At 41.3% G+C, this 288,358-nt stretch overlaps 3 protein-coding genes across 7 annotated transcripts in view; 1 reads left to right on the forward strand and 2 right to left on the reverse strand.

The window, feature by feature from the left end:
• Positions 1–21,446: 21,446 nt before the first annotated feature.
• Positions 21,447–142,101, reverse strand: MRPS27 (mitochondrial ribosomal protein S27). Of its 3 annotated transcripts, XM_072606309.1 has the most exons (12): positions 141,927–142,012; positions 134,124–134,152; positions 133,838–133,915; positions 108,462–108,532; positions 103,363–103,421; positions 53,664–53,778; positions 47,145–47,223; positions 44,223–44,338; positions 42,334–42,436; positions 35,129–35,271; positions 25,733–25,906; positions 21,447–22,692 (listed from the first exon to the last, which is right to left on the reverse strand). In XM_072606309.1, exons 4-12 carry the CDS (start codon positions 108,513–108,515, stop codon positions 22,453–22,455), a joined length of 1,083 nt encoding a protein of 360 aa, XP_072462410.1. In that variant the 5' UTR covers positions 108,516–108,532; positions 133,838–133,915; positions 134,124–134,152; positions 141,927–142,012; the 3' UTR covers positions 21,447–22,452. The 3 variants fall into 3 exon arrangements, with proteins under 3 accessions (XP_072462410.1, XP_072462409.1, XP_072462408.1); XM_072606308.1 differs by lacking the exon at positions 134,124–134,152 and having other exon boundaries at positions 142,012–142,101; XM_072606307.1 differs by lacking the exon at positions 134,124–134,152 and having other exon boundaries at positions 141,927–142,030.
• A 26-nt stretch (positions 142,102–142,127) lies between these two features.
• Positions 142,128–183,163, forward strand: PTCD2 (pentatricopeptide repeat domain 2). Of its 3 annotated transcripts, XM_072606310.1 has the most exons (10): positions 142,128–142,294; positions 147,404–147,496; positions 150,672–150,801; positions 155,510–155,627; positions 159,439–159,517; positions 159,929–160,020; positions 163,653–163,766; positions 168,686–168,760; positions 174,949–175,062; positions 182,155–183,163. In XM_072606310.1, the coding sequence occupies exons 1-10, from the start codon at positions 142,189–142,191 to the stop codon at positions 182,377–182,379; spliced, it is 1,146 nt and encodes a 381-aa protein (XP_072462411.1). In that variant the 5' UTR covers positions 142,128–142,188; the 3' UTR covers positions 182,380–183,163. The 3 variants fall into 3 exon arrangements, with proteins under 3 accessions (XP_072462411.1, XP_072462412.1, XP_072462413.1); XM_072606311.1 differs by lacking the exon at positions 168,686–168,760; XM_072606312.1 differs by lacking the exons at positions 142,128–142,294; positions 147,404–147,496 and adding an exon at positions 149,953–150,080.
• Positions 183,164–287,562: 104,399 nt separating this feature from the next.
• Positions 287,563–288,358, reverse strand: part of ZNF366 (zinc finger protein 366) — a 110,808-nt gene continuing 110,012 nt past the window's right edge. Inside the window, exon 5 of the mRNA XM_072606313.1 lies at positions 287,563–288,358. This exon is cut by the window's right edge and continues 3,909 nt beyond it. The gene's annotated coding sequence lies outside the window, so the exon portion shown is untranslated.

Genomic DNA, 288,358 nt, shown 5'->3' on the forward strand with positions numbered 1-288,358 from the left:
GAATGTCATTGACTATCTAGTAGTAAAGCAAGATCCAATCGCTAGCTCTGCACTCATAACACAAATGTAAGATATTACTCGAATTCATTCAACCTCTGTTCTATTGAGATGCTTTTTTCTTTTACAAAGTGCATCTGTGTGTACGTGAAAGAGATGAATTGAGTGCCTTGTGGCAGCAACTATACAGGGAATATCCATTATCCAGAAAAGGGAGAGGATGAGTTGATTGCTTTCTCTTTTCCCATATTCATTTATTTCTCTAAGGGTGAAATTTATGGTTAGAAACTATATCATTTTTCATCCCTAATACCCCATTGAAGGTAAGTATCTAGATGAAGAAATTTCTATTTAATCAAAACGTTCCAGACCACAAATGAGCAGAGTGTGAGCTCTGAAATTCACAAAAGACTTTTGAGGGATGTCACAGAATTAGCTAATTTAGACAATTTTCCATTGCTGCTACAATTCCCAGAATTTAGGATTTGGTAATATTCCTTCCCATAAGAAATCCTGATTTTTCCTGACCCGTGACATTGACACTACCACTACCACACCTCCACTTCCCCCCAGTCTTTGATTCACCGTAGAATGAGACAGAATCTGACCCCTAATGGATTTAATTACCATTTTTATACTGTTGGCTCCCAAATCTGCCCATCCTGCCCCAATCTCTCCGCTAACCTCCAATCTTCAATCTCCAGTTGCCTTTTAGACATCTCAAACTGAATGTTCAGTAGATGTCTTAAACTCCCTATGTCCAAATCAGAACTAATTTTTCCCCTAAACCCCTTTCTTCTCCAATTTTCCCTATTACTATGGAGGTATCCTCCCAATACCTCAAGTTCAAAACCTAGATGTCATCTTTGACTCCTCACTCTCTCATCCCTGTATCCAAGCTGTTGCCAAGGAGTGGGATTTATTCTGTAAAGCTGGGATTCAGTCAATGGATCAAACCTGAGGACCTAGAGAGTCACATGTGGCCTCGAGGCTGCCGGTTCCCCAGCCCTGTGCTAGTTGCTGGTGGTATAAAGTCAAAACAAATCATAGCCACTGCCTTCAATAAGCTTCTTCTCTCCTAAGGGATACGGTATGTTTACAGATAGGTAAATCCAGGATATATACCAAATACACAATGATGGTGGCAGGGCAGCCAACAATAATTGAGAGTCAGAAAAGACTTCTCAAAGGGGCCAGTACTTGAGCTGATCCTCGAAAAAAGTGAAGCATTCTCAGACATGACCAAAGTGTTGATTTGTTTACTGGCATATACGTATATGCTACTGGGGAAAGTTTTAATAAGGGTGGGGGCAGAGGAAGTGATCATTAGGTCAATGAATAGTGTGATAAGCAAGAAAAAAGGCATCCAAAAAATTTCTTTTCTAGTACACAGAAGAAAAGTGCAAAGCGAACAAAAATGCAGCAATTTTATTACACCCTTGTTAACATTAGTACATGTATATGCTTCTTTTAAAAAAAACTACATAAAAACTTCACAGCTTCTTATGCAAGCCTGGGTCTTGTTCCTTTTATATTAAAATATTAATGTTTGTTGATGATCAAGTTCACGGTAAAATATTCATTTTAAAAAGCAAGCTCTTTGCAAACAGCATCATGTTTGTATGGTATAGGAAGGATGCTATGATGTAAGGCTTCTGTTTCTCTAGACCCATATTCCCTGAGCCAGGAAACCATCCATTCCCTAGTGGCCCAGGTCTCTGTGATGAAAGATATCTCCTCAGTTCCAGCTATCTGCACTTCTCAATCGAGGATGTTCTGAAGGCTGACTTAGGATGTGTGGAATACTATTCAGACAATGATGAACCAAAGTTCTCTTGACTTAGGATGCACAGAAGGGGACCTTTACCCTGTTTTCTGCGGAAATCTTTCCCTCAGTATTTTACACATCCTGATGCCCATCAAAGGCAGTAATGCAAGAGGAGCAGAGTGGTGCCATGGATAGAATGCTGAGCTTGAGTCAGGAAGACCTGAGTTCAAATTTGACTTCAGACACGTACCAGCTGTGTGACCTGGGCAAGTCACTTCCCCTCTATTTACCTCAGTTTCCTCATCTGTAAAATTGGGATGATGACAGCACCTACCTCCTAGGGTAGTTGTGAGGCTCAAACAAGATAGCATTTGTAAAATGTTCAGCACAAAGAATCAATGCTTAATAAATGGTTATTTATCTTTGTATCTGCCTTGGTATTCAGTATAGTACACTCAACACAGTAAATTTGCTTAATAATGGGATTTTTTTCCAAAGCTGCCCCACCCCTTCCAAAAGGCATAAACTCAATGATTTTTTAACTTTGTGCTAGCTAGTTTTGGAATCCATCTTTCCAGGTCTCTTCAACGTGGCTCAAGTGAATATTCTATTTTAAAGTAAGGTTTCAGTATTTGCCAGTCTAAGGAAGGGGCTGTGAAGTACTCTGACACTCTGGATCCATCCATGTATAAGAAAATGTGTATTACTGCTGTCAGGAAAATTACCATATCAATGAAAGGGGGGAACAAAATATCTTTTCATGACAAGAGGTTGTTATGAACAATGATCAATAATTTTACTATCAGATCCATCCCAAAGATAGTATCTCTTTTCCACTTTTTAGGATGGAGTTTTAAAATTGAACATCTTTTAGACAGTGGAAAAAGTCACCCTCCAAGGGCTTTTAAAAGATAATAAAGCTCTGACCTAGGGATGGCTCTGGCAAAAATTCCCTCCCTCCAAGGCAGCATATTCTTATTCTGCACAGTTTTCATTATTGGGAAGTTTATGAACTTATGTCCAAACTAAATCTACTCTGAAACTGTCACTTCTAACACCCTCAAATTAATAATGTCTTTTCTGCTAACTTTATTGACCTTATACTTCTATCAATATGCTGATTTAAGTTGATACATCAATTAATCCTTCAGTCTACCCCAAGCATACAAACGAAGACTTCTCCAGGCAGAATGGGCAGATGAGAACAATTTGTTCCAGTGGCCATGCAGTGGACTCAAGTAGGCACTATGGAGCACACAGAACTTGGTCACACATCGAAGGTCATCCACTGCATCCAAGGCCATCACCAGTAGACCTGACTTTTGTCTTGCCACTAGATTTTGATGACTCTGGAAGAGATAGTGAGGCTGATGACTTTGTGTAACTCTGCCTCACTTAAATCCATTTTACAAGCAAGTCAAGACATCATCCTGATATCACAGGTCATCTTTGAAACAAAGGACAAACAACTCCTCCAGCAGAATGCAATTCCCTTGGGGGCAGGGATTTTATGTTTTTCATCTAGGCAGCTATGTGGTTCAGTAGATAGAGTGTTGGATTTGGAGTTAAGAAGACCTGAGTTCAAACCCTGCTTCAGACACTTACTTGCTGTGCAACTCTAGGCAAGTCACTTAACCTCTCATTCTCAGTTTCATCATCTGTCACATAAAGATAATAACAGTAACTACTTCCTAGGGTGGTTGAAAGGATCAAATGGGATAGAATTTGGAAAGTGTTTTGCAAACCTTGAAGTAGTTTATAAACACTTGGTTTTATCCCCCAGAGCCCAGCACAGTGTTCTGTACAGAGCAGACAATGTGCTTCACCTCCATGGTCTAGATCCTTGGTGTTATGTTTGGCCTTCATTTTGGAAGAGGACCATGACATCAGGAAGATGATGACATGGCTTGCAGTTGACTTTGGGTTCCTTCAAGGCCCATTTAAATCACTGCCCCCAAGTCAAGAACAAGCCTGGTCTTCCCAGTTGCTAGAACCATCCTTCCTCACTATTTATCCTGGTTGTTTCTCCTGAACTAAAAAGGCAGGTACTGGTGTCTTTGTACTCTGAGTGTTTAAAATAACTTCAGGCATACAGTAGATCCTTAATAAATGCTTGCTTAATTAAATTGAATAGGGCTTTAGAGCTGAAAGGAACCTTAGAGGTTGTCCAGGCCAACTCCCCCACTTTATAGATGATGTAAAGTTTAGTGATGGTGGTCCTGGAGTCAAGAACACCCCAGTTCAAATTTGACCTCAGACATGTGCTAGCTGTGTGACTTCGGGAAAGTCACTTAATCGCTTCTTGCCTCAGTTTCTTCAACTGCAAAAAGGGGATAATAAAATAGCACCTAACTTCCAGGGTGGTTGTAAAGATGACATAATTGTCAAGTGCTTAGCACTGTGTCTGGCACATAAGTAGGCGCTGTTTAAATCTTAGTTTATTATTAATTTTATTTTTAATCCTAGATCACGTAGGTAGTAAGTGCCAGGATCAGAATTTGAATCCAGGTTCACTATTATTAATTTGATCACCTACCTTATTCGTTACACTTGGCTCTACATGACTTTTGCCCATTGTAAAGAATCAAACCCATTCTTAAAGGACTGAGACCTGCCAGTATTGTGAAGTATAATTCATGTGCAGAAAAAATGGTGAAGTCTACAAAACACTTCCTGACAATCCAGTGGGTGGTCATCTATTATTACTCCCATTTTATAGAAGTGAAACTGAGGCCCAGTGAAGTCAAAAAACTAACTCCAAGGCTAGGAAGTATATAACATTATACAGATATAAAATTGGAACCAACCTTAGAGGTTAACTAGTTCAAACCCCTAATTTTACGGATGAGGAAACTGAGGTTAGGGCAGGTATTTTTTGACTTGCCCAAGGTCACACAGGGTGTAGTTGAGGCAGATTGGGATTTGAATTCAGGCCACATGATTCCAAGTTCAGCACTCCCATATTCAGTGCTTTTTCCACAGTGCCACAGCAAAGAATAAACTGGGTCCCTGGTCTCAAGGTCTATCCCTTTTCCCCATTATTTCAAGCAGTGTCTCCTGAAGGCAGTTAGATATCCCTACAGTAAATTTGGACAGCAAGGTGGTGAAGTAGATAGAGTGTGGGGCCTGAAGTCAGGAAGACTTCAGTTCAAATTTGGCCTCAGATACTTACCTGACCCTGTTTGCCCCGGATTCCTCATCTGCAAAATGAGTTGGAGAAGAAAATAGCAAACCACTCCAGCATTTGTCAAGAAAACTCCAGATGGGGTCACGAAGAGTTGGACATAACTGAGTAAAACAACAAAATGGTAAATTTAGCTTTAACTCCTCTTTTCCCCAATTGGATCCATTTGAATTAGACCTTAAGGGAACACCCTCATATCATACTTTGGGGACCACAGGTCTATTGGGAGACACCTTCACATTTACATTGTGTTATACTGACCTTATGTTGTTTAAATAACATATGGGAATTGGGACAGGAGGTGGGGCAGGGGGAAGAGAGGGAAAACTGGAGGAACAATTAATGAAGAGAGCAGTGGATGAATATGTAACTTTCCACAATTCGGGTGAATCACCCATGTTGGTCTCCATAGTAAAATGAAACATATTCATGGCTAGGGAAAGGGAAACTACAATGTAGTTAACCTAATGGATATCTGGTGTCTGTCATCAATATAGGAGGCACATTTCAATTACAATGATTTGCCTTTAACCCTTTCACAGGCTTGTAGTGGGCATCAGCCTGGTAACTTAGCTCTGTAGCATCTATGACCAAAGCTAGGTTCTAAGGAGATATTTTCATCTCAACTCCCTGATGTGATCCAAGGCCAAAAATCAGAGAGGGCTTAGCATACAAACTAAATTAAAACCAGACACAAGACACTCTAGGGAGTTTCTCAAATCAGATTTGATGCAAAAATTTTAAAGTTATAATTACTGGGAATAATCTAAAACCTTCCCACTCATTTCTTGCTGTAAAGCAGTTTCTTTAACCTCTGGTTAAAGTGACTTAATCCTAACCACAACAGCTGTGATAGATCAGGAAGATCAACACCCATCATCCTGCCTCTGACTTTAACTACCTATGGGTACTTGGGCAAAGCTGATTAGGTTCCCTGGGTATCAGTTTTTTCAGCTGTAAAAGAAGACAGAACTGGACAGTTCCCAAGGTCTCTTCTAGCCCTGAATCTCTGATTCTTCCACAGGTAGGTTTTCTTCCAGAAGATCAAAGTACCCTCTAGCCTTTCTCTAATTCTCAAAATGTTCTTCAGTAGGTGAGGAGCAAAAATGTTCATTTCATAGAAAAGGAAACCCAGAGAGATGATATGCCTGAGGCAGTACAGGGAAAAGAGGCAGAGGTAGAAAATAGACCTTGTATCTTTTTTTTTTTAAGTAGGGCACTGCTCCCTTAGCTTCACCTCATTTTGCAAAAATGTAAGATTACTGAGTATGAATAGTATACTGTACTATTTAGCTCCCCCCCCCCCATCTCTTTTCCTCATCTATCTTCTGGCCTCCCAACCAGTTACTCTCCATCAATCACTAATGAAAACTCCCTTCATGTTTCCCATCTCCAGTGTGCAGGCTTCCCTCCCTCCTCTCCTTTGGTGGTGGGGAGTAGTCTAATTCAGTTATGCTAACATTTTACTAAGCATTTACCATGGGGATTCAAAGGAAAAAAAGAAATAGTCCCTGCCCTCAAGGAGCGTACATCCTCATGGGGAGATATAATATACACACACATTAGAAGGAAAACTGAAGAGAATAAGATGAGCAGAAGAGAGCAGCTCATGTCAGTAAGCATTTACTAGGGTCAGGTTACAGTGTTAAGCACTCAGAATACACATACAAGCCGAAGAAGGTCCCCGTCCTTCCCCCTAATGGGGGAAGAAAGCACATAAAAGGTAGTACAGAAGTGGCAAGGGGGAGGGAGAGAAGGTACAGTGGGATCTGGAGAGTCGGGAGCAGAGCTGGGAGAGGAGTGAAAGGGGTAACTGGTCTGGCTTGGGCACTTCCCCAAAATGGAGGTTCAGGGAGGAACCCACCAATCCAAGGAAAGGACAAAGATGGCAGAGGGATCTTTCAGAGGGAGAAGGTCCCAGGAGATATATTGCAGGATGACAAAGTTGGGGGCTTGATAGAGAGGTCCTGCAAGTTAGGAACAGAAGAGAAAGGCAGGAAGGGGTGCAGAAAAGGCTTCGTGGAGTTGCTGAGTTCTGAAGGAAGATGAGGATTCTAAGGAGTGGAGAAGAGAAAGGAGCACACTCCAGGCTTGGAAGAGGTGGGAGGGGGGCTTAGGTGTATGCATGGAAGTGAGATATGCAAAATCAAATCCAGTGGAATAGGGAGTAGGGCATTGCTAGTCCAGTCTAGCTATACCAAATTCATGAAATAAGGTGGGGAAGGTAGGTGGGAACCAGGTTGGGAAAGGTCTTACTGGTCCAGTTGAGGAGCCTCTATCTCATAACACCCACTGCAGATTTTTGAGCCAGATTGTAGGTATGCAGATTTAGAACTGGAAAAGGCCATTCGGTCCCAAGCACTCATTTTGCAGGTGAGGAAACTGAGACTTACAGAGGTAAAAAAATTAGTCCAGTCACCCCAGGCAGTAAATGGCAGAGATGGCATTTGAACTGAGATCCTCTGACTGGAAGTACAGTACACATTCCACCGTAGCACACTGCCTCCCAAGGGATTATCAGTGACAACACCAACAATGGCTAGTATTAAAGCACTGGTACAGCGCTTCAAAGTTGGCAAAGTATTTTACATGTTATGTCATTTGATCCTCTCAACCACCCTGGGAGGTAGGTGTTATAATTATCCCTGTTTACAGATGAGGTAAGAAAAGTTAAATGATTTGCCCAGGGACACACAACTAATAAAAGTCTGTAGAAAAAAATTTTTTAATGTATACATTTATTTATTGTAGGTTTCAAAATTTGCTTTTATAAGATTTTGAGTTCTAAGATTTTGAGCTCCCCCTCCTGGGCCTCCCTCTCTCCAAGATGATATGCAAGCTGATATAGACTATACATGTATGATCATATTAAACATATTTTGTGGAAAGATTTGAACTCAGGTCTTCCTGACTCCAAATCCAGTTCTATCCATTGCACCACCCAGCTGCTGTAATAATATTACTTGGGCAGCTGTGAAAAAGATAGGTAAGAAAGATGTAGGACAAGAAGCTAGGATACTCATTTTTTGTCATTGTCATTCACTCCTGTCTGACTTTCTCTGGCCCAATTTGGGATTTTCTTATTATTATTCCTTTTTGGAGACAAATAGGATTAAGTGACTCGCCCAGGGTCACACAGCTAGTAACTTTCTAAGGTCATGTTTGAACTTAGACTCTCCTGATTACAGAAACACTGCACCACCTAGCTGCACCCTTTTCTTAGCAGAGATGCTGGAGTGGTTTGCCATTTTCTTCTCCAGATCACTTTACAGATGAGGAAACTGAGGCAAACAGGCTGAAGTGACTTGTCCAGGGTCACCCAGCTAGTAAGTGTCTGAGGCTCGATTTAAATTCATGATGAGTCCTCCTGACTTTAAACCCAGTGCTGTATCCACTGTACCACCTGGAAGATCTATTAGGACACTATTACACTGGAACAGATGAAAGAAGAGATCTTGAATAAGAGGAGAAGTCCCCAGACTGGAGAGAGAGGGTGAGAGAAGATAAAGCTTTCAGTCTATTAAAAGCAGGAGCCCCATAGCCCAGGGGTTTCGCCTAGGGGTTGACTGTCCACAACCTCTGATTCCAAAAGCCATCCTGCATACTGTGCTTATAGGAACGCCTACTGAGAATGAAAGTACCCTGAACAGGAAGAAAATAAGAAAACAGTTCTCCAGAAATTCCCAAAGGTAGTCATGCAGCTGGAGCAAAGAAAGAAAACAGGATGTTGGAGTTTATGTGCAGGGAGACCTTAGAGGCTTGAAAGGAGGAACTTCCAATGTCAAAGCTGAGTTCTGTCTTCACTCAGAAGCAAAGGAAAAGTTTAATGGGGCTTTACCTGACTCTTCTAGGACCTTGATTAATCCGAATGAAATATCCTAACTAGGCAAGGACTAGGTAGGCTAGGGGCCTGTCTAGGTTGTCATATTCAATATGGATATAAGGAACGTTTTCTACACTTTTTAATAAATGTATATAAATCTAATGTCAGGAAATGTAGATTAGGGCATAGTGTAGAGCAGGGCTCCTTAAACTTCTTCCACTCAGCCCCTTTTTGCATTTCCACAGCTCTCCTTGGTGTTGAGTGGCCTGAGGGCATGTGCAGGGCAAAGTGGGCATGCTGTGTGTTCAGAACCAAGGCTTCAGTCAAGTTGCTCGATGCAATGCGGGACCACGCTGCCAGAGACACCTTGGATTCATTAGGCATTTGATTTTCAATTATTTTTTTTATCATTGTAGTGTCTGAGGAAGATTCTGAAGATCACCTGGCAGGATAAGGTACTAGACTCTGAGGTCTTTGCCTGAACTAAACTGCCAAGCATTCAAACTATGCTTCAGAGAGCGCAACTCTGATGGGCTGGCTGATGGGGTACAAGCCCAAACCAAGACCTTTTCCCCTTGGATCGAGAGGACTTTTGTCACATTTGTCTAAAGGGCCCTGGAAAGTCTGGCCTTGGTGGGGGGAGTGGGGTGCTCCCTGGATTCCCTTCCATTTCTCTCAGCCCAGATACTCCCCATCTTATCACCATTTCGCATTCTCTTCCTTTGACCCTAGCATCCTTTTGGTATTCCCGACTACTTAGCATTCTCTTGAAGTTCAAGTTGCCCAGCCTGGATTGTGGAACCTCCCTGGGTTTGATCTATCCAGACCATCCCTGGGACCCCAGACTACTTGGCAAAAAGAGGATTTTTCCCTCAGTCTTTTTCTGTATTTAAGTTCCATCTCACCTCCACGAAGGTGCTCAGATTCAATCTAGCTCAGACTCCTTCTAGCTGAGATTCTATCTGTCCCACTTGTGAATACAAGCGTTACAAATGCTTAGGCTCCTTAAGAGTCAACACGGTATAGTGAATCTTTAATAAACTTTGTTTTTCTTTGGCTTTAAGAAGGCTTGTGTCAAATTCATTCAAGCAGGACCTGGCATGTCCGTATTTTGGGATCCCCCAGCACCCCAAACCTCAACATGGCTACATTGTTCAAATGCAAAATGTACACTTGCCAAAAAGACTATTTTAAGGAGAACTCACACCGGGCAGGCGATCACATGGTGGTCAGAAGAGATACAAGGATATTCTCAAGATCTCTCTCAGGAACTTTGGATTTGATTGTGGGACATGGGAGACATTGGCACAGTCTGCCCACATGAGAAAGGGTGCTGTGCTCTAAAAGCAAAGCAGAATTGAGACAGCACAAAGGAAATAAAGGGTGAGCAAATCTGGAGTAACCATCCCAAATGTTCACATGGACTATGTGTGTCCAGTCTGTGGCAGAGCATTTTGAGCTCGGATTGGTCTGATCAACCATGGTCAGACAAGCTGAAACTTGAGTTTATCACGATGATGTCATTTTGGCCCTCTTCGGGGACGATGGACAACAACCAATTTTTGATTGTTGTGCATTCAGAAACCTTTTACTGTTGCCAAATTTTTTGCAACCCCCTATGGGGTCTCAACCTACAGTTTAAGGAGGGCTGGGGGAGCATAGCTTGGAGCCTAGAGGACTGGGTTGATTCAGGCAGGCAAGCCACAAGCACTCATTAAGTATTTACTATGCACCAAGCATTGTTCTAAGCACTGGGGAGACAAACAGAAGCCAAAAGAAAGACTATGGAGCCAACCTTCTAAGGAGAAGACAACACACAAAAGAGAAGTGAAAAAGGGAAGGAATACCTAGAGAGCCAGAACCGCTGCTGGGAGGGGAATGGAGCTGGCTGGCTTGAGTCTGCCTCCAAACTGGATGCCATGGCTTTGTTGTTATTCAGTCATGTCCAACTTTTTGTGAACCCATTTGGCAGAGATACTGGAGTGGTTTGCCATTTTCTTCTCCAGCTCATTTGATAGACGAGGAAACTGAGGCAAACAGGGCAAAGTGACTTGACTAGAGTCACACATCTGGTAAGTGTCTGAGGCCAGATTAGAACTCAGGTCTTTCTGACTCCAGGCAGCCCTGGCTCTCTATCCACTGCACCACCTAATGATAAGACTGTCTACAGTTATGGAAGAGGGCAAAGATAATATTTGTAAAATGCTGGGCACGTAAGAAATGCTTTTTTCTTCAACTTCCATGTCTCCAAAGATACCAGTGATCTCTGAAATACTAAGTCTAATAACTTTTTCTATATTCTCTTTATTCTTGACCTCTCTGTGGTCTCTCTGTGGACACTTATAATCACTCTTTTCTTCTTAGATGCTACTTTAGTTTAGTCAGTTTTCCTAGATGCTACTTTCTCTTGGTTCTTCTACCCATTGCAATGATCCTCATTCTCTTTTGCTGTATCTGCATCTAGGTCATACCCTCTAGTCTTGAGTGTCCCTCAAGACTGTCCATTTCTTCCTCTATACCATTTGGGTCAGTGATCTTATCAGTTCTCATAGATTCAATTATCACTCTTTGCTGATGATTCATAGATTACTTATTTAGCCCTAACCTCTCTCCTAAACTCCAGTATGACATTTCCAACTGCTTATTGGAGATCCCTGGGGCAGCTAGGTGGTGCAGTAGATAGAGTGTGGGGCTTGGAGTCAAGAAGACGCATCTTTGTGAGTTCAAATCTGGCCTCAGATGCTTACTAGTTGTGTGACCCTGGGCAAGTCACTTCACCCTCTTTGCCTCAGGTTCCTCATCTGAAAAATGATCTGCAGAAGGACATGGCAAACCACTCCAATGTTTTTGCCAAGAAAACTTCAAAAGGGGTCATGAAGAGTCAGATACAACTGAATAAAGGACTAAAATTGGAGAACCCAAACAGTTTCATAAACATCTTAAACTCAACATGTCCAAAGTCAAACACATTATCTTCTTCCTCATCCCTCCCATACCAAAGACCTCTTCTTCCTAATTTCCCTATTACTATTGACAACACCACCATCTTCTTAGTCATTTAGGCTTGCAACCTAAGTGTCCTCCTCAAGTCCTCACTCTCCCAGCCCCATATCCAATCACTTGCAAGTCGCACTGATTCTACCTTTATAATATCTTTTGTGCACACCCCCTACTCTCCTCTGACACATCTGCTGCCCTAGCCCAGGTCATCATCACTTCACTACTGCAATTGGGTGCTAGTTGATCTCCATGTTTCCATGTTCTCCAGACCCATCTCAGGCACTCCTTGATTCAGCTGTCACATCTTCCTAAAGCTTATCTCTGACCCTGTCACTCCCATAATCAATAAACTCCAGTGGCACCCTGTTCACCTCCAGGAACAAGTACAAAATCTTCTGACATTCAAACCCTTCATAACCTGGCTCCCTCTTATCTTTCTAGTTGTTTTTTTTTTTTTAAACATTCATATACTTTCTCCATGTACTCGTTGATCTGGTGACATTGACCTCCCTGCTGTTCAAAGCAGATGACTCTCCATCTCCCAGCTCAGGAATTTTCACTGGCTGTCCCCATGTCTGGAGTCCTCTCATTCCTCATCACTGCTTCCTGGCCTCCCTGACTTGATCAAGAACTGGCAAGAGACTGACAGGCTCTTTGAGCTCATCAGTGTGCAGAATTAATTTCTAGGGGGAAAGAAAATTAAATTAAAAATTTTAAATCAGAGATTTTTCAAAAAAATATTTATTTTGCATCCCTTTCATTCCCCGTCCCCTTACCCCCAAGCTAGCAAGGTATCCTTTGGAACAAAAAAAGGAAGGAATGAAGGAAATAATTATATATTGTTTACTACATGCCAATCACTCTGCTAAGATCAAAGAGCAGAAATCAAGCAAAAAGAAAGACAGTTCATTCCTCAGTCGACAAGTGGTCAAAGGATGTGAACAGGCAGTTTCAGAGGAAGAAATTAAAGCTATCCATAGTCATAAGAAAAAATGCTTTCAATCACTATTGATTAGAGAAATGCAAATTAAAACAACTCTGAGGTACCACCTCATACCTCTCAGATTAGCTAACATGACAAAAAAAGAAAATGAAAAGTGTTGAAGAAGATATGGGAAAATTGGAACACCAATGCATTGTTGGTGGCATCGTGAACTGAGCCAATCATTCTGAAGAGCAATTCTGAACTGTGCTAAAGGGCTATAAATCTGTGCATTCCACTGGATCCAGCAATACCACTACTAGGTCTGTATCCAAAAGACAACATAAAAAATGGAAAAGGACCCACATGCACAAAAATGTTTACAGCAGCTCTTTTTATGGTGACCAAGAATTAGAAATTGAGGGGATGCCCATCCATGGAGAATGACTGAACAAGCTGTGGTATATGAGTGTAATGGAGCACTATGGTTCCATAAGAAATGATAAGCAGGCAGATTTCAGAAAAACCTGGAAAGACTTACATGAACTGATCCTGAGTGAAACAAGCAGAACCAGGAGAACACTGCACAGTAACAGCAATATTGTGTGATGACCAGATCTGATAGGCTTAGCTCTTCTCAGCAATGCAAGGATCTAAGACAATTTCAGGGTTTCATGATAGAAAATGCCATCCACATTCAGAGAAAGAACTATGGAGTCGGAATGCAGACTGAAGCAGACTGTTTGCTCTCTTTTTCCCCCTCTTTCTCATGGTTTTTTCCTTCTGTTCTGATTCTACTTTCACAACATGGGTAATATGGAAATATGTTTAATATATAGGCCATATATTATATATATATAGAACATTTAATATATAGGCCATACATGTATGGCCTATATCAGATCGCATGCCGTATTGGGGAGAGGGAGGGAAGGGGAAAATTTGCAACTCAAAATCTTATAAAAGTGAATGTTGAAAACTAAAAATAATTTTAAAAATTTTAAAAAGAAAAGTAGTCCATGCCCTCAAGGAGTTTATATTCTAATAGAAGAAAACCACACACATAAGGGAGTTGAAAAACTGTGTGTGTGTGTGTGTGTGTGTGTGTGTGTGTGTGTGTGTGTGTGTGTGTGTGCAGTGATAATGGGGGTTGCGGTGCATGGTTTTGAAGTTCACAAACTCAGGAACAGGGCTGGGAGAAGACAGGTTGGTCTAGGCCCTTCCCCAAAATAGTGAAACTCACCAGGAGGAATGTACCAGTGGGAGAAGCGGGGCAGGCTCTGAGGAAGGACATTCCATCGTGAGCAGGCAGTACTCCTAGTAGGGTCCTGCAGGGCAAGGAGGCTCCAGAAGTACCAGGGTGAACCAGCGTGATTTTGAAGGCACAGTTTTGAAGTCCAGAGTCACGGCCAAGAGGAGAATAAAAAAAAAGAGAGAGAAATAAATGACAGTTCAGCAAAACCAACTGACTGTGCACAATGTTCTACATAGCACCCCCTCACCCCACCCCGACCACCACCACCTTGGTAAAGAAGGGAGCTATGTTTTTACTTCTCTTCAGGCTAAGCTTGGTCAATTTGTAAGGACAGTTTTTGCTTCTACAACTGACTCCAGAGCTCTTCTCAAACACCAAAGCCCAAGTGCCTTTGAACATCCATAATGCCACTAGTTGGCCACTAGCCAAGAGGGAGCCTTGGCCTCCATGTTGTTCAGCAGCTGAGCACCATTTTATCTCCTATAAGTTTTGAACGTTTTCCCCTGTCAGAGAGGGTTACATTTGAGGTAATGGGGCAGCTAATTCATTTATTTTAAAGCTTTAAAATTTTATTTTGTCATCCATTAGCCCAAAGAACCCCAAGGGTTTTTTTTCATGGGGCTGGGACCAATTATTGATTTGACATCTAATCAGCCTGACTCTATCCGCTTTCAAAAAATGGTCAATTGCTTTAATGTCTCCATTTTTGGCCCAACAATCCAATGTTCTTAGTCTTCTGCTTTGGTCCTGATACAAATCCCTTGTGACAAGTATGGGGATCTAAAACCTTTCTGCCTGTATTCTTCTCCCCTCACCCTCTCCCACTCTATTTCCAAACCACACTTGAGGGTCTCATCTATTTAATCTTGGCTATGGGTAAGCTGCTTCACTTGCAAGAGGGTTGGTGGTGGGAGTGGGGGGAAGAGACACAAAAAAACCCAAGTCTGTTTCCTGATTTTGTTGAGGGGACTATCTATTAGGGCAGACTTTAGCTTGAACATGGGCAGCTAGATAGCACAGTGGACAGAGTTCTGGGCCTGGAGTCAAGAAGACTCATCTTCCTGAATGCAAATTTAGCCTCAGAAACTCCCTAGCGGTGTGACCCTGGGCAAGTCATTTAATCTTTCTTGCCTCAGTGTCCTCACTCTATAAAATGAGCTAGAGAAGGAAATGGCAAATCACTCCATATCTTTGCCAAGAAAACCCGCAAATGGGGTCATGGAGAGTTGGACAAGACTGAAAAAAAGATTTACCACACTTAACATTTAGCTTGAATAATAAGGTCTGAGCCCTATAGTAAAGAGCTTACTAAGCCTTGGTACTCACTTTGATTCTGAGGAGCTAACAAGGTGAATGAGGATCTTCCTTGTTTCAGGATGGATCTCCCCTCCATTACTGGGCCTGTACCCTGCTTCTCTACTTGGGGGCCTTCCTACCAGAACAGGTGGTCAGACTAAGTAAGCAAGGTTGGCAGATACTAGGTTCATGGTTTTGAAAGTATCTTGGAGCTCATCAAGTTCAACTATTCATTTTACAGATAAGGCAGAGAAGTTTCTTCATCAGGAGGATGGCAAAAGGCCCAAGAAAGTGGGGCTCAGAGTGCTGATCTTTCCCATTCATTTCTATGCCTGAGTACAGCAGTCAGCAGGCTGACTTCCAAAGGGAGCTGTCTCTTTCTGGCACTGAAACCATGAAAGAAAGCAAAGATACTACATTCTCATTTTTGTTATTGAGAAGCCAAAGACTCTGCTTTCTCCTAAAAAAAGGAGAAAAAGGCATTCAGTCAACATCATTCTCTTGTACTCCTAGAAACTTAGTATTGGGAAGGATCTTGGTTTAATTCCCCCAAAACTTTAGGTTTCATTTGCACTGTACAATTGCCAATGCTGACAAAAAACTGGAAATAATCAATATTAAAGGATCGGTAGAAAGACAGGCACCACTGGTAGAACTGTGAATTGATCCAATCATTGTGGAAGGCAATTTGGAAATGTGGAAAGTATTGTGGAAAGCAATCTGGATTAATCAGTGATGAAAATGCCCATTTATTTTGTTGCGGAAGTCCCACTGTTAGACCTATACTCCAAAAGGCCAAAGTCAGGTCTCATATACACCAAAATAATCACAGTAGCACGAGCCTAGGACCTGCTGACTTGGCCCATTCAGTCTGATCACCTGCTTTAGTAGGAAGGTCTCCAAGTAGAGAAGCAGGGTACTGGCCCAGTGTTGGAGGGAGAGTAGCCCTGGAACAGAGAGGATCCTCATTTGCTTTGTTAGCTCCTCAGAATCAAAGTGAGTACTAAGGCTTATTGTAAGCTCTTTACTATAGGGCTCAGACCTTATTATTTAAGCTGAGTGTTAAGTGTGGGAAATCTTTCTTCAGTCTTGTTCAGACTCTCAATGATACCATTTTTAGGTTTTCATATCAAAGATACTGGAGTGATTTGCCATGTCCTTCTCCAGCAAGCAGCATAAGAAATTATGAATATGATATGATGACTAGACAAGCATGGGAAGACTTATATGAAGGGATGCATAGTGAAATGAGCAGAACCTGGAAAAAATATACACAGTGATTATCACGTAAATGGAAAGAAAAATCCAAAATTGAATGCCATGTAATTGTAGTGACCCAGTTTGACCCTGAAGAGCTGGGAAAAAAACCATTCCTTATTTTCTTTGAAGAGAGCAGGATATGCCCACTATCAGGTCTTTCAGAATGCTTGATGCATTTGTTGGTTTTTCTCAACTTTTTTTATCCTTTGTTTCAAGGGCTCATTGGAAGGGGATAGGGTAAGAGATATATTTTCAGAAATGAAGGTAATTTTTAAAAAAGTCATCAATAACAATTAAATTTTTTTAAAAAAGAGGTTAACCCAAGTCTCTAACCATTTAAAGAACTCACTTCGATCCCTCCCCTGATGTCTGCTTGAACACTTCTAGTGATGGGGAACTTACTTACTCCATAATGTCTACAGGTATAACAATGTTCAGTCCTCTCCTATGTTGCAATTTATCTTTCTTTCTGGCCTGGAAATGGTCTGGGATGTCTCTTAAGGAAGAACCCTACCGAACATGAGGATGGATGAGTGGAGAAAAGGTAGATTTTTCCTGCTGGTCTCAATCTCATAGCCTAGGCACTGGGGCTTTGACCAGGCAGTAGTCCTAGAGGCCACAGTAACCTCAGATTTGCAAACCTTAAGGAGCTATAAAAAATAGAGCTATTTCTGAGGAACCCCGATTTTTGTCCAAAGGGCAAAATTGTGGATATTTATGTGGAAATGTGGCTATTTAGGTACCTTGGCCCTAGATCAGGCAGGAGATAGGCAGATGCTTTCAAAAGGATTAATGTCTTCATTGAGCCAGTTTCAGAAAGGGGACTGAGACGGTGAATGTTGATGGGAAAACTGAAGCACGGAGGGAAGAGAAATAAGGGGAACAGGGTTGTAATCAGATACTTCATGTAGGGCTAAAGTATCTGTAAACAACACAGGAAAGGAAGCTTATCTAATCACTATGGCCCCTAATACTTTCCCACCTCAGTAACTCTGGATATCCCAACTGCTCCATGGCTGTAACCCTCTATCCAAATAAGACTCATAGAATTTTTGAGATGCAATGGATCTTGAAGGCCACTACATGAGACTTTTAAAAATCTGATTTGCCCAAAATCAAACAAGTATTAAGTGGAAGAAAGCCAAGTTTCCACATTTCAAAATTCAGTATTCTTACCACTATACACTATACTCTCTAGCTATACAACTATGGGGGCCGTCTCCAGGCACCCTGATCTATATCTCACTGCTGGACCCAGATGGCCCTGGAGCAGACGTAAAGCTGGTGACTTTGTACAGCCCTCCCTCACTTCAATCCAATTCACTTGCATGTCATCGCATCACCTCCCTGACGTCATGGCCCTCTGAAAATGAAGGACAACGGGAAGGGCAAACCGTGAGAAAATGATTTCAGGCAAACTTTACTAAGTCAGGCACAAGGGAAACTTAGCGTCTTCTATGATGGAAACACTTGGGCCTTGTGAGGCCTAATACATCAAATTTACTGCCAGCACTCTTTGTACGTTACTGAAAGGTCGAGGTAGGTAGGGAATAAAGGGCAATTTGGACTCTCCTTTGTTTTGCAAAGGATGCGGGTTAAACCAGGGGTGTGCCAGCTCTAAAGGACTTGTTGGTTAGTAAATTTTCAATATGAGCATCCACAGCTTAGAAATCAAGTTTATTTCTTAGAAATTAGTTTATTAATCAGGGTTTTCAATCCATTGTTTTGCTGATAGTCTAAAGTGCTACTAATGCAGATTAAACTTTAAAAAGGTATGCATATTTTACACGCGCACACACACACAGAACCATTTACCAGCACACCTCTGTGCTATCCTGGACTCAGTAGAGGCTCAGGGAATAAACTTATTACTGCAATGTGACTGTAGGCCCATCATCGTCCCCATCATAACTGGCATTTATATAGCACTTTAAGATTGGCAAAGTGTTTTATCTCATTTGAGCCTCACAACATCCTGGGTAAAACTCCCGAGGACTCCATGCCAAGAAAAGAGATGGTCTGGTGTTTGGAAAGGATGAGTCAGTGAACAGTGGTAGCCAAGAAAGGACAAGGCCTGTTAATTCGTCTCCATTTTTTTTTTTAATTGAAAACCAGATGAGCTACTGCTAGGCTCTTAAACAATTTTGTTTTACTTCTTTTAAACACCTTTGTCTTTGCAGTCACTAGCAATACAAAAACCTTTCAAAATGGGCTGCGTGCTTACTCCACAGACAGCAAGGGAAACGCTGGAAAGCAATGTCACCATTTTCTTGGGCAGAGGATGTAGGTGAGAGTTCTATAAACGGTGGTAGTGTTGCTGAGAAGAAAAAGAGGGGAAGGAGTGCTCGCACAGGACTACAGTGTATTTCCTGGGCTCCTATGGTTCCACAGTGTCCAAACTGAAGGTGTCTGTGTTTAGATATAAATAGAAGTTTTCCATGGGGAGTGGGGGGCAGGGAAGGTAGCAGTTAAATAGAAGAATGAAAACATGATATCTTTAGGGGAGTGTGAGGATACTGGTGAAATTTCACAACCACCACCTGCCCCACAAAAAAAACAAAAAAGAGTGAGTGTACTTACTCAGGCATACCTCATTTTTTTGCTCTATGCTTTGTGTTTTATACAAATTAAAGGTCTGTGGCAACCCTGCATCAAGGAAGTCTATGAGTTCATATCATGTCTCTGCGTCACATTTTAATAATTCTTACAATATTTCAAAGTTTTTCGTTATTTTTATATCTATCATGGTGATCTGTGATCACAGTGTAGTTGTTTTGGGGTACCAAGAAAGCACCCATGTGGGACCGTGAACTTAATCCATAGATGCTGTGTGTTCTGACTGCTCCACCCACCAGCAGTTCTCCCATCTCTCTCCTTTTCCTCAGGCCTCTCTATTCCCTGAGACACAATAATATTGAAATTAAATCAATTAATAACCCTGCAATGGCCCCTAAGTGTTCACGTGAGAGTCAATAGATACAGCAAACTTCATCATTGTCTTACTTTAAGGAATGGCCACAGCAACCCCAACCTTCAGCAACCACCACCCTGACCGGTCAGCAGCCATTAGCTTCGAGGCGAGACTCCTTCCTTCTCGCTGCCCCCCCCAGCAAAAAGATTACAACTCACCAAAGGCTCAGATGATGGTTTTCATATTTTTAAATGAAGTAGGAACATTTTTCAAAGACAGAACACTATTGCACACTACATCAGAGTGTAAACATGACTTTTATATGCACTGGAAAACCAAAACATTTGTGGGATTCACTTGGTGACATTCGCTTTATTACTGTGGTCTGGAACTGAACCCACAGTATCTGGACAAGATGAGGTACGCCTGTACGTGAATCCTCAAACATTTATTTTCACTTTTGTCTCTTGGCAACAAGAGAACAATTTGAAATGAACAAGAGTTGCTGTTCTTAAGTGAGCAAATGCTGTCCCTGCGGTCTTCATCAGGGAAACTTCCCAAGACCACCTTCTTATTCCCAGGACAGTTAAAAAAAATCTTTTTTAAAACCCAGAATTGTTTCTCATATATATGATAGAAAGAATTAGACTATAATCTCCTGGAAGGGAGGAATGGTCACATTTTTCTTTGTATCACTGGCACCTAGCACAGGTGACTTTTTCAAATCTGAATTGAAATTCTCCTATGCATTTTGATCCTGCTCAAATACTTTCCCTCTCTCCAATCCCTGTTATAGGGCAGAGTGGTGCACATGCATAGGTTTGAGAGTAAGAAGACTGAGATTTTCCCTTCTCCAGTTGGAAGCTTAGTCCCATTCTTCAAACAAAACATGGTCCCAAGAGAACAGAGAAGCCAGGAGGGGACAGTTTCACAAGCTAGGGTTCACCTTATGCCTAAAGAAAGCCCTTTTATGATTTAAAAGAGTAAAAAACAAAACCCACCGGTAACATAGATTCTGAATTACACGGAGTTCACGGCCTTGCTCTGACTCCTTCCCAAACACAATGACTGATAATTGCCCCACGGGTCACAACCAGACTGGGCACACTGGATGAAAAAGAAGTGGATGCTAGGGAGACATGTGGGCATACCTGGTCAGTGAGGGCATGTCCAGACAAGATGACTACAAGAATGTGGAATGTCTTGGGACTTCTGCCAAACCAGTCCAGGATATCTGAGGACACAGAATCCTCCTTCGGAGAATTGTGCTGGCCTGAAATAAGTCCCTTTGCCAAGAGGCTGAACCTCCATTACTGATTTGTTTGGCTCAGTTCCCTGAACAGAAGTAGATAAGGTGCTCAATGTAGTGGACACAGTTCCAAACTTAGGAGCTCCAAAGTTGGGAGATGCAAGACAGTGCTAACTGGGCTCTTTGGCTGCATTGGCTCACTGTCTTTTTGTAATATAGTGCTTTCTAATTTGTTAAAAACAATCCTGATCTCCAATGCCCAACCACTCAGCCTCAACCTGAACTTGAGCCTTCAGGGAAAGGTGATCTCACTAATGTACTGCTGGTGGAGTTGTGAACTAGTCTAACCATTCTGGAGAACAATTTGGAACTATGCCCAAAGGGCTATAAAACTGTGCATACCCTTTGACCCCGCAATAGCACTAGTAGATGTGTATCCCAAAGATATCAAAGAAAAGGGAAGAGGACTCATTTGTACAAAACAATTTATAGCAGCTCTTTTTGTGGTGGCAAAGAAATGAAAATCAGGGGGATGCCCATCAATTGGCTGAACAGACTGTGGTGTGTGATTGGGATAGAATACTATTGTGCTATGAGAAATGATGAGCAAAATGGTAAGTCATAGGAACTGATGAAAAATGGAGAAGCAGGAGAACAGTGTACACAGAAATACAAAAGCCTGAGCTACTTTGATCAAGATAAAGACCCAGGATAATTCCAAAGGACTCGTGATGCTCCATCTCCAGAGAGAACTGATGAACTCTGAATGCAGGCAGAAATATACTTTTAAAAAATGTTCTTTATTTTTACTGTTTTGTATTTTCTTTTGAAACATGGCTAAGGTGGAAATATGTTTTGCATGAATTCACAAACATAAGTGATATTAGGCTGCTTGCCTTCTCAAGGAAGGATGAGGTGGGAAGGAGGGAGAGAATTTGGAACTCAAAACATTTTTAAATGATTGCTAAAATTTTGCTTATATGTAATTGGGAAATATTTAACAAAATATATAAATACAATTAATTAAAAAAAGGTGGTCCCCAACAGTACATCAGTGATCGTAGGACCATAAGTCTGTAGCTTAGCCCTGAGCCTAGAGTATGGTAGGTGTTCAATAAGCACTTATTGGTTGACTGATTATAGCTAGAAGGACTCATGCCCAGAGAGGCTAGTTATCTACCCAAGACCACACAGGGAGGCTGTAGCAGAGCCAGGATTTTGATTCCAAATCCCAAACTCTTCCCCCTGCACCAGGTAATTCTGGGGTTTGGACAAGTAGCCAGTGACCTCCCCTTCAGATATAGAACTGTTCAAGGATGCTCAGTAGGCCATGGCCTACCTCGAGAATACTCTGGTCTCTAAAGCAACAGCACTGAATGGTAATTGAAGCCCTTGGAAACGGCTTAAAATAAGGGTTTGTGAGTAAACTGTTCCCTACTTCTGAATATGTTTCGTGTGTCTAAGGGGCTGGGGTGGTGTCACCCTGATGCATGGAGAATGGCAAATATTTGTGCCACAGCACAGCTTATAGGCAGCTCGTGGCATGGTCACTGCAAGCACAGGGCCTGAAATAATGAAGACCTGAATTCAAATCTAGCTTCACATGCTTACCAGCTTATCTCTCTGGGCACAATATTTGTAAAGTTAAGGAACGCTGAAGGTGGCCGGCGCGCTACAGACAGGCGTGCACTAAGTATCATTGCTCTAGCTTGGTATTAATGTTTGTGTGCACTCAAGTTTATTGTGGAAGAAATCAACAGCACACTGGGAGGGTGGGAGGGGAGGACTTAAGCAGATGCCTTGGCCGCTCTCCGGGCCTCCTGCTCTTGTCGCGCCTTTTCCCGGGTTGTCTTTTCCCTCTCGATGAGCTCTGCCTGCTCCTGCTCCCACTGCTTCAGCTTCTCCTCGTAGTTCTGGATGTCCTCCGACTCACAGGCTGGCAGCTTTTCTTGCACCATCTGTGTGGTCAGGGTCAACAGGGCTTCTGTCTCCACTCTGCCCAGATCCTGAAGCTTGGAGTATAACAACTGCTTTCAAAGAGGGGAAGGGTGAAAAGGAAGAAAAGGGGTAGGGGGAGGGAGAAGAAACCAGATGAACTCAATTGAGAAATATCCATCTACCCTCCTGGAGTCAGACAGCTTTCTGTTGGGACTCTGCCAAATGATCCTCCCAGCATGGGATGGCTTGTTTTTCCCTTTTGTTGAGGCCAATGATTTTGCTAAGATGGGCCACAGTTGATTTTTTCCTTTGCAATCAAAAAATGTTAAATGAAAACTGTGGGCCAGAGCTCTGGTTGGTCTCAAGGAGACAGGATACAAGAGCAGATCTGTGCTTCCCTTTGTGATGGGCTTGGGCCAGAGTGGCAGATACTCGCAACAAAGGCCTCTAAACCTGCACAGAGTCACAGAGGTGTCTGACAAACTGCCCAACCATGTCTTTCTCTTTAAACCAAGACTGAGATAAATGGCTGCCCTCTTCTGCCCCATTAGTGTTCCTTTCAACAGATGGAAATCATTTCTTACTAATGGCATGTCAAACAGCTCCCATGAGTCCTTGCAGCTATTGTATGATTCCCCCTACCACATTCCACCGCAGGCCTGATACTTGCACTGAATCACTGTGCTTCTATCCTGATGTAAAATGGCAAGCTTATCTGGGGGCCCGGTGTTCCCAGTGCAGCGATGGGGCACAAAAAGCATTAATACACATCGGTGTTTCTAGATGGAGAGCGCTGCAGAGGACCGTTTACCTTTCATAGGATATACCAATATTTAGGTTCAAATAGCAAAGCCTCCAAAGAGAGGAGGGTGAGGACGGAGGCTGGTAGAGAACCACAGCACCAGGCGAAGGTGATGCTTAAGGAGAAGTCCCAAAGAGAGGGGTTCTAAAATCAGGCAGCCAGTACAATAAAAATCAGGTAACAAATGGAAAAAAATGGAATCAAACTCTGCCTCAACTCTCTATCAGTCCTCCTTGGAATTGACTGTCATGAGAATTTGCATTTGTGAGAAAGCCTGAAAATGTACCACAGATGCATGTTTTTATTCTCTGAGGGCACCAATGACACAGCAAGGGAAGGGAGAGCGGGATGATGGGAAGGAGTGGACTTGGTAAATATGAGCAGGCTTGATGTCAACCTGGCTGACAGAAAATGCTTACAAGAAAAAACCCAACTCCAAACTACGGGCAAAGTGGAGAAGAAAACATGGGTGTGAATTGGGTAATTTTCTTCACATACCAAATCACCAGGAGGAAAATAGGGATGCAACATTACAGCTAGAAGGGGCATCAGGATTCACTGAGTGCCATCCCTTCGTTTTGTGGGTTGTGTGGCCTGTGAGCTTCCTGAGGGCGGGGTTTGTGCTTTTGTCTTTGTAACCTCAGTGTGTTGTGCTCAGTGTGACAGGCATGAGGGACAGACGGCTGGCCCAGAGTCACAGACAGATACTGCATTCTCAGGCGCTCCAATTCTATAACTGGCCTTCTTTCCACTACATCACAGAAAGATGTCAAAGGGTTCACATGGATCAGAATAACCTTTTTCTGATGTTTTTGCCACAGAATTTCAAGGTGGAAGAGATCTTCGAGGTCATTTAGATCAATCCCTTTATTTTAATATATTTAACATTTTATTTTTTCCCCAATGACACATATAAACAAATTTTGTCTTTTAACATTTTGAATTGCAAATTCTCTCCCTCCCTTCCTCCTTCCTTTCCTGTCTTCTGCTTTCTTTTCCTCCCTCCCCGATTTTCTGACTTCAAATTGAGCGTTCCTACTGTACGGTGCTGCTTCCCAGGTATATTGGAATGTAAAGATGAAAAGTCCTCAGCATTGCTCACAATAATCGAGGCACCCAACAGCGAGGTGTGCCCACAAAGGAAAAAGAGATTTATTTTCTCCCACGGTATAACTAGGTATCAACAACTAATAAGAACATTGCCAAAAAGACTAGACTCGTTGATCTGTCAGGTCTCTTCCAGATGCAATCATGATTACAATCACAGCTAATATTCACATAATGCTTAAGGGTTTGCAAAGTCCTTGTCTAGAGTCCGAAAGAGCTGAGTTCAAGTCTGACCTCAGATACTTACTAGATGTGTGACCCTGGGCAAGTCACTTAATCTGTTGGCCTCAGTTTCATCTGTGAAATGAGGACCACGATAGCACCTACCTCCCAGGGCTGTTCTGAGGCTCAAATAACTTAATACTTGTAAAGCACATAGTATGAGTCACATATGTCGTTTGTTATTCAGTCATGTAAGTCCTGTCTGACTCTTTGTGACCCCATTTGGGGTCTTCTTGGCAAAGACACTAGAGTGGCTTACCATTTCCTTCTCCAACTTATTTTACAGATAAGGAAACTGATGCAGGGTGAAATGACTTATCCAATGTCACACAGTACGTACCTGAGGCCAGATTTATCTCAAGAAGATGGGCCTTTCTGACTCCAGGCCCAGCACTCTATCCACTGGGCCACCTACCTGCCCTATGAGCCGTATAAATCTTATCTCCTATTATTATCTCATTTTATCCACAAACTATCTAACTGTATGATATTAGAAACTGCATGACAGTGTCCAAGAGACTTTGCTAGTCACCTCAGGCCCCATATGTGTTTGCTGCTGGGTGGGAGCACTCTCCACTGATTTTTTAACGCTCTATCCACATATTAACGATAATTAGTGATGACAGTAAGAAATAACCACATCCTGTCTGCCTAAGTGTTAGTGAAGCTTTTTTCAGCAGGTCAGAAAACATGCCAACCTACTAGGGCATGGAATGCGTGGTTAATGGCATACTGCATACTCTGGCCAACCAAACTTGGACTTATTAGTCTAAGGAAAAAAAAGCACACAGATTCCAGTGGTCACAATCTATTGCTTATTCTAAGAATTTCTTGTAGGAAGCCACAGAAATGTAGTTCGATGTTGGTTTTAGGCATTTGGTGTGGCAGTGACTGCCCTGGGGACTGTGTCACGGTGGATGAGAAGTACATTTGAGAGGCTGGTAGGAAAATAACTCAATTTTGCAGGGGACAGGGAGAGAGGAGGTAACATCACTTGCCTTAAATCGGTCCTGGTATTTGGGCAGTTTGGAACGCTCACTCTCCTCGATATCTAACTGATCACTTGGTTCTGATTCCTGGGCCTTGACTTCAGGTTGCTGAGTGCCTTCTGCAGGAGGCTCATCTGACGGAGGAGTCATCAGAGATGTCAGCACCATCTCCAGCACATCGAGCTGTGAAATAGAAACAGTGAGTGTCTTCTCCCAACTCCAAAAATGCTGTTTCCATGCTGGGTATTTTGAGGGGGCCAAGAAGAGTCAAGGCAGGCACAAGCAGGGCCAAGGCAGTGGTGCCTGGGGTGGGGAATGGATACTCTTGTCAATCCTGGAGTACACAAACAGCCTTATTTTACATAAGAAACACTTCATCAGATGATATGGCAAATTTAGCACAATGCAAATCTTTCAGAGCATCCAAAGATTATACATCAAGTGGGTTATTTCCATAAGCAGATCAATACCATGGCATCTGACTTCACTCCTGGCCCCAGCAGAAGAGACCATGTCACCTGCTTGGTGGGCAATAAGAGAGCTCTCCTGTTGCTCTCCACCCCCTCCACCCTGGGCAGTGTAGGGAAAAGGGGGCAAAGAGAAATGGGAGAACAAGGACAGTGTGCTACTCACCAGATCTTCCTTGTATGTGAGACAGGTTTGAGCCCATTGGATCTGAGTGTAACATCAGCCCACCAGAGGTGGGGCATATATCATAGGGGACTTAGCACTGGAAGGCACCTTGGAAATGATGTCACCCAGTAGTTCTCAAAGTGTGGATTCTTTCAGAGGGCCCAGGATGTCAAAAATTTTGTAATACTAATACTAAGATGTTTTAATTTCCAATATGGTAAATACTGATAGATATAATCCATGTAAACAAAAGCTCTTTGGTGGGGTCCTCAATGACTTTTAAGAGTTGTAAAGGTGCCCCTGAAACCAAAAAGTTTGAGAATGACTGATCTAGTCCAAACCACTCATTTTAAAGATAAGGTGATTTTACAGTTGAGGTCCAGAGGGGTCAAGTGACCTTTGAGGTCACACAGGTAGTAGGAGTTTGAGTTCATTTGCATGTATTTCAGAGACTGCATTAAAAATCTAAGAAAGTTTCTTTTTGGGCCTTCATGGACACTTTTGGTCAAAAGCAACATGGACCAATGGATGCCATGATCATTTGAGATTGGATGATAACTATGTTCTCTGTTGCTAAGGGCAGTGTAGGTGACCTGCCCTGGAAACCGATGAATCTGACAGGGTTTCTGTCTGCCTCACAATGGAAGACAACTCAGAAATAGCAGGCCTTTTATCACAGTAATACATCAAACCAAAAACTCCATTCCAGTCTGAGTGAGGACAGAGGACTGAATCATATTCCTGTTAAGCCAAATAGACCCTAAAGAATCTAAATCAGACTTCCTCTGCAAGGGAACATTTCCCTGTCCTTTCATGGGCTTTATGGGCAATTTCAAGTCCTTAAATTGCCAACGCTGAGTAAAGCAAGGTTAAAACTGGAACACGCACTTGGCAATATCTACCTTTTGGTTTTTGTGCATCTTGATTTGTTCATAGGCGGTACAGTTGTAGTAGGAGTGAATTCCCAAAGATCAAGCAATGAGAAAATGAAAAGGCTTCATCAAAAATCTGACTTTCTGCCGTGTGTGTGTGTGTCTGTGTGTGTGTGTGTGTGTGTCTGTGTGTGTGTGTGTGTGTCCTTCATTGCCGAACAAAACCATGCCATCAGAGAAATAATGACATGACTTGCACTTGACTTTGTTTTGAGTGAGGGAGGGCTGTGCAGGTCACCAGCCTCACTTCTCCTCCAGAGTCATCTGAATGCAGTGACCAGATATTCATCAGGATGACGACATGACCCAGGATGAGGCAATTGGGGTTAAGTGACTTGCCCAAGCTCACACAGCTAGTGAGTGTCAAGGATGTCCAGGATGCTCTGCTATTGCTAAAAGTTGACCAAGACATTTTTTCAAGTGCTGTGTCATCCATGTCAAATAAACTCACACCAATCCCGGGGACAAGACAAACATTTGCCCCAGAGGATGCCATTACATGTGTCTAAGCAAGAAACAGTTCAGTACGGGCTTCCTTCATTTCTCCAGGATTGGGTTGAATGCTGGCTTGGACAGAAATCAACCAATCAAGCCAACATTTATTGCGTACACTGAACAAGAGCTGGGGCTCATAGCAGAGGGAATGATAAAGGACTTCCTGCCTGGAGGAACTTCCGTTCTAACGGGGGAAGGAGCTGCTGTACAAAAACATTTGCTTGGAGTACCCAACTCCTTCCAATACCGTCCTTTAGAGAGGGCAGAAACTGGACTCTCAGATCACTCTACTTCATGACACAAGATGTGTCCCCACCTGGTGCCACCCCTCTTTACTCTCCTGCTTCCTCTTGATGTGTGTCTTCCTGCATTAGACTGTAAGGCCACTGAGGGCAAGGACTACTTTTCTTTTCCTTAATTGTATCCCCAGCTCTTAAGACGGTGACTGGCATACAGTAAAAGTTTAATAAATGCTTGCTTATTTGACAAGTCAATATGCCATGTCCCATGTATATGCAGACATCCCTCCCCCTCTCCAATATTACGTTCATGAGAGTAAAACATTCCCCTAGAGTGAAACAAATGAAAATAGTTTTTTGGAACGTAGAGCACTGCCCCTGAAACCACACAAGAGAAGAACACCAGCTTTGCCACTCTGCACAACACTGCTGGAAGAAATAACTCCCTTTTTTCACACTGGTTTTCTTTTCTATTTATGGAACAACTGATAACACTGACCTAGTTTTCAGAGTATGGGGGAAAGTAATCAGAAAATGGCTGTCAAGAGCTTTGAACTTGACCTCAGAAGGAAGGAACTACAAAAACATCAAGGCTGTTACCCCCACTGATAAGATGTTCCCTCTACTTCCAGCCTTTCCTAATAATTTCTACTGAAATTTATCAATCTTTGCCCATCCAGAACATAACCAAGGAAGCAAAATTAAACAGTGATTATAGTATTCCCTGTGAGCCAAGTCACAAAAAGAGATGTTCGAAATCTCATACAGGTCACTAAAATTTAACGTCCTTTAATCAGGAGAATGCTCTCAGGCTTAGTCACTTAAATCTTATTTGCTCTTATTTTACAAACAACTTTAATAAGCTTGGAATCATTTTCCAGACCAGGGTGAATTAAAAGCAGTGGATAAGGAAGGAAGAGGCAAGTTGATTTAGGTAACACATTCTGACCACAGCAGAGAGGGAGAGCTGACATTCTGAAAGTAGTGGAGAAAAGGGAAAAAAAATAAAAACCGAAACAAAACAATAAAGCATAATTCAAAAAACACAGCAGCCTGGGCTGGGTGGGGGGTTGTTTGCACGGGGCCAGATGAAGGTATAAGTATTTCAAGGGGTGTTGAGGACTGCTATATTACAGCATAGTCACAATAATATTTGATACTCATGATACACTGACTTATCTTTTAAAGAATGTTTTTAATCTGAACTTAACAAAACCCAAATAAAATGGGCATTTCCATATACAAAGGAGAGGATCGTACACAAAGCTGCAGAACCCTACTGTGTCCAGTCAGCTTTTCTGTGATAACCCTGACTTAGGAAGTAAAGGCTGTGTATTCTTTTTTTAAGATAATTGGGTTTGTAATACATTTTAGAGGCCTATTCAAAGTGAGAACTCGAAAAGACCTTGGCCTAAGAGGCCAAGGGCTGCCACTGCATCCTGGGCCATCTCCAGTCATCTTGATCTATATCTGACTACTGGACCCAGATGGCTCAGGAGGAGAAAGTGAGGCTGGTGACTTTGCACAGCCCTCCCTCCCTCAAATCAGTCAACTGCAAGTCATGTCATCATTCCCTGATGTCATGGTCCTCCTCGAGAATGAAGGACAAACACAACAACAACAGATCTGTGTTTGGGAATCTGTACCAAGCAGACCAAGAAAAATCATATTGAGTTTAGCAAGTCCATAAATTGTCCACCCATAGAAAAATTTCATTCCATTGTAAGAGCTCGCTGAATACAGCTCAGACCCCAGAATCCCAGAATCTCCACGCTGGAAGGAAGCTTGGACAACAGTACAAGTGAAGGGGAATCTGTTCTGTAACATGCTCGCACCTCCATTGGAGAACCTCCATGAGGGAGACAACTACATCCTGATCTGGTCCATTCCACATCTGGCCAGCTTTGTTAGGAAGTTTTTCCTTTTATCAAGCTGAAAGATTTTGTTCCTAATTTCTGTCCTTTGGATTCAGGCAGAATGAGTATAATCCTACTCTCTCAGGGACCATACCAGTCTTTTCTTCTTTAAGCTCAACACGACCAGCTCCTTTAATTCATCTCCTTGTGGCATGATCTGCAGCCCTTTTGCCCTACTTATCATTCTTCTCTGTATATATTCCAACTTGCCAATGTATTTCCTGAAATGTGGCACTGAGAACCAAAGACAAATGCCATAGATTTGGTCTGTCCAAGGAAGAGAATTCAGCAGGACTCCTACCCTCCTCATTCTGGATGCTCTATCTTTTTGGGGTGGAGATGGTTTATACACCGTATTTATCTCTGAACATGTTTTATTTCCCATGTTAAATATAAGCTCCTTGAGGCCAAAGAATATTCCCTTTTTTTGGTCTTTGTATCTTTAGTCCTAGTCAACACAGTGACAGGCACGTAGTAGGCATTTAATAAATTCTTGTCAACTGATTGATCCTAGGGACTGAATTATTATATTTATTTTATTAAATTCACTTCAGCTTTCAAACTTATCAAGATCTTTTTGGATTCTAATTTTGATGTCCATTATATTATCTCCTAACTTCATGCCAACCAGATATTTCCTTTGGAAGCCATCTATGACTCCACTGGAATCAATTTAAGAATGTTGCCTGGAACAGAAGAACCCGAAGACCCTGGGATCAAGCCTGTAGAGGTCACTCTTTGGGTTGATATTGATCCATTAGCCATCACTCTTTTGGTCCCGTGATCCCTAAAAGTTGCCAAATTCATTGAACCGTACTGCCATTCAGCCTATAGTTCTCCATAATATCCACAGAGTTGTCAAATGTCTTGCTAAAGTTTAGGAATACTTTCATCCATAACATTCTTCTGATGCTTTCTAGATTTCTCTTGACTCTTGGGTTTGTATTTCAGAATTCCTACTCAGCTCTGGCCTTTTCGTCAGAATGCCTAAAGGTTCTCTACTACATTAAAGGTTTATTTCTACCTCTTACAGGATTATACTCAGCTTTGCAGGGTATGTTATTTTTAGTTGTAGGCCTCTATTTTTTTGCCATTTGGAATGCATTCCAAGATGTCCTCTCATTTATAGCACAAGCTGTCAGACCCTGTGTGATCCAGACTGTGGTCTTTTGGTACTTGAACTTCTTTTTGACTGTTGGTAGGATTTTCCCTTGATGTTGCAGTACTGGATTTGGGCTATGCCATTTCAGGGACTTATCCTTTCAGGGGGTAATTGGTTGATTCACTCCACATTCATCTTTTTGTCTCGTTCTTTTATATCTGGGTAGTTTTCATTAATGATTTATTGAAATATAGTGTTTGGAATTTTAAAGATTTATTGTGGTTTTCAGTGAGGCCAATAATTCTTAAATTATCTCTCTTTGGATATTTTCCAAGTCAACTAAAAATATCAAAACAGACATTTTCTTCTATTTTTTCAGTCTTTTGATTTTATTCCAGTATTTCTTGTTTTAGTTTGATCTATTCTAGTTTTCAGGGAGTTCGTTACTTGGACAAGTTTTACCAGTTTCTCTTCTAAGCTATGTATTCTCCTTTCAGTTCTTTCTTCCAAGAGTTTAAAAATCTCAACCCCCTTCACCCCCACTCTTTAAAATTTTTTAGGTCTTGCTTCATTTCTTCTATGTATTCATGTAGTCCTTGGGGAAAATCATTTTTCCCCTCTTTGAGTCTCTTCTTGCATTTGTCAAAGAATTGGAATAATTTTTGATACCAGTTGCTATTTTTAAAAATGTATTTATCTTTCCTGAATTGGTCTTTAGTTTCTGAACTGCAGCTGTTGCAGAGTCAGGGTCCTCCCCTTTGCCTGGTCTCACCCTAGGTCACCTGTGTCCTGTGCTGGCCTCCACTTCACAGGGCTAGATACCCTCTTCCTTCTCCAGATCTTTGAGGTTCAGTCTTGCATCTTCAGGGTCCTCTCTAGCACCTAAGATCAAGGTACCTGGAAATTTGGAGTCCCTCAGCCTTTGGTCTTCTGGTCTGAGTGCTGCTGCACTGACCACTGCTATTGTCTGTAGGTGCAGCTAATGAATATGTCCAAAGTCCCCACCCTGAGGCTTTCTCAGAGGAGCACTCCATTCTTGCAGCCTCCAGATACAGGGCATTCCAGGCTCCCTGTGTATCCCTGGAAGCCTCTGGTTCTGCGCCGAAGCTACTCTGTACTGGTGGGTCCCCTTTCCTCTTGCCTTCTCACTTCTGACTGACCACAGTTCTGGTGCAGAAGCAGTCACTTAGAGTTTCGCACTGAATTTCTTGATTATTGTTTAGTCTAATGTGAACTTAGGGGGTTCACTGAAGGAGATATGTAAGAATGGGGTGGTCAGCTCCCCAATGGGGCAGCCATCTTGGCTGGAAATCTCATGACTCATTCTTGAGGAAGTCTGGCTAGTGCTCAGTGATTACTAGCTCCCTTTGTAAATATTCATGATTCACAACAATTAATTATTCATTTAAGAATTTTTCTAAGAATTGAAGACAAGCACCCCTCTTGTCTGTGATGCTAACTCTGGTGACTTGGCCACCCTATCTCAGCTGCCTTTTCACGTGTAACATCTCTCTACCATGATGCTGTCTTACCCCATTGGAGAGTTCTTTTCTTGGGTCTCCATATGGGGGATGGGCACTTGCCAGTCATGTTTCATTCCCTCCTCTTGTCTGTGCTGCTGACTCTAGGCTTGACCACTATGACTCAGTTGCCTTCTCTGGAACTTCCCTAAACCCCTTTGGCCTTCTTTTTCTTTTGCTCATTATTAAAGGGGTCATTCCCTGACTACTTCTTAAAGAGGCCTATTCACTGAATGGGCGTTATCTCCCTCTAAGTGAGTTCCTGAAAAGGCCAAAGTCTCCCATGGCATCCTGGGTCATCTCCAGTCATCCTGATGAATATCAGGTCACTGTATCCAGATGGCTCAGGAGGAGAAAGTGAGGCTGGTGACCTGCACAACCCTCCCTCACTCAAAACAAAGTCAAGTGCAAGTCATGTCATCATTTCTCTAATGGCATAGTTTCTTCAAAAACGAAGGACAAACACAACCTGAGCCTTCTTACCATGGGACATACATCCCTGTGTCATGTCAACCGCTCTCCCACTGGCGAGTTGGGGCCTGCATATTGAGAATGGGATTTGGCTGACCATGCGTCATTCCCTTCCTGGCTGTGCTTGTGACTCTCTGGACTTGGCCCCACTGAGGTACCTCCCATCATTTTTTAACTCCACTTTCTATGTTGTCCTCCTTTAATAGAACACAAGCTGCTTGAGGGCAGGGGCTGTCATTCTTTTTTTTTTACTTGTATCCCCAGCACTTAGCATAGCAGCAAGCAGCTTACAGTAAGTGCTCAATAAATGCTTATTGCTGTGCCTACTGTTTGCAGACTCTACCCTCTTCTCTCATTTAGAAAATCAGGACCTTTGCTTTTCTCCAGTTTTCTGGCACCTCACTTTCTGCCAGGTGCTTTCAAAGGTCAGCATCACCCTTACAGGGCCCAGCTGCCTGCACCAGCCACCTATTTGGCCAAGGGTCTTGAACAACATTAAACAGATGGCGCGAACCTCTAGAGTCTGTTCAGAACAGGGCAGCATGATCAATATAGTTCCCTTAATCCAATCCACATGGTTTTTGTTTGAGCCCTTTATTTATTGAAAAAGAGCCTAGAGTCAAACTGAAAATAACTTCATTCCCCCTCAGCAGGATGAACTGCAACTGTTAGGGGCGAGCTGTGACAATACTGTCCCCAAGAACTCACTTGAATCTCTCAAGGATGTTCAGAGGAGCAAAAGATACTTTTCTACGTGTCCTCAGTTTGCATTAAAATGCAGGAATGCTGGGGCAGATAGGAGGCACAGTTATTAGACCATGGGTCCTGGAGTCAGGAGGACCTGAGTTCAAATCTGGCCTGAGACACATACTAGCTGTGTGACCCCAGACAAGTCAATTACCCCCGAATTGTGGCCCCCTGACCCCGTCTCCAAAAAAAAATAATGTAGGAATGTTTAAATAAACATGTTAGAATTAAATAACACCTTTCTTGGGCAAAAACCAACAGGCAATAGAGAGACGTTATTTTTGCAGTGATCTGCTAGTTATATTCAGGGTGGGTGGTGGTGGAAACTTGTCTTTCTATCAGCCTTACAGTTCTGTCTAAGTCAGGGGTTCTGAACCCTTTTTGGTCCTGGGTCCCTCTGGTAATCTGGTAAAGTCTACAGATGCCTTTTTAAAATAATGTTTTTAAATGCATAAAATACAGAGCTTCACAAAGGAAACCAAGTATACTAAAATATAGCTATTGAAAAACAACTTTCCAGACTCCATGTTAAAAGAGTTGTTCAGTCTTTTTCAGTTATGGCTAACTCCCTGTGACCCTATTTGAGGTTTTCTTGGCAAAGATACTGGAGGGATTTGCCCTTTCCTTCTCCAGCCCATTTCATAGATGAGAAAACTGAGGCAAACAGGGTTAAGTGACCTGCCCAAGAGCACACAGGTAGTAAGTGGATGAGGCCATTTAAACTCGGGAAAAAGAGTCTCGCTGATTCCAGGCTTGGTGCACTTAAGCTGCCTTGATGTTAAGAGAAGCCCTGGTCTAACTGATCAACACCAGCTGGGTTTCTTACTGCTTATTTGTCAGTGTCAAATACTGGAGATGGATCCATTATTTTAAGTTTCTTGAGTACATCCATCTCACATGAAGAGAAAAGAATGCAAATAAAGAAGCTAAATTCCCCCTCTCCCTTTCCCCCACCTCCTCTGCCTATTTTGGAGGCAAGGAGGATTAAGTGACTTGCCCAAGGTCACACAGCTAGTAAGTGGCTGAAGCTGGATTTGAATTCAGACACTCCTGGCTGTGTTCACTGTGCCACTAGCTGCCCTGAAGAGGCTAAATTGAAAGTTTTTTAATAGTAGAAGACGGGATCACAGAGGTAGTACAGAAAGGAACTATAGGAAGCATCTAGACTAGCCTCCTCATTTGTCTGATGAGGAACTGAGGTTCCGAGTGTTTCAAATGACTTGCTCAGGAACACTTGGCTAGTCTGTGTCAGATGCCAGATTTGCCTTCTCAATTCCAATTCCAAGGCCAACTCTTTTATCCACTCTGCCACACTGCCTCTGCTGGGTGATCTGGAAGGACACAACTTACAGCTTCTTTACACAATTTCATGTCTTCTGGGGAAGATGCCACTTTCTCCATGACCTTGAGAGCTCTGTCCAGATACCCTGGAGTCCACATTAAGGGCATGTCCCGGAACACAGCCCTCAGACCTTGGCACAATTCCACTTTCCCTGTCATGTAAAAGAAATAAAGATGAGAAAGGCAAGTTCACCAACCTCAGTGGCAGCTGCCAAAATCCTCCCCATCCTCTGAAGCTCTGTGTGAATGGTGCCTCCATTAAGATGTCTTCCTCTCCTCCCCATCTGAACTCCCATAATACTCAGTTCATACTTTTCTTATGGTTCTTCCCATCTCCTGCCTCGTTTTACATCAAATTACCTGTGTTCTCATCTTATTGCCTTCATTAGAGTCTAAACTTATTTTTTCTAAGTAATTAATTTTTAGTTTTCAGCATTCACTTTTGTAAGATTTTAAGTTCTCAATTTCCTCCTCTCTCTTTCCCCATCTCCCAAGATGGCATACAATTAGATACAGGCCATACATATACAATCATATTAACATATCTCCACATTAGTCATGCTGTGAAAGAAGAATCAGAACAAGAGGGAAAAACCACGAGAAACAAAAAACAAACAAGAAAAGAGCAAGAAAACAGTACGCTCCAATCTGCACGCAGAATCCGCAGCTCCTTCTCTGGATGTGGACAGCGTTCTCCATCATGTATCTAAGACATCAAAGCTGGTTATGGCCCAGCGTGGCTGTCACTGTGTACAGCGTTCTCTTGGTTCTGCTTATTTCACTCTGCATCAGTTGTAATGCAAGTCTTTCCAGCTTTTTTGGAAGTCTGTCTGCTTGTTTCTTATGGAATAAAATCATTCCATTTCATTCACAAGTACCATTTGTTCAGCCACTCCCTGATCGTAGAGTCTAAATAGATTTCTTGAGGACAGGAACTGGGCTTTGTCTAGATATTTGTGGGAGCCTGCTGCAGAGCAGATATGCTGCTAATTTGCTCAATGCCTGGAGATGTGTGGTCTAAGACCAAAGATAAGGAAGCACAGGCAGAGGCTGATTAGACATGCTCCTAGAAGCTCTGTCATGTGTGATGAAGCTGTTTTCCCCTTCTTCCCACCCTCCCATTTCACTGGTTTCAAAACACCTAGGATAATTAATGCACAGCATAGATTTTACTATAGGAAAAGACACTTGCACATCTTAACGCGTTTGACAAAGTTACATTCATAAGGTTTCTTTTTCTTTTACAAACTTTCAGTCATTTTCTAGTCCTGTCTGACTTTTCTTGATCTCATTTGAGATTTTCTTGGCAGAGATATTGGAGCGATTTGCCATTTCCTTTTCCAGCTCATTTTACAGATGAGGAAACTGAGGCAAACTGGGGTAAGTGACTTGCCCAGGGGCACACAGCTAATAAGTGTGAGGCCAGATGTGAACGAAGGTCTTCCTGACTCTAGGCTTTGGTGCCCTATCCAATGTACCCTGGCTGCTCTATTATGAATTAATATTTAGTAAATGTATTTGTTTTGTAGCCTTTGACTAGTCCCAGAATTCATTAGGTATTTTTCTCTATTATGAACTCTCTGACAATGAGTAAGAAACAACTTCTCACGTCCATCAGATTTCTAAGGTTTCTCTCAGATGTGAATGTTCTGACGCTGAGTAAGATTTAACTTGTAGCAAGATATCCCACAGTTTGCTGCATCAGTAAGGTTCTTCTTCCAGTGTGAACTCTCCCATGTTGGAAACCCGCCCCCCCCCCCCCCCAAACTGCTGCCCTGTTGACACCATAATATGAACATACAATGAGTTGAAAGTGTGCTAAGCCATTTTCCTTTAGGCTGACCATAATATTCACTTATGGAGATTCATTTAATAATATGCTGGTGATCAATTTTTACTTGCTCAAAAAAATATCCAGAGAAACATCACTGATCTATCTGAACCATGTTTCCCCTAAAAAGGAAAAATCTTGAGATAGGGCCCGGCAGTGTTGTATACTGGAATGAGTACTGGCTATAAGAATCAGAGACTTGAATTCAAGTCCTGCTTTGACATTCACTAACTGGGTGACCTTGGGCAAAGCCCAAGTTTTGTCATCTGTAAAATGAAGGGGTTGGCCTACATGGTCTATGAGGATCCATGATCCTGTAAGAGTAAATGAGGACTTTTTGTTTCTTTGTTTAGAGAGCCTTTCAGTAAGAGTGACTCCACATCTTCCTCTCCTGACAGTGAACAACACCATTCAATGACAGGAAATCATTCCTGCTCACCCATATTCCCCGGGATGCAGGAAGAGGGTGTCTTTTTCGTCCTTGTGAAAAAAAAATAAACAAAAGAAAACCCATTATTCTTTACCTTTCCCCTTCAAAAATAAAAGAATCATTCATTGGCTAAAGGCCAGAAATCCAGGTTCAAGTTCAGAGGGAGAGGAAGCCCTATCAAGGCTGGTGTCCATGCTGAGCCTTTGTATTGGAGGAGAGAGAGTGAGTCTTTGGCTGAAAATGCAGCCTGGTGAGGGCTTGGAAGACAGGACATAGGGTGACTCTGGGATCAAAAAGGAAGAGGGCCTTTGTCTTAGAAGGTCTCAGGGGACTGTCCTTACATCATAGGAATTCACAGCCTCCCTCCGGACCTTCCTGATAATTGCCCTCCTTTGGGAAGAAACATCTCATGTGATAAGCCGAGGTGTGAACATTCTGGGAAAAGGAGCTACACATCTTCACAAACAGCTTTTCCTGTGTAGGTGACTGCTCCTTCTGGGGTGGTGGTTGTTGTTCAGTCACTTTCAGTCCTTGTCTGACTCATCCTGACCCCATTTAGGGTTTTCCTGGCAGAGATACTGGAAAGGTTTGCCATTTCCTTCTCCAGCTCATTTTACAGATGAGGAAAGTCGCGCAAACAAGATTAAGTGACTTGCCCAGGGTCATACAGTTATTAAATGTTTAAGGCAGGATTTGAACTCAGGAAGATGAGTTTCCATGATTCTAGGCAGGGCACTCTGTTCACTGAGCCACGCATCAATGCTAGGCCAGTGATGACCAACTCAGACTGGGCTGGCCCGACTCAGTGCTAATCAGACAGCTTTGTTTTACATTTTACTGGAAAGAACATTTGAGAAAACTACAGAAGGAAGAGCACGTACAAAGCTAATCAAGCTGCGGCTAAATTTGGACCTGCCAGGTGTTTGGGGCTGGACAGCCAATGCTGCCGCTGCGTCTCTCACTCCTAGGGAGGCAATTTCGATTGCTGTTGGCAAATCTGAACAATGCATGGCATGGCAGTAAATAGCTTCTGATCAGACACTCACTGGTGTCAAAAGATCAGGGATATTGCCCCAAGACAACAAAACACATTTTCTATGACCCAGTAGCTTCCTGAAAAATCTATACCCTGTAAAAGGTCTTGAATGCCAACCTGAGGGCAAAAGGGAAAATCATAACTTAAATATCATCAAGCGGGAGGGGGGAGAGTTTGGAGAGGGGTGTGTGGAGAACTATCCAGGTAAAATTTGTGGGGAAAACAAAAAAGCCTTGTTTTGACAGAATCTAAAGTTCTCTCTCGATCAGATTCCATCAGACTCAGGTACCAGATTATGCCAACCACACATTTAATTCAGAAAGACCACCTTCAAAACAAGTCAAGTTGTAACACCTTGGATGTCATTCTGAAAACTTAAATTAGCACCAGGGGAAACAGAAGGGCCAGTGGCCCAAAGTACATATTTACTTAACTGCCTGTTTATTTGAGGCACCTACTGGGTTGGAAGAACATGCCAGCTTCATCTTCTTTCAGTTAGGATAAAGGTATTTTAAAAATTACCAAAAGTCATAGTTGGTGTAGCTTGTATGTAAACAACCTCGCAGGGCCCATGTCTTTTGTGAACATGTGTCAGGTTGAAATCTTACTGTGAAGCGAACGGGATGCTGTATTTACCTGTTTGTATTTCCTTGTGAGGGGCAGCTAGGTGGTGCAGTGGATAAAGTGATGTACTTGAAGGCTCATCATCCTAAGTTCAAATCTGGCCTCAGCCACTTACTAGCTATGTGACCGTTTGCCTCAGTTTCCTCATCTGTGAAATGAGCTGGAGAAGGAAATGGCAAACCATGCCAGTATCTTTGCCAAGGAAACCCCAAATAGGGTCACGAAGAGTCAGACACGACTGAAACAAATAAACAACTACTTCCTTGCTTGTCCCTAGTTCAGAGAAGGCAAAGTTAGACAGAGTAATGGATTTGGAGCTAGGAGGGTTTTGGTTCAAATCCTGCCTCAAAAATTTACCAGCTGTGGGACTCTGGTCAAATCATTTAACCTCACAAGACCTGTTTCCTTTTCTGCAAAATGAGGAGACTACCTGAGATGGCTTCTGAGGTCTCTCTATCAGCTATAAACCTGAAATCCAAGGGATTATATAGGACTTCAGGTGAATCCAATAAATGCCAAGTCAGCAGAAAGATTACTGATGGAGAAAAAATCCAGAACTGCAAGAAAACCCAGATGAATTGGGTCCAGAGATTCCAAATGGGTGAACCCCAAATTCTGTTTAAGTACGTTCAGGAGAAATGATGCCATCCTCCTATATGTCCAAGGGAGGGGAGGCACAGGTAAAAAAGCAGGGTCACTGCCAGCTGAGAAGCGATCAGAATAGCTTCCCTAGGCCTAGATGAATGAACAGAACAATAATTAAATACATTAAATAATACGGATAATATAATTATAATTCTAGCTGATATTTACACAGGACATGAGAGTTTACAAAGCGCTACACTCAGGTCATCTCCATTTGACTCTTACAACAGCCCTGTGAGACACTCCCATTTTACAGAGGAGGAAACTCTGTAAGGGTAATTTAAATGAGAAGATCTTTCCCACCAGACTCACAGGAGTCTAAGTCACAGGGAACAGGAAGGGGCGGAACATGAAGGGTGGGAGAGGAAGAGGCGGAGCTAGAGCAAAGCTGGGAGGAAGTGAGTCAGAGGGCAGTCAGAGCTCGGAGGAGGCAGGCAGCTGGTGTGTCAGTGAAAGGACTTGTTGGCTGTTTTGCTTAATGGACCTGGCTTGTGGGAAGCCCCTTAGGGATGGCGTTCTTCTCTGCACTGTGCTTGTGGATAGATTTTTGTTACTATGATGGATCTGGCTTTCTGGGGTCTGAATGAATGTTCTGGTTCTGTCTTCCATGTGGAGAGTCTGTTGTATTTTGCCATTCAGAATGGCGCCATTGTAGGCACTGTGAACGTTGCACTGGTGCAGCAGGCTCTAAGGTTAAATGACTTATACAAAGTTGAAAAGTTAATAAAGATTTGAACCCATGTGCAGCACGCTTATCTGCCACATCAACCACCTTTCTAATATAGGAAAGTCTGGTAAGTTTGGGGTACCTGGATCACATTCATATTCACTCTGGCCTATCCTATGATTTCTGAATTTATGTCTGAAATGGAGGTTCAGGAAGCAGGGAAGTTCATTGAGAATTCTGGAATTGAAAGACAAGTTACCTGGAAGAGGCTTGGCTCTAAGGAGGAGACTGAGTGGTGCTCCAAGGTCACGAGACAGCAAATCTTAGGTCTCCTGGCATTCTTTACAGCTCATCAGAAGGGAACCCCTAGAGTACGTATGCTTCTCTTGAACTGCTACTCTATCAGTGGAATACAGGTGGCCAGTGCAGTGCCATCTGGTTTTGCCTCAATGTCAAGCCATCATAATCATAAATCAACTGTTCTAGGGCAAGTTAGAGCATCCCAAGTCAACTGGGCTACTTCTGTCTCAGATGAAAGGCAGCGTGGTACAATGGTAAGAGTTTTAGACTTGGAGTTAGGAAGACCTGGGTTCAAATCCTGCTTCTTATACTGACTAGCTGTGTGACCTGGGGAAGTTCCATGACTTCTCCCAGCCTCCATTTCCTCATCTGTAAAATGAAAATAACAACAACGCCTGTCATACCGTGTGGCTGTGAGGAACGAAGGAAAAGCGGTTTGCAAATGCTCTGCAAGCCTTAAATTATCTCTTAGTGTGAGCTGCTAAAGGCTTTTACCCTCCATGTCTCTTCTCACATTTAAGTGCCAACTGAGAATAATCTGTTAGAACAATAACAATGACAGCTGGCATGTGTGTAGCACTTTAAGGTTTGTGAAGCATCATACACACGTTATCTCACTTGATCCTCACAACAGCCCTGTGGCATCCGTGCTGTTATCATCCCCATTTTACAGACAAGGAAACTAGTCTGAGAGCAGTGAAGTGACTTGTCCAGGGTCACAATGCTATTAAGTTTCTGGGGTGGAATTTTAACTCAGGTCTTCCTGACTTTGAGTCCTGTGCTTTATCCACTGTATCAGTTTGCTTTTCATAAATACAGATGATAAATTCTCAATTTTCTAGCTTTTCCTGAAGTATAGGTTCAAAGAAAATGGAATATATTTGTTAGTATTAGAACATACAAGCATGGGTTAATTCTGAATATTTTAGAGTCCATGGAGTGTGGGGGCAGCTCGTGGGATGGTGGGTAGAGTGCTGGGCCTGGAGTCAGGAAGACTCATCTTCCTGAGGTCCAATCTGGCCTCAGACGCTTATGAGCTGTGTGACCTAGGGCAAGTCACCTGATCCTCTTTGACTCATTTTCTTTGCCAAGAAAACCCCAAATGGGAAATGAACATGACTGACAAAAATGAATGAACAACAAGACAAAATATTCGGGGTGTGGGGGGTTTTAAAATCCTTGCTCTAAGTCACCCCTCTTTTCATAGGTGAGGCAAGAAATCTGGAAAAGCTATGAGTAAAGTTTACAAAACAAGTTACTGGGAGAGTCAGGACAAGAGCCCAGGGCTCTGCCTACTATATTACAATTTCCTTACATTTAAGTTTCTAAGTGTTTGCTAGTCTGGTATTAACCTCAAGGGCTTGGTGGGGGTCACGTTTAAGCAAAATAAGTCAAAAGGTTCTTCTCTTTATCAACCTATCACACCAACTCTTTCTGAAGATGTAGGGCGGCTTGATCTTGTCTGCCACTGTGGGCATAGGACTATTACATTTTAAATAACTTCCATTTAACTGTGTAAAGACCTCAGTCCTATCAAGAGTGCATTTCTATGTCTATGAGCAAATGTTCTACTGGAATTTCACTGGAGAATCAGATTCAAATGAGATTATCAGGAAACTAGAAGAATGATGTCAACTACCTATCAGGTAGAGAAAATACACAGGCTATGAACACAACTCACCCAAGAGGGCATAGCCGTACAACTGTGAGCTCAAGCACACAGTGTTCTCCTGTTTGAGACCCAGCAGTAACAAGGATGCTCCAAAATTCTTCTCTTCCTCCCACTGCAAGAAAGCACAAGGGTAAAGGTTGCTGGTAAGCAATATTGGCTGAAAATGCTGATAGCCTATTTTCCCTCTCTCAGATACACACACACACACACACACACACACACACACACACACACACACACACACACATACACACACACGCATGCACGCAAAGGAGCAAACAATTGAATTCTTACACAATTCAGTAAGCATGAGAATGCCTCCTCTTAATAGCTTGTTAAAATAAATCCAATCACTAATTTGCTTTTAAGGGAATATGTGCCTTTCAGAAACAAATCCAAACAAATTAGACAGGCACATTAGCAATAGAGTGCAAAATTCTAGTTGAGTCAAACTGAAGACACTGGATAGGGGAGGAAAGGACGCAAAAAATACAGACAGCATCTCTGTCTCTGCCACCAACTCCTAAGAGAAGTAGCCAGGGGACTCACAGGAGACACTGTGACACAGGGGACCAGGCTGGCAAAGGTATGATGTGATGTGCTTGGTGTGAAATCAGCTCACATGTAAGCATCTGGGCCAGCGGGAAGAGCAGCAAAAGCCAGGAAACACCGTTAAACATGTTTTGATCCAGGGATGCTGCTCAACCATTAGGAACTAAGCAGGAGAATGAACAGAGCTTCTAGGCTGCAATTCTGGCCAGAGTAAGAGGTTTCCAGCACAAGAGGGGCCCCAACCCCTTTCACTTTCCTTGTGCAGCTCTGTCCTTTGAAAGATCTCAGTTTGATCGCTGTGGGCACACTCTCTGGTAACGTAGAAAGCAACCTTTTCATTCAGGTCTTACCTGTTTCATGATTAGTCCTGGCTAAAAAATACTGCATAGTTTGGAGGCCAACCCATTTGGTGATAAGTCCGGTACACATTTAGCTAAGCCGCTTCTTTGGAGGATACACAATCCATCCTTGGTCCTGTAGCCAAAGCATTACCCACTCATGCGATCTACCAGAATTCACATTTCACAGGCAAAGCCTCTAAGAATCTAGTGTTACTTCTACCTCAACACCAGCATTTTGTAGATCTTTCCAATTTAGTTTAACATTGGTGTCATTTCTCATGCTTCTTCAGCACTGGGAACAATCATTTCAAGATGGAAAAGCATCCCAAATATAAGGACTTGGAATGGATGTAATTAAGTCTGACTAATTCATAAGCCATTTGGTTTTCAAAAACAAACCATGACAAAAAAAAGAGAAGCTTGGCACTGACTGATAAACTGAGTGAGAAGTGACCCTGGTGAGATTTTACTTTTAAAAATTTAGTTATTAAATGACAGATTTTTGCATTAGAGACTTTTATTTTTTTTCCTTTCTTGTTCTGAGTGACAAGGTATGTCAGGAAAATAGAAGGTAAGAATAAAAATGAATTTGAAAAACCTGCAACTAAATATTTAATTATCTGAGACTTTCTAAATTAATTAATGACCCAGAGGTGATATTAAACACCAATCACACTTTAACAAATGCTATTCATCAGTTATCTGCATCATCAGGTCTTTCAAAGAGCTCAGCCCAGTTTTCCAACACTTGTAGCTAACCTGTGTTAAATTTTACAATGTACAGAAGTGATGGGTGTAAAGTACCATTGAAGCCCATTCAGTTTCTTAAAGTATTCAGTTTCCATTTCTGGAATCAAGAACAAAAGAAATCTGTTTTCTCTTTCCGTCTTAATCTTCAGGTTTTTTAGCCAAATGCAAATGGATTTCAGTGTTTGCCACTCTGACTCATCAGCACCCACGGGTTGGTGCTTTCTCAGGCTCAAAGGATTAACGAGGAACACTTACGCTGAATTCTGACTTCTTTGCTAGACACTGGTACAAAACATAGAGGGACAGCAGCTGGGTGGAGGGCGCGTCAAAGTCTTCCTGCAGCATGATCTGGAAAACCACCGCTAAAGCATCTGGTGAGGAGAACAAGGCAGGACAAAAATGGATTCAACCTCAAGGAAGCCCATCAACTGGTATTTATTAATAAGTCAGTCAGTCAAATATTTACTAAGCACTACCACTACATGCCAGGCACCGTGCTGGGGACGAACCGCCAACTGCCCCTCCTCAATATCCCCACACAAACAGAAAACTCAGTTCTTGCCCCAAGGGAACTTTCCTTCCAATTATTCCATAATTTTTAGAAAATAATTCTAATAATTATTTGTATTACTGTATTTGTATTATTATAAATAAATATATATTTGTACATTGTATATATTTGTATTATTGTAATTCTAAATGTCCCTGCTCACGGTTATTTGGTCTCCACCAAAGCTCTACCCTGATTCCTCCCAATGATGACCTTTGGCTGCACTAGCAGAGCCTACACTAGAAAGGCTTTGAGAACAGGCCCAGTGAAGACTGTTTTCAATCTGAAAACAAACTCAGAGATCATTAAGTTTGGATAGATTTATAACAAGAGTTGGGTACTAGATATAGAATTTCTTCTTTTGAGTCAAAGGTGCTCATGAAGATTCTCTATGTAAGCATGGAGGAGCTGCCATTTTGACTGGCTGGAGGGTGTATCCACATGGATGAAGCCATGAATCTTTCAACTACTGAAGTCAAGAATGACAGAGCTTCCATGCCTGGTGCAAGCCCATCTTCTTCCTTTGGCCTTCCAGAGGGGAGGGGCAGGAACAGGCTTTGGGTTTGAGGTTGTTTTGTCATTTTATAGTGATGGAAATTAAGAACCAAATTTAATTTCAGAGGAGGAAGCAATGGTAGAGAGCCAACACTGAGTTGTGTATCGGGTCCAATTTCCTCATTTTACAAATTAGGGAACTGAGACCCAGAGACATGAAATAACTCACCGATTGCCCTACAATGAGTTAGGGCTAAGAGTCTCAACTCCTAGATTCAGCACCCTTCCTGTTGGGGTTCAGACTCTGGGAACCTCCCTGAACTCCCCTTAAATCTTCCCACTTAACCTGGCCTTTCAAACTCAATCTGTTGCCCTTAGCCTAGCCCAGCCTTCCATTGTCTGTTACCTCAGGATTGTTCCACTTGGTTCCCACCCAAGCCGGCATTGTCTGATATCTCCTGATTGCCTCCAGCTGTTTCCAACCCTTGACCAGTCACCCCAGTCCCACTGAGGTCCTCCTTTGACTTCTCTTCAAGATTCTCCCTACACCCCTCCTCCCTTCACCCTAGACTACCAGACCACCCCCAGATCCCTCCTACAGTCGTTTCTGTACTTAAATTCCATCTCACCTCCATGAAGGCGCTCAGATTCAATCCAGCTCAGACTCTGTCGAGCTGAGATTGTATCTGGCCTGCTTGTGAATACAAGCATTACAGATGCTTAGGCTCCTTAAGAGTCAACTCAGCAAGACAAATCTTTTGTTTTTCTTTGGTTCTAAGAAGGCTTGTGTTGAATTCATTGGAGCAGGACCTGGCGGGTTAGTATTTTGGGGTCCCCCAGCACCCTAAACCTCAACATTCCCACGTCCCATGGTTGATTGCTGCTGCTGATTCTTATTTAACATACAATAACACGTATTTTTTTTTTCAAGTATCTGTATCATGGCGTAAATCTGTAAATAATGCCATTTGTCTTTAGTCACTTCCAGTTCTAAATCCATGCCACTACGACCAGAAAACAAAATAACGATCAACAATCACAGTGTAGAAACTTGTGACCGCAGCGAGCCAGGCAAAGTACAGTTTATTAAAATATATAGTCCTTTAACCTGAAAAACTGAGGTTGCAACGAAAGAGAAATAGTCTCAAGTTTCTAAAAGTGGTTTTACAGGAAAACAGCTTTTGATTAAATTCACCTGGCTGAACCAAGCATCTGATATAGAAAATGAAGCTTGGGGTATACTAGAAATGGATCTCACAACAGCGCCTGGCACATAATTGGCATTTAGTGTGTGCCAGTCAATTGATCTGCATGCTAGGCTTGGCTACACCACTTCCTAGCCAGGTGATCTTTCTTCTATTAGGTAGAGTCTCTGTGACTTTCGTTAAGTCCCCTCATTCCTCAGGGCCAGTTTCCTCCTTTGTAACATGAAGAAGTCACAGAGGTCCCTTTCAGCTCTAGATAATAGCAACGGCACACATTCATATAGCACTTTAAAGTTTGCAAAACACTTTATTTGCGTTATCTTATGACGAGGCATCATACACATGTCACAGTCTAGCTCAGCACTCAAGAAAGCGCTCACCACTGGCCTCAAGACAATGGATTCAACGGATCATTTCTTGGTGCTTGCAATGGGTCTGGATAAGCAGAACTTGCTACTCTCCAGATATGTACTCAGGGGCTTGTGTGACTCTCACCACAACCCTCTTGGAGGTTTTATTATGCTCATTTTATCGATGAGAAAACTCTTAAGCGATTTGTAAAGAGTCACATAGCTAAGACATACCTGGGTGGGACAAAAACTCCTATTTTTCCAGAATCCAGACTGGGCAGTTCTACTCACTATACCACCTATCTGCCACCTCTATATTGTTGACCTTGGGCATATCACAGGAATTAACCTATGCAAACCTCAACTGTCTGATCAGCCCAATGGTAATGTCTACTGTTGCATTCTGAGGAGCAAAGGGCATAACGTATGTGAAAACTACAAAGTTACATACTGATATAAGGAGCAAACAACAATTTAGTTGAAAGAAAGAAAACCAAAAAATAAACAATTGATTCCTTGATTCTAGGGTGTTGGGCTCATGCAGAGTACATCCTCTAAGAAACTGTGGATTTCTTACCTTCATAATTTTCTTTCTTTATAAAATAATCCATGAGTAAATTGAATGTAAAGTTATCTGGGAAAATTCCATATTGTACCTTAAACAAAGGAACAATAACAAAAAAAGAGACATGAAAAAAGAGAAAATAATCTACTTTAACTCAGCCTGAAATACAAGCTAACTACATTGTACTCAAGAGAAATATCCCCATGAACCCGAGGAAGCGATTTCAGTGAATCATTTCTTGGCTCTTCGGATGGGTCTGGGTAAGCGGAGGTCGCTCCTCTGTGACGTGCAATCGGAGCTTGTTGGTTAGTTAGACAAAGAGAGGGATGGTGAGTGGTCTCAGACACAAAACACTTAAAAGTGAGAAGAAATGGCTAAGCCTACCACCATTTGATAGCTTTTTTTTTTTTAAAACAGCAAGCTGTTTCAATGATTCTTCTCTGACAAGCATCCAATCAGAAGACCATGTGCAGAAACAGACTTCAAGTGGCATCAACGTCGTAGTATTTTCAGGCTCTCTGATCGGTTTCAGAAGATCCCTCAGACTCCCCAAATCACAAACAAAAAACCCAAACCCAACCAACCTAGGCAAAAAAGCTTTTCAATAATACCTCTTACCGAGGTCATGGGATGCTGCCTATAATAGTATGTATCACATAATAATAGCCTGGCTTTAGATAATAGTATCCCATAATAACAGCCTGGCTTTAGATTGCATCTTTGATTTTTCTAAAATTATTATTTACCAAATAAGCCTGATTTCAGTAGCTCTGTGTCTTTTAAAAGTTCTGGTACATGGTGACCGTTTATATTGCTTAAAACTCTCTGTCCCCTGACCTGTTTCTGCTAGCCCCCATCTCTGTACCTCTGATCCTACTGCATTCCTCCCTTCCCACCCCCCCCCCCCGCTCCTTAATAATGGTGATGATAATGATTATAAAGCTGGTAATGAAAATAATAATGCTAGCTGACATTTATACAGTCTTAGCTTTGAGAACTTCAAGAAGTATAAATGTTACAAACTGAAAAAAAACATGCAAAAGCATAATTATTTAAAGTTTTACACTTAGTTTTGTGAATTTTGAATAAAAAATTTTAAACGTTCATTTTAATGCATTGCATAGGTGACATTTTCTCCGACTGGTGGATCGGTAGGAGAGGTCTCCCTCTGACTTGGCTACCTCAGTTACCTGATCTACTTCCATCAGACTTATTTCTTGAGCAGTCACGTCTCAAGGCTAGAATTATAAATGTGATCTTTTTAATCATTGAGTAGCAGTTGATACAAGGTTCTACATAGCTCCAAACCACCACATGGGTGGTGTCAAGCTCAGCTAGAAGCAGGAGCCACTAAACTCTACACAGGGATCTCTGTGGGCTGCACGCTGACTTAAAAAACCACAAATTAATAGTGTCTATGTTTTCTTATGCTTTTATTTATTTTGTCAAATATTTCTCAGTTATATTTTAATCTGGTTCAGGTCTCACTTGGGAGCCTTGTGGTGGGGCATATTATATGTCTGGGCTACAGAGATGTAGACCACAAGATGGTGGTTATGTTTAATTTTAAAATTTCAAATGTTGCTTTTTCTAAGTTTGTAGCATTTTTACTTCTGAAGTTATTAGAGATTAAAATGGCACTAAGACTTTTGGGACACCCCCTACAGTGCTTTAAACTTTACTAGAGACTTCATCTCATCTGAATACCACAACTACTCTATGAAGAGGGCAATTAATTATCCCCAAACTGAGGCTAGGAGGGATTAACAGGCTTGCCTATGCTCACAAACCTAGTAGGTATCCAAGGTGGGATCTGATCAATAGGCAGCCCCTACTGACTCCAAGTCAAATACCATTTCCACTATGCCATGAAATCTCTTCCTCTAAAGTCCAATTTAGGCCACAACCTCCACAGGCACTTCCTTCCCACCCCACACCCCTCTAATTAAGGTGGGGGTGGAACACTGGACTTGGAGTCCAGAAGATCTGAGTCTGAACCCCAATTCACAAGTCTTAACTGTATGACCTTGCCCAAGTCACTTAATAATGTCTCCGAACCTCAATTTTTTCTTATGTTAAATGGGAATAATAAAACCACTAACCTCACAGGGTTGCTGTGAGAAATAAACAAGATTCTGTGTGTGTACCAAAGGTGCAGAGGTTGAAGAAAGCAGAGATGCATACACACACACACACACGCGCACATACATATACCTACACACACACATGCACACATACATGCATACATACATTCACACATACACATATATAAAAATCGTTTTGCAAACTTTAAAATACATAAAACTATAACATATAAACGTTGGCTCTTATTATTTCACCTTTCTTAAATTTTTCACAGCAACTTATCTACATTCTCCTTTGTTTAGTTGTCCAGTTGTGTCTGACTCTCCATGACCCCATTTGGGGTGTTCTTGGCAGAGATGCTGGAGTGGTTGGCCATTTCCTTCTCCAGCTCCTTTTGCAGATGAGGAAACTAAGGCAAGCAGGGTTAAGTGACTTGCCCAGCACCACATAGATAGTGCCTCAGGCTGGATTTGAACTCAGGTCTTCCTAACTACAGGCCAAGGACGCTATGCATTGGGCCATGTAGAAGTTTTGTAGCACTGTTATTTATAATCAGCTGTCCCAAAAGTTCTAGTGCAGCTTTAAGCTCTACCTTAAAAGATTTTTGTGACACCCTGTAAACATCTCTTCTCCTCTCCCCGTTAGATTATGAGAGCCCTCAGACCACAGCCTGAATGGTAGCTTCTGACTCTCCGTACCTAGCACAGAACCAAGAAACATGCATAAAAAATGCTGAATAAATGAAATTATAAACCTATATCCATATCACTGCACAGTCCTGGGGTCAAAGAAGAAATCAAATGAGAACCATAGAATTTTGGAGCTGGCAGACTTAGAGTTCATCTGGTCCCAATCAATCCCTTATTTTATAGATGAAAAAAGGACCCAGAAGGGTTGGAGGGACTCATCCAACGTTACACGCTCAAGGTCAGTGGCTCTCAGGACTTTGTGCCCCTTCCCGGACTCCTGACTCTCTGTACGGTGCCCTTTCCTCTGATGAAAGCCTAAAAGATATTTAATATCCTTTATGCCTGCAAGGTCATCCAATGCACCCGGTCGTCTTGATTGTTTGTCTCTGGAAGAGAGAGTGAGGCTGGTGACTTTAAGAAGCTCTGCCTCACTTACATCCAATTCAGGGATGACCGCGTGACGTCACTGGTCTTCACTGAAAACAAAGGATGAGCAAAGAAGAGAAGAGAGGAGCTGGACCTCCTATTCAAAATAAAGGGGCCAGGCCAGGCAGCTTCCTCCAGAGTGAGGATCTGCAGGGACAGCTCTCTACACCCTGGCTAGACGAGCTAAAGTAACAAGAGGAAAACAGGCTGCCTCAGGTCAGAATGGAAGCAAGGTTCTGGAGGACGGAGACAGCGGCTTCTTTTTGCCTCTGCATCCAGAGGGCCCAGCACAGTACTACACAGCACACACTTAAACTAGATTATGAGAAGAGTTGGATGCCTTCAATTCGTAGCAGAATAAGGGCCATCTCTGCTTTGGTATTACCCCCTGAATTCTGATGCTGCTTCTGCCTTTTGGACCCAAACGAGTCCTTTTGTCTCTGGACTGCTTGGACTCTTCTGAATGACCTGTACTGCCTTGGACCAGCCCCCTTGCTTCTATCCCTGTCAGCTACCTCAAACCCTGACCTGGGGTCACTGAAAATATCTTCCCATCCTTTGTAAGACACTCAGTCATTCCCTCAACCTGACCTAGGCAAGGCAAGGGGAGAGGAAAACCTTTCTTTTACTCCTTATTTTGGTTTGTTTTCACTGGAATATTTTTTGGAGGTGGGAGAAGGGTGATTGACTTTATTTTGCGATAAGCATGCAGTTAGTTCTCTTGGCCTTAGACAAGTACAAGACATGGGGAAATGCCAAGATGCAGCAAGAAATCATAATAGGTAAGATCCAAATAAATTCGGCAGGTCCAGAACGAAGAGGTCGGTGATTCCCAAAGAACATTTGTAAGGCTAATTAAGGGAATCATTTTTTGGTCTCGTGCAGACAGATTCATGGACCAGTGTGGTTTACACCACACACAGGAAAAGGCTTTTATAAAAGGCTTTTATACTATGAAGAAAATGGCATGACCAGGAGGAGTGTGGTTTTCTTGCTTGGAAAACTGATGATTCCTGTTTGCAAGCTTGACTTGAGATCTCAAAACAGTGAGCAGCCTCTTACGCACTGAAAATGACTGACATCCCTCTGCTTGTACCAGCATTTATCCTCGCAGGAAAAGGGGCGCTCTTCTCTAATTCATTCCTCTCACCCCTATGCACAGCTAACTATACAATTATTAGACCCTCAGTTTCCACTCCTAATTTTGAAATAAACCCTTCTGGAGTGGCCAAAGGGTAGTACAGATGCCACTATAGTGAGAGGGAGAGTAGTGTAGAGGCAAAGCAAAATTTGGGGTCAAAAGACCTGAGTTCAAATGCTAGCTCCCTGAGTGGCTTTAACTTTGGAGTCTAAGTTTCTTATCTGTAAAATGAAGCAGTTGGACTAAATGAGGCACCTTTTAGCTCTAAAGGGAGGAGGATGCTATTTGTTTTCCCTAATGCCCAAGGATGAGAGGAGGTGCTGCACAGTGGATGCAGAGCTAGCCTTGGAGTCAGAAAGCCCTGGTCCAAGGATCACTTTTGATAGAGACCGGCTGGGTGACACTTTTCTTGCTGATTTACACTGGTGTAGGGAGCTTCTTCACCACCTTGGGGACATCCCCTTATTGGTGTCTCCCTCACCAGGACCACCATCTGGGAAAGAACCTCAGCCAGGCTTCATGTCTCTCTTGCCTCAATTCTCTCTAGATGTTACTTTCTTCTCTTTACCTACCTCACTGCCCCTCGGCAGGTATCTTCTTCCACTCCTCTTTCTGTCCCAGAATCCTTTTTTGTGTGGTCTTCCCTCATTAGAATTCAAGTTCTTTTGGATAAAGACTGACTTATACATGTATTTGTATCCCTAGTACCTAGCATAGTGCTGGCAATGCCTGGCATATAATAGGTCGGTCCTTCCTTCCTCCCTTCTTTCCTCCCTCCTTTCTGGCAAATAAAGATGCAAAGATATTTCTCCAGGAAAATGACCCTTCAGCTCAAGGGGGACTCTGAGAACTTTGCCAAAGGATATGCTGTGGAGTCACAGAATCATTTTACAGATACAGAAACCAAAAAATCCCAGAGAAATTAAGTAATTCATCCAAGGTCACGCAGAGCAATAATTGTATACTGGGTTACTTGATTTTTCCAGTTTTGTTTTCATTCCCCCCACACTGTTGTGCTTTGGCAAGAAAATAGGCATCCTGCTCCCCCCCTTCACCCTCCCCTCACCCCTTCACCCCCACCCTTGTGTCCAATTGAGGACAGAGCTATGCTTGGGATCCCTACAGGTATTTTAGAGCCCACACCCATGAACATCTTGCAAAAGTCACTCTCTGCTTCAGCGTGGAGTGGAAACTTGATGCCTGTAATGTTAATTCATACTCAAGATCTCACTTATTTTGGGCTCTTATTTCATGTCATGAGGATGATGAAAACTCAACCATGGGTGACTATAATAGCTGCAAAGCTATGTTGGGCTGTTCATAGTGAACTGGATTAGTTTTCAGTTGGCAGACAAAGGGACAAGGAATGACTGTTTGGGGAAATCTGGAAATACCCGCATCTGAAAGGTCCTGTAACAGCTTTTATACTCTGGGGATTACATGGTTCCAACAGGAATGGGCATTTCTTTCCTCCAAGTTCTTTCATTGGGGGGAATCGAGCAGGAAGCCAACACCCTAGGTTTCACCATTCATTCCACAGACATTTAGTAAGTGTGCACCATGTGCCAGGCACTGTGCTCCGCTTGAAGGATTATTGCCTTGGTAACCTCAGGGTCTAGAACAGTGCCTAATAAATGGCACATAAACAAGATGGATAGATGTGATGGATGGATAGATGGATAGGTGAAAGACTAAAGACAAAGATGTTAATTCTGTTGCAGGAAAACAATACACAGAGAGAAAATTAAACAGAAAATATATATGAAATGGGTACAAAGCGATTTCTTGGGAGAGGGCACCAGTTACTGAGAGGATTAGGATTCTTGTCAGAGGTAGTGCCTGAATTAAATGTAGAAGGAAGGTACTATAAGGCAGAGGTGAGTAGGAAATACAATCTAGGAGTGGAGAAGTCTGTGAAGGCAGCTCTGGAGATGGGAGATGGATTATTGTTAATGGAGAAGAGATAGCAAGTTAGGATCAATGGCTACTTTTGTTTTGCAATAGTTCTGATAGGATTTTCCTTATACTCACTGGCTTACTTCTGAAGGTTACTCAGGGAAAGGAGGGTTGCAATGGCTTAAATTCATGTCCTAATCTTTATCATCAAACATATGGAGGTATATGTGTATAGACATACACAGCAACATCCAAACTCATCTAAGTCAGCTTCAGAGGCTTTGAGACACTCACCTTATTGATGAGAGTGTACAAGGCTTTGTCTTGGGCGCCATATTTGAGGCACTGTCTAATCCAGGTATGCATGGTCCAGTCTCTCAGGTACCAGCAGTTGGGACTGTGACGAAACCTGAAGCGTATGGGAGGAGAGAAAGTGCAAACTACTAATTTCCAGTGTGATAAGATTCCTCCATTTTCCTCAAGCAAGCTCTCCAAATATCATAGATTAAGTCAACAAAATGGAAAAATAAAAATAAATACCAATCAAATTTGAGGTCAGCACAAATACACTCTATTTCGGTCAGTATGGGATTCTTAAAAGGGAAAGCAAATGAGAAAAAGGAGAAAAAAAGCCACAAATATCCCAGGCAGGGATTTCTCCTATTTTATACAGCACTTCCAACATCTTGTTTCAATATGAGATCTGTGTAAAATGCTTCCCTAATAAGGAGAGACTCGTGTAAATACATACGTATATTTAAAGCAGAAGGCTTTTAAGCCCCCATTTTGGAAGCCGAAAATAAAACACCCAGAACAAAGGTGGAAAATGAAACAGCGCTGCAAACCTGAAAGGAAATCAACACTGAGCGACACTGACGTTTCCTTCAGGGATGAGAAGAACGCTTGGCTATTTTCACACTGAAGCAAAAGCACACACCTCAATCAATCAACAAGTATTTCTGTGCCAGGAATTATGCCTGAGTCCTGGATGTAATGAAGAAAAACGTCAAACCTGCTCTCAAGAAGTTCTCATTCTAAGGCAGGGGACAACTCAGATAAGGGGGATGGGAAAGGCCTCCTGGGGGAGGAGAAGGCACCTGAGTCAGGAATCCTAAGAGCTGGAGGTGAGGAGGGACAGCAGGTTGGGCATGGGAGAGAGCCAGGACAAAGACACAGAGATGGGAGTTGGAGGATGTGAGCAACAGTATGGTTGGACTGCCGCGTACATGGAAGAACTAGTGGGTTAAAACTAGAGAGAGGCCAAGTAATGAGGATTTTACAAAAACAAACAGAAAAGTTTGGCAAATGACAATATTTCACCCTTCCAACTTTTACACTCTTCCATTTGAGTTGATCCAAGAAACATTTATTACGATGCATCTACAGAGTGCAGGGCTGGCAGGTATTGTGTAGGGACAGGGGGAGTGGGACACAAACACACAAAAATAAGACACAGTTATTGGAAACTCTTATGGAGCTTATAGTCTGGTAGGAAGGCATGAGACATACAAATAACTGCAATGGAAAATAACACATGGTAAATTCACAGAAGAGTGGTTAGAAGGGGGCGAGGGCATTACTAACTGAGGACAGCCCAGAAGGTTTCATGGGGAAAGTGGTATTTGAGCTGGGTTTTAAAGCATTACTTTAATTCTGCATTCCAGGCTAAGAAAATGAGTGAACAGATCTTACACAGACATGCACACTGACACACGCACACATGCACACACACATATACATATGTACTGATTTTATATACATAAACACACATATATACACACATTATCTACCTATCTATCTTTTGGAAGGAGGAAGGGTGAGAAGAATGGTTGGGAGACAGTTAAAATTTCCAAAGAAATGTGCTTCGTGGACCCACCTTCTTGAAAGCTGCTTCCTTGTGGCTAATGGATCACAGCAATAAACAAAATGAAAACTTTCTATGGAAGGCCTGTCCTTGACATTCAGATGGTTGAAACAACCAGGCTTCTCCAGCCCTAGCTATACGCCTGGAGATAAGACTCCACTTGGATTTCACATTCTTGACAACAACGTTTCAAGTGACTGTCTCACGGCGGATAGTAATTTATGTCTGACAGTCTATGGATAAGGGAAGGGAAAAGGGAGTAAGGGGATGTGGGTACAGCATTAAAAAACAATGGAAATGAGGGCAGCTAGGGGGTGCAGTGGATAAAGCACTGGTCCCCTGGAGTCAGGAAGACCTGAGGTCAAGTCTGACCTCAGACACATACTAGTTCTGTGACCCTGGGCAAGTCACTTAACCCCACTGCCTCCAAAAGTACAGTGGAAATGGTATGGTAGAATTGAAAGAACCCTGGCTTCTGAGTGAGTCAGATCCTAGTTCTGCTATGGATCCTTCCCTGTGTGACCTTGGACAATTTAATAAAGTTCTCTGGACTTCAACTGGAACTAAGACGATGCTCTTCTCCACTCTAAGACTGAAATGAAAGGCCACAGGAGAGAGTTATTCAAGTGAAGCTCATTAAGACAGGCTGCAGGACCTAGAAACTGCTTAGAGGGAAGAAGGAATGAAAGAGTAAGCAGATATGAGGAGATCATTTATTGTAGCACAGTAAATACAAACCCAACACAGGATCTGCATAAACCAAACTGCAGCCCAAGTCAAAGGAAGCAAAGAGCCTTTCTGCCACGTATGTGGTTATGTCTTTGGGGCTCCCCTGCCACCTCCAGCTTTAAAAATAAAAGCTGCTCACTGCTGAGCAAAGCTAATGTGCCGCAGATGCCAGCAGCCTGGAGGCCTGGTAGCTCCGCTAGTTAGTTGCAGGACTGGCTTGGCTCTTCCATATGAATAAGCAAGCTTTCCAGAACATTTATCAGATTATTAGAGCCACCAACCTCCTTTTTTTTTTTTTAAAAGCCTTTCCAATCCCTCCTCCCTCCTCCCCAGGGAATACTGCATGCAGTGGCAATGGAGTGAGAAGTGGGAGCTGAGTGGATGGTGGGGGGGGAGGGGAGGAGTGGGGAGACAGGGGGATGCTAAGGAGATGCCACTGGCTGTCGTGTCCAGACTGTTGCTATGCATCCTACCAACCAAGCCTGGACCGTGGAATTCAGTGACGACTATAACAAAAGCCTCCTCAAAGGAGAAATAACCAGCAAGGAAATGATATGAGAATATTTATGTATCAGGATATAACACTCGGTTTCCCAAGCAAAGCCTGGGCATTCCCTTTCCCATTTCAAAAGGACTCATTTCTCTCCCCCACAATGCTCTCGGAAGACCATGTTTACATCAACTCTGAGGGCACCGGCCCAATCATATTTTGAGAAAATGATGCTCTAGTTGCTTTCACAAGGTTATGTATGAAGCCTGCAGTCTCATAATGGATTCTAAAGACAAGGCTTTTATCACACTTCAAAAAGAAGTGCTCTTGACCAAAGACAATTCTTTACTAGAGAGTGAATCATAAAATCACAGAATCCAAGAATAGGAAGGGGCTTGGAGAGTCATCAAGGTCAACCTCCTGTTCAACAATCAAACCTTTGACACCATTTCTACATTTCCTAAATGACAAGGGTGTTCAGTTAGGTGAGTTATAAACTCTTGAAAGCTCAAATTAAGTAATATTCCCCCAAAAGTGTCAAACAAAGGTATATAAAGGTGTGGGCTAGAGGAAAATCTTGAGGAATTTCTCACATTTATGTATTTAAGCACAATCCTATTGTACTTTTTTCTTTCTGCCATATTTTCAATCATCATCTCTAAGAATCTGGACTTTAAAAGGCAAGGCTACTTCTTACTTTTAAGAGATGTGTGGGAAATGGGAAAAGGGCATGCGGGATTATAGATGGACCAAGTGGACACTGGCACTCCCTGAGGGAAGAAAGCCTTCACTGGGATGAGAGGATCCCTCATGGAGGATTGACAGAGGAAAAACATGGCCAGGATTGTCTGTCCCAGGATGAGGGCTGGAGGGTTGGATTCCATACTCAGAGGGAATGGAATGAGGGATCCACAGAAGTGGTAAACTTGGAAAGATTCCAGGGAAAGGAGAGAAGGGTACAGAGGACAAAGGGACAAATGGAAAATAAGATAAATGAGAAAACAAGCATCCAAGGAGTGGGAATTATTCAGCCGAGAAGAGCAAAGCTATTTCCAAACTCAACAAAGCCTTGAGGGTTGGTTTTCTGATATTGTGTTGGCAAAGAGAAGTAGCAAAAGAAACTAAGCTACTCTGTACCAAGTTGGCACTGGCTGGTACTGAGTACTTCTTTCCTAAGACAACTTCATAGTCACTGAAGCGTTGAGATCAGGACCAAGGACAGAGTCAACCTCAAACCCATCTAAGGGCCAGGATGCCTCCTGGGATCCCTACAAGAACAGGAAAGAATAGAATAGAGAAAAGCCAACATTAATATAGATAGCACTTTAAGGTTTGCAAAGCAGATTATCTCATTTGACCTTCATAATAATTCTATGAGGGAGGGGGTATTATTATTCCCACTTTATTGATGAATGACTTGCCCATCGTCACATAGCTAGAAAATGTCTGAGGCAGGATTTGAACTCAGGTCTTCCTGATTCCAAGGCCGTCATTCTCTCCACTATACCATCTAGCTGCCTAGAGTTGCAGTAAAAAGGAAGGTCTATGATGTGCCCTCCAATTCTTGTTCAGATCAGTTAGCTCTCAAACTTTGAACCTCCAATGTCCCAATCCCAGCCAAGCACTGGGTGTAGTGTACGTTTGGAACCATCCTACTCCCTTGCCTTCCCCCAGCTCTCTGACCCTTCACTCCCAGCCTGAAGTCACTCAGGAGTCACAAGCTGTTAGTTCTAGGAGACTTTAAGGCTATTCCAGGGTCTAGAATGTGATTAGGGTGATGGAAAAGGGATGATACTTAGCATCTGGCCTCTGAGTAGCTTAAGGATTTCTGGTTTACAGTAAAACAGATGTACACCAAAAAACAAGTGTCAGATTGACCAGGAAAAAGTCATACTTTGTGAGAGAAGAAAAGATTAAATCTAAAAAAGAACTCAGCAGAAAAACTTCTGAACTTGGGCCCCTGAAGAAGCCCATCAGATGTCTTGAATGGGGATGCGGTTCAATTAAACATCCTTCTTAGATATCCCTCTAGCTCAAGGGTGCTATGTAACTTTAAGGAGGTGATGTGTATAAAGATACTCCGTAACCTTGATAAAGTACTTGACTTGGATAAAACTTGACCCTGCTTCCTCACTGTGATAAAGGGAGACGAGTTTTTTTGGTGAAGAGGCATAAAAGGAATAAAGGAAAAGGACTAAAATTTTGCCAATATGCTGTGCTCAATGAATGCGGAAAAACGACACATTTTCTGAAACGAAGTTGGGTAACAAAGGAGCAGGGTGCCCTGTCTTGTGAGCGGCTAAATGCATCCAGTCCTAAGTTTGGAGAACAAAGCTGCAAGCCTGTCCCCTGAGCTATCTGTAGATGCCAGCCCATGACATCACATGATGGGAAGGGAAGGAGAATAGGAAATAATCAGATGCAAGACAGGAAAAAAGAAATGTCTATTCCCTCACATTTTGTTGGATCCCTTTGTTCTCCTGGCATAGCATTTCCACATATAGGGTGGTTCCTCTCCCTGCCTCCCTATCCTATCTTATGAATCTTACCTTACTACAAAGAAAAATAATTAAGCAAAAATCACCCAATGCAATATCTCTTTGTACTTCTCTTGGCATGCCCCCGAGCTGGGTACATCCTCAGCTTGCTTTTGTGAGTTGCCATCTTCGGATTAGACTAGAAGTTTCTTGAGGTCAGGGACTTCCTTGTTTGAATTTGCATGCCCAGCATATAGAATATACTTAATAAATGCTTACTTACTGACAACATATGTAACATTCGTCACCTCATGGCCTCCGACCTTTCCTATAGACATACCCATAAAGTAACTCTTTCCTTGAGCTAGGTGGCGCAGTGGATGGAGTGCTAGGCCAGGTCAGTTTATGCTCCAATCCTAAAGTGCAGCAAACATCAAAGAATGTTCAAAATACTAAACAACTGTACTCATTTTACATGCCAAAAAGGTTATGCTTAATATTGTACAAGTTAGGCTACAGCAACATGAAAACCAAGAATTATAAGAAGAGCAGGCTGGTTCTCAGAGGCAGAAGAACTAGAGACTAAATTGCCAACATTGGCTAGATTATGGAAAAAGTAAGAGAGTTCCAGAAAAAAAAATCTACATTTGCTTCATTGACTAAAGCCTTTGACCGTGTGGATCACAAAAAAAACGTGGCAAGTCCTCAGAGATAGGAGGATCAGATCATCTCACTTGATCCCTGAGGAACCTGTATGTAGTCCAAGAAGCAACATCAGAACCAAACATGGAACAACTGATTGGTTTAGCATTGGGAAAGGAGTACAAGGCTATATGTTGTCACCTTATTTATTTAACTTACATGAAGATTATGTGAAATGCCAGACTGGATGAATCAAAAGCTGGAGTTAAGGTTGCCAGAGAAATACCAACCATCTCAGATATCCAGATGATACTATTCTGACAGCAGAAAGTGAAGATGAATTAGGAAGCCTCTTGATGAGGATGAAAGAGGAGAGTATAAAAGCTGGCTTGAAGCTTAACGTCAAAAAAACCCAACAACCGAACCCCAAGATCTTGGCAAGAAGTCCCATCATTTCCAAGAAAGGGAAGTAGTGTCTAATTTTCTATTCTTGGTCTTAAAGATCACTGCTGACAATGACTAGAACAATGAAATTATAAAAGACACTTGCCCTTTGGAAGGAAAACTATGGCAAACTTGGACAGCACACTAAAAAACAGAGACATCCCCTTGCCAACAAAGGTCCGTATAGAAGCCATGGTTTTTCCAGTAGCAACGTATGGCTGTGAAGAGTTGGACTATAAGGAAAGCTGAGCACTGAAGAATCTATGTTTTCAAAGTGTGGGACTTTTGAGAGTCCCTTGGAAAGCAAGGAGATCAAATCAGTCAATAATTAAAGAAACTCATCCAGGCAATTCACTGGAAGGTCAAACATTGAAGCTGAAGTTTAAATACTTTGGCCACGTAGGAAGAAGGCAGGACTCACTGGAAAAGACCCATATGCTGGGAAAGACTGAAGGAAAAAGGCAAACAGGATGGCAGAGAATGAGAGGGATAATGTCAATAGAAGCAATGACCATGAGCTTGGACAGACTTCAAGAGACAGTGGAGGACAGAAGGTCCTAGTACTCTATGCCTATGGTGTCAAAGAGTCAGACACAACTGAACGCCTGAAAAACAACAAAATCAGAGAGAATTTTTTTCCATTTCCTCCCTATGTTAAATATCTAGAAAATTTTTAAAAAACACTTTCCTGTCCCACCTCTCAAAGTGGTTGTGAGGAGAAAAAGGAGATACTTTCAATTCAATATCCAATATTTATTAGCAACAAGAATAAGCATCCATGGTATGTGCAGCCCTGTGCACTGTGGTTAGAATCCAGGTGAAATTCATTTATACATGACTGAGTCTTGTGTACGTGAGTGTGTGTGTGTGTGTGTGTGTGTGTGTGTGTGTGTGTGTGTGTAGACACTGCATATATGCTATGAACTGTAATGTAAAATAAAACATGATAAACACATGAGACAGAAACAAAGAACCCATGATGGTACAAGTCATTCTGATGTGATGGAGCTCTGGAAAAGCCACAAGTGTATATACAGAAAAGCTATCGTAACTATTTCATTTACATCACTGGGAAGTTCTACTCTGAGAAAGGAAAAATGTTTGGGGATATTGAAGTCCTTTCTGGGCTCCACTTATGAATACAAGATAATGAATGGCATGTCTGAGAGACTAAAGAGCAGTAGCCTAAATGAATGTTTACTGTTGATCTACACACACACAAACACGTATACATGTATGGGGTATATATACATACTTATGAAAAAATTATTGATTTCTTTGAACCTGAGATCTTGAATAGTTCTGTGCCTCTGGTGATAAGAATGGCAGATTTGACATTTAATACTAGCAGGAAATTGGTTCATCAAGCGACAGCTTAGAGCACTTCTCCGTGAATGGGCAATGAAACCAAAATGTCGATGACTATGAAATAAAGCCGCTTCAACCCTGAGTCCACATGGTTGGGCTCCACTGCTTTCAGCTTATATTCCATTATTTGTCTAGGTCCTTTATGAATCAATTGTCATTATTCCCAGTAGGGACAGGAGCAGTTAGGTGAGACTCAAGACACTTCTGGGATAGAAGCCATACAACCTGCCCTATAACTAGAAGAAACAGTGAAGCTCAAAGAAAGGCATAGGGTGGCAAAGTAGATCTTAATGGAGGATCAGCTTATGTGGGAAATGACATTTTCAGTGATTTATTCCTCCATTAGTGAAATGGGTTTCACTCAAATGACCATTTCATCCATGTTCAATTTCTATCCAAGAGTCTGTCTGCCTTTACAATGAAAACTTTCCATAAAATAAAAATGGCTTTGGTCCTCTACCTTCCCCACCCTAATACTGCTTAACTTTCAAAACCATCCAAAGAAGATCACTCTTACAAATTTTTGGTGTTAAGTTTTTGATGATTGATATTTTGAGGACATGACATAGATGGACTCTAAGAATGAGGAAAAGAAAGAGGAAGAACAGAGAGACAGAAACAAAAAAGAAAAGATAGAAAACTGAGAAAACTGGAGACTCTTCTGTGTTCAAACCTTAGCTCTGGTACTGACTTGGACTGCCCTTGGCCAGTTCAGTTCTCTCGGTCTTTCACTGTCTTCATCTGTAAAATGTAAAAAGGGGGTGGGGGTGGGAACAGATGACCCAAAGTACCTTTTTAGCCCTTAACCAAACTGGGAAGGGGAGGGGAGAAGGGAGGTATAGGGACACTGTGAAGCTATCTCAATCTCTGGAAATCTTAAAGACTTAGGCATTTTATCTCATAGGTCCAGATAAACAAAACCCTATTCTGGAGGGAAAAAAGAAGGGTGACTGGTTCTTTTGGTTCTTTCCCTAAAATGGTAGTGATTTAGAATTCTCAGTCTAGAAGTACCAGGCTCAATTCACCCCAGGGTTTCTGAGAGCAAGGTCACCCAACTTTGAGAGGCCAAAAGGCTTTTAACAATCTATGAAGAGGAAAAGTAAAGGGACCTTTTTTGTCTATTTGGTGCCCCCAAGTGGGTGAAATTCAGCATGACTACATCTCACAGCAATTGCTATACTTGGTTCAAACAAGTTAACTAAATCAGCAACCACCTTTCTCAAGTCAGAGCCGGAGGGTGTTAAAAAAAAAAAAAAGGGGGGGGTGGTGGTGGCAGCGTGTGGAATTCTAAGGTAATAAAATGTACAAGAATGAGCATATAATTAGACTTTCAAATGGAAAGACATCCACTGCAAGGAAGCTTAGAGATTAATGGACAAGTCCCTTCGAATTAATAATAATCTTTAAGAAAGAAAAGAAAGATTAAAAAATTGGACGGCAGAGAGAGGTTTCTTTATTAACCAGCAGAAACAGGGAGCAAGGTCTGGGCCCATCTGTCTGCAATGCCAACTTTGATGCAGCAATCATTTTATAGTTAAAAAAAAAAAGCCCTAGGCTGGCCTAGAAATAGGGAATGAACTGTTTGAAAAACATCTTTTATTGTCTGAGAAAATGAAAGAATGTTTGAAAATGCCAAGGTGGTCTTGCCTCACTGTGACTGCAGGCAGGCATTCTTCCAAAGTCACTGGCCTTTGCTAAGCATGAGTCAGATGGGAAGGGAGGGAGCGCTTCTTGGCAAATACATGTTCTTTTCTCTCTGGCTCCACTACCCCGTTTTTTATTTCTTATTTAATTTTAAAACATTTTTAAAAGCTTTGATGGATCATGATTAAATAGATGCCAGACAGATTTCACTGCAGAAACCTGACCTGGGGAGTGCGTTGGGGAGGGGGGGAAGAGAAGATCTTTTCCAAAGCCTCCACTGTTCGTTGTTCTGGGCCGTAGACATGAGCATCCTGAAAAATGCCAGCTCCAGGCAAATGGGACTCCTGGCCCTTATACTTCCATACCAGGGGTGGGGAACCTGCAGCCTTGAAGTCACATGTGGCCCTCTAGGTCCTCAAGTGTGATCCTCTTACTGAATCCAAACTGCACAGAACAAATGCCCTTAATAAAAGAATTTGTTCTGTAAAACTTGGACCCAGTCAAAAGGCTGCACTTGAGGACCTAGAAGGCCACATGTGGCCTGGAATCTGCAGGTCCCCTACCCTTCCTCCAGACCTTTTCTCAGCTGCTTTTCTCTTTCTCGGGTGTCTGTCCACTGAAATCTTATCAATCCTTCAAGGTCCAGTTTAAATACCACTTACTGTTTCCCTGAAACCTTAAATTGATCTTCCCTTTCTTTCCAAAGATAGAAGTGAAATTCTCTGGGCCCTCACAAAGTCACATGTGTTTCTCAGATAATCTTCCTTGTCTGTGCATCAAAATGGTGCACTGGCTACAGAACAGGAAAATCTGAGTTCAAACTTGGGTTCAGACACTTTCTTGCTATGTGACCCTGGGCAAGTAATGGAAACTCTTTTGGCCACAGTTTCCTCATCTGTAAAATGGGGGTAATAATAGAACCTACCTCCCAGGGTTGTTAGAATAACATGGGCGTGTGTGTGTGCGCGCGCGCGTGTGTACATACACTCACCTTTGCAAACTTTAAATAGCTGTGTAAATGCTATTAGTATTTTTATATCATATCCCACTACCTAGCTTTACATGACTTTTTTGTTGTCTGTCCTTCTCTTAGTTGTTTCAGTCATGTCCAAGTCTCTGTGATGCCATTTGGAGTTTTCCTGGCAAGGATACTGGAGTGATTTGCATTTCGTTCTCCAGCTTATTTTACAGATGAGGAGTCTGAGGCAAATGAGGTTAAGTGACTTGCCCAGGGTCACACAGCTAGTAAGTGTCTGAAGTGGCATTTCACTTCATGAAGAGGAATCTTCCTGACTCTAAGCCCAGTGGTCTATCCATTGCACTATCCAGCTACCCCACCCTTCTCTAAAAGGAGAGAAAAGGAAGGACAGAATATATTACAACTGACCAAGCCCGGCAGAAGCAACAGATGATAAATTTCTGAATCTTAAAACTGATAGTAGACTATGGCTTTGACGTAGAAAGCTGAATTATCTAAGCATCCTACCTTTGCAAACAGAGAAGAAAATCTGAAAAACAATCACTGAAGGCAGAAAAGCTAGAGGCAACTGCTACTTTTAACCTGATTCTGACTTTTTCTTTGTCTGTCTGTTTTTGGTCCAGACCTGTTATTTCATTTGTTCAGAGGAGCTCCCATCTGGGAAACCCTCCACTATGCAAACCCACAACCTGACGCCTGGGAAGGAACTGGGGATGTTTAGCCCTGGAGAAGAAAAGACAGGGGAAAGGGAAGGGAAGGTGAGGTGAAAGAAGGTAACATGATACATAGCTGTGCTCCAGCATACAAAAGGATGTCTGGTGACATGAAGGAAAACAGCATTTTAAAGCTCTAAGTAACAAGCACTGGGCAAAGTCCTGGGGATAAATGTGAGACAGTCCCTTCCATTTTAATAGAGGGAGCTGGCCCATCTAAGGGAGTGGTGCTTAGGGAGGGAGGGGTGTTCCAGTTTGGGAAGTCACAGGAAGGTAGACTAGAGTGTTAGGGGAGCTAATTGGCATATCTTCTTTCTAGAAGCAGTTGCAGAAGGGGAAGGGGGAAGGGATACAGAAAAGGGAGGCAGGCTAAGAGCTCTCAATAAGATGGCAGGGGTATGCAGGCTCATCAATCAGGACAGTGGGCCCCAAGGCAGAAGGAAAATGGGACCAGACTTGTTCTGTTTGGCTTCTGAGGACGGAACTAGAAGAAATGGGTGGAAATGTTACAAAGGAAAATCTAGGCACATTTAGGCGTAATGTCTAGAAAAACTTCCTCACAATTAGAGATATCCCCAGCTGAAATCCCCTCTGACAGCAATGGCTTCCTCATCATTAGAAACATTTAAGCAGAAGGTGGCTGACTGGTTGTCAGGGTGGCTATTGGGGGGGGCCGCTCTCCATTTGGCATGGGAGTTGGCCCAATGGTTGCCACGTTCCCTTTCAGCTCTACAATTCTGTGATCTGAGGGTGGCCACAGCACAAGGAATCAGTGCCAATGAGAAACACAGTTACAGCCAAATTTTCTGCCTTATTTTGGAACTTTCCCTTTATCTGGTTTAGGGATCAACTGGAGCTGAAGGGAAAAGCCTGCAGGGGGAGCCCGACATGTTTAGGGCAGTCTATCTCCTCCCCTTCACCATTCCTCACTCCCCAACAAGGTACCAGGTTGAAGGAGCTCTTTGAGAAGCCAGCCTCATTTCTCCCTCGCTCCCAGGAACGACTAGGTTCCCAAAAAGGATTGATGCTTTGAGCCTAAGGTACCGAGAAGGGATAGTGAGCTTCCCTTTCTGACATCCCTTCCCCCAAAGTCTACTCAATCCCCCAACACAAAGCTAGAACAACCTTGAGTGGCTGTGTAATATATGACTGAAGGAGATGGCTGTGACAGGCGATGGTAAAGCAGCGGGGTCACAGATTAAAAGACGCATGTGGTTCAAGGAAAGCTATGCTGTTGTCATGGCAATGAGATGTAGCCTTGGACACCAACAAGCGAGCTGCATTTTATTTATCCTTAAACTCAATGCTTTCTCCACACTCACACTCCATAGGGGAGATGATCTACTTGTAGTCAGTTATTTATAGGAAGACATTTTATTTCTGAAAGCGCAAAGGAAGCAAATTTGTATTCCCCAGTACTTAACTGTTTTGGGCCTCATAAATTTGAGGTTGACTGCTTTACCCAGAAGTTGCCTTTTCAGAAAGTCAAAATTCTCCTTTTGCAGGGAAAATTATAGAAGCTTGGAAAAAATATTACAAAACCCTTAATTATCAGAAAAAGAAGACAGGCAACTTGGAAAGCGAATGGCATTAGGATTTTCAGCACATCCAACAAGATCATTTTCTGGGACAAATCACCTTCCGGAAGGTCTGAAATACTTTTACAAACACTATCTAATATTTTCCTGGTTTTTCAGCATTACCTCCATTTTACAGGTGGCAAAATATGGATTTTAGTTCACCTGCCTAAGCCAGCATGGTTCTTTCCACTACAGTACTGACCTTTCTCCTTTTCTCAGCACATTCTCAGTTAAGGGTACCCTGGGCAATTTAATTCAGTACCAAGCACAAGAACACACAGACGTGAACGTGAATGTTATTCTGAGGTCCATTTCCGGGATGGGGAGTTACTCAGGTTCACAGTGTCTCTCACTGTAACTCTACCCTTCCAGTATCCATAGGAAATGTAAGAAAGGAAGGATTGACAAGTTTTCTCCTATATCCAGCTGACAAAAACCTACTTCTATATCAAGAAGGTGAAAACGGAATGGATGCACACTGCCTGGGGAATGGCTGAATGAATTATGAAAAATGCAATGTAGTATTATTGTGCCGTTAGAAATGATGCAAAACACGCCAAGTGACACGCAATGAAGAATGAAGGGAACAATATGCATAAGAGTTATAACAACACAAATAACAAGAGGAAGATGGCTAAATCTCGATGAACTATCCAAGGTCCAGACCAGGGGCCATCCATAATGAAAGTTCCCTCCCTTCAGCAGAGAGGTGAGGACCATGGATGTGGAAGGCAGATGAATGGTCAGAGGCAGCTGCAGTTTGACTGGCTCTACAGAAATGTTTTTGCTTAGGAACAAAGGAAGGTTCAGTGCAGTTAAGGAGAAAATCTGAAAACCAGAAGAAATCACAAAATAACACACAAAAAAAGGAGTTCTAGCCTTCCTTTTGGATTGTAAACTCCTTGAAGACAAGGACTATTTTTCATCTTTGCATCTCTACCACCTTAACACATAGTAGATAAGCACCTAACTAAAATAATGCTTGTCCAAGAAAAAAGAATGCCTTATGGCAGGGTGGTTATTATATTTTCTCCAAACCAGTGATGAGCAAGTGACCACCAAGCAGCTAGGACGCTTATTAAAAAATAACTTAAATCCTACCCATCAGTTTCTTATGTTGAAAAATAAATTGGATTTGTATATAAATACCCATTAATAATCAAGTTTTAGGATGCTGTGTAAGATAGGCTCAGAAATATGAGCGAATGATGGGGTGAGCTGTTGCTATGGTGACGATGGAATCAGATAGTCTCTGGTGCTTTTCACAGTCCCCATGCAACCATAATAAAGTCTAATTTATAACCAACACTTGCACTAATTATATTTTCCCTTGCCAGTCTGTCATAGAAATATATAGATTTTTCTCTTCTTCATGGAACTGTGCAATACATTAAAATTTGTTTTCCCTCCCTTTCCTGAAGGCTGAGGTTTTCATTATAAATTATCCTAAAGCCAAATTCATTTTCCCTGTTCAGACAAATGAAAGCTGTGCACAATCTTTACTTACCCCTCTTTCTGAGGAGAAACAGAACACAGCAACAAGGCAGAAAAAAAAGCCTGTGTGAAATATATTCTCCTCTGCCCTTCAGAACAAAAGGGTTTTTCCTGACCATCGCAGAAATCGATGGCTGCTTGGAGCTGTCCAAAAGGCAAGGCAAGGCAACAAGCATTTATTAGACGTCTATTATGTACCAGACAAGTCGCCACACAATGTTTTATGACCTAAAAGGAAAAGAACACTTCCCATATTTAAAGTAAGTGTCAGGGGCAATAAAAAAAGACTAAGTACCATGGGTGAATGGACCCATGCGCTTAGGCCTCAGTTTCTTTCTCTGAAAATGTGGGAATTAGACTAAAATGTCTGAATTGTAAGAACTGAAATTTGCAATAGCTGGCATTTAGGAAAGAGGGGAGGGATATTCCAAGTTATTTGGCCTAAAATGCTATTAAAAAATAAACTTAGATTCATGGTATTTTATACTTGAATTGACTAAAAGGAGGGTCTAATTCTACTTCATTATTTGACAGGTGAGGAAACTGAGGGCCTAAGAGGAGAGATGCCTCGCTTCTGTGAGCCCCAATGTTGGACATAGTGCCAGGAACTGAATGAATGAAGTGGGACGCCTCAGAGTCTAATGGTTGGTCTCCAAAAGCCTCACTGCTCCTCCTTATGACACAGGATCACTGAAATTCAAGGTCAAGAAACACACCTTTATTTTGTTGAAAAATGATGAATCACCTACAATGAGGTAGATTTTGTTTGCTGATTTTAAAAGTTCTCTTACTTTTATAAAAATGAAAAATTCTTTGCAAGATAGATTCTAAGAACTAAAATTAAGCTGTCAAAACACACATGTATTCTTTCTTCTTCAGACTAAATTGTCTTATCTCTGTAGCCTGGATAGGATCCAAGCAAGATATCCAATGCATATTCAATAAATGTTAATTTACTGCTAAATACTTTTTTAAAAAAAGTTTTATATTACCAAGCAGGTCTCTGTTATAGGGAAAACCATGACAAAACTTCATCTTTAAACAGTTATTTTCATTAGGTAGCAGTGTTTTCTAACTTGCTAACAATAACAGCAAATCAGTATTTCCAGAATTAGGGAAGGGCACGAGGAGATAGTGATAAAAGACAAAAGCCTATGAGAACTTAGTGGGACTGTTCACTCTTGGACCAATGCTGGTAGATCAAAGGTATGAGGTAAATGTAGTAGACCCAGATTTCAGGAAGGCATCCAGCACAGACACAAATTCCCTGTAGACAAGGAGAGGCATGTGACCTGGACTGGGAAGTGGTTGAATGTCTGGACTCAAAGAATGACCACATCCAGCTTCTGGAACGTGCCAAGGATCTATCTGTCCATGGCCCATTGTGGTAGTCACTTTTATTAATGACTTTGATGAAGACACAGGATGCCTGTCAAGTTTTAATCCAACTCAGTGAGCATTATGTAAGCACACACTACGATTAAGGCACTGTGCTAAGTAAGGGAGTAAAAAAAACCCACAGAAGCTCACATTCTACTGGGGAGAGTATTTCCACACCATGTAAGCTGATGTAAAATAATTTCAAGATGAGGAAAGTGCTAACAAACTGAAGGGAAGGGGAGAGATTAGGAAAAGACTGAATTAAGAGGTTGGAGCACCTAAGTGGAACTCTGAAAGGAAGCAGGGATTCTATTAGTCTAAAGCAAGAAGAAAGTGAGCACACTGTAGACATGAGGGCCAACCACCAACATAAAGGAAATGGAGTGTATTTTGAGTCATGTTTTTCAGTCATGTCTGACTCTTTGTGACCGCTTCTGGGGTTTTCTGGGCAAAGATACTGGAGCGATTTGTTATTTCCTTCTCTAGCTCATTTTACGGACAAGGAAACTAAGATACACAGGGTTAAGGGACTTGCCCAGGGTCACACAGTTAGTGAATGTCTGAGGCCAGATTTAAATTCGGAAGATGAGTCTTTCGGACTCTAGATCCAGCGTTCTACCCACTGTGTCACCTAGCTGCCCCTACCTCTAATTTGGTGCATCCCTTCCCCATTGTGTTTCATTATGTCATGGGACTGCATAAAAAAAAGAATTTTGGGGAGTTTTGAGGAAGCGGCAGATGACACAGGAAGGCCAACAGATGACAAAAAGCTTAAGACTAAATACTTAACCCAAATTTTACAATGAAGTGCTGTAAAAACTTCATAAAAGAAAAATAATAAATTCAGACTTCTTCTCTGGTACAAAAGGAGGGCCACAAATTTTACACGGATTTTCCAGATTGCAGTGATGTCGCGCCCCTAAGCCCTTAACCTTGGAGATGTGGAAGGGATAAATGTATATCTGTATTCTCAGGGTTTAGCACATGGTAAGCTCTTATACATGCACGTTGACTGACTAAATGGCATTCACCAATAGTACTGCTGCCATTAAAAAAAAACCCAAACCAAAAAGCTACAATTAGGCCTCAAAAGATCTTTTAAAAAATTCACATGCTCACTTTGCTTATATGAGAGCCCACTGATTCAGTGCTAATTTCTTTACTAAAGACATAACTCTAACAAGTTTCGTTAACCTGCATCCTAGTCCACAAATCAGAAGCAGCAAATTAGGAAGGAAAGAGGGAAATCACCAGAGGCAAGAACACTGATAGCAGCAAAAAGCTGGGACTTGAAAAAGCCTGACAACCAGGAGATACACAAACTGTACAAAGTTGACAGAATAGTCATTCAGTTAGTGTGGGAACAAGTAGACCCTGAAGGCCTCCCCATCACAGTGTGGTAGAGTAGTGGGTGACAGTTCATGCTGATGAATAATCCTTGGTATATCAAGAAGGGATTCCACTCCATACTAAGCATATTCAATTTAAGAAGGCAGGAGTATGTGTAATAATATTTTATGTAAGACCGAGTCTCCCCATCTCACCTAGGTTGGAAACGTAGCTTGGCTCCAGGAGGTTTTTCTGGTTTTCTTTAAGACCCAACTAAAATCCCTGCTTTTACTGGAAGCCTCCCTCAACCCCTCTTAATTTTAGTGTTCTTTTCTCTGTTAATTATCTCCTATTTATCCTGTCTATAACTTGCCTGTATATATTTGTTTGCATGTTGTCTCTCCCTCAGATTGTTAGCTCCTCCAGGCCAGGGACTGTCTTTTGCCTCACCTTGTATCCCTAGCACTTAGCACAGAGCCTGGGCACATAGTAGGTGCTTAATAAATGTTGACTGAGTGAAATTTGGAGGTGGGGGGGAAGGTGCATACTCAGAGGCTCAATCCCCTTACTGATCAGCACAGGAATTTTGAGCAGCTCCATTTTCAGACATAGATTGGCCCTTTCTTAAGCAAACTGGTGCCCCCACCTTCCCTCCTGGGGCTCACCATATTAAAGTCAAATTTAATGGCATATCCTCTTGGTACAGACCAGAAGTGGGGACCCTGTGGCCTCAGAGGCCACATGTTGCCCTCTAGGTCCTCAGGTACAGCCCTTTGAATCCAAATTTCACAGAACAAATCCCCTTAAGAAAAGGATTTGTTCTGTAAAACTTGAACTCAGTCAAAAGGTCACACCCAAGGACCTAGAAGGCCAATGTGGCCTCAGGGTCACAGGTCTCCACCCTGGCATAGACCACTGCAGCTCAGAACTCTGGTTCTGATCTCAGATCTGTTCAGCCTCCCTGGTATCTGGGATCATAGGCATGCTCTAGCATGGTTCAATTCAACTCACCAAACATTTATTATGTGCCTACTGTTCATAGCACATGGTGTGAGGGGATGAGAGAAAATTCAAAGTTTAGATAAGAGACTCTTCTGATCCATAAAAAAAATTATAGTTTTATAAGGGATAAAAATCAAATCTCCAGACAGTTAAAATAAAATTCAATCATCTAAATTCAATAATCAATAAGCAAAAGAATAATCATCTAAATAATCTGAATAGCAGTACTCTGAAGAAGCCAAGAAATCTGGTGCTTCCTCTTGGGAAGAGCCAGTCCAGCACAGGCTAAGGACACAAAGCAAAAGCAGGTCCATTTAAGTTAAAGAATACAGCCGTCCCCTTCAGTGTCTGGTGTTGGAAGAACCCGGCACAACAGACATTCACAGCTTCCTATACAAGACTCATCTTCTGCTCTGCTGTGTATATGCAAATGCCTGTTTTCTTTGGTGTTTTTTAAGCTCAGAGTAAAAACATAAATGAATGTGTGAGGAGAGCAGAATCCCCGTGGTTCAGAAAGGGATCTATTTACAGCAGAAAGAAGGTGTGTCCAAGATGGAGAATAAGAGCGGGTATGGAAAAGTAGGCAGGAAGGAAAAGGAAGTAAAGGAGAAAAAAAAAAGTAGAGTCCACGTGAAAGTCAACACACCAATAAATAAATGTTTTTGTTTTTGTTTTTTTTACTACCACCTATCAACCAGACTGACCCACCTCCCTCTCCCCAGGCTGGAGTCTGAGTCCCTTACCGAGACAACACGGTAGCACTTTTAAAATGACAAACCCTAAAGCTGGCTTTGGCTAATTTAGTACTAGCAAGGGGAAAGATTTCAAGTATGCAATGTGCCTTTCCCTTCTTTACCACAAGCCACGGACTAGCAGCTCATGCTCTGCACGTGCTACCATTAATGCAGCATTCAACACAAGCCATGCTACTGGGCGTATTTTATTTTCCTCTCACAATCACGTCACCAAAAGACACCAAGGAGATGAATCTAACATGCTCCTTTCCTGAGTCAGGTCTGTTAAAATCAGGAGTGTTCTTTTCCTCAGTAAGGTCTACCATGGTGACAAGTCTTGAATGTAATTTCTGGTGACTAATGCAGAGAAATGGTGAGGATTTAGCAGCTCAGCACAGCAGGACTTACTTGCTTCCCAAACTGGAACCATAACGCATGCCCCCACATACAGAGTATACAAACCTACATCTTCTGAGGTATGGACAACAAATACAGAGAAGTGACTAACATGCCCCTGGACCAGGGGTGGGGAACCTGTGGCCTTGAGGCCATGTGTGGCCTTCTAGGTCTTTGGGTGAGGCCTTTTGACTGAGTCCAAGTTCTACAGAACAAATCCTTTCATTAAGGAAATTTGTTGTGTGAAGTTTGGATTCAGTCAAAGGGCCACACTTGAGGACCTAGAGGGCCACATGTGGCCTTGAGGCCACAGGTTTCCCATCCCTGCCCCGGACTAAGGAAACAGGCATTGGTGGTTGTAAATACCATGGAGTCTTTTCTTTGGTCTTAGATGCCAATATTAAGAGTATATGTTTTTAACATTGAAATATGGCAATGGCACAGCCCACATCACTCTCATAGGGATTCAAGGTGAGGGCAGAGAGACCACATATCTAAAGTTAAATAAGGCATGCCTATTGGCAAAAGAATAAACTCTCCGAAAACCCTTGGGTTTCCCGAGTACCAAGCTGGAGGATAAGGGATACAAAAGATCCACAATTAAACAGGCTGCTCCTATCCTACTGCTACAATTCTAAATAAAATTACCCTTGGGAAGTGAGGATATTTGGCCAGAAGCTTTTGGAAGTGGCAGGCATTAGAGACTTGACATTTCTGAGGACATCGGATTAGTTTGCTGACTGAACCATTCATAGGGAAAGCAAATAAGTTGGGAATGAGTCCAGCTCCTCCCCATCACCTCAAAACAGCTAGGAATGCTCCAAATTAATTAAAATGGGATTAGGAGGAAGAGTAGGATGGTAGAAAGAACAGTGTCTTGGGAATGAGAGGACCCTGGTTCAGATCCTGCCTGTATCACCAATGTGACCTTGAGGAAGTCACTTAACTCAGTTCATTCATTTGTAAACTGAAGGGGATTGACTCAGTCTCTGAGGTCCTTTTTAGCTCTATGATCCTATGAATAAAGGAAAGAAATTTCTGGAAAGAAGTTCTCACAGAATCAAACTTTTTCTTGTTTTTGCTTTTGGCAGATGTTCATGCTCATGGCCTGGTGTTTCCACTACTCTTCAATGTCATTTCTTTTAAAGGAGTATCAAACTTCACTACATAACATCCTCTTCGTACATTCATCAAGTCGGGTCAGAGATGATGAGTGAGAGACAAACTGTTAAGGAGAATAACAGATGATGGAATTACTCCCCTCTCTCCTTGCTCCCTCTTCTTACACACACCCAGAGCAAACTGCAAAGACTGCTTCATATGCTTGTTACTTATAGGGGTTACTTAGAAGGCAACCATTAAAATTTCTTGAAAAAGTTGTCTCATCTGATGCCTCCACTTGTCTCACCACCCAATCCTCAGTTTCTTGCAATCTAGCTGCTGTCATGCCCAACCCTACCGAACAGGCTCTCTGAAAGGCCACGGATGACCTAATAATCAAAACCAGTGCTTTCTTCAGGTTCTTGCCTCCTCCTTGGCACCCACTCCAGTTCAATAAACATGGCAGGCAACTCATGAAAGCAGGATTAAGACACTGCTGACCACACCCTCCCTTCTTGATTCTCTCTTTTAGTGACTTCCAGAACAAAATATGCTGCTGCTTTTCCACGATTGTCTGACTTCCTTGTTTTATTCTCTGCCTTGGGGTTCTGGACCCCAGAATGATGGTGCTTCCTAACCCTAACTAGATTCAAATCAAGAAATTGAGCTTCTATTATGTGCAAATCACTGGTGATATATATATACATATATATGTATATATATATACACACACACACATATACATAAAAAGAAACACCTCTTGGAGTTCCCTTCTACTGGGAAGTGCAGTGAGTACAGGCACAAGACAGTGTGATGGGAGCAACGGAGAGATTTAGGAACATTTGAGAGGAGAATAAAGACTTCTGGCTTTGGGGGTAAGGAAGGAGAATCAGGGCAGGCAGCAGCACTTAATAAAAGCCTTTAAACAAGATAAGGTTTTGAAACTTGGACATAAGGTTCCAGCATGAGGAATGGCCTGTGTGAATTCACAGGTGAGGGAAGTGGCACATTGAATTCAAGGAATAGTGAGTAGTCCAGCTGGGTTAGAATGTAGGGTGTATAAAGGACAGCAACATGAAATAAAGTTGAAGCGGCAGGGAGGATTGGATCCAGACCATGGAATAGTTTTTGTTTCATTCTATGAGAAAGAGGGGACCAATGAAGATTTCTGGGCAACAGAGTGACCTGCTCAGTCCTCTGCCTTAGACAAGGTCTCTACCACTACCTACCTGTGTGACCTTGAGCAAGTTATTGGGCCTTCCTCAGCCTTTGTTTCCTCAACTGGAAAATGAAGAGGTTGGACTAGTTTGTTCCTGAGGTCCTTTCTAGCTCAAGACCCAGGAGTGACTCTCCAAGTCTGGGAGACCAGTTAAGAGGCTAATTACAGGAAAATGGTAATGAGGGTGATGAAGTGTGTAGGCTAGACAAGATTGTCTTTGAGGTCTTTTCCAATTCTGAAATTCTACGGATGGAGAAAAGGGATGGATGCAAAATTCAAGAGATGGTGTAGAGGTAGAATCAGTAGGACCTGATTAAATGTTGGTGAAAGAAAGGGAAGAGTCAAAGCCAGCTAAGGTTTTTGGACCTTGGAGGAAGCTGGTGGCCTTCACAGAATTAGGAAAATTTGGAGGAGGAATGGATTTAGAAAAAAAGGTGATGAGTGCAATTTGGGTCATGCTGTGTTTGAGAAACTGTTGGAACCCAACTTGAGAGAAACAGCGGAGTAGGTCAGTTGTCAATAGTCGGTTAATAAATTTTTATCAAGTGTCTATCCTGTGCCGGGCACTGTGCTAAGCCCTGAGATACAGAAAAGGTAAAAGGCATTCTCTGATCTCAAAGAACTCAGTCTCATGGGAGAGATGAGATGCAAACAATGCCAATTATTATTTATAGTTGGAGTAGTGGCACAGGGGAAGTCACAGGATCAGAGATTCTGAGGTGGAAGGGATCTCAGATGGAAACTAGTTCAATCCCTTCATATAACAGATGAAGTGTAAAAGCTGAGCCCAAAGATGTCAAACAATGTTAGCTAAGGTCAAAGAAGAAGCACGTAGCTAGGATTTGAACCCCAGGCCTCTAACTCCAAATCAGCATTCTTTTTCACCCCAGCTACCATTAATAACTTTTACTTACGTGTTTAAAGTAAATTAGAATCATTTCCCAATTGTGGCTACCTTCCCGAAATCTTTCCTTGTAATGAAAAAATAAAAATAAAATTGACCACAACCCTGACATCTAGGTTGAAATGACTCTTCCAAAGCTGCCTGAAGCCAAAACTGGTTGCTTTATATTTTAGATCCCATTTTCCTCTGGTCTCCCACCTTAAATTGTAGTTCTATCAATGATTTCTGCCATGTTCCCAACATGTTTAACCCTTTCCCCCCTTGACCTCTAAGGTGAGATGACACTCCTTGTTCTCCAGTTCTGCTCTAGGGGCCAACTTGCCTTCCCCTTCTTATTCTAATTTCCCTCATCAAATACAGACTCACATTCCAGAAGGGCTGCACGGACCCCTACGCTGCTCTAGACACTATCACGCACAGATAGACAAGAGGACTCATCCAACTCTCTGGAAACGTTCCTCTGATGCTTTTGCTGTCTGGAGGGTATCAGTGCAGGGATACTGCAATGGTCTTGCCTTTTTCCTCTCCAGCTCATTTTACAGATGAGGAAATGAGGCAAACAGGGTTAAGTGACTTGCCCAGGATCATACAGCTAATAAGTATCTGAGGCCGGATTTGAACTCAGGAAGATGAGTCTTTGTGACTCCAGAGCACTCTATCCACTGTGCCACCTAGCAGCCCCAAAGTGCTTCAAAAGTGCTAATTAATTAGTAGTAGCAGTACCTAGACAACAAGATTCAAAAGGCTGCTCATAAAGTGTCCTGTAATAATTTGGGCAATAACATTTTTCATCCATTTTATTTTTCTACTATAGATAGTTGGACTGATTTTAAGAGTTACTGTATATTTCACTTTTGTAGTATTCTGAGACTCAACGCAATTAGCATATTTATAAATCACAATAAACATAAAACACAAAAAACTAGAATGTGAAAATTCTCTAGGACAAAATAAGTACCTGACATATAGAATTTAGCATGACATAGAAATGCTTCAAAGATTCGAATGCTGTTGTAAGTAATTACATGCCTCAGAACATACACGAAATGCTGCACTGTCTCCAGGGCAACCAAGTGCCAACATCTATAGTGGATTCTACACTAATTACCTGAATCATTAGGTTTAAGTGGCACCTTTCACCTCTCTGAAAACTGCAACAGAAGTATGATTATTCTGTTGAATACCAAACTGCTGTCGACACGCATTCTCATTCACGGACCCCTACTCCTTAAATCCAAAGAGAAACACTGGTGAATTCCTGGGGAAGTGCTGCTGGTTGCTCCATTAGTTCAGAGTTTTAATGCACCTATTATTTTGCACAATTTCCCACCCCAATCGAGTCCACTCCACTCCTCCTATTCAATTCTGGGCCCATACCGTTGTTCCTTTGCAGAGTCCATCCAGGACATGTATTGATGGACCAGCTCTATGTGCTGTTAATCCAAATTCACATCATAATCTGGACACTTGCAATTGTTTCTCCAAATGGCTTTGGATAGTTATGTAAAATTCTTTTGAGTAATCAATATCTCATGGAGGAGACTATGCAATGCTCCAGGACGCAATCAATCAGCATAATGTCACCAGCAATTAGTAATATCTGAAGAATTCTACCACCTACGAGGAATCTATATTTCACTGGAACTCTGGCCCAGACACATTCTATGATAGTGGTAGAGGCCTGTGGTGAGCAAACGTCTCCCTGTTGTCTAGCTTGCTTGATAATATTAAGATGGTCACTGAATAATGTTATTTCTGTCACAGTGTCTCTGAATTAACTCTGTATGATTTTTTCTGCATGTGAGAGACAAGCTTTTCCCTAAACCAAAAAGCCCACCATTTTAACATTGATAACCTTCTAGTGATACTGTATGTCTGAGAAGCACGGAACGGCAGGTTAATACAGCACAATGCAATGGAACCAAATTTTTATTTGAGAAGTAGTATGGAATATTGTGGCAACCTTCCTGGGTTCAAACGCCAACTCAGATGTTTAACAGCTGTGTAAATCTAGGGCAAGTCACACTATCCAGGTGGGATTTATACCAGCAATGCAGGGTTGGTTCAATATTAGGAAAATTATCATCATAATTAATCTCTTTGAGTCTCCATTTCCTCATCTGTAAAATGGAACGAGTTATAACAGGACCACCTATCTCAAACCTTATGTAGCTATTTAAATGTTTGAGGTGGCAGCAGGAGGTGCCAATGAGCCAGTTTCCAAACTCCTAGGCCAGAGGATCAGCCTGGCATTAATTTAAAAAAGAGAAGCTGCCACAGAAGAGATGACATTTCGATGTTCATCATGTGAAGTACGAGAGGTTCATGTATGCTGGGGATTCTCCTCTGGTTAGAGGGACTGTCCCTAACTCACCCTCCTCACACTGTTGTTAACAAAGTTTAATAACATGGCTGACTCATCCAAGTGTGCCTCTGGGAGATACACTGGCAAACATGGGATGTCCAGAGTGTTCTGGTCACTTTGGTTCCTGTTGGGCTTATGACCCAGTGAGAATAAAGAAGGAGCATAGGTTTTCTTCTCTTTGTAAGTAGGTGACTGTTTCATAACAGTAGAGAGAAGAAAGCTCATCATTTCCTGACAAGAGAAAAAAATCTTCCCTACACAATGTCCTAGAAAACTCAGAAATACATACTGGTCAAAGGGTAAGACTGGCAAAAGAAACCATGTGGGATACTTAGTACATTCATTATTGATTCATAAAGAAAGATGATGGGGGGGGGGGTGGTTCTCTCTAGGATTTAATACTTAAAATGTTAGTGGAGAGGATCATGACTTCCAGTAAATCCCTTTTCTGCAGCATTCTGACATGGCTAGAATTTTTTCAGTTGAAGGTAAACTTCTTACTGGGAGGCAGATGGTACATTTAAAAGAGAAGGTTTACCTTTGGTGTCAAGAAGAACTTGGTTCAACCTCACCTCTGAGATTTTGGACAAATTGCTTACCCTCCTGAGGATCTGGTGTCCTCCTCTATAATCTGAAGGGTTTGCATTAGGGATCCCTTCTGGGGTCCTGCTAGCTCTAGATGTGTGAATGACCATTAACCACTGCCACTCCCAAAGTCTTCTGTCATTCTGTCCCTATCATGAGAGAACCGATCTCCCCAAACCCAGCTTTCCTAGGGACCAGAAACCACGGGGAGCTGGAGAATCTGAAAGATACACACACAAAGGAGATAAACCAGTATTTCTGGACAGAAATTGGAAAAGGAATGGGCAGAAGAGACTGGGTAGGATAATAATACTAGCTGACATGTATATAGCACCCCACAGCTTACTTAGGGTTGTTGAGAGACAGGTAGTATAGTACAAGGGAAAAAGTGTTGGGTCTAAGATGGTGACCTTGGGTCCAAAATTCTGCTTCTGGCTATTTATGTCCTCCGTGTGACCTTGGGTAAAATTACTTAACCCCTTTGGTCCTGAGTTTCCCCATTTGTAAAATGAGGGAATTGGATCTGATTTCCTCTAAGATTCGTGCTACCTCTAAATCTAGAATCCTAGGTTGCGCAGAGGCTCAGAATTTAACTGACTTGACAAAAGGACAGATAACTAGAAAGTGGTAGAGATGGGGCTCAAAGCCATCTTCTGGGAGTCCTGCCAAATTCTTTTTATGACACAAATATGGTGCTGATACTTAAGCCAGGAAGAGCCAAAATAGGGAAATAAAATTATAGAGCAATTTTCCTAATGGGTATTGATGCAAAAATTTTAAATAAAATAATAGCAAAAAGATTACAGCAATTTATCATGAGGACAATACAATATCCAGGTGGGATTTTTACCATAAATGCAGGGTTGGTTCAATATTAGGAAAATTATCAGCATAATTGACCATATCAGTAATAAAACTAGCTGAAATCATATGGTTATCTCAATGGACGTAGAAAAAGCTTTTGACAAATACAAGACACATTCCTATTTAAAACACTAGAGAACATAGGAATAAATGGAGTTTTCCTTAAAAATGAAAAGCAATATCTATCTAAAACCACTGGCAAATATTGTTTGTAATGGAGATAATAAGCTAGAAGCTTTCCCAGTAAGATCAGGGGTGAAACAAGGATGCCTATCACTATTATTCAATATTGTACTAGAAATGCCAGCTTTATCAATAAAACAAAAAGAAACTGAAGGAATTCCAACAGGCAATAAGGAAACAAAGCTATCATTGTTTGCAGATCATGGGATAGCATGCTCAGAGAATCCTAGAGAATCAACTAAAAAACTACCTGAAATAATTAACAACTTTAGCCAAGTTGCAGGATATAAAATAAACTCAAATCATAATCATTTCTATATGTTATCAACAAAGTCCAGTAGCAAGAGATAGAAAGAGAAATTCCATTTAAAATAACTGTAGGCAACTACCATATGAACATAATTACAAAACACTTTTCACACAAATAAAGTCAGATCTAAACAACTGGAAAAAAAAATTACTCATGAGCAGGCCAAGCTAATAGAATAAAAACGACAATCCTACCTAAACTAATTTACTTATTCAGTGCCATATCAAACTACAGAAAATTATTCTATAGAGCTGGAAAAAAATAACAAAATTCATCTGGAAGAACAAAAGAAGGTGGGTAGCCATACCAGATTGCAAGCCACATTATAAAGCAGCAATTATCAAAACTGTTTGGTACTGGCTAAAAAAAAAAAAAAGTGGTAGATCAGTGGAATACACCAGGTACACAAAACACAGCAATCAATGACTACAGTAGCCCAAAGACTCCAGCTTCTAGGAGTCTTTATAACTTACAAGTCTTCTTACAATTTGACAAAAACTGCTGGGAAAATTGGAAAACAATATGGCAGAAACTAGGAATAGACAAACATCTCACCCTATACCAAGATAAAGTCAAAATGGGTACATGACTTAAGACATAAAGGTGGATACCATAAGCAAATTAGGAGAGCAAGGAATAGTTTACCTGCCAGATCTATGAAGAAGTGAAGAATTTATATTCAAAAAAGAGATAGAGAATATTATGAAATGCAAAATGGATAATTTTGATTACATGAAATTAAAAAAAAAATTTCCACAAACAAAGCCAATGCAACCATGATGAAAAGGAAAGCAGAAAGCTGGGAAACAATTTTCAGAGCCACTGTTTCTGATAAAGGCCTCATTTCTCAAATATATAGAGAACTGAGTCAAATTTGTAAGAATAAAAGCCATTCCCCAATTGCTAAATGGTCAAAGGATATGAACAGGCAGGTTTCAGATGAAGAAATTAAAGCTCTCTGTAGTCATATCAAAAAATGCTCCAAATCACTACTGATTAGAGAAATACAAATTAAAACAACTCTGAGATATCACCTCACACCCATCAGATTGGTTAATATGACAGAAAAGGAAAATGATAAAAGTTGGAGAAGATGTGGGAAAACTGGAACACTAAGGCATTGTCAATGAAGTTGTGAACTCATTCAATCATTCTGGAGAACAATTTGGAACTATGTCCAAAGGGTTACAAAACTATATACTCTTTGATCCAGCAATACCACTATCTGTATCCCAAAGAGATCATAAAAAAGCGAAAGGGGCCCACGTGTCCAAACATATTTATGGCACCTTTTTTTTTTGTGATGGCAAAGAATTGGAAATTGAGGGGATATGCAACAATCAGGGAATAGCTGAACGGGCTGTGGTTTATGACTGTAACGGAAAAATATTGTGCTATGAGAAATGATGAATTGGTGAACTTCAGAAAAACCCTGAAGAACTTACATGAACTGATGCTGAGTGAAGTCAGCAGAGCCAGAACACTGCACACGGTAACACCAACACTGTCCCATGATCAAGTACGATAGCTCCTCTCAGCAATGCAATGACGCAAGACAATCGTGACGGGAAATGCCACACCCAGAGAAAGAACTATGGAGTCTGGATACTGATGAAAGCAGACTATTTTCACCTTTTTTCTCTTTTGTGGCTTTTTCCTTTTGCTCTGATTCTTCTTTCACAACATGACTAAAGTGCAGATATGATTAATATTGTACATGTATATTTGTACTGTACATGCATAACCTGTGCCCGACTGCTTGATGTCCTGGGAAGAGGCAAGGGAGAAAAGTTTGGAATACAAAATCTTATAAAAGTGAAAGTTGAAAGTGAAACAAAAAATAAAATCTATTTGAACCACAACAAAAAAAAAACCCAAAGCTATCTTCTGATACTCATTCCTCTACATCACAAACTAGGGAGTGAAGAATTAGGCCCCACACATGAAATTCAGAAAGCTATGAAAATAACAATGAGCGAAGATTCAAATGTTACTTTACAGTCTGAAACCATGAGAAGGTCTTGTCAAGGGAAATAAGAAAGCATGCATTCATTCAGTCTCGGGCTCTCTTCTCTCTCATCGGCATCCACTGAGTTTAATTAACATCTCTTCACAGAAGCTTCCCGGATCTATACATCCAGCCCCAGTCCCCTGAAGTCCAATTCCCATCACCAAGTGCTTCTTAGACTGGATGTCCCGGAGACAGACTCAAACTCAGTATGCCCAAAACAGGACTCATTATCTCTCCTTCTACCAAATTTCTCTATTTCTGTGGAAGGTAGCATCATCCTAGCTGAACACTACTTGCTAGTCTAGCCCTTGCTTGAGACTGATACAAAAATTGTCCCATATTCACTGACAGGTACTGCTGCCAATCAGACTTTTCAACATACAGCAATGTATATTAGAGGTTCTTATTCTTTTCTACAATCTAATTCAGGTGCTACCAGGCTTTGTCCTCATGGAGTCTGTGGTCCGGGATGGAAGATGAGGCACACGGTCTAAACATCCTCACTGCAAGATCAGTTTTGAGAGATTCCATGAACACTACCAACTAAAGGGTGCAGGGGCTCAGAAAAGCCAGGTATTATGGTGAGACCTTACTGAAGAGGTGATCTTTGTGGCTAGACCTTAAAAAGATAGTCACTGGGGGGAAGAATTACAAGCAGACTAAAAGTACAAGCAAATGCGCTGGCCATAAACACACAATGATGAGTGTTTAGTGGATGGAGAGAAGTCCTATTGGTTGCTGACAGTAGCGGAAATAAGCCTGGAAGGGAAGGGTCAAATTGTGGATAAAATTTGAATTACAGCCCTTTTATCCTGTCAATTGCCAAGTCTTGTTCCTTCTCCCACCACGATATTTCTTACTTCTTTCCCCTTTGTTGCATTCACGAAGCCACTGCTATAGCTCAGGCCCCTTGTCACCTCCTGCCTGGCCTCCTAATCGCCTCTTAATTGGTCTCTCTGCTTCAGTCTTTCTCCTCTCTAATTCATTCTCCACATTACTTGCCAAAAAAAAAAAAAAAAAGTTCCTGAGGCACAGGTCTGATGGTGTCAATCAATTCCTTAGAAACTGTCAGTGAGTCGCTTTTGTATTTAGAATAAGAAATAAATTCCTCAGCCTGGCATTTAGAGCCTTGCACAATCTGGTTCCAACCTACCATTCCAGACAATCGTTAATATTATTTCCTCTCAAGCACTCCACATTTTAGCCAAATTGGTCCACCAGCCGTTCTCTGAACTCAGCACTGTATCTTCTGTCCCAGGGCTTTCACAGAGACTCTCCCCAGTGCCCACAACATCCTCTTTTATCACCTTTGCCTCCCAGAATCCTGAGCTTTATACCTAGCTCAGGAACACCTGCCATACAAAGCTATTCCTGATTTCCTGGTGGTCAACAGTCTCTTTCTCTTTCTCTCTCTCTCTCTCTCTCACACACACACACACACACACACACACACACACACACACACACACACACACACATATATCATATACACATTTTTTGAGGGGGGAGATATCCAGTACAGTAATACATAAAATATATTATATTTATATGTTAATATACATAATTCCAGGAATACATCAATTTATCATGTGTACATTAATACACAGTTTATGGATAAACATTATATAAAAATTATGATTATATTTACTTCTCTGTTTACATGATATATTTTCCCTGAGGAATACAAGCTCCCTGAGGGCAGGGACGGAGCCTTTTTGATTTTTATCTCTGTATCCCTAACACCCAGGGCAGCGACTTATAAATGCCAGGGGCTTAATATATATTTAATGAACTACACGGATTATCCCTGAGAAACTGATCCTCAAGAACCATCCTCTATAGTGAGGGATGGGTTGACTCATCATTTTTTCACCTCAAGCTTCTAACCTTGCACGGTTGATATAAGAGTTAATAACGACTAGGATAAATCAGTCCCATATTTTAATCTGCCTATGAAACTTTCCTTGGAAACAGAAACTGAGGCCTCAAGGTCCATCAGGCAGTGAACAGCATTCTTTGGGAATTTCTGTCCACACAGTACCTAGAAGAGCAGCCATGCTGAGATTAAAAAAGAAAAAGAAATCGTGACACTGTCCTTTCCCCAGACTCTCTTAAAATCTGTTGCTGTTATCCTATCTGGAGACATCATAAAATGTTTCCTAGAAGTTAGAATGGTTAGCCAATCAAAGGGTGATGGAGCTAGAAGAGCCCCCAGAGGCCAATGAGATTGACTCCCCTCATTTTACAAATGAGGAAGTTGAGGCAGAGAAAGCTTAAATAATTTGCCGAAGGTCAAACAGGTATAAAGTATCTGAGGTGGGATTTGCGTCAGGTCTTCTTGACTCCATGTCTAGTAACCTAACGACTACACTGTGCTGCCTCTGTTTCTGTTTCTCTTTCTTTTGTGAAGGACAGGCATGAGTGAGTTTAGGAAAAGCCAAGCACCTTAAAACTAGTAACCTGAGTCCTTTCTGGAAAATTCCAAGAGGATGAATCAAATTTAACACAGTGGTAGAAATTTCAGGACATTATCATCTGCTTATGGACACTAATGGTTTGAATGAAGGCTGAACAATTTTAATTTAAACTAACAAAAGACCAACCCAGTGAATAATTTTGTCCGCATTTCTTCCCATTCAGCTGTGATGCAGCAATTTCTGGGAAATGTTAATTTTGGTGTTTTCTTGTTATCGCATGTAAGACAGGCTGGAAGGGTGGAAGAGTTAGAACAAAAGAGAGGGCAGAGGCCACTAGAGCCAGATGGGGGCACTGAACAGAGGGAGCCCAAAGGAGGCAAGGCTAGGAAGCAGTCATCAGCCAACCTAAGGAACAAGAGATGTTAAGGGGGAGAGTGGAAATGAATGAGGGAAAGGGCCTGTGTCTCACATACACTCACGTACAGCTATGTCTGGTCACGTACCCTGACAATGTACAAAGAACTTGGCAGGATGAATGAAAAGCAAGAGACAAGCCCTGGAGACTGGAGGGCACAGGGGCAGAGATACCGCCATGGCAGGAACATCCCACGATAAAAATGCGCTGCTTTCTCATGGCTGCTTAGCCACCTTTCCTCTCTACTCATTACCTGCCACCATCATTTCATGGGATCATGATTTCCAGTAACTCCCTTTTCTGCAGCACTCTGATGTGCTGACTCGCACAATGGCTGTCCTAACTAACCACAGTCAGTAATCACACACTGGGCAGTGAGGTGGCACAGTGGATCGAGTGCTGGGCCTGGAGTCAGAAACACCCATCTTCCTGAGTTCAAATCTGACCTCAGACACTTGCTAGCTGTGTGACCCCGGGCAAATTACTTCACCCTGTTTGCTTCAGTTTTCTCATCTGTAAAATGAGCTAGAAAAGGAAATGGAAAATCTTTGTCAAGAAAATTCCAAATGGGATCATGAAGAGTCAGATATGACTGAAAAACAATCATATAACAGGTAACTTTGACTTAGGAGCCTAAGATTTTACTAAAGATGCCCTGACTTAGTAGAACAAGCACTGCATTTAGAGTTGGAAGACCTGGGTTCATATACTGGTTTCTGCCACTTACTACCTATGTTGTCTTGGGTAAATCAGATAAAGATTTCTGACCCTCTATATCCAAAAATGGTACTTCCTGTTATCCAAAACTGAACTATGCTCTAACAAAAGGTACACATTGCAGAATGCATTTCAGAAAGCCCCCCACGCCCTAGAGTGACATAACAGCTCCCCAAATGTGTGTTCAAATATCTCTTGCCAAATATCTAGGTGCCCTAGATGAGTCATTAGACTAGGGTAAATTCAATGGTGACAACAGAGACCACTTCAGCTCAGGTACTTGCAGAGAAAAAAGTCTTAGGAGAAATCAAGTGAGAAAATAAGAAAGAGAAGCCCAAAGAAAAATAAAGGATGTTTTATAGGCCGAAAAAAGAATTCTCTCAGTGACTTTTTGTCCCTCTGCACATTTTCGGCTTATGTAGAAAGATCAATTTTTATCAGTTTCACTGCTTGTTTTAATATAAGGATCCTGCCTAGAGAACATTAAACATTGTCCTGGTTTTTAAGATCTTCTCCAAAGATTATTTAAAAGCCAGCTTAAAAATACACACATTTCTGTTTCTAACACAACAGGTGTGGGAACAGCTAGATTAGAATTAGAGAATCTAGGTTCCAATGCCAATCCTGTGACCGTGGCATCCAGTGAAGGGCGAGCCCCTAATCTCTGTGATCCTCAGTTTCCACAATTAGAAGATGAAAGTTCGGCCAGATGAGTTCTAATGGTGCTCGGAGCTCTAAATGTATGGATTATGAACTAGGAAGCTATGGTGGTGCTATACTGACTTCTCTCTACCCCCAAGCCAAGTTTAGTTTGCTACAAAATTAGTTAACTTTTACCTTTCTCTCAAAAAGATATCATTCTCTTTGCATAAGGGTTTTTGTGTAGGAAGTAGGGTGTTTTGTCACCACTGGGAAAGGTGATACAAACACACCAGAAATAGTGGAATGTGTTATTCAGGATGGAACATAAATCACCAGTCTTTTAACACATCTCTTGCTCCCTCCACCCCCAACCCTCCTTTAGGATTTAAATTTAACATCCTTGGACATTTATGGAGCTGACAAACAGTATTTTAATGACATTCAGTGGTCTAGGGGAAAAAACAAGGCGTAATTCCTTTCCCCTTCTCTCCCCATCCCACCTCCAGGCACCAGGTTATTCCAAATGACAGGAACTATCAAATGGCTTTAAGGAATAATTTCAATCACCAATTTAGTCAATTCTTAATCCAAATACCAAAGGCAAGGAAGAATCCTGAGTATAAGGTCTGTTACCTTAAGACACCCTCCAGAAATTCCAATTAAGGAAACACATTCCTGAAAAACCACTAAGAATGAGGGAGTCTAAGGCATTCAGGGAACAGCAAGGAAGTGAACGTTCATCGGATCTTACCTGTATTTCTTTTACTGACACCATTTTTACTTTTATACTTGCTGAATAAACTGAGTATAATCCATGCTGGTGTACTGGCTTATGCTTTCAGCCCTGCCTTCTGAAGCTTAACTCAAGCCATCACCTCCCTGACCTTCTTGGTCTCTTGCTCCTGAGACGTCAGGATATGGAGGAGTTGTGAGTTTCCCTAACTGCTAGTTGGCAAAATGTCGGAATGTAATACAACTGAACAAATGTTTACTAAGGACCTACTACGTGCCAGGAGAATGCGTAACCAAGAGAGGAATGGCTCTTGTTCTTATACGCTGAGATCACTTCCTCAATCATCTTGGATATCAGACCTTTATTGGAAAAAGTTTCCGCAAAGATTCTTCCCTCTTTCTATTCGAAGTGCAATGTGCTTGTGTTAAAACTTCTCAGTTTTGTATAATCAAAAGTATCCATTTGATCTTTTAGGATCATCTCTACTATCTTTTAAGACATATAGCTATAAAAGATACCACATATCTTTTATGACCACCTTTGTCAAGAATTCTCTTCCCATCCATAGTTTTAAAAAGATATTGCCTTTCCAGCTCCTCTGATTCATTTATGACTTGACTTTTTATATACAGGCCGTATATTTATTTGGAGCTGATTGTGAGATATGGTGTGAGATGCTATCCAAGCTTAATTCCTTCCAGACTCCTTTCTATTTTCTTCCCTGGAGTTTTTGTCAAACAAAACAAAAAAATAAGCAGGAATGGCTTCAGTCCAAGACTTTCAAAAGCAGAGGTAAAGCCTATTCATTTAAATCTCTATTTCTTTTTCATTAAATTCTTGGATTTACAAACCATAAATACTTCTGACAAATTTGTGGCCAATGAACAGAGTACTGACTTTTTCTTCCGCACTTTAAATATTCATGCTTGCATTTCGATATTGTCATTGACCATTTTTAAAAATCCATTTGAGAGCTAGACATGACCTTTGAGACCTCCTCACTGGTTTTACAAATGAAGAAAGCTAGGGCTCAGGCAAATTTAAAGTGCTCAGGACTACGGTTAAGCGAAGATCAATTTATAAGGTACATTATTTGGGAAAATACGGTTTCTCATCATCTAGAATTTTGGAGTTGAAGGGGCCGAAGAAGTCATGTAGGCCAGCCTCCTCACCTTTCTCCTCGGTGAGAAAATAAGGGTGAAGTAACTTGCTCAAAATAAAAAACCTAGCATACAACTTTTTAAGTCTATGTCAGCGGCATGAAGCAAAAAACATGAAATAATGGTGTCAAAGTATAAACTCTGCGTATATATGTATGTATATACAGTCACATAACAGATTTATATACGTATATATATATAGTCACATAATAGCACGATATGTAAAAGGGCCTAAACAGGTACTAAACTCCATTCCACCAGGTTATGTTACAATAAATGAGACCAGTGACACAACGACCACCTATCGGATAACAAAGTTGTCTTTCTTCTACGTCCAAAGGTTTTCATCTTTTGGAAGCTACATAGGTGATGAACACACGCCAGTCATCTGCTGCCAAATTATATCAACTCTCACCATGGGATGTGAAACAGTCATCCAACTGACTGCTCGGCCCTGAGCTCTAGGCTGAGAAAGCGAAAGACCCAGGGAGTCCATTTGAGCTGAAAAGCCTCTGTTTTTCTCCAGACAAAGACAAAAGAAGGATTCTGAAAGAGCGCTTCCTGTGAAGGCTGTTATACACAAAACATTTAGCCAGCACTCATAATTAGCAAATTAGTCAATGATTAAAAAGCTGGCCAAGCAGTGCCCATTCATAACATATAAAAAAGCAACCCTCAAAAACAAATTTCAACTTTGTAGCACTCGCATGTCTTCCAGAGCTCTAGGGAATTGTTCTAGGGAAATGTTCGGCTATTCAGTCCGCACTATCTAGTCATATAGCAATCAATGAAAAGCACCTACGAAGCCCTTACTAGGTGCCAGGGATGCATTAAGCAAGAAAATGCAGAAAGCAATCCCTGCCCTTAAGGAGCTCACATTGTAAGGGGGAGGGGAGAACAACACAAATTAATACGTAAAGGATAAATACGGTATAGATAAAAGTCAGCCTTGGAATGGAAGTGGGAAAAGGCGTCTTGCAGGAGATGGCACTGGCTCTGAGGCTTCAAGAAAGCCAAGGATTCTCAGAGATAGGCAATGTGATGAAGTAGAACATTCCAAGTGTGGGAGACAATGCAAAGACACACAGCTGGGAGACAGCACGGATGCAATGGAAAGCAAGCTGGCATACTGGAATAGTGGAATGCATTAAAAGGGGTAAAACATAAGAAGACTTGCTGTTTGTCCTTTGTTCTCGAAGAGGACCACAACATCAACAAAGTGATGCCATGACTGGAAAGGCAGGAAGGGGTCAGGTTCCAAAGGGCTAAACAGAGGACTCCATGTTTGATTCCAGAGGTAATGGGAAGCCCATAGTTTACTGCGTAGGGTGTGATGAAGATGACGATGACAGGTTTGCTTTTGGAAGATCACTTTGGTACCTGTGTGGAGGACGAATTCAACTGGCGAGAGACTACAGGACGGAAGTCCATTTAGAAGACTGCTCAATACTCCAGGTAAGAAGCAATGAGGGCTAGAACTAGGTTGATGGCTATGTAGATGGAGAGAATGGAACATATAAAAGATGTGCTATAGAAATCAGCTGGATTCATGGGGTGAGTGAGACAGAAATGTTGATGATCCCAAGATTGTAAAATGGGGTAACTTATGGGATAGCAGAGCCCTCAACAGCAATAGGGAAAATTCAGAAGCAGGGTAAGTTTGAGGGGGAAACTGTTGAATTCTGTTGTGGACATTCTGAAATGTCCAACATGCAAATGATGATGGAGTTCTTGAACTCAAAGAGAGAATAGGACAGGATAAATAGATCTGGGAATGATGTGCATGGACATGTTAACTGAACCTACGGGAGCTCATGAGATTACCAAGTGTGAGGCTATAAAGGGGAAAGAAGAGGCCTAAGATATATAACACTGACACCAACTGAGTGGGTATAGTACGGATGCAGAAAGATGGCGTAGGCCCCAGGATATATAACACTGCCAGACACCAGCCCAGTGGGTATAGTACGAATGCAGAAAAATGGCATAGGCCCCAGGACATATAGCACTGCCGGACACCAACTGAGTGGGTATAATATGGATGCAGAAAAATGGCGCAGGCCCTAGGATACATAAGACTGAGGATACCAACAGTCAGTTGGTATAGTATGGAGGAAGATCTGGCTAAGGAGTCTGAGAATAAACCAACAAGTAGGAGGAGAAACAAGAGGGCAAAGTCACCAAAACCCAAGGAGAGAGTGTCCAAGGCAGTCAACAATGTCAACTGCCGAAGAGAGGTCAAGACAGATAAGGCCTGAGAAATTATCATCAGATTCGGAAATTAAGAAGAGATAGCTGGTCACTCTGGAGAGAACAGTTTCAGTTGAGTGGGAAGGCTAGAAATCACACTGCTTGAGAAAAGAGGGCTTCTTTGTTGTTTTTGTTACAGCTATATGGCTCAGTGAATACCGCACAGGCCCCGGACTCAGAAGGACCTGAGTTCAAAATCAGTTTCAGACACTTGACACTTACTAGCTATGTGTGACCTTGGGCAAGTCACTTAACCCCAAATGACCTTCCTTCCTCCCTCAAAAAAAAAAAAACCCAAAGAGATGACTTTTTCAAGCAATTTAGCTAAGAAGGAAGGGATATAGAATAATAACTGGTGGGCAATGTGGGGTCTCCTAAGGTTTCTTACATCTCTTCCTCTTCCATGTAGGGCTATGTCCCATGTGTTTTTTTTCCTGTTCACTCTGAAACTCCTATCCTAGGTTGTGAACTCATGCTGCCTCTGTTCCCAGGCATCCCTTGGGCCTCAGTCCCAGCTCTCTGGAAGGTCAACATTCAAATAGAATGACTTTTCTTTTTGTCACAGCATTAAAGAATACTGGAATTGGAAGGACCCCAAGGTCATCGGGTCCAATCTACTAAAAGAAAAATCCTTTTTACAACACCTCCCCAGGTGGTTACCCAACCTCTGTTTCTTTCTCTGATTACTATTTCTGGGGAGAGGGAGGCTAGAAAGAAGCAAAGTTAGTTGACCTCATGGGATAAGGGAGCGATTCAGCCTCAGTCACTGCTGTGGAGGGCCTGGGCAGGGGTCCCCATGGTGGGACACTACAGCACAAATCTGTGAGACTGCTTGCTCTCTTTGCCCCAGGCCTGTGAACAGGACCTGGGGGGTGGGGGGGACACTGACTGCAGGCCCTCAGCATTTAGCTTCTCAGATGTTATTTCACAAGCTTTTTGCCTTCCATGGTGTTGGTCTCATCTTATGTAATTGGTTCAGATTACTCTATCTGGCACATAAATTTCTTTTCCCGAGTTTCTGGTTTAGAGACATTTATAGAAAACAGTTACTCCAGCATGTGGCCTGTCACATGACTGTGTACCCCACAGCGCAGATAATCAATCTTTCTTGCCTAAGACACACAAGGATTTATTAAGTATATAAAATAACGTAAACTCATGGTTCTTCTAAGCATCCTACCACTCTCACTGGAAAATTGTTTTTTAGGTTTTTTTTTAAAGAACTTGTCAATAAAGGTGGTGGGGGTTTTTGGCCAGGCTTCCTTCCCTCTACTACTGACAACTTCAAAAGCCAAGAGAAATACTGCTGCACTGGAAAAGGTTTGTTGTAATTGGTCCAGAGATAAATAAATATTACCAACGTTCCTTGTGAGTTACACACCTAGAAATGTGCTAAGGATGATGAGAATGAAACCTTTGTATTCAGTGAGAAAATCAGTTGCACATAAAATGACCATACTGACTTACCAATGCCAACTCTCTATTTGAGGTTATTTTTCATTTATTGTTAATTTGGATAACAGGAGTCAATGATGACATGTGGAATTAATAAAAACTGCAAATAATCCCCCTCCCCTCATTTGAATACATAATTTCCACCTTCTCTATACCAAACCCTCTGCCAGAGATGCTAACAATAGGCAACGTTCAGATTTTAATTTTCTTTCCTTTCCTTGTCTGAGGGTGCTAATAAGGGTGAGGTGAACAGAGGAGAGAAGCAACACTGGACTGGGAATAACAACAGATAACATTTATGCAAACGTTATCTCATTTTATGCTCACAACAACCTTGGGAGGTAGGCATTATTCTTAATCCCAGAGGTTAAGTGACTTGCCCAGGGTCACAGGGCTACGATTTGAATTCAGGACTCTAGGTCCTGTGCTCTAGAAACTGCACCATCTTGTAACTTAGATAACAACTGCCAACATCGACAGAGTAAGGTTCGCCAAAAAAAAAAAAAGCACTTTAGAGATATTATCCCATTCAAATCTGACAACAACTCTGATGTTATATTATCCTTATATTACAGATGGGGAAACTGGGGTAGGCAGAGGTTAAGGAACTTGCCCAGGATCACAGAACTAGTAAGTGTCTGAGGTTTTCCTCGCTCAAGTCCGACACTGTATGCCCAGCAGCTAACAGTGCCAGGCACATGGTAGACCCTTAAACAATGCTCACCAAATAAGAAGTTATGAATATTATTGTACTAAAGCTATTAACTGAAGATGGAAAAATACAAGATTAATAAATAAATAATTTTATCATTTGATCGCAAAATGTTATAGCAGGAAGCTACTTGGCAGAACAACTATTCCAACTCTCTCATTTGATGGAGGGGCAATCTGAGCCCTTAAGAAAAGGAGGCAAAGATGAAGACAGACAGGAACAGAAGGCAAACGATGCTCAGCTTCAAAGCTCATCTTGCGAGGTAAGGAACAAGCAGCTACCTTCTGTGCAGGAAAAGATTAAAGGAATGCAAGGAGGAAGAAGGCTTTTCAAAGACAGATGCTCCTGATTAAGGCCATCTTTGTATATCAGTGAGGTCTCAGTCCTCCTCCGTCACACAGAGGCTCATGCTAAGTAAGGTGGGTGCTGTCGGTAAGAATGCATTTTTTCAGGAGAACATGTAATCTCCTTAAAGCCCCTAGGTTTTCCCAGTGTTCAATTAACCTTATGGCAATCTCTGATAGGCTTTCCTAGCTACCTGATAGCAGGCAGTTTCATTATAATAAAGTATTTAAGTAACCCTTTCTTGGGTTCTATTATTCCGCTACTCTGGGAAAAGTTGAAGGACCCAGAGTAGCTGATTCTTGGAACTTTGGGCATGAAAGAAAGGTAGAGTGGTTCAACCCACAAGCCAGCAGACTTGAAGCCAGAGGTTCAGGCTTCTGATCACGGCTGGGATAGGACTTGTGGCTCAGTGGAAATTGTTCTACTTCCACAGGCTTCCATTTCCCAGATCCACAGGAATGGCTGAGGGCTTCAGAAAGGAGAATTAATCAATATGCTTTTGATTAAGTTCCTATTGCGACCCAGGAACTGTGCTACGGGCTGGCTCTCGGGTCTCACTAGTGCCTAAGGAAGACCTCACTGGTGTACTTTTTAAAGGGTGGGTCTCTAGGTCCAGCTACCCCGATAGCATTCAGCCTTCATCAATATGAAATGAGAGGCCAGCCTTCAAGTAAGAAAGGCCTCGGTTTAGGTCATGCTAGTGACACACACCGGCCGTGGGACCCTAGCCAAATCACTTCACTTCTCAGTGCTACAATCGAGCTGACTTTCTGTATTGGTAGAAGGAGCTTCTATACCGGAGTTCCCCTTTCTCATTTTATAGATGAGGAAACTGGGGCAGACAGAGGTTGAATGACTTGTGAGTAGGCAGGATTTTGACACTGTACCACCTCATACCCTAATGATTAGGGTAATTTCTACCTTCAACAAACTTACAATGTAGTAGAGGCAATAAGACATCCATACATGACCAGCATTGATTAAGCTCCTGCTGTGAACCAAGCACTGAGTATACCAATCCGAGTCTAACCCTCAAGGAGCTCGTATAAGGTTTCCTCACAGAGCAGGACATCGTTATTATACAGTCTGGTACAGAACTTCACTGGCTGCAGGTGACTGATCTCTGTATTTCCCTCAGTGCTCAGCACAGTATAAGGCACTTAATCGATATCTGCTGAATGAATGGATGCCTTCATTCAGGAGTTATTGACCTATCCAAAAAGCCTTGTCTTAGGGATTCTATCCCTATAATACACCCAAGACAAAAGTAGAGAAAATCTCTAATGTATTTATTATAATAAATAATACAGGGAAACGGAAATGTTTTACTTATGTAAGACACGTGATCACATAGGAAACTCAGGTGAAATGAGTGAATCAAAGCCCAGTAAAGGATCCCTCCTGCACGGCCCTGTTCTCACGTGCACACAGCGCTTGGCACCCAGGCTCTTCTGGTCCCCACGTTTTAAGTGGAGTGGCAATGCATGGAGATAAGGTGTACGTAAGGCATGAGGCAAGGCACGGATAGGGTGGGTACGTCAAGGACTGTGCCAGCTCCTCCTAACTCTCACCACCACATTGTCATGGGTGCTCAGGTGACACATGAACCTCCCCATGGCCTGTTCATGCCCTCTCCACAGTCTACTCAGTTCTCTGCTATGGCTGAGAACCAACAAATAAAGCTACATGAAGCAAGCACTTTGCAATACTAAAGTATTTTTGAAAAATCGTCATTAGAGTTATTTCTCTACCCTTGGGCTCTTATTCTTCCCTTAAAAATACTTGGATATAATGAGAATTGCAATGAGAACAACCTGCTGACAGAAACATTTTAAGATTTCCTTTCATTGCCACAAAATACAATCAAGGGGCCTGTCGAGGAGAATGATTCTGGCAGAAGTGGGTTTGTGCTGCTGCTAGCACTTGGCAAACCTCTCCCCCGCCCTCTCTCCCTTTAGACAAGAATACAGTCCTGAAGGCATGGGTTCTTTCTCCTCCTTGGAATGGAAGGCTGGGAGAACTTTACTTACTGAAAACTGAAGCTCTTTCTGCAGCCCCTTCTTTGGCCCTTTGCCAGCAAGCTCCATCAGGCTCCAAGACCATCCAGGCTGCCATCTGCCTCACCCCAGCTGCTAGTGCCCGGCCTTCAGTTTCTAACAGGGTTGCCTGGTATCTGCCAGGTCAGCATTAATGGAGAGCCCAATCTAAGGCTGAATGTACAGGTTAATGTGGTGGAGAGATACAGTGCCAATGCACAATGTTCATTTTTCTTCTGTGGCATGCCATGCTAATGGGCGGCACGCTGTGTGCCCTGACTGCCCCAAAGTGCTCTGAAACAGTGGCTGCTCCAGCGTGATACACACAGGCACCTTTAATAGCCTACCTTCTATTTCAACTTTTCTCATCTTCATTTTATTGGTATCTTTTACTGCTGCATCGCCTTCGTTGGGAGGCCACTTGGGGGCCCAGAGTCTGAAAGGAACGAGTTCAAATCCAACTGCCGATACTTACTCACTAGCCGTGTGAAATGCCTGACACCGTACACAAGAATGAAATCCAAATAGGTACACGATCTAGGTATAAAGAGTGATACTATAAACAAATGAGTGGAGCAAGGAATAGTGTATTTATCAGATCTATGGAGAATGGAGACATTTGTGACTAAACAAGAGACAGAAAGCATGATGAAGTGAAAAATGGATGATTTTGATTACGTTAACCTGAGAAGTTTTTGCACAACCAAGATTAGGAGGGAAGCAGAAAACTGGGCAAGAAGTTGTATAACTAGTGTCCGTGATAAAGGCCTCATTTCCAAAATACAGAGAGAACTGAGTCAAATGTACAAAAATACAAGTCATTTCCCAACTGATAAATGGTCAAAGGATATGAACAGGCAGTTTTCAGAGGAAGGAATTAAAGCTATCTACAGTCATATGAAAAAATGCTCTAAATTAAAACAACTCTGAGGTACCACATCACACCTATCAGATTGGCTAACATGACAGAACAGGAAGATGATAAATGTTGGAGAAGATGTGGGAGAGTGGGAGCACTAATTCATTGTTGGTGGAGCTGTGGGCTGATGCAACCATTCTGGAGAACAATTTGGAACTATGCCTTAAGGGCTACAAAAAGGTGCATACCCTTTGAGCCAGCAATATCGCTTCTAGGACTGTATCCCCAAGAGATCATAGAAATGGGAAAGGGTCTGACATGTACAAAAATATTTACAGCAGCTCTCTTTGTGGTGACCAAAAACTGGAAATCAAGGAGATGCTCATCAACTGGGGAATGGCTGAACAAGTTGTGGTATATGAATGGAATGGAATACTATTGCGCTATAAGAAATGATGAACAGGAAGACTTCCAAGAGTCCTGGAAGGACTTATATGATCTGATGCTGAGCGAAAGGAGCAGAACCAGGAGAATTTTGTGCACAGCAACAACCATAGTGTGTGAGGAACTTTTCTGGTAGACTTGGAACTTCATTGCAATTGCACGGACTTAAATAATTCCCAATGGTCTCTTAAGACAAAATGCCTTCCACATCCAGAGAAAGAACTATGAAATTCAATTGCAGAATGAAGTAGATCATTTTCTTTTGTTTTACGTTTTGGTTTGTTGTATGATTTCTCCCATTCGTTTTAATTCTTCTATGCAACATGACTATGGTGAAAATGTTTTTAATAGGAATGTATGTATAGAACCTATATAAAATTGTATGTGGTCTTGGGGAAGGAGGGGGAAGATGGGGGGAAGGAGGGGAAGAGAGGGGAAAAAAAAATCTAAGTTATAAGGTAGTGACTGCAGAACACTGAAAATAAAAAAAATAATTAAAGAAAAATAGCTGTGTGACCCTGGATAAGTCACCCTCTGTCTGCCTCAAGTTCCTCATCTATAAAATAGTACTACCTCACAAGGGTTGTTGTGAGAATCAAATGAAATCATATAGGCAAAGCACTGAGCACAGTGTCAAGCTCACAGCAGGTGCTCATTAAATGTTTATTTTCTCCCTCTCTCACTTCTGAATATATCTCTGTCCTACCACTGAGTCATTGCATAAAGAAATTCCACAAAACCAAACAGCTCATTAGTTAGCACATGCAATAGTCCACACCTATCGTCTTCCCGCCAAATGCATGATCTTAACCCAAGGATGAGGGCCACACTCGAGGATCTAGAGAGCCTCAAGACCACAGGCTCCCCACCCCTGCCTTAACCCTTTCTGAGGCCAGCCTTCATCATTATAATTGCTCATTACCTTATTTTTCATTTCAAAAAGACTCATGGTTTCACCATCAGGGTGGGTAATCCTCCACATTCAATAAACTGTCCTGGCTAAAAAACTGCTGGCCAACCATTCAAACTAAGCTGAATAGGTACTTGGATTAGAGACGGTCAGTTTCCTAGCCAGGGAACTAAGCCCTACCAGCTTGGTCAGATTTGCCTGACGCTGTTTCTGGGGCACCTACAGCCTTTGACAAGCCAAGGTCAGCTCCACATCTCAAGGCATCCAGGGAGGGCTTTACTATCACTTAATTTGTTAAAAAGCAGAAAGTGGCTCATTTTTTAAAAAGAAAAATAGGTACCATGGATGCCATATGTGCAAAGACACACATGCCAGGTGTTACCTCTTGATTCTTCAGGCGAGACAATTATACCGCAGGTTGAGCCATCGATTCACATTATTGACAACTTGAGAGCAAAGGGAGTAAGTTTAATTTCATGCATCTATAAACTGCTGAAATAATCTGGGAGCTCACATCAAGCCTTTCAAAATGAAGTTTTCTAATATCAGCGCTCTGGATGAGGACATGATGTGTAAAAAGGAATGTTTATGGCTCAAGACTGCATCCCATTAATGGGGTAACTAAGCACTAATCCTGGAATTATTAAGGCTTGTTTTACACAGTGAAGACCATGAAGATAGCTGCTTTTACAGATGCTGCAGTTTTATTGGTGGCATATGGATTTATCTTCTGGAAATGAACAATGAATACACGCCTTAGGGCTTATATCTTCACACATAGAGTAGGAATATGTAGTAATGGAAAGAGTGCTGGACTCAAGAGACTGGGAAGAAATTTCATTCATACAAACTGATAAGGAAAAACTCCAATTAGCACCAATTACACAGAATAAAATGAATGACTCTCATTCCGGCCTTAAAGAGATAAGCTCCCCAAAGCTCAGAATGAATAAGGCAGACTAGGTACTTATGAGTAACACATAAGCTTTACCCTAAATGTGCCTCAGTTTCTCCCATTGTCTAAAACAGCCACTTTAACCTATTTCTTAGAAGTGATATAACATAACAGCAGAGAACTTCTTTTCTAATTATGAATCAATTATAATGGGGGGGAGTAAAAAAAAAATTAAGGCACACAATGTAAAAAGCAATGTAATTCAAGGTTTCTTGGAAAGAAAGAGAAACAGGATGATCTGTTAATGTGCCTTAAATATTAACAATGAGGATTTTTAAAAATACAACACACAATAAAATCTGTGTTTATTTTAATTCTGGATCATGTCTAGTTCTGGGTAAAAGATGAAAAAATAAAGGAAAGACAAAGAATCGTATACAACATATAGACATAAAAAGAATCACATATAAAAAGGGAGATGAAGAAAGAAACACAGGCAGGCAGAGACAGATGAGGACAAAAAAGCAGAGGGAAAAGTAGAATCAGAAGGGGAGGGAAGAGGAAAGGAAGATGGAGAGAGGGAAGAAGAGTCAGCAGCCTTGTAGAGTTCTCTCTCTTCCTCCCTCCATCCCTCTCTGTCCCCCTTCTCCCTCCTCTCACTCTCTCCTTACACACATTCCTAGATATATTTTTAAGAACACGTTGCTAGCTTTTGTGATAAAGTATCTTCATTACTGCTTACAGTTTAGAAGCCCAACATTCTTAAAATGATTTCTTTTCATTACTTTAGCAGAAAAAAACTCTAGCCACTTTGATCTGTGAAATGCTCCCCACATGCTCCCTGCACAGCAAATGGTCTGGCAAAGGAAGGCACTCTTCTCATCAAGGGAGACTTTTTTTTTTTAATTAACAATGAGGGCACTCACTGAAATTTAAATTTACCATACTGTTGTTGTTTAGTTGTGTAGGACTCTTTGTGACCTTGTGGACCATACTGTCCATGGGGTCTTCTTGGCATGGACACGCCTTTGCCATTTCCTTCTTCAGTGCATTAAGGCAGAGAGGTGTTAAGTGACTTGCCTAGGGTCATGCAGCTAGTGTCTGAGGCTGGATCTGAACTCAGGTCTTCTTGAATCCAGACCCAGTACTCTATCCACCAGGCCACCTAACTGCCTCCTTACTATACTACACATTGCTATAAAAAGAATCCATGAATTAAAATCATTGTATTTGATTTATGGGAATTGTATATCCTCAGGATTTAAGTTAAAAAAAAAAAAATGAAGGTAGAATCCACCAAGGTACAGAAAAAATAGTAAGTCTCATTACTTTCTTAAAAGAAAAAAAAAATAAAGGGCAAAAGAAATTCTTACCATGTCTTAATTCCGACATGGTCTACTGGCCTTGGCTTCCTTTGAGAAATGATCCTGAAGACAGAAAACTAAGAGTTCTCCAGTCTAGGACAAATAGGAGCATCTAACAAAACACCCACAGGAAACCTTCTGAATTTTAATCTGAGATTATTCAGAGATCCTAGAAGGCAGAAAAGACATTAAATTGGTCAAAGAGACAACAGATTTATTAAAAAGAAAGCTAGATGAGAGCTTGAGCATCACATATATAAAAATAGGCTTCTTTTGTCCAAACGTTTCTCAATATAATACAGATTTTACTGCTTAGGGGAAAGAGTGCTACTCTTACGAATTGATGACATTTTCAGAGCCAAGATGGTGGATTAGAGGCTGGACTCTTTCAACATTCCCCTACAAACAATTTAAAACAACTCCTCAAATCAAATTTTAGAGTAGTAGATCCAACAAAATGTCAAGGTGAGACATTTTTCTGGGCTGAGGAAGCTTAGGAGATTGGCAGGAGAGGTCTGTGACACTGGGGTGTCCTGTCCAGAGTGCATGCATGTCACATGCAGCAACAGTGGCAGTAGTGGTGGTGAGGGCAGCAACTTTGGATGCTCTCAGCCCAGAGACAGTATGGGGTGAGACAACTGATCAGAAAGAAATTACAGGGGACCCATTGCTGGCACTGGATGTAGCTGGTGCTGACTGGCAACTCTATCGTCTATACACAATTTTGGATCACATTTCCAGGACAAAGAGGAACACAAGGTGGCTGCAGGAAAGGAGACCTGGCCACAGTTCCAGGGCCAAGAGGAGTACTAGTACTTATGGCTGTAGGGGAGCAGGGTCCCTTCCTGGGTAAAAACCAGAGCACAGACCAGGAAAGCAGTGACCCTACCTCTCTCCCTGGATAACACCAACTTGGAAGCACCCAAAACTTGCAGACTCTCAGAACTAGCTCAGACAAAGCAGTACAAAAAATGCTTAAAGTTGATACAGTGTCCCTTTATCCCCAGGTGAGCAAAGGCCAACTTTAACATAAATTTAAAAGACAATAAATAGGCTGGAAAAATGAGCGTACAAAAAAAGATCTCTTTATCCTCTATGAAGAGATACTATGGGGGCAGGGAAGACCAAAGCATGCGAACAAGAAAACAAAGTCAAAGCTCCTCCATCCAAAGCCTCCAAGAAAAATCTGAATTGGTCTCAGGCCATGGAAGAGCTCGGAAAGGATCTTGAAAATCAAGTAAGAGAAGGAGAGCAAAAAGTGGACAGAGAAACGAGAGCGATGCAAGAAAATCATGAAAAACGAGTCAACTGCTCGCTAAAGGAGATCCCCTAAAAATATTGAACGAAATGACACTTTAAAAAACAGACTAACCCAAATGGCAAAAGAGATCCAGAAAGTCATTGAGGAGAAGAATGCCGAAAAAGCAGAATTGTGCGAATTCACAGTATTTTGGGATAGAGGAAGAGACCTCTAATTTCACCAGTGTAGGGAGCTCGCCTTGAGGAAAAGCCTTCCACCAATGATTAGTCTTAGGGAGTTACCAAGGGCGTTGAAGGTCAGTGACTTGCCTGGGCTCACACGGCTAGTATGTGTCAATGGCAGGACATGACCTGATCTATCCTGGCTCTGAGGCCAACTCTGTATACGCTTGATGCCTCTCTATTATGTTGGATAGGAGTTTTATCAAAGGTATTTGGAGCAAATATTTTCCCCCATTTGACAATTCCTCTTTTCATCCTAGCTTTTTTGTTGGCTCTTTATTTTTGCATACTGTTAAATGGGGGCCTGACTGCTCCGTCACCCTTGAAGGCACTGTGATTCTGGCACTAGGATGTAACCTCTCTGTTCTATCCCTGCTCGCCTTCATTTCTTACCCTTTTCTGTTTGTTTCTGGTTTTATTCTGCCCATGAAGACTCTTCCAATCACATTTCCCCCACATGCTGATTTAACCATCCCACCACGTCCCACTCTAAATTACACGTTCAAGGGAATTGACCTCATGGTGCTCTTTGAACAGTCATCCTTTAGAACTCATAATCTTATGAAACTTTCTCTCTCCTAGGACAACTTACCACTTCCCTTCTCTATTTCTGTCTATGTCAACATCTAAATTCCAGAGGACTCAGCTGAATTAACCACCAAACATTTATTAAGTGCTTATGATGGCCCAGCCACTGTGCTAGGCACTAGGGATAGTAAGACAAAAACGGTGCAGTTCTGACTCTCAGAGAGTCCATATTCCAATAATGAACATCAGACATGATGAAATAAGACAATGCATGGGAAGGCACTTTGTAAACAGTGTGGGGCTACAAAAATACGTTATCACCATCATTGTGTAATGGTGATTCTGAGATAAGGAAAAATCAAATTAAAGTACTGTTTTTACAGCAACTCACATATCAGTCCCAGGTCAAATACTGGCATCACAGGCAGCTTTGATTTATTGGTTATTCAGACAAAAGGAGCACTGCGGATTGAGCACTGGAGTTGGGAAGACCTGAGTTCAAATCTGGCCTCAAACTCTTAATAGCTGAGTGACCCCTGGGCAAGTCACTTAATTAACCTCTATTTGCCTCAGTTTCCTCAATTGTAAAATAGTGATAATAAAAGCAGCTGCCTCTGAAGGTTGTTGTGAGGAAAGCACTTTGCAAACCTTTTAACTCTATATGCCATTATTATCTATAAAAAGAATAATAAAGATATCAAAATATAATAATATTGATTATTAATTAATAGCACCTGTCCCTCAGGGTGGACATGAGGAACAAATGAGATGTTTGTAAAGCCCTTGGCAAACCTTAAAATTCTCTGTAAAGGCTAACTGCTATTACAAAACAAACATCCTATAACTAATGCTACTTAAGTTTTTTTTAAATTAAGCTACAAATTATTTTAATATAATTTAAGAAGTGGGACTTACTTAAAAAGTCAGATATAAAGCAGGTATGGAGGAGAAGATGGAAAAGATGTAACACATATAGCCATGGGAAAAAGTAAAAAGAACATATTATTTTACACAGTAAACACAGTCACTGCTACATTTCTATTTGTTCATTCATTTTATATGTCTCCACATCAGTCATACAGCTCAATACAATCTTAAACTCCCTCTGCTCTGTCTGGGGCAAAGGATTGTGTTACACCAGGGTCTATCATGCTATCAAGCATGCCCTCACGCCAGCTTCAGCAAGAGCTAGAAAGACTACATGTAGGTAGATGCACAGATGAACCCAAGTAACCTTAGAAGGCAATAAACCAAATGGCTTTTCTACCAAGAAACCAAGAATGGTTTATTTTATGTTTCCACAGAATATCTTTGCTGCAAACACTCTGGGAAGAAACACCTTAAAACATTACATCAGAACAAGCCATCTGCCAAGTCCTAGGCATCCTTTAGTGCCTTTGTGTGGTTCCGCATCCTTGCCTGAATTATTGCCTATAAATAGAATTGCTTCTATTATAGCTCTATTATGAAAAATAGTAATCTAGACAAGGTACATAATAAGCCTCAGTAATCCAGGATCAAAAAATGAAAATAATGATTGATTCTGACAAAAGGGATCTTTCCTATGAAGAGGGCAGCCCAACGTTCTCTTTCTCCTCACATCTGGCAAGGTCGGATTCACTTTAAATATATTTTTATAGTTAAAGACATTGAGGAATGAAATGGCTAAAAGGTTATGCAGGAGACAGGACCTTTTCCTGAACGCAGCAGTTAGCAGAGCTCTTCAAAGAACTAATGTCACTGGGCAAAGCACCAGTCACTTAGAGACAAATGAGTTGTGTGGTCAGTTCAGGTGGATGAATGTAGAAAATAGAAAACTTACTTGTAAAGGTAATATTCAGCATGGTCTACCTCTTCTCGGGATGAAATGTTGTCCACAAACTGAGAGAGAAAAAAGGGAAAACTTCAGATAACGACAGATTAACATTTGCCTTCAAGACACAGCCTCACTGAGGGTCAACAGCTATGCTGGAAAAGCTCTGACCCCACAGATCTCAGTGCTTCATTTCTGAAAATAATGGATTTGGGGGGGGAGGGGAAGGGAAGGAGGAGAAGCAATCAAAGTTAAGTGACTTGCCCAGGTTCACACAGCTAGTAAGTGTCTGAGGTCAGATTTCAACTTAGGTCCTCCTGACTCTAAGGCTAGTGTTCTAGTTACTGTACCACCTTAGATGCAACCTAGATTTAAAAATAAAATTTCCCTTATAAGTTTTATTGAGAAGCAGTGTGGTATCATGGGCAGAGAACCAGCTTTGGAGTCAAGAAGTCCTGCCTCTGACACGTATTGGCTGGGGGACCCTGGGCAGAGTCACAGAAACTCTCCAAGCCTATATAAATGGCAGAGCAGCTGTCCATGTGCACTGGTAAAGGAACTCTGCACCAAGAATCTTCTAATCCAAAGAAAGAAAGCCCAGATCTAGACAACTAGACCAAAAAAATAAGTTTACTGATATGTTTATTTCTGGCTACATCGTTGTAATCTTGGAATTCAACTCTCCTTTATAACAAAAGCAACAACTAAACAGGTAAGCAAAATCCCCTAATACCAGTGACTACATCTGACAATATCTGCCCTGGCAGACGCCATGTTGCATCATCCGTTCTCTAGGACCATCCCTGGCATTTCATTTATAATCGCTAGTGTTCATATAGTGCTTTTAAGTTCTGCAAAGTGGGGGATTACATTACATCACATGTCACGTCTCATGTGGTCCTCACAACAACCTGGAAAGCAGCCCTATTTTACAGAAGACAAAACTGAGGCAAGCAGAGGTTAAGTGACTCACCCAGGGTCCCTCCCACAGCCAGTATCTGAAGCTGGATTTTAGCTCAGGTTGATTCCTCAGGGTTCGGCTTTCTTTGGGTGATCTTTTCATTTACGTAATCGCAGTCTATATGTATGTAGTTTTCTTGGTTGCTTATTTTGCTCTATATCAATTCATATAATGATTCAGGACATAACACCAGAGGCATTCAAGTTACAAAAAAGTATGAGTAGGTGACCTTCTACAGCTAGGTGGCACAGTGGAAACAAGTCCTGGGCCTGGGGTCAGGAGGACCTGAGCTCAAATCCGGCCTCAGACACTTATTAGCTGTGTGACCCTGAGTAAGTCATTTGACCCTGCTTGCCTCAGTTTCCTTATCTGTCAAATGAGCTGGAGAAAAATATGACAAACCACTCCAGTATCTTTGCCAAGAAAACCCCAAATAGAGGCCAAGAAGAGGTGGACATGAGTGAAAAATGACTTAACAATGATTACGATCTACTGACCTACCAGTTTATGGTTGCTACCTAATTTGGGTTAAACATTCTTTAGCCCAAAAAAAAAAAATCTCAGGTAGGCCCCACCCTGCGATCAGAAGGGCCGTATATAGCTCTAGGCAGTTTTAAGGTCCAGTTTATTACTCTTTGGTGTGGATTCCTAGAAAGGGACTTGGGGCAATAGAGTCAGGAGGAGATGCTCAAGAAAATTTATTAAAGCCAGAAACAGCCAGAGGTTAGGAGGTGGGTGGGTAGAGAGGGCCGAGTCTTCCCTATATTATCAGGGATCTCACGAATGACTTAACTCTGCTCTGGTTCTCCCTTCCAACAAGCGGCAGGTGATGACTAGATGGTCCCTCAAACCCCTGCTTGTATCTAAGATTCTCTGAAGAATCCACAGAGGGCAGAAAGAAGGAGAGAAGCGCAAATGGACATTTTTCCTTTCCTCCTTCTTCTAGATCAGGGGTTCTGAACCTTCCTTGTATACCTACTCCTTTGGGGACTCCTGGGGACACCTCTGAACCCTTTCTGGGAAGAATGCTTTTAAATCAATCAAATAAAATACATAGGAAATACAAAGGAAACCAATTAAAATGAAATACAGTTTTCCATTTTTTTTTAAAAAGTTCCACGCCCCCACATGAAGAGCCCCTGTTCCACTCTGCATTTGTATGGAAGGTTTTACTTGTGCAAAGTGCTTTCCCATCTAGTAACTTATTGCAGCAGGCATCATCATTCTCCCTTTACCAGGGAAGACGTGAAGCCAGAAAGACTAGTGAGTCCCAAGGTTACACAGCACAGATGAAGTAGGCTCAGGGTCTCTGGATCCCTACTCAGGTGCTTTCAGTCCAATTCAATTTAGCAAACATTTAGTAAGCACTTACTACTAATGCAAGGCTCTGTGCTGGCAGATAATGGCTCTCAAAAGACAAAAACAAAGCAATGCCTGCTCATAAGGAGATTACATTCTAGGTAGGAATTACACCATGTACTGAAGATAAGCAAACAGAAGGCAATTTGAAGAGGGAGACGCTGCTAATAACTAAGTGGACCAGAAGGGTAGAAGAGTGCCTAAGTGGAGCCTTGAAGGAAGCAGAGATATTGAACGCCAGCGGGGAGGGGATTCCAGGCAGGAGAGTCAGGCTGGGGAGGGTGAGCCATCTAAGGGATGGAGAGAGGAGATGAAATGCAGAGTTCACACAACAGCTTACAGGCCAGTGTGCCGGAAATGCAGAATATATGGAGGGGGTGGGGGTGGGGAAGGAGAGAGGTCAAGTAGAAGACAGGTCATGAAGGCCTTTAAAAGCCAAGCAGAAGAGCCTGTAATTTATCCTGGAGGCAATCAAGAAGTTCTGAAGGTTTCTGAGCTAGAAAGTGTCATGGTCACACTTGTTTTAGAAATACCAATTTGGCAGCTAGGTGGTGTGATGGAGAGAGCGCTGGGCCTGGAATCAGGAAGGCCCGAATTCAAATCCAACCTCAGACACTTACTAGCTGTGTGACCCTGGGCAAGTCACTTCACCTTAGTCTACCTCAGTTTTCTCAACTGTACAATGGAGATAATAATAGTACCTGCTTCCCAGGGTTGTTGTGAGGATCAAATGAGATAAAATTTGCAAAGTACGGTGTCTGGACAAATCATGGGTGCTTTAAAAAAAAAAAAGTCACTTTTCAATTGTGCCCTACTCTCCATGACTCCATCTGGTCTTGGCAAACATCCTGGAGTAGTGTACCATTTCCTTCTCCAGCTCATTTGACAGATGAGGAAACTGAGGCAAACAGGGTTAAGTGACTTGCCCAGGGTCACACAGGTACTATGTGTCTGAGGCCAGATTTGAACTCAGGAAGATGGGTCTGTCTGATCAGGCCTGGATCTCTGCTGACTGTCACCTAACTTAATAAAAGCTCACTCCTTTCCTGCCTCCACCCTCACTCCCTTTTCTCAGTGGAGGATGGCTCAGAGGGGAAAAGACTGAAGAAGAAGGATCAGTTTTCACCAAGTTATTATGGATAATTTAAGAATGCAAATATGCACTTTTACAGATCTTTCTACATACAAAAAGTATTGCTATTTTTTTCCCTAAGGGATATAAGTAATTTTTAAAAATTTTATATTATATATTAATATATTATTATTTTACATGTATATTATTACTATATCTTACTTTTGCGAAGTGCTCTCCCATCTAGCATAAATAAAATGATAATATATTATTAATAATATCTATAAAAACTTTATACAAAAAAATTGCATAAAGAGTAATACATTAGAATTTAGGAAAAATTTTAAAAGAATTAGGATATGGCTGCCATTCCTAAAAGTTATAACCTAAAAAAATGTGCATATTTTATGTCATAAGATTTAGAGCTTTCAGGATAATCTAGTAAAATTCTCTTGTTTTATAAATGACAAAACAGAAGCTAAGAGAAGTTAAGGGACTTATCCAAGGTCACACATGTAAATGGTAAGAAACAGAGTCAGGCTCTGAATCCAAGCTCTCTGATTCCAAATCTAGCAAACTTTTATAATGGTTCTCTGGTATACTGTGTTTATTCAATTAGGTTTTTTAGATTGGATTTGGGATTTCAGTGTAATAGACCTCCCAGGGAAAAACTTCTAACAATGCTCATTAGCATTTTCTCAGCAGTTTGTAGATTTGCCTGGGGCACTGAGAAGTTAAGAGAATTGTAGCTAGGCAACCCTATGGATAGAGCGCCAAGCCTGGAGTCAGGAAGACCTGAGTTCAAAATCTAATCTCAGATACTTACTGTGTGACTCCCAGCAAGTCACTTCACCCTGTTTGCCTCAGGCTCCTCATCTATAAAATGAGCTGGGGAAGGAGACGGCAAACTAGTCCAGGATCTTTGCCAAGAAAACCCCAAATGGGGTCACAGAAAGTCAGACATGACTGAAAAAACCAGGATCATGGAGTTTGTATGTGTCAAAGGCAGAACTCCTCGTGCCGCAAAGTCACCCATTCCTGCTTGTTTTTCCTTCTCTCCTCTTCCCCTCTCACCCACAACAAAGTATTTGCAAGCAACTACAAAGTCACATACTTGAGGTGCTCTCCCTTCTCATCGTTGAGGCTCCTGGCCTCCCTCAAATCCCAGCTAAAATCCCACCTACTAGGGCAAGCCTTTCCCAATCCCCTTAATTCCAGGGCCGCCCCTTTGCTGATCTCCAAATTTATCTTGTATCTCATTCCAGTCACGTCAGACTCTTCATGACCCCATTTGGGGTTCTCTTGGCAAAGATGACAGAGTGGTTTGCCATTTCCTTCTCCAGCTCATTTTCCAGATGAGGAAACTGAGGTAAACAGGGTGAAGTGACTTGCCCAAGGTCAAACAGCTAGGGAGTGTCTGAGGCCCAATTTGAACCCAGTTTTCCCTGACTCAAGGCCCAGGGATCTATTCATTGCACCACCTTGTTTCACATCTGTACACAGAAGTTTGCATGTTGTCTCTTTAATTACATTAGGTTCTTGAAAACAGAGAATGTTTTTTGTCATTCTTTGTATCTTCAGACTTTAGCGGAGCCCGGCATACAGTAGGTGCTGAATAAATGTTTCATGTCTTGTATTTTAAGGACCTATATGGCCCATCATTTACATTGAGTCATTTATATCAGGAATATATTTTAAATTAAAAAAAAATCCTACCCGTGAAATTGTCAGAGAACTGACCGGCAGTTTTTTCTCATATGTTCTATCCATTAAGGAGGCCAGATCAGCTGTGAAAACAAACAAACAAAAATTCAATTTAGTTCAGACATTAGTGCCCAATAACAATGCTACTCACATTTATATACTGTCTTTAGAGCTTGCAAAACCCTTCTCATACATTATTTCACGTAATCCTCCCAACAACCCTTTGAGGTTGGTGTTACTATCCTCATTTTGCTGAGAAAACTGAGGCTGAGAGTGTAGCAATAAGCACCCCAGCACACACAGGAGGGCCTGCTGTACGTGTTCTTGGATCTGCATTTCTAAAAGGAATGCAGCTTTAGAGGGGGCAGCAGTCACGTTCATCAGCACATATGTCATTCACTTAGCTCAGGGGGAAAAGTCAGCACCCTGAACTTCAGAGGAAATACAGAGAAATAATCAGCAGACAGAGCTTCCAACGGGCTGACCATAAGCAAAGCATACGTCACAGAACAACAGACAGATCCAGCTGCCTGACTGTTACACACATACGTTGTTACCAGAGAGAGAAGCCCCAACATCTGGGTTTTCAAAGCCAGGGGCTCCTTAGCGGCTGCCCAGAGTCTCACCTGGCACCTGAACCTTCTTCCAAAGAGTAAGCTGCAAAGCAAAACCTCACCTCAGAGTATACATAGTCTTTTCAGAACCAGCGGGCCTGACCCTGGTGACCCAGCACCTCATTAGCAATCAGCAAAAAGGTGTGGGCCTTCACAGGAAACAATCCTCCCCTAATCAAGCCTCTCTCAACGTCCCACCTGAGGTCTATCAACTCCCATTACAGAGAGGCTCACAGAGCTAGTAATAATCTCAGGCTCCTCTTCTTGACTCCAGGCCTAACTAGAGTTCTAACCATTGTACCACCCAGCTGGTACCAAATTGTCAAGGGCATTGAATATTCGAATACATGAATTATATTCGGGGGTGGGGGAGCCCATAAGAATGTATTACACACAAAGAAGGTAAATGTGGACATACATGCCTGACACATAGCAGACAATAAATGTTTACTGATTAACCAATTGGGGAAAAGGGGAAGAGAGTAGAAGTGGAAAGATCTATTACAAGGTGTGAAAGAACTAGTATTTATCAGTTTTCCCTGAAGCAGCTTCTATCTATCCACCACACAGTGCAAAGCCCAGCCTCTCCTCTTTTCTTCTTTCCATAAGGATTCGTTTTTTCTAAAAAAAGGCAAAGCTGTAGGGGTGGGCAAGGAGGGAGAGGATACCTGCTCTGGCTTTTCCCATGCTGATTCCGGATCACATGAAGGCCAAAAAAAAAAGTCTTCTCTCTCCTTAGTGGCTTTCGGAAGACCACACGAGTCCCCAGGTCCTTCACCATATCTTGCCTGGATGACCAGGCATGATTCCATGGAGATGGGGGATAAGACACATCCAGAGTAGCCAAGTCCCTGTATACTTGTTACATATTCTTGCCGTGATAGGGCAAAGAAAACCTCTTTGTGCTAATGGTTCAATGGCTTTCAAGCACCTTATTTCATCCCAACATGCAACCTGAACTAAGGGAGCGCTGGTATGAAAGTTACCTTCAATAGGAAGCCATGGCAGTATTCCAAGCATGGAGTTAGGAGGGACTGTACAAGGTTAGCTGTGGTGGGAAGAGGGAGGAGGGAACAGAGAAATTATTTGAAACCAGGTCTTCTTGATTCCAAATAAAGAAGAGTTCCTGAGACTGAAACTTGTGAAGGTTTGGGAAGAGAAAAATGAGCCAATAAGAGAGAGACAGAGAGTGAGAGCACAGACAATGGCAGGAAGAGGAAGGATGTAGAGTACAAACGAGGAGTAACACCTGTGACAGAAAGAGGCGTATAGTAGGAACATCCTTGTTGTGTGGTGTTCATCCTTCATTTTTGAAGAAGACCACTCCATCAGAGAAATGATGACATGACTTGCACTTCACTTGGTTCTGAGTGAGGGAGGGCTGTGCAGGTCACCAGTCTCACTTCTCCTCCAGAGTCATCTGAATCCAGTGACCAGATATTCATCAGGATGACTGGAGATGACCCAGGATGTAATGGGAGACCTTGGTCTTTTTAGGCTAAGGTCTTTTCAGGTACTCACTTAGAGGGAGGTAATGCTCATTCAGTGAATAGGCCTCTTTAAGAAGTAGTCAGGGAATGGCCCCTTTAATGGGCAAAAGAGAAAACCATAACTAAATCAAGCTAGGAGGGAAAGAGAAACAGTTACTCCTGATAATCCTTCTAAGCCAGGAGGGTCCAGAAAACAGCCATTAAGTGGAACTTGGGCAGGGACCTATTGTTGTCTAATCTATGGACTTCAGAGGGCACTGGGTTTAAGGTTTTGGGAAAGACAAGAAAAGAAGGAGGAAAGGAAGGAAGGAAGGAAGGAAAGAAGGAAGGACGGCAGACAGAAAAAGAGAGAAGGAAAGACATCTAGTCAGTGAACCCCAAGTAAACTGGGCAGCCTCTGGCCCTCCAAATTTACCCTCCTTTGGAGAAGAGAAGGAAGGGGAGAGGGAGACAGAAAGAAGAGGATGAGCTGAGTTCCCTAAAATGAAGGATGCAGGAACACCCTAGAGACAAGAATAAGAGGATGGGAAGTGATGCTGAAAAGTTGCGAGTGGAACAGGGGCTTCAATGGAGCTAACAATGGAGGCCCTTAATCAACACAGTGAAGTAGAAGGTTAAGTTCTCTGATTTAAGTATGTAAGTAGGACTATCACTGGATTTTTGTTGTTGTTGAATCATTTTTCAGTCGTGTCTCACTTCCATGACTCCATTTGGGGTTTTCCTGGCAAAGATGCTAGAGTGGTTTGCCATTTCCTTCTCCAGCTCATTTTACAGAAAAGGAAACTGAGGCAAACAGAGTTCAATGACTTACTCAGGGTCACAAAGCTGCTGTTTGAGGCTAGATGTTCAAGAAAAACAAAAAGGTTTTGAATATGCAAGAGTCAAAGAGAAAAAAAAGCATTTATTAAACACCTGCTATGTACCAGGCAGTGTGCTAAGGGCTTCAGAAACATCTCATGTGTTCTTCTCAACGACCTTGAGAGGTAGGGGCTACTGTTATCCTAATTTTACAACTAAGGAAACTGAAGCAGAAGTCAAAGGATATGCCCAGCGTCACAGTGTTTGAAGGCTAGATTTGAACTCAGATCTCCCTGACTCCAGGCCCACCACCTCGATGAATCTGGCAAAGTGGAAACTGAGATAGGTCAGAGAGTAGACTGGGATTGTAGAGAAGCATGAGGGCCTAGGTGAGGTTATATATCAGAAAAGAACCTTGAAGAAACATGTATTTTTCAAGAAAAATCAGTATGACAAGGAACTGGCAAGGTGTCAAGGAATATAATGAAATAATACTGTATCCTACAAACTATAATAGAAGACTTGACTTTAAAACAACACCAACAGTATTTTCTATTAGGAAAACAGGAAATAGGAAAAGTAATCTGAAGGGGTTTATTGATGAGACTAAGTGTTATTTAAAATGTACCCTATATTAATCTTAAAATAATCTCTCCCCCCTCCTTCTCTGTCTCTCCCCCATCCCCCCACGAACTGCAAAAACACATGGATATTTTCATCTGGTTTTTAACCTGATTAGAAGAGCAAAGAAAAAGGAATTTCACACAGGAGCCAGTGCCAATGTGTTTGGCAGGCAGGAGGGGCTGGGGGGGAGGAAAGATGGTGAGGGGGAAAGCTAGAGTTAAGTGAGTAGGTGATGGCGACAGAGTGAAATAAGGCTGGAAAGGTGCATTTCATGGTAGCCTCCCTCCCCCATCCCTATTTTGGGGATTCTACAGGAGTTCTACAGGATTAAATAGCCAAAAGTGAGAGAGGAGCTATAAATTTAAACGTTAAATTACCACTAATGCTAGAGGAGTGTAGAAAGAATTAACTTTTCTTATGACTCTTTTAATGCTCAAGTATTAAATTATTTCAAAGGCAAATAAAACCATAAAACCTGAACATGAATAAGAGTTAAGGCCAATTAGCATGGCTAAATTTGGGCACTTATCTATTAATGAGGTTAGAAGGCAAACTAGAAGAAACAAGGTCTTTAAGATGACTTTCAAAATAGTGGTCCTCATTTTAGGGTGATATGAAATATAAAGGGGGAATCATTCATATTTGCTCAAGGAATGTGGATTTAAAGGGACAGGATAGCATAGGAATCTGGCCTCTTTAAATACAGTAGCAAATAGGTCATTGGAAATGTTTAGGAAACAAAAAGTATAAGGAACATTCTGGATTTATTGGGCTTGTAGGATCATCCTGTAAAGTAACTCAAGGTACCATTTTAATTTGTACCAGTGGCAACCTTCAGCCAAGTGGAACTAAGCTTTCTCCTTAGATTAGCTGACAGCTGCAGTATCGTATCAGATGTATAGTGTTAGCATAATGCAAGTCAGAGCAAGGTTTGCCTCTAAATATAATCTGGAACCAATCACCATCTCATGTTACAGTGCTGGGTATGCTGAATGAGGCAAGGAACTGGAGACAGTATAAGGGCAGCTGCCATGCTGAAGGCCAGTCCAGTACCACTGGCTGTGGACCCCTGACTCAAGTGTTTCTGGTTATGATTCCAGATGTCAGTGAGCTGCCAGTGGGCACAGAAGTCTGGTTTGCAGTGGTAGTGGTATATGACATGGAAAAAGAGTGCTGGTTTGGAATCAGATGATCTGCGTCTGCATCCTCACTTAACCTCTCTGGGCCCAGCTCCTCATCTGTAAAATGAGGGGTTTGGATGAGATAAAATCTATGCTCTTATGACCTTCATTACTTTCTTATTGTCTGGTTCATCATTCACACAGGCACCCCAACTTTATAACTGATGAATGCTGATGTTCAGTCCTGTCCACGTCTTTTGTGACCTCATGGATCACAATATGCCAGTCCTCCTATTCTCCACTGGCTTTCTAAGTTTGTCCAAGTCCAGGCTGGCTGCTCCCATGACACTCTCTATCCATTTATTCTTTGCTCTTCCTTTTGCCTTGAATCTTTCCAACATCAATGTCTTTTCCACTGAGTCCTGTCTTCTCATTATTGGCCAAAGTATTTGAGCTTCAGCTTCAACATTTGACCTTCCAATGAATAGCTTGAATTAATTTCTTTAGGTTTTGACTAATTTGGCCTCCTTGCTGTTCAAGGCCTCTCAAAAGTCTTCTCCAGCACAATTTGAAAGCGTCAGTTCTGTGGTGCTTAACTTTCCCCTATAGTCCAACTATCACATACACTTGATGAATAGAGGCTCGCAAAAGCCACAGAGAGACACTGAATAGACATTTTTAACCCTGATAAAACCTGGTTAGTTGTGACTACCCGTTCACAAGATTGCAGGTAATGGTGCCAAGAAACAGCAGTCAGGATATCAATGTTCTTACTTGGGGAAACCAAAGCTGATGGTGAAGATTCAACAAATACTCACCATGTGCCCTGAGCAGTGCTAGGTAGCAAAGCAGAGTTACAGGATATAGCTTTTGAGGAGATAAGATTTACACATAATTTAACAATCAAAGAAGACAGAAAATGGCTGCATGTCCAACTGAATGGTACAGAAAATCAGTCCTATTGGAGACTGGAAGGAAGCACAATCATTACTCCTGTGTAAAAGCGCAGCTAAAAGGGCTAAGACTCATAGTAAGCCGTCCTCCTCGCGGGAGCTCCCCAAGGTTGTGTCTTCAGCCCTCTTCTCTCTCCTCCCTCTTCCTTGGCAATCTCACTGACTCCAAGGGCTTCAATTATCACCTCTACTCAAATGAACAAGTCAACCACCCAGCCCTTAGATCCTATATATAGATACCTCTAGACCTGAAGAATGTCTCCACCTCAACCCCTATATGTCCCAAATAAGAACAATTTTCTTTTCCTCAAAACCAGCTGCTTCTCCTGACTTCACTCTTTCTGTGGGTGATGTGGTCATTCACGCAGTCTTCCACGTCTGAGACCTAGCTGTTATCTTAGCCTGTGGCCTTCTCTCTTCCTCATCTCTTACAGCCAACCAGTCCACAAGCCCTGCTGATCCCACCTTTTCAATGTCACGTTCCTCCCTTCTTCTGTATTCCTGCCGCCACTGCTCTCATACAGCCTCTCACCACCAGCTTCATGAGCTACTTGTAAATGGCTTCTCCTCCTAAAAGGTCTTTCTACCTCATCCCTACCCCACATCCCTGCCAAACCAATCTTTATAACAGAGCCAGAATACTTAACCTTACTCAGAGATTTGGTAAGAGCATTTCTCTACTACAAATTCTCTAAAACAGGGGTTCTCATCCGGGAGTTCATGATTTTTCTAAAAAGCATTTTGATAACTATCCCAGTACAACTGATTTTCTTTATAGTCCAGCACTTAGCACTCTTTCTGGGACGTAGAAGATACTTAATAAATGTTTATTGATTGATTAATCCTATGTCTTTTATTTTATGCATTTAAAAACATTATTTTGAGAAGGGGACCAGAGGCTTGGCCAGACTGGCAAAGGTGAAGAAGCCCTGCAAAGACTTTGTTAGCCTCTCAAGGTCTTCTACAATAAGGTGGTCCTCTGTCTGTCTAACCCTATCTCATTTTTACTTTCCTCCACATATGTCAGGCTCTTGCCAAACTGGACTACTTACTATCCCCTGTACACTCCCTGACTGTTCCCATCTCTCCCCCTTCACTCATGGTCTTCCTCTGCTGGATTGCTTCTGCTATCCCCTCTCACCTTTTAAATTACTATTGGCACTCTAAAGTCCGAATCAAATGCTATCTCCTTCCAGGAATTTCCCTAATCCCAGGCCCACCTCACTAATTGGCAATGACCTCTCTATTCTTGGATTTCATCACTGCCTGCCCTTCTCTCATATATTTATTATTATATATTTCTTATTATAGTGAGTATAGCATTATATTCACCCCACTAGACTGTAAACTTCATGAAGACAGGTCTGATGTAAAACTTGCATCTCCTCCTATTCTTAGCAAAACAAGTTGTACACAGCAGATTCTTAATAAACGCGTGATACCATGTGTCCACACAAGGCACATATAGTGGATGTCCCAAATAGCTATAAGCTATTAAAGCTTAAAACCTCATTAGGACTTTTGAGAGACTCTATATAGTATGATCCATTGAACATTACACCAAGCGTTAAAGCTGAAGGAAATACATTAACTGGAAAAAAATCATGCTCAAATAAGTAATTGTCTATGGTCCACTTAAACCCCATCTCTAGGATTCTGAAGACTTCCCATTAGAACTGGAGATCCTCTTTGTCATCAGCAAGGCTTTGAGATGACCCTTTTGAAAAAGTTCCTTCTACAGTGGATCTCTAAGACAAAAGTGTGGTATGGAAGATCAGGAAAGGGGAGAGGGCTGTTGGACACACCAGAAACTACAGAGAATTATTAAGTAATTTCAGATCTCTCGAGTTCCTATGTATTTATAAAACACGGTTTCTCACTCAGCTGATATATATCCATAAGGCAAGGGCCATGGAGGCCATGTCTCATCCAACCACCTCATTTTACAGAGGAAGAAACTGAGGCCAAGAGAAGGGATTTGCTAAATGTTATAAGCAGGAAATAGGGGTAGGATTCAAACTCAGGTCCTCTGACTCCAAACCCTGCCATTTTTTTGACTTTACCCTTAGTGAAGTGATACTGTGATGAACTGTAAAGTGACCACAGGGCCGCACATCCTGGAATTTGTGGTCTGGAAGTCTAAAGAGGATAAAATGAACCAGGGTCATTTGTTGTTCTGAGCTGATATTACTGTACTGTTTGATTTTGTTTGCTTGAAGAAAAGCAATTGGGGGTAGCTGAGTAGAGCAGTGGCTAGAGCACCGGTCCTGGATTCAGGAGGACCTGAATTCAAATCTCACCTCAGACACTTACCTTGTGTGACTGGGCAAGTCACTTAATCCCAACTGTTAAAAGACGGAAAGAAGGGGGAGGGAGAGAGGAGGAGGAATGGAGAGAAAGAGGGAGGAGAGACAGAGGGAGGGAGGGAGGGAAGGAAGGACAGAGAGAGGGAGGGAGAGAGAAAGAGAAACGCGATTGCAGATGATCTAAAACATGTCCAGAAGTAAATGGTGGAAGCTGGAACAGCTTACGCAGTCAGACTTGGAACACAGAGTTTGTGTAAGTGTGTGTGCCAGAAGCTTTAAAACAAACTGATCTGATAATGGAAAATTTGGAAACAGGCTTAGGCAGCTACAACTAATTGCAGTGAGAAGTCAGAAGAGTGACACACACAAAGCAGAGCCACAGTCACCTCCAGGAGTGGCAGCAGATGGCAAACAGGAAGGCTTAGAGAGGAACAGATGCCAGGGATGTGAATGTTGGACTGGCAGAAGTTGGGAAGGGTTCAGGAAGCCTCCATCTTGTCTCAAGAGTAAGAGGTGGACAACGAACCCAGCACGCCAAAGGTCTCCACAGCTGAAATGATTCAGTGATAGTGGAATCTCAGCCAGTGGGACGAGACCAGCGTTCTCATCTTCAACTCCAAATTCAAACCAGTCTGTCATAACATTCAAAACACAATCACAGGCTGCTATCCAGTGAACGCACATCATTACAACACCTAGTTCCATGTGAAAAGACTATTTCTACGTCCCCGCTAGGGCAGCGAGGTGGTTCAGTGGACAGAGTGCCAACCTAGAATTGGAGAGTCATCTTCCTGAGTGCAAATCTGGCCTCAGACACTTACTGGCTGTGTGACCCTGGGCAAGTCACTTAACCCTGTTTGCCTTGGTTTCCTTATCTGTAACATGAGCAAATGGCAAATCACTCCAGTATTTCTGCCAAGAAAAGTCCAGAAGGGGTCATGAAGGGTCAGACATAAATGTCTCAGCTATGGCGCATATTGATACAGCTCTGCGGATATGACTACAGAAAACTCTGTTTAAAGAACTACTATTTTTAAAAGAGGCTTTAGAAAATCCAACTGACTTACCAAATCTTTTAATAAAAATAATACATGCAAATGATATGTTAATATGGTCATATAATTATATTATGTATAATGTACATTATACATTATATATTACCATATTATATTACAATTATGTATTCTATAACATGGTATATCTATTTATATATAACAACAAAATGTTGATACTGTTAACAGAATGGTATCTTTTGCAAATTGTTTTACTGATGTTTTCTGAAGTTAGAAATTCAAGATTTCAAAGCTGGCTGATGTTTCTGATCTAGGGGGCACTGTAAAGTAACAGTCTTTGTCAGGTGAGGTTGGAGGTAAACCGTGAAGCCTTACCTATCTAACTTAAACTAATGAAGTTTTATGATTAAATAATAGCTCTTATGCCCAACAGGAGGAAAAGGTAATCATCTGTGGCACCGGCACCTGACAGTTACTGGTGGCCTTGTGCCAGTCTCCATGAGAAGCCCTGCTTTCTTCTCTTTTCTTTTCCCACTCCTCCTTCACCAAGTCTCCTGTCTCACAGTGACACACCTAGACCTTGCTTAGCCCCTTGGGAACTCTAATTGCTGATCCCAATGCAATGTTCCTAAAATGAGGGGTCACACTGACCCATCTGCAGGCCAACCCACACCTCTCCTTCCTTAAGGATTTTACAGCCACCTGCATCAACTCAAAGACAAAACTGCTTGGAGTCTTCTTTCAGACTTCCAGGTCAGCCTTCATTTGCTTTCACGTAAACATCATCCTCCCCAACCTTCCCTTCTTAGCCAATTAGCCCTTAGAAGCTATCCTGGCTCAAGGCCTTTTTTTTTTGAAGGTGTTTTGTGAAGCCAGACAGGAAAAGCTTGAAAAATGCTTACCTAAAGGGAAAGACAGAATGAAAAGGCAAATTTTAAAGCATCTAAATAATTCATAGCCAGCAAGAAAATGCAATAACTTACATTATGCATGAAGCCACAGGCAGTTCCAAAAGGTTTATACTCTGCTATCACTCCTGTCTCCCTTTGTGAATTCCAAAAGGGTTTACAGAGTCTATCCTATAATTCAGAGTTTTATAATAAACTGTCTTATATTAGTTGGTTACGGTTTCATAGAGGGTACTCTTGCCTCTAGAGATAAAGTTCCTTGAGGACAGGATTTCTTTAATCCTTCTTAGCCCCTGGCATAGTGCCAGGCATGGAGCAGGTCTATTTTGCCTGCATTCTGGCATCAACTTCATCTCCTTCCCACCAGAACTTGAACTCTGGCCCTGGGATGCTGGGTTCTGAGCAGGGGGCTTTCACCTCAGCTTGTCCCCAACCAGGCTTCTGTGCCACTGTCCAGGCCCTATTTCCAAACCATGCTAGTGTCCTTGTAGATAACATCTTCCTTCATTTGAACCTGAGGGCAGGAACGACCTTGAAAGCTTGCATTTGTATCTCCAGTACTTGGAACATAGTAAGTGCTTAATAGACATTCCAACTATCTATCAATATTGATAAACAGCTACTCACTAACTAGTAACCGGAAATATTCTGGAGTGGCACTATTCTTGAGCAGACCACAGATTCAGGATTCCTCAAGTTTATAAACTTCCACCAAAGACTTGTTGTGATGCTTTCTTACAATGCGCAAATTGCCCCAGCTCCTCAAAAGCCATAAGAGCAGAGGGCAAGCAGGTCCTACCAATCTAGAAAGGCTTCATGAGCTGCATCAGGGATGGCCTGTATGCACATGACCAAGTGCAGTCTCACTAAGGCCAGACTCAGCCACAAAAGCTCCTAAATCCTACTACAAATATAGGCGTTCAATTCAACCACAAACATTTATTAATGACCTATGTGTGCGGCGCTCTCCTGGGTGCTAGATTTGGAAATAGAAAAGTTAAATTGTTCTTTCCCTCAAAGAACTTACATTCTACAGGGAGGGAGGGAGGAAAGAGGAGGAGGAGGAGAGAGGAACAAGCATTTATTCAGTGCCTGTGATCACTGAATGGGCATTGCCTCAGCCAAACTGAGACCTAGGAAAGACCTTAGCTTAGAAAGGCCAAGGCCTCCCACCGCATCCAAGTCCATCTCCAGTCATTCTGATCTGTATCTGGCCACTGGGTCCAGGTGGCTCTGGAGGAGAGAGGGAAGCTGGTGACTGCACAGCCCTGCCTCACATAAATCCAGTCCACTTGCATGTCATGGCATCACCTCCGATATCATGGTCTTCTTCAAGAACCAAAGATAAACAATGACATGTGCCACGCACTGCACTTCACAAATATTATCTCATTTTATGCTCTCAACAATCATGGGAGATAGCTGCTAGTGTTAGTCTCATTTTACAGTTGAGGAAATCAAAGCAGACAGAGGGGAAGTGATGTGACCAGGTCACACAGCTAGGAAGTGTGGATGTGAACTTGGGTCTTCCTGACTCCAGGCCCAGCGCTGTCTCCCGTACAGCACTTGGCTGACTTGACACCTGACAGGTCTGTAGACAAATATACAGAATAAAACACGATAATTTCAAGAAGGAGAGAGCACTGATGTCTGATACCATCTAGAAAGGTCTCATCAAAGGACACACGTGAGAGGCGTTTTGAAGGAAGTTAGGACTTCCTGGAGGTGTTAGTAAGGTATTCCTGATCTACGCAGAGGCCCAGAGGTGGTTCACTGGGTATGGTAAACAGCATCTAGGTCAGTCTGCCTGTAGTGGAGAGGGTGCCAAGGGGAGTAATAAATACTAAGGCTGGAAAGAGGGGTGTTGTAGTCTAGTAACCATACTAAGAAAATCATGGGCCCTTTAAGAGCAAATGTGGTAAAAACAAGCTATATGGACTTTCTCTGGAGGTGGGGGTGGGGGTGGGGATAGAGGGAGTTATTTAAAAACATCACTAAAAAAAGAAAAAATAGCATCACTAATCAAAAATTCTAGATAAAATATTTTGCTTCTTGGATCAGTTGCTGAGGTTTAATTCAGAAAGTTTGCTTTGTCGATCTGAATTCCCTCCTGGCAAGGCTCAAGTAGGAAAAACTGAAGCAGGGGAAGGCCAGCCCCCCTTTCTCTTTCCTTCCCCAGAACATCCCACAGAGCTCACCCTGTGTGTCTGAACTTCCCTTTGAGAGAAGGGAGGGAAGTGGGCAGAGTGCTGGGCCCACTCAGACCTGAGTTCATATCCTGCCTGCCACAGGCATTTCCTAGCCGTGTGATCCTAGGCAAGTCACTTAACCTCTGCCTCAGCTTTTTTATCTGTAAAAAGAGGGTAATATTAAGAAACACCTACCTCTCAGGACTGTTGTGAAGGTCAAATGAGGTAACATTTCTAAAGCACTTGCATAGTGCCTGGCACACAATATACACTTAACAAATGCTGGGTTTTTTTCTTCTTTCTTCCTCTTATTATCACTTACTCTCCCAGAAAAAAAAAATACTTGTCCTGTATTTGTCACTTAATGGTTCTGCTTTCTATTCAAGGAGAATGGTTTACTAATATTTTAATGCAAGTTCTCTCAGGGGCTTCCCAGAGAAAACTATTTTCCATTAAATCAAATAAAATTGTATTTAGAAGCAGCATGGCACAGTGGGTAGGGAAGATCTGGATTAAAGTTCTGCCTCTGTCATGGATTGTCTGTATGACGGGTCACACAAATCACCTGGGCCAGTTAGGCCACATGGCTCCTAGACTATTAAATTTACCAAAGAGCAGTTGATCTCTACTGGAAGAGGGAGTTTCTTCAAACTAATAAGATCACAGATCCAGACCAAAAAAAAGCACCATGGAGCTACAGTGCAGACCACTCTAGGAGTAGAGGAGGTTAAAGGGGGAAGAGAAAAAGCTGTCCTTAACCTCATGGACCTCAGTCCAGTAGGAGATCTGACACATCAATCAATAATTAAAATTCTACAGGGCATCATAAGAACAATAAAAAAAGTGCAAACATAGTTCTTTAGCAGGTCCCAATGCTAGATTAATGATAACTACAGCAAGGTGGAGGAGGAGAGATTCGGGATGGGAGGGGAGGCGATAGATTGAGCTGGCAATTATTTATTGGTTTATTGATTTGGGGGAGGCAGTTGAGGTTAAGTGACTCGACCACGGTCACAAAGCTAGCAAGCATCTAAGACTGGATTTAAACTAAGGCCCTTCCTGACTCCAGGGCCTGTGCTCTATCCACCATGCACTTAGCTGGCCCCAAGTTGGTCTCTTTAGGTAGGAATTCAATGGGAGAGGGAAAGGGTCATTCCTGGGTGCCTCAGCTTTGACTGTCAAGTTTTCCCCTTACCTGGCCAAGGCCCAGGCTTTCTCATCCCATACTGGAATGCCTTTGTAAGCTCTCCCATCCTCCCTTGTGTGCTCCCCTGTATTCTTCTGTCTTCCCTCAATTAGGAGGAACTGTCTTGCTTGTTTATCTTTGTATCCCCATCATTTAGCACAGTTCATTGCACATAGTGCATAATCAATATGTTATCTATCTATCTGCTCATCCATCCATCCATCCATGCACCCATCTGTTTGTCTATCAGTCTCTCTATTCATCCAGTCTGCCTATCTCTTTACCTGCCATCTCTATCTACCTATCCATTCATCTATCCATTCATCCATTGGCATTGGGAACAGCCTAATTAAAGGCAAGAAAGCTGGAAAGTACAGGGCATGTAGCAGGGTGAAGGTGGGGGAACAGTGTATGTGAAGGGGAGTAAGATACAGCTGGGAAGGAAAGGGAACAAGCACATATTAAGCACCTATTATGTGTCAGGCATGTGCTAAGTACTTTACAAATACAATTTCATTTGATAGGTAGTGGAAGGCCAGTTTAAGAGGTCTGATTTTTTACAACAAACAACAGGGATCCACTGAAGAGTTTCAAACACTGGAGTGTTCCCTCTCTAAGTGCCAATAAGTATGTCAGTGGTATGAAGCCTCCACCAATCGATCAACAAGCATTTATTAAATGCCTACCTACTATGTGCTAGGCACTGGTTTAACCCAAGGGAAAGCCCCTGATGGCACAACTGCAGGCCCTGTGCTAACAGATAGGAAGCTATTTGTAGGTGCATGTGGCACCTGTACAAACACTAAGGCCCTACTAATCAGCATACAGAAATGCAGACCCAGATGAGGATGATCCTGAAGTCAGGGGTGACTAGCACTGAGGTTCTCAACCTCTCCCTACATTTCCCAAAAGCCAATTAAATCACTAACAAGTCTGTACGGAGGAGCCACAAGAACCGCTGCCTCCACTGGGAAAGAGAACTGAGCATTTCCTGAGCAGATCAGCTAACTGGTCCCTCCCTGGAGCTGTATACTCATTACGCAGGTCTGGACCACCCACAGACAGTCCCCCATGTCACTGTTAATTCCAATGCGGATGGGGTGAGGGAGTACCTCCCATCTCACCCGCCTGGCTCAGCCAATGAGCCAGGCGGCATCGAACACCTCACAGTCCTCCAGGTCACAACGGTCCAATCACAGCCTGCCACAAGCCAGGAGTGCTCCTGCCCCCGCATCCCCAGAAAGTCTGCACTGACTTCTCCCTAGCAGGCTGGTGATTTGTGGTGGATGGGCTGAAGTCTTTTGCAAGGTCCACACTGCCATCTGCTGCCCACACACAGGAGCTGGCCGCCCAGCCTTCTGAGGACACTCCCTAAGCTACCTCAGAATAAGAAAATGATACTACGGTCTAGCCAATCAAAAATTAAATTTTAAGCCACGACATTCTGAAGAGATGATCTGCAGAAGAAGGAATGGGGAAAATATGCAGAAAAGACCATTTGGGCTTGACTTAAGGAAAAAAGAAATGACAAAGAGAGCTGTCCAAAAGGGGATCAGGTGGTCAAGGCCCAGTGATCCTTCTGGGGGATGATGTAGAGGGGATTCCTGGGTCAGATGGTCTCTGAGGTCCTTCCAGCTCAGAGATTCGGTGACTCTCACCATAGAAAGTCCCAGCATTTTTTTGTTTATTCATTCCTATCTGCTCTTTCCACAATAAAGCCCACTGGGAACTGGTTTTACTTCCTCCTTCCATGGTGCCAGCTAGCATTTAAGTACAGAAAACTATTTCTTCTGACTTCAGGTACTCTTGAGCATAATACAGGAAAAAGAAATTGAAGATGGAGGCAACGGAAGGAAAGAATATGAATTCCTACTACAGAAAAATGAACTGAAAAGCAAGGAAAAGGGGGAGAAGATCTATCTACCTGAGCGCATGTGTGCGCCTATGTATGTATATTTGTGTTGATATAAATATCTATCTAAAATGAAGACATAACTACGTAATGAATAAATGAAGAGGAATTTATTAAGTGCTTCTTGGCACTCTGGGGCAGCCATTGGGCTAAGTGTTTTCACAAATATTATCTCAACTGATTTTTTGGGAGGTAGATGCTTTTATTTACCTTCATTTTACAGGTAAAGAAACTGAGGCAAATAGTGATGAAGTGACTCCCCCAAGGTCAAAGAGCTGGTAAGTGTCTGAGGGCAAATGTGAACTCAGGTCTTCCTGATTCCAGGGCCAGTGCTCTAACCACTGAGTAATCTAGATGCCACACACAAGGGAATGGGAGCCAGGGAAACACTCTTTGATCTGAGGAATCACAGGGATGGTGAATTGATCCAGAGAAGGCAGTTCTTTCCAGAAGTAATGGTACTCTTGACTTGATCACTGAGTCCAGATTAAGAAGTGGAAATGGGGGCAAAGGAGTGAGCAACCAGTAAAGTACTAAATAGGGACCCTCAGGGACAGGGAGGTAACAGATTGGCCTTGGATGGACAGTTTGATGACCTACAGAGGAGAAACCTGGTCTGGGGTCTAGGGTTAGCTTGTAGATATAGGGGGTTACAGGGGCTGGTTTGCGCTCATTCAGTCATCAATCGAATAGGCTGAGCCCTGGGGTGGGAGCTTCAAGGATGAGTGGAAAAATGTATGTACATCTACACACACATATAGCTACACACACAAAAAGGAAGTTACATATGCATGTGTCTAGATAAATTTATAAGTATGTACACAGCAAACACACTCTACATAGTACACATATTCAAAGTGACATATGCCATATACACATACACAGGTTTTGTGTAGTACAGTCTGGTTCTCTTTTCCTCTTTACATTCCCTGGCTAGGTCTGGGACCTAAGGGGGGCACTTTTAGTTCAAGGTACTACAATCCCATGGTTATTTTTTTTCTAAACACATATGTAACCCATATGGAATGAGAACAGCCTAATGTCAGTGAGCCAGACCCTTCAGAGTCTGCAAGGATCTTGGATCTCATCAACATGGATACTTCCCCCAGCAGTACAAATCCCAACCAACCCCTCTTCTCAAGCTGCGTGACCCTCATCCCTGTTCTTCCACAGACCCTCCACAGAGATCGAGGACTTTCTCATGGATCTTTTTACATTTCATGGACACTCATGCTGTCTATCTATTACCTTTCACTCTTCTGGCACGATCAGTCCACCTTCTTTTCCCATCATAACACTTTGGGAGGGGAGGAGCAGGGGGAAAGATTGGGTCTCCCTGTCTTACCCAGGAGAGAAATATAGTTTCTACTCACAAGTCTGATTCCAATACTACTTGTCACAGAAGCTTTAACTTGAGCCACTTTTTGAGACCCAGGCTGGTGTGCCTCTCCTTAAGACAGCTGAGTGACCCTTTGTTTCCTCGGAGGTGGTTGTTACCACCTTGGTGCTTGCAGTGCAGACACAGACCAGCTTAGCCCACTGTAGCTTAGAACTCCTGAACCCAAGGGATTTCCAGCTTCAAACTCCCCAGAATCAGGGACAAGAGCATACTGCCACAACGGGCCTAACCACACACTTCCACGATGATGTCTTTACTCCACTTCTAATGTATAGGTCAGCAATGGAACCATTTAATACAAACTCATGACATGAGCAAGATAAGCCTTGAAAACAATTTGTGAAAATAAATAGGTAAGAAAAACACTGGCCTCCATTTTATCCCAAAGGCAGAAATAATGTCTTATATACTCTTTTATATCTCCTAGAGAAAGAAATGTGGAACTGTTGGTCAATAAGCATGCCTTACAAGCTTATCATGTCCAAGGCACTGTGGTAGGCTGTAGACACACAAAGAAGGGCAAAAACAGCCCTGGCCCTCAAGGGCCATAATAATATACATATAATATACATAATAATATACCTTTTCTTTTTGAGGCAATCTGGGGCAAGTGACTTGCCCAAAATCTCACAGTAAGTGACTGAAGCTGGATTTGAGCTCAGGCCCTCCTGACCCCAGGGCTGGCGCTCCATCTGTGCCACCCAGCTGTCCCAACAATGTGCCCTTGACAAATATTCTATCTGACCCCTTAAATGTGCAGTAGCATAGAGCAGATATAAATGTATACAGATGTGTGTGTCTCTTCTCCATGTCCATGCTCTTTCTAATGATCCTGTTTTAGTAGGTTAACAACAGCATGATATGGTAGGAAATAATAAATAAGGATCCAGGTTCAAATCTCCACTCTGCCATTCCCTTGCTACCTGGGTGATGTCAAGTACACCCTAACACTTCTCTGAGCCTCAGTTTCCTCATCAGTAAGATAAGGCAAGCTGTATATCAATGATCCAAGGACCTCCGAGACTCTCCCAAGCTCTAGGTCAAAGATCATAACAGCATAATCTGTGTGATACAAATACCCTCAGAGTTGGCTACTTCTGCATGCAGTGGTTTTCCATGGAAAAGGAGACAGAAAATACTCAATTTATTGGAGTACTATTGGCTGATTTTCTTGTTAGTGGCTGCCCAATTTCTATTACCACTCACCTGACCTATTTTAGAAACATCTCCACTCCAAATGTTCACATGGACTAATTGTGCTGGCCTGCGGTAGAGCCTTCCCAGCTTGTCTTGGCCAGCTCAGGCACAGTCACACACCGTACCTTGACCACGACATAGTCATGTCATTCTCAAGATGTCTTCTTCAAAACCAAAGTACAACAATAACCATTCAAGGTCCTGCATTTAGACAGCTTCAGCTCTGCCACCCGTTTACTCTTCAACCTTGGGTCCCACCTGTGACTTCATGGATATAGGAAGTTCCAGGTTCAGAACTTTCTCTACCAATTCTGATTACCACCTGATCTGTAACTAAAGGAATTTTAGAGAGTTTCCTAGAGCATTGAGAAGTGAACTGACTTGCGCAGGGTCACACGGACACTATGTATCGTAGGCAGAACTTGAACTCAGGTCTTCTTGAGTTAGACTCGAAGCTCTTTGAGGGCAGGGTTTTTTTTTGAATCCTCAATGCTTAGCACAGTGCCTGGCACATAGTAGGTGCTTAATAAAGGTTGACTGAGTGGTTACTGATTGATTCCTAACTCCAGAGCCAGCTCTCTACCCACTATGCCTGCTGCCTCTCACTGTCAATCTTAAGCAAGTCAAGCTCTCTGTCATCGTTTGCATTTCATATCACATAGGGAGTTTCTGAATAGCTGAGAAGACCACGAGCCTGTAAAGAGGGGCACCTACCTGGAGGATTTAACTTCCTTACTTTAAAAGAAACAAAAAATGGGCAAGAGGACGTGGTAGAACAAAAAGGGTACAAAAAAGTCTGTAAAAAGAATCAGAGGCCCTGGGCCTTATCACCAAAAGCCATCCTAGCTCCTGACCTCTGACCTATAAAACAATACTTGCTCCTGTTAAGCTGGTTGATCATGTACCTGTGTATTGAACAGAGGAACTGGACTACTGAAGGCTGTTTTATAGATACTTTGAGATCTTCAGAGGAAAACTGTTAATAACTATGTTGGCAGGCCTTAAGGAGCACTGGCTGGGAGTCAGGCAGACCTGAGCTCAAATCTGGACTCCGACTCTTACCAGCTGTGGGACCCTGGCCAAGTCACTCAACCTCTGCCTCAGTGTCTGCATCTATAAAATGGGGATCATAATAGCACTCACCTCCTCAGGTTGTGGGGATGAAATGAGATAATGAGGACAGTGCCTAACACACAGGAAGCATGACATAAATGTTACTACTGTTCAACAAGTATGTCTGTGGGCCAATCTTAAACAGAGATGAAGGAATGGGCCCCTCTCTACCCTTGGAGAAGTGGGAAGATGATGGATACAGGATGCTGCACTTACTCTCAGACGTGGTTATGCATCAAATGATTTTGCTTGTTTTTCTTGGTTAGAAAGGAGGCCTAGGTGAGTAAGTTTCATAGGCAGGATAATACCTAGAAATGAATATGATCTAAAAACAGAAGGTATCAATGAAACTTTAAAAAGTGTAAGAAGAGCCTTATGTACAACACATAATATGGACTGACTAGTTGCATTAAAAAGAATTTCTACTGTCATCCTTTCGTCTACGTAAATGTTTTTAAAAAAATAGATCATGGATGCTTGAAACAGAAGCTGAGATGGGTAAAAAGCACAAAAACCTTAAACGCTCAGCAGAAGTGTTAGAAGGGGAGCCAATGAAAGATTAATCAGAAATCAGGATAAAGCACCTCCAAAGTGTTGATTTTTAAGACAATGAAATGATTTGAGGTACAAATATTCTATCTTCACTCAACTTTTTCAACAGCTCAGAAACTTCTGTGTTCTTCTAAGAATAACTGTCTAACAGGAGGAAAGCCAATGCCTGCTAATCAATTCATGAACTAGTATTCAGTCAACTCCTACACAGTAAGCACTGCACTAAGGGCCTTAGATGCAAAGTCAGAAATTCCACACAGCTCCCCAAGAAGATTACATTCTAGTCTGAGAATGATTATTTCCTAGTACCATGTGGAATTTCTGAATGGCAAAGAAGGCAATGGATAAAGAGGTCTCTCTACCCCCCATGCTCAACTTCCCTCACATAAAAACAAAGAAAAAAAGACAAGAGACAAAACATACAAGATCCCTGAGAACATATGGAGTGACAAAGGGTATTGGCTCTGAAGTCAGAGGACCTGGGTTCAAATCTCATCTTGGATGCTTACTTACCTGTATAAACTTGGATAAATCAGGTTTCCTCAGTTTCCTTAACTGTAAAATGAGGAGGTTGGAGACAATGACCTCTGCCATCCCTTCAAAACCTAGATCTATTGATCCTAAATAATGAAAGATCTCCATCTAATTTAAATGCTACACAAACAGGACATCCGAAAGAGCAAATAAAATGTCCCTTCAGCTACCTGTTTCAGATGGGTATCTTCAAAAGACTAAGTGTGGTTTTTAAAATGTGTTCAGTGGAAATCTAAAGTGCCATAAAACTCCTCATCAGGGGAGTCTTTGGAAGAAAATGTTGTGATGATATCAGCATGGTGGCCATGTTGAATGTGTGGGCCATATTTAATGCGAGGACCACCTCCCAAGCCCACTCCAGCACTCTAATCAAGGGTGTGGTAAAGCCAACTCTAATGGAAAGTAGATTGTTAAATTTTCCGTGTTAGCAATGACATCTTTCTAGAAATAAGCATTTTTGTATGGTCTGAGAGCTAAGAACGCTGTTTGGGGTGGTTTATATTTCTAAATACAATAAAACTTTATTTAAAAATACTGGACTGTATAAGGGTCAATACTTTCCAGAACCCTGCTAGAGATTTAAGACAGCGTTAATAACGCAAATTAAACTTAAAAGCATGTATGCATACATTTCCCCCCCTCCCAGAGAGCCTGGTGTTAAAGTTTACCATCACACCCTTGTATTGCTAAGGTAGAAGTTTTAGGAAATGAAGTCATTCCTAGACTGAGGCAGTGGCAGCAGTGGCAGCTGTGGCTACTGCTGGAACTACTGCTGCTGCTGCTGCTGCTGCTGCTGCTGCTGCTACTACTGCTACTGCTGCTGCTGCTGCAGCTACTGCTGCAACTACTACTACTACTACTGCTGCTGCTGCTACTACTACTACTACTGGTGCTACTGCTGCTACTACTACTACTACTACTATTACTACTGTTGCTGCTGCTGCTACTTTTACTACTAAAGCTGCTGCTGCTACTACTACTACTGCTGCTGCTGCTGCTGCTACTGCTACTGCTGCTGCTGCTGCTGCTGCTGCTACTACTACTACTGCTGCTGCTGCTGCTGCTGCTACTACTACTGCTGCTGCTGCTGCTACTGCTGCTGCTGCTGCTGCTGCTACTACTACTGCTGCTGCTGCTGCTGCTGCTACTGCTGCTGCTGCTGCTGCTGCTACTGCTGCTGCTGCTGCTGCTACTACTGCTGCTGCTGCTGCTGCTGCTGCTACTACTACTACTGCTGCTGCTGCTGCTGCTGCTGCTACTGCTGCTGCTGCTGCTGCTGCTACTGCTACTGCTGCTGCTGCTGCTGCTGCTGCTACTACTACTGCTGCTGCTGCTGCTGCTGCTGCTACTACTACTGCTGCTGCTGCTGCTGCTGCTGCTACTACTACTGCTGCTGCTGCTACTACTACTACTACTGGTGCTACTGCTGCTACTACTACTACTACTACTATTACTACTGTTGCTGCTGCTGCTACTTTTACTACTTAAGCTGCTGCTGCTACTACTACTACTACTACTGCTGCTGCTGCTGCTGCTGCTACTGCTGCTGCTGCTGCTGCTGCTGCTACTACTACTGCTGCTGCTGCTGCTGCTGCTGCTACTACTACTGCTGCTGCTGCTGCTGCTACTACTGCTGCTGCTGCTGCTACTACTACTACTGCTGCTGCTGCTGCTACTGCTGCTGCTGCTGCTGCTGCTACTACTACTACTGCTGCTGCTGCTGCTGCTACTACTGCTGCTGCTGCTGCTGCTGCTACTGCTGCTGCTGCTGCTGCTGCTGCTGCTACTGCTGCTGCTGCTGCTGCTGCTGCTACTACTACTGCTGCTGCTGCTGCTGCTGCTGCTGCTGCTGCTGCTACTTCTTTGAACTTATAAAACAATTAAGATTTGCAAAGTGCTCACATTCATTATTCCATTTAAACCTCACAAGATCCCTGATCCTAATTAATGAACTAACATTTATTAAGCATTTACTTATATGTCAGGGACTGTAAATACAAAAAAGGGCAAAACGACAAAAATACCTGCTCTCAAGGAGAAAGACAATATGTAAACCGATAGACAGTCAGTGCATAGGCAAGAAGATGGGAAGTTGGACTGTCGCATTCACAGAATAACAAGAAGGCTAGCCTTGGCATCACTGGATCACCAGGGTGAATGCAGAGGAGTAAAGCATGAGGAGCCTTGCAAAGAAAGGAAGGTGCCCGGTTGTAAAGAGCCTGAAATATAAGATAACGGACTTGATATTTGATTTTGGACATGACAGGAGTTTACTGAGCAGGAGAATGCCAAGGACAAGACCTACACTTTAGGAAAATCACATTGGCAGCTGTAAGGAGGGTGGTTTGGAAGGTAGGTGAGATTTGAGAAAGAGAGGCTAACTGGAAGGCAATTACAACAGTTCAAGTGAGAGGTGATGAACTAAGGCATGAATTAGGAATTCTTTCCCCTTCTCTCTCTATATCCCCTTTGTTGTCAACTTCATCCACTCTCATGGCTTAGATCATCCCTAGGCCAAAAAGACATGACCACCTGGATATCGGACCTGCACAAAACCAAGTTTATCATTCTCCCTAAAACTTGTTTCTTCTCTTGACCTCAGCAGCATTACTACCCACCCAGCCTTCCATTTTTTGAAACATCAGTTGTATCTCTGAATATCCTCATCTTATTTCTATCCCATTGGAACCACTCTGATAGAGGCCTTCACTATCTCCCAGGTGGTCAGTTCTAACAGTCTTCTAAGAGGTCTTTCTAGCTCTATTTTCTTCCCTCCAAACTGTCCCTCACACAGCTCCTGACAAAATGTTCTTATGCACAGACCTGGGCAAGTCACTCCTTTGCTCAAAACCCTTCCTTGACTTCCCAGTGTCTACTAAAAGTTCAAACTCTTCTTGGCATTCAACGCTATCCACAATCTGGTACCACCCAACCCTTCCAGTCTACAGCTCACCTCGACATACTTGATATGTTTGCTCATTCACCCTCCTTCCGTGCCTTTGCAGATGCTGCTCCATGGCAACAAGCACTCATTACATGCTTATGATGGATGCTAAGCACTGAGCATTTCCCCAGGCCTGAAATGCAGCCGTCTCCCTTTTTTGATTCCTGAATTTATACCTGTACTTCTAAAGCCCTACTCTTTTCAAAAGCCTCTGCTTCCACAAAGCTTCCCTTGATCCCTGGTAAGTTCCCTCTGATACTTCACAAAGGATTTTGGTTCTTGCTAACATACTTACCACATATTCTATTTAATATTTCTGTCCTATCTGCTGAGTAGTCTGAGAATTCAAGGGGAATGAGGTCTGTATCTTAGCTAAATTTTATATCTCCACAGAAGTACTTAAATGTTTATTAGATGGCCAGACTCAAGATATAGAGATACAAATTTATACCATTTCTAACTTTGTGTTGATACCAGGTTCTTAGAACCCCTCCCCAAACTACGCCACCTCTTCCGACTTAAATGGACTTCATACCTTGATCTTTTTTCAATGTTCTCCTCACACAGTCCTTTTTTTGCTCTCTTTAAAACCCTTCCCAGCTCTTTCTTCTATATCTATCTTTTATCTACATATAGCTTTTTTCTTTGTCTAGCTGGAAGGTATTGACTGATATCAAACAATATCCAGCTTTGAAGAGGCCAGCAGAGGCTAGAGAGTTATTGCATGGCTAGAGGCGAATTGGGCGGGGAGGGGAAGATGGGAGGGAAGACCACTTCTGTATACTACCTGGGAGGCATCAAGGCATAGTGGATAGAGAGTTGGATGCCAGGGTCACCTCTGGCACACAGCAACTCTAACTCTAGGCAAAGCCTGTAACATCTCAGTGCTCTGAATGATCTTCTAAGAATATAAATTGCAAAGAAGGTGCTAACAAGGGGAGGAGATTTCCACTTCTGGGAGTTCTCACTGTCAATGAAATCACAGGTTCCATCTCTATATTATCATGAGGATACCGTGTACTCCTAACGCCCAAACATATGTCTGTGAAAGCCTGTATCCGTAGAGAAAATTTATCTGAATATTTATGGGAGAGTGGAATTTTTTTTTTCAATACTGAAAGAAGCCTAAAATGACATTAAACATTTAGAGAAAATAGAGTAGAAAAATTAAGTAACAACAAAAAAATTCCTATATGGAGCTTCATGTAATTTTATGTAGCTTCAAAAGATTATTCCTGGGCAATATGGCATGGTGGGTAGAGTTGGTTTTAGAGCCTGGAAAATGTGAATTCCAGTCCTGCCTGACACACACTGGCTGTGTGACCCTGAAAAGATCACTTGACCTCTCTGCACTCAAGGAACAAGGCTCCAAATTACAGAAAAGGTGCCAACCTACATCTGTAGACTGAGTTTCTTCACCCAAAAGTCCTCAAAACCAGTGAAATCTCCAGTCCAGTCCCTATCCCTACCCTCAGGCTATTTGTTTTATCTTATCTGTGTTAGGGGGATTATACATGTAAAGGCAGAGTAGGCCAACAGTCCTGAGTATTTAGATTTTATTAAGCCAATTTTTTCCCCAGGATCTCACTAAACAATGGCTGCTGCCTGAAACATGATCTGACTTGAAGGAACACAGGGTTTAGTATGATTAGCCTCTCACTGCGCTGCAGGTGAAGCATTTTCTCCCCTAAATGGTTTTGATGAAACTGGAGCTACAGCGCTATTCTCAGAAGTGGACGTTCCAGCTTGGTATAGAATAAAGGCCAATGGTGAGCTCTGAAGAAAACAGGAGGAGGAGCCAAGAGCATGAAGAGATTGACAATGAAAAGAAGGATGAAAGGTGAAATCTATTGAAGTCAGCAGAGACACCAAAGGCTTTGGGGGGAAGGGGTACCTGAAAACCATGAACAAAGATAGAGAAATTTGGAGGTCAATTTGCTTGGCAGTAGAAGTAATCTGGCTCCAAAACATAACCCCTGCGTATTCCATATACTGCTAATTCTCTTTTGAAATTAATCTCCTCAATAGCAACCTCTCCACCCTGGAGACAGATGCCTCCCCAGGCCCAGTCTCAGGACAGATGAGTCCTAGGCACGGACCACCATGAGACAGGGTCTGGTCATGTTTACTCCACACCAGGGTCCGCTCTGTACTCTCTACTAACCACAACCCTACCTACCATCCTCAGCTCTCCTTCACTCCTCAATTGGAACACAAGCTCCCTGAGGGCACGGGCTGTTTTATTGGCTTGTATTTGTATCCCCAGTATTTGGGGCACTGCCTGGCACAAAATAAGCAATTAATATAAATGCTCTCCCCTCCCTCCTCTTTCCTTTCTCTTTCTCTCTCTCTCTCTCTCTCTCTCTCTCTCTCTCTCTCTCTCTCTCTGTCTCTCTCTCGTCTCTCTCTCTTTCTCTCTGTCTCTCTCTTTCATTTATCCAATGAATAACTGGACTAGTAAACTTGGGAGAAAGGGCTCCCAAGGATAATTTCAAATTCTTCAAAAATGACAAAACAAAACCATGTAAAACTTACCTAGATTACAAAGCTCTTTTTTTCTTGCTTCCCATTTTTGGCTATCCACATAAGCTGCAGAGAGCAGGCACCTTTTACCTAAGGGAAGAAAAGGACAGCTACCTTAGTAGGCTGTTTATGAAGTAGATATCACTTCACAGGTTTACTTCTTTGTAAAACTCTATTTTCCATTTACTTAACTGAATTTCTAAAGAATGTTATGCATGACTTCTAAGAACGTTATTCATCACTGACATGGAAATGTTTTACATGATTGCACACGTGTAACCTATATCAAATTGCTTACCATCTCATGGAGGGGAGAAGTTTTGGAACCTAAAATTAAAAAAAAAAATGTTAAGGGGGCAACCAGATGGTGCAGCAGATAGAGCACTGGCCCTGGAGTCAAGAGGACCTGAGTTCAGATCTGGCCTCGGATACTAGCTGTGTGACACTAGGCAAGTCACTTAACCTTCACTGACTCAAAAAAAAAAAAAAGTGTAAAAAATTGTCTTTATATGTAATTGGGAAAAAAATTTTTTTTTTAAAGAACATGTTGTTGTTGTTCGATTGTGTCTGACTATGTGATCCCATGGACAAAAACTCCATAGGGTTTTCTTCACAAAGATACTGGAATGGTTTGCACTTCCTTCTTCAGTGTGTCCTCATTTTACAAATTGGGGGTGACTTGCCCAGGATCACCCAGCTGCTAAGTGTCTGCGGTCACACTTGGACTCATCATCCTGATTCCAAGTCCATTTCACCATCCAGCTGCCCCAAGAATATGATGGGCATTTTAAGGCAGCACTCTAGTTCATTAAAAAAAATGTATCTAATAACAAACTAATGCTGCTAAGAGAAGATTCAGAGAGGCTCTGGGGGGGTTTTACAGCCCTTTTGTGGAAGGAAAATGTGAAATTTCTCCTCTCAAAGTTCCAATCTGGAAAATGCTTCCACTGGCTAATGACACAGGCAAGAGCTGAAACTCCTTCTGAGAAAATAAAAATGATTTTACTACCTATAACACACTACAAATAAGAGCTCTCATCATTATTTAGATGTTCCTAAAAGTAACCTGTAATGTAAGTCAGTAATTTTATCCCTACTTAACAGGTTCAGTTCAATTCAACAAACATTTATTAACCTCAATTCATGTGAGGGATATAAAGACAATACATGCCAGCCCCTGCCTACAAGAAGTTCACACTCTATGGACGGCTCCCACCTGCACAATGCAAAGCGATTTGAAGAGGCAAAGTGGACTCATAACTGAAGGGGGTGAAGAAACGCTTCCAGGGGAAAGCTGCCTTGAAGATAGCTGAGGATTCTGAGGGAGGTTACTTAGGAAAGACAGCAGCCTGATATGGGGAGAAAGCCACATTTGGGCAAACTAGTAGGCTAGTTAGTTAGCTAGAACTGGGGGGTGGGGGTAAAGGGGAATTATAGGAAATATTCCTGGAAAGCCTAGTTGGAACCAAGTTGTAGAGGGCTATAAATGCCAGGCTGAGAAGTATGAAGCTTATTTTAGGGAAAAAGAGAATGCAAAAGCAAGAGTGTTTGGTCTAGGCCCTATGAAGGGGATTCCTGCAGGTGGGTAGAAGATGGATTAGAGTCGGGAGATAGGAAGCAGATAAAGAAATAGGAAGAAACAAATGGAAAACTTGGACAGGAACTCTTGATATATTAAAGCACAATACTGAGCTGCATGTCTCTGCCTTCTTCCCCTCAAAAGTATAACACAATAAAATAACCTTCCCATTATAGTGTGCTCGTCTTTCATTGCCGAAGAAGACCATGCCATCAGAGAAATAATGATATGACTTGCACTTGACTTTGTTTTGAGTGAGGAAGGGCTGTGCAGGTCACCAGCCTTACTTCTCCTCCAGAGCCATCTGGGGCCAGTGACCAGATATTCATCAGGATGACTGGAGATGGCCCAGGATGCACTAGGAGACCTTGGCCCCTTTAGGCCAAGGTCTATGCAGGTAATGCCCATTCACTGAATATGCCTGTTTAAGAAGCAGCCAGGGCATGGCCCCTTTAAGGAGGCAAAGAAAAGAAAGATATCAGGCCGGAGGGAAATAGCAAGTTACTATTGATAATCACTCTAAAGCCCAGAAGAGCCCTTAGGCAGGGGCCCATTGGCATCCCAGCTTCAGAGTGCAGTAGCTTTAAGGTTTAGGGTAGGGAAAAGACAGGACAGGAAACTGGCCAGTAAAATCCAAATCAACTGGGCATTTTTTGGCCATCCAAATCTACCTTCCTTTGGAGAGCAGAAGGAAGGAGAAGGGAAGGCAGACAGGAGAGGAGGAGCAGAGTTACCCAGCAAGCTGGGTCCCCATTCAGCTAACTGCATCTACTCACAGGATTGTGTTCGTCCTTCGTTGCTGAAGACAACATGCCTATGACAACACTTAAGTGAGGAATCTATGGAAACAGCAAACACTCCAGTATTTTTGCCAGGAAGGCCCCAAATAGGGTCACAGAGAGTCAGACATGATTGAAATGACTTAACAACTCTATGTGCCAGCCAGGGAGAGGCAAAAGACATGTAAGCTCCTCATGGAGCTTACCATCTAACGAGACAGACAACATGCAAACAAATATATATGAAGCAAGCTAGACACAGAGGGGACAGAATGAACTCATCTTATTTGGCTAGTAGGTAGTTTGGCACGTGTTCATCATCACCTTCTCCAGCTTCAGTCCTTCACATGCTAAAGCAGTAGTAGGGCACAAATGCCTGAATCAGTTCTGTGTACCATTTTGAGTTAATAAGAGATCACCAGATTTTGTTAGTTTTGGTCTGCTGCTTCAAGTCAGCATTTATTAAGTGACTGAGAAGTCACTCAGCAAGCATTTATTAAGCTCCTGCTGTGTGCCAAGTTAAATGCTGACTCCAGGCTGGGCATCCTCCGCACTTCCTCACTTAGCTGCCCTTTGTTAAGTATTAGAATGTAATTAACTATTCTCCTAAATACTTAATGGCTTCTTAGGCAGAGGGTTCCTTCATATTCATTTAAAATACCAATGTCAACACAAACAAACGAAATCAGTATAAATGCATGCTACCCATTTTGCATGTTTTTCTATCTCTGATTTGAATGTATGTTTTTAGACGTGGTAATGTTTTTTTAAAAATCTGTAATCCCTAATATTTATTAACAGTATTTATACGTACAATATAAAACCATATCTCGATGATTTCTCACCATCATTTATATTAACAGTGATTCTGTGCATTCCAAGCTTTAACCTTGCCAACCACAGGCAGGACTTTGATTCCTGGAAGAATTCCAGAGTGCGTTAGTAAAAGAATGGTTAGTAAACAAATAGGAAAGGGAAAATGGAAAAGAACATTATCATAAAAGGCCTGCATGGCTTCATCAAGAACAGTTCCCACACACTAACCTCATTTCTTTTTTTGGTACTTTCTCAACATTTACCCTTCTTGACCTTTCTGAAGCATGACACCTGGCCACCCTATCCTCCTAGATATACCAACCTCTAAATTGTTGTGACACCTCTCCCCTACCCCACGCCCAGTTCTGCTTCTATCTGACTTTGCCTTCTGTCCTCTTTGTGGTATCCTAGTCTAGGTAAGCCCCAAGGGTCCTTTTTTTCTGTTTCTACACTCTAAACCTTTGGTTTTAATTTTCTTCTCTACAGAGATAATGTTCTTTTTTGTTACATTTTTATATATATAAGTTAGGCAGGAACTGTTTCTCTATCCCCCGCACCTATCACAGAGATTGGTCTGTAAGAGGAGCTTAAAAAATGCTGATTGACCGACAGTGTTACAAGATTGATAGATTGAGGACTGCTATGTAATTTATCTAGACATCAGCAAACTATATGCCAAAGTTCTTCACACTACTCTAGTGGACAAAAGAAGAGATGGAGGCTGGACAAATGCATAGTTAGGTAAATTCAGAAATGATTAAATAGTTGGAACTCCAAAAGTCATTAATGGTTTGATGCCAAATCTCTAGCGGAGTGCCTCAGAGATCTGTACCTGGCCCTGTGGGGTTCAACATATTTATCAGTGATTTGGATAAAGGCACAGAGGGCAGAGCTATCACACTTTTGGGTAACACAAAGCTGAAAGCTAGTGGTAGGCAATGGCAGCCAGCCATTAGCACAGTCGATAGAGCACTGGGCCTGGCATCAGGAGGACCTGAGTTCAAATCCAGTCTCAGATATTTACTAGCTATGTGACCCTGAGCAAGTCACTTCACCCTGTTTGCCTCAGTTCCTTATCTGTAAAATGAGCTGGAGAAGAAAATGGCAAACTACTCCTCCATCCTTGCCAAGAAAACCCCACATAGGGTCACAGAGTCAGGCATGACTGAAATGAATGAACAACACTAGTAGCTAACAGTGGACAGAGACACACTCCAAAAAATTCTCAACAGGACAGTTTGGGATCAAAATGAGTAAAGATGAAACATAATGGGGATAAAATGTAAAGTCTTGTACATGGGTTCCAAAAATCAACCTAAGGACAAAATTGGTGAATTGGAGCTATACATACCCAATCCATAGGCAGAAGTGGTTGATGAGGTGCGCATGGCCTCCTAAGAACTATATAAACGGGGGTTATTAACTTGACAGAAGGGAAATGATTTAATAATCTACATGGGATACGAAAGGATTGCAAACATAAAAGGACCGTAACCAGTTGTTTTCCACTCCATATAAAGGAAAGACAAAAATTTAAGGAGTAATTTAAGTTTGACAAATAGAAGAAATTTCTGACAGTAGCAAATGATAAACACTGGAAAGGGAAGGAGTTTTCTTTTTTCTAAAGGTCTTAAAAATGGAATACATTGGATTCTGGGTAGCTGGCAAAAATGTAGAATGTAAAGATCAAACAAATGTTTTGCCTATGTCCCACTTAACCTTACTCCCACTAGTCACTACTGTGCTCTTCTCCTAACTTGATGAGTGGGTTGTCATCGTGTATTCTTTCTTATTGGTCACATGCCCCAAAGCAACCAACCAGTCTGTCTTTAATCTGAGAGGTATAAGAGTCATATCTCTTTACTACGTTTTTAGTCATTACTAAATGTAAACAGTAAGAAAACTTGAAAAAGAGTTTTAAAACTCTTACCACTTAGTAATTTTTAAAACATTAATATGTTTCATGATAAATAAAAATCTTAATAAATGTAAAAAAAATAGAATACATTCTCATCTTTTTGGAATAGTTCCAATGCAGGAGTTGTACTGGACCATAGGTTCAAAATGAGTCAATGGTAGGATGTAACAGCCCCAAAAAGCTAGTTTGATTTTGGGACATATTAATATAAGTGTCTGGAACAAAGGAGATGATGCTCCTATTGAACTCTATTATGTTAAGACTGCCTCGAATGGGGAAGGGAGGGAAAAAATTTTGGAACTCCAAATCTTGTAAAAATGAATACTAAAAAATTGTCTTGTCATGTAATTGGGGGAAAAAACAGTATTGAAAACAAAAAAGTCTGCCTCTGGAGTATGGTACACATGGAAATGGCATTAGTAAGCGAGAGTTGAGTCCACAGGATGGCAGCGAGGGTGAGAAGAATGCTGGCTGGAAGGAACAGAAGACTTAGAAGGAAACATGAGGACTGTTTTCAAGCATTTGAAGGGCCATCCTATAGAAGAGAGGTTGTGTTTGTTTCACTTAGATCCAGGGCCAAAACTAGGAACAAGGAATAAAGTGTTCAGAGGCAGGCTTAGGCTGGAAAGAAAAACTGACTAATGATTATCCAAAAATGGAACAGATTGACTTATGGGCTGATGAATTCCCTTCACTGGAGGTCATCAAGCAGAAAATGAATGAAAACTTGGTTGAGGATATTACAGCAGAAATTCCTGTGCAGGCATGGACTGCATTAGATGACCTTTTGAGATTTCATCTTATTCTGAGAGTCTATGATTCTGCTAGCCAGTAAAGAACAGACCAGAAGATATCTTAAGAACAATCAATTAGCATTTATTAAGCAACTGCTCTCCTCCAGGCACCGAGCTGGGGATACGAATATAAAAGTGTCAAAGTCCCTACCCTCAAGGAGCTGCTGCTCTACCAGGAGGATGCCACACATTTACAGGGAAGTACATATAACACCGAAGCAAAATACACAGATATTTGGTAGAAGACACTAATAACTGGGAAAATTAGGAAATAACGAGGAAAGCACTGGAAAGAGCTAGGGGTTCTAAGACATAGAGGTTATGGAGGAAAGAATACCAGGCAAGAAGGGCAACTTGTACAAAGTCACAGAGGCAGGATATGAAATTTTGTATCTGTCATATACAGAGAACAGCAAGTTGGCTGGTTTGGTTGGCACATACAGAGTGAGGAAGAGTAGTGCATATTAAGAGTGAGCAACTTGGAAATAAGGGCTGGAGCCATGAAGGGCTTTTAATGCCAAACAGAGAAGTATGTATTTTATTCAAATGGCAATGGATAGCCACTGAAGCTTATTACTGAGAAAAGAAATGAAATAATGCTCAGATCTACACTTTAGAAACATCAATTCAGCAGTTGGGTGGAGAGGGAACAAAATGGATCCAGGGAGATCCATTAGGAGATTACTATAATTGTCCAGGCTACAGCTGAAGAGGGCCAGAACTGAGGTGGTTGTAATGGGAGGAGATAGAAAGGGACCAATGCTAGAGATGATGAGGAGGTCAAATTTTAGCCACTGATAAGACAGACAGAGAGAGATTTAGGAGTCAAAGGTGACTCCCAGGTTTTGTACTGGGATGACTGATGACAGTGATATCCTTAATCGATATAGTGAAGATGGATAGTTTTAGGGGAAAGATAATAGGTGCTGTTTTGGACACTAAATGTGAGATGCCAATAGAACACTAATGTATTATTAACATAAGAACATATGAATTACTATGCTTAGAGCCATAATATGTCCACTGAAGGCATAATAGGCACTTAATGTTTATTGAATGAATGAATGAATAACTTCATTAAATGTTTAATGATGACTGCTAGCAAATATTTTGTGGGTATAAAAAAGGCCCTAAGATACTGCAGCAAAAACCACCAGAGAATTTACCTGGGGTATAGGGTAGGATGTCAGGTGAAAGGATAAAGTAGTTAGATGAGTAGACTTGAGATGGAACTTCAAATACCATTTTTAGTTTTCTTTGTTTGAATTCTGTCAGCTGGAAACTCTCCATAAATAGGAAATAATTAAAAAAAGGAAAGCACTGGAGTTAAGAAGGGGTTACCCAGCACCCTTCTGATAAAGCTATAACTCTATGTGCTGGATCCTCAACGAACTTCAGTTTATTCTAGAATTCTAAACTAGGACAAAATAGCTCTTCCCAGAGTGGAAAGGAAAGGGAGAGGTCAACTGATATTGGATGACACTGAGAGAAAATGAAATGGATGGTTTCCATCCTAAATCAGACGTTCTGATAAGGATGACATGAGGACTAAATTTGTTACAAATTTAAGCTGCCTAATTACTTACAAAAAAAAAATGTGGACACGTAAATGGTTTATTCTAGCCTTCCTCTGTCCATTACACCTCTCCAAATGATGATACTAATGTAACTGTGATTCGTCTGGCACAGGCAGAAACATTGTATCGAGGAAAGGTCAAGGAGAAGGCTTGGCCAAGGTCAGGTACCGCAGGATTGATGATTAATACTCCGCCCCCTTCTCATAAAGGCGGAAACTCCGGGTTTTAAAAACAGAAATCAAAGAGAGGATAAAAGGGCGGTCCAAGCAAGCCAGGTAAACGGCTACCTGGGCAGGGGGCCATGACGATGATCCACCCAAGGTTAATGTAACGTCTCCAGGAAAGCACACTAAGACATTTAAGCAGTTCAGTGCAGCTGGCTCCCAGCGCAGCCTGGGCTGCGGAGTCCTCCCGGAGCAGCGCACCTGGTGAATTTCACTGTGTCGGGGGAGGGGGCTCGGAGACATTCCCCCATGACACGCACACACGCACACTGCCCAAACACCTCTTCTGGCACCCCAACCTCGCCTCCTCCTGCTCTCCTGGCCCAACCTCTCCTCGTGCCAGCTCCGCAGTTGGCCCTCGGGGAGGCCTAAAGGCAGCAACCACCCCCCGCCGAGGAAATAGCCACCACCAACCTGCCAGGAAACACTGAGACCGAGCCACATTCCGGGCCAGGAGCCACCCGTGCCGCACTACGGGCGCCGCCATCATGGAACGTACCAAGTATAAGGCCAGCGCAGGAGCCCTACCGTAGGGTTTTCCTGTCTCTTCCTCTACGTCCTCCGGCCCTCCAGAGGTGCCGAGGGAGAAGAGGGTGGGTGTGGCTCGGAGGCGGCAGCTCCTCCCTACTTCCTGCACTTGGTACGGTCCGGAGGAGAGCGTGGGGGTGGCGTCAGAATGGCCGCTGTGTCTCGAAGTTCGAATAGAATCCTGCTGGCCACCGGGCCCCGTTCCGCGACCCGCGGCGTGCTGCTGGGGCTCGCGCCCGGCTGGGCCCTCGGAGGTACCCGCGGCTCTGCGCGCGGCTTCTGTCCTCGGGACGCGGGAGGGTTGGGCCTGGGGTAGAGCGGAGTTGGGGCCGACACTTGTTACAAAGTAACCTCCTGTCCCCCGCCCCCTCCCCGCGAGGTGCGGACGCCGATCGAACCTCTCTGAACGGCCGGAGTCCTCCCAGGAAGGCCCGGAAAGTGCCCGGGCGTTTGCTGCAGCCCCAGATCGGTCTCGAAGTGACTCCTAGGCCCCGGGGGGGTGGTGCCCTGAGGTGCCCTGACGGGTCTGGGCAAGGCTCCGAGGGCCCCCTTTTAAATCCGGAGAAATCTATGAGCCCAAGGACGGATGGCAAAATATAGTTTGCTTCGTATATGTTTGTTTGCATACCATCTCCCCCCGTGAAGTTGTAAGCTCTTTGAGGGCAGGGGAAGTTTTTTTGCCCTTTTTTGTATCCTGGCGCTTGCTTAACACCTAAGCCCCTGGCACTTAGTAGGTACTTCATGTTAATTGATTGATAAAGATGCAAATCCTTGAGTTAGGTAAACCACCTCTAGTGACCCCATGGACCTTTTCTAGGGGGAACTTGTATACATAGGCTATGGTAACATTTTTTTTCCACGTGGAGGGAAAGGAGGATGTATACATATAATACGTATATATAGGTACACACACATATACACTGAGCGCTTGGCAAATATCCCATTGGATCCTCACAACAACCGTGAGAGTGCTGTTTAATTATCCCCTTTTTACAGCTGAAGAAACTGAGGTTGTGGCTTGTCCAGGGTCACAAAACTTGGATAGATCCACTTAGTTAAAGGAGGATGGGGGGACGGGGAATTTTCAAGAGCTTGTGTGGTGCTTATTGATTTAAAGTTGGAAGGGACGGACCTTAGAAGTCTAGTACAAACTCCTTCATCCGCAGATGAGGAAACAGGCTAAGAGAAGGTAAATGACTTATGGAGATGCCCAGCATCATCCACAGATGTGTGGCAGAACTGGGACTTGACCACAGGTCCTCTGACTCTGGAGAACCCCAACAATGCCACCTTTGATGGCCTCTAAGGATTTATGGCAGGAAAGGATGGGAGAGAACGTCTGCTCATTTTCCAGCTGAGAAATGGAGGCCTAGAGACCCCTAGCTTGCCCAAGATCACCCTGTGGTAACTAGCTCAGCTGTATTCAGTCAGCTCTTAGGACTCTACATCCATTTTTCTCTCTGGTACACCTGGCTTCCTAACTGTTGGTGTTTGTATAAGGAACTGTAGAGGTGGAGAGTACAAGTATTTTTCCCATTTTGCAGGTTAGACAATTTGCCAAGGGAATATCTAATAAATGAGGATGTTTAGTTGTGTCCAATTCCTGGTGACCCCGTTTGGAGTTTTCTTGGCAGAGATACTGGAGTGGTTTGCCATTTCCTTCTCCAACTCATTTTACAAATGAGGATACTGAGGCAAACAGAATTAAGTGACTTGCCCAGGGTCACCCAGGTAGTAAAGTGTCAGAGGCCAGGTTTGAACTCTCATCCTCATGACTGTGGCCCTCGATCCACTGCACCAATAATTGACTTGACATGGACTCAAAACCAGATCTTCTAACTCCAAGTCTAGGGCTTGTTTGCACTACAGTCTTCTCTTTTGACTAAGATCTTTCCAGTCCTTCTTACGTATGACATTTTGCCACTAGACAGATCTAAGAATTCTATAGAAAAGATCTCATCGCCTCTGCTCTGTTTTGCGGCTTCATTACACCTCCCTCCCCTCCTCCATCCAAGGAACCCCAAATAGAGAACTGATAAGTATCAACCAAGTTTACCAGACTACCTCTACTGGTCCCCAGTTCTTCTTCCTCATTACCTTGTAGAAGGAACCTGGGCTCCTTTCAAAGGTTCTGCCATTGTAGCTCATGCTCTGACCCACCCACCCTGGAAGGCTTGGAGTAAAGGCCTGGTTCCTGACCATTATAGCTGGGTTTGGAGAGGCTCATCAGATATATACAAAATGAAGGCTCGGTGATTTGGGGAGTTGTGCTCTAGCAATGGAGGTGATTAAGAAAGTCCTATTGTAGAAAATGATATGAAGGAATCTAGGCTTCTAGGAAATGCAGGTAAGGAGGACATACATTTCAAGCGTGGGTAGCCTGTGCTGTGTCTAGAGGCTGCGTATGAAGGACAGCCAGAATACCAGTTTATTTGTACCACAGGACATGGGAAGCTAAGTTGGAGACAAGTCGGTTCGTAAAGGTCTATACTGCCAAAACAAGGAAAGTTTATTGAGTTAGAGAGAGGGTTAGGCAGGTGGAGACACATTTGCAACTGGTTTAGGAAAATTATTTTGGCTGTGGTGTAGAGGATGTGCCCCTGGGCCTTTGGAGGTCCCCTCCATGCTGGGTTTCAGCCTCAGTGTCCTCGTTTGTGGATAGGAGGAATTGGAGCAGGTAACCTCCATGGTCTCAATTCCAAATCCATGAGCATCACACAAGCTCTTGAAAATGACCCCCAAAATCCTCCTTTCAAGGCAGCGAGGTGGTTAGCTAGGAGCAGGAGAGGGAAGAGCCTTGATCTAGGGAGACCAGTTACGAGGCTCTTGGAATTGGCTGGGGCAAGAGATGAAGAGAGCCAGTGGTACGAAGGAATAAGGTACATAAAGTCAGTTTGCTTTTTGGCTTCCTGCTCATTTATGTCTTTGGGTGAGAAGATTGAATGTCGTACAGTATATTTTTTCACAGTCCCTTTTTGTGAAAATAAGACAACATTGATGTACTCATACCTGACTCATAGGTGATCCTACCTCAGGGCTTAGAGTTAGCTTGTCTGATTCTCATAATATCATGGGCTTATTGTTACATATTGTCCCTAAAATTTTAAAATTCCCTAAGCAGAGAAAGCAAAATGTCAAATTACACTAAAATGGTAATTTTTTTTTTTTAACAGAGGTAAGGTCCTAAGGCCTGATGTGTTTTCTCGGTGACTGTTAGATACCTGTGTGTTTGCTTTACACATACACTATATTACTGGACAGTACAGTTTAGAAATGATCAAATTTTGAGGATTATATATGGCTGTTTGGTGAATAGCCCACCAAACCATATCACAAAATCTAGATGGAGAATGACAAGAATCGTCACCTCTAGTGTTCTCTAGAGTTGAAAGAGACCCCATAAGCCAACTATTCCAATTCCTTCAATTTATAATTTTTTTTTTTTTGAGAAAATAGTACTTGAAAAGTCAGGTGACTCATCAGATGTCATATGTTTGGTAAATGGCACAACCAGATTTGAGCTCTGGTCCTGTGGCAACCAGTTAACCCTTTCCACTGCTTCCTAAGGAGGAAAGCAAAAAGAGAAAGGGAAAGCAGGAAGAGAGAGGCGGAAGAAAAATGGAAAGGAAAAAGGAGAAGAGGTCTAGAAGCAGTTATTAAACACCTACTATGTGTCAAGCACTTTACTAAGGATACAGAAAAAGTCAGAAGCAATTCCTGTCCCCCAGCTCACAGCCTAAAAGGGGAGACACCATGGAAACATCTATATATGAACAAGATATATCCAGGATAGACTGGAAATAATCAACAGAGGGAAGACACTGGCATTAAGGGGGCCTGGGAAAGTCGGTAGAGGTGAATTTGGAGGAGGGGCTTAAAGGAACCCAAGAGGCAGGGATAAGGAGTGAAAACAGCCCAGCTGTGGGATGAAAACACTTGCAGGAGTGAGATTTTTGGAGAGATTGGAGTGCCTTGGCCAAGAGGCCAGTGTCACTGGATCACATTATCCCTGGAAGGAAGTAGGGGTGTGAGAAGATTGGAAAAGCGGAGGGGGCCAGGATATAAAGAGTTTTGAACACCAGACATAGTGTTTTATTTGATCCTGAAAGTGAGAGGGAATTGAGTTTATTGAATGGGGTATGTGTTGTGAGCTGGGGCAGCTAGGTGGTACAGTAGACAGTAAGCCTCCTTCAAATACCTTCAAATCTGGTCTCAGACACTTACTAGCTGGGTGACTCTAGCCAAGTCACTTGACCCCGATGGCCTCAATTTTCTCAAAATGAGCTGGAGAAGGAAATGATAAACCAGTCCAGTTTTTTTTTCCAGGAAAACCCCAAACGAGGTCACAAAGAGTTGGAGATGAGTGAAACAACTGAACATCAACATGGTGTGATCTGGTCAGGATTTTGCTTTAGGAAGATCACTTTGATAACTAAGTGGAGGATAAACAGGAATGAGGAGACACTTGAGGCAGGCTAGTAATTCAGTATTTCAGAAAAACCTGGGAAGACTTATATGAACTGATGCAAAGTGAGGTGAGCAGGACATCGTGTACAGTAACGGCAGTACTGTACGATGACTGACCCACTGTGAATGACTTAGTTGTTCTCAGCGTGTGAGACAATTCTGAAGGATTTATGATGAAAAATGCTATCTACCTCCAGAGAAGGAACTGATGGAAGTCTGAGTACAGATGGAAGCATACATTTTTCACTTTATTTTTCCTGTTTTTTCTTTTTCTTTTTTTGGTCTATTTTCTCTTGCAACATAGACAATGTGGAAATATGTTTTGCATGACTGAAAAAGAAAACACAGACCAAAAAAAGAAAAAAACAGGAAAAAAGTTCAGAAGTTGGCCTCAATTGATCCCTTCTCTCTGATCGCTTACAGCATTATTTTCAGATGCCTGATTTTTTCTTGCCACAGATTGTCTGTTCCAAATAACCATCTGCCAGAATTATTGGCGATTGTCACTAAAGAAATGCACACAGAAGGTTTTGTGTCTTTTTTCTTTCATCCGTGTTTGCATGGGATTTGGTCTCATCTGGAGATGGCTAGCCCAGCTGGAGTAGGAAAGTAACTCTCAGGGACTCACCATGGGGAATGGAAGTGGGAAAATGCTGGATAGGAACCAGAAAACCAAGCTTCAAGCCAATTTGGTGACTGAATAAACTTTGTAACTCTGAATAACTTACCTCAGCTCCATCATCAGTAAAATGAGAATAATTTGTATTTACCCTGGCTGTAAAGGTAGGGGAGATGATGGATGAAGAGCTTTGGAAACGTAACATGCTGTGCAATTGCCGATGAACAATGTTGCCCACAAATTCCTTTGCTGTTTTATTTTCCTCTCAAACTTTTAGGAAAACGCTATCTGCTTAGAGATGATGTTGTGAAACTGCAAGAATTCCAGCAGATGAAGGTGGCGGTTTCCTCTCGATTTCATGGCAAAAAAGGTAATGGTGATGGTTCAGTTAAGCTCGTTCTCCCCATAGAATGATGATGATGATAGCTGGCATTTTTGTAATGCTTACTATGTGCCAGGCACTGTGCTTTCAAAGCCCCTTGTAATTGGGTCCTATTTTACCTCTACCTCAGCGTTTTTCATTATTCCCCAACGTGTACCCACTTCTTTGATCCAGCTGGTCTTACTGTCCTCTCCCTATGTCATGGTCATTCCTGCCTCCATTTCTTTATCATGTTCCTGTCAACAGAATTTTGACTGGACCGATCCCTAATCTGGGAATGGCGAGAAGTGAACAGAGCAGACTAGAGGCAGGTGTGTCAGGACACAGATAAGTGGTATAATTTATTTCAGAGTGAGGAAAATGACTTGTAAACAAGGAAACCCCCACCCCCCCAAGTTGGAGGGCTTAACATGTTGGGGTACAGGCTATGCTTATATATGTAAGCGGGCCGGACTATGACATAATCATTCTTAGGTGTTGAATAGCAGTTTCCCATGGCAGACTCATGGGTGGACAATGCAGGCATTCTTGGGTCCTTTAGGAACAGTCTCTAAGTTGATTGTCTCACGTTGGTGTATAGTACCAGATTCGGTTCACTTAGCTGTTACAAGAACAGCGATTGTGAGCAAGTCAAGCAAGGGTCTGGATGGCTGTCAGGTCCCTGGGCAGTAGGGGGCAGTGAACACCTGGTGCTTGGTCAAAGCAATATACTTTACTAGAGGGTGAGATCATCCAGAGCACAAAACATTGTTGCTGTGCCAAGCTCAGGGCATAGACTGCTTGCTGGGCCTTACTCTTGGGAAACAGGGTGTTTCCAAAATATTTTGACATCCCTCTAGTAGAATGTAGGGGTAGCTAGATAGTACAGTGTATAAAGTGTTAGGCCTAGAGTCAGGAAGACTCATCTTTGTGAGTTCAAATCTGGCCTCAGACACTTAACTATCTGACTCTGAACAAGTCACTTGTCCCTGTTTGCCTCAGTTTTCTCATCTGTGAAATGAGCTGGAGAAGGAAATGGCAAACCACTCCCATATCTTGCCAAGAAGACCCTAAATGGGGCCGTGAAGGGTCAGACATGACTGAGAAATGACTGGCCAGCAAAGTGGAATGCAAGTTTTTCTGGTTTTTGGTTTTGTTTTTTAAGAGAGGAACAGGGTGGTTGTTTTGTCTTGGTATCCCCAGCATCTGCTCTAGTGTAGCGCACACAGTCGGTGTTGAATAAGTGTTTACTGGCTTGTACTGTAGGATATTTGTTTTTATTTTCTCTTTACTTGAAATACCTTCTCTTGCGATGCCTGCTTACTTAAATGCTACTTATTCTTCAAAAAGCAACTCAAAGTCGATATGCTTCGTGAAGCTTTCCCTAGGATAACTCTCGCTGATGTGTCCATTTTCTGGACTTGGATTCTGTTTACAGTCACTGCTGTGCATCTGAGTGCTTGTTTCATTTTTGTGCATCGTGTTCTCCTAATTGGGTCCCCTGCTCCTTGAGAGTAGAGAGCACCTCTTATCCCACATACCCCCCCATAGCACCATGCTGGGAACATGGCGGATAGTTAGTAAACATTTGTTGATTCACTTTTAAACACAGATAAATCATTTATAACCTTGAATACTTGGAGAGACCTCATCTAAAATCTCAGCAGACTTGAAATCTCGAGACAATGGGAATAATGTCTTCCCATCAGCATGTTAGTGTGAAGAGAGATTTGGAGAGCTAAACCAACCTCCTCGTCTCAGAGGGATGCTGCATCATTGCTACTACATCGTTGCTATGGACACTCCCTCCAGCCCCTCCTTCTGCCTGCACTAAATTATACTCTAAGAATCTTGTCCAAGTCTTTCTGCCAGCCTCCATGGAGAATCCACCCAGCGCCTTGAAGGCCACCCTCCAGTTTTTTTTCTATCCTGTACGTATGAGGGCAGCCCTCTGGGCCCCCCAAAACATGAAAATCCTGAGATAGGATGTAGGCTGCATCATCACAAATCCACTTGGCCAGACTTCTTTGTTTTGTTTTTTTAAACAGAAAAAAATTTCATTCCTCTGATTTAAAGTCTTGTTTTCACAGTATTTTAGCTTATTTTTCATGGAATGCCAAAGTTGTGTTCTTCCCAAGGACTTCATCATCGCAGCATGTAGACTTTAAAAAAAAAAATCAACTTAAAATACTAAGAAACCCACACTGCTTTCTGGAACAAATACCTGCTTTCTCTCTGACTCCCAACCACTCTGAGCAGCTCTCAGCTAGAGTCCAGCCTTTCTAACTTCAAAAAATGGTGTTTACTATGGTGCTGCCCCCATGGCTACTTCCATGGGGTACAGCCTTTGCAAGAAAGTCTCAAGACTCTGGGTCCGCCCATTTCGGTGATCCTGCCACTGAAAAGAAATTGCCTGCTTTGGTGGCTTACATTTAAGAATTAGTTTCTACTTATGGCAATTTCTGCCAAGGCCCAGAAGTCATGCAGAAAAAAAAGTAAGAAGGAGGTATTGGGGTAGAGTGGAGTCATGTGAAAGAAGTGCAAGGAATTCGCTGATGGTGCAAGGTCAGATGCTGTTGCTGAAAAGAGACAGGTAAAAGTCATTTCTCCCTCACCTTGAGTTCTTTGTTCTCTTATGTTTTCCTTCTCAGTGTGTACAGTAACTCGTCTGCCAGTAGATTTTATATGTGCCTCCATTTTGTTTCCTTTTTCCCAACTTAGCGTCTGGCTGTAGACTTTAAGACCAAGCTGGTTGAGGCAGTCCTCACTGGCTGTCCCTCCTTCTCACCTCCTTTCTCATCTCCTCCTCATAGTTTCCCCTGGAAAATCAACTCAAATCCCACTTTCTGCAGATTTCCCAGCTTTCCCTCTGAGATTGCCTTGTGTCCACCCTGTACATACCTTATGCATATCTAGTTATTTTCATGTTTATCTCTCCTGTGAGAAGATGAATTCCTCCAGAGCAGGCTCTGGTTTTTTGCCTTTCTTTGTATCCCTAACACTTGGCACAGTGCTAGGCATGTGATGGAAGCTTAATAATTATTGATTGACTCCAGTTGAGAATGATCCTCCGTAGGACCCTGAATTCCTTTTGATTCCCCACTACCATTAGCTGAGATCAGTTTCTCTTCCCTCTTTCGAAGTGTAGCCTAGGTGATGACTGCCACATTTGGATTTCTTTCAGAAATCTATTTTAAAGACATGGAAGAAAAGATGAAGAAAAAGAGTCTTATCTTAAAGGAGGAACTGAAAACCCTGCTTCATTTGTGTGAGACCCAAGATGACATGGCGCTGGCAAGAAATGTCATCTACAGGTGAGGTGCCCCTTGGATGGAGAAATGTCCCAGCACCCTTTTTGGAATGATGCTTCTCACCGTGTCGTGGATGAAGAGTAGGGAGGTATACAGGAGAAGGAAGGGCAGTGAGGAGAGTAGGGAGGTGTGCAGGAGTAGGAAGGGCAGTGAGGAGAGTAGGGAGGTGTGCAGGAGTAGGAAGGGCAGTGAGGAGAGCAGTCACCACTTCACACAGTCCACGTTACCTTTCCTACCAGTGGGAAATTGGGAAGATTCATTGACACTATTGAGATTTTACAAAATTGACTTTTTGCTCCCCTCCCCCTTTGCTGCTTGCCCTTTCTTCCATCAGTCAGTCTCTTGGATGCCCTAATCGCCCCCTTGGGTTTCCAAGGGAGGGTAGGATGCCCATGGACACCCTATGATGCGCAGTTCTCCTGCTTTGGCCTAACTTTCCTGAAAACGAGCCAACCCACAACGGGTTAGCTTTAGTTCTACCTATTAATGGTGATTCTTTGTCTTTCCTTGATCTCTCACTTGGTGCATGATTGAAATAATCACCGGGTCTCACCACCATCAACTCATCTTCCTGTGAGATCACACGATCTCTGAAATTCACGTCTCTCTTTCCCCCCCACCCCCTGCCCCTGGGGTCCCTCCCTCTGAGTGGAGAGGATGGAGGATACACAGTAGAGCAGGGGGGCCCTATGGCAGCTATCTCATCATTTCCTGCCCTGCTGCAGGACTTGCTGGGCACTCTCTCATCACCACCATCCTTTTTGTCTTCTCTTTATGTCTTGTCCTCCCCATTAGTTTAAGAATCAATTCAAAACCCCCTTTCTGCAGACTTTCCCAGTCTCCCAGCTTTTCCTCCTAGGTTACCTTGCCTCCACCTTGTATTTATCTTGTGTGTACCTAGCTGTTGTCATGTTTGTTCCCCTGTAAGAAGGTGAGCTTGAGGACAGGGACTGTTTTTACCTTTCTTTGTATCCCTAGGACTCAGCACAATGCCTGGCACATAGCAGGCACTTAAATGTTTATTGATTGACTGACTTTTCCACCTTCCCTTTGCTGTTTCTAACCAAAAGATGAGGCTCATCCTAAAGGAGCTTGTTTTCTTTGACCTAAAGATGTGCTTTAAAATGATAGTGTTAAAACTTGAAGAGACTTCTAAGACCCCTTAGTCCAAACCCCTGATTTTACAAAGGAAGAAATTTGAATCCCGTTAGTGAGAAGTGACACGCTACAGTCACGCAGCAAGTTAATAGCAGAGACAAGACTAGGAATAATCAGGTTATTTTACTCCCAAATTCATTGCCCTTTTATGGAGGGCATTTGGATCCTTCTTATTACAGGAAAGAAACTCATCACCTTTGTCCTTTTCTGCCTCTCTGTTTGGTTAAAGTTAGTTTGACTGGGGACATATTTGAATCGTGTTTACCGATAAATATAAATGTGTCATGAAGTTGTATATTAGCATATTTATTGATTTTTAAAAATATTTTTCTCCAATGAAACCTGGTATGGCCTTAGAATATAATTTATCCTTTATATATAGTATATTCATTATAATTTTCTTCAAAAAAAAAGTTTTATTGCTACCTTTTGTCTTTTACATCATGGTTATTCCAACCACCAAGCCCTCCCCACATACCCTCCCTTGTGACAGAGAAAATCAGTTAACCCAAACCATGTGATTCAATGAGCATTTCTGATATTGCATCCTGCAGCAATCGGGCCCTGCCTCTGAAGGAGGCATGTGTCATTGTCTGTTCTTGAGGACCTTTGTTTTCTGGTTTCTCAGAGACTGACCATTGATGTTGTCCTGGTCATTGTGTATATTGTTTTCCTAACTCTGCTTATTTTGCTCTTTATTACTTCATGCAAACCTTCCCATGTTTCTAGAATTCCTCATGTTTATCCCTCCTTGACGCACACTAATATTTTATACATGATACCTGGTTGTTTGGCCGATTCTGTCATTTTCTTTAATTTGCAATAACTGATAACAATGTTTTAAGGTTTCCAAAGAACCATCAATGCATGATCTCATTTGATCCTCATAGTACAACAATCACCGTAAGTAGTCATCGCTCTCAGGGCTCAGGAACATTAAATGGCTTGTCCTAGGTCACATATCTGAACCGGAGTCTGAACTCCCTGCTCGCCTGATTAGATCAGGGACATACGAAATGTGCAGACCAACGTCACTGTCAGTCATAAAATTCATATAATCAAATAAACTGATGAAGCATAAGGTAACTCCCAGCTTCCTTTAGGGATTTCAGCTAGTCAACAAACTTTGATTAAGCATCTGGGGGCCATCTCCAGTCGTCCGGGTCTATAGCTGACCACTGGATCCAGATGGCTCAGGAGGAGAAAGTGAGGCTGGTGACTTTGCACAGCCCTGTCTCACTGAAATCCAAGTCACATGCAAGTTGTAGCATCACCTTCCTGGTGCCATGGTCCTCTGAGAAGGAAGGACAGACAACAACCTACGAGCCATCTGAGCTGCCCCACTGGGACCCAACTGGCCAGTTCCAGTTAGGCAGTGCAGCTCCTTCCTACCTCCCTCCCTCTCTTCCTCTTCCCATTCTTTTTCTTTCCCTCCTCTCCTTCCTCTCCCACTATCTGACATAGATTATCATACCCTTACCAGCAGTTACTCTGCCCAAAAGAATGTGCATGTTGATGATTGAAATCTAGCAAGATATCTTGGGGTTTAAGGGTTAGATTTCTGTTTTAAAGACCTTGCCTTAAATCCAGTTCACTCTGGCTCTTATTGATTGGCCAACAATAGGTCCCAGCCCAAGCACCACCTACTAATCATTGTTTGGACCCTGATGGCTCAGAGTGAATATAAATAGCAGTTGTTTCTATTTTGGCCAGAAACCCTGAGGGTCTTCCCCTCGCAGATTGATTTTTAAAAATTTTTTGGATTAGGTAAAAGGGGCCATTACTTGGCTCATTTCTTACATAGCCTTAATCACTGAATGGGTACTGGAAAAGACCTTAGCTTACAAAGGCCACTGCATCTGGGACCATCTCTTTTGAGGTGAAGGAACCATAATGGTAAGGTTTGGGGTGCTTGAGACCCCACACCTTGATTCCTGCCCGAATGAATTTGACCTGAGTCTTCTTTCAGCCAAAGTTAAAAGTTTATTAAAGATTCGCTATATTGGGTTGACTCTTCAGAAACCTCACCATTTGTGTTGTTTGTATTGACAAGTGGGTCAGATAGAATCTGAGCTAAATTGAATCTGAGCACCAGCATGGAGGTGAGATGGAACTTATATATAGAAAGACTCTGGGAGGGATCTGGGGTTTGTGTCTAATAGTCTGGAGTGATGAGAGGAGGGGTTTAGGAAGGGTCTTGAGGAGTCCCAGGATATTCTTAATGGGACTAGGGTAAGTGATCTAGGGTGGGGAAACAGCTGGAGATAACAGACAGTGGAGGGCTGGGGTGGGAAACAGATGGGACAATCCAGAGGTAACAGATAACGGAAGGCCAGAATATATTAAGGTTAACAGGTTTGGGTATGAAAAGCCAGATTAAGTGGGAAGATTCATAGAGTTCCCAGTCTGTATCCTATCATCTGCAGTCCTGATCTATGTCTGGCCACTGGACCCAGATGACTAGAGGAGAGAGTGAGGCTGGTGGCTTTGCACAGCCCTCCCTCCCTCAAACCCAGTTGCTATGTAAGTCATGGCATCACCTTCCTGGTGTTATGGTCCTCTTAGAGAATGAAGGAGAAACAACCTGTGAGTAATCCAGGCTGCCCCACTGGAGACCCAACTGGCCAGTTCCAATTGGGCAACATAGCTCCTCCTTCCCTTTCTCCCTTCCTCCCCTCCCTTCCTCTGTCCTCCTATCTTCTCGCCTCCCCTAGCCTCCCTTTCCTTCCTCTCTCTTTGTCCACATAGATGATCATACCCTAACCTGTGGTTTCTGTGCCCAGAGGAATGTACATTTTGATGAATGAAACCTATAGCAAGATATCTTGGGGTTTAAAGGCTAGATTTCTGTCTTAAAGACCATGCCTTAAACCTAGTTCACTCTGGCTCTCACTGATTGGCACCACCTAATGGTGATTGCTTGGCTCTGATAACCCAGACTGAGTGTAAATAGTAATTGTTTCTCTTTTGACCAGAAACTCTGAGGGTCTTCCCCTTCCAGATTGATTTTTTTTATATTCTTAAAATTGTTTGGATTAGGTAAAAGGGGCCATTTCTTGGCTCAGTTCTTACTTGCCCTCAATCACTGAATGGATATTGGCTCAGTTAAAGTGAGACCTTAACTTAAAAAGGCCACAGTCTCCTAATGCATCCAGGGCCATCCCCAGTCATCCTGATCTGTGTCTTGCCACCGGACCCAGATGGCTCTGGAAGAGGACATGAGGTTGTGACTCTGCACAGCCCTCCTCACTTCAATCCAATTCCTATGCAAGTTTTGGCATCACCTTCCTGATGTCATGCTCCTCTTTGAGAATGAAGGACGAGTGACAGCAGTCATCTCAGTAGCTTGTCCTAGTCACCAGGGGTAGGTGTCAACAGGTGGGGGGCAGGGGAAGGTGGTCTGTCTCCTTTCATTACCCATTAGCCCTAGAATAAACCATGTTCATGAAGCCCTTGCACCTCTGAATCTCACTGATTCCCTAGAAATCCATAGTTGGTATTTGTCCTCCTTCCTTCTCTCTTACTGTTTGTATTTCATCTTTTTCGTTACTAGGTACCATGCTGAAAACAGAAATGTCTGCTTTGGGGAGTTTAAGTTTGGACCCCTTTTTATAAGGCTTTGCTATGAGCTGAACCTAGAACAGTCTGCAGTGGAACTCATCAAAGATCAGGTCTGTCATTTATAATTTGTCTTTGCCTTGATCATTTCCATGAGGGCAACCTTGGCCATTTCCCATAAGGGTGACATTGACCTTTTCTGTCAGGGTGACGTTGGCCACTTTCCATAAGGGTGGCATTGTCCATTTCCTATAAAGGTGACATGTTTCCTTTTTGATATTGTCATGGGGAAAAGTCACCTCCTTTTCTCACATCGTTGTCCTTTGTACCTCTGCCAATCCAGCACTGAATTGTGTGGGCCATTGGTATAACCCAGCACAGGTTGCATTTCTCCTCTTCTTTCGGTGCTAGTCCCATCAAAATATGGCAGTACATTAGTTGTATCAGTAGTTTAGGTGACTGCCAGTAATATATTCTCCTGGCATGACTGTCACACAGAGACAGACAGATGTCTTTTCTCTCCAGTCAGAGCTCACAGCCATATTCAGAGGAGCAAAGCATCCCCAGGGTAGTGCCCTCCATTTCTGGGCTATTCCTTCCTCCCAATTTTGTGTCTTTTCTTTACAGCAGAAGTATCACACACAGGCATGGCTTCCCACAGTTCTTCCAAATGTAATTGGGAGATATTTAACAAAATAAATGAGAAAGCACTAGAATATAGATAATGTTAATATGTAGTTTCCTAAGTCAATATGTAGCCCTGTGGGAATCCTTATGTATGATTTAATGGTCCCCTGTTTCTTTTTGAGTTTGATACCATTGATTTACAAGATTATAGATTTTGATCTGGAAAGGGCCAGTCACTAAATCCAACCCCCATTTTATAGATGAGGAAATTGAGACACAGAGAGATTAAGTGATTTGCACAAAGTCACCCAAGTGACTAGAGCGGAGCCAAGATTTGAACCCATATACTTGGATTCTAAATCCAACACTCTTCGCCAAATCACTTGTAGATTTCAGAACACTTAAACGTAATGGTATTTAATCTAATACTCCTAAGACCTCCCATTAGGCAGATGTGGAAACTGAGATCTACAGAGCTTAATTGACCTGCTGAAGTCACAGTAAGCTGGACTTATAGGCCAGACCTTCACCCAGTCCGGGGCATTTTCAAGAACAGACTGGCTGGTAAATCAAAGGTTTATTTAGCAGCTTCTTCAGTTATACTAAGTTTTCTTCCATGGGAAGGTTTTGCACATTGCTGATGAGTTAAGGTGTGTTCTCCTTTCAGAGCACCCACATATAAACATTTGCCTTACACAAGAGATGAACAAAAAAAGCGATTATTTTGTAGAAAAAGAGATTCTATGTTTTTAACCCTGGGAGCGCATCTCTGTGCATTTAAGTGTTTGTTGACAGCATGGTACCCACAATAATAACTCATAGCTGTATATTTCTTTAAAGTTGATACAGCACTTCCCTCATAATGACCCTCTGAGGTAGATACTGCAGGGGTTGTTACCCCTGCTGACATAGCTTCTTTAAAAATAAGGTCTGTGAGTCCACGGAATATTTGAAAGGCAGCCTGGAGTGATGGATTGAGAGCTGGTTTGGAACTCTGGAAGACTTGGCTTTGGGTACTGCCTCTGACGCACACTGGACACCTGACCATGGGCGGAGCAGTTGGCCCATCAGTGTTCCAGGCCGTGCTCTGAGGCTGCAGATTGCAGAACGTTCCAACTGCATGAGAAGAGGGAACGTCCTTGTTTAGAACCAATAATATCAGATAATAACTAACATCTTTACAGTGCTGACTACGGGCCAGACGTTGCTAAGTGCTTTACAGTTATTATGTCACAGAAACGATCATTGTAAAGCGCTTACTTAGTCAGAACCACGTTAGCTGTTATCATAAAGAAAATATTGTAAAGCACTTAGCCCAGCGAGTTATTATCTGTGGAAAATAGTTATTGCAAAATGTTTAGCACAGTGCCTGGCACGTAGTCAGCACTATATAAATGTTAGATATTATCATGAAGAAAATAATTTTAAAGTGTTTCGCCTCATGCATTATCTCTAGGAGATAGTCATTGTAAACGACTTGGCACAGTGAGATAATAGTCATAAAGCGTTTAACGCAGTATTAGGCCATTTGTGGTGGTTCAGTCATTTCAGCAGTGGCCAAATCTTTGAGACCCCATTTGGGGTTTTCTTGGCACAGATACTGAAGTGGTTTCCCATTTCCTTTTCTAGTTCATTTTACAGATGGGGAAACCGAGGCAGACACGATTAAGTGACTTGCCCAGGATCACGTAGCTAGTAAATTCAGCTAAGGCTGGATTTCAACTCGAGGAGAGGAGTCTTGCTACCTCCAGGCCCAGTACTTTCCCCGTTGTACCACTTCGCCGCCCCAGCTTAGGGCTTAATAAGCACTATATAAATGTTACCTGTTATTATTGTTATCTCATCTGAACCTCTCCGCAGCCCTGGAAGGTAGGTGCCGTTATTATCCCTGCTTTACAGATGAGGAGACTGAGGCAAATAACCGTTAAGTGATTTGCCTAGGTCACATAGCTAGTAAGTATCTGAGGCCAGATTTGAATTCAGGTCTTTCTGACTCCTGGCAAAGCATTTCTATCCACTGAGCCACCTAGCAATGAGATCACAAGTTTGGTCTCCTTCCTCTCCTCTTCCCTCTTAAAAAAAAGAAAAAAAAAATCCCCATTTTACAGAGAAGCTAAACGGCTTATCCAGCTAATAATTGTCCAAGGCAAGAGTCAAACTCTGTTCTCTGATTCCAAATTCAGTGGTCCACTCCTTATTGGAGAGGTGGAATCTCAAACCAGAGTAGCAGTTGTCAGTACTTTGACAATAGAGGGTAAACACTTATGTTACCTTGTGTGCTGGTGAACAAAAGCCAACTTAGCGCGTTGAAAACTTCTAGAGGTAGGGATTATATTTAGGACTCTAGTTGGGAAATGTCAAGCCCTCCCCTTTGGGCAATCAATAGGCTCTCTACCTAAAAAGCACATAAATCAAATTTTACCGTAAATGTTCTAATGGGAGCTGGCTATTTAAAGGATTCCTATAATCAATCTTTCTGTGACTTGACTTCATCAACTTTTATGTATCTGTTTTTTTGTAAATTTTGATGTTCATCGGTCAGGCCTGCCTAAAGTAAGGGAACAGCTGTCAAAATTTTTGCCTCCCTGTTTGAATCACTTCACAGCTAGACTCCTTAAAAATTTTACTTGTCAGCAAGGATATGCCAATAATATTTAACAACCAACTCTCCCTGGGGAGGGGTGGGATTATACACATTGCCCACTTTGATGTTTAATCTGCAGTACTAATGTTTTCTCCATCACATTCTTAGAGTCTAGATAATCAGTAAAACAATCACTCAAACCGTGATTTGTAGCATTTGTCAATTATATAAGGTACAAATGCTCATGCTGGAAATTTAACAATTGGCTTTTGTGAGCTGGTTACTACAAGCATAGCTCTGCCTGTCAGAGAGAAGAGGTGAATTCAGTGCCTTTCTAGGGCTGCTCCTGACAAAGTTCCCTTGAATCTGAGTGATTCCAGCCAGATTCCCCCCAACCACAGAAGGACCTCGCCCCATTGGGAGAGTATTGACTGTTCCTGAGAGTCCTCAGATACTTGGAGGCCTGACTCCAAGAGATGCACCTGCCAGAATCAAAGGAGCCTCCCATCGAATGAGTTTTCTTACTGACCAGGTATCAGGTTTAACAGTAAACCCCTGGCATGTCAGGAGCATGTCTATTTGTTCCGAAGGGAGAGTGTGCAGACTGTAGAGGAAAATAAATCCTGATCAGATAAGACCATGCAGTGTAACAGTAAAAACCACTTTAATAGTTGCTGAGGTTCACTGCTTTCTGTGCTTGTTTTCTCTCGCAGCATTTGCTTGGTTTCTTTTCAGACTGCACATCATTCAATATCCTGATGAATATGTTATTTATCAAAGGCAATTATGAAGGTAAGTATGTAGTTGTGTTTCTAAAAACAGACTCTGACCTTTTTGTAAGCACAGCAAAATGAAAAATTAGCCACCCTAAAAAAAAGTGGATGCATGTGATTCCACTGAATGTTTGAGTTATGGAAATCTCATTTTTTTAAAGTCTACCAGAATGATTGCTTGTCTGGTTTGCCTTAACGAGGCATATCAGATTTCACTTGTGCTGAAAACGCACAGAGTTATAAAAGGTTAGCGTCTTGTGTCTGGCATGATTTATTTTGAAATGTGTTAATTACCCGATAACTTTGACAGACAGCTCTGATTGTGCAGAAAATGCGGTTTTCTGTAATTGACACAAAACAAGTCAGGGTTCTAGAGGCTCCCAGTGGGTCACCCTTTCCTAATCTTCTGTCAGTGCTTTTCTTTTGGCAGGTGCCTTGGAGGTTTTAATAGAAATGAAAAACCAAGGGGTAAAGTTCAATAAAGATACCTACATCCTTGCTTTTGCAATTTGCTACAAACTGGTAAGATGATCTCTTTTAATTTTCAAGGCATAGTGGGTTGAGGAGTCTTGGGGAAAGTGTTTTTTACTATAGTTGGGTTTTCTTTTCTTTTCAACAAATAAAGCCTAATATATCTTAAGTCTAAGATTTCCATCTGCTGCAAAAAATTATTATTTATGAGTAGACTGACTTCAAGAAAATTCAGCTGTAATGAGAAACAGCATGGCATGGTGGGTAGGGAATCGAACTTAGGAAGTCCTGATTTCAGGGCCCACTAGCACACATTGACTGTGTGACGTTGGACAAGTCACAAGTGTGCAGCGGGCAGCTTTCTAAGACTAACATCTAGGCTAGATTCTGATCTCATTGGTAAACACTTTCCTTCTCCAAAAATTCCCTCCACAATTGAAACCATAGCCTTTTTTCTGGAGTAGAAAAAAGTATATTGAATAATTTTTCTTTAAGGAAAAGTGTTTCACTTTGGGGGTTATTTTTCTCCTTGTTTTAGAAACTATTGGTAACAAGGGTTGGTAATAATAAATAAAATAGAAATAACACTGGAATTCGGGGATCAGGAGACCCAGGTACTAGTCTTTACAATGTTACTAACTAGCTCTATGACCTTGGGTCAGTCTTACTCTCTTGTTGACGTTTCACCACTCAGGGCCCAAGGTTTCCCATTGGTTAATGAGCAGGGAGGAATTAAATGATCTTTAAGGTCAGTTCCTGTGCTAAAAGCCTATGATCCTAAGTCTCTGCCTTATTAATCTTATTCTCTCCTTGCTTAACACTCTCCTCCATTTCTATCACCTTTAAGTCTCAGGTCCACTGCCTCCTCCATGAAGCCTTCCTTCCCTGCTCACCCCATCCAGAGGCCATCTTGCTAATTTGTACAACTCTTGGTACTTGATGAATACCGCTTTATGTTGTAGATAGAGCCATACATACTTAATAGATCCTATGTTCCTTGAGGATAGAGACCTGCTATGACTCTTAATATTTCCCCACAGCAACCAAGCAGTGTTCTTTGCCCTTAATAAATGCTCAGTAAACATTCATTAATGGGTGGATAGATGGATGGTTGAATGGATGGACAAACAATGAGATTAAACCAACATCCAAAGTGGGATCCATGTTGGCTTGGGTAGTGATTGAGCAAAAACTGAGCAGCCTGATCATAGACCATGAAGGTAACTGAAAATACAAGCTCCGAGCCCACCCCCTGGTAAACACAGCTGCTCGGAGAGATTGCCATCTAGAAGGAAGGTCTCGCATTTCTTCAGTGTTTCCTCTACCTGACTTCGTGTTTCTCCCTGAGCCCTGGCTCTTTTGTCTCTTTGGAAAGCCACAAAGTCACACACAAAATGTCTTCGTATTAGGATTCTGTAATAAAGAATAGTTTCTTCTCATAACTAATAAGTAGGCATTGGAAAAGGCTTGAGTTTCTTGAGTAATTGAGAATCAGATTTGGGTGCAAGAATGCTTGTGCTGGTTTTCAGGTGTCATTCTCAACCTCAGGAGGGTTTTTGTAAGTAGGTAAATGAGCACAAAACAACGAGCAGGTGTAAGGCATAGGTAGGAAAAAGTTTTAAAGCTAACAGGGCCGTTTCATCCAGTTGAAGCTCGTTGGAGTAATGGTGCCTGGACAGTGAGAGAGGGTGGCAGCTAGGAGATCTGAGTTTAACTGTGGCTTCAGACACTTAACCATTCTGTGACCCTGGGCAAGTCGCTTAACCCAGTTTGCCTCAGTTTCCTCATCTATAAAATAAACTGGAGAAGGAAAAGGGAAACCACTCCCATGTGTTTGCCAAGAAAACGCCAAAAGGGGTCACGTTTGGACACGACTGAAAGCGACTAAACAACGGTTGGCTAGATGATCTCGGGTTCTTCAGCTCATCTGTCCCAGTGGTTTATTTTCTGTTTATGCTTTCAGGCAGCGTGTATGTTTGGGTGAGGGAGGGGGAGAGAGTGTCCCCAAAATAAGCTTTTAACCCTGGAGGTACTGAACCTACAAGGCCAATTCTTTGACCTACTGACTGCATGCAAGACAGGACAGTCAAAACTGTCATGTAGTGATTTCCAGTTTTCAAAATTTTTTTCTGGTGAGGATCTTGTAGGGCAAATATGTGTGTGATCCATGGGATACAGCGCTGTCATTCCCATTTTATAAATGAGGAAAATGCGCTACAGAGAATTTGAAGTAGCATGTATATGGCAGAGTCAAAACTGGAACCCAGACTCTTTGTCCACTGTCCGTTCCATTATCCAGGCAATTTTATATAGCAAAGCCCCGGATTGGAAAGAATTTTAGCAGCCTAGGGAGAACTTTCTTCTAGGTTTGTGTAGAAGCAGAATTGGAGGATTGGGTTGGTGAGATTTCATTAATTTTAGCAATATTCCTAATAACTTATTTACGTAGTGCTCATATATGTGTATGTTTGTATATATGTGTATGTATGCATATAGAGAGAGATAGCGTGTTAACCTCCCTTTACAGATGAGGAGACTTAGAAAGCTCTAAGGTACTTGCCCAGGCCACATAAGTAATAAAAATTAGAGCTCGGACCTGAACCCAGCTCCAATTGATTTAGAATTAGATCTAATTGAATTAGAATTAGAATCCAGTTCTAATTGATTAGAACTGAACCCAGTTCTAATTCCAAACCCAATGTTCTTTTGATTGTGTCACGTTTCTTCTATACCAGTAAATGTTTGCTGTTGTTCTGAGAATAGTCTCCTTAAATGATCAGATTTTGTCCTTTCTAAGAAGACTTTACCTTGAAGATGTTGGTTGTCATTCAAGTCATGACAGACAAAAGCAAAAACTCACAGTAGACAGTGATCTCATAAGTCTGCTCTGTTTCCAGTGACTAGGAAAGAATGAGTTGAGGGCAGGAATTCAATTTTACCCTTGAAATCTCTTTGTTTTGCTGATTTGTGGCCCATTTTCTTCATTTAAAAAAATCAATTTTCATGAGAGCCTTTCAAGATATGAACTCAGGTTGGTGTGCAAGTTTGAAAAGATTTGCTGTGCGTCGATGCATTCTTTTAGAATGGAAATCTCCCCAGCTAGATGTTCCTCCTGAATGCTGAGCTTTACCTCTGGGAGAATTCTGTGCAGTAACAAGCCCAAGCATCTGGCTTATTTCTGTGTATGGGTCCATATGTAGAAGCTGTTCATTCAAGAGATTAGCGCAGTCACATACTGGCAGATAATGTCCTGTCCAATTGCAAAGAAAAGCTTGATTCAAAGCTTTAAAAAAAAGAAAAGTTAATTTAAAACTACTGTTTTTGAGTAACAAGAAGTTAAAGGAGAAAATACCAATAGAAAACCTTTCACTAAATTTTTAAAAATGAGATTACTTACTTAATTGTTTTCTCATTAAATTATGTGTTGGTGGTATTGGGTGCATTGATTGTTTGTCTGAACCCTTTTTCTGTACGTGGAAAATCCTTGCTACTAATTTTCAGATGCACCAGTCTCTTTGCACTCAGACTATAGTCTTGATGTGGACCTTCACAGCTTTCAAGGAGAAAGATCTAGCACTGATGGAGAAAGTTTGGCCAAAGGAGCCCACCTTGAACCCTGGAGACTCATCTCAGTGAACTTGAAAGGACATGAGGATGGCTCACTAATTGTTGTCTCTTTGCAGAACAGTGCCAGTTCTTTCAAAACCTGTATGACTTTATTGGATGAAGCACTGATTAAAGGAGACATTTTGTCAAGGCGAGCCTACAGTTTTGTCATAGCATTAGCTCTGAAACAGGTATGGATTTGGGTGGGGAGTCCATGTCATTCGAAAATCATTTAAGAACAGATACAGAGGAGAGGTACATTAGTTAGTCTGACTGCTTTCAATAAGGTTGACATTTTTTCCCATCCGGTTTTGTCTTCCATTCAATGCAGCAAGATCTTAGGAAGTACCTGTGATCATTACAAGGCACTGTGTTAGGAATTGAGGTCAAGGGGACAAAACCAGAAGAGTCCGTGCCCTTCCCCACAGAGCTCATTTCTGAAAGAGTAACACTTTCCAGTGTCCTGGCAGCTGAAATCTGTGATTGTGGCCATTGGTGTCAAAGTCAAAGAGAAACAGAGACCACCAAACCACAGGCATCCTTTTCTTCAGAAGGATCCATGCATGCTGCATATTGTCTTAGAAAACCACATGTTAACATTTTCTGTGTTCTATTGTCTTTTTATTTATTTTGTTCAATATTTCCCAAGTACATTTTAATCTGGTTCAGGCCTTACTCATGGGAGTTGTAGGTTAGTTGCATGTTTGACATCTCTGCTTATGGATACAGAGAAGGTTGTCCTTCAGAAACTCACGTTTCCATTTATTAGAGTTGGGGCCCAAGCCTCTAGCAAACTCAAAGAGAAATTGCCTAAGTGACTTTAATGAACTCCACAAGGCTTTCTTCATGTCCAGCAGGAGGTGCTAAATCACCTGGGTGCCCTCCTGGGCCAAATTCCACCTCCAATGAATGAGCAGTCCAAAAGCTGTTCAGTGTGAGATCATGGGCCTGGTGTGTTTTCCATGGCTCTAGGATACATTTGCAATGTATAAAAGGAACCTCTTCCAGCACCCACCCCCCCGGCAGTGGTGATAGCCCAGCTGAGTGTACAAAAAGGTGGTCAGCCAAAGTGTGGCCAGGGCATTGGGCTTATTACCACTTAAAATTTCAGAGAAGCCAGTATGTTTCCATGAAATTCAGGGAAAACTCCCTGAATAACGAGGAGGAGATAAGGTTGTTCACTTTCACTAGCAGTGTTCCTCATCCCCTTAATTGTCTAATTTCCTTTTCTGAAAGGAAGATTATAATATAAAGTAATAGTTATACAAAGCTAAGAAGGTTGCACCAAGAACTGGGGTGACACTGCCACAGGCATTTATCATGGGACCCTGGGAATAGCCATTGACAAAGGGGAACGCTCACCTAGGTCATAGGTTTGATGCCCTCTCTTCTAGGGAGACAAGACTTTGACACCCAACTTTCATCCCCTCTATAGGGCTGAGCCTGTGTTTCGAGGGAGGATGCCAGGGCATAGGCATAGCACCACCCAACCATCCCTGCGGATAGCCCTTTATGACCTGCCCCCTTCCCACCTTTCCAGTGAGTCCAGTGACACTGGACCTCCTTGCCCTTCCTTCCACAAGACACTGCATCTCTTTGCTCTGCCTTTTCACTGGCTGTCCCTCACATCTGGAATATTCTCCATCCTTGTCTCTACCTCCTGGCTTCCCTGACTTCCTTTAAGGCCCAACTCCAAGCCTACCTTCTATAGGAGGTCTTTCCCATCCTCTCCTACTGCAAATCCTCAATTCTCCCTCTCCACCCCCCACTTCCAATTACAGTTGTATGTATCTTGTATGTTGTCTTCCCTCTTTAGGACATGAGCCTTTTGAGAGCAGGTTCCCTTGTTCTTACCCATAGCACAAGAGAAAATTAGCTTGTTGAAGATATGTACTATGACCTTCAACTCCTAATAGTCTAACAGAGGTGGGAAAGCCATGGCCTCAATGCCCCATGTGACCCTTTAGGTCCTCAGATGCAGCCCCATGACTGCATCCAAACTTCCACGAGCAAATCCACTGAATAAAAGGATTTGTTCTGTAAAACTTGGACTCAAAGGCCACACCCGAGGACCTGTGGCCTCAAGGCCCCAGATTCACCATCCATGAAGGTGTTTAGGCCAACCTTTTAGGACAGTTAGAATTAGTATCACAAGATACATATGATTTCCATTGTGTAATGCCGTTTCCGTTTGAAAGAATGTAATGTGTTACCTAATTCCTAAACACTTAAGAGCCTTTTATTTTTATATTTGATTTTATAATCTGACAGGACCGTAGATTCATAGAATTTTAGACCTGAAAGGCATGTTAGCTCTTATCATTATCTAGTTTAAAAGCTTCTTTTTAGAGATGAGGAAGCAGTGGTCCAGAGAGTTAAGTGATTTGTGCAGGGTCACTTAGCAAAGATAGAGATTCTTAGATTTCTCTGAAGTTCTTTCCAGCTCTGAATCTCACAATTGTATTTGGCTCTAATACTAGATGTACCAGAGGTCTTACAGAAATAATTTTCTCTTTTTTTAAACTTCATATCTTTTTTATTTTTTAATATATTTTATTTTCCCCAAATTATATGTTAAAACAATTCTTAAACATTTTTCTTAAAGTTTTGAGTTCCAAATTCTGTCCATCCTTTCCTATCTCCCTCCTCCATGAGATGTAAGCAATCTGATACAGTTTTACACATGTGCAATTATTTTTCATATCTTTTTTTAAGTTTATTTTTTTTCTCAGTTTTCAACAGTCACCTCCATGAGTCTTAAATTCTCTCCCCCTCTCTCTCTCCTCCCTCCCAAAGTGGCATGCAATCTTATATGGGTTCTACACATGCATTCTTACTAAACACATTTTCACATTAGTCATGTTACATAGAAGAATTAAAACGAATGGGAAATACCATGAGAAAAAGAACAAAACACAACACAAGAGAAATATTTTTCATGTCTTTTTAAAAAATATTTTATTGACTTCTATTGCTTTTACTTTGCCTGATTTCTCCCTTTTATATCTGGCCATCTCACTCTCAGAAATTTATCTATTATAACAAAGAAAAATTTAAAAAAAGAGGAAGAAGGCAGTTAGCACAATAGACCAATACATGCAAGAGAACATGGCAGTATATGCAACTTTCCACATCCATGGACCCCAGCGTATGCCTGTGATCAAGGAGGAAGATGTCTTATGTGTCTTGTTTGGGCTCAGGCTTATCCTTTGTAACTTCTCACTCTTTCTCTTTTTTAATGGTTTCTTCTGGTTTTGTGTCCAAAGTGGTTCTGAAAATTCCTTTATCCCTGTCATATTTATCCTGCCCTGATGACAAAGAAAATCATTTATCCTTAATACCTCTCTGACAGGAAAGGGAATAAGCATTTACGTAGTGCCTACTGCGTGCTAGGGACCTGGCTTGCAAATATTATCCCATTTGATCTTCTTTGTGATCCCGTGAGTTAAGTGCTGTTCTTAGCCCCGTTTGATAGCTGAGAAAACTGAGGGATTATTGATTTTTGGCATATTTGATAGAATTTACCTGTATATCAAGTTCCTTCTACATTTAATATGAATTCTTTTTCGTTTTTGTTACTGATGATTTGATTTTCCATTTTTAAAACCAGATTAGATAATAGTTTATTTTTTAAAACTCCACATAGTAGTTTTATTCATTAAATCGCGTGCTTTTTCTCTTTTAATTTTGTTAGTATCTGATTTTCAGAATTGCTACTTTGATGTTTAATTTGATGGTCTTCTAATGAATTTTTAGATGCTTGCCCAGTTCATTGATTTTGTCTTTTGTTAATGAAAAGATTTAGAGAGATATATTTTTTCCTCTGGCTACATCTGATAAACTTTCGTATGTCTTCTCATTTTTGTAATTTCCTTTGATGAAATTATCTTTTGTCTCTGATTTATTCTTTTATTTACCAATTCTTTAGGATTAAAGTTTTTAGTCTTTAGTCTTTTTAGCCTTTGCTCCTTTCTTCTACAATCCTATTAAATATATTTTTAATTCATCTGTGGTCAGTAAAAAAATATGCTTATTATTTCTATTTTTTCTGAATTCCTTTGTGAGGATTTTATGCCTTAATGCATGTTAAATATCTTCCCCTCCCAGATTGTTTTTTTTTTTTGATTAAGTAAAAGAGACTATTGTTTGTCTCATTTCTTGCCCAGTCTTGATCATAGAACGGGCTTTGGCTCAGTCAAAATGAGAACTGGGAAAAACCTTAGCTTAAAAGGGCCAAGGTCTCCCGTTGCACCCAGGGCCAGCTCTGGCCATCTTGATCTGTATCTTGCCATTGGACCTAAATGGCTCCAGAGGAGGAGGTGAGGCTGGTAACCTTGCACAGCCCTCTCTCACTTAATTCCAGTTCACTTGCAGGTCATGGCATCACCTTCCTGATGTCATGGTCCTCTTGGAGAGCACAGGATAAAGAACACTTAATTTGGTGCCTTGAAAATAGTATTTGCTAAAGGCTGACCACTGACAGCCACTCATTTGGAGCAGTGCAGGCTAATGCAGGTGGTCACTAGTGTTACCCATTTAGTTGAGGGGAAGTGAGAGTAAGTATTCTGCACAGCAGTGGCCATAAAACTCGTGATTGAATGAAACACGGATCCAGAGAAGGGCCTGAAGTGGCAGAGTTCCTAGAGCTCCATTTTTCTCTGTCTTTATGTATAAGTTGTTGCATTCCCTTGGGATTTCCTTCCCAAGTGTTTCCATCTAGGAAGCAGGCCCTATGGGCTTGTCCTGCAGGGAATAGCAGCCCTGAGGTGGGGACCTCATTCCATCTCTTTTTCATTTGGCCTTCTGAGATCACCAAGGAAAGAGCCCCGAGCCCAGCTGCCTAGGACATGCTGGAGAGTCTCTGGTTGACATTTTGTCGAGCCCATTCTCACCACAAGAAGCAGGAGAGAAATAGAAAAGAAAATACACATTGTTTGAAGAATTGCAAGAATATTATTGTTTAATGATTGGGAAAGGGATTATCTTTTGGGTTCTTGGAGGAAAGGAGGTGAGGCGTTCCATGGTCCTGGAGATCTTACTAAATCTTTGTTAAGACCCTGATAGAACAATCTTCACATATAATATTGTTGTTTTTCCTTTTTGCTTTCAGAACCAGGTGGCAAAGGCAAGATCTGTTTACTCTCATATCATGAACCCAAACAGCAAAGCATGCAATAATTTAAATGTAAGTGGTCATTTTGGATATAAATACAGGCCCAGAGGGGCAGTAAAATGGTGCCCGCTGTGTAGGGATGGTGTCTGATTTTGGTGTGTGACATCTTTGGTATCTAACATCCTTCACTCGTATAACCTTCAGCTGCTTGGGGTGCAGAAAAGTATGGCATGAACAAAAAGTCAAATACACTTTTAAGTATATTTTTTAAACTTTAGGACACAGTTACTGTACACAGGCTAACATTTTTTCAGATTGTGGGATAAATAGGAAGCTATTTTTCCCATATAGATAAGGAAGTAAACTATGGCCAGCGGAACTGAATTCCATTATCACCTGAAAGGAAATTTCGTTTCTCCTTTCAATCCTATTAATAGATTGTTCTCATCCTACCCACACAATCTAAGTTATGAAAGTCTTGAAGTTTAAAAACTGCACAAAGACTTCTTGAAGATGCCATGTAATTTTTTATTTAAGAAAATCCCTGTCACCCCCAGCAGCCACCTTCACTCTCACTCCCTCTGTTGACCATCTTACCAAATCTGCCTGAATCACTGAATGAGCATCGGCTCAGTCAAAGTGAGAATTGGAAAGGACCTTAACTTAGAAAGGCCAGGGTGTCTCACTGCATCTGGGGCCGTGTCCAGTCGTCTTGATCTCCATCTGGTCACTGGACCCAGATGGCTCCAGAGGAGAAAGTGAGGCTGGTGACTGCATAGCCCTGCCTCACTTCAATCCAGTTCATTTCCATGTCCTGGCGTCACCTTCCATGTCCTGGAACTCTTGGAGAATGAAAGACAGAACAACAACACAGAGGGGTTGGTTGCTCACAGTCACACAGTTCCTATCTAAATATTCAAGAGTTCCGCCTGTGCCCCTTATTCTGACTTGTCTTTTTGAATCTATTGCCTGCTGTCTATCCACTCTGCCACCTAGCTGCCTGGGTGGGGAAGTCCAGGGGAGAAGTAGTTGGATAGATCAAGAATTTAGAACCTTTGGAGTAGTATGAAAGTAGGTTGGGAAGTTCGCTGGAATGAGATCGTAGAGAACCTTGAATGCCAGGCCTCATCAGCTCTAGAGACAGCTGTCAGGAAGCCCTTCCTCATATCTAAACTAAATATCTCCTATGTTTTAGTTTAAGTCTCTTTCAAGTCAGAGTCAGTCAAGTCTCAGTGTCAGAGAGGAAACAGAGAAGGCTGCTATCCTCAGAAGAATAAAGGTCAATTGTTTATTATTAGTCAGTTCAAATCATTTTAATCAATATTACACATGTGTACATGCTAAAGAATCATTTCTGTGCTAAATAATCATTTCTAAAAACCCTTTGAAAAAGTTTCTCTGAATCAATCTTGTTTATGGCTAATGTCCCCTTCGAATTTCTGAGGGTACTTTGTTAATTATTGTTCAAGGAAAACCTGACAAATGGGCAACTGATCAGTCAGTGTTCAGAAAATTCAGATGAAATCATTTTCTTTACCTAACTTTTGAATTAATTACTCATGTTACGATCTTTTCCTTCTATCAGTTGGAATTTGAACTGACCTAATCTTCCATTTCCTCACTATCTCTGTCTTATCTACGTCCTTCCTTTAGCCAGTATGCCCAGGGACTAGGTTGCCAATTTTCCAGTTCCTCCCCGGTCGATACTGCATTGATTGATTGGGATATCTCATGCAGACACAACCACATTGGCTCTGCTCTGCCCGTCTGAGCTGAGACCGTCAATATTGAGAGAGCTCCAGGTCCCTTGTAGTATTCTGCTCAGTATCAGAGGCTTAATTTCCACTTCCAGATATGTCTGGAACCAGCTGAAACCGGATCAGGGTAAATTTCCAGTGATACAATTCGAATTTGCTCATTTCTGCGTATAACTGGCAAAGTTCCTAAGGGAGACTCATTTCAAAATGGGTGTTCCCTGTTCTCCTTTGCTTTGGGGATTAACATGTATTGGTAACACATGGTTACCATGGTTACCATTGCTGTCCTTGTATGTATGTGGGGGACAGGTGGAACTCTTGTAAGCTCCATCTTTCCCCTTTGTCAAAGATTACCCTTAAATCCCATTACATGCTGAACGGTACAGTGGAAAGAACGTAGAATTTAGAAGCTGAGGATCTGCGTCAGAATCCTGACTCTGCCATGATAAGTGGCAAAGAGAAAACTGTGTGTGTGAGTTGGATGGGTAATAAGTCAGTGGCCTCAATTTTCCCAGCTTTAAAACGAGAGGGTTGGATCAGATGACCTCTGAGAATTTTTCTAGCTCAGCTTTCTATGGATCCTGTGATGCCAAGCAGGAAGCCTTCCCAGACTAAAACATGAGAAGTAGGGTAAGACTCAATCAGGCTCCAATAGGTATATAGATTTAAAGCTGGAAAGAGACCAGAGAGATCATTTCTTCCACCTCCTGTTTTACAGATGAGGAAACTGAGGCACAAAGAGGTGGTCACACAAGTACTTCACACCAGAGCCAAGATTCAAGTCAGTCTTCAAATCCATTACTTTTCCCCCTGGACTATATGTAGGACACTCTCACAACAGTAGTCTTTTTTGCCCATGGGATCCACTTCAGATCTTATCCAATTTAGAGAGAGAGACTCATCCATTTCTTAATTGTTCTTTTGGAACTACTGTGCACCTTTTAAAAAATCCACTTATATCAAATTCCTGCAAGACTGCAGCGTCCTTGTGACTTGGCATCATTTCCCGGGGCCGGAGATGATTACGGTGGCGGAGGGAGCAGAGGCTCCATAAATAGTTTCTCATATCAAATTTTCCCCTGCTCCCTTGAAATTCGATTTTCATGGCCTTCATGTTGATATCTCTTGAAGGATTAGAGCAGTCTTTCTCAACCTCTCTGGCATCTGGCAAAGCTCATGAACCCCTTCTCAGAATATTTTTAAATGTGTAAAATGAAATACGTAGAATCCTAAAGGAAATTACATTGGAATACAGTTATCAAATTTTTAAAAATTCATGGACCCCAGGTTAAGAGAAGCTAAAAAATAATAACATAGAGAATATAGAAAAATAATGAATAAAATAAAAATAATAGGGAAATTAAAGGAGTAATTTTTTTTTGTTCCCCTCTAAACTCATGGACCCTCTGAATAATTTACCTCTGGAACCCCTTGGTTTTGTGGACGCCAGGTTAAAGATTCCTGAACTAGAGCAATCCTTTACCCTTTACTCTTTTCTCTCTCCTGGGAACTTCAGCTAGGGAAAAGGCCGTTGATAAGAAGCCTGTCTTCCTTCTTCTTGCCCACATCCATCACCTCCTCATCTTAAATGTGTGAGCCAAGGTGGTGATCTGGCCTTGAAAGCCCTCTTTGGAACCAGATTACTTGCAGGAAGGGAGTAATTTGAGGAGAGAAAGTGAAATCTGCCAGAACTCCCCTCCTGCTTGTGTCCCGCCTTGGCCTTCAGGGTACTGCTTTTCCACTGGGCAGCCTTAGGGCAAATTTCCAGGAAGGCAAGGCCTGCCCCAGGGCACTCTGGGCTTCACCGTTATTAACAGAGGTTGGCAGTCCGCCACTGGCACTGGCAAGGGTAGCCTGTTCCAGAATCATAAATTTAGAGTTGGAAGGGACCTTAGAGGTCATGAAGTCCAACCATCTCATTTTGTAAGTGAGGAAACTGAGGTCCAGAGTAGTGAAGCTAAGGTGATCTTCACATATTCTGTCAGTGAAGTAAGTGATCTTTTACTTACCTGCTAATGAGCAGTTCAGAGACCCTACAAAAATGCCCTGTGGCCTGGTCTTTCTATTCCAGAGTACAGCCAATATAGATGAACCACCTATATCCCTCACTGGGTGGCTCTCCTCTGTTAAATTGTCTTTCTGCTATTTAATTTCCTTTTGATTAATAAAATGTGGCCCTCATTCAGTTACCCTAACAACTAACCTACATACAGATGTATATGAAAATTGAGCCACACTAAAGAGCAGCCAGGTGGTGAAGTGGATAAGATCAGGCCTAGAGTCAGGAACAGGTCTTCCTGAGTTCAAATGTGGCCTCAGACACTTACTAGCTTTGTCAGTTAAACTTGTTTGCCTCAGTTTCCTCATCTGTAAAATGAGCTGGAAAAAGAAGTGGAAAAACTGCTCTAGTGTTTTTGTCAAGAAAACCCCAGATGGGGTCACAAAGAGCTGGGCACGAGGAACTGGTAACAGCAAGGAGCTATATTTAGGGGAGGGAGGATATGGTGCAATTGAGAGTATTGAGTTGGGAGCCAGCGGACCCAGGTTCGAATCTCATCTCTGCCACATACTGCCTTGGGCCTGGGCAAGTCTCTTGCCTCTCTAGGAGTCAGCAGAGAACAATTCAAGTCCCTTTTAGTTTTACCCATGATTCCTTTGTATCTAGCTAGTTAGCTTAATTGATGAGAGCTCAGAGCTGAGCCCAAGTGAGTAGATTCATCCCTGTCTTGGGTCAGTTGATTTCACATCTTTTCTATGGAAAATCTACCCCACAAATTCCTGCTTTGGTGAGAAAGTGTGTGTGTGTGCATGTGTGTGTGTGCATGCATATATACATAGATGTATGCATATATGTATATATATACGCATATGCACACACATACACACACATACATGCATACATATATACACATGTGTGTTCAATAGAAATCCATCACTACTGAAAATATGACTCAGTATATGTCTGTGTATAGGAGGAGAGCAGGAAGAGAAAGAAAGAACTCTGGTATTCTTTCTAATATGAATTCAAGACAGGGCATGTTTTTGATGGTTTAATCGATAGAGTGTAAATCAATAAATACAGCCAGCTTCTACTTGATGTACCGAGTATTGATTCCATACGTGTTATAGTTTCTCAGTCTGTAAAATAGTCACAGCTTTCCCTTGCCTCCCCAGCAGGACCATTGAGAAGAAAGAGTCATGAAGTGTAGGGATAGTGTGGTGCAGTGGTGTCTAACCCAAATTTAAATGGATCCCTGAAGCGGCAGCATAACTTTTTAGGGGTGTTTTTATTGTGATTTGTATTTTTATTTGTTGTTAAACATTTCCCAATTACATATTAGCCTGGTACTTGTGGGTGCTTGAAGAGCTGGACTTGGAGTCAGAAGGTCTGGGTTCTAGTGTTGGCTGTGTCGTGTCCTGCCTGAGGGTACCCAGGGGAATTCACTTACCTGCTGTGAGCCCCAGTTTCCTTATCTTTTATTAATAAGGGGCTTGGACTAGATGGTATCCAGTCAGTCAAGAAGTATTTAAGTGGCTGCTAGATGACAGGCACTTTGGGGCCAGGGGTGGGGATATAAGTACAGAGAATAAAATAGTCCCTACTTGGAGAGAGTTGACATTCAGATGGGCAGCTCGGTAGCAGAGTGGATGGAGTGCCAGACCTAGAGTCAGAAGGACCTGAGTTCAAGTGTGACCTCTGACACAAGCTGTGTGACCCTGGGCAAATCACTTAAACTTGTTTGCCTCAGTTTCCTTATCTGCAAAGTGCGCTGGAGAAGGAAATGGCCAGCTACTCCACTATCTTTTTAACAGATTTTTATTGATCTCTGTTGGGACTTTTGCATCAACAAAATTTCTCCCAGCATCTCTCCTCTTTTCTCCTTTAGAGCTGTCATATAACAGATATTTTTTAAAGAAAAAAATTAGCAAAAACAACACATTGAACTCTTTTGTTGCAAAGTACCATACATGCTGACCTCTCACCCATGAGCATTCTGTATTAATGGGGATAACTGTGTGAGTCCAAGATGATACTGGAATCGGTTGGCCCTCAAATGCAGAAAGAGCACTTAAGTTATTTTGGGCTTTTTTAATAGCTTGCTGCACTTTGGGTTGGATATTAGGGGAATGGGATTTCCTGTCATCTGGGTACATTTTGTGGGCATCTTTTAGAGCAGGAGTTCTTAATCTTTTTTGTGCCCTGGTCTGTTTTTGTCAGTCTGCAAAAGCCTGTGGATCCTTTCTCGGAATAATGTTTCTCACTGCATAAAGTAAAATATGAAAGGTACAGAGGAAATCAATTATATTGAAATATAGTTACCAGAATAGTTAGCAAACAAGTTCATAGACCACAGTTTTTGGAGGTAGCAAAACAAGGGAGGCCCAAGAGCATCCAGGTGAGACTTTCTGCCTATGCCTATCTCTGAGAGTATAATGGGGGCTTGTCAAGGTTCACATCCTCAGATTCCAAACCAGTGGTATTTGGTTCTTTCTATGATCCAGATACTTATCCACGCCCACTCAGACATGTTGAAAGGAGCCCTGCAGATACTGGAGGCATCTACCGAAAAAACTCACTTCAGCCTTGTGAAGAAGCAAGAGTTCTCAGAGGAAGTAGTAAGTACCTGGGGATGGGAAAATGTGTTCAAAGCAAAGCCCATGCTGGACTTGGTAGCTCAATGTCTGGGACTGGGAAGGATACTCAGGCACATCTCTTGAGCTCAGGAGTTCTGAGCCGCAGTTGACTTTGCTAAATAGGGGCCCAGATTGAGTTAGGCAGTCTTACGTCAGGGTTGAATTTAGCAAAACCTTGGCTTTCATCCAATTCATTAAACATTTATTAAGCTCCTACTGTGCTAAGCACATTTTAGGAAAAGTTATCATGGTTTAGGGGATAGAAAAACCATGGAGTTAGAAGACCTGGCTACAATCTCCAAGTCTCGTACGTAATACTTGTATGACCTTGGGTAGGTATACTACTGAGATTTACCGGGTTATTGTCAGAATTATCATGTAGTGAATGAGCAGCTAGGTGGCACGGTGGGGAAAGTACAGGTTCTGGAGTCAGGAAGACCTCAGTTCCAATATGGCCTCGGATACTTAGCTGTGTGACCCTGGGCAAGTCACTTCACCCTGTTGCATCATACCAAGATGATATTAAAGAAAATGTAGAAAGACAGTAGAATTATAGATTGGAATTCCTTTTTTTTAACTTACCTATCCTATATGAACTGATGCAAACTGAAGTGATCAGAACATTGTAGTTACAGCAATATTTTTTAAACATATTTTTGTTTCATTAAAAAACATTTTAACATTCATTTTGTAAAAATGACTTCCAAATTCTCTCCCTCCTTCTTCCTCCTCCCCCCTTAAGAAGGCAAGCAATATGTCATTTAGTCATGCAAAATATATTTACATATTAGTCAAAGAAAACACACCCCCAGACGCAAGAAAAATAAAGTGAGAAAAGCATGCTTCCGTCTGCACTAGACGTCATTAGTTCTCCCTCTGGCGGCGAATAGTGTTTTTCCTCATGGGTCCTTTGTTATTGTCTCAGATCGTCGTCTAGGTCTGAGTAGCTAAGTCTTCCACAGTTAGTCACCATGACACTGTTACTGTTACTGGGCACAGTGGTCTCCTGGTTCTGCTTATTTCACTTTGCATCAGTTCATACAAATCTTGCCAGGTTTTTCTGAAACCGTCCTGCTCATCATTTCTTATAGCACATTTGTAATCCATTATAATTGTATACCACCTTGTCCAGCCATTCCCCAATGGATGAGCATCCCCCTCAATTTCTGATTCTTTGCCACCACAAGAAGAACTGCTATAAATATTTTTGTACTAATAGGTCTTTTTCCTTTTTCTTTGATCTCTTTGGCAAATACATCTAGTAGTAGTGTTGAACAGAAGTATTGTTATCCATAATCCCCTGTGAAAGACTTAATTACTCAGATTAATATAATTATCCAAGATACCTCCAAAGGACCTGTGATGAAAAATGCTGTCCAACTCCCAAAGAGAAAACTGATGGCCTCCTGAATGCAGACTGAAGCAAACTTTTTTCACTTTATTTTTTTTTGCTATTTTTGTGCTAATATATGGAATTATGTTTTGCATGACTTCATATGTATAATTGGTGTCACATTGTTTACCCTCTGAAAGTATAGAAGGGAGACTGGAGGGTAGGAAAGAATTTGGAATGCAAATTTAAAAAAAAAGAATATTAAAAATAATTTTAAGGAAAAAAACTGTATAAAGAGAAAGCTTACATTTATGTAGCACTTAAATTTTGCGAAGCCCTGTACCTCCATTATTCCATTTGCTTCTTACAGCCTCTGCATTCCCATTTTACAGATGAAACCAAGGCTCGGAGGGGCTGAAGTGACTTGATCAAAGACACACAGTTAATGATTGTGAGAAATTGGGTCTTCCTGGTCTTTAGTCCAGTGGTCTTGGTGCATCAGACAACACTAGCACAATTTTTTTGGTTTTCATCAAAGGAAATCCCTTTGGGAAAACTTGGCCTGCTATGACAACTAGACTTCATCTAGTTGGCCCCCTTTCTCATTTTAAAGATAAGGAAACTGAGGCTTAGAGAAGGAAAATGTGCTACCTCTTGCCCCTTCCCTATAGTCATGACCCAGAAAATGCAGCCCAACTTGGACCTTTCAGAGGCCAAAAAGTGTTTGGAAATTCTTTTCCTCTACTTGTGGCAGATCTGAGAGAGAACATTGCGTACCTAAGACTGCCCAGCTTCCTCATTTAATCCGTACTTCTCTCCATCCACATTCCAGAATTAGCCCAATGTCCTAGAATTAGAAGGTCCCCCTCATGGCCAGTGGCCGTTGTTGTTGCTTAGCATGTTGTAATGGAGCTGGGCTTTCCCTGAGCCTTCCCTTATATCTTAACCTAGAATAGAGACTTAGCCAGGGATACACAGCAAGTTAGTGGCAAAGCTGGAATATAAATCTGGGTCTCCTGATTCCCCAGCTAGGGCTCCATCGTTAACACCAGGCTTTCTCTTCCCTGTTGAAGGTATATATTACCTACCCAGAATTCAAATGGAAAATTACTGATTTTTAAAAATACTTTCAATTTTAACTTAGCCTGAAGGTCCTTTTTTTTTCTCCAAAGCTTTTTTAGATGGATTTTAATTTAAAAACATGCACAACCCATTTAGACTTTTCCCCTGGATACTGTGAGGCTGATCAGAGAGCTGCCTGATTTGAGATGGTAGGCATAAGTCATTTAGCTAGGAAGTGACAAATCCTAGACTTGGAACCAAGCCTCTGGATTCCTGGGTACCCTCCACTTCATGGGCCCTGGTGTGTTAGCATGTAGAGAATGGAACTCTAAAGAGTAATACGTATGCCCCAGACCACATGTAAATGATCAGTTGTCTTGAGTTTGATTTTTATAAATAACACATTGGGCAGTTTTTTGGTGGACAGAGTGCTGCTAGATCGGTAACAGGAAGCCCTGAGTTCAAACTCTGCCTCTATGGGCTTTTCCAACTCAAACTATAAGCCTGTTAGGCCATGTGTACTCAGTAATGATAAGTGAAAATGGGCCCTGTTTGGTGATTGGCCAAAATGTGGCAAAACAAATCCAGGGGCCTCTAACCATCTATGGGAACAGGAAGGAGTACTAGACAGTTGGTCTTTTGAGAGCCACAACCTCTCTCTGCCTCTGTTTCCTTAGCTCTAAAATGGGAATGATCATGGCCCCTTCTTCCCAGAGTTGTCATGAAGATAAAATGAATTAATGTGTGGTGCTTAATAAATGCATGCTCCCTTCCTCTTTTGTCCCCCCTCTGCAGATCTGAAGTTCGGATGACTAAAGCACAGGCTTCTCCTTCATTGATTTTTTTTTTTTAATAAGCTAAACTAGGGAACACATTTGGCCCCTTCTCCTTCCTGCTTAGATAGCAGAGTAGCTATAATAATCCCATTTAATGTTTCCACAGCCGTCCGAGAGAACTGAGGCAGTACCTGCAATTAGAGCGGAGTTAGCCCAGGCTTCACAGCCTTGCACTGCTTTTTTGGGAAACCTTGCTCTGCAGATGAATTCTGTTCACCTTGAACCCAGTGACGGAGCAAGCTGTTCCTCCTAAGAACGTTAAGACCTTTTCAAGCATTAAGATTCCTTGGGGAGTCACGGTACAAAAGGGAGAAATAGGCTTGCAGTGTATCCAGAAAGTGAGTGTAGACCCATGGCATGTTAAGAAACATGATCATGAATTAAATCTCTTCAGATATTGTCAGGGAGGAGAATTGAATTATCCTTTCTTCTCTGTACTCCCCGTCTCTCCCTCCTCTAATCCAGACTGTATACCACTGCCACCATAACCTTCCTAACAAAATCATTCCCAATGTCATCCTCCTCCTCAGAAATCTCTGCTAGAAAAAAAAAAGTCCAGACTCCTTAGCATGGCATTCAAGGCATTATGTGATATGGCCCCACTCTTCCTATTCAGGTTTATTTATGTGAAATTTTAGACAGCTCATTTCTTCCTGAACATACCCTGTACTTCTAGAGCCCAGGTCCCCCCTCCTCTTGAGTACCCATTATTGAGTGCCTCCATCCCTGCCTGTTAAAGAACCACCCATCCTCCAAGGCTTGGCTCAGATGGCAAAGATGGCACCTATTTTTAGACCACTTCTCCTGTGTTGCAGACTCTTGGGGGCCAGACAGTGGGATGAAGTCATCATTCAGTCCAATCCGTGTCTGAACAGGAATCCCTTCAGTAACATCCCCAACAAATGGCCTCAGTTTGATGATATCCAGTAAGGACAAAACCACTGCCTCTCAAAAGCAAACTGTTCCACTTTGGGACCCCTCCCTGTAATTGTTAGGAAGTTTTCCTTTGCGTCATGCATAAACCTGCCTATTTGCTACATCTGCCAACTGCTCCTAGGACACCCTGTGGGAACAAGCAGAATGAGAGTCATCCCTTTTCCACCAGACACCTATCATGCCCCTCACAAGCCTCCCACCTCTCTTTTCATCTGTCCTTTCACCTCTTTTTTCTCTCCTTTCTTTTCTCTTTGATTTTTGCACTTTGAATTAAAACAAGATAAGTATGTGGGTTTTTCACCCTTTAACTTAGTACATAATATATCATATTATATACATAATATATAGTATACACATGTCATATATACATAATATGATATATACAAATGAGATATGATATACATATATGACATACACAATACATTACGTACATAATAGAATATGATTTTATATATCTATACGTAGATATATGAAAACACCTAGTATTTAGATTTTGTTCAGCTCCAGTGTTAGCAAATTTGTGTTGTTTTTTTCTGGGTTAAATTTGGTTCCCAATTCTCTTTGCTTTACCGATCAACAGATATGTATTGATCATTTATGTCTGAAGCACTGAGCTTCTCGGGAAGTACAGTAAAGTATAACACTGGGTCTTTCTCATCGTTATTAAGTCCAAACAACACTTTCCTTTTATGGTGCTGTTTATGAGAAAAGCATCACAGTGTCCTTTTTAGAAAGTAAATCTTTTAAATGCAAGAATAAATCTATCTTATCTCTGTTGAAAGACATTTTTAGGCTGTGTTGAAATGTCCTATTGATTCAGGAGCTTAGAGGTCTCATGTGGTGTCATGTGGTGTCATGGAGAGAGTACTGGACTTGGAATTAGGACAGACCTGGGTTCAGATTCCACTCATTGTCATTTACTAACTTCGTGAGCTTAAGCAGGTCACAACCTCTTTGAACCTCCATGTCTTAATCTTTAAGATGGTTCATAACACTCTAGATTGAGAGCTGGAAAAGATTTTAGGGACAACCTTATCCAGCCCCATTCCTTTACAGATGAGGAAACTGAGCCCCTAGAAGGGCCAAATGATTTATCTAAGATCGTACAGAATCAGGATTTGACCTCAAGTCTTCTGACTATAAAACCCTCTCACTGCAACACAGTCATACTTAACTCCTAGTCAAGAATGATATCTGGCTCCAAGACACTGAACACTATGGTCTCCCTATATATGAAAATAATTTTTTCCCAGAAGACAGTGGAGAGGTTTGTGATAAGTGTAGACAGTCTACAACATATTCCAAACAAGGAGTTAGGGGGAAAAAAATGGAGTAAAAGAAGACATTCAAAAAATGTATGAACAGAAAAGATGACATAAACACAAGGTACCAGTGAGGACTGCCTGCTAGCCAGCTGTGTGCTCCATTCATAGCCTCTAGATGTTGAGACAACTCAAGGAAGGCCATCACCATGGTGGGTGGACCTTCTATGGCAAACTCATGGGAGGCATGGATAAGAGTTGCATGGGGTTGGCGGGCATCTATTGACTGCAGCCTTAATCCCTGGACCTTCATCTGTGACATAACAGGCCCACTGAGAATTTGAGAGAGCTCCCCTCAGAGGGTCATGAGGTTCCACTGAGATAATGTGGGTAAAGGGCATTGTAGACATTAGAGGACAGTGTAAGTACTGGTTTGTTCCCTTGATTTGTAGGTGTGTGACAAGGTAATGAGGCTTTTTCCTGCACTCTCCATTTGATCTGTTTTTAGCAGAGTGCCTTCACATGGCCAGTCAGTGCCAGTAAATGCCTGAGGCCTAAACAAGGCTTTCACTATCCCTACCCTATGAGCCTCATAAGACATCCTGCAATACCATGACTGAAGCCGTTGTGGTGGTGGTGGTGGTGGTTGTTAAGGGTGGGCACAAGAAAGACACTCCCCTCTCATTCCAAGAGATTAAATTAGTATTTGGGAAGCAGTTTTCATGCAACTTAATTAAGAAATGCTTGGGTTAGTGGGGCCAAAAAGGACTCTGCTGTTGTAATGATGTCCAATCAAGTAAGTTTACTTCACCTGTTTTAATGCGCTTCCCCACTCACCCCCTCCTGTTCCCTGATCCATGTCTTTGGGTCAGATAGTGTTTTAAGCTCTTGATTACTAAATGTCCAAGGTGTAATTCTCAGGTTGTAATGGGTCTGTGTAATTTGTGGAACCATTTTCTTGGTTTTATAGTCCCATGTGTTAAGTTGTACTGGTTGGCTCCATGGCTAGAGCACCTGGCATGAAATCATGAAGACTTGAGTTTAAATCCAGCCTCAGACACTAGTTGTGTGACCCTGGGCAAGTCATTAACCTCTGTTTGTCTTGGAGGCAGATAGGTGGCTCAGTGTGGAATTCAAATCTAGCCTCAGATGCTTACTAGCTCTGTGACCCTGGACAAGTCACTTAACTTAGTTTGCCTTAATCCACTAGAGAATAAAATGGCAAATCACTCTAGTATCTTTGCCAAGAAAACCCCATGGACAGTCTTGGTGTGCACAGGATCATGGAGAGTCTGACCTGTCTGAGCAAAACAACCATGGCCTTTTATTGTCCCTTTTATTGCCACACCACTCCTTAGAGGTGTGTGTTGTGTGTCTCGGAGGGACTCCCTTAATCATTCTTTTATTTAGCACCTGCTGTATGCCAGACATTGCCCTTTGTGCCAGGAATAACAGGGCACAGTTGAAGTCATCCTTCTCCTCAGGGAGCTTATATTCCATGAGGGGAGATAACACGTAAGCAAATAAGTCTATACAAAATCACTAAAAGGTCTTTTGGTGGAGGTGGCACAAGCAGCCAGGAGGAGGAAAGGAGCAGGGGAACTGTCTTGAAGGCTTTCTACATTCTGTTTTTCTCTTCTCACAGCTGACCACAGTGAAGGAGAAATTAAATGGACAGCCGGCTCTCCAGGCCAGATACAAAGCGATCTGGGAAAAGCTCCAGGCATCCGGCCAGGTCATCCCCCAGACTGTTGATGCCATGCTCTGTGTTATCCCTCAGAGCAGGAAACCCCACATTCTCTCATTTAACAAGAGACAAACAAGCCGCCGGACTTTACAGCCACTCAATTCATCTCTGATAGCCGAGTAGCCCTGGATTTGACCAATGGTGACTCTGAACTGGGTGTGTCATTCTGACCATCTGAGAAATTGGTCTGAAGGAAATTAGGCTGAACTTTTCTCCCCCTCCACAGATTTCTGACATTCATTGACAACTGACATTCCAAACTCAGAGTTCCGAACTCTGGACTATTGTGGACAACACTGACCCAAACAACCAGAAATCTTTCTCTCTTTTGAACATTAGGAATTGTCTGTGTAGAGTGACAGGTGTGCCCCTGAGAAAGTTGTAGTGGTTTCTCAGTCCTCTTTCCTGGCTTTCATTCACACAGGCAGAGAGAAATAGCATAGAAAGATTCCAGGTCTGCATGTAGACTTATCCAGCTTTCACAGGTACTTGGTACATCCTTGGAAACAGTTCTGTTGTGAATTTCAGGATATTTTCTGTAGCTTCTTGAAAACAGTGGTCTTTCCTCCTTATTTCCTTGAATGTTCTAATTTTGTTTTTAATACCTAAAGCTCCAAGGCATGAATCCTGAGAAAGACCCTAACAAAATATAGTAACTATCATTTGATAGAGGCAGGACTACATGAAAAATATAACACAGCATGGAACTTGGAATATTGTCCTGGCTTCTACCACTGCCTAATTTCTGTGACCCAAAGTAAGCCACTCGGTGGCTCAGTCCTGAAGTTTCTCCATCTGTAAAATGCTGGTTCTTGTGCTGGAATATCCTTGTATCCAGATTTGAGAACTTCAGACAACGTGTAGGAAGGTAGGAGACTAATAAAGGCGATGCATAGAATAGCTAAAATACTTTGGTTCTTCAGATGTCTGTCTCTCAGCCCCTCCCCAACCTTCATGAGGCAAACAGACTCAAGCTTCATCTTTCTGAACTATTACATACGCCAGCTTTAAATTATTACTTCCCGGTTTAGGGTAAATCATGTTTTCCCAACAAGACCTACTTAAAATTCTCTATCTCATCTCAGTCAGTACGTGTCATGCATTGTCTGTCCTATAATTCATCTCTCGTTAATGGTTTTCTTCCCTGTCTCCATTTGGAGTGCCTTATTTTCAATGAAAAGAACTGTTGTCTTTCTTGAGAGCCCAGGACCCAGTTCTCAAGTGCCCTTGGGTACCCCTTCAACTGATGACTTGAAATACAGCGTCTGGAGGTGAAAACATGCATGAAAATACACAGTGGTCCCATCTCAGCTGTGCCTTTTGTTTCAAAAGGCCTGTTGTGATGTTCGAGGCATGTGTGTCTGCCTGGAGTGCGGCCGACGCTAATGAGCGACAAGCCCTGGTTTCTTTCTTTTCTGATACCATCTGCCCTTTTCCCCATGTTCCTTCCCTCCCACCGTACCCCTCACTTTGAGCAGACGGGTACGTCTGAAAGTGCTTCTTCAAGAAATGTTATTTTGTATTGTTCACAGGCAGCAGGTTTTCATAGACGTTAAAACTCTGAAGGACCTTGGAGATCATCCCTCATTTACTGATGAGCAAACTGAGGTCCAGAAAAGCAAAGTCACTTGCCAGAGAGGACACATTGGCAGGCTAGACCTGGAATCTGGGCCTCCTCCCTCAGCCTAATGGGCTTTCCACTAGACCTGATAGCCCTCCTGAAGAAGGACAGTGTTGGGCCAGCCAAGTCAGACAAGTGTAAAGCCCCCAGACATAGTAAAGATCCTTATACAGTATGTATCTTGGAAGAAAAGTCCCTTGGAGGATGGTGCTTTCACTTTAGAATGCACAAAAAGCCCAAGCTTCTTTCCTCCTCATGATCATGCCTCTCAGAAGATGTGATCTTTATTCATGACCTGTGCTAAGCTCCAGGCAGATCCATTTTTTAAAAAATTATTGATATCTTTGGCATTTACATCTCCTCCATTTCCAAATATATTCCTCTTCCCTTAAACCAGTGAGCTCGCTCTTGTGACAGAGAATAGAAAGACAGAAAAGGAATTTTAAAGCATTTGATCCAAATAAGCCAATCCGTCACCTGAATCCAAGGGTATGTGCAGTGCTGCACACGCTTAGTTCCCCACTTTGCCAAGAAATGAAGGAAGTGCCTTTTCTCATCTTCAGGGCCAAGCTGGGTTATTCTAGTTATGCGTTGTTCAAGGGTTTTTGTTATTACTGTTTCCATTTCCATTGTCGTAGTCATGTAAGCACACACATAAATGCCATATAAATGTGGTCAGTGTGTGTATTATTTCTAGATGTTTAGATTATAAGCTCCCCGAGGGGAGGAAGCATGTCATTCATCTTGTGTCCCCCTAGCTGAATACGAATAACACTTCCTCTGCAAATAGTGGGTGCTGCAGTTACTGCTCCGGACCTGTGATTTCATTGGTTTGGAAATTATGTCGATGGATACAGAGCAGCGGTTCAATTTAAGCACCACACTAAGTGCTAGGGATACCCCGACAAAAGCAAAATCATCCTTAGAGAAGTCATCTGTAACGTAAAGCATGACTGTGATTTGCTTAGAGTCACACAGCCAGCAGGTATCAGAGTCAGGACCTGGACCCAGGTTTCCCTGACTCAAAGTCTGGTCTTCAGTTTCCACGATACCCTGCTGCTTCTTACTGGATAATTAATAAACATGTTTCAAGCAAAAGAAATATGTGAACAAACCCCTGCCTTTTGGGAGTGTATGGTATTTTTGATCACCTAGGTATGTCTGATTTGTTAAAGTCAAGAACCATTTATTAAGCACCTAGCATTAAGAGACATGGGGTCTTCCTCTGGTGGGAGGGCTTGCCACGCCCTTTTCGGGGCTGCTCACCCACCTTTGGTGCCCACCTGGCACTCAGCTCTCACCTGTGGCTCCAAGAAGCTGTAGCATGTGCAGCGGCCATGCCCCATTAAGACCATCTCAGCAGATGAAAATCCATCAATGAGTGACCCTGAGCATGTGAAGATCTCTCCCCACTACCATCTCCGTGGAATAAGTGGAAGAGAACAATTTGTTCGGTGACCGTGACGGCGGCTGAAGCCCACTCTGGAGCTCTTAAGGCTTGACTAGACAGCAACGGCACCAAGATCATCCACTGCATCCCAGGACATCGCCAGTCATCCTTACTTTTGGCTTGTCACTGGACTCTGGAAGGAGTGAGTCCGGTGACTGTGCATTGAACTCTCCCTATCAGTCTGCTCTGATGCTAAGGCGGCCACAGCTTGTCTACCTGGTTGTGGACTGAGAGTCAGGATGACGCCATGATGGTTCCACTGTGACCCTATCAACTACAAGATCCTTTGAAATCATGAAAGAAAGTGAGGTGTAGTATGAGTTATTCCCACTATTGTATCTAATTTGAAAGCTTTTCATTTTGTGTGGCTTGGACTTGCTTGTTTAGTGCTTCAACAGTCAGGGGGTCTCTTTGGTCATTCTGTCCCCCAATGGCGATTGCAACCCCTCTGTAGAGCCTTTGTGGTTTGTGCGTTATTTTAGTTAAGAAGAAATTCTTCTCCAAGCCCATGCGCACATAGCAATCCTTATGGATTATATGATAATTATAATGAAGCATTATTCTTGTTTAATCATTCAGTCATGTCTAACTCTTTGTGACCCCATTTGGGGTTTTCTTGGCAGAGACACGAGTTGTTTGCCGTTTCCTTCTCTTCATTTGACAGATGAGGAACTAAGGCAAACAGAGTTAAGTAACTTGTCCAGGATCTCACAGTGAGTGTCTGAGGACAGATTTGAACTCATGAAGAGGAGTCTTTTTGATTCCAGGCCACATTCTTTATCCTCTGTGCCACCTAGCTGCCCACCAACTTTGTCTGTGTACCTATTATGTTCCCTCTCTCACTGCCCTGGCCTCCAGTAGAAGTTCTGTGAGGTTATCAACTTGTCCTTTTGTCTTTGTACCTGTGACACAGTACCTGGTACAATGTAGGTGCATTATAAGTGTTTGTTGAAATGAAATGAAAAGGAAGGGGGAGGCAGAAACTGCTTGTGTATAGCCACCAAAATAAATACCATAGAGAGAAGTGACAGTGTAGGAAGAGTCGCTGTCAGGATCCAAAAAGATCTCAACAGGCTAGAACATTGGGCTGTGTCTACTCGAAAGGATCTGTGATCTCTTCTATCTGGGAATTCCAGTGACAAGATCACAGCCCATCCGTGCTTGCCCATCCTGTGTGGAATCAAATAGTATTGGTAAAGAGCACAACACACGCCTCCCATGTGACTCTTGTCCTCATCGTCCAAAACACAGGAACCAAATCTAATAAAGTGAAATTTGACAAAGATAAATATAGTCTCATACTTAGTTTTTTGTCTTTTTTTAAAATCAACTTCTCACGTACAAGATGTGGGCAGCATGGCTTTGGAGTAGCTGATTTGAAAAAAAAGATCTGGGGGTTTTAGTGGACTACAAGCTCTATGGGAGTGGATGATAGGATAAGACAACCAAAAGAAACTAGTGCATTGGGAGAGACCTAAGTGGCACAGTGGATAGAGTGCAGGGTCTGAAATCAGGAAAATCTAAGTTCAAATCCAGCATTCTGACATTGACTGTGTGACCCTGGGCAAGTCGCTTAACCCTGTTAGCCTCACTTTCCTCATCTGTAAAATGAGCAGAAGGGAATGATAAATCACTCTAATATCTCTGCTGAGAAAACTTCAAATGGGGTCAAGAAGAGTTAGACACAACTGAATAACTTAGTATCCAAGAATACTGAAAGGCAATTTATTCAGTCCTGGTCAGAATACATCTGAAGTCTGGTGTTCAGGTGTAAATTCCCTGTTTTAGGAAAGGTTCTGATGAGCTGTACAATATCCACCAGGATAGGGGAGGTCCTTGAGAACATCCCTTATTGATTGATGGGACTAGAGATGCTTAGACTGTAGAAAGGTAGCTTCAGGAGGAGAGGCAGCATGGCATAGCTGATAAGGCACTGGCCTTGGTTGGAGGCTGGAAGACCTCAGGACAAGCCCTGTCTCAGATACTTCCTGAGGGTGTAAGATGGAGATGATATTAGCCCCTTCCTCACACATTTGTTGTGATCATCACAGAATCCTGTCAAAGTGCAGAGCCTGAGAACCTAGAGAGCCACCTCTGACCTCAGGGCCATGGGTTCCTTTGTCCCAAAGGTTCTGCCTGCTCTTTAGGTGTGAAGAGACTTGGATCTGAATCAACCTTCTCTAAGGTTGGGTAGCAGCATGGCAGAATCAAGACTGGGCAAGGAAAGGAATGAGCAGCTCCCTGAGTTGTGGTCATCTCTCAATCCCTCCTTTGCTCTCTGAGACTTAAGAAGGAGGGGAGAATAGGAAGGGCCTCAGAAGCCCCCAGAAAACTGAGAATTCGTTGCCTTATCAGTTGGCTGCTTGCAATGACGAGATTGTCACTCTACAGACTAGCTCCAGCCAAGACGTCTCTTAGGAGAGGCCCAACTCTAGGGCACACTGTTGGAATTACTTATCATCCCACAAGAGCTTTATTAATAGCCAGCTCTAAAGGGCAAAGGATTGTCTTTGCATCATACCATGAAGCAACTAAGTCTTCAGTGTGACTCAAGAACTATGCAGTGAAGGACAGTCAAGATTCCGTGGGTCTTTTCTCCTTTCTTCCCTTCCTTCTCTCCATTCACACAGAATCCCAGAGCTGGAGGGAACAACAGTGACCATTTGGCACAAGCCACACTTGCACAAGAATCTCTGAAGACCTCCACTAAGAGGAATTTTGTTTAGTTGTTATGGTTTAGTCTTCGTGACCCCAAAGCTACTGGAGTGAGTTGCCATTTCCTTCTCCAGCTCATTTGACAGATGAGCAAACCGGGTAAAGTGATTTGTCCAGGGTCACCCAGTGAATAAGTGTCTGAGGCTGGATTTGAACTCAGGAAGATGAGCCTTCCTGATTCCAAGCCCAAGGCTCTAACCACTGCACTACCTAGGTGCCCAGTAAGACTAAAGATTGCTATTGTCAGTCAACAATATTGAAATGCTTACCACATGCCAGGTGCTACCCTCAAAAAGCTGCCATTCCAATGGGGAAGATAACATGCAAACGACCGCGTGCATAACATTTTGCTTTGAGGTTACTCTGTATTAGGAAGCTTAGTTCTTTGCGACAAATTGAATCCTTCCTCATGATTTTGTTTTTTAGGGGGTGGAGTCTTTTATTTTGTTTGTTGAGGTAAGAAAACTGTTTACCAACACATACTAGCAACTCCTTGGCAACTGACTGCTTCAGAAAGCCGCCTGGGGGTGCTGAGGCATTGAGATGACTTGCATACTTTGTGTTTGAGGTGGCAGTTGAATCCAGGTCCAGTGGTGGACAGAGCAGATGTTTACATAGTTTTAAGGTTTGAGAAGTACTTGATCTACACCACTGGTGGGGAACCTGTGACCTTGAGGCCATAGGTCATCTTCTAGGTCCTTGGGTTACAGCCTTTTGACCGAGTCCGAGTTTTTCAGGACAAATCCTTTTATTAAGGGAATTTGTTCTGTGAAGTTTGGGTTCCGTCAAAGGGCTGCACTTGAGGACCTAGAGCTAGGCCACGTGACCTTGAGGCCACAGGTTCCCCACCTCCATGTACATTATCTACTTGGGCGATGTTGGACAAGTCACTTGAGCTCCTTGGACTTTAGTTTCCTCATCTATAAAATGAGAGGATTGGACTAGGTGGTCTCTGGGGATCCCTCCAACTAGGAGCTATGATTCTGTGAACTCATGTGATGCTCACAACAAATGTGTGAGGAAGCCGCTAATATGTCCATCCTACATTTATGTGTTACATTGTTACACATTTATATATTTATATAAAATTTATATATAAATGCTCCCCCACTCTGGGACCACTGGCTGTCAGTGACATTACAAGAGAAGAAAGACCCCCTGTTAAAAGTGATCGCTCCTTATCACTCCTTCTTTAAATGTGATAAATTCAACTTATCCAGGACCTTCAGATTCTCAGGAACCAAGTGATGGATGGGCTCTTAGCTCATGTAAATTGAAGATAGACGCCCACAGATGATACTTCAGGCAGTCTGAGTTTAAGATGACTAAGATGACCTTCTGTCTCTTAGCTGGAAGTCATTGGATTAATGACATTTAATTTGAAGAGCCCTTCCAGCTGAAGTCTGGTGCCTCAGAGTGGTGCCAGTGAAATCACACATGGTACCAAACACCGAGAGGAATGTCACACGGAGAGAGCCAGGGCAGAACGGCCATGAGAAATAGGAGAAACCCAACCTGAGGCTTTCAGTCCCCTTGCGTGGCCTCCCTCTACCAAGTCACAGGTGGCCGAGAAGATCCCCCTTCGAATTTGGTACTTAATATTTCTTCATGTCTCATTCACAGATGGAACCTGCATTTTTTCCTTTCAAAATTCAACTCAAGGAGGAGAATATAAGCTCCTTGACTGTCTAATACACGTATTTGTAGTCACAGAACCCAGCAAAATGCCTGGCACATAGTAGGAACCTAATGAATGCTTATACTGCTGCGTGGGAGGTTTATTGATCGACTCATGAATTCTAGATTGTAATGATCATCAAATCTTTAAGTAGTGGCCAAGTTAAAAAAAAAGAGCACCTTGCATTCTGACAGTACAGAATGAGATAGAAGAAAATATGGAAAGATATGCCCTGACAGGTTACTATAAGCCAGGGGTCTGCCCTGCACAAGCTGAGGGCTTCTTTATGGCCACTGGCAGCAAGGCTGAGCTGAGCTCTTGAGAGCAGGAGAGAGACAGGAGTGGCCACCAGAGGGTGCTCAGTGTCATGCTTTCCCAGAAGGTGTTTTGGAGTTGAAAGGATAATTTCTATAATTCTGAACCTAAAGGAAATCATACCCCAGGCTCAATAGAAATGGCAGCCATAGAGAAAATGTAGGGGGCTACATAAAGTAGTACCGTTATCAAGGACAGAGCCCTCTGTTCTTAGAGGTGGGATAGTATTAGAATGAAGAAAACAGAAAGGTGATTCCATTGCTGAAATTATACTGGAGAAATGATTTGTGTGTGTGACTAATCCCATACAACCTCAGCGAGACCTCGTATAATGCATTTCCTCACCAGAGAGAGAGGATGGGAAGGGAGAGACCTCATTTAGGTCAGGTCTACACTTGTAATTTTCCAAAAAAAATGAGGAATAAAAGGGGGTGCAGCTGTTTGGCAGAGTGAGGTACCAGGAGAACTAAAGGGGGTGGAATTTGGCACCTAAGTGGTCTGTGGCCAATTTAATCGTATTTGTGATTATCAGCCTGAGCCAGCTCTCAGACTCTCCTCAATGACTCATGCTTTTGTCAAGCCCCAAATGGATTTGTGATGCTAGGTCTCCTTGGAAACTGCTAATAAATGAATGGAACACACACACACACACACGCACACTGATACACATACACACGTGGACACACATGCACACACATATACACGTTAAGTCCTGTGTTCCAAGGGCCATATTGATACAAATAGAAAAAAAGTACTTGCCTTTGAGGAGCTCATGCTCCAACTGGGGAAGGCAACACATATGGAAGTGATCAGATACAAGGCAAAGGCCCGGGGGTCCTAAGGGCACAGCTACAGGGCACATGGCAGGACAGAGGAGTCCTTACACTGGGGGGTCTGCCCCATAAGGGGGAGAGCCAGGATGGAAGTAGCTCATTAGCGGAAAGCATGCTTATGTTTTGGTGGGTTTATTTTTTCCACATTTAGAAACAAGTCAAAGCAGGAGGGCATGTTTCCATTAATGTATCAATAAGGACTTAACGAGAGCTCTAGGGGGCATGCCCTACTCCTGACTTTAAGGGATAAGAGATGGGGCCAGGGAGAAGGGGACACTGTATACAGAAGAGAGATTTATATTCCCTCTGTTATTTTGGAGCATATGTCTAATTGACACAAGACAAAATGAACTGTAGTTACAGCAAACAAATATGCAGACAAAAAGCTAAGACCGCTAATGTGGGATCAGAAGCGCAAGGGTGAATTTGGAACTGAAATGCAGTTTTGTGGTTGAAATATGTCACCCGAGGCCATAAATATAGGGTATTGTTCTATGTGAATCTGGGATTTCATTGGCACAGGAGAGGTCCTGGTGAAAATGTTCTATGTGTTTATTCCAATCTACCACCTAGGGCATTGCCTGAGGCACTGAAAAGTAAAGTGACTTGTCCAGGGTCTCACAGCCAGCATCTATCAACAGGATTCAAACCCAGATCTTCCTGATTCTGGGGTAACTTATCTGTCTCTTAGACCTCATTGCCTCTCATAAACATTCCTGGTGATAATAAAGGAAGGAAGGTTCAGGATTAGCTTGGAGCAAAATAGAGGAAACAATGCTGATTTTTATTCTGGAAAAAAGTATTCAAGAATAAATATTTTTTGTGAAATACATAACTTTGGATTTTATATTTTAAAGCATTCGTTACCATTGAAGTTTATTTTCACAAAATCACTCAATATTGCATAGAACTCCTCAAATTTGGGAAATCCGGGCATTAGGGGACTGTAGCTTCCTTTTATTTTATTTTAATTTTCAGTTCCCAATTCGATCCGTCTCCCCCCATTTCTCCAAGAACTGAGAAAAGCAAGAAATACAATGCCCGTTGTATATGTGAAGTTATAGCTTTTGTGGTTATATTACATAATATATATTATTATAGTATATAGTTACATAATATAGTTTTATATATTTTACATATTAAAATATATATATATAGTTATATTACTTTGAGTAGCTTAAACGGCTATACATATGCTTTAATAGATTTAGAGCAGGAATTGGAAGAGACCATCGTTTTTCTTCCAGCTAGGTGGTGCAGTAGACAAAGCACAAAGCCAGAGTCAGACAGACTCTTCTTCCTGAGTTCAAATCTGGCCACAGACTAGCTGGTTAACCCTGGGCAAATCACTTAACCCTGTTTACCTCAGTTTCCTCATCTGCAAAAAGAACCAACTGAAGAAGGAAATGGCCAACTGTGCTAGTATCTTTGCCAAGAAAATCCCAAACGGTGTCATGAAGAATTGGACACAACTGAACAACAACTTACTGCTGTAGATCTCAAGCTACAGTCCAGTGCATTTTCTTTATATACAGTTGGGCATTAGCAGTCATAAACACTGCCACTCACTTAATAAGTAGGCAAAAGAAATGACACTACATAATAGATATTAATATATTAAAGTCAATACATAAACATAAATATATCACAATAAACTTATGAACCTGCATCATACTCTCTCATCGGTATGTTCAATACCTGTGGTGAGGAGTAGGCACGTTACAGGAGCCTGACAGGAAAGTAAATGAGGGAGGAAAACCCTTGTGTGCTGAGAATGCCTCACAACTCTGGACCCTGGTCTTCGATGTTTTAGGCTCATTCAGGATCATCAGCTCTACTTAAACTACTTTTCTGCTCATTCCTTGGCTGTTGATTCTCTTTTCTACTTAAATAGAACATTTATGACTTCTTTCAGTTTATCCTCAAAAAGCCATTTAGAAAGTTGTGCCTGTTCATGTGAATAATAATGAATAGTTATCATGTGAATAGTAAAAATCCAATAAGCAAACAACTGCAAAGCTCACCGATCTGGTCACCTCTGGGCTATGTACATTACCCTAACCAGTTATTCCCTCATCTGGATGCTACGTTGTCCAGTGAGGGCAGGGCTCATAGCAACACAGCTGAGGCTGACTCTTTAAGTAAAGCAAACAAACAGCCAAACTCACTCGAGCCAGAGACTGCTGCAGAAAGTAACATGCTTTTATGAAAAATTTCATCTGCCTCCTCTTCTGGGTGACACTTAAGGACAATAGCTGTCACTTAGCTCTTGACCAACTAAGTCAATTGTCTCACACATCAAACGCTGTCCCTTAACTGAAGCCTTCTTTCACCTGACTGCTTCTAACTGCCACAGCTCCAACAAAGAAACTTTTCAGCAACCCTGTTGTGTTCAGTCTTCTTGGGTTCCCACATCAGCTTCTTTGCTCAGGTTGCTTCAATGGTTTAAAGGAGAGCTTTTGACTCTCAGTATTTACCTTTCACTTAAAATGTTAACAGTTCCTCAAATCTCCTCTATAAAATCAGTAGCACTTTTAAAATCATTCCTCAGTGTCCAAATGTTATATGATTTCTCAGTTTTTTTACCCTCTTTAGTCATAAAACAGTTATATGCAGATGAACTTTTTGTTGCTCATAGTGCTTTATAGCTATGTCTCAAACATAAACCTTCATCTCTTTGGTTCTATTGAAACAGGATTTTTTTGTGCTCATATTTCTCCATAAATATGGATGCTCTTTTTCTGCCTCTTTATAACATTAAACTATTCACATACAAGTGAGATGTCATTCTACATTGTTCACAAGGGAATTTAATTCTTTATATTCATATCACAGTTCGTTTGCTGTCCAAACCTGGTCAAGTAGACTCTTAGATTTATGTTTCTTCATACACATATGTTAAGAAGGAGGGAGTAAGCATTTATTGATCACCTGCTGTACACAAGGCACTGCTAAGCCCTTTACAAATATTATTGATTTGCTCTCATTTCATGTTAGTAACATTTACTAAAACAAAGTTCTTCATCTCCTTGTACATTTCAAAAGGTTTATCTACAACAGCATTTCTTACATTCCTTGACAAATAATGTAAATAGTTTCCTTTACATAAAAATACATCTTCTGCCATTTTCATCACCAAACTGTCTATGGTGATAGACCTTAAGAAGGTTGGAGAGACATAATTTCTGGGTAATTTAACCATTTTATTAATAATGCCAGCATTTCAATAAAAGAATGGTCATTTGGTCATTTCTCTCTCTTAAACCAAAGACAACCATGGTGGAAAGCTCATGGACCACATGTCCTTTGGAAGAGGCATGTTCCTCAGGGTGGCAATCAACTCTGGCTGACAATTAATGAGAGAATGAATATTATAACGAATGCTGAACCTGAACTTTAATTACTTCGCTAACTTCTAAATTAGCCCCAGCCTTGGGCAGTCTATTCAAAGAATTTCTAACCCCACCTAAACCTGAGTGGAACACAATGGCTGCCCACCTGGGTGGAGTCTGGATAGAGGAGAAAGTTAACTCAACTTTCAAAGATGGAGGTCTTGAAAGGAGGATAAAAGGTAAAGGGGGAAACCTGAATCTCCCTAAATCATTGATTATTAATAATCATTTCTCTCATGCTCCATGGGACTGGGACCTTAAAGAGACAACATGCCTTACAAACAGTTGAGAATTTATTGAGCAAATATAAACGTGAATATCGACAGCTGACATAGCGATCAATACTTGTGACTTCCTACAGCCTAACTATTACTTTTAGAGATGGTATATTTGACTTACTGGGTCTGATCTAGCGTGATGTATATTCTTAAATGAAATTCAGATTCTAAAAAATCCTCCTTAATCCATAAAATTAAATGTGTATTTCTCCTAATTGTAAGCTTTTTGTGTATAAACAACTTGTGAATTAATGATTAATTCTACAGGAGATTCTACAGGTTTCTTAACTCTACAGGAAAAGGTTCTGACATAAAGAGAGCGTCTTATGCAGGTAGGATGTGTGCTCCCCCAAACACTGCACCGCCTTTTCCCTTCACACAGACCTCACATTTCAGCATTAATAAGCAAAATGAGATGTGACCCCTGAATGCTGCAAGAAGGATCTGAGGGAGAGAGCCAAGCGCACAACTGGCCCTGCAAATTTTCACAGACATTTCTTCACAATTCAATAAAACTCAGACATTTCATGGTATTTTTCCCCCTTCTTGAATTCAACTTCTGCTTTTGCCGCTCTCTGTTCTTCTATTCTGGCTCTTCCCTATGATTTTGCTCATGCTTCTCCCTTTCTAAAAATTATTTTTAGGTCCCTTTTTTGGGCCCTCGGGTGACGAAGGTTGGCTTCCTGTATTTTCACTGTTTCACTCACTGATTCAGAGAAGAGGGTTTTATTGGCTCTCAAGGAGAAACCATAGGTTTGTTCTCAAACTTGACTTTCTGTCTTTAAGCCCTTGGTTTCCTCACTTCAAAGAAGGCTTGATCATACTCTATGGGGCCATTAACATTTCATCCATTCTTGTGGGAATGCCAGAGGAGTGCTTGGCACTCCTGCAATCCCATCTTCCAACACTGAAAGGTCCAGTAAGAAGCCCCAGGGCATTTGAGCAGCCCTACATAGTGGGTCTCAAAAACCCATAGATCCAAAGGAACAGTCAGGAGGGACATTGGGACCCTGTCAGCCTATGGGAGGTGCCAATCTGGGCAGGAGGCACCTAAGGGCTCAGAGAGAGAGGACATCAGCCTGTGGACTCCTCGTGACCCAGCCCAATATGGGCTTGGTGGTGGTGGTAGTAATAATCCTCTTGGAAGCCATGAAAAGATGATGCTTTCCTGAACTCTAGAACTCTTTTGTGAAGCCAAAGGTTATAGGATCCTAAATCTAGAGCTGGAATGGGTCTTATCAATGATCTAATCCAAAGAAGCCCCTGTCTCTGCATTTGCTCCCCAGTTAGCACTCAGCACAGGGTTCCTTCCTGCTACTTCTGCCTTTGATGCAAGCTGAAGCACCCAAGGGGGACTGACATACAGAAGGAGAAACAAACTTCATTAAAATTCCCTTTAAGAAGCAACCCCAAGGTGTTCTACATTGAGTAATCACTTCTTTTGTTTAAAGAAGAAAGAACAACTAAAAAGGGAAGGTTGAAAACCCACATTGCCAATTTCCCCTGGTGTCTCAGTTGTTGTCATTTGATGCTGACATTTGCTCTTCAAAAGGGAACTTCAGATTTATGCCCCGCATTTTATGTTGCACTTACTTGCAGCTCTAGTGACTTCTAGTATCCACCAAATAACAGTATCGTTAACAATTGCTATGAGAATTATTGGCTCCGTGAGTCAATATGTTATCATGGAGAGGGTGCTAGACTTGGATTCAGATCTCACTGCTGATACTCCCTAGCTTATATGAATGAGGGCAAATGACTTAACGTTTCAGAGCACGATTTCTTCTTCGGTGAAATGGATATGGCGACATCTGTACTAACTTCTTTTCAAGGTGGTTGTGATGCAAGACTTTGGCCACTTTAAGGCACTCTATACATATGAACGATTACCATTGGTTTTCCATTTTTACATCAGATGCCTCAAGCTGGTGATTTTGGGGCGTCTCTAGCAACGAAGACAGGCACTTGAGGAATATACAGGTCTATCAATCCCATTTTTCCAGTCTTGATGCCAGGAAATGGCCAGAAGATTCTGTCTGATAGCATCATTTCTAAGTGGTTAAAAGGTCACAGGTGGTGTGGCAATATGTAGCAAGGGAGAAGAATTCACAGCTAAACAAGGCATAGAGGGAAAGAAGGACCACAGCATCACGTAAGACCATCATAACACTTATAGGAGAACTCCAGACATCTCTTTGCTCCTTGGTGCCAAATAATTCAAAAGGCCTTAGCAATGCCATCTTCTTGGATGGTCTGTCAGTAACCATTTCTATCCAGGGTAACGTTTGGGAGACTCCTATAGGCCACTATTGCCACCTATATTTTAAAATGATAATGAGGATGCCTTAGAATTTTCAGACCGCTTCTTACCATCAGGAGTGAGAGAGAATCAGTTCCATGTTTGAATGTCTTCCAAAAGGGTCAAACCTGCATTCAACCAAATGTCAATTGATTGTTGCAGCAAATGCAAGCTTGTATCTTGTATGTGTCACCGAGGTGGAGCTGGTGGCCAAAATCCTGAGAAATTTAACTTGTATTTAATTAAATGCATGGTGTCTCTTTACTGGTAACCTGCAGCTTCAGCCTAGAACAGGAAATGAAAACAAATGTTGATAGCCACTAAGTTCCTTGTGTTCCATAACGAAGGAGTTACTAATATGATTGAGGCTCTCCCCCATTTCTCTATGCTACAGTATTAGTATTGCATCAGAAATGAAACTATCACCTCAGTTGATTGGAAAATGCCTGGTCTAGCGATAAAAGCTCCCAGAAAACAGTTGAGATCCTCCTTAGCAGTAAAGAGCCAGTCTCAAGTAGGGTTATTCCCCACTGCACAGGTCTAGTTGGGACTAGATTTAAGTAGACCTGAATTCAAATGTAGCCTCAGACACTTGCTATCTATATAACCTCTTTTTGCCTCAGTTTCCTCATCTGTAAGATGAGGATAATAAAAGTAACCACTTTCCAAGTTGTTATTGGATCAAATGAAGTAATAACTGTAAAGTCCTAAGTACACTATTTGACACATAGGAAACACCAGGTAAATATCATTATTATTATTCAGAAAACTGGGGCTCTAAACTCCCAGCTAAGAAATAATTGCCCTGGATGCCATCATGATATACATTAATTACATTTTAGTCTTAAACCAACTCTTCTCTACAATAATGATTAAATGGGAGAAGCTGGAAAAGCATCACTATAAAGTTTGGGATAGCTGGAAGACTCATCTTTCTGAGTTCAAATCCGGCCTCAGATACTTACTAGCTGTGTGACCCTGCGCAAGTCACTTTCTGTTTGCCTCAGTTTCTGCATTTATAAAATGAGCTGGAAAAGGAAACAGCAAACCACTCTAGTATCTTTGCCAAGAAAACCCCAAATAGGGTCACGAAGAGTTGGACAGGACTGGAAAATGACTGAACAAGAACTATATACCTTGGACTCCTCCTGCTCAATTATCTCTCTAACATGTTATCTGGAAATGGCCTGTGACATTTTCTCATGAGGATGGAAAATGGGTCCAGTCACTAAAACTGAGCCTTCTTTATCACTCAGTTGCTTTCAAAACCAAGAAAAACAATTCACCCTGACATCATGACCATGTCTTACCAACCAGGGCCTCAAGGCACATTATGTTGTGCAGTGGCTCCATTTAAAATGACTGGATTATAAAATGTCTGCAAATTACTCTGAGCAGTGCCTTAGAGATAGAAAGTATTATAAGTTATCGTGTCATTATATAATTTAATTACATAATGATGTTATAATGTTCTTTTAGGACACAGACACAGGCCTGCTGGGGAGATTAGAATTTAAATAAAATTAAGAGACTCTGGTCTTCCATCTTCTCTGGGTTAAGGGACTTACTTGGTGCCATGCAGGTAGCACGTAACAGTTACATACTACCTGCATGGCACCAAATAAGTTCCTTAACCCCTCTGGACCACAGTTACCTAGATTATTAAATTGAGGTTATTGAAGTAGATGATTTTGAAAGTCTGTCTTTAAATTGATGATCCAGTGATCTTCTGGTCTCAGGTCGTACATAGAGCATATTCTCTATTTTGTCTCCAGGAACCCAGTTACCCTGTGATCACCCAATGGGAGGCTAAATCTATTATTCTACCGCTCACATAGCTTTAGAAGCCAAGTTCCCCACTTTTCTCTGATTCACTCCTTATCCTATTACTGTGGCCCAGCAGCTTTTCAGAGGTAGGAAGAGGTAATGCATCAAGGGAGAAATAAGATAGAAAAATGAAGTAAGAGCTGACCACTCGAAGTTCCTGAAAACTCTTCTGAAAGTATTAACCAAGTGAAAATAAGAGCCTGATTCTGTAACTTCACAGAGAGAGTCAGAGACTCACTTGCTTCACTCAATTCCTCTTTCACTTTCTGTAGAACAAGGTAATCTTCACTTCCCAATCGAGCTTGTCGTGTTTCAGACCAGAGGGAGCCTAGCCCTCTTTGGGGTGTTGGTGACAAGTGGGAATGTTTGCAGAACTCAGAGGTGCAGAGTTTATGGGGTGCCCTGATTCAGTCAGACCCCCAGTGGGGATTTTATAGCTAGCTCTGTGTCTATCAGTTATCTGATATGACAGTTTACCTCAAAGAGACCTTGTTTACCTTGTTGCCTTGTTTACCCCATAAGCCATCACCTGAATTGCCCTACATCTTCATCTCAGACTTCTGGAACACCTAGCCACCTTGGAAGCTGGATGCTCCCTGCTGTTCTTTTTCTTTCCCTCTTAGAAATGACTTTTTATTTACTCTCCATAGGTTTTATATTTATTTATCTGTATATGCATTGTTGCTATCTTCCTGCAAAGTCCTTGGGGGCAGGCAGGTGCCTAATGTACTGTCTTGTACATAGTAGGAACTTAATAACTATACCTCTAATGCCTAATGCAGTGACTTGCACATAGTAGGAGCTTATTGAATTAAATTGAATTGGGGGGTACAGAGCTTAAAGATTAACTAATCTCTGAGCATTACTAAAAAAAAAAAAGGTTCACTAAATTAGTTACTGAATATCTGACAGAATTATTAAGGTAACTTCCCCAAGCCCTGGATGGGGGAAGTTAAGGGGGAGCATCAAGTGACTAGAAGGATATGTGCCTCTGTTGGAAGCCAGTGGCTCACTCTTCCATCTCCACTGTCTAGACAAGCAGGACTTTTCGTTAGCAGGTGCCAGTCATAGCAGGAGCCTCAACTGTATGTCTGTAGGAGTTTTTCATTATGGCTTCCATGTGTATGATTGTGAAGTATGCTTATTAGGATTTCTGGGAAAACACCCAGATCAAACCTGTTGAGAATGATATAGATTTCTGGGGAATTTCACTCATGCCAAATGTTCCTGCATTCATCCAGGCATCATGATGAGTGATGAGACTGATGGGAATGAGGATGATGAGGGTTAATCTGGCCTCAAGTTCAGCTTATCCCCACAGGCAACATGTTCAGAATGCCTTCTTCCAAGCTCTCTCCTGTCCTTCTTCAATGAGACTGAGATCCGTGATTTGCACGTGCACTTGCACACACATGTATACATATATGCAAAAATACCATCTGCGCATGTACATAGTATATACATAGATATATCTGTGACACATTCTGCATCTAAAATTATTCTTTCAGGCCAGACACTATAGGAATAGCTCAACATTAATATTAAATATGAAGGTAACTAGGTGGCTCAGTGGGTAGAGTACAGGGCCTGGTGTTAGGAAGACTCATCTTCCTGAGTTCAAATCCAGCCTCAGACACTTCCTAGCTGTGTGACTCTGGAAAAAATCACTTGGCCCTGTTTGCCTCAGTTTCCATGAGATGGAGAAGGAAATGGCAAACCACTCCAGTATCTTTGCCAAGAAAATCGCAGATAGGGTTACAAAGAGTCAAGACAACTGAAAAACAACTTAAAAATGACAACAAAGTATTAAATATCCTTTCTATTAATTTTACATCGTGTGCTTCAGTCCCCCGAGAAGCCAAGCACAATATCTCCTGATGTTATAACTAATTCATAAAATAGCTTTTATATTACCTCCTATTTGTTCATGAAGTAATTACATCATCATAATTGTTAGCTGAGATTTTTTCAGTGCTTTGTGCCATTTTTTTTTCTAGACTTGTGACTTCATCAGGATAGGAAGATTCTTCTATCAGTGCTGGTTAGTATTTTCTCCACAAGGGACAGCGTCAGGGCATTGCCTGACTGCATCGGAGAGGAAGTGATTCGAGTTCATCAGCCAGGGTATGTTAGGGCAGGCTTTGATCTCAGATCCTGACTCTGCGATAACCACGACCTTTCTATTTTACATAGAGCTGTGTCCCCCACAATAACCCTTCAAGGTAGGTCTTTGTGGCACATGGGCCAGACTGGAAGCAGAGTGGGCCGGTTCAACAAATGTTTATTAGTCTGTCTACCAGGCCGTGAGGCCACAAAAACAAAACTGAAGCATTCACTGCCCTCAAGGTGCTTCTATTCTACTACTGTATTAGTATTATATATAATGGATCGTTATTATTATATTAGTAGTTGTAGTCTTATATCCTCACTGCTGCATGAATATCATGTATATCACAGTATATGTATATTGGTTATAATACTGTGGAGAATTACTACTTCTCTTGACTTGTATCTCTTTGAGACACACTTGACTTCTTTGAAGACATAAATTAATAGAAAGGATGCTTAATACTAACAGACTATTCTCATAATACTATACATAATAGAAGGGCAACGAGGTGGTGCAGTGGATAGAGCACCAGTGCAGGAGTCAGGAGGACCTGAGTTCAGATCTCACCTCAGACACTTGATACTCACTAGCTATGTGACCTTGGGCAAGTCACTTAACCCCAACTTCCTCCTCTTGGGTCATCTCCAGTCATCCTGATGAATATCTGGTCACTGGATTCAGATGGCTCTGGAGGAGAAGTGAGGCTGGTGGTGTACACAGCCCTCCCTCTCTCAAAACAAAGTCAAGTGCAAGTCATGTCATTATTTCTCTGATGGCAGGGTCTTCTTTGGCAATGAAGGACACACACATACACACACACACACACACACACACCTAATAGAATATTAGGTATGAAATGTACAATGTGTCATAGTTACTTTTTGTTGGAGGGAAATAAGGTTAAGTGACTTGCCAGAGTCACATAGCTAGTAAGTGTCTGAGGTCATATTTGAACTTAGTCCAGGGCTGGTGCTTTATCCACTGTGCCAATTAGCCTCTCATAATGATACATTACAGATATTCTTTTTTCTCCCCTCCTTTTCTAGATTTAGAGCTGGAAGGGACCTTAGAGCCCTGAAATTCATCCCCTTCATCTTGCAGATGAGAAAAAGAGCACAGAGAGGTTACATTATTTGCCCCTGGTCACACAGAAAGTCTGCAGCAGGATCTGAACTCAGATCTTCCTAATTCCAACCTCGGTTCCCCTTCTACATACATCATACTGATTGTATCATCTGACTTTCCATCATGGTATTATTTAGGAGGATAAAGCATTGATAGTCCTCAAAATATTTATAACACCTTTTTTGTAGTATAATACAAATGAAAACCAAGGGGCTGCCCATTAAGTGAGGGCATGGCTGAACAAATTATGTTGTATGAATGTCACGGGATACTTGGGATATAAGAAACGATGAGTGGAATTGTTTCAGAGAAACTTAGAAAGATTTGTATGAACTGATACATAGTAAAGCCAAGCCAGAACCACATAGACCATAACAGTCCAGTAAAGACAAGCACCTTTGCAAGGCTTAAGGACTTCAGTTCATGTAGTAACCACCCATGATTCCAGAGGAGTGAGGATAAAGCGTACTGCCCACTTCCTGAGACGAGGTGAAGGACACCAGATATAGAAGAAGATGTACATTTTCAGATACAATGTGGGAATTTCTTTTGCTTGACTATGTATTTTTATTATAAAGGTTTTCTTCTCTTTTTGTCCAGTGGGGGCAGGGAGGTGGGAGGAGGAGAGAAAAGTCATGTATAAGACAAAGAAAATACCTTTCTTACCAAGTCATGGTAAGACTCAAATGTGATAATTGGTACAAAATGCTTTGCGAACGTAATGCTTAATGTCACTTATTGCTCTATCTCTCCTCTCCATCCCGACTCCCTGCACAGAACATGTTCAATATTTACCAAGTGTTTTTAAACAAGTGCAGGCCTTTGTGTGTGAGGGGAAGAACTGGACCCATTTGTGTATCCCAGTCTGTAGAAATGGAGATAAATTGTAGATAAGCATTTTTATGGGGAGTAATATTGTTACCTTTTAGGGGTGATACATCATATTGAAGGGCTCCAAACACTGAGTTTATTGATTTTTAAAAACATAACCACTCTAACGGGTAGTGAACACAGCAGAGTTGACGCTGCGGTCGAAATTTCCCCTGAAAGTGCTTAACCACTGGAGAGATTTTGTAGACGTATCAATCATCCCATTTCCATTAGAGTTCTCTGTTCCTGTCACTCCCCTGTGAGAACAGATAAAACTCTGAAAGTAAAGAAGAAGTACCTGGCTCTTTACCTTCTATTTCTCCTTTTTAAAAAAAAAGAAAAAAAAAAGAATCACAGCAAAGCTACCATGAAATTACTGCTAAGAAAGTACTGGGGATTTAATTAAGATTTATTCCTTAGGTTCCCTTTGGATTGGTCTGAGAGGGTCAAGATGTGGGTTTTACTTTCTAACTTCCATTCACAAGATACTGCAGAGCTAAAGCTTAGTAATGCTAACATAACTTTTCAGAGTTTTCCTTTGTATTTTTTTTAATTAAAAAAATCTTTCTCTGTGTGAGAAAGGTTAATATACGTAACATGCTCTAGTAACTATAATCAAGTACTTAGGACTAAATTCTAAAACCTTGGCATTGCAGCTCTATATTTCTCTCCCAGAAGATTGACGTATGTTTTGAAGGGGAGAGAAATTTTGTTAATAACACTGGGCTATACATGCAGTGGGTGCTTTGTAAATGTTGGTTGCATTGAGGAAGAAAACAGAACATGGAACATTTTAACTCAGAGCCCCTGGGGAAGGCAGGTTCAGAACCAGACCTAGAAATCAGAAAATGCTGAGGTGAATGGATGTCCACTGGTGAGATAGCTGTCAGGTTGTCCTGACTTCTCCCTGCGGCTTTGATCTGTTTTCTCTGTGGGAGGAAAGTAGACTTATCGCCTGAGGTACGAGAAAACTGAGCGAACACAGAATGCCTGTGTAAATGTTAACTTTATCAGTCCCCAGTGGAGGGAGGAGAGAAATTAAATTAAGTCAACAGGTGTTTACTGAGCACTTGCAATGTACAAGGCGCTGAAAACATTCTCCGTTAAGAATGCGGTAAACAGAAAAATAATTGTCTACTGGTGCCGCTCCATAAATTTGTCTTTCTATTTAGCCAAAATCTTTATCTCCTAAACTTTTACCCATTAGTTCTAGGTCTTATCTCTAAACCTCAGGAGAACAAACCGACAGCCTTTCTCCATGGTGATTTGTCAAAAATAGCTATCATGTTTCCCTAAGTCTTCTAGTTCTTTCATCATATTCTCACAGGGTAGTTGGGTAAGGGCTTCCTAGTCACCTGACCATCCTCGTGACCCTTCTCCAAATGGGTTCCATCTTGTCAGTGTCCTTTCTAAAATGTCAGAGAGATGAGGGGTTTTCAGCTTTAAAAAAGAGGTGAAAATTCAGGGTCAGCCTCCACTACCCAAATTACACTGTGCTGTGATCAGCTAATTCCCCGAATATCAGGAACTTTGAATCAGAGGCCATGTTTTAAGGAAGCTTTGTTAGTCTCCAAAAAACCAAACCCCAACTGACTCCTTTTCCCCTCTAAGACAGAAAGGAGGATCAGTTGTCTGCTGATCTAGAGGGTATCATGTGGAAATAGAAAAGCATTTAAGAGCCTCAGATTCTTATCTCTGCTATGACGCTGACTAGCTTAGCTTGACACAGACACTCTTAGCACCACAAAACATTAGATTGCAAGTGCCTTGAGAGCAGGGATTTTTTTTTTTGTTGGTCTCTTTTTTTATCCCCAGCACTTAGCACATGGCATATAGAAGGTGCTTAGTAAATATTATTGATTATTGGTTGACCATGAACCTTAGATAGAAATAGTCAAGTAATGGGTTTATATTCAATCCTGTTGGTTAAATCTTGGCAACTTGAGTATTTTCATGGCTATTCATAAAAGTCGTGCAACATTTAGATTCTGAAAAGGCCTTAGCCTAAAACGGCCAGGGCCATTGCCTCTTGGGTCATCTCCAGTCGTCCTGGCGAACATCAGGCCACTGGACCCAGATGGCTCTGGAGGAGAAGTGAGGCTGGTGACCTGCACAGCCCTCCCTCACTCAAACAAAGCCAAGGGCAAGTCGTGTCATCATCTCCCCGATGTCATGGTCCTCTTCGAAAATGAAGGACAAACACAACACAATATTTAGGTACAGCAATCCTCTGCCCTGTATTGTCAGAGACTGTCCTGATTTCAAATGACAGAATCTCAGCGTTGGAAGGGACTTTGTAGATCACCTAGCTTAATTCACCTAGGAATGTCATTTCATTGTCATGGTACACTCTCATGTTGCTGAAAGAATCCCTGAATAAAATACTCTTTTCAAAGGGCCTGAAAAATTCATTTTTATATATGAGGCAGCTAGGTGGCACCGTGGCTAGAACACCCAGAGTCAGGAGGACTTGAGTTTAAATCATGCCTTAGACATTTCCTAGTTGTATAACCCTGGGCTTAACCTCTTAACTTCTGTTTACCTCAGTTTCTCATCCATAAAATGGGGATAGGGAAGCTAAGTGGCATAGTGGATAGAGTGCCAGACCTGAAGGCAGAAAGACTCATTTTCCTTAGTTCACATCTGGCCTCAGACACTTACTAGCTGTGTGTCCTGGGCAAGTCACTTAATTAACCCTGTTTACCTCAGTTTCCTCAGGAAATGGCAAACCACTCCAGCATCTCTGCCAAGAAAACCCCAGATGGAGTCACAAAGAGTCAGACACACTGACACATGACTGAAAGGCAACAAAAAGTGGAAATAACCATAGCACCTACATAATGGCTACGCAGCACCAGCTGCACACCAACAACCAACCGCTGAAAGCTGTGAGTATTAAGGAGATAACAGTGGGAAATGCTTAGTGCAGTGCCTGGTATATACTAAACACCGTATAAATGTTAGCCATTGTTATTATATATGTTCAATTTCATGGCACTTTCTCCAATACTCTAAGACTGTGATTTTGATTGTATTGATACTCCTTACCCATACAAATCATACCCTTTTATGACTTGGTATGCAGTTTCCAAAACAGTTGCTGTGGCCACAATCCTCCATCACCCTGCTTCCAGCTCTCTCATCGAGAGAGTACTCATTGAGGCTAGCACTTAGATACAGGCAGGCCTTTGCTTGATGGCTTTTCAGCTTGATAGAACCTTTCAGAGCTTGGAGGTTCTGATGTGGCCTCTGAGAAACCATAGTACCACACTGAGGGATCAAAGGACTGAAGAGGAGGGTATGCGAACAATGAGATGTTGCTTTTAGGGACATGCCCTGTATTCTCTTCCTAAACTACAAATCAGGCTGAACCATACATAAGGATTACTGGCCCTGCCATAAGAAATAAAAAGCAGAATTGATTAGACAGAGAATATCTAAACCAGGGGTTCTTAACCTGGGGCCCTTAGACCACTAAGAGATCCAAAGATTTCAGGGGGTCTGGGTAGTGGAATTATATTTTCTTCCAATATAATTGGTTTCTTTTGTAATTCTATGTATTTATTTTGTGCATTTAAAAATATTATTCTGAAAAGAGGTCCAAAGGCAAAGAACTCCTGATCTGAGCCAACTGTGGTACATAAACGTAATGGAGTATTACTGCACTACAACAAGTGATTAGCATGAAGACTTCTGAGAAGCATGCGAAGACTTACATGAACTGATGCAAAGTGAAAAATCTGATAAACAACACACAATTATTACAATGTAAATAGAAAACAAGCAAACAAAAAACCCCCCTAAACTCAGTGTTGTGTAATTATAGTAACCAAGCTTTGTCCCCCAAAAGAGGTAAGAATGTGTATCCCTTTCCATTCTTGGCAGGAGTCAGGGGTCATGGGGGGCAGAGCATCCCAGAAGTGTCAGACTGGGTCAATGTTTTTCTTAGCTCCCTGCCCCCTCCTTCTATTCCCTGTTCCAGGGATGTCCCTACTCTTTGAGTAGGGAAGTTGAAAGGGGTGTGAGAAATGAAAGTGATGGAAAAACAAAAGATACTGATTAAATGTTTTTTACAAAAGAAATGAAGAGCAGGGTCACTTAGCCATAAAGGGCAATCAGGCCTTTGTCCAGTGGCCTGAACGGTACTCCATTCTCTTTGTACCTTTAAAGGTAATGGAAGGAGCTTCAGTGGCCTGCTCACTGCTCCCCCAATTGCTCTGACTGCTTTACAGAGGCATCCTGACTCTGAAGAAGAATGCTATTGGTGCAGAAGCAAACTGTTTCCCATTAAATAAGAAAAGAATTGGATGTCTAAGGTAAAAGAAAGCAAACAAAAAAACCACTGGATTAGGGGCCAAGAGACCTGAGTTCTGGTCCCCCCTTTCAGGCTAATGAGATATGACCTTACCTAAGTTATTTCCCCTCTCTGGCCATGACTGTCTCCTTTATAAAATAAGTGTTCTTGAAAAGGAAAAACAAGGGTTATGGGGTAGCTGGGTGGTACCATAGTGTAAAGAGTGTGGGGCCTGGAGTCAGGAAGACTGATCTGCCTGAGTTCAAATCTGGCCTCAGACACTTACTAACTATGTGACACTGGGAAAGTTACTTAACCCAGTTTGCCTGAGCTTCCTCATCTATAAAATGAGCTGGAGAAGAAAGTAGTAAACCACTCCACACCATCTTTGCCAAGAAAAACCCAGATGGGGACAAGACGTGTTGGACATGGACTATAAAAAACCTAAACAACAAACTCTGAACAAGAAGGGCTCAGTTTTCTTCCATCCATACAAATCTATGATTTTCTGACCTCTCAGACTTCCCAATTTATAATTATAGTCAGATGATAGTTACCCTTTGGTCTTAAACTTCTGAATTATTTCCTTCTCTGTTCCTTATTCTTCTATGTCTCTGAGTTTTCAGTTTTTGTATAGGAATCAATATTTCAGGAGAGAGCAAGCGAGCCTATTTCTCCACTTATCTCAGGCGAGACTAAACAGTGAGAATGTTAACAATGAAGCTGTGGAAAGTTACCTTAAGATTCGGTAGGCCCACACTGCTCCTGATTATTTAGGTTTTTCTTACTGCATAGATCACAAAATCATAGATCTCCTTGAAGTCAGGAAGGCTTGAGCTCCAATCCAGCTTCAGGCATTTATTAGCCATGTGTCTCTGGGCACTTAACCCCTGTTTGCCTCAGTCTCATTTGTAAAATAGAGACAATAAGAGAACCTACTTCTCAGGTTGTTGGGAGTCCCAAATGAGATAATAATTGTAAGGCACATGTACCTGGCACCAAGTAAGTGTTGCAGAAATGTTAGCTACCATCACCATTATTATTAACTGATGGCTATGGATGTAGTCTCATGAAACATTTATGAAGCAGTTGCTATATGCCAGACACATCCCTAGCAGCGAGGATACAAAGAAGTTTTAGTCATTTGCATTTGTTGACTCATCCACCAAAGTGCTGATGGGTTGCAGAGGAGTTAGAGTCATCAGCTATTTTAGATGGGAAGGTTCAACTTTCTCATTTTACAGATAAAGAAAGTGAGACTCACAAAAGTGAAGTAACTTTCTTAAGGTCTACTATTTATCTAAAATCATGACTCCGTGTATACTAAGGTTGTGAGAAAAGTCCTGTACCATGTAGGATGGATCAGAGCTTCCCCCAGTTTTGTCTCTCCTTCTTCCATTGGTTCTAGGATTTGTTGAGGGTTCTCTGAGCTTCTAGGCAGTTTTGGTGGCCTGGCATTGGACAAGGAGTTGTGAAGGAGAAAGATGATGGAGTCAAAAAGATTAATGAAAAAAGGTGCGAGTATTTTTTTTCCTTGTCCATTAGACTAACAAGTGGGTTTTGATCAATGTTTGACGTCACATCACCTTAATCCTGAGGTAGAGGAGAGGTGGATGGAATTCAGTCATCCTAATTCAGCAAGGAGTTAAAATTGGGAACAGGTTTAAAATGGTGAGTTGAGAAATCTTCACAAAAATGTTAATGGCTCTTTTTTGTGCCAGTGAGGGGGCTATGGAACTTACTAACAAGAGACTGGAATTGTGACTAGCCCACAGGCATATTGGCCCATGCTGGTCCCATTTTAAAAAGTGCTATGATGAATGCTTCCCTGAGGCAGTAGCAGTGGGAAACAGATGGCCGGTAGGAAGATGAAGTCCGGTAGCAATAGTTTCCAAGCTTCATCTTGAGGTGATGCCAGGGAGAACAGCAACCACAGACTGGCAAGAGTATTTCTTAACCATGCCAATGAGTTATAGGGTATGAAACAGGAATACCCAGGCACATAGCCATAATATGGTAAAGCAAACCCAAATCTGGCCCCTCATTTGTACTGTGAGTCATGCGGACTGTGTAGGTCCTGAAGAAACATGAGACCTATTAAAGAGGAGAATTACTGGGCTCTCTAGCAACTCAAAGTTCTTTTTCACTTTGGAAAGAGAGTCTCAATCCCAGGGTGCACTATAAATCTGTAATGATTGTGTTATTCTTTGGAAAAGGTGGGGCTCACAAGAGGGGAAAATATTCTTGACTGTGTACAGGTTTGGATATGAGTCTTCCTTTTCTGTCTCTTATATGCAGGAAACTTTGTTCTATGTTCCACATTTAGGGAATTGATCCTAGAAAAGAAACAAATCCAGATATTCCCAGGCAAACTCTGGCTTGATATACAGACCATGGAATATGGTATCATCATTCAGTATCTCCCAGATTAAACCTGGTCCCTCTGTTCTGATTCAGCATATGGAATCCATATAACATTCCTAAAAGCTAGACATCTAGTCCCTGCAGTATGAAGGAAAGAGACAGCCTGTTCCATTTATTTTTTGGACAGCTCCAATTGTTGGGAAATGTTTCCCTAAATGGACCAAAATGAGTCTCTTTCCCCATCCATCTTTCATTCTTCTCCAGTACTGTCAACATGCTTCAGTCTCTCCTATCATACGTAAAAACAGCCTCTCATTCCACGTGCTCCCTCAAATTTCTTTTCTATTACTTTTTTCCTTTTTGTCATCAAATGTATCAGAATCATCTATGCCATTGCTTCCACCTTTTTGGAATCCAGTTTCAGTCTCCACCACGCCACTGCAATTGCTCTCTTCAAGATCACCAGTGGCCTGCTAATGGCTGTATCCAATGGCATTTTTTCATTATTATCTGCCTTCACTATCCCACAGAGTTTTAGCCTTATCAACCACTGTACCTATTAAATAGTCTCTCTTTTCTTGGCTGCCATGACCTTGACAGTTTTGTTCTATCTCCCTCCTTTCTCTGACCTTTCCTTTCACTTCCCTTGACTTGGTTCCTCTGCTCTTCCCCTGCTTCCATTTCCCAAGGCTTTGCCCTCAGCCTTCTATTCTTTCTTTACATACTCTCCCTTTACACATCTTTATACACCTCATCCACTCCCACCAGGCGTGGTCCTTCTATTCAGAGAGTGTCATTCCTGACTTTTATTTCCATCTGTCAATTGTCCCTTTTTACCTGGATGTCTTTTTAGAGCCAAAAGTTCAATGTGTTTAAAATTGAACCCATTGGCTTCCCCCCACCCCCACTCCAAAGTAGTTCCTCCTCCCGACTTCCCTATTTTGGTTAGTGGTACCCCTATGCTTTAACACAAGCTTAAGATCTTAAAGTAGGATTTCATCTACCCCTCTCTCCCCTGACCAACCAGTTATCAAATCTCAATATAGATGTTGCTTGCATGTCCCTTCCTTTCCATTCCCACTGTAACTACTCTGTTTTATGACCTTATTACAACTCTTCCAGACTATTACAATAGCCTTAGAACCAGTGGACCTGCCTTCAGTTTCTCCCATTTTTAATCTAGCCTGCACACCTTGCCATACTGATCTTCTCACAGAAGCAATGTGACTCATTGTATCCTCTCCTTGTCTACATTATTCAATGGCTCCCTTTTGTCTGTCTAATAAAGTAAAAACTCCTTAGTTGGGCATTTAAAGCTGATCTGCCCCAATATAACTTGTGCCCCGCCAGCCTTCTCTTTTCCTATCCATGAGCCCTTTCTCTAGAGCACAAAGAGACCCCAGAGAAAATGCATACTCCACATCCCCTTTCAGCTCTGCTGTTCCTAGAATCATTTGGTCATGCCATCTTGGGGCCCCTCTTTGGGACTCGGGTCAATGACTGTGGAGAAGACAGAGAAATTTGCACTGTTCCTAGCCTCCCTCCAAGGACTAACTGAAGATGTATATAATTCACCTTATAATGACCAGGCTTAGCCTTAGAAAGGGCATAAGAAAATGTGCCACCTTCCTTTCCTTGCAAAGCATGGGCACTCTGGATGTGCATCATTGTAAACACTCTCAGAATTGGCTGATGTATTGATGAGTCTTGCTGATCTGTTTTATTGCCTCTTCCTATTGCCTTTGTCACCAGGGTTCTGTCGGTGGGGGAGGGGAGGGAATGAAGGTCGTATAAATACCAACGATATCGATAGAATTTTCATTTCATTATTTATTTATCTTCTGCTTCTGTTGTGATATTCATATTATTTATTATTATTTTATTTTTAATTTATGAAATAAAACAAGCATTTCCGTAACAGTAGAATTTTTTAAAAGATGATTGTATATGAAATTGCAAATCTATTACATACAACTTGCTATTGCTTTTAAATACATAATAAAATTATCATGTAAATCTTTTTTTCCTTCTTTTCTTTCCCCCAGCCTTGCCCTAGAGATGATACCGTTAGACACAAATGTGTGTACATATGTATATATACACATGTAATATGCATGTAAAATATGTACATGAATAAATATATATGCATATAATGTACATATATATGTAAAATCATTCTATACATACTTCTATATATCAATTCTTTTTTCCGGATGCAGAAAGAGTCATCCTTCATATGTCCTTTGTAGTTAATTTGAGTATTTATATTAATCAAAATGACTTACTCAAAGTTGTTCTTAAAGCAGTATTGTTACTGCTTTATTATAATTATAATGATAATATAATTATAATAATAATAATAAATACTGTACAAATCTAAGCAATTATAATAATAATTATTATTATAATTGCTTAGATTTGTACAGTATTTTAAGTTCTACATAATACTTTCTTCACAACACTTTGAGGGGGTAGTACACACATTTATAGTTTGTAGTTAATTTGAGTATAATAATCAAAATGACTTACTCAAAGTTGTTCTTAAAGCAGTATTGTTACTGTATACAATAATTTCTTAGTTCCACTCATTTCGCTCTTCATTGTTTCATGCAAGTCTGTTCATATTTTTCTAAAGTTAATGAGCTCATCGTTTTTTATAGCACAGTAGTTTTCCTTCATGATTATATACCACAATTAGTTCAGCCATTCCCCAATTGATGGGCATCCCTGCAATTTCCAGTTCTTTGCCACCACAAAGAGAGCTGTTAAAAACAATTTTAGAACCTGTAAGTTTCTTTTCATTTTTCCCTGATCATCTTGGGAAACAGACCTAGTAGTGGTATTGGTGGGTCAAAATGTAGAGGCAGTTTAATAACTCTTTGGACATAATTCCAGATTGCTCTCCAAAATGGTTGGATCAGTTTACAATTCCACCAACAGTGAATTAATGTCCCATTTTTTCCACATTCCCCTTTGTCACTTTCCCCTGCAATAATTTTAGCCAATCTGATAGTTGTAAAGTGATATCTCAAGGTTGCATTTCTCTAATCAATAATGATTTAAAACATTTTTTTCACAATTTTTAAAAAAGAAAATATATTTATAGGTCCACAAATCACCTTGACTTAGCAGGTTTTTAGCCTTTTTCTATTTCGTGAAGGCAGTCCATTCGAAATTGGTACAATTTTTTCTAATGCTTCCCTTTTGGTCCCCATCAGTCTCCTCACATGGGTGATGTCAAACTCAAATAGAAAGTGGAGGGTGGGGTAGAACTAAACCACTTATAAAGATCCCTGTACATAGTATATTGACGTAGAAAATCACACATTAACTTTGTGCTTTATCATATTTTTATTTAGTTTGTTAATTGTTTCTCAGTTACATTTTAATCTGATTTCAGCCATACTCTTGTAGCGACCTCCTGGCCTTGTGTTTGAAATCTCTGTCTCACCTCATTTCCTCCCTTCCCAGATTCCCTGTGAAGAGCTCTCAGCTTCTCAACCTGAAAGACCAAGTTGGAGAGATGTGAAGTACTTGCCTAGGACTTTACATTGGGAAGAGCCTGATTTTGAACCCATACCCTGTAACTCAAAAATCTCTTTCCCCAAAATAGGCTGCATGGTAAAGCAAGTTCCCTCAAAGATGGAGAAATTCACACAGCACCATCTTTCCCCATTCCATTCTGGAGGAAGAACTTTACTCCTATTTTCTTTTTCTTTGTTCATCAGCACACTGGCAGGAGCCAGTATCACTTCTGACAAGCTCGTTATCTCTTTGGCTTCCCCAGAACTCCTCTCATCTTCTGCAGAAAACTTCCTCAATTTGCTGTAAATTTTTGGTTTTGTATTACTTTTGCCTGACATGCCTCATGTTGCTTGGCAATAAGAATTAGGTGGGCAGGAATTTTGAAAGTTAACTCTTCTGAGTGGCCTAGGTTTATAATAATTGCTTAGATTTGTACAGTATTTTAAGTTCTACATAGTACTTTCTTCACAACACTTTGAGGGGGGTAGTACACACATTTATCTTTCCCATTTTGCTGACAACAACACTCTTGGAGGTTGTGACCGTCTCATAATCACACAGCTAAAACGTGTCAGTATTGGGATTTGAACCTAGGATGCATGAGTTCAATCACAGGATCTTTCCTACTGCATTTAATCTCAACCTATTAAATTCTTAGGAATTAGTACCTGAAGAGGTCCAATTTTATTCCCTCTCTAGGACGAGTTGGGGAAAAGTGAAAGAAGGGAGCCAAGGATGGAAGCTTGTCTCTGCTGTCAGAATTGTTAGCAGCAACAAATGTTCAGAGATACAGAGATGAGGTTGTTAGGGAAAAAACCTAAAATGTAAATATTGTATTTGCTCTGCAGTAAATAATGCAGATATTGATAAAAACAAAGTGAATATTTTATAGCCTGCAGTGCTGCTATTAAAATTTGGAATTAAATCTGTTTGTTTAGAAAACCACAAGTTAAAAATTCTGCAGAGAATATTATAGCTCAGATGTACATGCTGAATGAGTACTCTCAATCAGATTCGAACACAGGAGAGTTTGGGAACCACTGTGAATTTGATTATCTGAGCTATTAAGCCTGAAAGGGACCCCGACAGAAAGTAATTCATTTCCTTGCTTTCAGAAAGCACCTTTCTAAATTATCTCAGGCGGTTAAGAATCTATTCCATTATTTTTTAAGAACCTATACAGGAGATTGCACCACCTCCCTCAGGAAATAACGAATTCCAGTGTTTAATATGCAGCAAATAATTCCATCTGACCTGACACTGCTAGGTGTATCCAGTTCCCCATGTTCTGTAGTAATGCTCTACTATACTTATACCATACTATACTATATACATACCATAATACTATTCGATAATAATAATACCATACATTTGCATAATACTCTTAAGATTTGCAAAGCACTTTTTCTTATGAGACTGAGGGTAAAAGTATCATTCAAATAGTATATCCAGTTACAGAATGTAAATGTTTTTGTCCTTATTTTACAGAAAAAGAAAACTGAGACTCAAAGAAGTTTTGGTTAACTCCTAATCACCCAGCTAGTGTCTGAGTCAGAACTCAAACCCTGTTCTCGCTTAACTGAACGCACTGTCCCCTGTCCATGGTATCCCACTGTTCTAGCCTTAGGACAGAGATAAGGAACAGGCATATTCATGTTTACCTGGGGTAACTGTATTTCAAAATAATGGGTCTTCTTTGTAATCCTATGCATTTTTTAAAATATATTTAGAAATATTATCTGAGAAGGAACCCATAAGCTTCACCAGACTGCCACGGGGTTCCAGACTCACAAAAAAAGTTTTAGGACATTTACCCTATATCTATGGTAGTAAATAAAATAGGGATACAATAAAATCTCAAAGCTCTAAAGTAACTGGCCGACTCTCATAAAATTAAATCTACTAGGAAATCCTATTAAAATTTAATTGGATTGAATTTAATAAACAATTGAAGTTCTGCACCTGAGTTCAAATATCAACTTCACAAACATAGAATCAATAAATAAATACTTATTAAACATCTGCTATGCGTTAGGTGCTGGGAATACAGATGCAAAAGAGAAAGTCCTTCTGTCTTTCCTTATTCTAAAGAGCAAGGAAGCCATGGCTAGAGAATAGTCCCTATGGGGGAAAAGATCTGGAAGTTTTTAAAAGACTTTTGTTCAGTTGTTTTAGTCATGTCCAACTCTTCGTTGACTCCATTTGGGATTTTCTTGGCAGAAATATTGGAGTGGTTTGCCATTTCCTTCTCCAGTTCATTTTACAGATGAAGAAACCAAGGCAAATGGGGTTAAGTGACTTGCCCAGGGTCACACAGCTAGTAAGTGCCTGAGGCTGAATTTGACCCCAGGTCTTCTTGACTCCTGCCAAGTACTCACTATATCCACTGTACCATCTAGCTATCCCTTTTTTGATGACTCCAAATTTCAAATGAATCAAAAGTTTGACCTGATAGTCAAAAACTGTGGCCATGAATGATAGGCTACCTGAAAGCTAAAGAGTTTAGAAGATGATAAAGCTTAGCATTGCATTTGAGAAGGATACTGGAGAACATTGGAGAACTGGAGAACATTGGAGAACTGGAGAACATTGGAGAAGGAACTGGAGAACATTCAGAAGTAGGTGACTGAGATGAGCCATATGGATCACATATGGATCAGTTGGAGAGACAGGACTATCCTGGAAAAGAGAAGAAGTGGGGGAGACATTCTAACTCTCTTCGAGTTTCTGAAGGGGGATGAGACTTTTTCTCCTTGGCCTCAGAATAAAGAACAATGTATAGAAATTTCAGAGAAGCCAATTTTGGAAAACATTTTAAGGAAATTTTAAAATTTTAAGGAAAAGCTTCTTACTGATTAGAGGTATCTAAAGAAGAATGAGGTTGCCTTGGGAGGTGGCAGGCTCTTTCTCACCAGAGGTTTGGAAGCAGAGAGGAGATGACCACTTGTTCATGACGCTATAGAAGAGATTCTTGGTCAATGGTCTCTCAGGTCCCTTCCAAATTCAAGATTCTGGGATTCTATGAACACCCTCCCCCCACCCCCCAAATCAAGGCTAACTTCGATTATAGGAATTATGAGCAGATGAATTATTCCCACTCCAGATTTTCAGCTGAAAATTCAGAAAAATTCAGATTGATTTATGCTTTCAATGTAGTGTACATTAGAGGTCTGTTTTTCTTATCAGTTTTCTCTTCTGTAGACTTAAAAATAAAGCAATTTAAAAAATAATCCCCAGAAGGATAGCACAGTGTAGTGGATAAGTGTCCATCTGAGAGTCTGGTCATTGTTGTTTAGTAGTTTCAGTCATGTCTGACTCTGTGACCCCATTTGGGATTTTCTTGACAAAGATAGTGCAGTGGGTTTGCCATTTTCTTCTCCAGCTCATTTTACAGATGAGGAAGCTGAGGTAAACAGGGTGAAGTCATGCCCCAGGACACACACTCGGTAAGGTTTTGAGGCCAAATTTAAACTCAGTTCTTCCTGATTCCAGGCCAACATTCTAGCCATTGTATCACCTAGCTGCCCCAAGAAAAAATCCCTACTCTCAATGAGCTTGTGTTGTAATGGAGGGAGTTCTGTTGCTGATCAGTCATTTCAGTCATGTCTAACTCTTTATGACCCTATTTGAAGTTTTCTTGGGTTCAAGTCCCATTTCCATCAAATGCTGGCTGTTTAACATCCTAAGCAAGTCATCAGACCTCTCAGTGGCTCAGTCAACTTAAGTAGCACAACAGTATAGGAGAGGAGAGTTGTCATGAATTCACTAAGCCTTCAAAGTCCCTTCCTTTTGTAAGTTATTTTCCACCATTAGATTATAAACCCCTTGAGGGAAGGAACTATCTTTTTTGCATTTGTACCCTCAGTATTTAGTACAGTGCCTGACACAGAGTAGATGCTTAATAAACAGATGCTTAAGACTGTTACAGCCTTACCTTCTTCTCCTTTCTAGCCTCCAGAACTTTCTGTGCTTTTGGGAATTGAAATGGGTTTGGTTTCACAGTTATGATATTTAAGGTGGAGAAGGGTAAAGGGAGTCAAGGTGATGAATGACAGTGCAGACAATTAGTTCAGTCTTCCTCCCCACTACTCACAATACAAAAAGCACATAATTAACTTTTGTTTTTATAAAAGTGAACAGAGAGATGGCCTTGCAGTGAGGAAGACCTGAGAAGTCTTACCTCTGACACCTACTGGCTGTGTGACCTTAGACAAATCACTTAAGTTTTTAGTGCTGTAGTCCGCTCTCACTGGGAGAGGGAAGTTTCCTCATCAGTGAGTTCTCTACCTCAATGAAATCACAGGTCCAATCTCTATCTTTATCCTTTTAATACGCTGTTACCATAAGAAAGTACTTCTTATAAAGGATAATGCAACAGGAAAAAAAAATTGTAACCAGCTCCCCAAACTACTGTGAGTACGGATAACCCACTAGAATATAGACAAAGCCTTGCTCTCTCTTAACTTTGTTCTGATAATTCTTTTCTATCACATAATTTTAGAGTTCTTGATTCTATTTTTCATGGTGTCCACTGTTTCATTATAGTTTTCTAGATTCTGAGACCATCCTTTTCCTTTCTAAGTTCTAATTTCACTCCTTATCTCTCCTTTCAGTTCTTTTATCATGAAGTTTCCCAGTTGATCTTTGGCCTGTCTATCCTGGTGTTCTAGTACTGGGTTGTGAAGAATTATTTTCTTCTTTGGGAGCTATCACTTAATATTCTTTTGTTGCTGTTCAGTTTTTTTCAGTTCTGTACAACTCTTCATGACCCCATTTGAGATTTTCTTGGCAAAGATACTAAAGTGGTTTGTCATTTCCTTCCCCTTCATTTTACAGACTAGGAAACTGAGACCAACAGGGTTAAGTGACTTGCCCATGGTCACACAACTAGGAAGTGCCTGTGGTTGGATTGGAATCAGGTCCTCCTGACTCCAGGCCCAGAACACTGTCTACTGTGCCACCCATTCTTTTAGCCTATAATATTTATTCATGTTATTAGGAGCTTTTCTTTGTTTTCCTACTACTTTAGTAGTTTGGTTGTACAGTAAAGACCCTTGTGAAGACTTCTCTCCAGTTATCTCTTTATTGGTTGATGGGTTTTTTTCCCCTTTATCTCCTGCATTTCTAGGTATTCTGAGATAATGAAGAGAAGCTGAGCTTTGGTACAATTTCTCATTCACCCATCTTCCCAAAAATCCTGGAAGAAACTTTGTTATAAAACTCTCTATATATTGATATGGAAATCATGGATCAGAACTGCTATTTATACAGACTTTGTGGGGGGTGTAAGGCAGGAAGAGATGTCTTAATAAGCATACTTGTTTTGTCCTGCACCCTAGATTTTCCCTGGAAACACCAGAACTTAGTTCATATATAGATTTCCAAGACAAAAGAAAACAGTCCTTGGGTTCCCATGCAAGTACTTAGTTAAGCATGTACTTAGTTACTTAGGCTAATATAACACCAAATACAGGACAGGCTTTATCTAACTTTTAACAAAGACTGTTAAAGAATCATACTTGAGCTTGAAAATAGTCTAGACAACTCTCTTCTGACTTATCTCTCCCCCACCCTCCACCCCCCAAGGAAAAGGGCTCAGAGTTGCATGGCCCACCTGGGAGGAGCTTCACTTCCTCAGGCACCTATGCAATCCTTCAGACTTATAGTACTACCCTGGGTGGGTGACCTTCCTAATGGGAAAACACTCAGATTCAACAGAGAAGCTAATGCCTTCCTTTGGACCATAACAATCCTTATAACTCACAGCACTGTCTTTTTCTCTACATTGTGTCTCTGTCTCTGTCCTTAGATCTAGCTCCTATTCGGTACAGAGACTCAACATGACTCAGGAGTGTCTCCATTTTGGTCTTCATTATATGGCAGGTAGATAAGCTGAGCTGCCTCTCTCCAGGTATCTAGGCCCAAGTCTGTGTCATATCCCACATCTTCTCTGCATTTTTCTTTACTTTCACAAGTCTCTATCTGTGTGCAGCTTCTGGAAAGGCCCAGTCCAAGAGTATGTATAAACTACTCATGAAGCAGCAATCTTCAATCAATGATTATTAAATGAAGTGGCATTGGGGACAATCGCAAGGACAACACCTAGGCATACCTATTATGTACATAGCTAATTTAATTCAAGCTAAATCAATTCATGCCCGCAGTATATAAGAGAATTATAATACTAGACCCTGAAGATATAAAAGTGAAATAGTGGTACGGTGTCTGTCTTCCAAAAGAAAATATTCTAATAGGGTAGATATGCTATGTACACAAATAAGCTTGATACAAGGTAGACTCGAAGAGGGTCAAGTGAGAGATTCAGACAAAACACTCTGAGAGTATTTGAAGGAGGCAGAGGGGAGAGAGATAGAGACAAAGAAAGAGACAGAGACAAAGATCACTTTCAGTTGGGACAATGACAAGATAATGGGATGTTCCCTGAACTGCTATGGGATTAATCTGTGGGCTACCCTAAGACTTACAAGTGAAGGACTTGTCCAATGTCACATAGCTTTTTGTGCCTGAGCCAGGAATAAGAACCCTTGTCCTCTCTATGTCTGTGGTTGCATCATGGGTTCTATATTCACCCCTGGAACAGGAAGGAAACTGATAAAAGAAAGGATGTGTTGGTGGAATAGATGACACAAATAAAGAAAGGGGTGGGGGCGACAAAGTATAACTGGGAAGATGAAAGGGAAGAACAAAGGATGAAATTTTTCCTCCTTTAACTTTAACTGTTAATTTTCCTAAAACCTTAGGAGGGGGAAAGGAAGTCCTCCACCAGAGGGAAAAGAGCACCTAAGGAGTCTTCAGCGGAAAAGGGTTTGAATTAAGATTTAAAGACACAGTGAGTAAGGACTCACATTGGAAGGATATTGTGGCAACCTCTATTATGAAGTTATGGCAGATGACTCAGAGAGAAATTCTGTAGTGATTCAGATCCTAGGAAGTGAAAGGACGTGATGTAAACACCGGGAGTAGATGAATTTTTCAATTATTTGTTTTGGAAGAAATGTTTGGAATGGAAAAATGAGAATTTTGGTTTAACTTGGAATGAAGGGTCAAGGTCAAGGGTAAAAATTATGTGCATATTATTTAGAAATGAAGTGTTCATGAAATACAGAGACAAAATTGTGAAAGTAGGCAAAGTTTTCTCAGGGACTCTTATTTATCCTTCTTCCTTCTCTTATTAAGAAACCAGTATAGGACTTTTTCCCCCTTTGACTTTTATCAAAACCTACTCTTAGGCAAGGATCCAATAAATTCATTTATTCTAAGATGTAAATGACTGATAAAACTTATACACCCAGATAAACTTGCTTTTAAATAGAGGACAAAAGCTACACTCAAGTGAATAACTCTCTTTTGCAGGAATTCTGGCTTTAGCTGATTGGTAAGGTAGGAATTCTAGAAGCCAATGAGGTCTTTTCAGCCTTACTTCATCCCTAAATCAGGGCAGTTCCATGCTATTCAGACCACAACTGGAACATTATGTTTAGCTCTAGGCACCACAGTGAAGAAAGAGTACTGGAGTCAGGAAGATGAGTTTAAATCCAGCCTCAGACATTTACTAGCTGTGTGACCCTGGGCAAGTCACTTCACTATGGTTTGCCTCAGTTCACTCAACTGTAAAATGGGGATGATAGTAATAGCATCTACCTCCCAGGGTTGTTGTGAGGATCAGATGAGACAATATTTATAAAGTGCATAGCATGGTGCCTGGCCCATAGTATGGGTTTGTTTCCATTTTCCCTCTCAAATTTATTTCACGCTGCTCCAAATCACATACTCTATATTCTAGTCAAACTAGAATTGCTGTTCCTTAAGCTTTCCTTGTTACCCCAACATTTGAATATTCCTAGAGTACACTCCTTCTTTATCTCTGCCTCCAGAATACTGTCTTCCTACAGGGTTCAGATCAGGTGACACCTCTGTGAAGTCTTCCCTCCACAAAAGAGATAAAATAGCACCTCAGGGCAAATACAGAGCAGTTAAAAATCTATAAGAGAAGGGGCAGAACAATGATCCTCCTGGGACAAGGGGAGAAGATCTGAAGAAAAATCCCTGGATGAGGTTTGGCCCCAGGGAAAAGTGAAGACCTCCAGGCTAGGGATGGCTTGAACAACAGATAGAAAGCCCTGGAGTTGGCTAGGTCAACAGGCTGCCTCAGTCCCAGCAACAGGAGATTGTACCCCTGGGACAGTGAAGGGAATTGGGCAGCTGAGCTGGGGAAGATGGAGGACCTCTGCTCACAAGGAATGCCAGACCCAGATGTGCTGCAGAGACATGGTGGGAGCGAGAAGGAACCAGTACATGCAGAAGTGGTGAGGCAGGGATGCTGTTGACTGTGGGCACTCATAGGAGGCTGTAGGTCTTGGTTTGGGTTCAAGGTCATAGAGAAAAACTGAAGGAGAATCTGAGGACAGAGGCACTCTCCCTCATAATGCAGGACTAGAAGTGATTATAAAAACTGAACTATTACAGAAACATTGCACAGGCAAAGGAGAAAGAATCCAGCTACAGAGAGTTACTAGGGGAAGAGGGAAGACCTGGGGTTTATCTTCAGAGGAGGATAGTAAAGCAAAGAGACCCTCTTCTACCCCAAAGAGTAATGTCAAAAAAAATTCATAGAACTTTAAAAAGACTTTAAAAATCAAATGAGAGAGATTGAGGAAAAACTAAAAAAAAAAAAAATCCAAGAAAAATAAGAATATTATGAAGAATTAACCAATTAGAAAAGGAGATCCAGAATCTTAAGGAAGAAAACTCCTTGAAAATCAGAATGGGACAAGGGGAAGACAATCAATTTATAAGAAATCAAGAAATAATAAAACAAAACATAAAGAATGAAAAACTGGAAGAGAATGTGCAACAGCTCATAAGAAAAACAACTGATCTGGAGAACAGATCAAGAAGTTAAAACATAAGAATAATTGGACTACCTGAAAGTTATGATCAAAAGAAGAATCTTGTTATAATAATACAAGAAATACTTAAAGAAAATTGTCCTGAAGCATTAGAACAAGAAAGGAAAGTAGAAATAGAAAAGAATCTGCCAATCACCACCTGAAAGAGATCCTATGAGGAAAACCCCACAGGGATATTATGGTCAAATTCTGAAACCCCCAGCTCAAGGATAAACTATTACAAACAACCGGAAAAAAAAAACGACTTACATATGGCAGTGCCACAATTCAAATCACACAAGACTTTGAAGTAGCAACACTAAAAGACCACAGGTCTTGGAATGCTATATATTGAGCAAAAGAACTGGGTTTCCAGCCAAAAATATCATACCCAGCAAAGCTAAGCATAATTCTGAATTTTAAAAAAAAGGTTATTTGATGAATTGTTAGACTTTCAGGACCTTGTTTAAAAAAAAAACCAAAACAAAACCTGAATTTAATAGGAGATTTGACATATAAGAGACAAGAGAAATGAAGATACATACCAAAGACCAATTACAAGGGATTCAATAAGGACAGACAGTTTACCTTTTACATATGAAAACTGTACAATGTATGTCTAAGATTGATATTAGTAACTGGGTAGTTCATAAAAAAGTTTGGGGTAGACCTGAGCATGATGTGACATCAAAAAGTAAAACCATTCAGAAATAGCTAAAAAGAATAATTATACAAATGAGGTGCAAGAGGAACTGATACAGAGGAATTCGATGGGGAAGGAGGGCTGTTGGTTCTGGAAACCTACTATCATGGGAAGTGGGTTTAAGAGGGGAACAAAACATACACATCTAGAAGATGTATTCTTCTTACAGGAGACTGTAGGTCTTGGGTTGGGTTCAAGGTCAGAAAGAACTTCTAAATTTAGAAAGATATAAAATAATAAGGGGATAGGGAGGGGGAGAGGACAAGGGAGGGATCTTTAGAGGGGAGGGTGAGGGAATAGGTCAGAGGGGCCTATACAAGGGTGTTTAGATTTATGAGAATTGAAGGATAAGGGAGGGATTGTTCGAGGGGTAGGTTAAGTAAAAGGAGGGCAAAGTAACAAGTAGAAATAAAATAGAGGAGTCAGGAGGGAGAGAAAATAAGAGATAGGCACAAACATAAAGATTAGGAGTAGAATCTGTTAGGGAAAGCATATGTTTATGTATGTATATATGTGTATATATGTATATATATATCTATATCTAAATATAACCACACAATTGTAACCTGGGGGGAGGAGAGCAGGGGAAAAGGAATAAAGTAAAAAGCGCACAGCAGAGAACAAATGAAAATCTTTAGGAAGCAATGAAAAGACGGACAGCTCTCAACACAACACATAGTATTTGATATACAGGCTTTCTTGAAATGGAAATTTATTGCTATATATTTTGAATCCTCTCTTATGTTCTGCTGGACACACGACATTTTTTTTCTTTTCTTACTTTATATGTAAGTTTTAACATGTAAGTTTATAAATGTTTCTTTTTCTTTTATTATGTATTTAAGTTTTAATGAAAAAATGAAAAAAAAATATGGCAGTGCTATATACCCATAATTATCATTCTAGGGAGAATTTAGGTCAACAAAGCCTAAGCCCTTATGAGAATCAAAACATGCAGGTTTTGGTTGCGTAGTATGTAACCAAAATTTCTCCCACTTCCTAATTTTGAGACTTTACTTACAATGCTCACCTCATCATTTCTTTTCAATTTACTGCTTAAAAATATTATTTCAGCAGGTAATGAGTTAAGTGTTTTGATACAGAGAACAGTTTTACAAGTGCAAGACATCTACATCTGCAAACTGTATGGCAAGGAAAGGTATACTTATTTTAATTGCCTAGAGTCTGAACAAGTAGACTGATGACTGATTCTTTCCCCAAAGTGAGGGGCCAAGGAAACGTGGACAAGTAATTTAACCTCCCTGAGCTTCTGTTCCCTTGGCAGTAGAATAAGGGGCTTCGACTAATTGATCTTTAACATTCACTGCTGAGGTCTCTGATGTCAGTTGCTTCCAGTTTGGTCATCCTTGATATCTTTCTTCTCCACAGGCCTTCTGTCCTGGGCTGGGCCTATCTCAGCTCAGGCCATAGTAGTTTAAATCCAATATTGGACCAAATGAGACACTCATAGTGAACTGATCAAGATTGATTCTGTATTGTTTTTTAATTAATCCTATTTACAAATCATTGATATTGTCCTGTGACTGTAAGTCATGGTTCTTTGTCTCTAAATTTAGCTTAGAAATTCATCTGACCTGCAATGAGTTAAGTTTAGAAATCCAGTTTTCCTGCTAATCATCATTCTATTCTTGCCTCAAGGAAATCTGCTGTCCTTGGGGGCTGTGGGTGGACCTCAGGGAGTCTGGTCCAGCATCTATACGCCACCAACTTATTCTTCAGATAAGTCTGGTCCACCATCCTGACCTTGCAGGTGGACTCAAAACAATGAATGTTTCTTAATCTCAGGAGGGAAGGAAGGGGTTGCTCCTAGCTCCTCACTTCTGATTTCCATCCAATTATATTGTCCCCCTTAGCTCTATAACGAATCATACTGATTTTGCCACTCATGATGTTGAGCTTTTGTAATCAATCAGAACTTGTTCCCCACCTACTTGTTCTGTTTTTCATCTGTACTCTCCCAAATCTATAAAATAGAACAGTCCCTCTCTTTCAAGGCCTCAGCTTCATTGAAGAAGCTGAGATCCAATTTAGGGGTAAATTCGTATAATTTACTAATAAATTGATCATGCTCAGAACTTTGTATCTCAGTTTACCCTAATTTTAGCTGTCATAGTAGGTCATTTAACAGTTAACAGAAGGAGATTTACTTAGCCATAGCAGGAGAGGCATATTCAACAAGGATAGGAATTGAGAACATCTCAAGTGGATTCATCCGAGCAAAGCTCCCTTGTATGAATTGCCATCATGATCCCCTAATCATGCATCAAATAACAAGCCTGGAACTCCCTGTAGCTGTTTTGTATTCAAATGACGAGGAAGTGATAGCAGTCTGAGTCTTTAGTTCACCTAAGTCAATCAGTCTTGAGAATGGTCTCAGTACTCATTAAGAAAAAATTAGTCTAACTTGCATAGAGGAACAGGTTGAGATATTGCTCCTATCACATCTTCCTATGAGGGACCTATCATTAGGATCTCTAGTTAAAGTACTTACGTATCCCTCAACTCCAATAGGAGGGAACAGATTGTTCAGCATGGAGGTGGAACAAAGTGTCCAAGAAGGGACCCCCTCCTCTGCAGTCCTCTGTGTGGTCTTCAGTATGCATAATTACTGGCCTTAATCAATATGATCAATTATCATTCCACCCAATCTGCTCACTGCACCTAAACTCTTCCCAAAGGCCATCTAGAATAGGGGTCTCCATTTCTTTCTTCTCACTCTTTTAGTTTTCCTCACTCTCTTCTTAACCCCTTATCATTTGGCTTCCAGCTGGATCCTTCCACTGCAACTGCTCTCTCCAAAGTTACTAATGATCCCTTCATTGCCAAATCTGAAGGCTGTTTCTCAGTCCTCATCCTCCTTCACCTCTCCGCAGCCTTTTTCCCTGTTAATCAGTATCTCCTTGGTACTGTCTTCTTTCTAGGTTTTCAGGACACCACTCTCTTGTAGTTCTCATTCTGCCTATCCGATTGGTTATTCTCATTCAGATCAAATTCTTGTCCTTTGGGGTCCTGTCCTGGGCTCTCTTCTCTTCTCACTCTATACTGCTTCAGCTGGTGATTTCTTCAGTCCTCATGGATGTAATTATCATCTCTATGCTGATAATTCTCAAATCTACCTATCCTGCTCCAAAATCTGTGCTGACCTCAATCTCTCATCTCCAATTGCCTTTCAGACTTTACAAACTAGATGTCCAGTAGACATCTTAAATTCAATATATCCAGAATAGAACTCATTATCTTTCCCCCTAAACCCTTCCCTTCATACATACCTTCCCTGTTACTGTAGAGGGCATCAGGGGCAGCTAGGTGATACAGAGGATAGAGCACCAGTGTAGGAGTCAGGAGGACCTGAGTTCAAATCTCAGACACTTGACACTCACTAGCTATGTGACCTTGGGCAAGTCACTTAACCCCAGTTGCCTCATCCTGGGTCATCTCCAGTCATCCTGATGAACATTTGGTCACTGGATTCAGATGACCCAGGAGGAGAAGTGAGGCTGGTGACCTGCACAGCCTTCCCTCACTCAAAACAAAGTCAAGAGCAAGTCATGTCATTATTTCTCTGATGGCATAGTCTTCTTCAGCAATGAAGGATGAACACACACACACACGCATGCACACACACACACACACAAACACACACACACACACAGAGGGCAATACCATCCTCCAAGCCCCTTAGGCTTATAACCTAGAAGTCATCCTGGATTCCTCAGTATCTCTAACCCTACATATACAATCTGTTGCCAAGGCCTGTTGATTTCACCTTTATAAGATCTCTCGAACATGACCCCTACTCTCCTCTGCCATTGCCATTCTGGTGCAGGCCCTCATCACCTCTCACCTGCATTACTGGAATAGCCTGATGGTGGGTCTGTCTGCCCCAAGTCTTTTAACACTCTCATCTATTTTCCATTTAGCCACTAAAGAGATTTTCCTGACGCTAATGTCTAATCATGGCATTCTCCTCCTCAACTCAATAAATTCCAGTAGTTTCCTATTTTCTCCAAGATCAAACACAAAATCCTCAGGCATTCTAAGCTTCTCATAACCTAGTCCTTTCCAATCTTTTCACATCTTACTCCCCTCAATATTCCTATTACTATAATTATTATTCCAATACCTGTTCACTCAATAGGTGTTACCTCACAAAGTAAGAACCCAAAAAGGCCTGAGCCTAAAAGGGTCAGGGTGTCCCATTGCATCCTGGGCCATCTCCAGTCATTCTGATGAATATCAGGCAACTGGACCCAGATGGCTCTGGAGGAGAAAGTGAGGCTGGTGATCTTGACCAGCCCTCCCTCCCTCAAATTGAAGTCAACTGAAAGTCATGTCATCATCTCCCTGATGTCATGGTCCTCTTCAAGAATGAAAGACAAACACAACAGCCCCCAAAATACTCTTCAGGCCAGTCACCCTGGCCTCTTGGCTGTTCAAAGAACAAGACACTCCATCTCTCATCTCTGGGCTTTTTCTCTGTTTTCTCTCCTTGGAATATTCCCCCTCTTCTCTTCTGACTACTGACCTCCATAGCTTCCTTTAAGTCTCAGCTTACATGCTTCCTTCTATAGGAAGCCTTTTCTAAACTGTCTTAATTCCAGTGTTTTTCCTCTGTTAATTATTTATCCTGTATTATAACTTGCTTTGTATTGTATTTCTTTGCAGGACGTCTCCCCTATTAGTGTGTGAGCTCCTTGAGGGTGGGGACTGTCTTTTACCTCTTGTTGTATCCCCAGCACTTAGCACACTGCCTGGCACATAGTAGGCACTTAATGAATGTTTATTGATTGAAGGAATAAATGATGCACAAGGGTGTCTACACATACTCCTGAAAGCAATGAGATCCTTACTTACCATAGAGGATGACGGCTAACCTCCCCAGGGCAGCACAGTCTTAATAAAACCAAGTCAGGACAACAGAGGCAAAAATACAACCTTTTGCCCTGCAGACTTATTTTGTTATTTTTTGTTTCTTAATTGACTGAACAAAGTGTGATCTGTCTTTCAGTTTAGACACTTGGCATTTCTCCTGCATCCATTTGCTCCCTCACTTCCAAATCTATTGCATTTCTTTGACCGGATTTGGTAAGTTCTTAAGGGAGGCTAAAATCACCTCACATTCAATTCATGGTATAAATTGCTATCTGGAAATACAACACCAGCAGGCACATGTTTTCAAGTGGGCACAATCTTTTAACACATTTCAGCGAAAACTTGGCTAGCTTATAGTGCTGGCGGAACTATGTAACTGAACTGATATAGGTCTCAAAAGAACCTCCAGGGTTAAACCTTTTTTTTTAAATTGGGGTTCCTCTGAGGAAAGAATCACTTTAAATCAAACACAAATGAAACACTAATGAGGCAAAAGGTGACAAGATAACAGAAGGTGGAGAAGAAGGGGGAGAGTGAGAGAGAGAGAAACAGAGAGAGAGACAGAGAGACACAGAGACAGAGACAGAGACACAGAGACAGAGAGACAGACAGAGAGAAAGAGAGAGAGACAGAGAGACAGAGAGAGAAAATGAAAATAGTACTCCTTAGTCTCCACCTGTAGAAAATAACAGAGCAGGTCCAGCTGAAAACTCTGGGTCTAATTAGGCATGGCTGGAGGTAGAGGAGAAAAGTATTCTAAAAGGGATTAGTACTCAGCTTCCTCTTAGACCTACATTTCTTTTTTAAATGAAAGAGCAAGAGAAGAGTGGAAAAAACCAACAATATAGAATTTCATCAGTAATAGATGAGGGGGAAAAGGGTAATAAAGGCCAGGAAGAAGACTAAATGGAAAAGCTTTGCATCTTGATTAATCTGAAAAGAGTAAGATTAGGTTGTGGACAAAAGGACTGGGGATGTAACCTGTAGACAGATTGAATAAAGGCTACTAGTGCTGTTCCCTCAGGAAACCAGAGTAGGTACTAAGAGAAAGGTTCTCAGCATCATAAATAATTAATTGCTTTTGGGGGTAGGGAAGGCTCACTGAGAGAAGAAAACCACAGGTTATCTTATCTATATCTTAGTAGTGCAGAAGAATATTGGAAAGGTTACCTGAAAACAAAAAAAGGATAACAAAGGGAAAAGGGAAAAGATGAGTTTATATAGATGAGTTTACATATATAGCCTTCCCCCTCCAAAGAAAGAAAAACCTTATTTCTGGAAGGTGATCCCTACTTGGATGCAAAGAAGATAATTTTCAGAACAGCTTTTAATTGCATTGCAGAAAATCATTAGGGTGACGACATTTCCCCTCAACCCTTCATTTCCTCTGAGAGGAAAAGTATTTTGACACTTGAAGTGAAAACTGATCAATCAGTCAGTCAACAAGCACCAAGCAAAGCATTGATGAAGCAAAGACAAAAAAAAACAGGAAACAGTCTTTGGTCTCGATGAGTTTGCATCCTAGCAGGAGAAACATCATATCTATATTTGGGTGCACTGGATCTTTCACCAAAGCCTTGGGTTCCAGATTGCTGCACAGCACATTGGTGAATGCCATATGAAACTGTGGACTTGTGTGAAGGGTGCCTCAGTGCCTTGCTGTTGCTGATTGTTCTTCATGACTTGCTATGAATTGGACATGAGTGAGGCAGAGCTGTGCAAACAGCCACCTTGTTCTCTCCTCCAGAGTCATCAGAGACCAGTGGCAAGAAAAAGTTCAAGAAGACTCATGATGGCCAGGAAGAAATGTGTGACCTTGGCCTTTCTAAACTAAAGTCTTTCCCAGGCCTCAGCTTCTCTGCCCATTCAATGGCTAAGAGCCAGGTAAGAACTGAGACAAAAAAATGGTCAAATTTACCATTGTGAAGATATTGTTCTGGGAGAGGAAGACCTTCAGAGTTTCTGGTCAGAACAGAAAACAATTGCTATTTATACTCATTTTAAGCCCTCAAAGCCTAAATATTGAGCCACAGAGGCTTGGGTTGGGCCTATTATTGGCCATTCAGTGAAAGCCAGAATGATTTGGGTTTAAAGGCTTAGTCAAGTGGCTCCATTTAAACACAACGGGCTTTTTCAGACCTATATTTCAAGAAAGAAAAAAGAAAACAGCACAGGACAAAAGTAAATTGTCCCAGCTTTTTGAAAAAAAAATAATGAAGAAAGAGGAGAGGGAGGAGGGGAAGGAGGAAGAGGAATTTCTCAGCGCTGTTGGTGGAAGTGGAGGAGAGATTCAGGAAAATCCATTCCCTGGAAGCCTACTAATAGGAGCTTTCAGAGAGCAGCTACTGGGAAATTTAGCAACGGGAAGGATCAGGGTCAAAAAGCAAGGTTCGTAAGGAAAAAATAAGAAGGCAAATAGAGGTGAAGATGGGGTATGGGCGCAGATATTCTTGCCACCATATTGTCACTTTTAATGATAATAATATGATACTGGTGGCTGTTATCTACCAACACTTTCCTTCTTTCCTTCCTTAATAGTTCAGTGACTGATTCTCCACAACTCTTGCTCTCATACTAGGGGACTTCAACATACGTATTGATACTTCCTTAAATACCCTAACTTTCCAGTTTTTCTAGTGACTCCTTTCCCATGACCTCCCCCCACTCCCACCACCCAGTTACACAGACATGATCATACCTCTGATCTTGATACCACCCACAAACGTGCCACTTCCATGTTCATGAACTTTGAGATTTCCTTATCTGATCATATCCTCTTGTCATTCCACCTCTCCCTCAGCCCTGCAGCCTCAAATCCTGCTCTTTATCCTCACCTTAAATTCCCATTTCTCTACCCCCCAGGTCCCCCTCTCCCCCCAGACCATTACTCCTGTACTGGCTATGCTGTCCTCCTTTCTCTGTCTTGACCCCTTAGTTAAAGTAGTTCCAACTCTTCTCTTGAGTCTCATGGCCCTTATCCTCTCATTGACCTTGCCTTGCCAAAGCTTGGCTTTGGATTATGTCCACCATCTGCCGCCTTCCCTTTACTCATGTACTGCTGAGTAAAGGTGGAGAAAATCAAGAAACCATGCTGACGGGGTCTACTAAAAAATTCATGTTACCTAATCTCCACTGGGTCCCCACTGTGGCAAGGAAACTCTTTCACATCTCTCTCTTTCTAAACCTTTTCATCCTTTCTCAAGTCTCCTATGGCTCTTCCTTCCCCACCCCTCTCAGCTGACAACCTTATCTCACGTTTCAGTGAAGAAATCTAAGGCCACTCTTAATTTGCCAGTCTATTGATTGTTTCCTTACAATTTCTCCCTTGAGCCATCCATCCCCACTAGCTACAGTCCCATATCTCTCCTCTATTTTTGTGGCAAAACTCCTTGAAAAGGTCATCTTTAATTAGTGCCTCCACTTCCTTTCCTCTCTCTCTTTTCTTAACTCTCTAAAGTATGGCTTTGACCTCATCCCTCAATTGAAACTGCTCTTATCAAAATTATGCTGTTCAGTCATTTCAAAAGGGTCTGACTCTCTGACCCCATTTAGGGTTTTCTTGGCAAACATATTGGAGTAGTCTGCCATTTCCTTCTCCAGCTCATTTTACAGATGAAGAAACTGAGGCAAACAGGGTTAAGTGACTTGTCCAGGGTCACACAGCTAGGAAATGTCTGAAGCCAGATTTGAACTTCCTGCCTCCGGGTCCTGTTTTGCTCTCTCCACTGTGTCACCAAGCTCCTTAATTGCCAAATTAAGAAAACTTTTCTCAATTCTCATTCTTCTCGACCTCTCTGCAAGCTTTAACATCGTCAAACACCCTCTTCAGGATGCTTTCATTTCTCTAGGTCTCCGTGACACCATGCTCTTGATTCTTTTCCTGTCTGTCTGTCCTTTGTCAGTCTCTTTTGCTGGATGGTTATTCATCCAGCCGATTGGAGGTAGGCCTCAAGGTTTTGTCCTGGGCCCTCTTCTCTCCTCCCTCTACAGTATTTCATTTAGTGATCTCTCCAAATCCCCAATTATCTTCTCTATAGTAAAAATTTCCAGATCTACTTATACAGCCCTAACCTATCTCCTCCCCTCTAGTCTCTCATTTCCAATCGCCTTTTAGACATCATGAACTGGTTGCATAGACCTCTCAAACTCAAAATGTCCCAAACTGAACTCATCAGCTTCCCTCATAAACCCTCTCTCTTTCTAATTTTCCTGTTACTATACCTCTAAGTCATCCAGGATTACAACCTAGGTATGATCCTTGACTCCTCACTCTCTCTCACCACCCCTCCCCTATACTAATCATTTGCCAAATCCTGTCAATTCTATCTTCAAAAAAAGCAAAAAGACTAATTATGAACTTAAAGTCATTTAGAAAAAAATAGAGAAAAATACTAAGGGGAAGTGGGAAGAAAAGAGGAACAGAGCTTTCTTTCAGATGGGGGTAGGAAAGAAATATTTATGTTCATCTATTCTTTTGTTATTTCTAAAATGTGCTGAAAAAATTAATATGTCCAGACAAGAACATGCTAATGCAGAGAAGGATGAAATGTGTTTCTGTCAATATGTGATATCTGCATTCACATGGGTGGCTGTTTTCTTTTGTTTTCCCTCCAAAGATCTAACAGAGGGTGGAAGGGAAGATTATAGGAAGAAAAGTTTGGTGACTGGGAAAGAATGGGAGAGTAAAGACATCTGAGGAGCTAAAGATCTTGCCCAAGGGCACACAACTAGCTACAGCTCTGGAACCAGATACCCTGGGGTTTTTGACTTCTGGTTCAGCACTGTTTCTATCAGAATCTCCTCCTCTTTTAGGCTAAGGGCTTTTTAAATTTTTTAAAAGGACATACCAGTGTTACACTTAGCAATCCCTAGACTTCAACCAAGCCACTGAGCCAAGAAGATAGGAAAAGAAGGACTGAGAGTAGATATATCTCTGGTTCAGCAGATCCCATTCCCTAGTTCCCCAGGGAGGGAGCCTGACCTACCAGTCAGGATACTTGTTTTCTAATAATTTACATTAAATAACACAATGAAACTAGATGCTTCCCTGATTTCCAATGTTGATTAGCTGTATACTAGACTTTCAAGGAGACAACATTTTTTCCTAAACTACTTGATTCATACTCAGACTTGGTAGCAGCAGCTTTTGAAAATAAAGCCCAATCTTGGACACTGCTGACAAACCTTTCTGCCATCCTGACTTTCACTGGCCTGAGCTATCTTTCAATCTATCTCCAAAGCTACTCTCCAAATAATCTCTGGCTGTGTTGGGTATATTGGTGATGAGATTATTAGAATGTGATCACTCAACCTAGACTCATACAAATGAGATAATTCACTGAAGCAAGGAGGCATTTCAGTCCAATATTTGTTGAGATGGAGAATATTTACCCTTGGTAAATGCAGATGTGTCTGAAGTCAAATGATTCTATCTCTAACTTGGGTGAAGGAACTTTGACAGTTTCTGGAAATATTATTTCTTCCAATTTCTACATTATTAGACTGTTTGTTGATATTTTCCACTGCCAATCTTTTCAATTTTCTTTTCTCCTTGCTAGAAGTCATATGACCTAGTGGATAGAATGTTGAACTTGGACTCAGTAAGACTTGGATTCATATTTCCTTTCTGACACCTGCTAGCTGTGTAGGCAATTAGTGTCTTCCCTATTTAGACAATTGCTTAGGAAGCATCTGTAAGATCATAGGTGGCTTAGGGTCTACCTCAATGGAGATAGTTCCCATAGCTAGGGTTTTTCTATCCTTTTTGGATGTGGGATTGAAAACCTGAATATAGATCAAATTAGAATATTGTCCAAATTATCATAGACCCAGAGATACCACAGACAGAAAGGTGCATCTATATCTATGTATGTATTAATGCATCTATGTATGTATGTGTATATATATACATATGTATGTATATGTGTATATGTGTGTATATATACACACATGCATATATTTGTATGTGTATGTCTTCACACTTTTGGTAAGAACAAAGACTTGGAAACAAAGTAGACACCCATTGATTAGAAAAATAGTTAAACAAATAATTGTGGTAGGTGCCGTAAGTAATATGAAAGATTCAAAGAAGCTTAAGAAGGCTTATATGAACCAATGCAAAGTGAAATAAGCAGAACTGGGAAGACAATATACATAATAACTACAATTATGCAAATGGAAAGAACAAAAAGTAATGGAAACAATACCTCTGTGCTATGAAATGATAATGACCCAGCTTGGCCCCAAAGAAGAAATATTAATAAAGTGAGTGGAAACAGGAAAACAAAATACACAATGACTTCAGCAACGTAAAAGGAAAGGGGCTGTATGGGGTATTTAGAGTGGACTAACCCTTCTGGTGGGAAGGCTTACCAAGCCCTTTTCAGGCTGCTCATCCACCTTTGGTGTCCACCTTCACCCAGCTTTCACCTGTGAGAAGCTGTGGCACGTATAGCCGCTATACTCTATAAAACCCAAGGTGAAGGTAACAACAGACCTCAAACCTGTCAGTGAGTTAGGGGGATGCCTATTCCAAGCACATGAAGATTGGCCCCTTCCCCAACCCTCCCTGCTTCAGAATGGGTGGATGAGAACAACTTGTTCCAAATTATTATTTTTTAATTATTATTACCAACTTTATTGTTATTACCAAGCTTACAGCTTGTTCAGACATCAAAGATGCAACAGTCATCTACTGCATCCTGGGCCATCACTAATTGCCCTGACTTCTGTCTTGTCACTGAACTTTGATGATTCTGGAAGAGAGAGTGAGGCTGAAGGCTTTGTGCAACTGCCTCCCTTAAATCCAGTTCATGTGCAAGTCAAGATATCACCCCCATGACGTCAACAACAATAAGCAAAATGAAGGACAAGGAACAACAAATAAGGAAAGAAGGAAGGAAGAAGAAATAATATAATTATATACTACATAATTATAATGACCAAGAGGCTAAGTCCTCTTTGCAGAACTGGTGAATCGTGTCTATGTCAGACTTGGTTTATATGTTGGTTGGTTTTACTAACCTGCTTTTTAATATTGTAAAAATCTTTTATATACACCTTAGAGTTATAAGGGATGACCCCTTGTAGGGGAAGGAAAGGCATATATTCAGAGATGAAAGTATTATAAAAACAAAAGATATCAGTACATTTAAAAAAGAAGTAGCGAAATCTGAGCAAAATTGAGTTGCAGATCCAAACTACATGAGCAGTAGATTTTATCAACAGCTGCAAGTGAGGGACTGGCAACCACACATTAGCCATCCTACCATACCCAAGTAGCTTTCAGAATCAAAGAGTTTGTATCTAAACGAATTGGCATCATTTTGCTACCCTTAAAGGAAAAACTCTTAAGCTGTGAATGGTTGTTAACATCTGGAGGACTAATAGATATCATATATATCCTACCAATCAGCCTACAGCTATTTCATTTTCTTTTTTTCTTTTGAGGCAATTGGGGTTAAGTGACTTGCCCAAGGTCATACAACTAGCAAGTGTCAAGTGTCTGAGGTCACATTTGAACTCAGGTCCTCCTGACTCCAAGGTTAGTGCTCTATCCAATGTGCCACCTAACTGCCCCAGCTATTTTGTTTTTAACTGAAAAAATTAATAAAGAGTTAGGATCTTTAGACTAGAAAGAACTTTGGAAATCTAGTCCAATACTCTCATTTTACAAATGAGGAAACTGAAACTCAAGATTATATGACATACCTAGGATCAAATAGGGAAAAAACAGTGAATCCAGGATTCAGAAGGGATATCCTTTGACTTCTCACCTGTTGCTCTTTGTACTAAAAAGAAGCTTTTTACATTTTCTTTTTTTTCCTGTTAATAATTTTTTAAATTAAATTATTTTATTTGTTTTCAGTGTTCTACAATTACTTCCATATATCTTAGATTTTTTTCCCCCTCTCTCCTCCTCCTTCCCCCTCCCTGCCCCCTCCCTTCCCAAGACAGGGTGCAATCTTATATAGGTTCTACACGTACATTCCTATTAAATACATTTTCACCTTAGTCATGTTGCATAGAAGAATTAAAATGAATGGAAGAAACCATAAAACAAAACAAAACATAATACAGGACAAAATGGTCTGCTTCATTCTGTGATCCAATTCCCTAGTTCTTTCTCTGGATGTGGAAGGCATTTTGCCTCAAGTCCTTCTGGAACTTTTTAGGTTCTTCCATTGCTGTGAAGGGCTAAGTCTACCAGAAAAATTTCTCACACACTGTGATTGTTTCTGTGTACAAAGTTCTCCTGGTTCTGCTCCTTTTACTCAGCATCAGTTCATATAAGCCCTTCCAGGCCTCTCTGAAGTTTTCCTGTTCATCATTTCTTATAGCACAATAGTATTCCATTACATTCATATACCACAACTTGTTCAGCCATTCCCCAATTGATGGGCATCCCCTTGATTTCCAGGTTTTGGCCACCACAAAGAGAACTGCTATAAATATTTTTGTACATGTGGGACCCTTTCCCATTTCTATGATCTCTTTGGGATACAGTTCCAGAAGTGATATTGCTGGACCAAATGCTGTCACATTTTTGTAGCCTTTTGGGCATAGTTCCAAATTGCTCTCCAGAATGATTGGATCAGCTCACAGCTCCACCAACAATGAATTAGTGTTCCAACTCTCCCACATCTTCTCCAACATTTATCATCTTCCTGTTCTGTCATTTTAGCCAATCTGATAGGTGTGATGTGGTACCTCAGAGTTATTCTGATTTGCATCTCTCTAATCAATAGTGATTTAGAGCATTTTTTCATATGACTATAGACAGCTTTAATTTCTTCCTCTGAAAACTGCCTATTCATATCCTTTGACCAATTATCAATTGGGGAATAACTTATATTCTTGTACATTTGACTTAGTTTTCTATATATTTTAGAAATGAGGCCTTTATCACAGACACTAGTTGCAAAAATTCTTTCCCAGCTTTCTGCTTCCCTCCTAAGCTTGATTGCTTTGGTTTTGTTTGTGCAAAAACTTTTCAACTTAATGTAAGCAAAATTATCCATTTTGCACTTCATAATATTTTCTATCTCTTCTTTGGTCAAAAATCTCTCCATTCTCTATAAATCTGACAAATACATTATTCCTTGGTCCCCTAATTTGTTTGTAGTATCAATCTTTATACCTAGATCATGTATCCATTCTTGTGTAGGGTGTCAGGCATTGGTCTATTCCCAGTTTCCGCCACACTGTTATCTAATTTTCCCAGCAGTTTTTGTCAAATAGTGAGTTTTTATCCCAGATTGCTATATTCATTGGCTACTGTGTCTTGAGTACCTAGCATAGTCCACTGGTCTACCCCTCTGTTTCTTAGGACCAAGTGGTTTAGATGATTGCTGCTTTATTCTTCACATGTTCTTTAAAATTACACACCAAGTGAGATCTCCGTTTATGTACAACTTCTTTCAATAATCATCTAGTGGGTAGCTCAGTAGCATAAATTAGACTTTAGAAACTGACCCTGTTCCTCCTAATATGGAGTCACCATGGTTTAAAGGCACTATGCAAATTAAGACATAAGAGTTAACCACATGGCTACTGTGCAAACGTTTCTATCCTGTTAGTGGAGTTGTCTTTAGTTAATCAATCAACAAGCATTTTATTAAATGTTCGCTATATGCTAGGCATTCTGCTAAGCACTGAGAATACAAAGAAAGGTGAAACCTAATTCCCTATCCTCCAAGAACATACATTCTAATACAGGAAGCAACACATCAATATGTAGGTATATGTAAGATACATGCAAAATAGTTGGAAGTCATGTGAATTCAATTCCATAGGGAGGATGCAGGGGTGATTGTTCTGCACATGACCAGAAAAGCTCAGTAAAACAAATGAGGTTCAGGAATGAGTTGGGGAAAGAAAACTCATTCTCTCTGAATCATTCCCAAATCTAAATGACTATTCAAGTAACAAACTGAACTGTACATCTGGGATAGAGACTAGACCTATGATTTCATTGTGATAGGAAATTCCCAGGTGAGGAAACTCACTCAACCAAAGCAAATTTGAGCCTTCTCTGGTATAATCTTGGACAGTTGTCTACAGTATCAAGATATTGGGTGACTTGTTCCCAGTTCTGGGACCTGCATCTATCACAAATAGAACTTGACCCTAGGTTTTCCTGGTTCCAAGACTGGTGACCTATCCACTTTTCATCTGAGCAATAGATATGCATTGCTTTTGGTGACAGAATTTTTCTCTTTTCCTTAACTTGGCCTTTGGATGCCAGTGCCACATTTTGCACAAGGCAGAAGCCAAAGGAAGGTGACATGGGAGTAAATGATTTCCTATTGCAACACGAACAACCCAACTGGTGGCAAGTTGGATGAGAGCCAGGCTAACTTGAAAGGTCCCTGTCCAGTGCTCTAAGATTTGTTCTTTCCTAGGTTAAGAGTTTCCATAGCCGCATTTAGGAGCCACTGCATCCTTCCCTTGCTGAGAAGTGCTGTGGAAGGAGGAATGGGAGAGAGGAAGTTTGTTTGTCAGCAAGCCTCTTTAATATTCCATTCCACAAAGCCAGTTGGCCCTAGATCACTTTATTACAGTTGAAAGGTCACAAGACACCTGGATCAGGTGTATCCTTTCTGAGATTAATGAGGTCCATATAAATAGGACTATGTCCACTGTGAACTGACAAAGCAACGCATTTTTATTCCTATTCAAATCATACACTAGCTATCAGTTGGTGCCAGGAAGGATATCTTCCTCCCCATGTGGCCCTCAATTACAGAAAATTAAAATTCCAGTACAGGTGAAACTTAATGTTTTTTTTTTTTTATTTTGTAATGTTTAACAATCACTGCCATACAATTGCGATTTTATCCCTCCCCACCTACTCCCCACTACCCCCCTCCCTCCCCACGACTGCATACAATTCTGTATAGATTCTACATATACTTTCCTATTGAGTATATTTTCACTATAGTCATGCTATGTAGTCAGACTAAGATAAATGAAAGAAATCGTATAACAAATCAGAACATGATACACAAACACATACACATACACAAACATGATCTGCTACAATATGTGAGTGACTTCCATATTTCTCTCTCTGAGTGTGGCAGGCATTTTGCCTTGAGATCCTCCATTGGGATTTTTTTTTTTTTTTGGTAAGAAGTTCTTGTGTTATTACAAAAATCTAAGTCTACCAGAAAAAACTCTCACACACTGTGGTTGTTGCTGTGCATAAAGTTCTCCTGGTTCTGCTCCTTTCGCTCAGCATCAGGTCATATAAGTCCTTCCAGGCCGCTCTGAAGTCTTCTTGTTCATCATTTCTTATGGCACAATAGTACTCCATTACATTCATATACCATAATTTATTCAGCCATTCCCCAATTGATGGACATCCCCTTGACTTCCAGTTTTTGGCAACTACATAGAGTGCTGCTATAAATATTTTTGTACATGTGGGACCCTTTCCCATTTTTATGATCTCTTGGGGATATAGTCCTAGTAGCGATATTGCTGGGTCAAAGGGTATGCACATTTTTGTAGCCCTTTGGGCATAGTTCCAAATTGCTCTCCAGAATGGTTGGATGCGCTCGCAGCTCCACCAACAATGAATTAGTGTTCCAACTTTCCCACATCCTCTCCAGCATTTATCATTTTCTTGTTCTGTCATGTTTGCCAATCTTATAGGTGTGATGTGGTACCTCAGAGTTGTTTTGATTTGCATCTCTCTAACCAATAGTAATTTAGAGCATTTTTTCATATGATTATAGATAGCTTTAATTTCTTCCTCTGAAAATTGCCTGTTCATATCCTTTGACCATTTATCAATTGGGGAATGACTTGTATGATTATACATTTGGATCAGTTCTCTATAAATTCTAGAAATGAGGCCTTTATCCCCGAGCTTAGCTGTAAAAATTCTTTCCCAATTTACTACATCCCTCCGGATTTTGGTTGCATTGGGTTTGGTTGTGCAAAAACTTCTCAGTTTAATGTAATCAAAGTTATCCATTTTGCATTTCATAATGCATTCTATCTCTCCTTTAGTAAAGAATTCTTCCCTTCTCCATAGATCTGATAAATACACTATTCCTTGCTTCTCCAGTTTATTCATGGTATCAATCTTTATACCTAAATCATGTACCCATTTGGACTTTATTCTTGTGTACGGTGTCAGGTATGGGTCTATGCCTAATTTCCGCCACACTGTTATCCAGTTTTCCCAGCAATTTTTGTCAAACAATGAGTTCTTATCCCAGAAGCTGGGGTCCTTGGGTTTATCAAACAGAAGGTTGCTATATTCCTTGCCTACTGCATCTTGAGTGCCAAGTCTATTCCACTTGTCTACCTCTCTGTTTCTTAGCCAATACCAAGTGGTTTTGATAATTGCTGCTTTATAGTACAGTTTGAGGTCTGGTAGCACTAGGCCACCTTCCCAAGCATTTCTTTTCATTAGTCCCTTTGATATTCTGGACCTTTTGTTTTTCCAAATGAATTTTGATATTATTTTGTCCAGCTCTAGGAAGTAATTGTCTGATAGTTTAATTGGTATGGCACTAAATAAGTATATTAATTTGGGTAGAATTGTCATTTTTATTATATTAGCACAGCCTACCCATGAGCAACTAATGTTTTTCCACTTACTTAAATCCGACTTTATTTGTGCAAAAAGTGTCTTGTAATTGTGTTCATATAATCCCTGGGTTTGTTTTGGCAGGTAGACTCCTAAGTATTTTATACTGTCTACCCTAACTTTAAATGGGATTTCTCTTTCTATCTCTTGCTGTTGGACTTTTTTGCTAATATATAGGAATGCAGAAGATTTGTGTGGGTTTATTTTGTACCCTGCAACTTTGCCAAAGTTGTTTATTAATTCTAGTAATTTTTTACTTGAATCTCTGGGATTCTCTAGGTAGAAACTTAATGTTAAAAAATCCAGATATTTCTTTAACAAGGTTAAAAGACTGTCCTCAGTTAAAAGGAGTGTTACCCAACACATTAGATGACACCAGACATAAACATTTTAGGGTGTATTAATTATCAGATCCAGAACGCTTCCAAATAGCAAAAAGTAGAGAATCTGTGTATGGGGGTAGGGCAAGAGGGGGAGTAATTTCCTCATTCCTGGATGTCTGTGTTCAAACAAAGAAGCAAGAACTAAACCTTCAGTGGAGAAAGAGTCCTTAGGTCTGTGACTCATGAGCACATGATTCTGATGTTGTGCCTAATACTGTTCTAAGGTCTAGTCTTTCCTTTCTTTAGGTGAGGGAAATTGGAAGTAGCTACAACTCTGTGGGCTTTGAAAGGTCCAGAAAGAGAGCCACAAGAGGTCTGTGGGCCAGAATACAGGCTGGGATTTGTGGGAAGCTGGAGGGTAAAGACAAAAGACCAGAGCTACTTGCCTGGCTCAATTTAGCAATAGCAGATTCACATTCATTTATCCATCATGCCATATTTGGAAGTGAACATGATGAACTGAATGCTATGAAGAAACTAATAGTCTGAGTCCATCTCCCTAGTGATAAAGTAGTATAGAGGAGTTTATCCCTAGGTGTTGGAGGGAATGTTTGTTTATCTCTGCAGAGATCAATTGTTTTTGCATAGAAAAATGATCATTCTATTTTATAGTCATAGATAGTATCCATATGACAGCCATCTCTTGAATGTATGTCACTAGCCGCTATACTGAGTAATAATTTAGATGTCGAGTGAACCTTTGATCTCATTTATTCAAGAGTTCCATCCAATGATGCAGAGCAGATCTCATCAACATCTGCCCATCCTATGGGACTTCTGTTCATGTCCTCCCAAAAATTTACCACAAAGAGTCCACCCAAAGCATTAGGAAATCATTTTATTTTCTGCCAATGCCATGAAGATATTGGTGGAGCAAACAGGCTACTCAATGGTATCTTCACTGTTGCCACATAATTGGTTCATCTTCTTTTTTTGTCATCCATCTCTTTGATGACAACTTTTCTGACTTGGCCTCATCATCCACATATGGAAAAAAATAATGAATGAAGAATTCCTTCTGTCTAGAATATGACATGGGATTTAGGTGGACAATTTCTTGTGCATTTGTATGTGTGTGTGTGTGTGTGTGTGTGTGTGTGTGTGTATGTTTAGTTATCATCTCTGTGTAGATGATATCTAGATTTTTATATTCACCTCTATTCTCTTTCATTCTACCTTTTGGATATCTGGTACTTGGTATCCAATAACCATCTCAAATTCAGCATGGCCATGGGATTGTGAAGTCAGACATGACTGAAAACAGCTGAACACCACCACTACCAACATTACGGTTGAGGATATCACCATTCTCCAAGTCTTCCAAGCTGGCAATCTGGGTATCATTTTGAATCCTCTCTCTCTCTCTCTCTCTCTCTCTCTCTCTCTCACCCCCCTCCCCCCCATATTCAATCTGTTGTCAAGTTGATTCTATTATGATAAAAAAATACACAGAAACATGTACATACCTACATATACATATATGTACATAATGAGTGTATGTAGGTATCTATGCATGTATCTTGAACAGACACTTAAAGTGGACAAGTTAGTCCCAGGAGTCCTTCACCGACTGGCCCCACATGACCTTTCCATACTCATTCTATCTCATCACTCTTCACACCGTCTGTGGGTCAGCCAAACTGGCCCTGCTGCTCCTCCCACATAAGAAACATCTCATCTCATATCTCTGTGCCTTGGCCCAGGCTGTCCCCCTTGCCTGAAATGGCCCCTTTCCTCATTTCAGCCTTTTGGAATCCCTAGTTTCCTTCAGAGCTCAGTTCAGGCATGTGCTTCTTCCCGATCTTGACAGCTGTCATTGTGTCTCCCTTCCAGAGTTAACTAAAAGGTAACTAAGATTATTGAAAGGTAAAGTGATTTGCCAAGTATCACTCCACCAGCATGGTTCAAAAGTGGGATTTATAATCCATCATGGAGGATGACTTCTTTATTTTGCATAAATTTTATATATACTTATATCTATGGGCTTACCTAACACAATTTAAGTTCCTTGAAGTCAGGTATTTTTTTGTTTTTGTCTTGGTACCCCCAGGTCATAACTAAGTACAAGGCCTATGTCTCCTACATTCTTAAAAATCCCTTACTACTAGGGCAGTTAAGTGGCTCAGTGGAAAGAGCACTGACCCTGGAATCAGGAGGACCTGAGTTTAAATCCAGCCTCAGACTCTTACTAGCTGTGTGACCCAGGGCAAGTCATTTAACCCCAATTGCCTCCAAGAAAAATAATCCCTTACTACCATCCTAGCTAGCTATAATTTTATTTATCTTCTCCCTTTTTTTTGCACAATCTCCTTGAGAGATGTTGAGTTGTATATGCTCCCTGCCTACAATTCCTCTCCTCTCATTCTCTTTTTAATTCTCTACAATCTGGTTTCTAACTTCATCATTCCACCAAAACTACTCTCTCCTAAGTTATCAATGATCATTTAATTATTCAATCTAATGATCTTTTCTTACTCCTCATCCCTTTCGACTTCTCTGTGCCATTGGACACCTCTAATCACCTTCTCCTTCTCCCTACTCTTTCCTCTTCAGGTTTTGGGAATATTGCTCTTATGATTTTCCTTTATCTCCGACTGCTCCTCAGGTTCCTTTTCTGATTCTTCCATCCATGCCATACTCATCCACTTGAAGTGTCCCTGAGGTTCTGTTCTAGACCGTCTTCCCTTTTCACTCTAAACATTCTCGTTAGGGGGATCTCATCAGCTTTCATCAGTTTAGTTATCACCTCTGTGCAGATGATTCTCAGATTTTTATAGCCACCTCAGATCTCTCTCTTAAGCGTTGTTCTGTCTTTTGGACATCTCGTACTCGATGTCCCATAACCATCAATAACCAAATTCAACATGACCAAAAAGAACTCATCACCTTTCCTCTCATGTCCTCTCCCCTTCTGAATTTCCCTATTACACTTAAAGGGTAGTGGGATGGTGAAGTGGTTAGAGCACTGGGTCTGGCACCAGGAAGACTCCCAGTCTTGAGTTCAAATCCAGCTTCAGACACTTACCGGCTATGTGATCCTGGGTAAGCCACTTAATTCTGTTTGTCATCCAAGCTGGTGATAACTCTCTCTCCTCTCCACTCCCTGCCCAATCCAATCTGTTGTCAGAGACTTTAATATCATTTTGTTATATATGTCCCCTTTTCCCCCACTCATATAGATGGTACCCTAGTTCAGGTCCTCGTTACCTTTCAACTGGACTTTTACAATAACCTTCTAATTAATTTCCCTGCCTTTAGTCGCTTTCAACTCCATCCCTACCTTTGGATTTTTGTGATTTTTCTAAAGTATAGGGGTCTGACATTGTCGTTGCCTACTCATTAAACTTCAGAGACCCTTTTAACTTCCAGGATCACATATAAAGTCCTCTGATTGGCATTTAAGACTTTTTTTTTTTATAACTGGCTCCTTCCTGCCTTTCCAATGGTTTTTATACTTTACTCCAAAAATGGTATGATCCAGCTACCCTGGTTACTTCATCTCCCATCTCTGTGACCTTTCATAGGTGGGAAGTCCATACCTGGAATACTCTTCCTCTTCTCTTCTGCCTCATAGTTCCCATGACTTCCTTCAAGAAAGCTCAGATCCCTCCTTCTATAGGAGGTGCTTCTCCCTCTCCTAAAACGACTACTTTTCCTTCTGAGATTATCTTCCATTTACTTTGAATATGGCTTGTATTACCTAGTTATATACATGTCTTCTCCATTACAATGTGAGCTACTTGAGGGTAGTAAATATTTTTTGCCCTTCTTTGATGTCCAGAAGTTACTATGGTTGTTAGCAAACACCTAATAGGTGCTAATTGACTGAGAGACTGATTGACACAGTAGGTACTTAATAAATGCTTCTTAAGTTATTCTTAATTTATTAAGATAAGGGAGATAAGGGAGACAAAAGCAATTCTTTTGGTACAGGTTCAAGATAAGGGGGGAAAGACTTTAAGTTGCCTTCAAGTTACAAAATAAACTAGGGGCTCCACAAAATATTGGAAAAGCAAGCCTTAACATTATTTTTAACCCTTAGGGCACTGTTTGTATCCATATAATTTCCCCACTCAACAGATAGGCAGGAGAAATCTTTCAGAAAAGGGGCCAAGGCCATTGTCTTCTTTGATCACTTTTCTGGCACAGTACATCCTGGGCTTACCACCTACCTCAAGTCCTGCTTGCTCCAACTGCCTCAAGCACTCTTTTCATCAGTATGATCTCAGTGACCCTATACAGTAGTAGTTCTGTTTGGAGTTATTCATAATAAATTTGTCTAGAGAGGAAATTTCAAAGAGGTGCAGGATGAGAAGGAGCTGTTTGTTCCAGATGGATGGGATGGCATGAAGAAAAAGAAGTAAGACATGGTTTTGACCGGAATATGGTGACTCTGTGGACAAATGGGAAGCTAGGAAAGAAATACTTGCTGCCCCAGAAGAGGAAAATGAGTCCATAAAATCTGGTCTCCCGGGAGCAACGAAAGGGGAGTGGATGACAACTATCTCTGTCTCTCTGAAGATCTGGAGCCTGGGGGAAAGAAGTCACGAAGCTGGAAAACACCTGTTTGGGATTTAGCAGTATGTTCCCACACTGATCAAGGAAAACAACTTCCATCTAAATAAGGCTGACAGATTGATGAGATGAAAATTAAATCTCTGTTGAAGTCTGAGACTACAAGAGTTGGGAAACCCAGGAAAGTGTGTTGAGTTTAAAAATAAAACAGTTCTAATTGTTGCTTAGGGAGGAAGATTGGGGGCTGATGATGATTGCCTCCAGCAGGAGATTGCCTGGGAAGGCTGCCTGTTAATGATGATGACTACGCCTTCTAGCTCAATGTTAACAGGCATGTGCAGCAGGAGGAACATGACTTTCAAAGCAGCAGGTGCAGCTGAGATACTTGAGTCTTACCAAGTAGAAATTGATATTTTTCTAGGTCCTTGTCAAAAGTTGGGGCTAGGTGGTGGGCAACTAGGTGGTGCGGTGGATAGAGCACCAGTGCAGGAGTCAGGAGGTCCTGAGTTCAAATCTCACCTCAGACACTTGACACTCACTAGCTGTGTGACCTTGGACAAGTCACTTAACCCCAGTTACCTCATCCTGGGTCATCTCCAGACATCCTGATGAATATCTGGTCACTGGATTCAGATGGCTCTGGAGGAGAAGTGAGGCTGGTGACCTGCACAGCCCTCCCTCACTCAAAACAAAGTCAAGTGCAAGTCATGTCATTATTTCTCTGATGGCATGGTCTTCTTTGGCAACAAAGGACAAACACACATCTTGGGGAAGGAGGGAAGAAGAATTTACCAATCTGGTAAGGGTGCTTACAGTGTCTGGGGAAGCAAAGAGGAGGTTACTGGGTATAAGTAAAGAGAAAATGTTTATCAAGGGTGCTCTCACAAGCAGCAAGGTCAAGGACTGGAGGAGGTGTAATCGGAGCTTACCATAGGCATGTTTCACAACTCCTAGAGACCTTGTCCAGTTTTAAAGGGCAGGAGCTTTGAACTATAGGTAATAAAGTTAAGGAGAAGATTGCTTCCAGCATCACTATATGCTAAGCCCTTTCTTGAGAAACAGAGTAGATTTAGTCTGGGAGCTTTGTTTCTGGACTCTGAATGCAAAAATTATTTTCAGCCGTTTGGTTTTTGGTGTTGACATGTACCAGCTGCCTCTGATCCATTTAGAATCTCACAACGGGTTTAGCTGAAGTTGCTCTTTTTTGAGGTACCTATTTTAGTTCCTCATGTAAGTCAGGCAAAGTGGTTTTGTACTTGGTGTTGTTACTGGCTGATGCTAAGATTTTGGCACATCTAGTAGTATGCATCAGCCGTTCTCTAAATATCTGATTGACTATAACAAAAATATAGTGTATAGTGGTGCACATGAAGACACTCAATTACTGCTCCCCACTCCCTTTTTTTTCCATATTGAGTCTCTCTGTCTTGCCCAGGTTGGAAATTCATTGGCAACTTATGGCCCCAATCCTTCTACTGATCAACAGGGGAAATTTGACCAAATTTCATTCTTACTTGGGCTAGTTCACTTGGCGGCATTTTTTATTGGACTTTGAATGATGGGTAGGGTTTTTATGGGTAGAAATAGGAGAAGGGCATTTCAGGGAGAAGAAACAAGGTGAACAAAAGCAAGAAGATTGGAACATAATGCAAATTTGGAGAAATAATGGAAATAAATCTGGAAAGGCACATGGGGGACAGAGCAAGAAGAGCCTGGAATATTATACTAAGAAGTTAAGACTTTCTTCAAGAAGCAATGGAGAGCCATTGAAGGTTTTGAGTAGTCAGTATTGTTGAAGAGTATATTTTAGAAAGATTACTGGTCATATTATATAGGATCAATGAGAGAAAAGGCGGACTAAAAGAGGAAACTACTATAATAGTCTAGGCAGGAGGCAATAAGGCAATGACCAAGGGTGATCACAGAATTAGCTAATTTTAAGTCAGTGAGTGTCACCTCCTCATTTTATGAATGAGGAAACTATGGTGCTGACAATTAGTCATACAATTAATAACTGAAGCTGGGATTTGAACCCAAGGTTTCTGACTCCAAATCTAGTGTTCTTTCTACAACACAATGAAACAGGAATGGAAAACAGAAGACTGGATGAAGGGGAATTATTGAGGACAGTGAGATGACTGATATCATATTGGATTGCTCTCTTATGTGATGTCATTTTCTTCTACTAAGAATAGATGGAGAGAAAGGAAAGGCCAGACACGAGTTTGTCCATTTTATCTCTAGGATTTTATTTCTGGCTACCTTAGATACTTGGTTCTCCATTACTATGAAAAACCTAGAGAAGAATGTCACTTAGGAACCAAATGAATACTATGCATGCTCTGCCTTTTGATCTATGGGGGTTATTAAGATGTGCCCTAAATGAAATAAAGCCCATTTAATGATGTCCACCCTCAGGACAATAATTCAAAAGATGAACTCTGGAGAAACTGCCTCATTTTTCAGCCCCACAGAATTACCTTTGCTAAACCTTGTTTGCTTGAAGACTCTTGCCTCTAAGCCCTGAAATGGGGAACCAAGCACTGTGATTTTGTTATGTCCAGGTTTCCTGTGCCCATCACTTAGCAGTTCCAAAATAAAACAATCCATTAGCACATTCGGGATTCAGAGAGTAAGACAATGTCCCATTAAGTAAATAAAGGCTCACAGGACACTGGAGAAAGGAAACTGAGGAAGTGGTTTGCTTATACTCATTTACACACAATTCAGGACAGAGGTAGGACCCTCATTCTAGCTGCCTGGCACTCTGGGCCCAGCATCTCTGCTTCTCATGTGAGTGAAAGGCAGAAACCCACCTTCAAGCTCCTTACCATTGGCCTCCAGGCTGGACATTATTTCCCCACGTATTGTAGTGTGTGTTCATCCTTTGTTGCCAAAGGAGACCATGCTATCAGAAAAATGATGACATGACTTGCACTTGACTTTGTTTTGAGTGAGGGAGGGCTATGCAGGTCACCAGCCTCACTTCTCCTCCAGAGCCATCTGAAGTGTCTGAGGTGAGATTTGAACTCAGGTCCTCTTGACTCCTGTCCTGGTGCTCAATCCACCACACCACTCAGCTGCCCCTCCCATGTATCGTAAGGAATGACTGAAAGAGACCTTCAACTAAGACGTCTGAATTGTTCTGGAACTTAGTTAAGGATATAGGTAAATGGAAGAATTTTCAGCTACTTGATATTTATGGTGAAGCTAGGACTAGGAGTCCCTGATCCTTTCATTACCTTTCCATCACAGTTGAGATGAATTTACAACCTTCAAAGGGGAGAGAGGTATAAGGGATGTTCTTTGGTGTCATGCCTAAATTGAGCAGGCTAATGGGGGCCCTCACCCCTAATTGGGGAAAAGTGGAACAGATGCTGTGGCTTGCTGTTCTCATGGGTACCAGCTTTTTTTCCCATCACTAAGAAATTTGAAAATAAAGCACTTCCCTACACATTCATGGTTCAAACAGAAAGACATCACATTAAGTAAATAAAAGCACACAGGCTAGCACCGTTATTTCTTCTTTTTAATTTTGTATTAATTTATTTATTTTAGTCAACATTCATTTCCACAAGATTTTGAGTTCCAAATTTTCTCCCCATCTCTCCTATCCCCCACCCCAAAATGGCACCATTATTTCTAAAGCCTAGGTTCCACCATGTCCCTCTTCTCCAAGATGCTTTAGTGAACCATTTTTCTCACAGGATAAAAAACAGACTCTTCTAATATTTGAAGACCTTCACAGCCTGGATTCACCGTGCAGGTGGTGTACTATAGTTGAACTGCACTGCTAAATGTTACTGGTACATCCCCACCTACATGCTTTTGCCTGGAATGACCTATCTACTTCCTTGGCCTCTTGGAATCCCTCCATCCCGTCAAGACTCAGATTAAACACTACCATCTGTAAGAGGCATTTCCAGATTTCCCCCTACTTGCTAGGGCTCCCTTCCCTAAAAATCACTTTTAATTTCTAATTACTTATTTGTGTACAGTGTTGTTTCTCTCCTCTTAGTAAAAGGAAAGGTCCTTGAAGGAAGGTTATGTTTTTTATTGTTGTCTTTGTATCTCTATAGCATAGCTCAGGGCCTTGCACATAGTAGGTGCTTAATGAGGGGTTGTTGAATTGAATTGGGAGTGGTTGGAATGCTGCTAAGCTGACAAATGTGAGAAGGGAAGGAACAACTAGGATGAATACATGGCAGTGCTTCGATTTTTATTAATGGTGTCCAGGCAAAGGTTTTCCTGGAACTGAAGTCCATCGTCCTGTTGACAGTGTTTTTTAATCCACCAGTTTCAGTGTAACTAGGAAAAACCCAGGATTCCCAACCAGTAGGTCTTTAAGCCTTACCTGGTAGCTCTCCAAGCTGGTTGCTGCTGTCCCATTGCCAACTCCCTCCTTCCCCCCACTTCCCCTCTTTGTAGCCATGGATTTCTGAAATTTCCAGCAGGAAGAGAACACAGTTGGCAATGGTGCCCTCTTCCCTGTTCTATTTAGGGCTTTTTCACTCTCAAGACTCCTTCTGACAACTCCCTCTTTGAAAAACAGCATGGCATGGTGGATAGAGTGCTGGGTTCAAATCCCTCCTCAGACACTTACTAGCCAGGTGATCCTCAGCAAAGCACTGAAATCCTCTGAGTTTCTGCTTCCTCATCTGTGAAATGAGGAGGTTGTTCTTGATGGCTTCTGATGTCCATTCCAGCTCTAAATTTATGATCCTATTATCTCTTTCCCCTAATAATCTCAAAGTTTCCCAGATGAAAACTTATCCCTCCTTACCCAAATCTGACCACCCCTGGTTTAGGTAATCATATTCTAGGATTTTCTAGTGAAGAATAAGAAACAATTGCTTAATGAGCAGCAGAATTTGGATTGCTATATAAGGAAAAATCATAGTTAATAATTAGGACTGTCCCAAAATGGACTTGACTCCCCCTCCCTGGAGAGTACACCACCATTTGTTAACAATGTGCTCAATTGAATTTTGTAGCAACAATGTGACATTTACAGCACCTAAGGTGGCCATGAATATCCTGGCACAATTCTTAATCATGAGATACAACAGCTCTCCACATGGAAGACAGAACCAAAACATTTATTCAGACAATAGAAAGCCAAATCCATCACAGTAACAAAAATCTAAACACAGTAACAAGGCTGTTCTCTGCAGAGAACAGCACCATCCCCAAGCCCTCCCCTTGCTCAGCTTCCCACAAACCAGCTCCATTAAAGGAATTACAAGCAGGCACAAGTAACAAACAAACTCTTTCACTGATACTAGCCAGCTGCCTGCATCCTTCCTAGCTGCTCTCATGACCAAATTTCCTCCCATCTCTGCTCTGGCTCTGCCTCTTCTTGCCTTCTGTTCCACCCTTCCTGCCCCGCCCATTCATCACACTCCCCACCACAAACTCCATGTGACTCAGACTCGTGTGACTCAGGTTTTCATGTGACCAGGCAGGTCACATGGACCTATTAATGAATGAGAAAGAGCTTCCCACTTAAATTACCGTTACAAATTCTTAGGTACAAGTTGGGTTAATTGTCCTCTAAGGTCCCTTCCAGGTATCAGATTCTGTGATTTCCTCACTCCTAGGAATAGTGATAATATCATGGTGACATGTATGTGCTGGCCACCAAAGGGTTAATGTCTTTGTTTGGTGTCTGCAATCTCCAGAGGAAACAGGTTTTCAAGGATTTTTTTTCCATCTAGACTTCGCAGCTGAGAGAAACTACATCAAAGCAGGCAATAGTTCTGAAATTTATAGTCTTAGAGAGTTGAGGGAGTGGGAGATGGCAATGAAGGTCTAAATGGTTAACCGACTTCCCCAGGGTCATGCAGCTAATATATGGTAGAGGTGAGATCTGAACTCAGGTTTTCTTGACTTTAAGCCAAGTTACTATCCATTTTACCATACTGCCGCTTCTCTAAGGCTGCAGTCAGTTAATATTCTGGACAAATCAGGATCTCAAAGCTTGAGTTGGAGTTGCCCCAGAAGGGAACTTGTATATCAACCGACAATTTAGTACTATAACCCATTCATCTTTAGTATCATTTGGTCATCACTAGAGCAGTTCTAGCTTCTAACTATTCACAAGAGGAGCACTTAGCACCTTTTGTGCTGGGGATGGGTGGGGAGGAGAGTGTGTGTGTGTGTGTGTGTGTGTGTGTGTGTGTGTATGATTTATGATGATCTGTTCACATATGGTGCTGTTTGCCGTCTTGACTATAGGTCTTATAGACGGTGAGTGCCTTGAGTGAACAAATGGAACGTAGACAAACACACTCAACCTGAAGCCGCTAATGTGACTTTCTCTTATCAGTCAGCCAGTGTTCGTTGAATGACCACTTTGGGCAGATCACTCTTCTAAGTAACTAAAGAAATACAAGTCATAGTGCTGAGGCTATCAGAGCAAATGTTTGTGAAATATAGATAAAAGATTACAAAAACTGTATAAAAATGTGCAAATTCCAATAGTACAGACTTGCACAACTTTGAGAGTTGGTTCCGGCAGTAGATAGGTTAGACTAGACAAACTGAAAATGGTTGGTTGCTGTGGGTCATGTGACAAACAGGAGAGTGAGAAGTGGCAACCCTTCATTTTTTGTGGGATGCCCAAAATCTGTTAGCAGCTGCTATGTTGCGCAGATCTGTGACAGCATGACCTTCCCATATAAGTGTGGAATTCTGTGGAATACCCTGGAGTAAGCAAAGATACTTTGGGAAGACTTGTAACCTTTATGAGGCTAGGGACCATACCATATTTAAATTTCATTTCCTCCTCCATCTGACCTAGTGCTCTGCATATGTTAGGCATGTAGATGCTTTTGTTATTGTTCTCTGTCCTTCATTCTTGAAAAGAATCAAAGACATTACTGGTGACATCTGGACTTGCTCACGAATTGGATTTAAATGAGGCAAAGTTCTGTAAGGTCATCAGCCTCAACTCTCCTCCAAAGTCATCGTAGTCCAGTGGCAAGACAAAAAAATCAAGATGACTGGCAGTGGGTGGGTCTTTCTAAATTAAGGCATTTAGTAAATATTTATTGAATGAATGATGAATGAATTGGGAATGCTTCATAGAGGAAAGAAAAGTCAGATTGTATTTAGAAATGACAGAAAAGAATGTGAATTATAAAAGATGAAAGGAAAAGGTGTTTATAACAATGAGAATGGAATGAATGGAAGACTCAGGAATAGCCAATGTGCTCATAGATCAAGAATAACTAAGTTTTAAAGTCATCCATTTCAACCTCCTTCCAGTGAAATACTCCTTTTTCACTATCCCTGATAGAAGGTTATTCAACCTCTGCTTGAGCACTGAACACAGTGAGAAAATATGGCATTACAAGAAAGCCTCTTCTTTGTATTAGGCTAAGATATATCTTTGTGAGAGGCAATGCAGTTAGTGGCAAATGTTTTGGGCGTGGAGTCCGGAAGACTTCAGTTCAGATCCTGACTATGACACTTACCAACAGTGTCACCATGGGCTAATTATTCAACCTCTTTGAGTCTGTTTCTTCATTTCTAAAAGGAAGAAACTAAAACTTGTCATGCCTTCCTTGTGGGGCTGTTGTATGGTTCAAATTTAACTGCACACATATAACACTTTGCAAACTTTATTAAATGTCTTAATAAATAATAAGAAGTTACATAGCAGTTATTCTGCAGCTTCCACTTACCAGTCTTCTGAAGTAACACAAAATAAGCTTAATGTCTCTACCATGTAATATCCCTTCAAATTCATGAAGACAGCTACTATGTATACACATATGTGTGTATATGTATCATACCTGTGTATTATACACACACACACACACACACGCGCGCGCGCGCACACACACACACTCTTTAGAGCAGGGATTAGCAAACTATGACCCAAGGACCAAATTTGGTCCTCGGCATAGGGATTAGGCTGGATTTGGCCCTCGGGCCATAGTTCAATGACCCCCGATCTAGGCTTTCTTTCCTCTTAGCTTCATATTCCTAATTCCTTCCACCATTCTTCGATTGACATAGTTTCAAGATCTCTTGCTATCCTGGTCACCTTCCTCTGACCACGCTGGTTTGTCCATGTCCATGTCCATGTCCATGTCCATGTCGTTTGAACATAATTTTCTTTGGTGGAAAAGCAAAAAGATGAAAACCCCTCATCCAGCTTTGGTTGTTGAAACATCTTTACTCAAGGCTAGCAAGGAGATCTTCTTTGTTAACCAAATCATATTTGAAATGTGGATTATATTTGAGTTTTTTGCTTCCAGCCCTGATAGATAAGTGGCAGAGTTATCCCAATAACCCAGGGAAGCTGTACCTCCCCAAAAGTCACCAAATGATCCCAAGCATGGGTTACTCCTTACCTACCAGTACTTGCTTTATAAAAATCCTTATCTTTTTGAAAGCTGTCACACATATGAGAGTATCAAATCTCTTCAGGGAAAACAGACAAACAAAAGCATTCAAACTCACAAATCCTTCCTTCAATTGCCCCAGAAATACTGTTTTAGAAAGTCTGTCCTTTCCATGGTTTAGCTCTTGTCTTGGAATTTCAGGAGTTATTTTTATCCCCTTGGGAATCTGGGGACAAGCCAAAAGATTCCTATCACAGTCACATAAGGAGGTGTGACTGATTTCTTTCCTCTTCTATGTTCCAGGTAAGGCCTTGGCTCATACATAGCATTCACTGGATGCACTTCTTAAAAGCCAAGGAGAATTCAACAGGGAGAATGAAGTACTCACCCAAAGGATACGTGACCAAGGCCAAGTGCTATATGTAGGGTCAGTTAATCCAGCAAAGACCTTTGGCATATTCAATGGAAAGTTTGATAGTAACACTAAGAAGCAGCAGCTGCCAAGATGAAATTAGTGATGTCTTCAGGATGTCAGTGGGGAAGTCCACTCTGTCACTGCCCTTTCTCTGGGATAGATACCAGTCAAGACAGAGCCTTACTTATTCTTCTTTTCATTCTGTTGCTGCTGCTTACACTAAAGTCACCTAAAAACCTAAAGGTCCCTTTCCATCACATAAAATAATAAGTTCTCAATGAGCGAGTGACCTGAATCTTAAAGGTTATACCACAGACAAATGAGAAGAAAAGCAGTCACATACCTTTCACAGCCATGGCAAACTGAACAAGAGGAAGGAAATTACAGAAGAAATTAGAAAAAAGTAATTTTGATTACATGAAATTGAAATATTTTTACATGATCAGAATTATTACCAGTAGTATAAAAAGAGAAGTGATGAACTGCGGGAAACCTTTGTATTCAATACTTCTGTTAAACATCTGGTATCCAAACTATATGGACAACTAACGAATATGTGACCAAAAACTATTCAGTCAATAAACGTGCATCAAATGCCTGCCATGTTATAAACAATAAGCCCTGGAGATGCAAAGACAGTTAAAAGACAGTCCCTGCCCTCAAGAACTCACAGCCTAATGGAGGAAACACATAAACAGGAGCTGAAAGATGGTGGAGGGGAGGGAAAGGCATGATCAAGTGCTGCAGGTGCATGAGAAATGGCAAGGTGGCCACCCTGGACTCCCTCCCTAAATGGAGGATCTGGGAGGAAATCTCCATGTCCAAGAGGCAGTTGGTGGCACAGTGGATAGACCACTGGGTCTAGAGTCAGGAATAACAGAGCCCAAATCAGGCCCCAGACAGTGACTAGCTCTATGACCTTGGGCAAGTCATTTAACTTCTGTCTGCTTCAGTTTCCCTACCTGTAAAATGGGGGATAACAATAGCACCCACCTCCCAGGGCTGTTGTGAGGATTAAATGAGATAACAGCTGCAAAGCTGTTATGTGCCTGGCACATAAGAAGTGTGATATGCATACCTGCCCATCACCCCCCAGACATATATGTGTTTGTGTGTGTGTGTACACACATGTAGATGTATATTTGTATGAGTGTATGTATACATGTATATGTGTATATCTGTATATATAGTATGTGCTGTATATATTAGTATATGCCATGTATACTTATAGATACAGAATACTATATATAGCATATATGGCATATACTATATACACAGAATACTGTATAAAGAACATACTATATATACTTATAGAGAGAGAATACTATATATAGCATATACAATATACAGTTATATATGCAGGACACTATATATAACATATACTATATGTACTTATAAATGCTGAATACTATATACCATATATAGCATATACTACATACACAGAATACTATATATAGTTTCTATATTATATAAACACATACATGCATGTATATATGATATATATGATACCCTATATGCCGCCTATCTTGTATGTATACGTATATAATATAAGCAAATATATGCAGATACACACATACGTACTCTCCGTATATACAGGTATGTACTGTATACATGTGTATGTGCACATATACACATACATGTTTGTGCGTGTGTATCTACCCTCTACCCTCCAAATCTGAGGGAGGGAGAGGCTTCTAGGACAGGGGTACCAAGAAGGTGTGAGTTTTCCCAGTAGATAAGTATTCGAAGGATACTCTGAGGTTTCTCCTCATACTAAGGAAATTGGCAAAGATGAGAAAAGATGGGAACAGTCAATGTCAGGGGAAAAGACAGGCCCACTCATACACGGCGGAACATTGAAAGGTAAAAGAAATGGGTCCATTGAACCTCAAAAAGGAAAAGGAAATAGAAACAGTTAATGTATGGTTCCATATATACAGAGGAATATGATCTAGAGAAATATAAACACCTATTTAAACCTTCACTGAAAACTAAACCGAAGAAAAGTGCTTAAACCACTTACACCACCACAGAGGGGAGGGCTGTTCAGCTCTAGAATCTGTTGGCCAGGGACAATATGGGAAATGGGGTCATGAAGAGTCAGACGTGGCTGGAAAACGTCTGGAAGGCTCCAAAAGCAGGATGGATATTGACCCATTGCTCTTGGAGGATGGATGTTTGGTTGCAGTCCAAAGTCTGGGCTCCAGGTTAGCCTGTATTCAGAATGCCCTGTGTCTCCCCACACCTACATTCAAAAGAGCAAATAAGCCCAGTCAAACACGTTTTATACACATCTTGTGCTTGCTCATTCCTCTGCTGACTTTGAAACTGTCTGTGACCTAGATCTTTCAGGCCTATTAGACTTGGCTAACCTAATGGGGTTTGAGCTGAGAATTCAGAGGAGGGCCGGGATTTGGGGTTCAATGCATGGCCTCAGAGGTCTTTGGATCAATCACTATTCTCCATGAATGCAGATGTCAAATTTTCTCACGAATGGCTGTTTCCCTTCCTTTTGTCCTTTCCTCAGTCACTTGGTCTCACTTCTCCCCACCAGATCGCCAGGCTTTTGAGCTCCATTTCTGAAAAGTGAAGGAAAGCATTTTTTTAGGATATCAAACCCCTTTATGTCACTGCTTCTGCAAACCCCCTGCCTGTTTGGTGCCTACTCTCTTGGCCCCGAGTTCTCCTCCCTGTGGCCACCCTGTCCCAGTCTTCAAACTCAATGCTCAGCTCTGAACTGGGAGACCTGCCAAATTCTTTCATCTTCTCCTGCCTAGTGCTCACCTTCCATCTGCCTGTGACCTTCACTACTGGCGCATATCCACTCTGTCTTCTACGCTCTCAGAACTTCAACTCCATTGTAACTGCTTGGCCTGACCTACTCTTCTTAGCTATTCTCTTGGGAGTCTCCTGTCCCACCTGGAATTTTGTGCATGCAACCTTGGGTGAAAGTTCTAAGTAAGTGCCATGTTCTTCGTTTTATTGGAAAATCCAACACCTTCTCTCTCTCAGCTCTGTCTCATACTATGTATTGCATAGTGCCATGGTTTATATGGATACCCCCTTAAAGGAATCCAAAAATAGATTTCAGGGGGCCCATATATTTTTGGCTTTGTTTTCAGTATTTTGATAACTACATTTCAATATAATTGGTTTTCTTTGTGATTGTATGCATTTTATTTTATGTTTTTTAAGACATTATTCTAAGAAGGGGGCCACATCCTTCATCAGACTGCCAGAGTAGTTCAGGACACAAAAAAGGTTAAGAGTCCTCAGTCTAGGGGTATGTGACTTTTTGGATCTACCTAATCAAAATTAGCTCTTAATTAGCTTAATTAGCTAATCCTGCCTATATTTCAGCCATCAATAACCACATGATCTCAGCATAATGAGTTGGTTCCTCCCAGGAGCATACACACATGTTGGGATGCTATACGTGGAGCATAGAATCAATAAGTAATAATGATAATATTTATATAATGCTTTAAGAATTGCAGAATGCTTTACGTATATCATCTCATTGGATTCTCACAAGAACCCTGTAATACATCCAGGAGCTGCACAATAATGAACACAGTAAACATTTACCAAATGGGGCCTCCAGTCTGCCATCCTTCTAGACCTCAAAGGAATCTGCCAGGTGTAGAATCGATCTGCACCCAAGAGTTACAGGAAACGCACAGTCTGAGTCCTTGGTTGGGCAGCTGAAGGACACCGCTTTACCACACAGCTCCATCTGGGGCTTCCGCTCACATTTCCCATGATTGGTTACTGGTGGAAAACAGAACTTCTGGAGTCTGGGTCGCCACTCATCCACGGTACAGGACAGTGAAACCCGAGATCTGGTGGAGATTGGCATTAGGGAAAGTTGGCGTTTCCTGTGTTCTGGCCATCTGGTCACTCTACCAGTGATGGTGAGCTGCGTCTATAATTGAACCTGAGGGAGGTGATGGGATCGTTTATTTAGAGCTGCAAAGGATCGCAGAGAGAACTGAGTTTAGCTCCCTTGTTCTATAGATGAGAAAAGTAAAGCAAATTTAAAGACTTCTCAAAGTCACAGAACTCAGGTCTTCCTGACCCTAAATTCCACACTGTGCCAACTGGCTGTCTCACTGGGTCTCAGGCAAGAACAGACTGAATTGCATTTAGGGAATCATGCAATGCTTTCAACCATGTTTAGCAGTTCTCTGACTTGTAACCATATCTTTTTAAGATCCATGTCCTTTTTAAAAAATACATAATTTATTTATTTTCAGTTCTTAACATTCACTTCTACAAGAATTTGAATTCAAAATTTTCTCCCCATCTCTCCCCACCCCACCTCAGGACAGCATGTACCCTATCCACCCCTTCCTCCAGTCTGTCTTCCCTTCTATCACTCACCCTTCCCCTCTATTTTCCTGTAGAAAATTTCCTATACTTCATTGTTTGTATAGCTTAATTTCCCGCTGCATGCTAAAACAAATTTTAACATTCATTCTTAAAGTTTTGAGTTCCATATTCTCTTCCTCTTTCTCTACCCACCCTCACTGAGAAAACAAGCAATTCAATATAGGTCATACATGTGTAACAATGTAAAGCACTTCCATAATAGTTATGTTGTAAAAGACTAACCACATTTCCCTCTGTCCTATCCTGCCTTTCATTTATTCCATTCTCTTCCTTGACCTGTCCTCCCACAATAGCATTTGCTTCTGATTATCCCTTTCCCCAATTTGCTGTCCCTTCTATTATACTCCCTCTCTTATCTCCTTCCCCCTTGTCTTCCTGCAGGGTAAAATAGATTTCAATATCCAATTAAGTGTGTGTTATTCCCTCTTTAAGCCAAATCCCAAGAGAGTAAGGCTTGAGCCTTATTTAAGTAAGGCTTATTTCCTTTCCTCTCCCCGCCTTCCCCTCCATTGTAAAAGCTCTTCCCTCTTTTATGTGAGGTGATTTGCTACATTCTACCTCTCCCTTTCTCTTACTCTTAGTACATTCCATTTAACAGTAAATTTTATTTTTTTAGGTATTCTTCCTTCATACTCAGCTCACTCTGTGTGTGTGTGTGTGTGTGTGTGAGTACATATATATATATATGCACACACACACACATACACCCATACACATATATATCTACACATATATAATATACACATATATACATACCCATCTACACACACACACACACACACACACACACACACACACACACACACACATATATTCCCTCTAACTACCCTAATACTTGAAAAAGGTCTCATGAGTTACAAATAACATCTTTCCATGTAGGAATGTAAACAGTTTAACTTTAATGAGTTCCTTAAGGCTTCAATTTCCTGTTTACCTTTTCATGTTTCTTTTGATTCTTGTATTTGAAAGCCAAATTTTCTATTCAGCTTTGGTCTTTTCAATAATAATGCTTGGAAGTCCTCTATTTCATTGAAATTCCATTTTTTCCCCTGAAGTATTCTACTCAGTTTTGCTGGGTGGTGATTCTTAGTTTTAATCCTTTCTCCTTTGACCTCTAGAATATCATATTCCAAGCCCTTCAGTCCCTTAGTGTAGAAGCTGCTAAATCCTATGTTATCCTGATTGTATTTCCACAATACTTGAATTGTTTCTTTCTAGCTTCTTGTAATATTTTCTCCTTGACCTGGGAACTCTGGCTACAATATTCCTAGGAGTTTTCCTTTCTCTTTCAGGAGGTGATCAGTGAATTCTTTCTATTTCTATTTTACCCTCTTGTGGAATATCAGGGCAGTTTTCCTTGATAATTTCTTGGAAGAGGATGTTTAGGCTCTTTGTTTCATCATGGTTTTCAAGGAGATCAATAGTTTTTAAATAATCTCTCCTGGATCTATTTTCCAGGTCAGTTGTTTTTCCAATGAGATATTTCACACTGTCTTCTATTTTTTCATTCTTTTGGTTTTGTTTTGTAATTTCTTGGTTTCTCATAAAGTCATTAGCTCTATCTGCTCCATTCTAATTTTTAAAGAACTATTTTCTTCAGTGAGCTTTTGAACCTCTTTTTCCATTTGGCCCATTTTGCTTTTTAAAGCATTCTTCTCCTTATTGGCTTTTTGAACCTCTTTTACCATTTGGGTTAATCTATTTTTAAAGGTATTATTTTCTTCAGCATTTTTTTTGGGTCTCCTTTGGCAAGCTGTTGACTCATTTTTCATGATTTTCTTGAATCACTCTCATTTCTCTTTCCAATTTTTCCTCCACCTCTCTTATTTGATTTTCAAAATCTTTTTTGAGCTCTCCCATGGCCTGAGATCATTGTATATATTTTTTGGAGGTTTTGGATGTAGAAGCCTTGACTTTGATGTCTTGGTCTGATGGTATGCTTTGTTCTTCCTCATCCAAAAGGATGGAGGAAAATATCTTTTCACCAAGAAAGTAACCTTTTATAGTCTTATTTTTCCCCATTTTGGACATTTTCCTAGCCACTTACTTGACTTTTGAGTCCTTTGCCAAGTGGAGGGTATACTCTGGGGGCCTGTAAGTTCTTAGCTCCTCCAAGGTGGCACAATCAAGAGAGAGGAGTTTACTTCTCTCTTGACCTGCACTCTTGTCTCTGAGCAACCACAAGCACTCTGTTCTGCCCAGGATCTGTGAGTAGAATTCCCTTTCTAGAGCCTTCACCAGCTCCACCACACCAATGCTATTCCTCACCCCAGGGCCGCCACTCAGGACTGAGACCCAGATCAGTCGTTAGATTACCACAGGGTCTTTAGGCTGAGGGCTCCAAAAGGGGATGCTGCTGCAGTGACTTCCACTGCCCTGGAACCAGGGCTTCAGCCGGACCCATGTTCGCCTTTCACTCAGGTGAAAGATCTTTCTTCCTAACCTTTGAAGTTGTCTGCATTTGTTGGTTGAGAAGTCTGGAGACCACAGCTGCTGCCTTTGATTCTATGCCTGGAAGCCTGCTCCAGTCCTGTCCATGCCATGCTGTGCTGTGCAGCCAAGGCTGAACTGTGCTCCACTCTGAGTCTGGTGTGATTGACCTTTTCTGTTGACCTTCCAGGCTGTCTTGGACTGGAAATCTCTTTCACTCTGTCATTTTGTGGCTTCCGGTGCTCTAGAATTTGTTTAGAGTCATTTTTTACAGGTATTTTATGGGTTATGGGGGTGGAGCTAAAGCAGGTCCATCCTTCTCCACCATCTTGACTCCACTCCCCCTTCCCCATATCCTTTTTTGTAATACTATCTGTCTAAAAATCATGGAACAGCACAGTCTCTAAAGAATCAAAATTGCAAGTGACTGAAAGAGAAATGTACCAGACTATGGTGGGCAAAAGGAGGCCAAAGCATATGACCATGAATGATTTTAGTACAGGAAGTGATATAAGAGATATCATTTGGAAGACATGGCATATGAAAAGAATCCTATGGTTGGTCATGTAGTGAGAGCTTAGATCTAGCAGATCAATGGCCCAAGTATTGCACTGGTGCCCATGGCAAAGGCTTAGCTTACATTGACTTAATGATCTATAGAGGTATTATGAGAAGAACTTGGATTTAGAGCTTAGCAGGGACTTTTGTGGTCATCTAGTCCAACAGTTGAGGAAACTGAGGCCCAGAGGTCTTGCCTGTTATAACACCAGTAAGAGGCAGAGTCTGGATTCGACCTAAGTCCTTTTCTCCAACACAGTTTCAACTACATCAAAATGCCTGCTGTAACATGGACATTACGAAGAACCAAAGAGTCTGAGAAGTTGTAGAAGGGTTGCCACCATATTTCTGGAAGGAGTGCTCACATTGAAGATGAGATTGAAGTTCCTTTGAAATATTAAGGGATAGAAACAACTGCTGTACTTCAGAAGCTTACATAGTTATTCTTTCCACAGCATGATTTTCCTAATCACTTTTTGATAAGTTACAGGTTGGCATAAGAAATTAAATGGGAATTTGGGGGAAGTTTTGTGGAAGCTGCAGAAAACACATGAAGGCCAGCAGATGACACAGAAAATATTTAGAAACTCAGAAATGTGTAAAATACATGTGTAAACTGCATAATGTCAAGAAAAATGAGAAAAAAATTTGTGAAGTCAAAAGACTTCTCTGATATGAGCGGAGGGTCAAAGAATTTTACACGGATTTTCCAGATTACACCACATCCCTATACTCACAATATGGAAGGGACAGCTCTACTCTGGTGCCTCTGTTAATCAGGGGCTAAGAGACTGCACTCAAGTTATTTCCCTTCACTGTTACAGCCCAAAATAATAGTGGAGTAAGAAAGAAACTTGTCTTCCTTGATCTCATCAATGGATGTGAAGCAACCTTTTTATATGCAAATAGTTTTCTTTGATTTCTCATCAAAAATTGAACACAGTTCAAAAGTAGAACCATCCTGATGTATATACAAAGGGGTTGATTGAACATGTCCACATTATTTCCATGTGATCTAGTAATTGTGAGTCCATTAGATCTTCCCTGAATTTTTTTTTATTAATCCTCTGCCCATGTGTACATGTAGGTATAGATTTTTGGATATAATTACACCTGCTGTTTAGAGTTTTGATATTTCCTAGAAAGCATTAAATAAGAGTGACCTTGAGAGACTAATGATGAAGCATTCTTCTTACCTTTTGACAGAGAAGTAATGGGATAAGAGATGCAAAATGAGACCTTGTCAGACAAGACCAATGTGTTGGTTTGTTTTACAGGATCATTTGAAGGGTTTCTACTCCTGTGGGGAGCTGGATTGATAGGTTAGTGAGCAGTGATAGATTTCTACCTCTGTCTATCTATCTATCTATCTATCTATCTATCTATCTATCTATCTATCTATCTATCTATCCAGTCTGTCTTCTACCTACCTACCTATCATCTCTCTCTCTCTCTCTCTCTGTCTCTCTGTCTCTCTCTCTCTCTCTCTTTCCGAATCTATCTACCTATCAAGAGATCCCAATTAGCATAAATAATGAATCCCCTGAAGTGATTGCGTGCTTTTGAATGAGCAATATCCAAAGTTAAAGTTACTTAAAATATGGTAATCCTTTCTAGCACAATGCAAATAATTCAATATGAACTCAAATAGTTCAGCCACATCAGGTCCAGGGGATTCATTATTTGAACTAATTGGAATAACTGTAACAATTTTCTGTGTGTAACAGAAGTTAATTGTTTCTAAAACAATCTTCTTCCTTGTTCTTTGAATGCTGAAATACTAGTGTGTGTTGGTAATTATTAAATTCAGAATAAATGTTTCTAAAAACTAGAGAGCCTGAGCCTCTGAGACGTTCTTTCTTTAACCTGGTAAGTTCAAGGCATAATTCCGAATATCCTGGAGACATCTTAAAACTGAGCCTTTCTCAGAAGTCAGACTAAATGTGCTTTAATTCGGGGAAGCACAGGGAACATCAGTAAGTGCCATTCTGCCTGATTATGTATCACAGTCAGAGATGTACTTTTTCCTTCAGTCTCACTCAATGTAATTCAAATGAGGGGGCCGTCTCCAGTCATCCCAATCTACATCTTGCTGCTGGACCCAGATAACTCTGGAGGAGAAAGTGAGGCTGGTTACTTGGCACAGCCTTGCCTCACTTAAATCCAAGTCACTTTCAAGTCATGACATCCCCATCCTGATGTCATGCTCCTCTTCAAGACCAAAGGACAAATAGGAATTCACATGACAAAAATGCAAATGCTAACATGCTGGATAGATCAGAATAGGCTGTGAAGAATTCCCTGCATTGCAGAGAGTTTTATCGTTTAAATGGTGAAGGCTGGGAAAGTGAGGTGGGGATGCAACACAGAGCAAAGGGGTATAGAGAAGAGAGAAAAATGCTCCTTTTCTTCTACTCGCTGCTTTAAAATCAACACCACATGATTTGCACTGGCATATTCAGTCAAGTAGCATTTATTAAGTGCCTACTATGTGCCAGGCACTGTGCTAAGCACCAGGTATACAAAAAAAAAGCAAAATCCAGTTACTGTCTCAAGGAGTTCAAAGCCTAATGATGGAGACAATACATGAACAATTATGTGTGAATGAAGCATCTATGGAATAAATTAGGGATAGTCTCAAAGGGAAGGAACGAAGATTAAGGAAGCCTGGGAAAGGTTCTTGTAGAAGGCAGGACTTCAGCTACAATTTAAAAGAAAGCTGGGAAGCCAGGAGGTGGAGATGAAGAGGGAGAGCGTTCTAGGCATGGGAGACAGCCAGTGTCCTTGAGTGGGGAGACGGGGTGTCATGTGTTAGAATAGCAAGGACACACTGCCACTGGTATTGCAGAGTGCATGGAGGGGAACAAGGTTTAAGAAAAATGAAAAGGTAGCAAGGGGTCAGGTGATGGAGTGTTTTAAATACACAGACTTTTATATTTTATCCTGCAGTTATATGGAACCAGTGGAATTTATTGAATAGGTGGGGTGATGTAGCACATGTGTTTAGGATATTTTAGAATGAAGGAGAAACTATGCTCGTTATTATTTCTAAAAAAATAGATTTGGACCTTTCAAACATATAGAAATAAATGTGAAAAAGAGGCAGGCTAGCTTAGTGGATAGGGTATTGGATTTGGAGTCAGAAAGACATTGGTTCAAAGCCAGTCTCAGACAGTTGCTTTGTGAAAACAAGTCAGTCTATCTCTCCTGTCCCCTGCCTGTACTCTTGAAGGCAGATCCTACTTGGACCTGTCATTTCTGCAATCTGGGTAAGATTCCTCAGGACAAGCTTCACCTTCTGCAGCCATCCCTGATGCCTTCCTCCATCTCCTCGTCCTTATGGGTGCTAGCCTTAGCCCTGACTCTGCCTTCATAAACCAAGAGATGGCTCCATCCCCTGCTGCAGGTCCTAACTCGATACTGAAGGTCACCATAGTATCAGGCCTCCTGGACTCCGGTTGCCCCTTCCCTGTAAAAAACCCCTCCCTCCAAAAAAAAAAAACAAAAAAGACTGAGTTATTCCTGTCTCCTATGGCTTTGACCTACTGAGGATAACTACATTTCCTGATGCTGCCAGGGCTGAGATATCACTAATTTAAGGGCTTGTTTATTGGTCTAGTCCCCCAATTCCTCAATTCCTATCAGAGCTCTCACAGGCTTTAGTCTCCCCTTTAATATAGCTGCCATTTCAAATGCAAGGTCCTGGCTATCTCCTTGTACAGTCCTAGAATGGATGAAGGAGCTCATTGACATTTCCCTTTGCTTTTATTAATAATTATTTCCTCTGGTGCCCTTTTAAATTTCTCCTGAGTTTTTTTGGGAGAGGAACTAGGTTAGCTGGAACCACCTTAACTGGAGGCCTATGTGGCTTCTTGTACACAAATCAATCTTGGTAATATCCTGAAGCTTACTTATCTGAGTACAGTCAGATCTTGACTACTAACCACAAAGGTCAAAATAAATATCAAATAAGAAAATGATAAAGATGAGAAGACATGGCATTTGAATGTCCTAGCTTTAACATAATCTTTAAGCAAAATGCCAATTCTAAAAAAATGGGATACAAACTTAATTAAAGACATTAGTTTTATCATGATTTCTTTCTCTTTTTTTTTCTATCAATTAAATATGATGATGAGACCAAAAGAGCCCTGAAACCACATCAGCTGGTAAACATTTAATCTCCTTGCCAATCAGAAGGCATGGAAGCCAAGAACACCACCAAACTGTAACAAGTTACTGAGAATACCATATGGCACAATGCTGGGCACAAGGTTTTCTCAGCCAGATTATCCTGAGAGCATTTATAGATGAAATCAGAAAGAAGAAAACAAAGAGATTCTAAATGGAACAGATCTGCCTGTTTTTAGAGTGGGTTTTTTCTCCTAATTACTGTCAATGGTTAAATGACCATATTTGGATTCAATTCCCAGTGTACAAAGTGAAGAAACAGCCATATCATTTAAGAAAATTAAACTGAGAACATCCAGGGCTGACCAGCACATAAACAAGAGATCTGCGCTGAAAGCAGTACAATTTTAATAGCTAACATTAAAAGAGAAAGGAAAAAAGTGATGTCAACAACTATTGATTTATGCTTCTGATTTCTTATTTCTATAAAACCTTTATGGGAATGGCTCATGTATGCACAAAGGGGTCCTCAATGAAAACATGACAAGGTAACAGGCTGGCTTCCAAGGATGACTTTCTATAGCAGGACCACATCTCTGTTGTCACACAGCTGAGAGGTACATAGTACATGATATTCTGCTGTCCTATTTGTTTATTTTGGGGAGAAAGCCTTTGATTTTCAAAAACTGAGAAAGTTCATTTTATAAGACACATAAATTAACCCTTGGGGAAAACAAAGCAAATAAAAAGAGCTACAAACCAATAGTAATCACGAATATTGATTTGAAATTTTAAATAAAAGACTAGAAAAAGACAATAGCAATTTGTCTTTTTTTTTTTTTAAATCACTCACTGTGATCAAGCTAGATTTATACCAGGAACCCAAAGATGCTTCAAGATTAGGAAAACAATTGACACAATCATATTAAAACCAAAAACATCAAAAGCCAGGTGATTATATCAATAGATGTAAAAAAAATCCATAAAAAGTTTTTGACAAAGTGTAATACTCATCTACAAAGTATGGGCATAGGAGAATCTTCATTTAATGTAGAAAAATGTAGCTAAAACCCAAAGTTAGTATTATATGCCACCAGAAAGCATTAGGTTTTTTCCAGTATATAGAGGAATAAAACAAGGATGCCTCCTTTCCCTGAAGTTATATTTCCTTTTGGTTTCCTTAATAATTATTCATCTAATATGGATATTTAGAAATGCTATTCATAGCAATAAGACAAGAGAAAGAAATTAAAGGCATAAAGATAGGCCTGGGATTTATAAAATTATCCCAGTTAGCTTATGACATGATGTAGATTATTTGGAAAATTCTGAGAATCAGTAAAGAAACTAATTGATTTAATTATGAGTTTTAGTAGGATTGCAGACTTTAAGCCCATAAAAATCAATCGTATTTCTATATAGCAATGACAAAATATAAGAGAAATCCCTTTTAAAATAACTACAAAATGCATAGAATATCCGGGAGTCAATCTGCCAAAGCAACCCCAATACCTTTATAGATAAAATTACAAAATATTCCTTTATTTACTTATTTTTAACATTCATTTAAAATTGTTTTGAGTTCTAAATTCTCTCTTCCTCCCACCCCTCCCCAGACCACTGAAAAGACAAGCAATAAGATGCATATTTCCATATTAACCATATTGCAAAAAAATCGAACTCAAGAAACATAAACAAAGTGAAAAAAGTATGATTCATTCTGCATTCAGACTTCATCAGTTTTCTCTTTAGAGGTGAAGAGCATTTTTCATCCTGAGTTGTTTGGAATTGTCTTGGATTGTTGTATTGATCAGTGTTGCTAAATTTTTCACAGTTGATAATTGTTACAATATTATTTTTATTGTAGACAGTGTTCTCCTCGTTCTGCTCACTTCACTTTGCACTGTTCATGTAATACTTCCCGGGTTTTTCTGAAGCTGTCCTTCTGGTCATTTCTTCTAGCACAACAGTATTCTATCACAATCTTAGGCTACAACTTGTTTAACCATTCCTCAATTGATTGACATTCCCTCATGCCACCACCAAGAGTTGCTATAAATACTTTTGTATGTATTTTTGAGTTATAGACCTGATACTAGTATTAGTGGGTCTAAGGGTGTGCACAGTTTTATAGCCCTTTGGGTAAAGTTACAGGTTTTTCTCCAAAATTGTTGGACCAGGTCACAACACCACCAATAGTGCATTAGTGTCCCTGCTTTTCCACATCCCCTCCAATATTTATCATTTTCCTTTTCTGTCATGTTAACTGATCTGATAGATGTGAATTGGTACCTCAGAGTTGTTTTAATTTGCAATTTTCTAATGAATAGTGATTTCAAGCATTTTTTCACATGACAATAGCTTTGATTTCTTCTTTAGAAAACTGTTCTTATATTCTGACCATTAATCATTTGGGATGACTCTTATTTTTTATGAATTTTATTTACTTCTCTCTATATTTGAGAAATTAGACCTTTATCAGAGAATTTTGCTGTAAATTTCCCCCCAGTTTCGTGCTTTCCTTTTAGTTTTGGTTACATTTTTTTGTTTGTGCAAAACCTTTTAATGTCATGTAACCACAGTTCTCTATTTTACTTTCCATAATTCTTTCAACCTCTCATTTGTTTATAAGCTCTTTCCTTATACATACATCTGACAGGTAAATTTTTCCATGTTCCTCTAATTTGCTTTTGACAATCACCTTTTATGTCTAAATCATTTACACATTTTGACCTTATTTTGGTGTATGATATGAGATCAAAGAGATATTTTAAAGAACCAACATAAAATTCATTTGGAGAATAAAAGATCTAATACGGGAAACTTTAACCTAGGGTCCTTGAATTTTTAAAAAAAAATTTTGATAACTATTTTATTATAATTAGCTTCCTTTGTAATCCTGTGCATTTTATTCTATTTAAAAGAATTTTAATAAAGGATATGTCATTGTCACCAGATTGCCAAAGAGATCCATGACACAAAAATGGTTAAGAACTCCTGATTCAGATTATCAAGGGAGATAATCTTAATTGTTTGGAATGAAGGGGAAAGAGTACTTTACACTTCAGACTATATAATATACAGTATTCAGCAAGACTATTTAGTGCTGGTTAAAAAAGAGAAAACAGAAAAGACTAAACAAGAAAGAATTAGAAACCAGAAAACATAAGTGATCTAGGAGAGACTTTTCTTTTTCACAGGAAATGATGGAAAAATAGAAAAGTAGGCAGAAATCAGGTTTAGATTTACATCTTATGCCATGTACTACAATGAGTTCAAAATAGATATGTGACTTGATATTAAAAATCATTCCATTAAAAAAAGGGATAGATTATTTACCTTTGCACAGGGGGTAACTACTTAACTAAACAAGGGATAGAGGCAATTACAAAAGGCAAAAGAAATAATATTGACTATGTGAAATTAAGAAATTTCTGCCTAAACAAATAAATGCAACTAGTATAAAAATGGAAGCAGTCAACTAGGAAAACAATCTTTTTATCAAATGTCTTTGATAAGTGTCTAATGTCCAAAATATACGGACAGTTAACAGAAATATATATGATCAGAAGCCGTTCCATGATAGATAAGTGCTCAAAGAATATGAAGAGTTCTCAAAACAAGAATTGCAAACTATTAATGATTGTATCAAAGAATGCTTCAAATCACTAATACGAAGAAAAGTGAATCAAAACAACTCTGAGATTTCACCTCACATCTAGAAAACTGGCAACTAATGTTAAGAGATGGAAACAGTCAATGTTGGAGGAGAATGAAGAGATGGGCACACTAATTAATGATTTATTGGTGGAACTATGAATTGGTCTAATCATTGTGGAAAGCAAACTGGAATTATTCTAAAAGAGTGACTAAAATGTCCATAATTTTTGACCAATAGATTCCCCTGGTAGGTATATATCCCAAGAGAGAATAATGACAAAAAGAAAGACCTTACATACTGATATCAAAATATGCATGGCAATACTTACTGGAGTAACAAAGAACCAGGAAAAAGAAGTTGAAGCCCTTTTACTGTGGAATGGCCAAACAAGTTGTACGTTAGTTTAATTGATCCTCATTCTGCTGTAAGAAATGATTGATATAATGCAAAGTGAAAGAAGTAGAACTGAGAAAACAATATACACAGTGATTACAACAATGTAAATGGAAAGGACCACAAAAAAAATAAAATCATAGAAACCGGATATGGAATTCTACAGATCAAGTTTGATCTCCAAGAAGAGACATGAAAAAATTTGCTTCTTTATATATGTGTGTGTGTGTGTGTGTGTGTGTGTGTGTATGAGAAGTTTGTCATATGAAAAAAATGCTCTGAATTAGAGAAATGCAAATGAAAACAACTCTGGAATACTACTTACCTCACATCTATCAGCTTCAGCTTGGTTAACATGACAGAAAAGAAAAAGGACAGATGTTGGAGAGAATATGGAAAAATAGGGACACTAATAAACTGTTGGTAGAGTTATGAACTGGTCTAACCATTCAGGGAGAATAATTTGAAACTATGCCCAAAGTGCTATAAAGCTGTGCACTTTGACTCAGTAATATCACTATTAGGTTTGTATCCCAAAGAGATCAAAGAAAGAGGAAAAGGACCTATATATACAAAAATATTTATAGCAGTTCTTTTTGTGGTGGCAAAAAATTGGAAATCGAGGAGCTATCCATCATTTGGGGAATGGCTGCACAAGTTGTGGTGTGTGATTGTGATAGAATACTATTGCACTATAAGAAATGACAAGTAGGACAGTTTCAGAAAAACAAGGAAATCTTTTATGAACTGATGCAAAGTGAAGTGAGTGCAATCAAGAGAATATTGTCCACAGTAACAGTAATATTGTAACAATTGTCAACTTAGTTACTCTGATCAACAAAATGACCCAAGACAATTCCAAAGAACTCATGATAAAAGATGCTATCTACTCCCTGAGACACAACTGATGAACTGAATACAGATGAAATCATACTTTTAAAACTTTTTTATTTTTCTTGTTTTTGTGTGTTTTCTTTTGCAACATGGCTAAAATGGAAATACATTGTGCATGACTTCTCATGTATAATCTATATATTGCTTGCTTTTTCAAGGGATTAGGGAGAAGCAGGAGGAGAGAAAGAATTTGGAAATCAAATTTCTAAAAAAAAGAATGCTAAAAAATTTTTAAATGCAATTTGGAAATATTTAGTGGAATAAAAATATTTTTAAACAATTTACTTAGCTTTATTTCTTCCTACTTTTTTTACTTTCTTGCAGAAAGCCTAATCAAAAAGTATTCCTTGTTCTACAAATGTTAGCAGAAGGCTTGCACTACTACTCTTACCAAACACTCTCTCCAGAGAAACCACAACAAAGAGAAGGAGATTGTTCTAACAATCCATGTCTAGAAAATAAGGGAGATGAGGAGCTTATGTTGCCAGGTAGTCCATCAATGTGTATATTGTGAGAAAAATGTTTTCTAAAGATCAGTTATTATTTCTGGTTTTCTTGTCTCTCACTTCCTCTCTCCCTTTTGTTATCTTTCTTCCTCTCCCTCTTTCCTCCCTACCTTCCCCTCCCTCTAGTTCTCTATCTACCCCTTTTTTCTTCCTCCTCTCTCTCTCTCTCTCTCTTTCTCTGTCTCTCTCTCTTTCACTTTGTTCCCTCTTTTCCTCCCTTTCTTCTTCTGAAGCCCCTTCAAATAAAAGAAAGTCTAGCCTGAAGTAACAATAATCTACTTTTTTGCATTTTTTTCGAGCAATCAGGGCTAAGTGACTTGCTCAGGGTCACATACCTAGTAAATGTCTGAGGCCAGATTTAAACTCAAAGTCCTCCTGACTCCGGAGTCACTGCTCTATCCACTGCACCACCTAGCTGTCCCTCAATCATCTGTTTCAACTCCTTATTTTATAGGTAAGGACATTGCATCTAAGTTAATGATATCCCAAGGGCCACATTGCTACTTACTGGCAGAGTACTGGTTTCCTGGATCCCAGACCAGGGCTTTTTGCTCATTACCATGTTTTCTCCCAGAATGAAGAGTCTAAAAAAGGTAAAAATCACTTCACAAACCTATCATGCTATAGAAAAACTTAATGAAAATGACAAGTCATTGGCATGCTTAAAGTTTTCTAACAAGTCCATGTTGGAGCAGGAGACAGCTGATTTGGGAGAAGGACTTATATTGCCTTGATAAAAGGAACTCCTGGTGAAGAAATTTTCTATACTGATACAGGTCTTCACTGTCTCATTGATTTATGGTCTTCTGGAGTTGCCTGGGGCCCTAAGAGGTTAGTTGCATTTAATGTTCAGGGTCACAGAGCCAGGATGTATCAGAGGAGAATTTTGAACTCTAGTTTTCTTCCTATTTCTGAAATGGACTTTCTGTCCACTAGGAAACACTGCCTTTCCAGCTGGTATTAATATCATCATTATTTGTATTGGTGCCACATTCTAATGCCAGGCACCTTGCTGTCACTCCCCCAGCGTGCCCCTCAGATTCCTTCCACAGGCTCTTGATCTGCCCTGACTCCCCCAACCCCACCCCATCCCCCAAGGTCTACCCATACCATGGTACAGCAAGACTTGCTTGGCCTGACTTCTAGTCTGGTACAAGATCAGAGGTTTCTTTCATCATCTATTTAAGAGGGTAGCCAATAAAGATCTTTGATTCAAAGGATGTGGTTCCATCACTTTCTCTGACATATAAATGGTATTCATCCAACACTTCCTACAGCAAATCACTTTGGGGCAGCCTGACAAGGCTACAAATGGACAGACGCTTTCCCCACATTGTTCTACAAACACAGCCAGGTCCCTGGGGGAAAGAAGAGAAATCTTTTTGCTTCCACTTCCCCTTTGTTTGTTTGAAGGATCAAGAGAACACAGTTCCATTTTCAACAAAATTTAAAAAGGAAAATCATGAAAAGAGCCAACCATCTCCTTATTTTTTTCTTAATATATTGTTGCATTTAGTGAAGCGGAAATGGTGAGAGCTACTGATACTGCAGCCGCCTGGGACTCAAGGAGGTCACTCCCCAGCTATCAAACAGGCATGTCTTCCTCCACATGCACAACGACTTTGTCATGTGTCTGGAAGCTGCTTGTGGCTCTGCTCTGTTTCATAAGATAAACTGCCAAGCTTTGGCCTGGCCTTTCACCTGGGGCCTCCTGTGGATGGGGCTTTGGAGGAGGCAAGAGGGGTATGTATACTGAAATGAAAGCACCCCCATTCCAGTTCTGACTTTTCTGTTTGCTACCAGGGTAACTCTGGGTAAACCAATGAACTAGTCTGAGTCTCAGTTTCCTCATCTGTAAATTGATCTTATCTTTGAGATTGCTTGCAACTTACTAAAATGCAGTGACAGGAAGTGATTAACCATGTTTCTGGAGCCTCAGCCTACTTAAGGTGAACTTTGAGCCACTCAAGGGCACTTAAGGACCTGAGTTCAAATCTAGCCTTTGACACTTTCCAGCTATATAACCCTAAGCAAGTCACTTTTTAACCCTGATTGCCTCCCCAAAACAAAAAAAATTTCTTTGCTCCTTTCTTTTCTCCTACATTGTGTGGCATCCTGAGAAGAACACAGAAACTTAGAGTCAGGAAAGCCCTGAATTCAAGTCCTGCCTTAGTAGCCATGAGACCACAGAGAAATTATTTAAGATCTTGGTAGTTTCTTCTTCTGTAAAATGGGGATGATAATGGCTGCTGTATCTAGCTCAGAGAGTTGTGAAGATGAAAAGAGATGATCTTTATAAACCTTAAAGTGATATGTATGAACGTCAACCTTTACCAGTCAGTTTAGCAAACCTGCTCCATTTATTCATTAAATGCCTTGCTACATCACCATTGTTATTTTTTCATCATTACCATGTTCTCACTGACTTTCGGGAGCAATCATGTTACTACAGTGAGGTCTCATTTATATCCTCCTCTTTGCCTCTGCTCCAGAAATGTCTTCTATCTTAGCCTTTACCTGTTGAATGCCTTCTGTTCCTTGAAGGCCCCAGGCTCTCCATAGCATCTTTCCTGAAATCAACTGGTTAAAAATGATCCCTTTCTCTTCAGCTATTCCTAGAACCCTTTGTCTGGCACTTTCCACTGTCTTTATCATATCCTACCTTCAGCAGAGCTGATTGTTAAATTTTCAGTATAAGCAATTGCATCTAGAAAATAGACAAACTACAAATCAAGGATCAATTTATCATTTTGTTGATTGTCTAAACTCCTGATAGTTTCAGAGAAAATGTTAACAATGCAGATCAAAATTAAAAGTACGTCATTCATACACTCCCTCCCTCCAAGCTAGTTGTTAAATATTTACCAGCCTACCCTTGTCTATCTCGTATCATAATTAGTGTTCATTCATGGGCGTTAGCATGGTTTAGTAAAAAGTGCCTTGGATTGAAGTCTGAGGACATAGATTCTAATCCCACATCTACCTGTGTGAACTAGGCAAGTTGGAGTCTTCATTTCCTCATGCATAAAATTAGGTATTGGACTAGAAGATTTCTGAATTTCCTTCCAACTCTAAATACTATGATAATATGTTGTAACCCTACCTGTTAGCCAGTAATCTTCACCTTTTTGCATGTCATGGGTACATAGACACATGGCAAACTGGTGAAACCCATGAATCTTTTCAAAGAATAATGTTTTTAAATTCATAAAATATATTAGTATATAACATATTTATCATTAATTTAATATTTAATAATATAATGCTATTAATAATATATAATATACAGAAAAAACCAAATATATTGAAATACAGTTATAAATTTTTTTTTAAGTTTATGGACTCCAGACTAAGAAACCCCCACCAAGTTTGACCAAGCTATTTGAGGGAAATAGCTTTGGTATTTATAAACTTTTTATCTCTAGGGTTGGTTAACACAGTTCCTCATATATAGCAGGCAATTAAATGTTGAATTGAATTGAGCCATCTAATACCACTGGAAAATGAGGCATTCTACATAAGAAACATTTCCAAATAATTAAACCTCCATCCTTTAAATAATGAAGCTTTTTTTTTTTTTTAATGAGCCAAGTGCTAGTGGGTGATTCTGATTCCTTTCCTTTGTGGCTTTTTCTTTTTTTCACTATCACTTTTTTTTGTTGCTCTTTTTCACTTTTTTATCCCTTAACCTGTTTGCTTCAGTTTTCTCAATTGTAAAATAGGGATAATAATAGCCCCTACCTTGAGAATCAAGGGAGATATATGTAAAAAAGGCACTTAGTACAGTGTGTGGAATTAGAGAAATGCTTATTGCTTCCCTCCCCCTATTATTTTGCCTTCCCCTATTTCAGTATAAAAAAAGAATAAAAAATAAGCTTATATGTCTCCTCCTCTCCCTTTTCATTTTCTTCTGCGAGAGGTGGGAGAAATGCTCCATCCTCAGTCTACTGATATCTTTATTATTTGCTGCTTTGATCAGAGTTCTAAGGTTTTCCAGATCTGCTTTTCTTCATATTATTTTTGTTGTTATTTTATAAATTGTTCTCCTGGTGCTTCTCACTTTAATCTCCATCAGCTTATACAAGTCTTTTCATGTTTCTCTGAGTGAGTTATATGCATCATTTCTTATGGCACAACACAACTGCATTACATTCACATACCCCAATTTATTTGTGGTTGTTGAGGCATTTTTCAGTCATGTCTGATTCTTCACGATCCCATTTGGAGTTTTCCTGGCAAGGATACTGGAGTGGTTTTTGACGGAGGAGGAAACTGAGGCAAACATGATGAAGTGACTTGCCCAGGCTCAAACAGCTAGTAAATGTCTAAGGTGAGGGCAGGGACTTTTTGCCTCTTGTGACATCCCTGGGGCTTGGTCCAATGCTTATAACTTTCCAGAGCTTCAATCACCAAACTTGTAAAATGGAAACAATAATAATACTTATCCTACCCCCTCACAAGGTTATTGTGAAGGAAAGTGATTGGCAAACCTCGGGATGTTATGTAGATATGAGTTGTTAGTGTGCTAGCGGACCTTTGGATAACAGAGAATGAACCAAGGAATATAGAGACTAGAGGGACTCCAAAGATGGCTTATTCCAACCCTTCCCATTTTACACAAAAGAAGGAGCTGAGGGAGCTTGAGTGACTTGTTCAAGGTTGCATGCATAACTATGATGTGGTACAATCAGAATTAGAGCCTAGATCTTTAACTCAATCTAGTATGTTTCCCCTCTCCCATAGCTGTATATCACCCCATCATTAGGTGCAAGGCCTGGGAGCTGTGTGACCTTGGGCAAGTCACTAAGCCCAGTTTGCCTCATTTATAAAATGAGCTGGAAAAGGCAAAGGCAAACCACTCTGGTATCTTTGCCGAGAAAATCCTCCAAGGAAGTCATAAAGAGTCAGATATGACTGAAAAATAACTAAACAACAAAAATCCTATTAGCAGTTCGCACCTGCTTAGATGAAAGAACTGGAAGTACAAGAAAAGAATGCTCTACTGGATAGACGTTTGTATGCCAAGCTAAGCCACGCTTCCAGCATCCTTGGGATGGCTTCGCAGAGTATGCATCCTGAACTGATGGGAGCCTCAACCTCTCCTAGATTTTGCTACTTCTTCTTTTCAAGTTTAAGTCCTTAAGTCAATTTGATAAGCAGTTATTAACTGTTTTCTACATACATGCCAGATATTGTGCACCATAGTGGGAATTCAAAGACACTGCAGTGACCCTGGGATCAAAATAAGGACCCTAATTATGGATGTTGGAAGAAGCTGACAGGATGTAGACTAGTACAGTCTACTGCTAGTGGTGCCTGTCCTCAAGGAATACACTGTCTAGTGGTGGAGACTGCATGCAAACAAGCATATACATATAGGAGATACAAAGAATAAATTGGAGAGGGGAGAAGCACTAAGATGGAGGAGGATTGGGAAAGGATTCCTGCAGAACGGGAGATTTTGGCTGGACTTGAAGGGAGCCAGGTGAGCCAGGAGGTAGAGATGAGGAAAGAGAGACTTTCAGACATGGGAGGTAGCCAGTGAAAATGCCATAAGATTATCCTCTGGGACCTCAGGCTGTCTTGCAATTCTGCCCAGCAGCCTCTCTTGCCCTAGGAGTCTTGACCTAGGCTTTGGTCCCAGGGGTAATGACCAATGTTATCTATTTTTCCCCTAGGCTTTGGGGAGCCTACACTGACCATGTAGGTGTCTTCTTTCCTCCTCCTGGAAGCTGTCATGCCTCCAAGTACTTGGATGTCTTTCTCTTGACCTTGACCAATTTTCTTCTGATTTGTTGAGTTTGCCTGAATATACTTCTGGTTCTACCTTTTGAGGAAACTGGGGTTCTTCATCTCTACCTTAACCTTTCCCTCTGGTTCTAAGTTGTGACCTCTATAACAAATACCTGGTGCTAGTCTCCATCATGTCAGCTTCTTCCAACATCCATGATTAGGGTCCTTGTTTTGATCCCAGGGTCGCCCAGCTAGTAAGTGTCTGAGGCCATGAAGATGAACCTAGTTGACTCTAACACGCCACCTGACAGAGGAGGGAGACTGACCCTCTAAGTAGGGAGAAGGCAGATCACTCTCTTATCATTTTAAAAAATTTATGGAATAAAACAGACATTTCCATAATATGGTGCAATAAAAAAATGATTGCACATGAAACTACCAATCTACTATGCACAACTTGACATTCTTTTCAAACATACAACAAAATTATTGTGTAAATTAATTTTTAAAAACTTTTTTCTTCCTTCTCCTTCCACCCACGCCCCACCCTAGAGATGGCTACCATTAGATACAAATACGTACACACACACACACACACACACACACACACACACACACACACACACACACACAATTGCTTTCTTCCTCTATTAACTGCGACTTGGAGGCAAGAGCCACATCTGTTATTTCTGTGCTCAGTAATCAATGTGCTTCACGTTCGAATGTTTATTGGAAGCCTTGGCTGCTCCCAGGTAAGCTTAGTACACCAGAAATGAGACCAATGCAGATGTTCTTGCAGAGAAAACATCTGGGGAGGAGTGAACATGAGCCATGGGAATTCTCAATATTAACTCATCTCTAAAATTTAACCCAGTCCATATGTCCTTAATCTGCACACGGATTACATAAACATTAAAACTATGTAGCACCTAATTCCCAATAAGAAAAAGCAGAGTATAATTTTGTCACTGTCGAATTGAATGTCTTTAGCCCAGCAAGCCAGGCCAAGTCTGAGCACTTTAGGTTGCTGAGCAGAGCTTTAAGAAGGTGTTACTGGAAAGAAGCAGGAGAAAAAAATTAAAAAAAAAAATTTAAAAACAAAAGAGAGGGATCTTTGTAGTAGACAGAGAGAGGCCTTAAAGGTAGGAAGAACTGGGTTTGGGTCTTGTCCCTGACACATACTGGCTGTGTGACCCTGGGCAAGTCATTTTACAAGTTACAGAGAAGGTGTCAACCTATACTGAAGTAACTTTCTCAGCGGAGGCAGGGGTGTCCTGGAGCCTTAGACAGGCTCATGAGATTGTTAAATTTTCTGAGTAAGCGCTTATATATACTTTGGAATTGGCAAATGCTATAAATCAGAGTTTGATTTTTTTTGATTGTTTGATGGTCTAGATTTAGGAAGATGGTGGAGAAAACGCTTTTAAAAATTGCAGATTAAACTTAAAAGTGTGTCATGGATGGGGCAGCTAGGTGGTACAGTGGATAAAGTACCAGCTTGGCAGTCAGAAAGAACTTAGTTCAAATCTGGCCTCAGACACTTACTAGTTGTGTGACCCTGGGCAAGTCACTTAACCCCAACTGACTTAAAAAAATGTTTGTCATGTGCACATTTTTTCCCCTTAAGAAACCACTTGTCAAACGTTTATCTGTATACCCTTGCCTGAGAGTTCCTTATATATCAAAGAAATCACAACTCTAATGAAATCCTTTCTTCTAAAAAGGGAATCTCTAGTCTCAGCTGGATTGGGAGACATGTGATATATTGCAGGGGAAATCAGAACTGCTCCAGATATGAAAAATTCTTCATTTTCTCCCCCTCTGCTAAAAGACAATACTCTTAACTTCTTCCCTTGCCTTGCCTGAGGAGACTATGCCAAAAAGATGCTGTACTCTGCTACTGAGCTAGAGAACACATAGGGCCAAGGGAGCAGCTGAGGGAGAGAGCCCCCTCCCCCCTCCCCCCCACCTCTGGAACAACTAGCAGAAAGCAGCAGGAGATGATGAGATTCATGGGCTATCTCAGCTATGGAAATTTCCATATTTGAAAATGGAAGAGACTCATGATCTGCTCTGTGTGATTGCTGGGGGCAAATGGTTGCTTGTTCTAGTTTCTGTTGGTATTTTTGAAGCCTTTCAACAAAATTTTCACCTGCAAAATCTAAATTGTGTGCTAACAAATGGGGATAGATCAGTGGATGAAAGGCAGAGTTCTTGTGGGATGAGACACGTGAAGAAAGCCAAGAGAAGGGAGAAAATTCTCCCAAAGGTACTTGAACCATTTTCCTCATTCATTTCTGATAAACCCTGTGTAAATGTCTTTTCCTTTCTTAGAATGTGAGCAAGCACTTTGAGGACAAGGGGTGTTCTGTTTTTGTCTGGGTATCTCTAATACCTAGCACAGTGCCAAAGGTCATTAGATAAGTGGTTATGTGGTTGACCCTTCCTCTATGATTTTTTTTTTGCTTATTATGGAAGCTCTTATGAGCTTCAAGGTCTCTAACCTCACTTTTTTTTTTAGAAGGCAACGTAACCCATCCAATTCAAAGTAGCAGGCATAGAATCTCATACTGAAAAATTGTTGAAAGAAAATCAGGTGTCCATCTAAAGATGGCTGTCAATAAACTCATTTTACATGGACTGTGAGGTTCACAGAAACCTAAACACAAGGCTCACTTCAACGATAACAAACAGGCTTTGTTGAGTGGGTGGGTTGTTTTTTTTTTTAACTATGTTGGCACAAGTAGAAGATCAAACATGCCGTAAGGCCACTCTTTAGGCATAATGATAATAGATGACTAGGAAAACACTTAATACTTGTATTTTCTAGCTATTTTCTTTTTCAGTGAACATGATCTTTGAACTAGGAATGAGACAATAAAAAAGGGCGATCAGGGAAGAAGAAGGTGAGATAAATATCAGATAGCATACAGCTGTCCTCAGTGAATTCTTGTCAGAAGGCCCACACATACATTCCAGAGTATTAACAGAACTGGCAAGGATGATTGCTAAGCTGTTATGGATATTTTTGAAAGACTGTGGGACCCCCAGATAGAGAAGTGATAGATTCTGGGTACAGACTGAAGTACATTTTCTTTTTCTCTTATCTATTTATTTTCTTTTGTCCCCTCTCTAGAACATGGTTAATGTGGAAATATGTTTTGCATGACTTCATATGTTTAATAGGTTTCATATGTTTTACCTTAGCAAGAGGTAGAGGAGGGCTAAAAAGAGGGAAAGGATTTGACATTGAAAATAAAAATAATTTTTTTTTAAAACAAGAAAAATTGTGGCAAATGAAGTTACTATAGGACTATACTATACTATACATGTACTATAGTAAATGTCCTAATTTTCAAAAAAAAAAAAAAAAAGGTGGGAAGCATGTAGAGCTTACAAACTACAGACCAGTGAACTTGTCTTCCTTACTTGGCAAAATGCTAGAACAAACAAAATTTAATGGCAAAATTAAAAGGGTGGTTTATGAACAGTTGGAAAGTGAAGCAGTCATCACCAAAAGTCAGTATGATATTTTCACATCAGATCCTGCCAGAGTAACCTGATTTCCATTTTCTGACAAAGTAACAAGACTGACAGAAGAGGGGAATGTTGGTATGCTCCTATTTCAGCTAAATACTTGACAAAGTCCCTCATGTTATACTTGAAGATAAAGTGGAGAACTGTTTCTATTTTCCCTTATACTTCCTCCTTATACCTTTACCTTGGGGGAGAAGCAAATCGGGGCTTCCTTTGTCTGCCTACAGTTTTCCTGCCCCATTGACCTAAGATGAAAGCTCCTGAGAGCAGATTTTCCCAGACTAAAATGTTAGGTCTTGTCCATTAAAGGTTATTCCATTCATTGTATTTGTAGCCCCATTGCCTAGCACAGTGCCTGGCATATATTATAGACTTAATAAATAATTGTTGGTTGACTGGTTGACCAAGAATAGTAGCAACTAGGGCAGTGCTGGAGCAGGGGAGATATTACAGAGGGATACATAGAAGAAATTTCACATTTCATCCATTATATTGACCAAGATGACAAAAGATGAAAATGGCAAATGATGGGGACTGTGGGAAATTAGACACACTAATGTGCCATTTGTGGAGCTTTGAATTAGTGCAGTTATTATGGAAAACAATTTTGTGACACTAGAAAGATCTCTAAACTACACATATCCTTTGACCAAATGATACCCCTACTAAGCTTAGAACCCAAGGAGGTCAAAGTCAATAAATAGAGACCATATATACAAAAATGTTTATAGCAGCACTTTTCTGTTCCAGCAAAGAATTGTAAATAGTAAAGAGATGGCAAATATACAAAAATATAGCAGTACTTTTGTGGTAGCAAAGAATTAGAGCATGTCCATCAATTGGAAAATGGATGAAACCAATTGTGGTACATGAAAGTAACAAAATATTATTGGACCATAAGAAATGATGACTATGAAGAATTTGGAGAAATTTATTAGGATTTATATGACCTAATGCTGAGCAGCAATTAAGAGAACAATTTATATGATGATCACAATAAAGATGACAGCATTGGAAGACATCAGAACTTTGATTAATTCAGCGATTAATTTATGACTTTCATAAACTAGCTTTCAAGAAGTATGGCTCCCTCTCCTAGTAGAGTAATGGTGGACTGTTGAGCCGAAATGAGATGAATGATATCAGATATGGCCAATGTGTTCGTTAGCTTTTTTAGCTGTACTTTATTGTGAAGGGAGTGTCTCTTGGGGGTGTGTGAAGTAGGAGGAAACATGGGGAATTGATAATCCTTTAAAGTACATCAAGGAAGCATTTGAATTTGTGGTGATTTTTTTTTTTTAACACATGCTTTGTCCATGCAGCCTAGGGAAAGGAGTGTTTATAAAGAATGTTTCTTAACTTTAGCCTCCTGTGTGGACAAAGTGAGATTTAAAATTATACTTGTCCATGTGACCTCAAAACCTGATCTACTAGCCAGGGAAGGGAAATTTGGGGAGCAGCCTCAGCCTTCAACCATGTCTAAAAAAAGTAACCCGAAGTCTGAAAGTTGGGGGATCTATTTCTCTAGAAGCAGCTAAGTGTCATGGTGGATACAGTGCCAAGCCTGGATTCAGGAGGAGCTGAGTTCAAATCAGATACTTACTAGCTGTGTGACTCTGCGCAAACCATTTAACCTCCATCTGGCACATAGTATGAACTTAATAAATCTTTTCCTTCTTTCTTGAGAGATAAGTAGAGTTCTCTTGGAGAGAGAAGAGCATTGCCTCTAGCAGTAGTGTCAAAATCAAATAGGAAGAGCCTTGCAGGCCATATATTGACTTGGAAAACCAAAAAATAACATTATCCAGGTTGCATTGTACTTTTATTTATTTGGTTAAATATTTCCCAATTAAGTTTGAGACCTCTGGCCTACAGGACCCATCAAGCTAGAGGAGAAATAATGGATTATGGTATGGATTAAGAAATACTTGTATTTTGTTCTATACCATTACCTAGAGTTATTCAGACAATGCAGGTCCAATGGGAAAGATGTTTCTTGTCCAGAAACCCCAAAATGTGGGACATTTATATGGGGTTCCTTTTATGTGGGGTTCCCTTCCAGAGAAAACTCAAACCATAAGACATGGGAAAAGGATATATAAAAAGGACTACACATATGGGAGGGACTGTATAGGACCCAGGGTAGATCTAGAGATTCATTGTACTGGCAGGGCATTGTTCTCCTGGCAAACTTAATTTCCGGTTCCCTTCTGAGGGGGGGGTCCAAAGAACTCTAAGATCTTAGTAGAAAGCTAATACCCAACAAAGTAGGATCCTATTGATTGAATAGGGAAGAAATCTTATTGAAGAGCTATTCTGAGTGTTTTATGTACCTATTTATGGTCTCCTATAAGTCCTTTGCATCCTCTGAATTGTTTTTGTAGAAAAAGAATAGCTATAATGGTAAACACGTAAGGTAAATACAAATATTATAGATATATACCCATATATACATACATGGGCATATGCACACATACATTCATTTACATACACATATATATGTAAATGTATAAATGCTAAAGTGTAAGGTAAACATAAGGATCTTGTTACTCATATTTGCAGAAACCTAGATATGAATCATACATAAACTATATTTGAAGATTTGCAAGAGTAAACTCTTGAGTAGGGGTAAACTAAGAGAAGAAGATACCAGTCTTTTGGAGCCACCTTTGAATTAAGACCCAGTTCACGTCAGACAAAAATCTTGGGGGATGAAGGGAATAGCTGAACCAAAGTTTAAACATAGGGAGCACACTTTTCAAGTTTATAAATGACAAAAAACTTGAAAGGATAGCAAATATACTGGAGGACAAGTGTGAATCCAAAAAGACGTTGGCAGATTAGAATAAAGGACCTAAACTTGTCATGTGAAATGTAATAGGCACAAATGTAAAAGTCTACACTTGGGTTCCAAAAATCAGCTTCACAAGTTCAACACGGGCAAGGCTTAATGAGGAAATATTTACTTCCTTTAAAAAAGATCTAGTGGAGAAAGGGACAGGAAGGTTTAGTGGATGAAATTCTCAGTAAGAGTCAATATTTGGCCATGCACCCCCCAAAGCTGGTTATCCTACTTTGAGACAGAGAAGATAGCTGGTGCTACCCTACAGGTAGGTCATGTTGTCAGTATGAGGGATGAACTCAGAGTCAGTAAAATCTGAGCTCAAAACCTGGTCTCAGATACTTAATCAGCTATGTGACCCTGGGCAAACAAACTACTTTCTCTCAGTCTCATGTTTCCTAATTTGTAAAACAGGGATAAAAAGTGTATCTAAAGCCCAGGGTTGCTGTGAGAATCAAGTAAGATAATCTGCCTACAGCATTTTGCTAACACTATGCTTGAAACAATATGCAGAAATTTACTATAGTTATCAATCTCTCCAGATCCCAGTTTCATCATTTGCAAAAATGGTGAGTTTGTATAAATGGCTTAAATCTATGATCCTTTTTTTTACCAGGAAGAACTACCTCTGTATCTTTACCCTTCTCAGTCTTTCTTTCCTGGATAGTGCTTTTCCCTGTAGAAAAGTAAGAGACTTCTCTCTCCAGCTCAGCTGAAACACTGTTGTTCATGAAGAGTTGAGGGGGAAAAAGTGATAGCCCCAAATATCTCATGAAACTTCAAAGCCATTGCCATACCTCCTTCATATTACTGTTGCTGTAAGGGACATCATGGTGTAGGATCAGGGTATGGTGTGCTTGGCGAGACTAGTTCAGAAGGTTCTACCACAGGTTGGGCACAAGTACTCTGTTACCACATTTTGAATGGAGATGTCTCTGTGAGCATCTCAAGCTTCCTCTGTGAGACTGAGATTTTGCTTTGTTTACAGGGCACAGTGCCTTCTTTGATGCTGGCAGGCCACACTAGGCTGTCTTGTGGCAGAGGTTACAAGGTATCCTTCCCTGGCACTGTGTGCAGTCTGGAACTGTTGGGCAACTCTGTTGCCCATATACAGTTTTTGGTCTCAGTTTGGGGTTACAATTCTGAGACAGAAAACAGTACTAACATTTGTGGCCACAGGAGAGCATACCTTCGCTCCCTCCTAGCCCCACCCTAAGACCAGAGCACAGACCAGGAGACCAGTAATTGCACCTCTCCCCAGATCACATCACACCTTAGAAGCACTATAAACTTGTAGATCCTCACAACTAGTTCTGAAAACAGTAGCACAAAAAGCCTGAAGCTTGGAACAGTACCTCTCCATCCCTGGGTGAGCAGAACCTGTCAAGAAATAGGCTGAAAAAGAGCAAATAACAAAAACCTTGACTGCAAAAAGCTACCAATGTGGGAGGGAAGGCCAAGACACAAACTCAGAAGAAGATAATAACATGAACACAGCTACAAAACCTCAAGCAAAAAAATAGTAATTGAACCCAAAAAGAACTCCTGAGTGTTAAAGAGATAAGATAGTAGAGGAAAAATTTAGAAAAGAAATGAGAGTGACACAAGAAAATTGTGAAAAAAGACTTAATAGCTTGGTAAAAGAAACACAAAAATTCACTGAAGAAAAGAAACCCTTAAAAAACAGAACAGGCCAAAAGGAAAAAGCAATTCCTTAAAAATTAGAATTGTGCAAGTAAAAGCTAATGACTTCATGAGACATCAAGAAACAATAAGCACAGTCAAAAGAATAAAAAAAAAATAGAAGAAAATGGGAAATATCTCATTGGAAAGACAAATAACTCATGAAATAGTTTGAGGAGAGATAATTTAAGAATTGGACTACCTGAAATCCATGACCAAAATAAGAACCTAAAATCATATTTCAAAATATTAGGAAGGAAAACTTCCCCAATATCTTAGATCCAGAAGGTAAAATGGAAATAGAAAGAATCCACTGAACACCTCCTGAAAGAAATCCCCAAATGAAAACTCCCAGGAATATTACAGACAAATTCCAGAGCTCTCAGGTCAAGGAGAAAATATTGCATGCATCCAGAAAAAGCAATTCAAATAACATGGAGTCACAGGGAGGATGGTCCAAGATTTGGCAGCTTCCATATTAAAGGACTGGAGGGCTTAGAAGATGATATTCCAGAAGGCAAAGGAGACAAGAATAATCTACTCAGTAAAACTGAGTGTAACCCTTTGGGAGATGGGGGTGGGGATGGAATGCAGATGGACATCTAATCAAACACAGGACTTTTATGCTTTCCTGTTGATAAGACCAAAGCTTGACACTGACTCAAGGGAAGCATAAAAAAGTAAACATGAAAGAGAAATCATAAAGGACTCAATAAAGTTAAACTGTTTACATTCCTACATGGGAAGATGCTATATGTAACTCCTAAGAATTTTATCATTATTAGGGCAGTCAGGGGTATTTAGACAGAAGGCAGGGGTATAACATTGACTATGAAGAGATGGCCTGAAAAAGATAAAGTTAAGAGATGAGAAAGAGTAATGCACTGGGCAAAGAGGGAAGGGAGAAGGAGAAGGGGCGAAAGTATCTCACAAAAAAAGAGATGCCCAAGGAAGAGATTTTACAGTAGAGGGGAAAATGAGGGGTGTGGACAATGCTTGAACCTCACCGTCATCAGAATTGGTTATAATAGAGAAGAATGTATAGATATACATATATATGTATATATACATACATACTGAATGTACGAATACATGCATATATACAGATATGTAGATATACTGAATGTGTGTGTGTGTGTATATATATATATATATATATACATTCAATTGGGTATAGAAATCTAGCTTACTCATCAGGGAAGTAGGAGGGAAGGGTGAAAGAGAAGGGGGCGGTAAGGAAAGGGAGGGTAGATCAAAGGATGCAGTGCTTAGAAGCAACGGACCTTTTGAGGAAGGACAGGGTAAAAAGAGAGAAGGATAAATAGAACAAAAGAGAATGGAGGGAAATACATAGTTAGAAATCATAACTATGAATGTGAAAGGAATGAAGTCACTCATAAAATGGTAGCAGATACCAGAATGGATCAGAAACCAGAATCCAATGAGATACTGTTCACAAGAGACATAGTTGAAACAGAAAGACATATATAAACATAGTTAATGGTCTGGAGCAGAACCTATTACGTTTCAGTGGAAGTAAAAAGGCAGGGGTAGCAATCATGATCTCAGATAAAGCAAAAGCAAAAATAGATGTAATTGCAAGAGTTCATAAGGGAAACTACATTTTGATCAAAGGTACTATAGATAGTAGTAAAAATAGTAGTAAAAATAGTAATAAAAATTCAACAGTTTCTCAGAAAAAGGCCCCATTTGTCAAATATATAGGGAAGTGAGCCAAATTTTTAAAAATAAGAGTCATTGCCCAAATGATAAATAGTCCAGATATATGAACAGGCACTTTTCTAAAGAAGAAATCAAAGCTATCAATAGTGACATGAAAAAATGTTCTAAATCACTACTGATTAGAGAAATACAAATTAAAAGTACTCTTAGATGCCACCTCACATCTATCAGATCAGCTAACATGACAGTAAAGGAAAGCAATAGATGCTGGAGATGATATGGGATAACAGTTAATCTAATGAACTGTCAGCGGAATGCTGAACCAGTCTAACCATTCAGGAGAATAATGTGGAACTATGCCCAAAGTGCATATTCTTTGACCCAGCAATGCCACTAATAGGTCTGTATCCCCAAGAGATAAAAGATAAGGGAAAAGGACCTATTTGTATAAATATATTTATAACAGCTCTTTTTTTGTGGTGGCAAAGAATTGGAAACTGAGGAGACGTCCATCAATTAGGAAATTGCTGAACAAACTGTGGTATATATGGTTGTGATAGAATTATATTGTACCATGAGAAATGGTGAGGGGAATGGCTTCAGAAAAAACATATCAAGACCTATATGAATTAATGCAAAGTGAAGTGAGAAGAACCAGGAGATCTCCATGCACAGTAATAACATGATGTAATGATGATCAACTGTGAAAGACCTGGCTACTCTGATCAATGCAATGATCCACGACAATTCAATGAATGGGCGTTGCCTCACCCTAAGTGAGTACCCGCAAAGACCTTAGCCTAAAGGGGCCAAGGTCTCCCAGTGTATCCTGGGTCATCTCCAGTCATCCTGATGAATATCTGGTCACTGGATTCATATGGCTCAGAAGGAGAAAGTGAGGCTGGTGACCTGCACAGCCCTCCGTCACTCAGAACAAAGTCAAGTGCAAGTCATGTCATCATTTCTCTGATGGCATGGTCTTCTTCGGCAACAAAGGATGAACGAACACGAAAGGACTCATTATGAAAAGTGCTGTCCACTTCCAGAGATAGAGCTCATGTGCAAATTGAAGTAGAGTTTTCTTTGTTTTTCCTGCTTTTTGTGATATGACTAATATGGAAATATGTTTTGGATGATTTCACATGTATAATGGGTATTATAGTGTTTGCCTTCTCTGGGAGGGAGAGAATTTGGAACTAAAATTTTTAAATGTTAAAAAAATAAATTTTAAAAAGAACCCCTGAACTACAGGAAAATAACAGGTCATTAAATACAAAATATAAACCAAAAAAAAAAAAAAGTGGAAGTGGATGGAACCGGAGGGTAGGAAAGAGATGCTTATATATATCTTTTCATTGTAGAAATTTACATATTTAAGAAAACCAAACTGGTTTTTTTTTTTTTTAACAAGTCTTTATTCACTTAAATTAACAAAATACAGGCTGTGTGTTATTTTCAGGTAAAACTGCTTTAGCAGTGAAGCAGAAAGTTAAGTGTCCACCACTTGGGTTACTATACACTTGGCCTCTTTCTTTGAAATAGCAAACTGGCATTCCGTACATCAATATTTGGTGCTGCGTTTTCCAAACATGTTATGAATGTTAGCTCTGTCATGTTCCACTCTCACATAGCAAAGACTGTCATTCCAAACATCATGTTAATCTTATTAAATACTTGCTTAGACAGTGTGTGCGTAGCACTTTCTCCCATCTGTAGGCATACACACTTAGACCTCCTACACCTGAAGGTCAGTGTCACTGTGGAGGATGCAGCTGGCGAAATACTGACCTTCAGTTTCATAACTAGGGGAGAGGAAGAGACGACTGGAAGGGGAGAAGTAGAGTTGATAAAAGGGATGAATGACAGGTGTCATTCATTTGATTCATATTTAATCCCAACTATGTAACAAGGATGGAAGGTTTGCTTATACTAATGATCTGCTTTCAGAATGTCATTTGGTAATGTTAATATGTTGGCATGCTCCTTGAAGTGCAAACTGGAAATTCTAGAGCAGTTGCGTCCAATGCAGGGGCTACTAGGGGGTGCAGTAGGTAGAGTGCTGGTCTAGGGGTCAGGAAGAACTAAGTTGGAAATATTCAACAGAATATTTACTTACTAGTTGTGTGACCCTGGGCAAGTCACTTAACTTTTATTTGCCTCAGTTTCCCCATCTGTAAAATGGGAATA

The sequence above is a fragment of the Notamacropus eugenii genome, chromosome 4, assembly GCF_028372415.1.
Source record: "Notamacropus eugenii isolate mMacEug1 chromosome 4, mMacEug1.pri_v2, whole genome shotgun sequence".
NCBI lineage: Eukaryota > Metazoa > Chordata > Mammalia > Diprotodontia > Macropodidae > Notamacropus > Notamacropus eugenii.

Coding starts and splice junctions, on each gene's coding strand:
- MRPS27 (XM_072606307.1), bottom strand. CDS start 142,002: ATGATGGCGGCGCCCGTAGTGCGGCACGGGTGGCTCCTGGCCCGGAAT. Junction 133,916..141,926: donor GTCTCAGTGTTTCCTGGCAG/GTTGGTGGTGGC, acceptor TTCTTCCCTTAG/GTAAAAGGTGCCTGCTCTCT. Junction 25,907..35,128: donor TGAAATTGTGTAAAGAAGCT/GTAAGTTGTGTC, acceptor TCTATTTCACAG/CTCGATGTGCTGGAGATGGT.
- PTCD2 (XM_072606310.1), top strand. CDS start 142,189: ATGGCCGCTGTGTCTCGAAGTTCGAATAGAATCCTGCTGGCCACCGGG. Junction 142,295..147,403: donor GCCCGGCTGGGCCCTCGGAG/GTACCCGCGGCT, acceptor TCAAACTTTTAG/GAAAACGCTATCTGCTTAGA. Junction 147,497..150,671: donor TCGATTTCATGGCAAAAAAG/GTAATGGTGATG, acceptor GATTTCTTTCAG/AAATCTATTTTAAAGACATG.